Source organism: Lonchura striata, chromosome 5 (assembly GCF_050655825.1).
Source record: "Lonchura striata isolate lonStrDom1 chromosome 5, ASM5065582v1, whole genome shotgun sequence".
Taxonomy (NCBI): domain Eukaryota; kingdom Metazoa; phylum Chordata; class Aves; order Passeriformes; family Estrildidae; genus Lonchura; species Lonchura striata.
In genome coordinates, this window is record NC_140707.1 from 39,305,311 (window position 1) to 39,593,668 (window position 288,358).

At 39.9% G+C, this 288,358-nt stretch overlaps 6 protein-coding genes across 18 annotated transcripts; 4 read left to right on the plus strand and 2 right to left on the minus strand.

The window, feature by feature from the left end:
• Positions 1 to 3,271: 3,271 nt before the first annotated feature.
• On the minus strand, positions 3,272 to 85,685 carry PCNX1 (pecanex 1). Of its 8 annotated transcripts, none has more exons than XM_031505008.3 (36): positions 85,360 to 85,685; positions 77,507 to 77,715; positions 71,535 to 71,640; positions 68,567 to 68,612; positions 67,631 to 67,720; positions 64,288 to 65,988; positions 53,776 to 53,908; positions 49,077 to 49,261; positions 41,860 to 41,950; positions 40,138 to 40,195; positions 37,829 to 38,046; positions 36,603 to 36,756; positions 35,818 to 35,850; positions 34,562 to 34,733; positions 33,043 to 33,153; positions 32,476 to 32,567; positions 31,093 to 31,202; positions 29,323 to 29,428; positions 27,623 to 27,715; positions 25,970 to 26,120; positions 24,266 to 24,407; positions 22,735 to 22,912; positions 22,240 to 22,348; positions 21,499 to 21,628; positions 20,391 to 20,449; positions 19,409 to 19,624; positions 18,777 to 19,030; positions 17,598 to 17,828; positions 16,129 to 16,229; positions 14,776 to 14,926; positions 12,832 to 13,062; positions 12,167 to 12,441; positions 9,805 to 10,046; positions 8,327 to 8,763; positions 6,815 to 6,955; positions 3,272 to 3,573 (listed from the first exon to the last, which is right to left on the minus strand). In XM_031505008.3, the coding sequence occupies exons 1-36, from the start codon at positions 85,510 to 85,512 to the stop codon at positions 3,433 to 3,435; spliced, it is 7,050 nt and encodes a 2,349-aa protein (XP_031360868.1). In that variant the 5' UTR covers positions 85,513 to 85,685; the 3' UTR covers positions 3,272 to 3,432. The 8 variants fall into 8 exon arrangements, with proteins under 8 accessions (XP_031360868.1, XP_077640247.1, XP_077640248.1 ...); XM_077784121.2 differs by having other exon boundaries at positions 53,776 to 53,905; positions 85,360 to 85,661; XM_077784122.2 differs by having other exon boundaries at positions 37,829 to 38,031; positions 85,360 to 85,661.
• An 18,126-nt stretch (positions 85,686 to 103,811) lies between these two features.
• MAP3K9 (mitogen-activated protein kinase kinase kinase 9) lies at positions 103,812 to 164,428 on the plus strand. 2 transcript variants are annotated; one of them, XM_031505007.3, is made up of 11 exons: positions 103,816 to 104,348; positions 109,270 to 109,683; positions 130,736 to 130,916; positions 138,123 to 138,271; positions 141,666 to 141,841; positions 143,862 to 144,102; positions 145,193 to 145,315; positions 146,065 to 146,218; positions 151,718 to 151,830; positions 152,499 to 153,314; positions 153,659 to 164,428. In XM_031505007.3, the coding sequence occupies exons 1-11, from the start codon at positions 104,048 to 104,050 to the stop codon at positions 154,138 to 154,140; spliced, it is 3,150 nt and encodes a 1,049-aa protein (XP_031360867.3). In that variant the 5' UTR covers positions 103,816 to 104,047; the 3' UTR covers positions 154,141 to 164,428. The 2 variants fall into 2 exon arrangements, with proteins under 2 accessions (XP_085438125.1, XP_031360867.3); XM_085581999.1 differs by lacking the exons at positions 109,270 to 109,683; positions 130,736 to 130,916 and having other exon boundaries at positions 103,812 to 104,348.
• Positions 164,429 to 192,479: 28,051 nt separating this feature from the next.
• On the minus strand, positions 192,480 to 220,736 carry TTC9 (tetratricopeptide repeat domain 9). Of its 2 annotated transcripts, XR_014956022.1 has the most exons (4): positions 220,233 to 220,736; positions 198,738 to 198,920; positions 198,303 to 198,635; positions 192,480 to 193,636 (listed from the first exon to the last, which is right to left on the minus strand). XR_014956022.1 is itself a non-coding variant. In XM_021540770.4 (3 exons), the coding sequence occupies exons 1-3, from the start codon at positions 220,597 to 220,599 to the stop codon at positions 193,557 to 193,559; spliced, it is 630 nt and encodes a 209-aa protein (XP_021396445.1). In that variant the 5' UTR covers positions 220,600 to 220,721; the 3' UTR covers positions 192,480 to 193,556. The 2 variants fall into 2 exon arrangements, 1 of the variants encoding a protein (XP_021396445.1); XM_021540770.4 differs by lacking the exon at positions 198,303 to 198,635 and having other exon boundaries at positions 220,233 to 220,721.
• Positions 220,737 to 237,358: 16,622 nt separating this feature from the next.
• MED6 (mediator complex subunit 6) lies at positions 237,359 to 250,529 on the plus strand. 4 transcript variants are annotated; one of them, XM_085582001.1, is made up of 9 exons: positions 237,359 to 237,595; positions 242,592 to 242,751; positions 243,721 to 243,812; positions 246,019 to 246,101; positions 246,811 to 246,919; positions 247,275 to 247,390; positions 248,127 to 248,154; positions 248,526 to 248,685; positions 250,047 to 250,529. In XM_085582001.1, the coding sequence occupies exons 1-8, from the start codon at positions 237,556 to 237,558 to the stop codon at positions 248,651 to 248,653; spliced, it is 756 nt and encodes a 251-aa protein (XP_085438127.1). In that variant the 5' UTR covers positions 237,359 to 237,555; the 3' UTR covers positions 248,654 to 248,685; positions 250,047 to 250,529. The 4 variants fall into 4 exon arrangements, with proteins under 4 accessions (XP_085438127.1, XP_085438128.1, XP_021396413.1 ...); XM_085582002.1 differs by having other exon boundaries at positions 237,359 to 237,395; XM_021540738.3 differs by having other exon boundaries at positions 248,526 to 250,529.
• Positions 250,530 to 251,035: 506 nt separating this feature from the next.
• LOC110476072 (disintegrin and metalloproteinase domain-containing protein 20) lies at positions 251,036 to 259,838 on the plus strand. The gene has a single exon (XM_021540734.4). It carries the CDS (start codon positions 253,825 to 253,827, stop codon positions 256,075 to 256,077), a length of 2,253 nt encoding a protein of 750 aa, XP_021396409.4. The 5' UTR covers positions 251,036 to 253,824; the 3' UTR covers positions 256,078 to 259,838.
• An 837-nt stretch (positions 259,839 to 260,675) lies between these two features.
• SYNJ2BP (synaptojanin 2 binding protein) lies at positions 260,676 to 269,121 on the plus strand. Its single transcript, XM_021540751.4, has 4 exons — positions 260,676 to 260,752; positions 264,511 to 264,647; positions 266,117 to 266,212; positions 267,651 to 269,121. The coding sequence occupies exons 1-4, from the start codon at positions 260,686 to 260,688 to the stop codon at positions 267,789 to 267,791; spliced, it is 441 nt and encodes a 146-aa protein (XP_021396426.2). The 5' UTR covers positions 260,676 to 260,685; the 3' UTR covers positions 267,792 to 269,121.
• The last annotated feature ends 19,237 nt before the right edge of the window (positions 269,122 to 288,358 follow it).

Genomic DNA, 288,358 nt, shown 5'->3' on the forward strand with positions numbered 1-288,358 from the left:
CACAGGCAGGTCTAGCCTGTGAGGAGGTGTGCCCACATGGCCAAGAAGGCCAATGGTATCCTGGCCTGTGTGGCCAGCAGGACCAGGGTTGAGATCATCCCCCTGTACTCGGCACTGCTGAGGCTGCACCTTGAGTGCCGTGTTCTGTTCTGGACCCCCCAATTTAGGAAGGACGTTGAGATGTTCAAATGCATCTAGACAAGAGCAACAAGGCTGGTAAACGGTCTGGAGCACAAATCCTATGAGGAGGCTGAGGGAGTTAGGGTTGTCCAGCCTGGAGGAGGTTCAGGAGAAACCTTATCACTCTCCACAACTCCCTGAAAGGAGGGCGTAGCCAGGTGGGTTGATCTCTCAGGTAACCAGTACCAGGACAAGAGGACTAGTCTTAAGCTGAAGGTTAAGACATCCCCAGTCTTAAGAGGAACTTCAGGCTGGACATTAGGAAGAAATTCTTCACAGAAAGAGTGAATGGGCTGCCCAGAGAGGTGGTTGAGTCACCATCCCTGGAGGTATTGAAGAAAAGACTGGATTTGGCACTTCATACCATAGTCTAGTAGTTGACAAGGTGGTGTTCAGTCATAGGTTGGACTCTATGACCTCACAGGTCTTTTCCAACCTAGTTAATTCTCTGTGCTTCCGAGTCAGAAGAAAAACATTTTTGTCACTTGCACAGTAGAAACCAAAGACAAACACTGTACAAACCAACATACAATCATATGAATCTTAACAAGGTCAGGAAAATCTTTAATTTTCCAAAGCCTTATGGAAGAGTGAAATTTCAACTAGGTGGCTTCTGTTGAGCAGCTCTGCACATTAAAATCCATCTCCTGAAGTCAGCATACCAAGTCTTATGTTTTATAAAAAAATAGAACTATTCATTAATTCTCTTTGCCCTTAAAAAAAGTCTCTCTCTCTCTATCTGCTGTTTGCCAATATAATTCCAGGCAGACAGACATATGCACTAAAATTTCCACATTAACAAGCCATTAATTCCTATCACATCTTTTACCAGCAATGGACCTTGCCCCAAAAAGAGCAAGAGATTGTTCAGTCAGGGTTAACATACTGAAAGTTGTTTCAGTCAGCTTTAAAAAAAAAACAACGCAAAAATATATTTTGGCTTTCAGTCATTTGTTTAACTCAAGGCTTCCATCCAAGGGAAAAAAATCCAACCCTGTGCAACTGATGTCAAATAGGGGCTTATTTCCAAACTTCTCACTTTTAAATGAAGCAATGTTGCTAGTGATACAGAAAACCTGGAAGGTTAATTAATTAAAGGTATTAATTAATTAAAAGTATTTACCTGAAGGGAAGGATATAGAATAAAACCTTCACTAAAAGGCCTTCAATTCAAAACTTACACATTTTCTTCATTCCTGATAGCATTACCAGACTACTACAGAAGTTTCATTTTCTGTACTACATTTTCATATATGCAGATTAATTCAACTACTCTATAATGTGATACATGTGATAAATTTGCTGTTCCACATAGTTTCAAGGGTGGCAGATCTGTGCATTTATACCATGATTAAATGGGACTGTGTATGAATAAAGTGAATAGTAATATGCAACTTCAAGATGCACAGCATTTTAAGGACAAATTTGCATAGTCTATGATGCAAGCAAGGTCCCAGTATCATTCACTGGGAAAGGTAACTGGAATTGAGTAGCTACCGGGCACACAGACTTACCCTCTCATGGCCAGATGGCACACAGTGACTTGAGCTGGAATACCAGTGTTTCTTAGGTAGCTGTTTTCTCCTTTTTTCTTATCCCATGTAATTTCACTCTTATGTTAGGTACATAATGGACAACGTTTCTCTGATGTCAGAGAATTAATTATAATAACCTCTGTGGTATATCAAAAGTCTCATCTAATTACAACACATATAAAGAAGTGGAGGTGACTGGGAAGAAGATGGCTGCTCCCAAAAGCTAGAACGTATGCAAATTCCCCACAGAGTCCTATATAATTATAGGTCAGAAACAGGAAACAATCACAACAGGTACATTTCTTTCTTATGGATTAAGAAAAGTGAGTCATAGAAACTGCAAGTCAAGAACAAACCAGTTTCCCTCTCACACTCCCATGATAGTTCTGAGTTACTTGTTTCCCTGAATACACACTTTTAAAAAAATACAATAAAACCTAGGATATGTAACACATGAATAATTCAACTTCACAGTTATAAATACTCAAATTACACTTACATAGAAGATATAATCACAGAAAATAAAATTCAAGTCATAGAAAAGAATGAAGACTAAAGGGAAAGAAAAGGCAAGGTGGTAAAAGTGATACAAGTTTAGGGCTGTGCCTTCTATAAAAGATCATTGAAAGCAAAAGTCAAGTTTTATTGTGTTCTTTTTTTCTTCTGTTTGGAGAGTTGTTACTGTTTTTTCTTTTTAAATTGGATAGAATAAAAAAAAACCTTCAAGCATCTGTGAAGTAATCATGGACCTGCACCTCCCACTACAAAACACTGTGTTTGCCAGAGAAGAGCCAATGAAACAACACAGCCAGCTCCAGGTGTAAAGAAGCAAAGTAGCCATGGCTAGTGAAGGGAAAACAGATAGAAAGTCATATTGGGGCCCACTTTAAAGCTAGATGTGTTGTACAGGTTTGAGGTACCACTGCCACCACAATAAAGTTTGATGTAGTACAGGGATACTCAGGTGCTTTTCTACACATTTGTTATTTTACCATTTATTGTGAAGAGGATGCAGCAAATGCACTTGTACGAAATACAGAACATAGAACCAAACCCATGGCACAGCCCTTACCATCAACATGTATATGGAGAGGGAGGGGATTAATCCCAAAGGCAATTTAAATAATGGTATTTTATATACTTATATTTATATATATAAATAAATGTTCTCAGCAATCTCAGGGTTGTTTTTAGTGCATTGCTGTAAAAAAATTAGTGCAGTTCTCATTAATGTTTAGCTCATAAGGAATAAGAATCTATACATCTGTTCAGTCTCTTCTTGCCACACCTGAAACCCTTACACTGTTTCACCAAACTGAAGGTTTGTAGTCAATTTCATTAAAATAAGGTGGATGAATTCCACGCACTCTGTGACAAGACATGGCAATTTTTGGCAAAACAATTAGAAAAATATGAGGTGCTCTGATCTTAGAACTGAAAAGTTTGTTGATTTAAAGCATTACGCAATGCATAACAGAATTTATAAACAAAAGATATGTCTCAACAAATCTATCCTTCATGCAAGTGTTTCTTCAGCAGCTAACAACTTAAAAAAATTTCTTACACTTGTTTATTTGGGGAAAGGGACTTAGACAAATCTGTGTTTCAAGTCCTTTCCTACAACCGGACCAAAGTTTTGTGTCCTGGGAGCTGCTTCTTCTGGACCCTTCTCTCTTCTGAATCATTGGAGAAGGGGAAGTTTCAGTCTCAAAGAGATTTACACTTCAGCCCCAAGTTCAAGGACTCCAGTTTCAACAACAGCAACATATTTATCTTCAATTTGAACCAGCAGGATGGTTTTATCTATATGTGACCGACTACTTGGATCTCTGCTGCAAGGCACCCAGCGGTGAATCACCTGGGGGAAGAAAAAAAAAAAACAAACCAAAGTGTAATAAACTGTAAGCTCCACAGGGAGACCTGTCATATCAAAGTTGTAGCTGATAACTCAAGACCCTTACAGGGCCAAAGGAGCAAAACTACAGGTGCTATATGACTTAGTTGCTCATTTTTCAATGACAGCATACCCATAGATAAGCTGCATGCTGAAGATCTGCTTCTTAAAATCACAGTTAGGTCTTTTACAACCATGAGAGCAACCAGTCTGATTTTGATTTGAGTAGGAACAAATTGACCCAAAACAGAACCAAACAGTTCATCCAAAGTGAATAGCAACTGACAAAAGGGCACACATGGAGATTTGGGGTATTTTGATGCTCAATTTGTAACAACCTCAGTGTTGTGCAGTGCAGAACTGCAGTTCACCAGGAGTCGGGAAAACTATTGTCTCTTGCAAATTACAGATCTTGCTGTGATTTTGTTACCTATGCACTGTGAATTCAAGGTTGATCTTCTACACCAAGTTATTCAAAGATAATTTAAAATAAAAAAATTTATAAAGAAGAAGGGGTTCAGAAACAGTGCTACAAATTATTGTACCATACTTCCTTGGATCTACAGAACTTCAGTACTTTGATCTCCTACTTCCAAGGATCCTGACTGGAATTGATTGCCAGAAGGTCCCTTTTTCATATATTGTATGTCTTTGTTCATCTACCTCTTTAAGAACATACCCTTAACTTCTGGGTGCCCCAAAGGAACAATAAGGATCATCAGCTTCATAGAAATAGAATTATCTCAAATTTCCCAACTGTGGGAAAAGAACACTTAATTCAAGACAAAGTAAGTCAAAAAGCATGTACAACCAATTTTTATAAATTTCACAGCAGTAAAGTTTTCAAGATATCCCTAAAGATATAAAAGAAAAAAAAAAGACAGAAAACCACAATCTTCCAAGATCAAATCCAAGAGACTCACTTAATCTTCATTTTACACAGATGGCAATTTCTCTTAACACTGGGTGAAGGACATTTAGCTTTGTCCATTCCATGAGATCTATGCTGCAAGGAGAGAGTTCAGCCAGGGAAGCACAGCATCTTTAGTTCCTCTGATGCTACAGTATGATATTTAAGTGTCTGTTCAAGTCTGACTCCAAAGTGTGCCCATATAGTTTTCAATTTAACACCGGTACCTTTGAGATTGCTACAGGCATCAATATCATGGCTCCTTAAAAACTTTGCATATGCAAAAAATTGTACACAGATTAAAACTCATCACTGCCATACTGCCACACTCAGTTTTACCATCTCTTCTATAATGACTGGCATTTATTTAGTACAAGCAAAATGTTGTCACTAGATAGTCAAGAGGTGGTAAGAATCTCTTGGAGGAAAAGGGTTCTTCTACACCCCAGAATCATGTATCATAGAAAGATAATACTGGGCATACCCTCTTAAAACCTGGAAAAAGCAGCTACATTCCAAAGAGGACTGCTAAACGTAATTTCTTTGAAGAAACCTTATAATGTCTTTCTCACTTATACACACATTGCACTGCATACTTAGTAAGATAAACTAAATTAGGAAAAAGGCTTTTTTCAGCAGCAGCGAAGTTTTAAACCACTGAGTGCTGAACTTCATACTGAGAACAGACATAAAGTAAACTGCTAAATGAGCAGCAACTCAGCAGGTAAGAATAATTTCTGCCTAGTCGCAGAAAGGACCACAGCCACAGGATCCGAAAAGGAGGACTGTCCTAAGAGCCTTACTGATACTAGTATGTTTAACCACAGGCAGCTGAAGCAGGCAGTGGAAACCATGTCATCAAGTTAAATCCTTTCCTCCTAATCACACTCAGGATAATCTGGTGCTTTCCCCCTTTCTTGTAAGGTTAAAAGATGCTCTTCTAAAAAAACCTGCTTATATGCTGCACCAAAAATAGATGAGAAGCATTCAGAACAACCGCTTACGCTGACCTTTAAATCCTCTTGTTTTAATCTTTCTATAGCATCAATCACTGTATGTATCAGCATGCTGCAATTCACAGAACACACTCACAAACTCCTGAAAAGAATTGTCCAGTGACACCATGCAAGAGGACATGTTTCAATATAACCCTTTACATTCACCGTCTTTACCACATTCTTGATCTGCAATAGTATGTCTAAACCCAAGATAACTGAGAACATTTACAACAGCATTCACAGGTATTATCTACAACGTAACCCTACTGTCCCAAGAGTGGGATGTCAACTCTGGCAGATTGCTTCCATGAATAATTGTGTTTCCAGGGCCTTTTCTTGATGTTGATGCAACAGCAAGGTAGATACAGTGTACACTGTGTAACTGGCATTTCTCCATTTCCTAGCTGAAGTTTGCATATATATCCACAGTGATGTGGACTTTCAAGTGGCAAAATCTATCCCTAAAAGCAATTTATAAATAATGTCTCCAACTAAGGTAAGTGGTCAAAGAAATTTCTTCAAAACTGATCTATTCCAAATAAAAATACAGTTGTATTGAAGAACAGTTGTAGACCATTTCAGTGACTTTTCCCTCTATCACTGAGAGAATACTGGAGCATATTTATAGGCATCAAGATCTTAAAACAAAAGTACATCTCAGTAAAAATCAAAAGGTTTCAAAGACCACAATGGGTTTTTTGCTCATAAAAGGAGCCTAAATTGGGAGATGGGTTTTCTAGCCAGTGCAGTGAATTTTTGTAAACTGCAAATGTAACATCCATACGGAAAAGAAACAATTTCAAGTCATAGGCTTTCAAAAGTTTTAGTTAAAACAGATTTCCTTCTTAAACACCTACCATGTATCTATCATATAATAAAGAGACATGTAAAAACGCTTATTTTCATCAGAATAATTTAAAACAAAATGTTGTTAATCTTTCAATTACTTGTTAGTAAATCTTTTCAGGGATTGACAATTTAAAGAAAGGAAAATGAATGTTGGATGAATGAAAGCAATGCTGAGAAATCATGACAAGCTGAAAGAAGGCAAGGAAGGAGTGGTGGCTTACAACATTTGAAACATCAGCCTGCATCTTCTGCACAGAGTTGTAGAAATGGCTCTCTGCCTCGAATTAGGATTCTAGACCTGCTCTTCCAGCAACAGTGACTTTGAGGACAGCTGCTGACCTAACGTACCTACTACATCGATATTTGCATTGACATATAGGCAGACTGCCGCAGAATCAAGACACTGCCCTTTTTAAGGTTAGCTTGCCAACTTCCAAGCAAAACTTACATGGCCTTCCATGCCTTCCTGAGGACTCCAGTCTTTCCAGCTGTTTCTTCCAGCTTTTAGCCGTATCACCTCATCTGGCCACTGCAGCTCTTTCCTTTTTGACACGTTGATCCCTTCCAGTACTTGACTGGGATCCATTAACTATAAGTAGGAATTGAGTTTTGACTGTTAGTTCAGCCAAAATTAAAAGAAACAGATAAACTGTAACCTTTTGCATAATTCCAGATAACTGACTTTAACCCACTGACATTGATTTCTGACCAATTTCAAGGTTGGAAACTTGAGCTCCAGGCTCTCCAAGCCCAAAAAGCACTGAAGTTGGAAATGATGCTGTGTTTTCAGATACCAGTGAATATGGTGAGTATGCCAGTTCACTGAAGCAACAGCTCCGGTTCCATTCCCCACCTCTTTCAGTTATACTAGCTCATGGCAGGATTGGGGAGATGGCACAACAAAAGCATTGGCAGCACACAGTCCAGTAGCAGAGAAAAGTTAAGTGATTATGAGCTGTTACAATAGGCTCATTACTTCTTACAGAATACCTTAAGAAACTTGGGGAATTCATCGTTAGGCAGAAGTATTTATCTACTAGCATTGTTAGTTGAGACCCACCCTGTGTTTTGAAGTAAACTGGCCTTTCCACAGGACAAGCAGGAGAAATCTCCTGAAAAATTCTTCCTATTTAAGGACAGAGAGAACTCCATAATGTCCACTATCCAAGGGCACATATCCACTTTATCCTCCTCACACAGAGGATTAGTAAGCAGCTTCATAAAAGGGCCCTTGCCTGCAAACAAAAGCTATTAAGCACAGACCTGAAAAATTAATTTAACTTTGCCCACTATGATGCAATTTACTAAGGATTACTCTAAACTGGGGTAGTATCACCAATGAAATCATGTTTATTATGATCTAACCTCTTAAATAAACTTCTTGAGGTTTCCCACAAGTATAATGCCAAAGACATGTATGTGGGGCTAATAAAAGCTAAGAAAGCAAGAATATACATTCCTGGATTTTCACAAAATAAGTAAGGCTGCCATGATTAAGTTAGTCAATAGTAAAATGCTTGCTGCTCAGTAAACCCTGAAGTGGATATAAACAAAGAATAAATACATATGAAAGTGAAAGCAAGTATTTTACACTTACTTTTGTGGAAAATCTACTTGGCTTCAAAGAAAAAAGCTGTCTATCCTGCAAATGAAGCCGTTTAGCTTTACCTGCTGTAAAGTATAAAAGGTAAACTAAATATGAAGTGGAACTGAGCTCCACTGACATTCTCAGAGCTGCACTACAGCAAAACAGAAAAATAATGTAGACAAGGAACATACAGGAAGGCTGCTTGTCCAGAAAACCTTTTCTTTACATTAATTCTCCACATAACTGCACAGAAACTGTACACCAGATATTCCAGAACACGTATTTGTAATTAGCGATTTCAACAACATACAAAGGAACAAGTAATAAAAGCGCGTGGAAACACAAGTTAACTTGTTCTTCTAGACTATTCACCTGGATTCTGTAAATAACGTCATCCTTTTTGGCTTGCATTTGGTTTGCAGGGCTTGCACTGCCACCTGACTGAGTTTCAGCTGCATTACTCCCTCCTTCTGTCCCTAGAAAGCCCACAAGGGCATGCTGTTTACAGGCTGGGATGCTTTGGCTGGAGCTGCTAGAAGAGGGCAGTCCATGCTGCACGCTGACCCCAGTCTGGCCAGTAGGTTCCATTTGGTTCACCATAGACAGGCGGGACTGGATGGATGATGGGAGGTTACGAAGGGATATCTGACTGGTGGAAGAGCGCCGGCAAGGCACAAAGCCTGTTGTGGATGTGCGAAGAGATGAATGACGGCTGCCGTAGCAGTAGGATGAATGGCTAGCTACTGAGGCACGGGCAGGGGAATGTCTGACAAGGCTGGACTGCACAGAGTGAGAGCTGTGACTGGTGCCTAAAAGTAAAAGATACAGAATCAGGAAAGTTTGATAAAGTCTCCCCCACACAATAGATTGCCAACACACAAATGTTTTAGTGCACAGATATACAAAATTGATTGGTCTAACCAAATCATCTGAAACAGATGTATTGCAGAAGATCTCTGCTGCATCTCACATAGCAGAACATTTCAATACATTCCATTCATCTTATCTCACAATTGCATATTCTGTTCAATTCACAATCCCTATCAGACAAGTAGCTTGAAAAATGCTTCAGTCTTGAAGTTTTTGCATTAACAATTTCCTACTTAATATTAGCACTTCAGTTTACCATACTTAAGGCAGAAAGAGAGGTACACATGCCTGTGTTTCAAAATAACGTGCTTGATTACACATTCAAAGGTTGGGTCAGAAGATTTGTTAGAATAAAAACTATTTTAAAACAAGTTCAAATTTAATACACTTAAAGTTAAAAACAGAGATTGCAGTTCACGAGCATTGCTGTAATTGCTTTTCCTATACTAAATATTTGCAGGTAACTCCTCAGCTGGTAGATCTAATTATGTTCCTACAACTACATACATCTGTAGTTTCTTTGCGAGTAAAGGCAATGTTTGAAAGACTTTCTCAGCTTTACTGTTTACTGCCTCCTTAACTACAGATCACTATGGACCCTTGGATAGATTCAGCAAGAATATTGTGCAAATACAAGAACGCTTCACTATATAAGAAATACAAAGACTCGCAAAAAATAAGGAGTTCAGCATTTTCAATCAACAGAAGTGAAAAGATCCAGTCTGTAGAAACCTGTTATAAAAAGTTATTTGATCTATTTTGTCAGCACAACTACACCCCTATTTATCAGATCCGTTTGGGAACCTTGTATTGCATAAAACAGGACTGTAGGTTTGAGATGAATCCAGCAGCTCTTAACACAACATAAAATCACATCACTTTAGTTTGCTTTTTCTTTTAACTTAGGCCAAAGAGCTGAAAGGCCTGTTCTGGCTATAGGACCAAACTGGTATGAAGTTGTTTCTTTGTTTTAACTTTACCCAGAGTGGAGGGATGAGTTGGTGGATGAGCTGCAGGAAAGGTTGTGGGATGAGCTGCAACAGGAGGGTGCTGTACTGCTCCAGGTCCCTGCCCTGTAGTTGCATTCCCTCCTCCTTGTGACATGCTGCTCTGTGACTCATTGATAGTAGCATTGTTACTTGTGCAAGAAGCTCCACCTCCAGCATCTGAATCTTCAATATTTCCACCACTATTGCAGCCAGCTCCACAGCCTTTCCTTAGTCTGGAAACATAATATAAGTGATACATTAAGGCACACGTCCTAATCATTAATATTCTAAGAAATGTTTCATGACATGCAAAAGGATCAGCACAATCACAGCAATTCCTAAAATTGTTAAAACTTGACTTTATTTTCTCAGAATATGCTTTGCAAATATAAATACTGCTTTCTAAGATATTGCAATTTTTTTCATGACAGCTATTCAATAACAATTTATGACAAGTGCTCATATAAATTAAGACTTTTTAAAAATTATGCCACCTCTTGTTATAGATAGAAAATGAGATGATTGGCTCTCACAATTAAGGGATGAATATTGGGTGTATATTAAGAGAAGCTTTATTGATGAATAGTTATGTTATTGTAGTTTGTTGTTTAGGTATCCTCTGTTCTCCCCATAGTCCCCTTCCCCCTGCTCCTCTGTATTGCTGCCACCAGACAGCCTGGGTTGTCTAGGACAGGTAGAAAGAAGGCATGTACATATACCCCTTGCATGAGGCAGTTGGGAAGAAGAGCTGACTGACAGACTTTGGGAGGGGTCAAGTCTGGCTGATGCAACCCCCAGGGATACAAAAGGCAAAGCATCCATCTTGAAGATGAGCCAGACACATGGTAGGCAGCCACGGGAGGCTTCCAGGACTGTTTTTCCTTATTTAGTAATTTTGTACTTTTTGTTAAGGTTGAATAAACCTTTCAAAATTTTTAAAGTAAGCAGTTATTTCTCACACTCTGAAGTACAACAAAGTGATAAAATTCCAACTCAAATACTTATAGAACATCCTGGTTATTTTAGAAAAGTTAAGTAAAACTTTGCTACTTAACACACTAGTCATATATAACTGTTACACTGCAAAATCTTTGTCTACATAGACTAGCAAGGAAACAATATTTACTGGATTTTTAATGCATTTGGTTTCTGTTACCTTCAGAATTGCACTCACAATTGTTTGAAGTGCACACTGAACATTCAGACAGTAGGTTAGCCACCATTTTCCAGTATACATAACCACACAGTTTTTTCAACACATTGTTTACACTAGCAAACTTCAAATGGACACAAAAACCACAGCAATCTCCTCCTCCCTTCAATTCCCACTTTTAATTTTCTTTTCTGTCACACTCAAGTACACTGAGCATCCCTTTCCAATTTTTTTGTCCCAGGACACAGAATCCTGAAGCATAAACCTTGGATTCAAATACTGTTGTGTATCACGCTTTTGCCAGTTATTCTATCAAGTTGGACAAGCTGATGGCAATAGGAGACAAATATCAAAGACTGCAGTAAATGTGGCATTTTTGGCACTCTAGGTGAAGCAGTATGTTCTGTTCTGATATGCTGTAGATGTCCAAGATAAATACAACCATCAGGACAGCTACAGGACTGTTCAGACCATGGCACAAGCTCCTGGAACTACTAAGAACTGGGGTGCACATTTCTGAATGCCACACAACTGCCACTGCTGCTTTTGGAGGCACAGTCATAGAGGGCCAGAAGTGCAGTAAAAGTTCTGACGGCCTATAAAACACAGCACAGCAAGCATTTGTACTGGATTACCCAGGGGTCACATGGGGCAATAATTATATTATTCCAGTTACTTGCTCTGGCACTAACATACAGCATTATGTAAGTACTTGTGAGATTTTGAACAACAGCTAAAGCTTGTGTAACTATGGATGAGCATGCTCTGAAACATTAATACAGGCACTCTCATGCTAAATATTTGCCAGACAGGAACCCTACCAAACAGTCCTTATTCTGTAAAGATGGTATTATAGATTGCAAAAGCCATCATACTGAAAAAACACAGTACAGAATTTGTATTGTCTCTCATTAGAAGACATAGCATTAGATCTGAAGTTGCAGTTCCTGCATCTAGACTTTGTCTTCTTTCCTCTGAGCTCTCATTTACATAGTTTGTGCTATATTCTCAGCCTTGGAGATTAATCCTGTACCAAAGCAGTTGCCATATGTTACTGATGTGCCTAAAATAACAGTCAAGGTTTATTTATTTAATGTGACTGAATATTATAAATTATGCTGTGTTAGGCCTGTGCAAGACTAGTTAATGGAATATGAGAGCATGAACACATACGTATGAGAACCCCTTTCCTCAGCTCACCTGTGCCATGTGGACACTATGAAGTTTCTGATGTTTCCTAAGCTGATGGCTCCCCCAAGAATGTCCTTTAGTTGCTCATGACTATCTGAATAGGAAGTAGTCAAAGGTGAGACATAGATTGGGTATCCAATTGGCTGGTCACAAGAAGAGTTGATCATGTTCCTCAGAGCTTGTTTAGCATTTTGGATACTTCCTCTTTCTGGATTACGATTACGCAGGAAGACAAGCTCCTGCTGTTGTCCTGCCCACAGGCCACGTACACACTCCTTATTGACCTGCAAAAGCCAAGAAGAGAGGCTGTGTCACCAAGTGAAGCAGTGAGAGCATGTGGTGACTGCTGTGTTACACCAAAGCCTTCGTGAGCACATGCAGTATTGCACTGCAGAACTGCCAGCATTCACACTCAGTTCTTCTACAGGCTGAACTTAGGGACACAGGCTGCAACAGTGAGGATAAAGAAATTTAAGAATGGGATGAGAAGTGAGAAGAAACTGATTTTCTGATACAATACTTACACTGTATGAGAAGAACCAGCCCTATTAATAACAAAACAGTAAAGACTTCAGTTGAGGCAGCAGTTTGGTATAGTTATTAAAATAGTTTAGTATAGTTATTAAAATACACCCCAACTTGCTGTCACATTATGAAATGTACACAAAGCTTACCTTAATGACTCTGAAACTGAGATAGCGCTTATTGAGCATAATGATTTTATATTCATTGGTGCCATCATCCATCACGTGGCGCAGAGCAAGAAGGGATGGAGAATTGGAAAGAACTGCACTTCGCCACGCAGGGTCCCCTTCATGTGCTATAACTAGATTTTCTTCATGAGTTGTTATAGCTTCATAAAGGACAGAAGGATCATCATACTCATCTGGAGAAGTGAAGTGATCCTGTTTCCAATAATACATGCTCATTAAGGTATGATTATCATTTCAGATGTAATAACTACATATAAAAATAAAACATTTCACACCTCAAACTTTTCAAATTATCAGTGCATTACATAAAGTTAGCCATCAAAAGTATAAAATACCTACTTTAGAACACAGTTAAAGATAACTTCTTTTACAACAGATTGGTTCTGTTTGCTTGTATTTGCTTCTTTTTCACCTTAAAACCGAAATGATTGGAAGGACCTGCCTATCACGGATTCAAGTAAATTTCTAGGTGAATTTTACACTAGATTTTTATCTATTTATAATGTTGGAAGAAGCTTTTTAGTTTTAGCTTCTTATTCATAAGCCTCCAAAACTGTAAAACACTCTAAAGCACTGATTATTCACTGAGATTGTACTATATGAAAATACCAATAAGAAAAACAATATTTACTATTAAAAAGTTCACATTAATACTTGATGACAAACTTCTCCTGAATCAAAGTAACTTAAATTACTATCAAGACAACTTACATTACTGTCAGTCAAATTAACACTGCAAAACACAACACAAGCAAAACACAAAACCTCCAAGTTCAAGTCAGTAGTGCATAACATTACTTTCTGGGTAAAAAAGGATTTAGCTTTGGTTAATAGCTAAATTTCCACAGTGACTGAAGCCTGAGTTTGTTCATGCACTACAAGTGAATTAAATCATCTTTCACAAATTAACAGAATAATGGTCAGAACTTTTATTTTTTCACTGATAGTATGAGCTGGCTTTTTCTCACTCTTCTATTGTTTGACTTCAATCAAACCCATTTTGCACAGCAACCCTTTGAGAACACTTAGAGAGCTGTTGAAGTGGTACTTCTGCTGGTTTCAACAATGATTTGGCAATTATTCTGCTTTGCTGTATGTACTGCTATCACACACATTCTCCTAGATTCAGAGACTTTGTGTTACATGAATAAGTTAATTCAATCACTGCTAGTTTTGGGAGACTCCAAACTGCAATGAAGGCAAAAAAAGAAACCTTTATTATTAATTTTTAAAATGCAACTAAGATTTGTTTACTTATTGCTTTTCAAGCAATCTATTCTTCCTAAATGCCAACACTTCTCCCCCCTTACAGAGTGCTGATCACTAAGTACATTTTCTTGTACTTGCTGAGTTACTACATGCACTGAACAAAATCCGAGATCATTCCTCTTCACCCACACTTCACTACAAAGACAAACTCTAATTTCAGCTTATGGAAAAGCAGCCTTCTCATTCTCACCTGAAACCTGTGATTACAACACTTCAAAGTAAAAAGAACAAGAAAAACAACTCCCACTGGAGGAGAGGACTATGCAGCTTTGAACGCATAACCTCTTAAACCAACTACATATGTGTAGGGAGGGAAGACGGAAAATACCAGAGGAGCTGTTCATAAGGGAAATCTCCAGATAGGTATGAAACAGAGCTTGACATGTTCTCTGATCTACAGTTAATGTAATTTTCAAGCTCTGAGCATAAACAGCATTCCCTTTTCCTCTGTATCACCTCCCACAAAAGCTGTAATAAATCAAAGGACAAGACAGAATAGTCGCTTATTTTCAGTAGTCAATTTCTATCAGTCCTTTTATTCTTATCCTATTTTTTCTTTCTCCCAGACACTAATTTTTGAACGAAAAAATGCACAAAAATAAAAAACTGAACACATCTTTCTGTGTAATCTCTCACTTGGTGTAGCTTCAGTGACATCCGTATTCCAGGGACCACTACTTTCCTCAATAATTCCATGTCAGCAAAGATCCATTCATCTCTAATTGAAGATATACGGAAGTCACCCTTAAATAGGGCATGCAGGCCATACAGGAAGGATTCCAGGTTACTGTTGAGGGGGAAAAAATGAAAACAACCCACATATTAACAGAAGTACAAACATATTCACAGTTATCATCACTGCAAAGAAACTACTGAGCTGCACAGACACAAAATTCTTCTCTACCAAGGTAAGCTACAGGATAAATGAGGGAAAATATATGTGTGTAAAAAAATTTGGTGCATCAGATGTCTACCTGCAATGAACAGGTAATGAACAAACTATACATGCAACTGATTATCTACATGAACTAAAGTAAACAAATATCATGAGGAGTGTGTGGCTTAATTCTAAAAATTTTTGAAGGCAAAACTTTACAGGTTAACACAACAGTTAAAGGGTATCCAACTTCAGTTGTCCATACTTTATAACAAAATAAAAATGCTGTTAACTTTTCATGCTTAAAAGGCACTATTTTCAATTACTAAGCTAACTTAAGAGTGAAGAATCAAATATGCTATGATGAATCTTGGAAATCCACATATACACGACCTTCAAGAAGCAATTACCTGGTACTTAGAGGAATTAATTAACAGTTGCCCTGAAATTGAAGTAGAACAGGTTTTATAGCCAGCATCCAACTGACCAATAGCTTCCACATCCAATTATGCTTATTTTTAAGCCATCACCTTGTGATTTCCTGAACCTTATAGCTGTATTTTACATTTGCTTTCTAAAATTTAGGTTGTCAATCTGCAAGAAAGTTGCCATATGACAACAGATTTGAGCTGAAGATTTGTACAAAAGACATCTGCTTGCCAAAGAGACACCTAAACTGTGATATTTACCACAATGCTCTCATCTAACACATCCACCAACACGTATCAGTTTTTTTATTTTAAGAAACTTACCTCTTTTTCCCCTTATTTCCATATAGGCTATCTAGTTGGTGCAGGAAATGGAGCTTATTTTTAGAACTCGGTCAGTTCCAAACTGGTTATAACTAGTCCTTACCCATACCAGAACTCTCATCTTGAATTAGTTCAATAAAACAATGTGCTTAGCTACAAGTTCTCCCTCATTTGCTCTTCTTCAGTTACACTTCACTGGCTGTTGTAATGAAGACAAGTTACACAGGAAATCTGCCCAGTTTAAGGCAAGATTACATTAATTATCTATTTCTCCTAAGAAAAGATATTAATCTAAAACCTAATCTAAGAACTCAGAGGCATTTTGAGGACAGGAAACTTACAGCAACAACATTTTATTACCTGGACATATGATGTGAAGCTGTTCCCAATGCTCTCCGCCCCAGAACACACAGTCCATAACACAATGTCACTAGGGGTGAGTCTTTACTTGAATCCAGTGGCTTGTAATAACACAAGAAAAAAATTAATTAGGTGAATAGAATAAAGAAGTGGCCACTGAAAAGCAAGATTCTGCCAGAAAGAGTTGAAAGACCCAAATGCAGCATTTCTCACGTGTATGTATGTACCTACCACAACAGTCACTTTTAAAAAAAAACAATTCTGATTCAAAGTCTGAGCAAGAGTTTTGTAAGTATTTAAGAATACTTGTAAAGGTGAACATACATATGTGATTATTTGAAATAAGACAAACTGTAATCTAAACAGATGCATGCTGCACTCCCCATGGTGTGTATCTTGCAGGGAAACTGGTGATTAGATAAATTACAGGGTTTAGAGTAAAATATTTTCTGTGAATACAGTGGATTATCACTGGTTAGGAGTATTCAAGCCTGATTTGCCTGATTACTTCCCTAGACTACAGCTTTAGTCAAGGGGTTGGTTAGGGGAGATCTGCCCTCAGTTCAAGGCTAATAGTATATAATGTCATTAATTCAATTACTTAATTGAATTAATGGCATTCAATTAAGTGATTAAATCTGATTTTCAATACATATAGAAAATGGTTCATGTTCATTTCTTGGAGGGAAATATGTTCTTTGGTTGCTGTTTGTCCTTTGACCACAGGACACTAAGTCTTACCCCTGTTAAAACTGGCTTTAACTGATCTTTTACCTCCAAAGCCAAACTGAACCCTTAAGTCTTGGGTCTCTCATTAAACACATAAATTCCAATTATATTCCTGTCCCTTTAATTTCAATCAATTTCCGCTTATTATAAAGGCAACGCTAATTTGACACAGTTATTTTGTAAACAGTAAAATGTCATGGCATTCCTCTACAAATATACTAATACTCCTATTTAAAAGGTGGAAGGATTGTGGAAAGAAGAAAAGGTTGAATGTAGGATGATTGTTTTCACAAGCCAACAATTCCAGTGATCCAAGGAAATGGTATAATGTGATCACTGAGAAAGGAATGAGTCTAAGCTGGAAATAGGTATCTTGGGTTTTAGGGATTTTTGTTTTGGAGTTTTTTTGTTTAAGTTAGGTATCAGTGTTCACTAATCAACCCTAAGTACAAAACATCAATTCTGCAGACATACCCTTCTGCATGTAGATAAATGTCCAAGATTCAACTGGTTGGATTTGAGGTGGCAAATAAAATTCATTAATGAACTGGTTAAAAAGTACACTCCTTCCCTGAATCTATTAAATTCACATCTCAGAACTGGAGGATCAAAACCATTTAAATCGAAATACTAGAATTATACATACTTATTTTAAAAGTCAGCATTAAAGCCATCTGTAAGTCAAACCAACAGGAAAAAAGTGACACCATCCTAGTGAATAGCTTTCCTCACATGCTTACCTTTTCTCTTCGAGAGCAACAATATTCTATCCAGTTCAAATATATCATACAGAAGCTCTCTCGTGAGATCCCTGCCAGACGGTGGTCATAGTCCTCGTCAATATTGGGGTTAAAAGTTGGGTCTACATCCACATAATTGCGGTCTGTGCACAGCCGCAGTCCCTCCTGCATTGTCTCATTAGCTAACCATTCCTCTAGCTTGGGGGATGTTGTGACATAATAGATGATTCCCTGAAACAGCAGCAGTTAAAAATATGAGTCAATACTGCAATTTAAAAAAAACCAGTCAATCTCAATGCTTCAACTTATTTGATTTTTTTTGTGGAAATGAACAGAACTGATACACAGTAGCATTTAAATTGCTCACAGGTACAAGAGATTTGCATAGAAAACACAATACAGGCGGCATACAGGAGTATTTTTCAAAGACCGTCAGGATTTCTGAAGCCTACATTGAAGGAATAAGGAAAAGAAGGATGGTATAGAATCCTCACTGTAATTCTTGCAGAAAACAAATACATAGAAATTTTTATTTAGTTACCATGAAGGCTTACATATAGAATTTCTAAAGAATTCTAAACTTTAAAAAAGCTAAAACACAAAACATTTTAAGATTGCTGTGCTAGGGAACACCACTTGTGTACTTGTGTGAATAAGTATCTTGGAAATATATTAACCTGAAAATTTTCAGCTCTCAGTAAGAGAGTAGCTTATGAAAAATCTCAATTAGTACACTGATTACCTGAAAGGATCTGAGGCTACAGTTGTCTTAAAACTGGAAGAGAGGGCTTGTTTCTTATTTAAGAATCAAAGATGAGTTTGGACAGCTTATGAAGACTAAAGCAGCTTGGCTTTCTCTAAAGAAACTAACCAACTCTTCTCTTACAACAAAGCTATTGTGTTTGAGTAACAGTTTTAAACTTTCTATTCCAGCTTCAGCTAGGAGGTGTCCTCCCTCTGATCTAGAGTACATGGTCATTGCCCTGCTCATGTGCCAGATGACTGAGTCGCCATCAGTACCACAAACTGTCCTCCTTTGCAGAAGGTGTTCATACAGCTGCAACTACCAGCTCACGCTATGATCCTCATGTGACGGACATTATGGGTTCAAGACATTGAGCAGTTCCCAGTGTAGCCCAGCCGGCCTCCCCCCACGGGCTGCACTGAGCTGAACCACACCTTCACATAGTAAGTGGTGAGAATTTTCCGGAGATCAAAGACTTGAAGCATGGAAGCTGCACTGTTGTCAGTGATGCTGTAACCCTCCAGAACATACTTCGTTACAAGCACTTCCCAAGCCAGCCAACGCTGCCCAAAGGCAGCATTAAAGGAAAGCATGTGAGGAAGATGGCCTGGTTCACAGCAACAAAAACCTTCATCTTCCTCTACACCTTCAGTGATGGCCTCTACTTCTCGTTGCTGACAGTAAGTTCCTTAGGAGAAAACAGAGGAAAGAAGACAGAGTTTAATGCTTTATATGACTGCTTTAATGTGAACTTGTGTTTGGAAGACTTTAAAATTCAATCTATTTCCAATTAAATTATTTTAACACTAAGTGAACTATCCACCAATAAACACAAAAGATTTAGGTTAATTTATCACTCTAGGATTCCACTTTAGTTAGGTTTCACTAAGAAGTATCCATGTTACACTAAAATGGAAAGAGGGATTTAGCATCAAGTTACAGGAACATCAAGAGGCCCAGTAGCCCATTTTCAAAGCAATTAATTAACAGGATACAACTGAAAATAACTTGAGTTTCCAAAGCAGAATCCTACTTTTTAGTGCTTAAGGACATCTAAGATACTCACCTCTGAACTCAAGCCCCCTCAGCTGGAAAGTGACCAAGCCATTTCCTATCTCTATAAGGTGTACTAGTGCATTGAGGTAGTCAGAGGCTAGGATGAAGCAGTCCCCAGTACTGTAGTTTCCCCAGCGACCCAGCAACAAGTCTCCACATAAGCTGTGCTGAAGGGAACGGGTTAAATGCTCATAGAAGATAGAATTCAGGTTGTTATCATCTGAACCTGCAGGAAGATTGAATTTAGGTTATCTGAAACTGCAGAAAAACATCAAGCTTGAATGTCAATTATTACTTCACATTGAATTCTATCTTTTTCTTAACCACAATGCTGTTTCAAGGTCATGATTTATCCCCCACTTTCCCTTTTTTATGGGACAAATACTCCAAATGAATGCCAAATAACATTTGTATTTTGAACAAATTTCTTCTTAGTCACTCCTCCATTTTCCAAATTATTCCTTCAGTTCCATTCATGCACCTCCCATCAACCTATTCAATATAATAAAGGGCAAAAGCAAATGAGTACAGACATCTCAATGTTTGTTGTATTCATCTCATTACCATGACATTGAGACACCCTCAAATAATAGTTGGTAGTTTTTAAATCACTCAAGAATAAAAAGCAAAACAGTTTAATACCTACTACAATTATAAGCAAAAAGGTAAAGCAGGAACACAAACCTAGGAGTGAAATAAAAAATCTTATGGCAGAGCCTAAAGAATAAAGCAAGAGAGATGACAGAAGAAAAACTAACAGACAGTGTGACAGATGTCGGGCATGGTTGGACAAGATCAGAGGGCAAAGTGATCACAAATCCTATAAAAATCCAATAAAAGCCATTTACATTAAAAAAAAAAAAGCCACCATAAGAAAATTCACCCCTAAAAGTAAAAAAAAAAGAAACCCACCCATCCGTTTCACAAGTGGCCCCCTCCCCCTCAAATCAACCAACATCCAAAATCTCCAAACCAGCTACCAAAATTTATACCTGGATTCCGATCCAGCTGTGAAGCCAGTCTAGTATTTGAATGATCCACACGTTTTGTGCTGAAAAAAATAAAATAAAACATACTTAATAGAAAATATATTACTGCAAGAATGTCTAGGAAAAGATGCTACTAATACAGTATTCAATATTCCCAATGAAATAGTTTCAAACAGTTATTTAAAAATAATTTTAAATGCATATTTTCTGCTCTTCTCATATGTAAAAGTATTTTTTGTGTATGATAGCATTATATTGTCTAATAAACTTTGTCCACAGTAAAAAGCCACAGAATAATCTTGCACTTTAAGTGCAAGTGCATATATTTTCCTAGGCATCAAAGTTTTATATGTGAGAAAAAGTTAAGACCAATTAAATCAGCTCAGCTAACAGTTAAGTAGACTTTAGTGAAAGATTAATTTTTAGATAGTTCTTTCATTATGTGAAATTACTATAACTTTAATCTAAGATTTGGAACATTTCATTTAAACTGTTGTAATGTTAGAAGGAAAATAAGAAATACCAGAAATCTCCACTCAACTTGTCCTGCACTGTTTATATAATATTTTACTGGTCTGATACACTATCACCAATAGCGACCTTAAGAGAAATAAAACAAAAAGAAACATATTCTGACCTGAAGATTCTTTTACTACTGATCCCACCTTGAACAAAAAAAATACTTACTTTGAAAGATTTTTGTATTCAATTAAGCCAGTTTTGCTGTGAGCAGAACAATAACGAATACAGGTAAAATACACCTGTGAACTGGTGCCCAAAACTTTGTTATACATAACACATAAACTTACTTTTTGATTAAAATTGCACTTCACAATGCCTTAAATTCCATGTTTAAAAACGCCAGGATGGCATAGCACTAAGTAGAAATTACTTAAGCACTGAAGCAAATGATCCTAGCGTAAAGAACAGCTGCTACAGTATTTCAGAAACAAGTTCAGTAAAAATTTGCAGTGCTTTATACTGGTTTTCTATGACAGAAAAAAGTCAGTAGAAATCCACAAGTTAAAAAAGAAACACACTCCAAACCAACACTTCAGACATATCTTGTCTATTAAAGACAAATTATTTAAAACTTTATTATTTCACCTACTTGTAGTCTCTTTCCCAGAATTTGACAGGCCTGGCATATGAAGTGATGAATATTGCACTTCCCAGAAAAGGATTCAGTGGAGTAGAGAAGAAAGCTGACACAATTGCTTGGACAAACAACATGGCAGAATCTGTAGGATAATAGAACTAAGGAAAGCAAAGCAACAACTACTTTTTTTTTAGCTTCTGTGATTGTGTTCAATACAGACAATAACACCAATGAAGAGCAAAACAAGATCTCTATGACTTTCTATGCAGCAAAGATGTTTGTAAGATGTCCAGCAATAAGGGGATTCTTTTTGTTTTAAAGGGATTGTTTTTGTTTTTAAATAGATGGAAATCTGGCACTAGACATGACAGTCATTCCCAAAAATTCAGTTGAAAATACTAACACAACGCTCCATTCAAACCAGCCTACAGAAGTTTAAAATACAAAACTCAAGTCTAAAACCATAATGAGTGACTCCTGTAAAAGGAATGACTACCAAAAATAAAATCATATGCTCTTCAGAATTACTTGTGGTCCATGTTTCTTTTACATCAGGATGCCATTCCTACCATTACCATAACATTCACAGCATTGTAACAAGGTAGAAAATGTGCACAGCTTCTTTCTAAATACTCACTAGACAAACCTGCTCCTTCAGCAGTTTTACCCCATAACACAGAATCCATTATAATGCTGTACTCAGAAGTTATAAACACACAACTTCAGAAGAAGGTTTGCATTTTCAAAGGATACGTGGCACAGCAAAGGGCTGGGCAAAAGCATGGAAGGCAGACCCCCATGTGATCTGCCAGGGAGCAATGTAGGTATATACAAATCTCAATTTATAAAAGAGTTCCCAAAGCTACAGGGGAAAAAAGAGAAAAATAATTCAGTATTTTTATTAAAAATCAACATGTCTTGCATCCTGAGGAATTTACTGGTCATCCTAGAGTTCTTACTGATCTACCAGAAGCATTGAGACTTCGAAAAAGGATGTATTTATAAAAGCAAGTAACATAAGATGCACTTGATTGTTCTATGTACAAACTCAGGAGATGTTTAGAAAGTTACATATTGTTTCTCAAGCCAACATAAATGCTTTGGGAAAGAGAAGCTTTAGCTGCCTTACAGTATATCTACTACAGTACAAAAGACTGAGAATCTGCAAGATTACCTATCAGATAGGACTATCCATCTGTTTTCCCCTTTGGATGAACCGAAACACCTAAAAATAGAGTTAAAAGTTACCTTGCTGAAGAGTATGGACATGAAGAAGAGATCTAGCAGCATGGTCTCAGTAAAACTTTTGTAATCAAAAGTAAAGAAGAGCACTGTGAAAATAACAGTGACATACTGGCACGTTGGGCTACTGAATGATGAACGCAGTAACTTCAAGCCAGCTATTGTGATCATTAAAGCACCCAACCTGTGTAAGGAAGTCAACAAAACAATTATTACCTGTTATCTCAAAGGGGTTTAAAGACCACTTAAGTTGTGCTGTCATGCAATAACAATCTATTCAAACTTTGATTTGGGTTTGCTTTTGGAATTGTGGGCAGGGGGTGTTAATGATTTGTTGGTTTTTTAAAGACAACTTCTGGTTTTTTGTTTTTAAAAAAATGTTACTATCTAAATCTTCTCATCAGTACTCTCAAGCCAACCAATGTTCAAGATAATTTCTATGCATGCCACTAAAAAAAAAAAAAAATACAAGATGAAATATCTTTGTAGTCTGAAGAGAAACCTGATATTTAATTTAGGTTATGAATACTAAAATAAAAAATGCTAGATTAATCATCAAGAGGATGTTAATGAACACTGGATTATCATTTCCTGTGTGACTACTGCTGTAATTTCTATTGAGGGAACAGGAGTTTTTTTCAGACATAGCAACTGACATAGCAAAAGGTTATTAAAAAAAGAATTAAAAGTAAGATAATGGCAACATTCCTCCCAAAGGTCTCATAGTGACTGTGATAATGAACCCAAAGCAAGAACTTACTAGATGCGGGGATTAAAATTAAGAAAGCCAAAAAAGCCACAGACCACCCCACAAAATTAACTGAACAACATGCTCCCACAAAATATTTTCTGTTTAGTTTCAATACTTATAAGTCTTTTGTTCTAAACGAATAGAACTTCAAATCCAAAAAAGACACCTGGTTACTGTTTCTTGGAGGCAAAAAGTGCAGTGCCTATTACTGAGCTATCATTTGCTGAGACAATGAGATACACTGCTCAAGGGATTATAACTATGACTCAATTTAAGAAGCAGTGTGCAATTCCATCTGGATATGGATTATACTTAGGGGCTAGGAAGCCTGAGGAATTCCTTGGTGAGAGAAGAAAGGGGCAGAGAGGCAGCACACTGGCACACCAACTCAGGGAACAAGTCTGAAATTTACACCTGATAAAATACCAGAACATATCAACACTATCTTGAAATTGCCATCTGGATAATCACATGATGGATGCAGTAGCTCAACAAGCAAACATCACACTACTAGGTAATTCCACAACATTCCATCTTCACAGTATTATGCTGCAAGTTGAATGATTTATCTTTGCAGGATTGTCCAGTTTAACAGTGTAATTCTCCAATGAGTTTAAGGCAGCTTTATACAGGCTTTCAAATAGAGAAAAGCTTTATTTATTCCTTGCCTTACTCTTAAGACAATAGCATTAGGTGTTCTGTCTTCCCATTGATGCCACAAGTCACCATCTAATTTCTCACCACAGTAGACATACTCAAGATTACTTAATAGCCTTTTCTACTTACTCAGTATCCAGTTTCTTTGGACTAGCAATATTCTTAGCGCTGCTACTTAGCTCATTGAGGACTATCAGTGGATAGATAACATTCTTCTCTACAAAAAGGAGCCAAATGTGAAGTTTCTCAAACCACATAACATGTGCAGCATCTGTCAAGATACATTGAAAAGAAGCAATCAGATGGCACTGTGAAATCAAAAATCTCTGGTTACAAAATAAAGACACTTCACCCAATTAACTTGTTTTCTCAAAATGGACTTTGGTAGTTTTATTTAAGCAAAATAAAGAGACGTTCCTGTCTGTAGCCCCAGTAGAGTTTTTGCAGTGTTCACACAACAACAGAACAGTTGGTAAGCTACTTGCTTACTGTACACAGAAGGAAACAAACTGGGGTCCACCTCTTCCATAATTTCAACATTGCTATTGATGAAGCTGTTTGAAATGATGCATTTTAATCTCATGCAAAAGGATGCTTTTTAACTCTAATCTGAAGGACTCCTGGTTTAAAACTCTACAATACAGAAGAGCTTATGTAACTTGCCAACACAAATGTCTGTCATTCGAGCCACTTCTTTTAAACTTCTACAAGCATACTGTAAGGTATGTTTCAAATTACTGCAAATTACAATAGATTTTTTTCTACAATATAGGCTAGAAGATTTAATGTCAAAAGTTGATGCATACATAAAGGGCATCTACTGTAGCTTTTCTAGTTTTAGAGATTAAAGACTTAAGGCACACAGTTGCACTTTTCACTTCTTCCAGATAAAGTCTGACATAATACTACAACTGCTATACATATTTATCCATCTTTACATGCAGTCACTGGGGAAAAAAAAATCCCACAAGTTAGACATCAACGAAAAGACCACATTGAATGGCTGCTACAATGGTACAAAGTTTGCAAATCAATTCTGAAAATTCTTTGCTCCTGAAAGCAGCAGAATGCTCTCTTGTTTTGACAACTATTTGAAAAGAAAAACCAAACTAGTTTTAGTAGTTTCCAAGGCAATTTAAACAGGAATTTCTTAAGTCTGCTGTTAACGATAAAAACATTCCAGCAGTGAAGTCCACACAATGTACCACAACAGTTATCCATCCAGGAAAAATTATAAGCAGTGTAACTTCATCTTTTCTGCATCTCTGGGGAAAGATTCCATGAAAACACAGGCTTTAGCACAGGCTGCAAGCACATATCTGTGCAGCTCAAGTTGTAAGACAGGTCCCTTGGTGTCTTCATCCATCAGTGGACCACTGGCACTATTTTCTGCTGTTAAACATGTCAACAATACTATCAAAAACCAAATCAGTGCCACTATGAATTCTCCACCACCATTCACCACATCTAATCCTATAAAACATCTGAAAACTTGCTACACTGAGCAAATACAGAATGGAACACACTTGATCTTTATGAAAAATTCTTGAGGCAATCATAAGCACAAACTCTGCTACTTAAGATTTTCAAGACTATGTTTTAATGGAACTGCTCTGAGATAAGGTTAACACTCATCATCATCATAATCAGTTAAGAGATATATAAAATGTCATGGAATCAAAGCATGAGGAACTGAGAAACAAATACATTTATAGATCAGATGCAATGAAATTCCAGTGGTGAGAATAGTAAAGAGAATAAGTTTATCAATAGGTAACACAAGTTGGTCAGCAGCTACAGCAAGTTCAAGAAAGTGTTACAAACAATACTTACTCCGGACTTCAAACTGATGGTATTCCTTGGTTTTTAGCAGCGGGTGAGAAAAGCAATGCCAAGGAAGCTGCTTTCGGAGTTGAGGCAGAACATAATGGGTCACAAAGCCCACCGTACCCACCAATGCATAGAGAACATAACTCAAAATAGGCTAAAAAGAAGAAGAATTGAAGAAATTAAGATTTATGTTCCATAAACAAAATAAAATACTACTTTGCTAGTGTCTTTTCCTATATGCAGGTGCTCCCCCAAAACTAATGAACCTCTTAATGAGAAACTGTACTACCAATTTTAATATAAAACAAGAAACCCTGTGAGAAAAAACACCTTTGTATCTAATAAATTTTGTCTAAGATGAAATGTGCTTCCAATTAAAAACAGTACACCAATCTTATTTTACAGTCCATTGCTTCTGACCCATATGCATTTGATTTTATAAAGGTATTATTCTCTAGAGGCTGAACCCAATTTACATTTCCATCTGCTAGATAAAAGGAGGTATAAGCAAATCATTAGTTTCACATTCACTTGAGAAGCTAAGAAGCCTCACAAGACCAATTCCTTCCACAGAACTCACAAAAATACTGTAAAATTTACAATGGATGACGCTTGGATTTTACAATAATGCTTTCTACGCATTAAAATTTTCTCTAAATTTCTACATAAGTTTAGATAACTGCAAAACTGGGATTGCATTATCTTGTCATAAACTCTGAATTCCGTGAAGCGCAATCCTATTGAAATATACTACTGGTGAAGAGCATACAGCCAAGTATCTCAAACATGAGGGAAAGCAACATTCAGCGGAGTGCTGAAATCCAGCCATACAATAATAGAAGGGATATTTTCCTCAGAATATGCAGGTACATATGCTTAAGTAATACACTTTACCATGAAGACATGAAATTACCTAAATGCATATGCTTTTTAAAATTAGTTTCTTACTTTAAGCAGCATGTATTCTAAAATACATGCTATAAATTTTCATTTGCCTTACATAAGGCTATTCATATGCTAGTCAATGGTTCCATAATAGGAATACCAAAATAAGAAACTCAGTAACTGCAGCTCTTGAGGGAAATGCTTTACTTAAATTCAAGCACAGGATCTAGTCCCATGCCATTATCATCAAGAGCCACACATACACATTAAAAGCATCCAAAGCACTAGTTACATTGACAAATCAAGAACTTGAAACTCAAATGATATTTAAAGTCCTGTAAATAACCATTCCAGTAAAGTGTACTGCCCTATACTATAGTCTACAAAGAGCCATTCCAGCATGGAACTGCTGAGTCAAGGTTCAGCCCCTCAAACTTGAAGCACTAAGCATTTTTAACATTTTAAGTTTCACTTTTCCTTATTTCAAAACAATTCTGACATTATCTGAGATCGATGACTCAAAAGAGGGTCTTTTGTATCAGAAGCTATACTGAAAGTCTAAAACAGAAGAAGAAACCAGGAAAGACTTAAGATGATCTTTTGAGCACATAAAAGTGAAGACCTTCAGTCAGTCATGTACTTATCATGCTATATGTTTAAATACCATCTAAAATTAGCCAGAAGACTCAATGAACTACTAGAATAAACTTTATATCACACCAGAGTATTTACATAAAGAAGGCAAATTGAAGATGCCAGGTAACATCTTACCTGTAAAACTGTAAATACTGTACTGACATGAATTGCAAAATAGAGGACACCAATGACTATACACACTATCAGGTCAGACTGCAATCGTTCACTCTGTGGAGTCAAAATAAAATAATTTTAGAAAATACCAGCTTTGATTGGCCTCTTAGAATCATTAACTACTTCCAGTGAAGTTATTTGAAATTTCACAAGACAAACTTTACAGCTAAGAGCCTCAGTTCAGCTAAGTGAAAGTGAAAGACTCATAGTGGGGGCGATAAATCAATATATCAAATATATTCTCTACTCCTGGACTGTGAGATGGTGTTAGGATGCCCTGATGAAAGCACTTGAAGGGACAATCAAATTTCCCCTTTATGATCTAAGAAGTGTTTAAACTACAGGGCAATTAAGAGCCCTTGAAGAGTGCTGCCAAGGCACAGGTACCAACTAGGTGAAAAATCCAGGCTGTTTACCCTTTTCTGCCTTCTTTGCAGAAGGGTACAGGATAGCTCTGGAACAATACCGAGGAGCGAGTCTCAATTTTCCATTACTCCTAAACAATGAAAAAAAGCCATTGCTAACGGGCAAGCCCCGCCTCAAGACTAGTAATGCCAGACTCAGCCACAAGGGGGCAATGCGTACTCAGGGCCGCAGCAACTCGAAGCCTCAAGTGTAGACTCGCTCCCACTCGGTAAAAACAGCATCAGTATTTACAGCCCAGAAAATCATTAAAGGATTACCTACTCCAAAATTGGCCATATAATTACACACGGCAATTATTACTGAAAAGCCTTAACTTGTTGGGTTACAACTTTTTTTAAAATCAGTTGTCCTGATTTTAAAAACCACTGTAAGATTATCAAAATCCTCAGCTCCTCTGCCCCCTTGGAGGCTAACACCACAGTTTGAGAGCTGAAGAGCAGCTTGCATCTCCTGTGGAACTCTTTCCTGCTAAATGTTAAAAGAATTACAGTTTCTCTGATCTAAATAGCAGCTTGTAACTGCTGTATTATGAAAAACCTAGCTATAGAGTTCAGCCTAAAGCTGAGCCCTACACAAAGCTAAATGAATATTTAACCTTCTTAAGCTCCTTAAATCTCTTACTTATTGCTACATTGTGTCAAAAAGAATGATGTTTAATTATTACTACTTGCATATATATTGAGTGAATTTGTACTAAAAATTCAAAGCGGTGTTTAAATAAATGAAAAGGTTACATCTGCTTCCAAAGAAAGCAAACAACAAAACAACTTAGACCACCCAAACAAACCACAAAAAGCCCCAAAATACTTTCCATAATTTTTAATTTCCACTTGTGGAACAGCAAGCACAAAGCTCTTCCTCACAATTATTAGAAACACTGAGTTAATATAGTTCTGCCACCTTTAACTCTTCCCCACTAACTTCTATACAAAAGCAATCTATTATTATCCATGAGATAAAAGATACTCAGTGATATTTCACTGAATCCACACCAGGGAATTTGATCTCTCTCTACTTTTAAATAACTTAAAATTGCAACACCAGCATTATACTCCTAGATGTAACACATGAGTTCAGCTGCAGATTGAAAGGAAATGCTGTGATATCTGTTCTAACTAGAACCATGCTAAGTGACAAGTGTGATCTAAGCAAGATCTGGATGGGTGCTATATAAACCAACACAAAGCAAATGCTTACATGGAATTAAAACTATAATAATAAGAAAGTCTACTTACCACAGAATTTCTAAGCTTCTCAGGTAAAGGATCTTTTACTTCAGACAGAGGATCCTCAGGGTTTTTGTCTTCAGAATTAGGAAAAAATTTTGATTGCACTAAAGAGCTTTAAAGAAAGACCAAAAAATCCCACTGAAAAACATATATTGTTCTATGTAGTTTTATAATAATAACAAAGTCAGAAGTTCTATTACATACTGACCACAAAAATTAATTTTGGCACATCAGTGCTTTCACACAGCTGTGCAAATTTACAGAGATCTCAACTTTATAAAAGAATTAGTTCTCTGTTGTACAGAGCAGTGACTATTAAAGAGCAGCAGGCAGATATTCAAACTACAGTTTCTCTAGTAGCAACACAGGAGTAATTGAACAAAAGCTGAATTATAAGTCAAATCTAGCATTCATGAAACAGAACTTAAACTCATAAATAACTGAAAAGAAATATGCAAAATTTAGAAGTAGTCTATTTGGCAACATTTAAAACATTTAAAATTAACATTAAAAAAAAAACCCATTAATTCTTTGGTATAATTAATCAGCAACAACAAAAGAAACCTCTTCTAGCCTGATAAATTAATTAGCTATACTGACCAAACTTCTAAATTCTTAGCAGGCCTTGCTGATATTAAAGCTGTAAAACCTTACACTTAAGCTTTTAGAAGCCCATGTGCAATGTTACTAGCCATAACAAGTTGTCTCACAACATCTCAGTGTGATTTTTCTTACAATATCCTACAGAGTGCAGAAAAATTATTTCATTTTATGGACAGGAAGATCACTACAGAATAAGCCCCAGATCTTCAAAGGAAATTGCACACTGCAATGTATTACAATGCTTAACTGTGCCACAGTCAAACATGAGCATCCAGGCTTTAGTTTTTGGAAAGAACAAAAGAGCAAGTATCTAGGGGAAAGAACTTCATATCAACTGAACTAAGAGTGACTGGACAAGGTTTAGTGGTCAACCCAAAGATAAGAAATTTCCTCTGGTGTACACACTCATGCATCATTAGTTTTGTTGTTCACAGAAGAGGTCCTTCCATATCCACCCCAGGCCAATATTTATCAAATTCATCCAACCTTGTGGCTACATTAAATCCAAGTTCAAGCTCTGTCTCACCTAGGTATGTGGCTGAGCTTTTATTGGCTATTCTGGGGAGGTGTTTCTCCTACTGGAACTATTTTTTTACATGTATCATTATTAACTGAATCAAACACCTTCAGCATCAGATCTCTACTCCAACTAAGAATAACATGAATGCCTGTTTCCCCATGCTAGATGGAAATACTCATCACAAAACCAGATCCCTATAATTCAGCATAATTTTTTGAACAAGTGCTTGGAGCACACATTTAATATAAGAATATATCAACCAATGAAGTGGAAGTATTCAAGAAGTCCCCCTGTAGACTTCAGCTTGAACCAGTGCCTTGAGCACCTCTTTAAACAAAAAAGGGTACATGTTATTCCAAATAAACCCAGCAGCAGAAAGATGGCACCTAACTGACATTCTGGAGAAAATCAGCAGGCAGTTAAATCAGATTTTGGCATGTAAGTGATTTACCAAAAGTCACAAAAAAGGTCATTGTTAGAGAAGGAACTAGATGCAAAATGTGAGGATTTCTAACTACTGAACCAAGATTATACTATTTTTGATTAGTGCTGGTGAGTATAAGTTAAAACAGTATGAAGTAGTAACATTATTTGTAGTTTTTCCTTGCAACTTGCTTCTTCATTGGGGAAGAGATACAAACTGAGTCACTTACAAAAGTACAGAAGGGTCACTGCTTTGCCTGCTGAGATGATACGATATTGCCACTAACAAACCACAAAATATGGAGAAGAGAACTGGAATATGCTGCCCATCCCAGGAATCCTGGAGACAGAAACAAAATGTTAATAAAAAGGAGACAAAGTACACACCACTTTACCTGACATACAAGACTTATGTATATCACAGAACAGAGAAATTAACTACAATTCCACAAAAATAAGCCAGGGCTTTTTGTACAAAAATATTGTTCCATCTTTACCTATGTTAACTACAGATCAGAAACTCTAACACAGTATACATCCCTCAAAGCTACACTATCTTGATCATTAAACAGTCATTATTTGTCATAACCCTTTTGAAGCATTTCCTGCATTCCCTGAGACCACAGGCTCTTAAGAGCTGTATTTAGTCACTTCTTAATTTTGAACATTACATAAATTTGACTCAAGATTTATTTTTCCTAATGTGCTGAATGCAGATTAAACAGGGGCTTTATTTGTGTTTTCCTGATCTCCACTGGATCTACAAAGAAGAAAGAGTTATTCTTTGCTAAAGCTTGTTTGTCTTAAATGGATGTGTTTAGAAAAGGCTAATGAGAAGTGCACAAATTCACAGAAAGCTAATGATGTCCTGCAGGTGATAGCATCATGGGAATAACTCCTCTAGGAACTTTCTACTCTCTGTGATAAAGTGGAAAAGCCAGTCAACTCTGAGTTAGACCCACACATGCTACAATTCATTGTAAACTGGGCATGTCTGATTATTGACACACCTGAAATGAATAAACAGAACCAGCATCATACCCCATACTGTTTTCAAACAACATTTCAAGCAAGGAAAACAGGGTATGCGGGGGGTGTGGCTGTGTGTCCCTTGGCCAGCTAACTAACTCACCCCTTCAGATAGGCACACATCTTCAGTTTGACATTACAACCTATTTCTGAGTTTCTTCTCAAATAAATATTAATTAGAAAATACTATTTTACTTTTGTGGCACCAGAAAAAAATACTAACATGAGCCATTTTGAGAGGTTAACATACAAATACATACAGACTCTGCTAGAAACAAGCCACTTGCATGATACTTTCAAGAACTGTTGTAGAATGGAAATGAAGCTAAATGTCATGTGTTTTCAACCAAAAAAAGGCCCATTATAGCAGGCACAAATCACACACCTTTTAAAAGCAAAAAAATCTGCTTTGTCCCTGCATTGCATCTCCTCTATTGACATCACAGCTGAGCAAGAATAAAACCCTAGTAAATCAAACTAATATTTCTAGTTCAGTAGTTGCATACTTTTGTTACTTAATACAGAAGAAAGCAGAGAACAAACCCCAAAACATGAATGTTCACTGTACATAAAGTTTTTCTTACCTTAAGGGCACCATAGCACAGTCCATATAACAATGCTACTGCCACAATACTACAGATAAAACTGTAAAGTGCTGCAAGCAGGCTTGTGGTAGCTGAACATCATAGAAATGAAAAGAAAAGAAAAAACACTGTTATCTTAAGTTCGAATACAAAATACTTCAGTTTGTTTAAGGTACCAGCCCCCTACTTTCCTCTGATGGAAAAAAAAAGACAATTCAAACCAGAGCAGCTTAACTGTATTTTCCCCTACAAGTAATTTTTATTAAGAGCATTTTATGTGCCTTTTTAAATCTCCTTAGTTATTGAACAGCTTTACCATGGGAATAGTTAACTGCAATAGAAACCAGCTGAGGAAGAAGTGACAGACTTACTAGGACAGTAATTCTATTTGCCAATAGAATCAGAATCAATCAGAAGACTTCTAGACATTTTAAAAACATAATTAAAGTATTCTATATTTAGAGGGTAGGAATAAAAATAGCGTAACCACTAAATTTTTTAACTAACATACTGTTCTGGGCTGCTCCAAATCTCATACTTCTGCCACTGAAAAAACACAGAACTCACCATTGCCACCAAAGACATGAATGTCCAGCTGTTCACAGAGATACATCACAAAGGTATTCACCTGAGGCAGGAGACCAATGAAGAATACTATAGGGAAACATAGTGTAAACACTACAGAAAAAGAAGAGTTGAAAAAGTGGTGAATATGAAAAAACCAACATCATAAGATATTTTTCAGTTTATGTTCTAGGGTATCACACGCCCCATTTAAACTCATCATCACTTAAGTATTTTTATTACAAATTTCTAAGGAAAATATACATTCTGTAAAGTCCTACCTCAGTGGTTCAGAACTGACTGAATACAGAGGTCATAGAAATCAATAGTATTTTCCTTTTAATTGCTGTAGACATGGACACAAACCAATTCAGGTTTTCCGTTTTTATTTAGCAAAGATCAGCCAGGAGTGTTTACAGATTAGACTTGTAAGTTTTCGCTCACGGTAAGTGAGACTTATCCAAGCCTAACTGCCTGTCTAGAGTTGCAGAGGTAACCTAACGCCAGCCACTCTGACATAAGGGAGGGCAAGCACTCCACCTCCGGGTTCTCTGCTACTAATTGTATCTGACAGTTTTACTCATTTTCTCACACCTTCTACACATTCTAATCCTAAATGCCTGCATTTTCTGTTTGTTTGGGTTTTTTAAAGAGGAGAACCGTATGAATCATGACAACACCTGCAAATTACATGATTTCAGCACACAAAGATAAATGAATGCCACCTAATTTCAATACAGAAAACGGTTATGTCTCCACCTGTACATATAAATTACTTTCCATCTTAAAGAATAAAAGATGCAGAAATAATCTTCTACATATGTTCAGATATAGTAGTTCAGATCTAATTCACATGCAATTTCCCATGATAATTTAGTCTTTAAATATTTACATCTCTCTCTCTCTCTCCTTCCTATGGGCTCTGTTTGAGACTACAGGGCTGTTATTATTTTCCTAACAGGGGAAAGGATTGTTGTTTTGGGGTTTACATTGTTTGTTTTTTGCATTAGGTTCAGGGGAGTAATGGAGCTAAATGTCATCGGTATTCTGAATGCACTGTGCTGCTCAGAAAACAGTAAAATTACCACAAAATGGAAATGCAGCTCAAAAATGTTATTTTTGATATTGCTGATAGGCCTGTTCTGAGAAGCATGTTAAATAAGATTTAACCTATGTGTAATGTTTTTTAAAATTGTATCTGTACTGTTCTGCCAATTGCTAAATACAAATAGCCTGACTCAAGAGAACTCTTACTCATTTGCCAAAAGCCCTTCAAGAGAGTGTGAAAGAGTCCAAATTACAATGTTTGTTTAACTATTAAGCAGCTAGGTCCTAGCAAAGGGTAGTGTATGCAGGTCCAAGTTAGATAAGCAAGTTCAAGGATAAGAGTTAAGATATTGGATAACAAAAATTTTAGTAGATTCTACCATTTGTTACAGGAAAGCTACAGAAGGAGAAAATGTTCCCCTAAAGTTCTACTGTTGTAAAGCAAACAGTTCAAATCCATTAAAAAGCCACTCACCTATAACTAAGTCCCTGGCTGACAGCAGCAGCAATGGGTTGGTGAAAGCCATTCCGTACAACCTGAATCTTGTTGTAGATATGTTTCTGCTGCCATAATCCAACAGCCAAATCAGACCACAACACAAACAGAAATATACAGGCCTACTATAGGCTATGATACGATTGTGACCCTGTTTAAAAAGAAACCAAAAAACACCAACATTTATTCATTATTAGTGGGTAAAGTAACTTTTACTCTTCTGCTACAGATAAGAGCTTCAGAATCAAAATTAATCAACTAATATACTGTCACCTCACCATATCCTAAAGTTTTCTTCATAAAACCCCTAAAGCATTGCCTTGCAGTGATACTAGTTTGTGTTTTTTATGGCTTTGCTATAACAAAGACATAACAGTGTCACAGGGACATTTCTCTCTCAGGATTTTTCATAGAGGTGCAGAGAGAAATGTCCCTGTGACATAACAGTTAGATTAAGTTAGACTAAGCTATATATACCCTTAGTCTCAGCTGTATTTTATGGTATGTTGCTTGCAGTACTAAATGCTAGAGAAGCTCTGACTAGGCTGTGTAAGCAATTGAGAAAAAATCAATTTAAAGGATAAAGGGATACTGCTTCTGCTGGATGGGAGGACAGAATCTCTATCTGTGTTTATCAAAATACAACTTCTTACACAAAACTAATGACTTGCTGCAGAGGAATAATGCTTTTCTACATCTTATCTAGGACATAAAGTTAATATTTTGTCTGGGCAATCTAGCAGATGCACAAACATATTGTGCAATACTAGAAAGTTACCATTTCCATGCTCAAACATTAGTGTTCACTACAGCATTGCAAACTCAGCTAATTAGAATGAAAAAATAAAGCAGTGTGCACACTAGGACAACTGAATGATCTACACAATTAAAAGAGAACATCAAAGCTGTGTCAGTTCATACTAGCAGAGCAAATTACAACATTAAGAATACTTCTAAGTATAATTGCTATAATAATAAAGATTCTTCAAAAAGCTTATCATGACATGGCTCCCTGGAAAAAGCCAGGCTCAGAACAGGAGGACATGATTTGAAAGAGTACAGCGGGGAGAAACAATACCAATTCCCTTCTCACACACTAAGACAACTACAAGCCTTTTGTGCCTTCTAAGAAGGGACAACGGAGAAATGCCAGAAAAATCAAACCAAATGGATCAATTCTCTGTGGGCGTTCTGCATCTGCAGAGTTAGTACAGTGGCACATGCCCATGACTTACATGTCGGGGGGAAGAAGAATCTGGCTGAACGCTCTGAAACCAAAATAAAAAGAGGAAAGTTACCAAATCTACAGGTAAGTGTGTTTACCTCCCTACGCACACCTATTTTCTTGGCCGAGGTTCTTTTAACAATATCTATGATTAATTTTACAGCTGTCAAGCCACATTATAGCCTTTAAATAGCACAATGTTGTAAACCATTAAATCTATTTAAAGAGCAGATGTCTATAACCAAAATCCTAAAAAAAACACCCAAGCCCCTTATTTTCAAGACTTTCACTGGTTTTCAACAGGAAAACTTAGGAACTTTAACTTTAAATCTGATTTCCATCCTAATAGTCAAATCAAAAAATAATCAGTCATTCTTAGATTACAATAAACCATTATCAGTATAACAAAAATTAATTATCTGATTAAAAAGATGTTTAGATATAATTGCCCCAATATGAATGCTCCAAGGTGTAGACACTACAGAAAATTAAAACCCAAACCAATAAAACTTCAAATTCAGTTTGTAGTCGGTTTTCAACAAGATGTGCTCCTCTTCATGAACCAAAAAAAATGCATGAGAACAATAAATAAAGGATTCTTTAACAAGCATATGCAGAATGATTCTGTTGATGTGACCTTGCATTACTATCTATCAAACTTCCTTTGAGGCCAAGTTTACTAATTTCTTTATAAATGATAAGCTTGAACATTTATCCTTAAAGCCCTAACTAACCTGCAACACCCAACTGGATTTTTATCTGTTGTTTGTAGAAAGTAAAGAGAAATTAAAGTACCTTCAACAGTGAGTACTGGCAACTGGCTATTACCAGGCAGAACTGGAAGACCCAAATATCCTTGAAAAAGCCCTCTATAAGAAGTACAGAGCCCAGAAATGCAACTAGAATAGCTAGGATGACAGCTAATACATTTTCAAGGATCTCACGATTCCTGTTTTAAAGGGAGAGAAAAAAAAAAGAAAAACGGAATTTAAAGCTAACTATGTCTAGAAAAAGCTGCAAAAGAGCAGTTAGAGTAAAAAATTAACAAGGATTATGCTACTGGTAGCCAAAAGAAAGTTAAGAATAAATTTGAACTTCTATAGCCTACTAGCACAATGTCCTTTATCAAAGCTTGGAGCTACCAGGATTTCAATGACAGCTGAAAGCAGTTAGTATCATATGGAATTTTACTTTAAACAGCAGAAGATAACTTCAGCAGATATTTTTAGAAATAATTCAAATGTTCCACCAGAAGCATGGTCTGTAACAGCAATCTATATTCAAAGCCACCCAAAATGATGATAAGCCTAAAAAAATCCATAAGCATGATAACTTACCTGTGTATATAACCTGTCACTCATGATTTTCTAATTAAGAAACTAAAAATATTCTTGCTTGTAAGATATGCCAAGTGGAATACACATAATTCGCTACGATATTGCCTGTGCTTCGGAACAGAGTTATGAGTATTCCTCCCAGGACAGAATCACTACTATCCTGTTTATTTCAAGGAGGTTCATTACCAAAATACAAATACTCTACATATTCCAAAAGCTGGCAACTGGAGGATCACCTTAATTTTATTCCTCTAGGTCAATATAGCAAGGACAAGAAGTCACAGTATTAAACAACCCTTCGAAAAAATGCTTTGGAACAGCGGGCAAATTCTTTCTGTTTACCAAAAGACTTAGTGAATGCCAGATTGTAGACCCTTTCAAATTAATTTTTGGAGAAGGCTATACTCTAGCTTTAAATATTGGCAATGAATCTTTCTATTTGGTCATTCAAATATGTTACTGTGCCATGCAGGCAAAGTGAGGGTTGGTTTCCTTTTTTAATTGCTACAGAAAAAAATGAAAGTAGCCTCCATTATTTTAGAAAAACTACATTCAGTATTATTCTTTCATTTTTCAGAGTACAGTAAATATGTATAATTCTCTAGGATAGTTTTATCTGTATTACAGTTTAGTAACTGTTTTCATCTTTGCTTTCCGAGATCTGGCAATATACAAGGATCTCACCTATCAAATAAAGCCAGAAGAGTTAATCTATCAAAATTGATGCTAATCCAAAGTTTAGGCAGGATCCAAAAGCGATAGTACTGCTTGACTTTTTGAGCTGCTTCCTCTTGAGGCTGCATGTGGTCCTGAAGGTCAGGGCTCAGGTCAATATCTTGCTGCTCCAACAGATCTGTATCCATTGTTAGCAGCCTGTTCAACCTGATCTGGGGAAGAGAAAGCTAAAAGAAAGTTAGTATTAACAAAAATTTCTTTATATCAAATCACTGTATAGATACTGAAATTTGCTTTGAAGAAAATTGCTAGAACTCTTTAGTTTCACTTTTGAGGAATGTTAAGCACTGGCACAGGCTTCACTTTTTCTGTCCTTATCACAGCACATGAATAGGACCTAGCAGCAATAACAGTTTGCATACAACAACTCTTCGGCATTTCAGCATTTCAAACAAATCATCTTCCAAGTACATTATCCCATTTACTCTGAAAACTTCAAATTTTAAGACAAATAAACTGATACATGGACAACATACAGTACAGGAATAATCCAATTATTGATTTAAATAAATTACAACACATTTCTTATAGTCAGCTAATCTGCATGCCAACCCATGGTGAATGGTTCTTTTTGCATGACAAAGCAATATACTTGTGCACCAGCAAATTCAAACTCATTGCATCCAGAATCAGAAATGAACCAAAGAAAAAGCTATACCCTAAACAGTCAAGTAATATTTATGACTATTACTTATTTTGTAGTTTGTTTACAGTTCTCAAGAAAATCACAGTGATACTAACAACCATGAAAGATACAAAAGCAGAGTACTCAATGCTAATAAGATACTCTAGTACCTATGTATAGTCTAATCCAGTTTCTAACAGGCCAAGAAACATCTTGATGTACTGCCCTTTATTCTTAGGCAATATAATTCTTAAAATGTCCTTTAATGAAAAAGCTTCACAAATGTGTAAGGCAAAGAGTAGAACTTCAATACTCATGCCACCTTCAAGTGTCAAAACTACAGGTTTAGTGTTCAGAGGGGCTTTTTCCCTGCATTCATCTAAGCTTAACGTTCTATTTCTTGATTTATAAAATTTTATTCATCACTCCTTAAATCATCAGTGTACTTAACTATGCTTAGCCAGCTTCTTCGTCCTAGGAAAATACTAATGAAAAAAACAAAGAGGAACACTCTCTTTCTTAAAGGCATTTCAAAAAACACAAACCATACTATTTAAGGCAAGCTGTTTCAGAAAACAGATCCTTTTTTGAAAATTTTTTAAAAGCTTTGTTTCTTAAAAGGTAGAATCAGCCTAACATTCATGGCACTAATAATAAATTTCAGTGGAAATTTCCATTTTGCTGCATGGACTGAGCTTTTACAGTCACAAATTTGCCTTAAAAAAGAATCATTGCCTCCAATGGAACTACACTGGCAAACCGAAAGCACAGAAGAGGTAATGCAGCCTCTTTTCTAAAGGCTACATATTTGAGGGGGACTGTGAAAAGCAAAGCAAGTTCCTCTAGCAGACATCAAGTTTAAAAAGCACGTTCTTGATCAAAAGCATGGTCAGGCAAACAGAGGTCTCTTGCTCCTCTGCCAAATCCTAAAGCTGTATTTCATTTTCCCTCTTGATTGTATCATTAGATACCTTCAACATACTTCTCTTTGGTTTGCCAGCTTAAGAATCATGACCATTCGCGCTGTTTTCAGAACATATGACTTCAGAATTCAGAGTACAGGTATGTCTGGACTTGACAATAACAAAAGGTTTCAGATCATAAAACTAAGGAATTATAAAGGTATTTGCAGTATTAAACAGTGTAAGTTTCTGCCTTGTTTTCTAAGTCACTCCCTGCATATAAATTTAAATTTTGTACAGCATACTCCAATAACATTTCTAAATTCCTTTCAAAAAAATTACTCAAGGGAAGTTTCTTTTTGTCGGAACACAATATTTAGTCTTTCTGCTGCCCGCTAACCTCAGTAATGCACAGAATGAAAACTGCCCAAATTGTACACATTATCTTTGGAAACTTTTACAAGGTATCTTAGAACAATTTCTACGAGTATTTTTATATCACTAGGTTTTAGATCAGAGGAAACCAACTAAGTTTTAAATTGTTATGCAGGAAGATTAATTTGCATATATATATGAACACACTACAATACTAAATACTTTCTCATCATTAATCCAGACAAAATTCTTTCATATGAACAGAGAACTACCACACAGAATGATTAATCAGTGCTATAAAGTTGGATAGTCTTCTTATTCTTTGCATGCTGTAAAAATAAGTAAGAAAAACTTACTAGATCATGTGGATAAAAGCGAACTGAGGTAGAACTCGATACGTGAGAGTCCGTGTCACTATAAGAACAGGGAAAATACTTCAGATTATAAATTACATTTTATTTCAACAGGTCACTCTAATTTTCTAGTGTCCCAAATTAATTTTGATACCTTGTGACTCTTATCTAAATATCTTTCAGTTTTTCCTTCAGTCACTTACTATAAATGCAAGTAGTTACTTAGTCTCATGTATTGTGGTACATTCTACAGCTATGATAAGCCTGGAGACTCTTTAATCTTACACTTAACATTTTCTCAACACCCAGTCCCTAAATCTTCTAAAAAGAACTACAATGATACCCATTATTCCACTTGAAAAACAAAAATTTTATAAGCTTTAGCTAGTGATTTGTAAAGATACATCACATCTCTAAAGAAGTGCAGAGGACACTAGGTGTTCACATGCAGTTTCTCATAGTTCTATATTGTTTTTATCAAGACCCCAAAACTGCCAAAAACAGTACATTGCACAGGTGAAGTCAGCTACTTAAACTGCTTTTGAAAAACTTAAAGTTAAACCTCTGGTAAGAAGAGCAAAATTACTTTGCAATTTCCATTCATTAGAGATGAAGACAAATTTCTCTTACTGTATGAGAGTCCATATCCAACCATTGCTTTTTCCCCCAATTTTGGATAGCTTTTGGATGTTTGTTTTCCATGTAAATCACATGGTTGTAAGACTTGTATCAAATTTATGCAACCTTCCTTCAGTTCCTTGCCTTAAGATAAAAACATTCTTTGTTATCAACTTTACTTCACTCAAACTCAAGTATTCTCTATAGCTGAGATCTGATTATCTGAAGTGGCCAGTTTGTTCCTTCCATTAACACATTCAACTTCAAAACAGCAGCCATCAGCAAAGTCATTGCATCTGGAACATGCAAGCAGTAAAGGCAGGGATTGGCAGCTTTGTGGAAGGAACGCAGGTCAAAGTTCAATTCTACAAAAGGCACTTGCATACTCTCAAAAGAAAGATTTGAAGATGGGATGTTTCATATTCATAACTCCATAATTCCAAGAGCTATTCCACCTACATGTGGTAGGAATTACAGCATTCAGCATGGCGCAATAACTTCAGAGCAATTCTACATAGTGAAGTAGACTGGGGGCAGGTGGGAAGCCACAGAAGGTTTTGGGTTGCTTTTCCTTCTTCTGCCTCCTATCCCTTCAGAGAAAGAAAAGGCATCTTTCCAACAGCAGATGAACTTTCCAGTATGTAGCTGGCTATTTCAGCTCCAAGTCAGATTTTAATCTCAGCCATGTTAACACTTCCATTTACTGTTTGATGCCATCTATGAACTTGAAAATAAATTTATCAGTATACAATGGCTTCACAACCGGAAGTTCAATAGCCATTATGGTCAACAGCAACCTAACTTTCTCAAAAATGGGTTAAATTCTTTAACAAAGACTTTCTATAAGCCAACAAAAAAATGCATTAGTCAAGTTCTCGGTTTGGAAGTGTACTGCTTAAGCTAATAGTAGTACTCATTTTCAGAGAATATTTAACTTAATGTTATCTTCTAGTAAAAATCACTTGGATCACAAAAGTAAAAGTATATGGTTAATAGATTGCATTGACTTTTTTGGTAGTCCATACTAAATAACCTTTTAAAATTAAAATAAAATATTGGATTGCAGTAAGACAAGAATTATCACTCTTGACTGGCCTTCACACACACCAGATGTTGGATGCTCTTCTTGCAGCTGGCTCAAAGTTCACAAGCGACATGTCGCAGCCCCCTGTCTCGTAGAGCGTAGAACTGAACTTACCTATTAAAGAAAAGGTCAAAAGCAGGTCAAAATTTCCTCATGTTTCATCCTATTGGCAGCAGCTTATATTTATTAACTTACAACAGATATCAATTCAGACAACTGAATTTACATCTGTGTTAAAATATAAAATGTGATTACTCATGAATGTGTCACCGGTGCAGACATTAGCTACACAGTTGTCTTTCATACCATTTTACATAGCACATATGCTGTAACTGCAGTACTGAATTAAAGTTTGTATACCGAGTTTGTATTTACAAGATGACACCATTAACACAACAGGACAGTGTAAACCATTTTTTCCCCTTAGAGAATAACCACATGAAAAATTTGCAGTGACCAGCTTCTTCAGTTCTCCCCCACCCCCAACAGAACCATCAGTAAATCACTCACTATCAGCATCTAAGAATATTTAGCTACAGCAGAGATAACCCAAGTATCTGAATAAAATTATTTTGAGACACCCATGTCTATTTGAAAAGAAACACAAAGATTGAAAGAAGTGGCCAGAAACGCTTCATAAGTTAACTTAGGAAACTCAAAAAAGAAATGTGAGGCAGAGATTTATTCTACAAGCTAGAAACAAATGCTTCAGTGTAAGAACAAAGGACTGCAAACTAACTTCCTAGATAAACCATTTGGACTTACTTCCAAAATATATAATTTTAAAAAGCAGCCAAAGATTATAATGCAAATTATAAATTACCTTACTCAAATAAGATGTTTTCACAGTACCCTCCTCCCAACAGTGGCATGATCAGACAGATAGGCATTGTAATTTTTCCTGAAGGCCAGGTTCAATATATTTCAGCTCTGAATGCAAGGAACCTGATTTTGAAACTGATCTCATATTAAATGATCTGCCAATTTCTCCATCTCTTCTAGCTTATAACCCTTCTTAAGTCATGATGCAAAACTTGCAATATTCCAATATTAGCTTATACAAACAAAATAAAAATCCCACTTTGGAGCATGTGAAGAAAAACTGTATACACCTCTCAGCCGTATGTCTCACAGCTTTACCTTCTGCTGATACAAGGTAACCCTCAGAAATACCTAACAAGATCAGAGCTTCCAAACTTTGCCATTTCTGTGAGAGCACAACCTGCTAATACATGGATTTTGAGTATTTTTTTACACAATATAATCCTGCAACAGCTTCTCTTCAGACTCACAGACCTTTAAGTTTGATTCAGAAGCATTTGAATCTTCACAAGTTAAATCCCTCAAACTACATGCTTAAAACCAATGAAATAAAGAAAAAAACTGGTATATTGACAATATCTTCATAAAGCTTTCTACCCTCAAGGGAGCACTTCAGACCAACCAGGGAAATACCACAGCTGTGCTCAGAGCCACCATTGTGACAAGACAGTCCCCTACATAGCTCAGGAGGCACAAACAGCATGCACAGCAGCCCTCTCTCAATATTCAATTACATCTGCCACAGGCTTAAGTACAAAGCTCACTAGGTTAGGGCTTTTTCCTCACTGCATAACATTTTAATGAAGTGCTTTAGCTGATTATCTTTTGGTTTTCCAATGCAATGTGTAGTACACATTAATACTGAAGCTTAACATTTAAACTAATAGATAGAACGGGGAATCTTCCCACAACTAATAAAAACCCTCGGTTACAAAGGTGTATTTATTAACTGCGTCAATAAAAAAGATTCAGGAGCAAACATGGAGACACTGGACAATACAAATGCACGTCAAAGTTCTATTCAGGACAAAGATGTGCATTAATTATTATGGGAAAATCTCCATAATTTAAGAGCAAGCAGCTCTTAAAAAAAAAAAAAAAGAAGTTTGGGTTAAATTCTTCATGATTTTGCATTACTGACTAGAGATCCTGGAAATTAAACTTTTTAATTTTTAACTTAATGAAATACTAGTCACAGAAGTTAGAATATACTGCTTGGACATGCAATTTCCCCTTCCCTTGGACTGAGGAAAACACATCAGGAATTTATTTCAGAGGATGTTTACTGAACTATTACACTTCTTCATATCTACAGTTCCCTGCCACCCAACTTATCTTTGAATCTACCAAAATTGACTGCATTTATATTGCTGCTGTAAGTACTGCACTGCTGCAGTGGGATATAACAAAACTTATTAATAGAGGTTGCAAACAAACAGAACACTTAATTCCCATTGTTTATACACAAACTACAAAATGGACTCAGGATATGTCATGCTTGCAATTCACCCACTTAAAGAGGCTTTCCATTCAAAGTTAGCTCCCTGGCAAGCACAGCACAGCTTCTCATTAATACAAAATCTTTTTCTGCTCCATTTTTTTGTTTTTCTTTGGCTGTTTTTGATTTGGTTTGGTTTTGTTGTTGTCTTTCTGTTGGGGTTTTTTGGTCGGTTGGTTTAAATAAAAAGATTTTTCAGAAAAGCCTCAACTCATCTCAGTAGAAAACTTGACAGGACTGTTCATTGCTGTGACACAAACTCCAAAGTGCAACTGAAGATAATACATCTGAGCTCCAAAATCCTTAATTTTTAAACTCTGTGAGATAAGAACAGCTTCCTCATATTACATAAATGCTAACAAAGAATTTCAATACTCAAGAGTCAATACATATGGATATACCTAGCATTTTTATTTATTCTAGTGACTCTCTCCCATTCTTGCCTCTCACAGCATTCTCCATGGGATACTTGGAACAGCACCACATTGAATTAACTTATGAATGTATTTTCTCTCTCTAAAGGCTGTAGTTTTATCAAGCTGTGAACAAATGGGAGACTCCAAAGATTATGTTGAAAATCAAGAAATATGTTCAATAGTATGTCTACTCACTCAACATAAATGTTTAACTTCTCTACACACAAACACACACACCAAAAAAGAGACTTGAAAGCTCTTAACAAATTAAAGTCACCCAAAAATATTCTATTTGGACCAGGTTACAGTAACAAACCAAGACACTGTGATACTCAAGCACACAAATCCAAAATACATCTTCATTCTGACATGGAGCTAAGATGAACGTGTGTTCTTTGAAGCAAGTTTCCTTGTTCCAAAAGACCAAAATATCTCATCACCACATCCAGAGACAGCCATGTAACAGTTCACACTGTGCAAATTCATACTCCCACAGTAGTTTAGGGCATCAACAGACAACAGCAATAGGCTGATGAGCTTACACAGACAAAACCTGGAAGACTTAAGTGGCTCAGGATTTAACTAAAATGGTGCTCTGATGGTTTCCTCAGCTAAGTTATCTTTAGTTTTACATCCAATACACTACTTTTTTTCAAACCACTTAGAGTAGTTCAAATGCAAAGGCTTACATGATGATGTCATCATTAGATCAAGATACATTTGTCTATTGCTTCAATCAGTATTTTTAAAATCCTAGTTAGCAAAACCAAAGTCATCAGAATTTGACTCCTTGGTAGACTGCTAGGAGCTTTATTTCCAAAGGTCAAAATTTTACTGTTAGCTATGGTATGAAGGTGTATATGTTTTCAGTTAGAACACTTCCAAGTAGCTCATTTTTTGTTCCTATATGAAGTTTGTCAAAAGAGTAACTTACCTATTACCCCAAAGTCCAGTCTACAAGGAGGATATTTTCCATAGGAATAATGAGAAGTGAATATTTATTTTATACATAGACCTTTGAACATGCTCCCACATCCATCCCAATTACATCTATTTAATTTTCCAAAGGTACTGAGTAACTGCTTCTAAATTGGTTTTAATCTAGTAAGCAACCAGTGTATATGTCTATCCTTACATAAAAGTTTTGATATTCAAAACCATTCAACTGCCTTCATAAATTAAAATACTTTAACCTGAAAGATTATTGCTTGTTATATAAACAATACAACCAGAGGTCCACCACACCACCGTAATTGTCTCGTAAAGTTCTAGATGAGCAGTTCTCTTTAAGCACAAAAGCAATTTTAAAAAATCATCTAGCCAAGGACAAGAGTCTGTTCCTTCACCCCAGCTTCAAACACTGGGCATCTGTTCTGCTAACTCAGTATTTGGATTCCTGTTTGACAAATTCTAATTTGAATTTAATCAATCTTCACTGCAAGGGATGAAAAATCCCACCTACCTGTCTAAACAATCGACCATTAATGAGAACAAAAAGAATGGGTACTGCCACACTCTGCTCTGCAAACTGTCATTCACTTAAGTCACAGCACATGTTTTGTTGCTTTTCAGATTTCTATTTTATCAATCCTGCCTATAATCATGGCATTTAGTTTGCCACTTTTCCTTTCCATTCTGCAATTCTATGATTTACTTCATGTTTACCACTCCACATCAAACTCCTTTTCCATCCTTTCAAGTTACTTCTCCCTCAACCTTCCAACAGTATAACTGATAAAAATCTTCCTACTTTGAACCTGGAAGACTGAAGATAATGCATCAAAGCATCTCTTGCCTTACTCCCAGGGCAACGCCCAGTTAAAGATAACTGTATCATCACCAGACTGGGTATGGGACAGGTATAATACAGTGAGGCTCATCCTAGGTAAAATAACCCACCAGAATCAAATTAACAGACAAGAAATTCCAAAGTAAACAAAACCAAAAACTGTGTGTCTTGTTAAGTGCTGCAGCTTGACATCAACACAAACAGAACAAATGTAGAAGTAAATAGCGCACTGGTAAAGGAAAACATGAGCCCTCTATGTGAGGACTTTTACAGTAAATGAATATATGCCCTGTTTGCCTTTCCAAGAGGATTTGAATTAAGAAACTCTTCTATGCACTGTACAGATATATATAACCCCATCTATGTTTGTCACTGATATTTCCAGTTGGAGTAAATCAGGTTTTGTTTCCATGTATTTCCTCAGCCACTATTTTGACTTTTTTGCCCTGGGCAGTCACAATGATTTCCACGGCAACAAATAATTGGTCATAGCTCCTTGATTGCTTTTATTTGTATTCTGATGCTGATCAAGGAAAAAACAAGCTACAACCTTCTCCCAACCCAAACCACAGACAAATTAAAGTACAACTACAGACAAACTAAAGGGTCATCTTTTACTGTAAGATATTTTGAGATAACATAGCAAAACCAAGAGCCTTAGACTTAATTGAAAGAGAAAAATAGTGTTACTTCATCCCTGACTCAGGGTTTAAAATGAAAAAAAAAACCAACAAAAAAACCCCCAAACTAACCACATAGAAAAGGAAAGATACTTTATTGTCAGGCCTAATAAAGGAATCACACACACAAAAGCCTGCACTATTTTGCCAACTATTTTACTTTTAACAAACGATAGCATCTGCTCCACACAACCTGCTACATAAACTAGAAAATTTGATTTTCCTAAAATAACACAAGAAGATCCTGCATACCTTTCTCTCAAAGGATTCTAACCTAGATGCTCAGACTCTCAAAACAGGAAATAAATCCCTGTTATACATCAGATTTCTACCTAGCAGACCCCAGAAGTTTTTTGCCTCCAAAGACAACATGATGTCCCAGATAATTGTAAGCACAATACAGGTAAAGTTTCAGAAGAATTAAGTGTCATGAATTTCTGAAGACTCCAATGCACAAAAAATACAATAAATATGGCTTTTTAGAGTCTGAATGCCATGTTGAATTTTATATATGATCTACTTTGATTTCTGCTAGAGCAAATAATAAAAGCTCTTAAATAAAATAGACCTATATTGCATATTAAATTACAAATTCTACAGAACTCAACAGTATTGTTTTGGGTAATATGAACCAAATCCTTCAAATAAATAGCAGCAGCCTCAAGAATATAGCTCAACTTTAAACTTGGATAGAAATAAGCAGTATTTCAGAGTTTCACTTCAAATATCTTCTTTTCAAATATGAAATAAGCATCCAAATTAAATTAAAAAATGGGTTTCATATAACAAGCTTTCATAGTTGAGACACAAGCACTGAGAACAAAACAATAACACTTCTACCTAGAAAACAGTAAAGCAACAGAATCTACAACAAAAATTATTAGATAACTAGATCATGTGTATTTATTACATTTGTAGTTAAGTCTTATAAAACATCTCAGAGTAGGTAAAGGTGGTTTCATTTTTGCTTATATTCCATTTCTCCTTATATTGCACTAGATGGTGCAGAAAAATACTCAATCAAATTCACATTTAAAGGGTTACCACAGACTCTCAATTCATGGAGTCTTCCCCTCTAGTGAGATAAGAGACAACTCACTTATCTCTTAGTCCTGGATTACACAAGGTCTGAAACACATGTTTTGTAAGTGTTCTGATCAAACCTGTACTTTTAGGTTATTAAAGCTATTAGGTTATTAGAGCTCATTCCATCACTAGTAATTGTCAGTGCTCAAGATGGCCATTTTAATAATGCAAGGAAGAGTTACATATTAATGATGAAGCCATAAGTAATTCAGGCCACGTATAGATAGCTGCAAAGATCCCTGCCGGGAATTTTTCCAAACCAACCCCTTCACTATGTGGCAGATCAGTTATTATTTAAGACCGTCTTAACTTCTTCCTAGCAATTTTATTAGCTACATAGGAGTTAATGAAGAAGTTAATAATCAAGGGTACCACATAAAATGGACCATGAAGAACTAAGAAGACACTATAAAGCTCTATAAAACTATGAGATTTGATATACAAAAGAGTCCAGATTTACTTCCAATACCAAGCCCCTAAGTTAACATTGTATTTGTACATCCAAAGCAAAGCATTCATAAGTATTTCTTCTTTGAACAGCAGCTAAACAACTCATCTAAAAAAGGTATGATAAAGAATTTTTAGGAACCATAAGGGGTTTTTTTGGTTTGGGTTTTTTTTTTTTTTTAAGGAACCAGAAAATCCCCAAAGTCTCCATCTCTGCTCAACTGCCTGTAGGACCATAGGAAAGATTTATTAAATGTGTTACGTTGCTCAAATCAAGAAAGCCCTCACACCATCATTACTTGTATCTACGACTCCTTATTTCCCATCACACATTTGTTAGAGAAACTGCCTGGCAAGGTGATTGAGCAATATAGCCTTCCTAGAAACACACCTGTAAGATTGAGAAACAACGCTCAGGTTAGCTGATTTTCACTGCATTATTACCAATAAATCTGCCCTATTAAAACTTCCATGTCACCAAGGTTACATAAGGCCTGCATACCAAGTTCATCGTGCAAACTGCTACCGCCTACAGCAGATGCAGTGGCATGTGATGCTTCTAAGTGGACACTCCCATTTCTCACCAGCAAGGAGGCGCTAGCGCCGGGCACAGCTGCCTGGGAAGGGGGGCAGGACTGCACTCTGACCTGGCAGGAGCACTGCTGGCCTTGCTGACCATCTTGAAGGCTACGAGAAAACACGCATTGGGGACACATTACCAAGAAGAAATGAAAAAGAGCCAGAAGTGAAGCAAAACAAGATTTTTCAGTTTAAAGAGGAAAACTTTTTTTGAGATAGTAGCATTAAGTAGCCAACAGTTAGTGTTAAAGTAACCCCTACATTCTGTGTAAGAGAGTATTTAGGCCCTAGTTACAGCAGTAATTTAGAGATACTGTTCCTGTCAACTTCTTAGTAGTAGTATTGCTGTCTAAGATCTCCTCAGGTCATCCAACAGGTATATTCTTCTGTGTCTTAATTTGTGGGTGCAAAAGCAAATTACTCCCCATTAGTTTAACTACTGACTAACCTGAGGTATCACTATATTTACTACTGACTATTCCAGTCTTCTCACAATCACTGGGGTCCTTTTTTCTTATTCCAGTATGACCTGATCAACTGTTTAGGGCTTTTTTCTAAAGAGACAGAGAAATCACCTTTTTTGTTATTAATTCATACTAACTAGAAAATGTCTTTAAGCTTTGTTAATAGCCATATGATACCACAGACCTAGATGCAGATAACTGAAGTAGTATGTTTGGATTCGGAATTATTTTGAACATATTAAGACTCTCTATACAAAGTTATTAATTGGCAAAAGTTAAGTCGATTCAAAGTTATTTTGAAGTAACATCCAAAGCTTTATTACTCACCAAAAAACAGGTTTTAAAAGTCAACCTGGCTTTCAGAGAAATTTGTACATTTCTCATAGTCATGACCGCACAGTGTTTGAAAATGTTAATTCTCCTCTTCAGACTTGCAAAATTAACTTTATTAAGCTATTTACCAAAGTTAGGTTTTTTTAATAACTTGTTTAATATTAGGTATGACAAAGTGTCAGAGTACATTATGTTTACAGTTGATATCATACCATTATTCCAAGAGCTGTGGTTTTGTTATCTTTCATTTTGTGGATTTAAAGAACTTACATTATACAGTCATTAGCTGAGGCATTATCTTCGATAAAAGATTTTGTATGTTAAAGACTGGAAAATAGCTTCAACACTCTTTTGAAAAACAATATGCATCACCTGTTGCTTTTAACACTTCACTGTTTACAGCATGATGCTAGAGTTGGCAAATGAGGCAACTAAAAAAAACAAGATCTTACTAAGAGTTGAAGGGTTATATCTGCTGTACTTGCTCTTAACAGTATTTTCTACATCATCTACTTTTCAGTTCTTTTGTTAGAGCATCACTGGAAAACAAAATATGGATATAAGAATAGCTGTTAAGAAAAGCTCATGCAAAATAATGAAGACATGCACTCAGCTCAGAAGAAAAGAACTGCAACTCATTATTCACTGTGTTCTACCATTTTAATCTGAAATTTAAATTCAGTGTTTTGCTGCAGTACACAAGACTTTCAGTGAGATATGCAGCAACAAAAGCCCTAGGGAAGTTCAGGGATGTGTCAACCTTCACTGCCTTCCTTAAGCAACACCAAACCAATGCTAAAAAAATACTGCTTTTCTATAAATAGCAGGTACGTATCAAGAGGTATAGACACAGCTGCTCTTTTAATAGCTATCCACATATGTCACAATTAAAAAATCCTAGCAAAATACTGATGCCAACCAATTGCAAACAAAACAGGCTTATTCTCTCCCTGATTATTTTAAGAATAAAAATTCTGCTTCATACAATCACTTACATACATGAATACATGATTGACTACATGGGATACCAATGAACATTTATTTTTGAAGTGCCCAAAACACTACTGACAATTAGACAGGACAAAAGCAGGGGTGGATGGTGTTTTATGGTACATTTTGGGTTTGTTTTTTAGGTTACAGGGCAAAATAATCTTGTGTCTAATTTAGCACCAAACCAGCAGAACTTACTAGACCAGATTTGACTTGTCTACCACTGCCAAAGACATATATAATGCCACTGTCTCTTTTACTAAGTATTTCACAGAGGAAGTGAAAAGTAATTGCAATCATGGATAGGAAATTAAAAAAGAAATCAGGTTTAACTCAACAGGTTCTAGGGAACATTCCCCCAACATCCAATTTTATGACAGAGTTAGTTAGAAGATTAGAGATTAAAGTTTTGCTGGCAAGAATAAGAAACATAACATCAGGGCAGCTAAAGATTAGTAAATCTGACCTTTTTAGAAGTTTAATATCTGAAGTCATGGATTAGCAATATCAGAAACTAGACTGGGGCAGCTCACTAACAGCACACAGGCAGCTCACTAACAGCACACAGGCGTTATGTCAGGACAACTGCAGCAATATTTTGAAAACTTCTTAGCGGTAACTGGCTCAAAATGCCTTTATATTTCTTCACATTTGCTCTTTAGGCATGATTTCTTTTACATCTTTCTTAAGGGTTTCCTCTTCCCAGTAACACAGAATTTACACTATAAGTAAGCTACCCATGTAAAGGAAAGGGTATTTTTAGACTGCTCACCTAGAAATTAGAACATTAATACTTTTTTTTTCAGATACATCCCACAGTTGACAGCTCAAATGAAACTTGTGTCAAACAAATATGAAAGCACTTTGGTGTTTGGCTGGCGATTTAATTCCACTCCAAGGGACAGTCATTTAGCATCATGAAAAGTACTCTGAGTAAATTACCCTCCGTAAGTATTCAATTCTAAATATGTTTATATTATAAAGCATTTTTGATAATGTATGTATGTCATTATGTTAGAGAAAGTATAGTGAGCAGTTTTGGGTGGTTTTTAACTTAGAATAGAACAAATTTAGATAATAAAGATGCTTAGAGGAAATACAGGGTGAGGATGTTTAATCTGCTTTTTTACCCTTGAACATCTTGTCTGATTAAAGAGTTACTCCCACTTCACAACGTGAAATTCAGGATTCACAAAGTTACTTCGTAGTCTCTAATTGGAAGTCAAGCTTAAGCCATGGGAACCTTAATGACTGCACTAGCATATGGAAACAAGGCCACTGCCAACTACAGTTTAAAACAAAAGTTTGCTTACTCTACACCTACAAGAAAGAAAACACTGTTTTCTAACTAAAACACAATTAAGGAGCTTTCATTAGTCTGCACAGCCTCTTATGCTGCAATACACAAAGCTGCACTACAAAAGGAAAACAAACTCAGAGGCAAGTGAAAGCAACAAGGTTAAGCAAAACTGATCTAAAAGAAGACAAAAGTTTTATCATCCTTCACTATGAAGGATGTTAGTTTGAGACTGAGCACCCTACATTCAGGAAGAACAAGAGCTTAACAAAGAAAAATCTAAAATTACATGATTACTACTTCATACTGCACTAGCCATTAAAACCACACCCAAGTAGTTTCAGTCCTTGATATGACAGAAGTCAATCCATCACCTGTTAGATTGCTAGGTACCATTCTTGCATTCCCCCTGCCTGAGGAAAATTTGCAGAAGTATTCCTCAGTTATTTTAGTGGTGTGACAAAGATGGCACAATTCCTCTGCCGTCCTCTACTACAAGGTATTTTATTTTTATTTTTTCCATTTCTACTAGTTCAAAAATTTACATAAATATTCCCAAAACACAAGAACGGTTTACCATATGAAGGAAGATCATTAAGAATATATAACATATGGAATTACTCCTATATATTTATAATGTAACTGAAGGAAGAATTACTTCAATACTTATAGGGGACTGTTCCTTCTACAGGGCATGTTCTCCTCACCAGATTCTCCAATTCCATAAGCAACCAAGAAATTGAAAGACTTAAAACAAAACATTCAAAAACTTATTGTGGCTGCTGTTTCTACTGTTCAGGTTGATTGATCAAACGGAGCTGCTATCTATATGCAACAAGCCACTAGGCTCCTCATTGTAAAGAAAGGGACCTGTAAAGGTTGGGGGACTCCTGAGACACATGTACACAGTACATTTTAAACATTGTCAAGGCATGCAAAGTGCCACACAGTTCGATTTAATATTAAGCAATATTGGGCATTCTATTCACTTCATTATTTCTTTTTTGCTATAAAAAGCTGCAAGATCTTCATAAAGGTTTACCTGTATTTCAGATTTGGAGTCTTTTGGAGTATGTATTTAGCTCTTTATACAGTTCTGTCATTTTGCTTATCTCTCACAATCTACAAATGTGGAAAGTGATCACAGTACTAGTACCTAATGCTTACATCCTTCAAGAGATGAAAACCAAACTGGGGAACACTGATACTATTTTCTTGGGTTTCTTTTCTTGATGGAAAACAAAAGTTTCTAAAATTTTTGATAAAAACCAATAAGGCTAAGTTTGTTAGCATTAGTTAATTTTTATATCAATCTGAAAACAGCTATAACATGTTAGAGACTGACTATCCTGACCTCTTTTAAAATAGTGCCACATATACATGCACAATTCAACAAGCCCACAGTGACATGCAGTGACAGCTCAAGGAGGTTATGGTGGGGAAGGAAGTAAAAAGTACTTTTCTGGCAACACTGGTGGGTGTGGGGAAGTGGTCTGCTGCATGCATGCTAAATATGGTGGAACATTTAGATACCCTACCTGAGGGGTGATCCGATGAGCAATGTAGGAGGGGTAGGGTTACTCCCTGCATTGTGCCGGCGTCGTACTGCCTGACGCCTAAATGTGCTGCGTTCACGGCGAAATGTGACAGTCTCCTCGCTGGCTTGTGCTGCTGCATCAAGACAGACTTTAGGTCAAATAAGAACCCATCCTAGTTACGTAAACAGTAACTTAAGACTCCTTTCTTCCCTCTGACCCTCCCCAAGTTAATGAACTTGATTCACAACAACAAAAGTAGCTTATGTCCTAACTGTTCAAACAAGCTGCTTCAAGACAGGATCACAACACAGTTATTAGCAAACACCTGGGTGGCTGGGGGAGTGCTCTTGAATATACAGCTTACTTTTTTTATCCCCAGATCCAAATAGCCAGGTTGCAAAAGTCGGATATCCCAAGTGCTTTCCATTTACGCATGGCAGGAAGAGATGCTTGATCTCCCCCTTTATCTCAAAGAACAGATAATTAAGAAGAAGCCTGAAGAGCTACCCAGCAAAGTTGTCTACCAATTCTCACCATAATTTTCTCATTTTTTTAACTTCTGCCAAATAAGCAGTGTTGAGGTTAACCTCATCACAACTCTTTAAGGGGACAAAACAAGAGTAGCTTTATTGTTCTCATAAGCATCAAGGGATACATGTTGCTCCTTCTAGACTTGTTACAATATAACTTACAGAGGCAGGAGGTTGAGAATAAGTAAGAGAATAATTTATTTTTAAGGACAGATGGTTTTGTTACTTCAGGTTTTCAAACAAAAGGTTTGGTTCAAATTTATAAACCAACATTGTAAAAAACAGTTTGTATCTACTCAAGGGATTAAAATATTTATCCACATATTATCTCCCCAAATCCACCTGTGCTCCTTTAACTCTATAATCTGAACAATTTCAGATTTGGACTGCTTCATGGTGTGTCTACAATCTGAGAAGTCTTCCTCCTGAGCCAAGGAAGCTCCTAACCAATTTGAATACAGAGCACTAAAGAGCTCGAACAAATGGGCTGCAGAGAAAATAGGGCTTGGCAAGCAAGTGGAGGAGTAAAAAAAAATGACATTAAGTCAGTGCAAGAGTAAAATCACAATCTTGACAGGGAACTCACAACTTGGTGGCCAAGACGCCTGTTACTAGAGTGAGAAAACCAAGAATTGTATCAAACAAACAAAATCCCCCCATAAAAAAACAAACAAAAAAACCAAACAAACGAACACCCCCGCACCCCCCCCAAAAAGAAACCCAGAGAGCAATGCCAGGAATACTTCAGGCAGGGCAGCCCATTATGCACTTGAGCACACTTCAAGTTACAACACTACTGCTATTAAGTTTTCAACACTTACCAGCAAAGACTCTAATGCTGTTCTACAGGGAACAACAACCTATAGGAACCTACTACTGTTGTGTACTACTGCCATACCCAAGCAATAAAGGCTGAAACACAAGTTTAGTTCACACATGAACCACAGGTTACCAAATTAATTCTCTCTCTGAAGCTCCAATTTACAGCTTGCTTTAAAACAAAATAAGCTACATAAAGAGATTTACTTTAATACCAACATCCAACTACAAGTATTTCATTATCAAAACTACAGATTTTAAGGGCAAGACTAATTCAGTCCTTTCCTATACTTTCAGAAAAAACAGGGGTTTACTCATTCTTCCACAAGTGTTTTTACAGTTCTAAACACCAATAGATTATACTACCTTTTCAGGGTATTTCAGCAAGAATTCAGTAAGTTTCTCCTGTGGTTTAATATACAGGTTTATTTTCATACACTTCCTAATTTCTTTAAGCATTTCTTTGCAGCTCTCACACTTGAAGTACAAAGCAAGTGAACCACACTAAACAGGATAGACTGAATCCTGACACACAAGGTCAAAACCGCCCATTAATTTTGTATTACAATTTATAAAACTCATTTTTCTAGGATACAAATCAGCATATAAACATTCATATTTGCAATACAGCTTCCACTGAGTTCAGATGCAAAAGCAATTCTGGTAATCAAACCATAGCTAAGCACTACAAAATAAGGAACAGTGACTAGTCTTAACTGAAATGTAAATATCTGGATTACCATTAAGATGGTAAACATCAGCATTTTATCTTAATTAGCAATTGCAACTGCTTAGCAAAAGCAGCATTCAAGTGCAATTCTTTAAGGTAGCATACTTAACACTGACAGTTATCTGTCATGTTCTGCAATAACTGAAACAGAGACTATGGAAACACGATACGTCCTCTCTATACGGCTCCAATTTAACACTAAAGCAAGTCTCAAGAATTAACAGAGGCACTGTCCTGTGAGGAAACCAGATATACAAACATGCTTGAAAATAAGAAAAAAAGAAAATTAAAAAACCTAATATATACTTGTGGATTAAATTCAAAGCTGTACAGGAAAACAGCTTTGGCATTTTCTAACCATTTATTATTCCATTTTAACGCTTAAAAGTCAAAGTAGATTTTGGTGTAGCTTTCTACTTGTTTTACCACAAAATTCTCAATTTATCATCTTGAAACTTTCGTTCAATGCACATCTGTTATACATATTCTTCCTGAATACAGGTGGTGCCATTCAGGGTCACTTCACAAGTCTACAAGTTCTTTTGAAAAGACTGCAGGGCTGTTCAGACTAACAAGCTCCAAGTCTGGTAACATTATGCAACACTGCGAGAAGCTACATGTGGAAAACATGACCAAAGAAGTTAAAAAAAATGCTAGCTAAGCAGAGAGGATTAGCATAGAGTGTGGAAAGCCAAACTGCTCAAAGTTTGCTTTAGGTTGAAAAGGAAAACCAAAGGAGCTGTGGTTCTTTTTTTTTATTGCACTGGCTCCTTGGGTTTGCTCAGTCTTGGGGAAGACTTTTTAACAAGATTTTGTTTTTCATATAATTTTACAGAAGACATACAATTTAAAATATGCACATACCATGTTTGTATGGAAAGCTCTTTATGTTACTTTGTACTGTTTGTGTTTCTACTTGCCTTTAATGAGAAGGAACAGTGCAACTGCTTGCAAGTTCACCAGTAGGAAGTATGACAAAGCTACTAACTTACCCTCTCTACCGTGATCTGAGAGCAGTTCTATCACATTTCAATATAAATAAGCTTTAATATTTACCATGTCACATACACTTCTCCAATACTGCTTACAACTTATCCCAGACTCCAGAAATGTAAGATTCAACATGTAGTCATGTAAAAATTTAGATGTAACAGGAAGAGATAACACAGGTAATACTTCTGAAGTTCATGCTTACTTCAGTTTAATCAGTAGAGGAAGACAAGATTTTCAGCTTACAGGATGTTTGTTAAAAGGTGATCTACATTTTTTATACTATGCTTCCATGCTGAACTATTACACTTAATATCAAGAAATTCAAGCATTTCCTCTGCATGTTGTCATTTGCATGTAAGCCCCCAGCACTATCTTCAAGAACACAAAAATCATGTCTGAAATTCAAGGTGCATAAATTAAAAATACAAACCTACACCCCAGAGATCAACAGAATAAGAAGTGGAGACCTACAACCTTGTAGCCAACTTCACCCCTCATATGCCTATTCCCAAATATAATACAACTATTTTCAAAGAAGAAATAATGACACTTGTATCTGTTTAAGGAATATGTGTTTGAATGCACAGTTCATTAAAATTAACTTAACACTTCTGATTGGAAAAGAGCCAAATAAGCAGTTACACACTTAAAACATCATGAGGATATAATTTTGTCATCAGACACTTGGAAAGATGCTTTACATTGAACCTTTTTATGCTCATTTTTGTTTACTAAGTTTTCGACAGAACCTGAAGACTCACAGTTCTACTCTACAACTATGCAACTGTTGTATAAGACACTTAGCTTTAAGAAACAAAGTACAAATATTTTCCTTTGAACAGAACCATTTATATAAAAACAAGCCAAAACATTTGCAACATCTCCCTGCACCTACTTAACAATGCTTTTAACCAAACCTTAGAAGATAGAAGCTTAAGAAGCACAACATGAAAAAGCTGAACTGACAAAATTTTATTGCATCAATAAGACCATTTAATTTTGCTACAAATGAGTGCTGAACCTAGTACCTTACATAAATTCTGAAATACAGAAAAATTTTTCAGAAGATTCCTGGAAAGATGTGGTATGAAACTAATACAAGGGTGAAGCATCCATGTGGAAAACCATAAAGTTCTTAGGATAAAAATTGCAATCAGTCTAATTAGAAAGGAAGCAAGAAAAAAAAAACGTATCCAGCAAAAAGTCTCTCTCACTTTTTGGAAAAAAGGAAAAAAAAAAAAAAACACGGCTAAAAAAAATCCAACACCCCTCCCCCATCACTTAAAGCCTAGATGGTTTTGAACATTAGTCAGGTTAAACATGGTTAAAGGTGTGCACAGAACCCGAGTGATGCTTGGACATGCCCTTTCTCACCAAATGGGAAACAGAGCTATTTTCAATCACTAATTACAAAGCCTACACATTCTCAGCAAGAGCTGGAATTAATAGTTTATGGCTTATGTACTCACATAAGCAATGAAATTTGCAAATGCAACTGAGCAATTAAATTCTTCAAAGGCAAACCAGACAGCTGAAATGCTCTTCTTCTCTGTTGAGCATCTATCTCTTTTTTGTTCAAAACCTGAGAGATGTACTTCACACACCTTTATGGGTTAGCACTACTGTTCTCCGCATGGTTGAGGCATTTATAGTTTATTTTCACATGCCCTAACACTATATTAAAAACCACACTTGAAAGATACCCAAGTAGAAAGAAGCAGTCTGTTCAGTGCATATCTTCAGTATGCAGTTGTTAATCACCATATTATTATGCACCTTAATAAAACCTACAGCTGCAGGGATTACTTATACTTCTCTGATTTAGATAATCAAAATATTGTCTCAGAGTATTATAACTTACTGATATTTAATGAAAGGTATCACTAATGACTATTTCTGAAGAACAGAGATGTGTGCAGCAAAGGAGAAACAATGAAGAACAGCATGCTATCTCCAAGTTACAAACTTTTGCTAGAAAATAGTGTAGAAGAAAACAACACACAATTCAGGAAAGAAAGTAATGTCCAGGACTTCAATTTTGTGGCTGCATTTATAAAAAAGAAAAAAGTAAGTCTGAAACTAGCCTGAAGAAATATTTACAATTATGTCAAAGTAGTCACTCCAACAACCTGAAAAGCAAAACACTATCAGGAAGGGAACAAAGCAGGACAATAAAACTATCTGGTTGAATTCTGAACCATTTTTACAGACCAGTTTGACAGTAAAACTTTTATACTAAGGCCAAGGATAAAACCAGGAGTCTTAATTGTTCTAATTCATTGAAATTTCTACTTGAATTATTCCACTTTAAAAAACATTGGGCTACTCACATAGACGTCTTGAATATAATGCTGATGTACTTCAGGTCAAAGATCTAAAGCTAAACCCCATCTGATCCCCTGCCCAATACAGACCCTATATCCCAGGGTTCAGGTATCAATACCTAGTATTATATTCATGTAGCAGACAAATGTTCATAACTGACACTAATCTTTAAAAAAGTTAGTTCTGACTTTGTGTTTATATTTATTCACCTTAAGGAAAAGATGTTGTACATCTTCCAAATACAGCATTACCAGCATATGCGGCATACTATGGAAGCATATCATACACAGAAAGTCATGTTTGCATTACACAGCCTTAAGTAAAACCCCAAACATTAAATAAATGAATGAGCTTTATCTCACAGCTACATATTGCAGCAATGTGAGCAATTCCATCACAGCTGATAGAGCTTTTAGAACTTTTTTGCTTGTATGTATAGCAATGAACCCAGGTACCCTCTATAAGCCAGCATGAAGATGCAGCTTTGTTTTTATCTAATACCAAAAATTCCTATTCAACTTCTGTTTGGGATGAATACTTAGCAAATACATAAATAACACATCAACAAAATAGAACCACTCTTCCCAAATCAAGCAAAAGTCATCTAATGAAAGCCTCTGTATTATCCATAAGGGCACAAAACACAGGATTGAGTCCCCACAAAACATATTAAAATTCTGTGTTACTAGGAAGTGGTTAGCAACTAATAGATGCAAGACGCATTCCAAATGTTACTTCATTGGTAAGTTCCAAAACTGCAGAAATTCTACAGTAGCCTCATATATCGTTCCTAACACTATCCACATCTTTAAGCTCTTAAAGGTAGCAATCTGACCTCTACTAGGATGACAAGACATCCAACATCAGAGGGAATTCTGTAAAACTCAACCTTCACACACAAAAGCAGTGACAGTACAGTAACATGTTTATAAGAGAGCCCTTTCTACTGCTGATCTGCTTACCTGGGTCCAGTTACAGCACAGTTCTGCTGAATAAACAAATAGAGACAGCCAACATACACACAACCCAATCACAGGAACTTGACACATTTTTCAGTTTCTACCATTTCTAAACTCCAATTTCTCATGCAGAACTGTTCGGTTTAGTAGTTTGAGCATGAACTGGCAGACGCACAGAAAACAAGATCAGAAGCCCCATCTTCTGTAATTGCATTCATTCTATCTGCAGGAAAATGTAGCAAGAACTAAAGCCATCAGAAGCATGGAACAGCTCTGCAAAACAGGCAAATGAAGTCATGACATAGACCATGTGCAACATCAGCATAGAAGAGAAAAGTTATATGCTGCCAGCAGGTGCCATAACCATTGGCTGAGTAACAGAACTGCACTGTATTAATTGCAGGCAGACATGCTAAGCATATATGTACATATACATACAGACTGAGGAGGCTAACAGGTTTCTATGTGTCGTATGAAACACAAGACTAATCCAAATTCACAAAGCCCTATTTTGCCTGCCTATAGAGATGCACTGCAGACCTCAAAAGACAGAAAACAATATGAGCTGTTTCTTCAATATTGCTATGCAATGTACAGAAGGAGAAATGTGTCACACTGCATGCAGTTTTATTTACAAAAGGGTATGCATCTCAAAAACTTAAAGTAGATAAACCTTAAATTGCAGCAAGATGTAAAACAGAGCAGCAACTTAAAGTGCACATCTCTTACAATTAATACAGAACTGGAGAGAACACGACTTTTCAGACCAGCTCAACTTTTACAAAATATCACTGTGTTACATACAGTGGTTCTTATGGCGGTTCTTTAAATGGTTACAAACAGCAATCCAGAAACATATCTGACAAAAAACACACACAGGACAATGCAAAGAGGGTGTTTCCAGAATATCACTAGACAGTGGAGCAACTGCAACTAACCCATGACTCATCAATTCACTCACTACTACATTTGGAGTCTGAATAGTTGAACAAGGATAACAACTACCATAAGACACCTTCCATTTTTTTATTATACATCCACCACATACACTTAATTTCAGAATTTTCAGATGCCGTTTCTCTGCATTTTAATGAATTGCAATTTCTATTCAAATGCATATACTATCTCACAGCAAGTGAGTCATCACCACTTCCTGGCATAATAATACAGAAATGAAACTACTAGCTTGTATCTGCAGAAGTGAAATATTTATAAGTTTGTACAATATCCTGCTTAGTAGAAGATTAGTAAAAACCATATCCATTAAGATACACATTTTAGCAGTTACACAAACAAGAATGTAGTTCTAGTCTCTAAAGACTGAAGGATAAAATGAAATAATAATTACTGATTTAAATCATATTTCAAAAACAGGAACTGAAAGCTGCTGACTGGAAAAGAGCAGGTGTTATTAATATCAGTCTTTTAGTTATCCTGTGTGCATCTGTTAATTAGTTGTTTCAGAAAGTTATCATAAGCAATCACAGACATTTAAAAATATTTATATAAAATTATAAAATAATCCTTTCAGCAGGCAGTTGGACCAGACTACTTCTAAAAATCACATCCAACCAATATCCCTTGATCTTATGAAAATCCAAACCAAGTTGATTCTGTAATTCACTTGCAACAATAAAATAATTTCTTAATATTCTCAAAAACAATGCTATACATATATACACACAACATGTATTTATATTACACATGTATGTCTTTAAAAAACCTCCCAAAAGGTGAATACATCTCAGTAGTAAGAAAGCACTTAGATTCTAAGAGTTAAAACATTTTCTCTCATTACTATTAGTCATGGGTAAGTCTAAAGAAGAAATCCACAATTAAAGATACAGATGTTACAAAACTTGTAATATAAGCTATAAATTGTGGGGAAAACAACCCAATAAACCCAAGAGAAAAACCAGTAAAGGAAGACACTATGAAAGAATTAGTCAGATTGATCATGAACAGATAAATGCAATGTAATTACTGCCTTGGTGCTAGACAAGACTGAGTAAATGTTTAAGGAGTGCTACAGAAAAATTAAGTCATCATAATTTTGTTCTGCTTTAAAAAAAAAAAAAAAGCAGAATGGCATTCATTTCTTAAAATCACAAAGCAAATACTTCCTTTTCTCTTGGTAGGAAGAAACAATATACAGCTAGTGTTATTAACCATATCATGTCACCAGATCTGGAGAACTTGATTCCCGATTGCTTCTTAAAGACAGCCTGCAATCCACAGAGAATTACTGCTTGGGTATTTGCCACTGATTAAAAATACAAACAACTTCAAATGACCCTCATGTAAAATTTTAAACTGGAAATGGATCAGGCCAGCAAGAATAACAGCAAGCCTTTCCTGCTTAAGCTGCTACAGATTTGTACCTTTAAGATTACTTTGAAATGTGTTGAGTGAAATGGTGGGGAAGACAAACTTTTTCAAAAGAGCAATCAAAATATTACACAATATTCAACATCTGTCTTCCATCAATTCTTTCAGACTACTGACAAGTAGTAAGCGCATACAAAGTCTGACATGTTCTAGAACGTAAACTAGGTTAATCCTCCTTTGCACATAAAGGGAGAATCCTATTAACTTTAAGCAGTAATAACACAAAACAAAATGAAATCAAGTTTTGTGCTAAAGAAAGCATAGAGTCAAAATGGCAAATACATAAAGGAGACCTTTTATTAGTCAAATTACTCTCAGTGGGCATGAAGAGCTGTTACTTTAACAAGATCTTAGGAAGAATGTGTGTTAAGCGTTTAGCTTCTAGGGTTAAGCGTTTAGCTTCTAGGGTTAGTACTAGAACAGCAAGCCTGACCCTTTTATTAAAGCTACTGCAAAAATCTCTTACTAGGAATAACAGAGAAAGTAAAAAAAAGAACAAATCTACATGAATTGGTAAAATGAAGCCATATAAATAGGTCTGAACTAATTGTAAACCAGTCAAAATTAATCAATAATCAATACACAGCAGAACTTCAGTGTGGCACACTTTCTTTTCCTCCTCACAAATCAATTGTACTGATTTCTATGACTGATTTTTTAATAGTGGGGGACAGACCATAAAAACAACTCCATGAAAAACCCCAAAAAAAACCCAAAAGAAAACCTACTATTGGTCATACATCTTATCTCACTGTGGGCTAAAAACCGCTTTTGAAGATGAATCACTATATTTTGTTTAGGCAGTCTACATATTAGGAACAGTCAAATTTGCTATAGTTTGTTAAAATACCTGTCTTCATTTAAAATACAATTTTATGAAGGGTTTGTCCACCTACATGTAATGATCCAGATTATCTGGTAGGTACTGGCCTTTGAAAATTCCAGAAGTCACACTGAGTTAATTACCAACCTCATACTGTTCTGAAAATGTAAACTTATCTACCTTGACGCAAAAAGCCTTCCAGTTAAGGTAGCCAATATAGTTGACCAAGAAAAGAAAGAAACATTGTAATACAATACACAAAAAAATATTAAGAGATCCAAATTTTGTTTTAAATGCCCCTACACATCTGTATTAATAACAGCTACTCCAGGTAGCTCATTGTTCTCATTACACCAAGCAGAACAATAGTTACGGAAAATAAGAGGAAACTGCATTCCTCTCCAGCACTGCATGGTTATTGTGTTCACATAATGAAGACAAAAAAAAACCCCAAAAAACCCAAAGTAAACAAGACTGTCTAGACAGCAGTGACAAGGCTAAGCAAAAATTAAATCCCTAGGAGAATTCAAGTTAGTAACAAGACCACTGTAAGAATTCACAATTAAAGGCAGCATGGTAAGAGTTTGGGATTGGTTTTATTTCTTGATACTACCTCAAGCCATGCCAGAGAGGCTGCAGTCGTTGATATTACTCAGTATAATGGAGCAGGCTTGATTTGATCACAAACAGTAGTTTTAAGATACAGCTTTAATTAACAAGGACTGCTGGTAACAAACCTCTACTTAAAGATTTTGAAAAACCTGTTTGGATTCAAACTCATTTCAGTAGATCTTTCAAGACATTATGAAGGAAACGCTTTTTCAGTTTTTCTAGGCAAGAGTAGAAAAACAGGGAGGATGCTTAAGTATAGTTTTAATTTAAGTCATAAATACCATACTAATTAACAAAATATGACAAGGTACTTCTGGTAGGTCATTTACTTACCTCCACTTGCTGATTCTTGCTCTTCCCCTTCAGGAAATGTAGCCTGGCTTGGTAAGCTATTCCTAGAACGAGTGACTGACTCTAAGTGTGAAGCCCTTCCCAACAGAGATAGCTCATCTAGCACCTCTCCTTCTTTGGCTTCCAAATCAGATTTTGAAGTGGTTAACTGTTTTATGTTACCTGGTGCCATTAAACTATTTGGGTCATTTAAACAAGCTACAGTACCACTGTCCAGGCTTAATACTCTGGCACGATTCTTGGCACTGTTTGTGCTAGAAGTCCGTCGTGTCGATCTTTTTTTGCTAATTCCTTCAGAGCTTACATGGGTTTTGTGAACATTTTCAGAGTCTGTGCCCCCACGGTCTTTAGAAACGTATTTGGTCTTTAAAGCACTGTATTTTCCCTCAGGAGACTGGCATGAATGGGAGGTGGTGCTGGAAGAGCTATCACTGCTGAACTGGTGAGCTGACTGCATGCTTGATGTCCTGCTCAAGTCACTTTGATCACTGGAGTCCTCATCGTGACAGAACACAGCACTATGAGGTTTAGTACCAGATACACCTCGGAAGGAAACATATTCCCTGTGCCGACTCGAATCAAAACTACTAGCCCGCTTTTTTCCTGTCCTCCTCCTGCTGGACTTGTGGGTAGAGGCTGTTCGATGTATTAAACTAGAAGATTTTGGTCGAACATCTCCTTCTTTTTGTTTTCCACTAGTTTCTTTAGCAGCTCTTGAATCGACTAACACAGCTAGTTTCTCACTCTGCTCATCTCTTTGTTCAGCAGCCTTCCCAAGCGGCCTGTCAGCTTGTGTAGTCAATTCATTGGCATGTGGGTTCTTATTAGCCTCTTCTGAAGCAGAGGCACCAAGACCTTTCTGGCTGTGCATCTCATCAGATGCATTAGAACCCTTTACCTCTTGAACACCACCCAGAAGACTCACTTCCACAGCAGTCCTTTCGCTACTAGTCCTTTTGTCAGTAGTAGAACTACTGTCATCCTCTGAGTCGACACCACAGTCTTTTTTCTTACCATCCTTTTTCTCTTCTCTCGGAGACTCCTCCTCATGCTCTGACAATACACTTTCTATATGTGTTGAGCTAGTATGTTCACTTTTATAGCTACTGATGGTACTGTTGGTGTCACGATCAGTCCCGCTGCAGTAGCTTTCTGTTGAACCACTGCTTCTAGTACTCAGGCTTCTCAGACTGTCCATACTTTTGTCTGCTTTCAAGGATTTGCTCCTCCCACTCTTAGTCAATGGTTGAGGGCTGCTACTTTTCAGAATGTCATCTAACTGAAAAATTCCTGAAATGCAAGAGTTCTCACCCAAAGACTCTCGGGATCCAGAAGGGGGCTTGGAAGCTTCTAACTCACTGACAGGATCTAGTCCTCGTTTTTGCTGATAGAGGGGGAAGTCATTTAGTGAAGCATCTGGAAAAGCAACAGCAGAGCTAGAAGTCCTTGGTACACCTCGAGGTCTATGATCCTTCCTATAGGAGTGAGAATGCAGAGTTACCAGCGAAGCTACTTCTGTGTCACATGCACTGTTTTTAGACTGGTCCACAAGCTGGTTGTTCGAGAGGCACACTTTATCACTGCTGTCCCTTGGCAAATCCTGTCCAGAGGACAATGAAGGTTGGATGGAGACAAATGAGTCGTTCGACACCAGACGAAAAAGCTTCCGATCAGTTGCCAAATCTGTTTAAGTACATATTTAGAAATATTCATGTAGAATGTTCATGTAAGTTATACAACTTGCTTTAAAACTGTTTATATCAGACAAAGTAAATGAAATTAAAAATCCAATTGCAAGTACTATGAATTTGTCACATTACCATTTAAAAATATTTTATAACTTTTGGGCAAATCTGACAGGCCTTTTTTAATAAAAAAAGAAACCATCAATACCAGCTTATCCCTAGCAACTAATCAGATAAGGCAATTCTGACAAGTCCCCAACCTCCGCTATTGCTTATGTGTCTCAGACTTAATATTTTTACATAACCCAAAGTTTCTTAATTATAAAAGAGTACCCTGCCTTTCTTTTTGGTTCCTACATGCAGTAAACAAACTTTAAAGTTATTAATGAAAACACAGTAAACCCCATTAACTCTAAAGTCACAAAAAAAAAAAAAAAAAAACCACCTTTCTTATCAGATACCAAGTAAGCTCACAGTTAGCAAGGATGCAATCACTGTCACAGATCTTTTTGTACTATAATGAAACTCTCTATGAAGTCACTGAGTTTTACTACCTCTAAAAAAAAAAATGGTGTATTTTTCTGTTAAATCAAATAATGAAGATTTACTGTTAGTGCTTGGTTAAAACAATAATTCCTGTTACCCATCACAAGTAGTCTCCTCTCCTGTAAGTGTCCAGGAGTACTAAAAGTCAGGCTATTTTCCCGTTTGCTACTGTCACTAAAAATAGAAGATCTGGAGGCCAAGTTAAGTTTCTACAGTTGTTAAATTCCTGTAGAGTATATCTGAATGCATGCAACTTAAGAGACTTCACAGTTATATTACTCAGCTGAAAGTCATAGAACCCTGCAGCCTATTACAACAGCATGGCCACCTGTGATGCTCCATTTCAAACACACTTTTTGCACTGAATCACACAGTAATGATTGAATCATCCATCTGACAACCATGAGTGATTGGACTGGCAAAAATGAATGGTGGTATTCTCAGAATTAACCTCCTCGTAATCACCAGCAAACAAACAGCAAACTCAGCAAACAAAGATTTCCCTTTGGTTTTATGCTCTGTTTTACTCCGAGTAGGTCTTTTCCTAGCAATGAAGCTAAATAAAAAATTGTCCTGTTTTTTTTCAGAACACAAGCTAAAGTTTCCTTACACAGTAGAAAAAAACTTTCAAAAATTCACCAAGCTCTGGTAACTTGCATCTTGAAAGCAGCCTATAGCTCTAAGAACACAAAGCTCTGTATGGGGTTATTTATAGAAAAGCCTGCCACATTTACATTTGTCTGTACTCATAAGGAAAACAAATTAATCTACAATGAAGTCCATTAACTACAGTCTACATGTAGTCTAAGAGATACTGCCTAAAGAAATGTAAGCTAGCTATCTTTCAGCAGCAAGGTGACAGTAAATATTTATTACCTACTGGAAGATGTCAGAACAAGGAACACACAATCAAAGAATAAAGCATTCAAATTACGCTTCTCAGAAGCTTGAGTAATTGAGAAAGGAAACAGGGAACTTCAAGATAGACTCTAAGAAAGGGCATCAATAAACTGCATTAATTTATTTAGCATATTAAGCAAAGGGTCTTTGGTAACAAAATACCACGTTTAAATATGGAGAAGAAGAAATTTTACCTTGTTCTTCACTTCCTTCTTTACATAGGCTAGAACTCTGGCCAAGACTTAAACTGATATCATCAGAGGTCTTGGCAGTGTCAGTATCACCTGCAAGTTTTAACAAAAAAAGAGTACTAGTGCTCAAAGTATTAACACATACACCTACATTCTCAACTGTCATGAAAGACTGTTGCTTGTATTTAATTTATAGGTAAGTAACAATAGTTACATAATTACAATAACACAAGTTTTCTTTTAGATATGAGTATTGTCTACTCTATTTCTATTATCTTCTACAGAGCTCAATGGCAATTAAGACTTTTTTTTTCCCCTTGAAGGTGTATCTATTGGAATATTTCTTTTTGCATGCTTGTCCATAAAAAAAGAGGGGTAGGCTAAGAAAATATTTGTAATGGTCAGAAAAAGCAAGGAGAAAAACAAAATCAAAAACAAGATGACAAAAATTCACATTCAATTTTTTTACCTTATTATTGGCTGGATAAATTTATAAGAAAATACTCACAATATGCAAAATTTTTATCTTTTCAACTCACAGAAGCTCACTAGGGCTGGAAATTACTTCAGCCAAATGTCAAACAACAAGTAGTAATCAAGTCATTAATATACAATACCAGAATGGTAATTGATTGCACTAAACTCAAAAAAGCAGAGCGAAGTCTATTCCAACTCTTTGGCTCTGCATTTTATAGACAAATTTTATAGACCTGTCATTCCATGGGAAGCAGAATACAGGCCCCAGAATATTCTCTCCTCATGTTTTGGTCATATCATTTGAATGTCCAAAGAAGACTTCCCCCAACTAGTAAATGTTGTATTTCACTCAAAAAAGAAAAAAAAAGAAGTCAAGATGACTAAGACAGTATTTGGAAACACAGTAAACAATAGTCATTTGAAGTGCTCCTGCAAGGTAATATAAGTAGCTAAAAATCTCACCTTTGATGGTTGCTGCTGTTCCCAGACGAGATAACCCAGATCCAACCTAGAAACAGAAAATTATGTAAAAAGCTGTACACTTTCAGGAAATAAACAATTGCTATTTCCTATTACTCCAACACATGCATTTGCCTAGGAAAGATTTTTAAAGGCACAAAAGCATCCAGCAGCACAGTGCTGTAAAATTCTGACCGTGTTGCCACTGCAAAGAGATAAAGTCATGTAATTAAGCATCCAACTACATCACAGTGCTATTCCATTCAAAAGCCAGTGTACATGGATGATGCTGTTGAGGCAGGATGGTGTGAAATGACTCCACTTCAGAAGGTGAGAGAGTAGAACTCTGATTTATTCCAAATACACCACTCTTCTTATAGGTCCTGAAGTAAAAACACCGCACGCAATTGGTGTGCAGTGAATGATGCACAGTAGTAAAACTTATTTATAAACAATGTGAACAAGAGAGATAAAGAATTATTTACATTTTTTCTCAACTGTTTCCCAGGCTTCTGCCTGGTTAGAAACCTTTGTTTTCTCTCTAACTAAACTGAGAATACCAACACACAGACTTTACTATGCTGATTTTAAAAAGCTCCTAATCTAGGAATTCTCCTTACTTAATGTGGCAACAAAGTACAAGTGCAGTGCTATACTAATAACTGCTGTTGTAAAACTTAACATTTAATGCCTTGATTATGGTTGTCTAAAATGCTTAAAGAAAACACCATCTTAAGTACAAAATTTATCCATTTTAATCTAAAACTTATCTGTTTAACATGGTAAACAACAAACTAAATCCAAAAACTGCTTCCATGTGAAGATATATATATATATTTCCAGTTAATTTCACATTCTATGGCAAACCAGCAGGCATGGTATCTGCTCATACAAAAAATTTCACCATTTAGGTTTGCAACCTGCCTTTCTAAATATATCCTGTAATTCATTTGAGATTACTTTGCAGAAATGCTAAAGAGAATTTGGTCTTACCTTCAATAACATTTTCAATACAACCTCTCAACTATAAATAGCATACAACAATGCAGGTGTCATATAATTAAATCACTCAGAAATAAAATAGAGGAAGAGCACTCAAAGACAAAATCTGAACCTATAATACATAAATATGATGGCCATTTGATTGATAGATGTATACTTACTGGGATGTTGTTTTCCAAAAAATTCCTAGTTAAAATTACTCTGGGGAAAAAAGCATAATTCTACGAGTTATTTTCTGTAAGCAGAGCAATTTCAGGTAACCTGAAGATGTGTGCAGATCCTATTCAGCCATAGTAGAGAAGAACAGTGGGTTTATGTATAATATGAAAAAGCAGCTAAGAGCTTGTCTAATACATTTTCTTCACAACATGTCACACACATTTTTAGTTACTCATTTTGTCATGTTCCAACATTTTTCCATTCAATAACATGCTTTGATGAAGGCTGTCGGTGAATACAAATGCATCATCACAGGAAAGCTATTTCACACAGTAAAACTCAACATAACTCAGATGCTTACTGTTCATGTTCCCTTTTGATGCTGCACACTCCATCACAGAGGACAAGTGAATACTAATTTTATTAGGACAAATAGATTATAAACCTTATACTTTCACAGTATCTTGAACTCTTTCACATGCTTTAAGATTAAAACTGTTATGTTTGGAACATATTTTTTCCAACAACCAGTCAAAGAACTAGTCTGGGCATCATGTTTCTATCTTCCTACATGGCCCATTGCTTCCTACTCCTTTGCACCAGCAAATGCTTTCTCTCTAGAAGGAAAATCTATGAGTATCTATGCTGCATAACTGAGAATGATTCAAATAAAACCACCAACATTAGCATGCCACTACACTTCGTTATCTACTGCTTGCTCAGAGAGCTAATTAGAGGAACATGATATTGTAATACCACGCCAAGGACTTCCATGTCATTTGAAGACAGGTTCAGTGTCTTTACCATTATGCTGCATTGTTCATTATCAACATAACTGTACAGCCTGGCCAGTTCATCTACTTGTCCTCACAAAGGCTTGATAAAAACTAGCCACAATCAGCTAAATGTCACAAGCCAAACAGAAGGAATAGCACATCCAATGCTATAGAATTTGAACACATAAACATAGTAGACATAATACAGGAATAGAGCCACTTCCCCAGTGAAATTCAAGACAACTAGAGCATAATGAAGTTACATTAAAATGTAATAAAGCCATTTCTTCAGCACTTCCATCTGGCAGGACTCCCTATTTATTGCTTTCTTCCCAACCCTGCTGAACAAATCAGGGAAATGAAGATCTTGCAGCGGACATCCAAAAAAATAAAGTGTTAGTCTTCCCATTTCTAGCAGTTTATCTTTCTTTATACTTCAGCAAATTAACCTTTTTGACAGCAAAATCTGACCTATCAGGAATAATAACCTGCAGAAAGCTATTCACAGCTGCAAGAAATAATCAACAGTGGAAACATTCTAAGGTAACTTAACAGTAGCCTCCTCAAATACAGCATTTAAATTTACCAACTAAGTTTTAAATGGCAGAGCAAACAAAAGTAAGGGAGGAAGACAAAGTTAGAACATAAGCATGAAGATACAGCTTGAGCTACCCAAAGGCAAAAGGGAATCCCACCACAGTGGGTTCTTAGTACTTAGCTCACTGTACTCTGAGCCATTTTGATTTCTTAAATCAGAAAAAAACTAACTGAGGAAGAGGGAATACTTTCTGATGGGACAGTAGGTTCCCTTTCAAAATCCAGCAATTCCTAATTTAAGTACAAGATGGGTTGAGAGCTACACTGCTGAGAGAATGCAATACCTTCCTAATAAAGCAGTTACATAGTTACATAGAGAAAACTGTTTTATCTAATAAAAGTTACCCCAAAACTCCATAAAATAATAGGAAGAGGTTATCTACAGACTGGAAACCAGCAATACTAAAGCAACAACTGTAAGTAGCTTTAATTCTTACCTGGTTGTTTGGGTCTATCCCAGCATAAGAATTGCGTGAACTACAGCCAACAGGAGGAGTTGCTTCTCGTATGAACTCTGACATCTCAATCCCTCCACCAGGGTCACTGAGAGAAACATTAAAAAAAAAAAAATCAACACATTATCCCCACCAGTTAAACGAAATTCTGTCTATGTTGAGTGTATATTCAAAACAAATTTTCCCTTCTCAAAAATCAGGGCCTCAAATATATCCCAATATCTTGGATAAACACTGGCTGTTTGACACAGGAAGCTCAGTCTGAGCCAGAGCACTCCTTATACTGTCACAGAAACTGCTGCCACAAGTCTGCTGTCACCAGCCAACACAAACTGTGAAGACTTGGGCCCTACAAGGCATTCCAAAATGCTGACGTACTAAATTCTCCCTGTCTTTATGTGCACACATGTTACTTTTGAATCAGCTGTTCAACTATAACACCTAGAAATTCACCTACAGAAAAAAATACTACATAGAACTCAAAGCATGGAAATGACTCCTAGTCCTTTCCTTAGACTGAATCTGGGAGCAAAAGCCAGGATGGCTAATGAAGAAAGCCACATGTGAAAGCTGTTACACATGCAGAGACATACAGGGCCATAGCATCTCTCCCAGGGATGCAAAAAACATCTTTCTACTCAAAAATAACTTCCCCTCAGATACTTCACACTCACTACCAAGAAATATTTTCAGGTACAACATATATATCATTGCATCCTAGTGATTTCACCCTTTCAAGATTAATAACTATTGGTTTGAAAGTATTTCCTAGAACAACACCATCAAATTGTAATTCCACAGAATTCAGCTTGTCAAAGGCAGATATTTTATGAAACCAAAGTAAGTTGGATTTGTCCATTAGGACAATGGGGTCTGAAGTCAGTTGAGGACTAGAACACAAGGATCCAACTTAGCACTGATTGTTAATTGCGAAGAGGAAGCAATTGAAGCACTCTTTTTCCTATCCCATTACAGCTCTCTTAAAGCACCTTGATCCAGGAGACTTGTAAACAGAAGTATCTGCACGGTAATTTGACACTGATCTCCTCTGCTTCTTCCCAAATATGAACAACAGCTTCTCAACAATCAGATTCCAGCATTTTGCTTAACTAAGTACACATGCACACCACTCGTCCAGCCAGACCAAATACACTAAAGACAAAGGTCCTCTGAGGAAGGGAACAAAAATGGATAGAAGTACTGTAAGATTTACTTAATAGACAACTAGTCTTATAGGAAAGTCTTAGGCAATAACAACACTTAATAGAGTGGCCTGCACAGGGCCAGGAATTGGAATCGATGATCCTGATGGATCTATTGCATCTCAGCATATTCTGTGATTCTAATAGTCTTTGAAACACATGGACATCAATCAAGGATATTGTAAACAAACTGTACACTAAAGGACCTGACACATGATTCATCGTACAGCATGACATGTTAAGCTGTTGTCATCTTGGAGAGGTGTAAAGGCACAACCTTTAGAATCACTCTAGACAATATAAGAAGCACATGATTATTCCTGCATCAGAGGTGACAAAAAAAGGACAGTTTGAAGTTAGGAATATATTCCTTCAGTTAAAAAAAGTTAACTTAAAAGACAACCAGCCATTACTTAGCAGAACAACTATGGTCCAACTCCAGCAAATTAAAAAAGTGAGAAGCCATCATTTTGCTCCAGCTCAGCAATGAGACAGGCATACTCATAGAGATGGCTGTTTACAGAGCCTTCTCTGACATCATATTATCAGCTACACTAAGGCAGGTAAGGAAAATGAATTTTAAAAGATACAGCACCAGCTTCAGCCAAAGCATTCCTTCTGTAAGCAGTTTACTAATACATAAGGACATAACATGAATTTAAAAACTAAGCTGAAAAATTCTCATAATGCTTAAGTTCAGCATACATTACAATGTTAACTGAAGATATAACAAAGAATGCCTTTCACAAAAAGAAGAAATGCCTTTCCTGTTTGAATAATTCATTGAGAAATACTGCATGTGATTAAAGTACATCCTATGAAGTAGAAAAATAAGTCACTGAAAATAAGCTTTCATACAAAGAACCAGGCATTTAGCCAAAAGAAGGTGGCAATTTTGTCTAAAACTGAACCATCAGATATCAGCATAAGCAACAACAAAATCCATCACCATCCCTCTACTCAGAGGGTGAGGACAGCACACACAAATGAATGGATGAACAAAAGCTAGTAACAACCATCAACAAATGAAGTCTACAGGACGAAGCAGGAAACAGATTTCTAGGATTGACCACTGTATGCCTAAGTACCCAGACTTTCACAACATCCAGAGTTCTTTAGGAGTTACATAATGCTAGTGCTGTAGCCAGGCCTTACTGATATGAAATTCTACAATCTGTTTCTTACAGTTCGCTGTCTTCATTCCTTAGGCAAGTGTTAAACTTTACAGTTTGCAAACAAAATAACTGCAGTGAAGTTACGACACAAATCAAAAAGATGGAAAAAATTACATCCAGCAATAGAGACTGCTGTGAAAGAGGCACTCAAAGATGACATAAAGCAAATTACAACTCCTATTTCTAATTATTAGTAACTCTGAACGAAAATTACTATCTGCAGGTATATATATACTATCAGCATGTCAGAGACTAATCAAAAGCATGAAGAAGCCGTAAGTCTATATGAATTCAAGTTTAAAATCTGACTTGGGCTGATTGACTACAGAAATCTGACATTCAGACCAGAACTTTGAGGGGTAATCGGAAATAAGTTACTTTGATTTCTGGACAAAGCAGAGGAAGAGTTTCATTATTTTCTTTTGAAAATCATCATCTGTCCTTAGTGTCCAATAAAAGAGTAGGGTAACTAGTCAGGAGGCTTCTGTCTAAACACATAAGAACTACTGCATGTACTGCAAATCCTAGATCACAACAGATTCAAGTATTAAGAGAAATTTTCTTCTAAGCTTGAATCACTAATGATAGCAAAAAATAAAAACTAACTCCAAACTCAAGAACAAGTCTGCCAGCAACAGAAAACTGCAATGAGAATAAATAGTAAAGGCAAAGCAACAGTCTTAGAGATCACCTTTTTAAAATTTTCTTTGCACATATTTAAGTAGACTGTAAATATTTCAAAGATGCAACATTCTCCAGCTACTAGCTTTACTTGGTAGAAGAAAATATGAAATTTATGTAGCATCATTATTGTAGTTCCTCATGCTGATGGAGATCAGAACAGCAGTGTCACTACATAAGCACTTTATGATACTTTGAACCATAACAGCCACTGGCAAGAAGATATATTCATATATGCAAAAGCAGGATTAACTTAAGTGTGGGTCCACTCTCTTATATGGGTCCACTGATACCCAACGAAGATCATGCTTGCACTGTTTCTTCTATATTTCTATGAGACCAGGAACCTGTATCCCCTTCACTTGCTTCCATGAAACCTCACACAAACACTACTATACCTGAAGTATGAAAATGGCAACTCACATTCCTTTCTCTAAATTAAGACTTTCTTTCAAAAACATTAACTAAAGAACTTCAGCTTTAGAAAGAGGACAGCAAAAAATAAGGCATTTCTAAAGGAATGGTAAGTTGTTCTTTGCTTAAACATGTCAAAGTTTCATGGAAAAAAATCCTCATCCACAAACCACAATTAACTAAAGATAGAAGAAGTCTGAGCAAGCCCACAAATGACAGCATATAATTTGTTAAATACCTGAAAGCACCACTTGGATGATAAACATCTTCAGAAAAAAAAGAACAGCAGTTTTCGAAGCTAAACAGAATCCTGAACACAACCACTGCTTAATCCTGCAAATAAATATACTGTGATTTGTGTCTAAAGTGCTCTCCGTGTCTGTGTATGTGTCAGGGTAAAAACTTAAGGATGGCTTTGCAAACTATACGTTATGCATATTTACCCAGTATCACATGCTGTAGCCTACACTATCAAAACTAATATTCTGATTCTGCAAATATTTAAGATAGTATCTCTGCTCAGATCCACCTTGTTTTAGGGGAGTGGAGTTTAAAAATCAGAAAACCCTACACACACATTCTTTTCCCAGACCAGTTTGGGTTTTTATGACTGTTCCAATTTAACTTACTAAAAAGGTTACAGCTCAAAATTAAACACTCACCCTACATCCCATCTACTGGTTTGAATGCTACCCCAGAGTTCTTGTAAGCTTCCAGGCAAAGATTAGTGTATACTGTACATCCCACTTACCAAAAAGTAACTCCGTAATTTCTGCATTGACCTTGTTCCCAGTTCTAGTTAAGAGACCTGAAAGTGGGAACAAGGATCATATAAAAGTTAATGAAACTTTAGTTGGCAAGAAGGACACACAGCATTAAACTAACCTCTACTTCTGAGCTCACAATGCTTACTTATAATCTCGTCCCATGTCAACTGCTCCCTAGACAAAACAGAATAAAACATCCAGAAGTAGTTCACAACACTAGTAGAAATTCCCTTACCAATTTTGGGCCCCTGTTTTGGAAGCAAAATGGCAAAAACACCGAACAAAAAGAAAAACCCCATCAAAAACAACTCAGATAAAACACCTAAAGGTCACACCTAAAATATGCATTATCAAGGTTGCATGAGAAAGAACAGACTACTAGTTTACTTCCACAAATTTTATTAAGCAGAGTAAGCATTAAGATACAACTAGGGAAGCAGTCTCCCAAAATACCTCAGTACAGTGAGTGCAGTGTTGGTAAAGTATAGGGTGATCTAAACAGAGCACAATTAAAATCAGCAGCTTCAGTTGCCAAACACATCATGGAAAACGGGTCAGGTTTATAAAAGATTGATACAAGAAGTTACTGTATATCGGCTTTAGAGGAATCTAAGACACCGTTTTTGCCAACAATACCTGAGCTGAGAGAAGATACACAAGAACCCAGGACCATGAGAGGCTACCCCATATATGCACAGGAATGCTTATCATTTTAAAGAGCAGCAGTTTAACACTTCCTTTCTTTAAAAGCATCACAATAAACACACTCAAGAGGCTTCTTTCAACCACATTTCCTTAGTAAGACACACAACCTTTTAAGAGTCAGGACAGCATACAAATCATCTCACTTTGAAAACTACTCATGTCTCCTAGTACCGGAAACTCAGAGACAAGAGAAAGGTCGTCGCTAAAAGCTAACAATTCAATGTTGATTTATTTCATGCAGTTTAACTTTTAAGATGGTCACAATTATCTAAGACAGGCAGAGGCTTTGATATTAGAGCTTGTAACATTCACAGTCTGATCAAACTGGTTACGCTGGCCTTGCTGATGAGTCATCTTTTACTCTTCTTTCTCCAAATAGTCTGGTCAGAGGAGAAATACCTCTGACATTGTTTTATGCTGGCTACAAAGGAGATCTCTGGAAAGGAATCACCTCCTGTTGACAGTACTTGAGAATCATTATCGTCATTACTGGGCAGAGCAATTCCAGAATTTCCAAATTCACAGGACAGCATTCTCTTTGAAAAGACTAAGATTGGAGTCAAGTATTGTATCCAACACTAAAATTGAAACACAATCAGACACTCCCTAGTGAGGAAAGAATTAGCATGTAGTTTGTGGTCTTTGACAGCTAGATTTTTAATACTACATCTACTACTGAAATTAGATTACTTGTACTAATTATGTTCATTAAGTATTTAGTGACCTAATCGGCTCACATTTTCCATGCTATTGTTTCCAGCATGTTCACTACTGTTATTGAACTCCTTTGGGGAAGGAACTAGGAAATTATTGCGAATGCATCATTTCAAACCTAACAGGTAAATAAGTCTACTTTTCAAGACCAGGCTTAAAACCATCTTTCAGAACCACAGAGGTGTGTATTTATATTCCCCAGTGTTTAATCTCAATCACCATTCCAGTTACACAGCTGATGAAGACAGGACTGTTAGTCATTTGAAGCAGTATGCAAAATTCAGCAGATGACTTACCTGGGCCCGTTGCTGTCTTTCCTCTTGGCTGAAACACTGCTTTGTTCTGTTTTTGCACCTCTGTCCATATGCTCACTAGCATTCCTCTCCACAATTTCTCCCTCATCCAGCGCCCTGTGCAAGCGGTAATTCACCATCTTCAAAACGATAAAGAGAGCTGCTATCACTGGGCAGTAGACAGCTACTATCATCATGGAAGAAGGAAGAGCCTTTCAAAAAAAGAGTAAGGAAAAGTTAATGAACACAAGGTCAGATATCCATCCATAAGAACACTCCCTAGATTTTAACTGTTGTTTAATGGAGAAAATATGATAATTCTGAAAGTTACACCACCTACATCCAGGCTTCATGCAAAAAATGTTAAAAGTCTAGCAACACAGAAGAAAGGAACCGTTGCACGACCAAAGATACTAAATCACCACAGCATTGTACTAAACAAACCTGTTTGACTGAAGCTTGAGAACCAACTTTAATTCTCACTCTCTTCTTCCATGCTTTTCAAATGGAAGACCTAGACTAGGAAACTTAGAGCTAGCAGGTGTGAGACAATTATTTTTATTGTTATGAGTAGAAAAAGAAGGGAAGATTTTAAGCACATGAAAAGCCAGCCAAGCATGGGGTGAGATCTTATTTCAGGGCTAGTACACAGCACCAAGTCCATTTCAGAAAAGCTTGATGCAAGTTTGACAGCATGGCTAGATGGGAGAAAACCTGCTTAGATATCAAACATTGGTGCTTTGACTTCACTTGTCAGCTTACAGCAGCTCCTGTTGCATGGCAAGACACTGATCAGTCATAAAAGCTAAACTGTTTTCTACTTGCATACATAAAGAGGTTGCTCACAAGTGTGACTCGCACACTGCAGAGCAGAACACAACCTGCGAGACTATAGGCAGCAAAGATTTGTGCTAGATCATTGTACACCCATGAAAAGGTAGCCAACACATGTTCTGAAGAAAATTTTTCATCTGTATGAAAGGCCATGAGAAGCCACATTAAAAAACCCTCTGTCCTGAACGCAACATTTGAAATTCCACTCAAAGTTAAGAGTGAAATGCATGCAGCTCTTGCAGAGGTAGATAAGGCTTCTACAAATCAGTCACTTGCGCAGTAGGTATTGATGAAGTTCAGCCTGACAGCTATTTAGAAGTGCTCAAGGTACTGGTTAAACTTCAGATTTCACTTAAACGCATTTATCCTTCTAAAACATGCTTTATTTGTGTTTTTAAATTTTGCCGTTTCCCTAGGCAGTGATTAAACAAAATGAGATATTAAGTCTCAGTATTCATCCCAAAATTGACAATTTCCTTTACAAAAGCAACGAAAGTTTAGGTTTTGAAGTATTTCACTGCACTACTTTACCCTGCTAACAGTGTAGTTTGAGATACACCTCCAATATATAAAAATACATACAGACAGAATTAAATATCTGATATCTAGCTTGAACATTAATGTAGCAAATGAGTAGAACAAATGAACTGTCATTTTAGACTTCATGGCTGAAGGACAATTTGAGCTTGTTTTCATATCTCCCTAGAGAGACCATGGGAAGAGAAGAGTCATCATTGATAAAAAAGCCCCAGGAACATCTTGCAGAGTCAAAACAATGCTCAGAGTAGAAGACAGCGATGCCTCTCTAACCAGTGCATAGAAACATTTTGAGCCATTTAAAATTGACTGGCTGACAACATAGCCTAACATTATGCAATGTAACAATCTCCTACCTAAAACTATTCCCCTGAATCTTAGAAGGATTTTAAGTAGCATAACTTAACCACAGTAGTCAAACAATTTTAAAGGACTCAGCCTGGTCATATGTGCTGAATAGAGAGGCCTCCTTTTCCTTTTCTCTATGCATTTTCCCCTTTGACTCTTCAAGATGCCCCTGGAACTTTGATCACCATGATGACTCTTTAAAACCTAGCAAGGTTATTCCTCCAAAACAAATCAAGTCTGACAACCATCAACACCTACCTTTTCCTCCAAAACAAGTTAACTCAATACTGAATATAATATTTGAAGTAGCCCAGGCAAATTAAGCTGAAGTTTGCTAAGTTTCATTTTGTATGCTGAGCTGGACATCAACATGATGAACAGAGATTCACTCACCAAGCACCAGCTAAGGAGGAGAAAAAGGAAACAAGCTACTTAAAACCAGCATCAATAAGCAAACAGGATTCACAATGACATGGCATCTCTACAACCCCTGAAGCCATGCTAGGATGGTTTCCTCAAGAAATGAGGTGCTTCTACTTGCAAAAACTTCATAGTCGGTTCCCTGCAGGCAAGGGCCAGCCTGTTAATTTTGGAAAAATGCATGAGCTTCCTGTACCTGCTAGGCAGTCTGCTACCCCATCACACACAGCGTCACCTTTCCTCTCCTTTATAAGACCCAGTGTTCAGAAGCATCAGACTAATGCTAGATAACAGAGTTACTCCATAAAATACATGCCTGTACTCTTCTGTCTAAGAGAGCTCATAAATTTCTCCCCTCTACTCCATCAGCAGTGAGGCCACAGTATATCCACTTCATCTGCAAAATCTACACATCCAGTTTTTCAAAGGAAAGCTTTAAGAACAAGCACAAGAAAAAAGGCAAAACACCTCATTGTAACTCGCAGCAAACCTAACAGGGAATTCAAACTTTTTCCTCACATCCTGTTTTCACAGGGTTGCAGAAAAATTTTTAAAAAGCTAAGTTAACTGACTACCTTTTCTTCTTCATATTTGTAGTAGGTCCTCATCTCAGAACAGGGTATATATTCTGGGAATAAAAGACACTTTAGCTAGCTTAGCGTGCCATATGAACACACGACATCGAGTATCATGCTGTGGTACAGCACTGCCACCCATAGTACCAGCAACTTGTCTGCAGCAAAGCTTCAAGAGGAAACTTACTGCAGCCTAAGCTAAACTTCTGTTTTCCTAAACCAAACTTAGAAGCATTCAACATAAATTTGGGGTCTTCTCCCCACAAAACAAAGCAAGTTAAAGTGAGATTACCATTTCCAACTGTGCTCATCATTTTACCCCATTTGAGGAGAGCTATGTTTCCTACCAGCATCCCATGTGATATCACCTTCAAGACTGGAATATAAATCTATAAGTCATAGCAATTTCCTACTAGATTACATTTTAAAATCAAAATAATTTCACATACTGAAGTATTTTAATTGAGCCCAGCACACTAAAACCCTCGGGCTAGAATTGTTACTAAACACCAGTTGGCCACAAGGCTACAGCTGCAACAGTATTTCACTTTTACTGCACATTTCTACTCGCATTAGCACCAAAAGAACACATACTACTCCACAGCAGTCATCACAACAGGATCTCTCGTACAATATCAAGAGCTACACAGAACCATATAAAACTGTGTGCTTTTAATAATGTTCTGTTGAAAACTTCAGTTATCTAATGACTGAACAAACCCAACTATTAGATAAACTCATACCTGAGATTATTTCTCTGAGTCTTAAAGGGAAGCTAAGTAGTTCTCTCAAATATGGGGGAAGAGGCAAGGACACTGGTTTTCTACCACCTTTCCCACAAGTTGCTTTCCAAATTTAAATCCTCCGAGTCAACAAATGAAAGACATATATATGGACAAAGGTAAGATACAGGAAAGCATAGTTAAGGAGGACTATCTCTTCTGAAGTATCCTGGCTGTAAAATTAGCTCACTTGTATCACAACACACCTCTTCTAAAAAGAGTAGGTAGAAAAAGGTTTAAGCACTCCTAGATTCCAATGGTCAAAACAGAATAGAAACCTCCCAGCATCAGTTCCAGCACTAAAATACTTCCATTCAAACTACAGAAGGTCACTGTATCTCAAATGAATGTTTTCAGCACATTCCAGCCAGGAATCAGAGGCAACTTCATTGATCACAGGCTGTACAACATCCTTATGAAGAAACTAACACTATAAGGATCCTACCTAATCTGATTACATAGCTTTAGCTAGGCACCAAAGATGTAAAAATAATTCCATATTATTTTAAAAAAAAAATGCATTACTGTAAGTGTTTTTAACAATTAAGTCTTCAAAATCAAACCAGATTGCAGATCCCTATATAAAGGTGTTATCACCTAAACATTAAGAAGTAAGTAATCTAGTAAAAATACTTGAAAGTACAAGTATTTTGAATCCAGTATTTTACAGAAACAGTTTTCCTAGAAAAGAGGAAAGATCAGGAAACAGACATAGTTTTGTTCTCAATTCTTGATTAGGGACAGAGCCCTTAAGAACTGCCATTATATGGAAGACCGTTCAGTTACAAGTTATCTAGTTTTTGACCAAAACCTCAAAGCATACAATCAAAACTTGAGTAGCCAAGAAACTACAAGTGTTTTAGAACAATATGGCATACCAGGGATCACTATCACAAATTGAATTTCAATTATTTAACATCTTACTTTAGGAAACAGGATGTATCTCAAAAACTTCCATGTGAAGCTACATTTATATGACCTACTTCTATAACTATGTACACAAGTCAGGAAATTAAGTGAACTGTTGACTAAACGAGCTCGACTTTGACAGGCAAGTTCTGTAGGTACATGTGAGCCCATCACCCCAAGCAAGGTACAGTCCTGGCACCTCTTCATTCACTGGCAAAATTCCACAGGTGCCAGAGCCAAGATTTCACCCCCTCATGCATACGTGGTGGGGCTGAAACAGCATTCCGACTAAGGGAAGTGCTTTGGCAGCCTCCTCTCTTTCCCCTCCCTGCTGCGACACTGATGCATCACATTGGCCTCTGCATTCAGGGTATTTTTTTCACTCTACCACTAGATTTTAAAAAGTGATTGGACAGCTTCGCCATATAGAAAGCACATTTTCTTCTCCCAATTTCAGTTTTGCATTAGAGTAAAAGCAGGGACCAGCTCTTACAATAGAAAGGCACATCAACAAGCACAGTTGAATCTGTTACTGAATACAAGTACACAAACAGGATAGACTTAACTAGTCTAGAAAGCAGAATTTTTGTACATGTACTGCCAAACCACAAATGCAAGAAGACAAATTCAAGCAGCTTCCCTAAAGCAGGCATAACTTACTCTAACCCCCAGTTCCTTCATTATCTACATGTTTATTTTTGTCACACTTCCAACAAGCACAGTTTAACTGTATAAAGACACAAGAAAAAAAGTATCCAGATTGGCAAAATAGGTACATTTAGGTATACACTCATCATCTTCACACAGGGTACAACATTCACTTGCACATTGTTAAGCTCAGAAGGCAGATGAGGGACCAAGGAAGAAAGGTTGGTTATTGAATTCTAATGTTAATTTTTTTAAGTAAGTTTGTACCACACATTAAATCCATCAATCCTAACAGCACAGGCATACACATACAAAGGAACACACAGATTTATGGCATTACTTACTGACCACAACCATTACCAGATTCCATTCTGAAAATACCAGATCAACAAAACAAATGCACAGAAAAAAGAGCAGCAATGTTCAGTGCACTAAACCAAGTCTTAAAGCAGTAAGTGCACCTAAATTCCTATATCCTAGTGCATTTTATTCCTGTTGGAGGTTAAATAACATTTGGGGGGAAAAGTGATTAGCCTACTATTAAATGCATTCAGCCTTGAGAGCCAGCTACAAGCAAAGTTCTTAGGGGATATTTTTGTCTTTGTTGCTAAAAAACAACTTGGAAATAACTGCAGTTATTACTGATCCAATGCATAAAAGCAATGCTATGATCTTGTAATTCTTTACATGGGGATGTTTTATAAGTAATATAAAACCTGTCAGCAGTCTTTCTATACACCTTGATTTTTTAAACACACAGGGTTGTCTGCCAGCAACAAGTCACTTGAAGCTAGCTTAGAAACTCCCTCCTACACACCAGTGAGCCATGCTCAGAATTCAGATTACAATTACCTAAGACTTTTTAAAACAAGTTCTGCTTATTTATGTATATCCTACAGCAATGCAACACTTATTGCTTTTTATTCTGAAAAAGAGCTTACAAGATGCTAAGGAGCTAAGATGACCAACACAGTTCTGCCTGTTTAGTTTATGTCTAGACAACACTTAAACGGCAGAGGGTGGAAAGAGGGAAAATGGCCAAATATGATTCAATCTCCTTTAACTTGTGACTAATCTCCCTACTTATTCTCAGGGAAGTTGGCACTTGTTGCATCTTTAACTTGTCCAGAGCTATGAAGCAAGAGAATTTCTCTGACCTCAATAAAAGCCAAAGCAACTTGCTGCTGTCTTTTCCCTTTACACAGGAAAAAGTGTTTAAGCAACACTGAAGTTTACCCCATTGTATGGGTAACTGAAGCTTAACTACTACTTTAAGAGCAGCAGGGGACTCAAATGTTGGCCCAGATTTACCATTTGTCAAAAGACTTATGTGCAATATAGATCAGTCCCCTTTCAAAAGTCTCCTGTGCATGCAGGATATAGCTGTTCTTAGAGGTGTGGTCAGCTTCCTCAGCAAGGCAGTACTAATTAAACAGACTGTTCTGTCAAAACAGAAAAGCAGTACTTTTATTTCAAAAATTGTAAAGCTATATTTGAAACCAAAAGGTGTCTCCTCTTCCTATAGTGTGCAAAACTTTCAATAGATACAGAGTCATAGTTCTCATACAAGAGATCTGCTTAATTAAAAGTTTTATCCAGCTGTTCTAATGTAACTTCAGTTTTAAATGCAATTTGTCTCAGCATTTAGTTTCCCTGCCAGCAGCCCAGAAAAAGTGTTAGAGCTGTCTTTCTCAAGACACTGTAATATGAATTAAAAACCATAGAGTTGTAACCTCCTTTTCCACACTAGCTATTTCTTTGTATGAAGTATCTCATACTGCAACCTTACAAACTGCTTTTAAACAAAGCAAAAGCCTGGCCTCAGAGCTGTGAATTTCTGCAACTGTATTTGCATATGATTTTATCTCCAACATTTTATTCACTAACTAAATTTTCACAAAGCAGCATCTACTTTATGCTGTCACAGCATCTGACAATCTTGAAAATGATGTTCTACCTCATCTGGACAAAACTGGCCATGACTCACTATTATGATCACACTCTTCTATTGAAAAATCCAAAGTAAAATATTAGCATTTCATAAGTTAAACACAGCTTACACATGGAAAAAAACTACTGGCCAACAGGAAACCACCCCCTTTTCTTGTATCTGATCACACCTCTCCTCTATGTGCTCTCAAGTCCAAACGTCAAGAAAGTTTCTAGGTTTAAAGGTTAGTATTTTAACAGCTTTTACCGAAATGTCAGTTACAAAGATATATAGGACAGGAATTCTCACAAACCAAGTACACTGAAATCTGGACACAAACAAAAAAGCCAGACTAACTTCTTGTCAGTAACACACCACCCAGATACACTGCCAGCCAACACACCACACTACATCCAAATAAAACTTCTAGGTTATGGAACCACATCCCTCCATCAGACTCAAAAGTCAGAAACTGATACCGCTGCCGGCCAGAAACACTGGCTAAATCTGACAGTTCCTGCAGAAACTGCTTTTTACTGACCTACCAGGAGACAGCAGCGGAAGCTGACAGAGGCATTTCCAATTTTGAAGGAAAGTAAACAGCAACGAAGGCGAAGCGCCAGCGCCCACAGCCCCGCCGCGGCCCGACAGCGCCCACCCGCAGGCTCCCAGCGGCGGGCCGCTGCCCCCGGGCCGCGCTGGCGGGGCGCGGGCCGCTGCCCGCGGAGGGGCCCGGCCGCGGGGCCCGGGGCCGCTCCCGGGGCCGCGCCGCGGGCAGGGGGCGCGCGCGCGGCGGCCCCTCCCGGCCCTCCCCCCCACGCCGGGCCCCGCAAGGGCCGGCCGACCCCCGGCACGGGCCGGGGCCGCGCTCACCATGTACAGGGTGAAGGGGAAGCCGAGCAGGAAGAGCCACAGGTAAAGGTGCAGCGCGTTGACCCCCGCGCCCTGGTGCGGGTCCTGGTACCAGCCGCCGCTCAGCGCCGCCCACACGCCCTGGCGCAGGATCTGCAGCACCTGGGAGCCCATGGCGGCCCCGCTCCGCCGCGCCGGCCCCGCTCTATCCGCCCTGCGAGCCCGGGCAGAGCCGCGCACCGCCCGCGCTCCGCGACAGCCGCAACCGCCGCCGCCGCCGCCCCAGCAACGCCGCCGCCATCTTATGTCCGGGCCCGGGCCGCCCGCCCGCCCCCGCGCCGCCGACGGACCGGCGGCCCTTGCGGCAGGGGACGCGCGCCGCCGCCGCCGGGGGGGCAGCGCTGCGCCTGCGCGCGGCCTGCCCGCAGCCCCGCCCCCGCCCGCCCGGCGCAGCGCCCCCTGGCGGCGCGGCCCGGCGCTCCCGGCCGCTGCGGGTGCTGGAGCGTGAGGCGCAGCCTTCGGGAAGGGGCTGGTCGTCAGGCTAGAAAACGCTCCCAGCATCGAGTCCAGGCTGTGGCCCAACGCCACCGTATCAACCACACCGTGGCACTACCACATCCAGTCTTTCCTTGAAGGCCTCCAGGCATGGTGACTCCAGCGCCGCCCTGGGCACCCCATTCCAGTGTCTAATCGCCCTTTCTGTGGAGAAACTCTTCCTGATACCCAACCTAAACCTAAATGCTGCAGAGGCACTTCTGCTGGGCTACCAACACTGCCCCTAACTCAGGCATGCCATCTGCAGGCTCACCTCTAAGGAGCCCGGCCCAAGGTCCTTTCCCCTTCCAAACTCATTCTTCTCCCTGGACCTGGCTCCTAGCAAAGTGCTGCATCTTCTCCTTGCAGCAGGACACGAAGAAATTTGTCCAGCATACACTTTTAAGGCTCCAAACCTACAGTAAGATAGTAATCTCACCATTTTTTTGAGCTGCCCCTACCCCCATTTACTCTCAATACATAGTGTTACCAAACCCCTTGCATGTCTATTCCCATCACAGGATTTGTTGCAGGTTACGACACCTAAAAACACAGAACCATTGGGATTTACAGAGAGAAAACAACACAGCAGGCCATGGGTACACTATGAATCTCGCACAGATTTAAATTTTGACTTCCACATTCACCTATTTTTATAGGCCATCAGTTCTCATCAAGCGCTGGCTTTTCAAGCTTTCCCCTTCGACACACACATCTCAAAAGTCACATGTTAATTAAAAAGGGACAGATTAGGGAAGGAGTTCAGACAGTACTCTCAAGAAGGGTCAAGAAGAGTCCATTTCCTACAAATGGTATGGCCTCCAGAGATGTTGAGGGGATTGGAGGATCTCTCAAGGAAAGGCTGAGGGAACTGGGCCTGTTCAGCCTTGAGAAGAGATGACTGAGAGGGGACTTCACCCTTGTCCATAAGTACCTGAAGGGAGAGTGTCAGAGAAAAGAGCCATGTTCTTCTCTGAGGTGTCAAACAATAGGACAAGAGGCAACAGGCAGCAATGCACAGGAAGATCCAGTGGAACATGAAGAAAAACTTCTTTACTGTACAGGTCACCACCTACTGGAACACACTGTCCAGAGAGGTTGCAGAGTCTCCCTGATAGGTGATATTCAAGATACGTCTGGAAGCAATCCTCTGCCACCTGCTCTAGGAGGTCCCTGATTGAGCAGGGAGGTTGGGCCAGATGACCCACTCTGGGGGTCTCTTCCAACCTGACCCATTCTGTGACTCTGGGTCTCTGCTAAAGAAAAACTGCAGGAGTGAAATAACCCAAGCACTCAGCCATGACTCATGATGAGCATGCATTTGGGCTGGTATTTTTAAGAGGCTGCATTAATTTCTCAGTCTCCACTGTCTCCCTGACAGCTAGTGAGCCAATGGCAGCATTTGGCTATTCTTGGAAAACCAGAAGACAGAAGTTACTGACTCAAAGCAAATGTATTTCATGTATTTTTTGTTTCCCCAGTGAGAAAGTAGGGAGAAGGGATGGACACAAAGCCTCAAACACAATGGCTTTCTCCCCAGTTTTAGGATAGTGTGTTTTCAAATACAAAACTAGGAGCAGTATTTTACAAGAGAGCATTTTTTTTACTCTGTCAGACAGGATTGAGATATTAAAGGAAATAAAGATGGGGGAAGGGAAAAGGCCAACAGTGAAAAAACTACAGAGGATTATAATGGATGAGGAGGGGGAATTCCCTTTATCTTTTTGCATTAAAGCCAAGCATTACAAGCCTCACCAGTTATAGTATGCTCAGAAAAAACCAAACTGTTTCAACTGCAATATTTGCCAAAATACCATTAAAAACCTAAAATTTTAAAACCAATTGTTAAAAGATGTACTTGTTAGATTGTGTTATCCATACATATACTTTGATACTGTGATGATCAGGATTAAGAAGTGTTAGTTCTTTCAGCAGCTGTTGTATCAATGTTACATAAAAGCTGTTCACCTTCACAAAAGGAGGCAAGAGGGATAACATTCATTAATAACATGTCTGAAGGCTACAGTAAATGCTTTAGAAACCTTTATGCTCCTGTTTAGGAGCCTTTGATTAAATCTGGACAGATTAGCCTCAGCGTCCTAGTAATGATTCATAGTAAACAGTGCCCCTGTGCAAGAAGCTGAATGTTATAGAAGATTCTATCTATTTCCCCACTCCTAGAAGTTGTTGGACCATGGGACAAGCCATGATGTTATAAAGGCTTGAGGGGTATTGTATGGGGAGGGGCAGGGGCACACAGGTATGTGGAAGTAAAAGCAAAAAATATAGAGAAGAAACAAAACATAATTAATGCATGTGTATGTATATATATGTGTATATATATTTACATCAAATACAAGTAAAATTACAGACTCAACCCGGACCCAAGCCAGCATAATGTATGTTCAAATGCACGATTCATCATGGGAGAATCTAGTCTGCAACCAGTAAAGTAAGGAAGAGATTATCACATGCTTGAGAGGAAAATTAAGATTTCATTGTTCAGCTATTTAAATGCAGACTGACTGAAAACATTAGGACACAAGAGGGGGAAATAATATTTTTTAATCCATCCATGCCCAAAGGTTAAATTGATAACAGGTCCAGTTGTAGACATCATTAACAAAGCAAGAAAAAAAGAAAAAAAGACATTATTAGCTTTCACATGGAAACAAACAATCAACACCTAGATAGAAAGTAACAGTAGTAGATTCAATCTGTGCATGCCAATGAATAAGGAGCTAATTGTCTGCACTGTACTTTAGCCTTACAGTTTTTTTTCAGGATGGGTACAGGAAAAATAGTATGCCCTAGAAAAACCAGAGAGTGGGCATTAAATCAAGTGATTGGAGACCAACCAATACATGCTATTGCAAGAAAAGGAAGTTATCCAAAACAGTAATAAAACACTGAAAAACTTGTCACAAAAATGCTTCAACACATTGCTATTTCTAAGAATAATGCTTCACACCATTAGAAGTACATTAATCTCTCATCTTCTCATTCAGGGGAATGAGGTTCTACACTTTCCCTCCAGATATCTTTCACGGGATACCCAAAGTTATCATTTTTAAATTAATTATCAAGAGACTTACTAAGTTTTATGAGAACATAACTTATAATTAGGACAACAGGTGAAACAGAAAATTAAAAATAATATTTTGCCTAAATTGGACAAAACTTATTAATGTCCAGAAAGAAAGCTTATGACTTGGCAATTTTTGTTACAGTAAATCATCACTGCATGATACCAAACTGTGAACAGCTAATAACATAGTCAGCAGAAAACAAGGAAAGCACTGATTTACTCTCTTTACAGATCTAAGGGCTAGCACTTGTCTCTGTGCTGGATAAAGTATTTATTCTCATATGAAGATTGACAAACTAGGCCTTGGTGGCTCACTGCCGACTTTTATATATGTCTTCCTATTGATTCTTGACTTGGGATCTGTAATGAGGCAGCAGAAGCATTTCAACCCCAATTTTTGTATCTTGCTGACACAGACTACTCTATGTGAATTGCATAAAGTATCCAAAGCAACAACTTTTGTTAAAAAAAAAAAACAAGCCAAACAAACAAAAAAAGACAAAAGTCAATTTTGTATGTAATTGATTAGGCTAGGAGAAAAGTGCACCTACTTTTTGCTTTTCTGAAGAAGCAGTAGTAAAGTGTATACTTGCTACTAAGGAATTAAACCTTCATGTAATTTTATGTCTTCACTTTTTTTCCCCTACCATGCCCTATAATTGCAACCAAGTTAGAAAATGTTTTATCTGAATTTGAAACATTGTCATAAAGAGCAGTAATGTGTTTTATTCTCTGATCTTTTATGAGAGTTAAGAAGCAAACTTTTTTCCAAGGGTGAGAGAAAGCAGAAAGTCATTCTACAATAATATTTGCTAGCCTAGCTTCACTGTAAGATAGCTAATTTTCTTATAAAGCCTATCAGGAAGTTGTTATAGGTTAACTTTTAATTACAGTAGAGTAGTTTTTAGCAACTACAGCTGACAGCAGCCTGTCTGCTATTTGCACAGGTTTTAAACAAACTTCAAAGCATAAACTAGATCCTCTCACAGACCCCACTTCGTTTTTGGAAGTCACAACAGATTCAGCCTTGCACATTAAGGGATTGCTATGAAATTACCACACAAAATCTAGCCTTATATATTACCCTGACACCCAACTAGATTACAGCCTTTAGAAACAACACCAAAAAAATATACTTATTCTTCAGTGTTTCAGTACAGGCCAGAAAGGGATTTACTAGCAGGAAGATCCCATATTAGGGGACATCCTCTCCAACTGTGCTACCAAGCCTACCACAGACACCACATCCAGCAGCCCCAGCTATATAGCAGGCTACTCTCCACACCCACCTTTACTGCAGAGAGCCACACCACCAATCACACTCCCAGATCCACCTGTGCTTGCTGGATACGCCCTTCTCAGCAACTTGTAGGAAAGGCCAAACTGTTGCCTCTCAGTGTGGGAGGATGTTCTTATTGTCACAATAGCAGAAAGGGGAAAAAAAGATTTAAGTTTAGTTTTGTTTTTTTGTTTGTTTGTTTGTTTTTTCAACTATCACTATGACTAATGCAACTCTTCATATTACCTCACAGTGCTACTGAGAAGGAGATACTGGTGCTACTGGGTGGAGGATTCTAATTACTCATCTGCAAGCAGCTGAACTGTGAAGGCTACAGTCCCACTAATCCTGCCCTTGCAGTTTATCTCAGCTGCCTGCTGCACCTTTTGAGTATGTCAGCTCTCTTTGTATGCTATCTGAGCCCTTTGGTTTTCTCAAGACAAAATAAGAAGACCAAAGCAAGAGTCTTTCCGAATAAGAGCACTTACATAAGTTTCTTATTATCAGGGAGTGCTGAAAGGGGAAAACTGTTTAAAATAGATCCACACAGACAAAGAAGTCCCATGACAGCTAATAAAAACAAATTCTTACCAACATGTTGATAGCAGCTTTCTGCAAATTGCCACTTGAACAACAGTAACTTCAATTCCATTCCTTTTATTTAATGTTAGAATTTGTATTTATGCATCTTTCTGCTCCACACTTTTAACAGCTATGTAGGCCACAGTCTCCCTATCCTAACTTCTTGTAGCTGCTTCAACATGGTTGAAAAATCAATCAGAATAGCTTAGTAGTCCCATTGCTGTAAGAAGAGTAGAATTTTAACATGGATTTTCCTCCTAAAAATAGTTCTGTCAGTGCTTCTTACAAGAAAATTGTAAGGGCATCATGCACTTTTACATTAAAGGACCTAATTGTGTGAATGTGTCCATACAGAAATCACGAGAAGCATCATCAATGTCCTAGTGACCATGTGGTCTCTCTGAAAAAGAAGAATTTTCTAACATTGCTGGTACATGAATTGCCTAAAAATGCCATGGAGATGAAGCATAATAAACAAGGCTAAAATTAGAATATCCAAACACTCAGCTGACAGTATTTTAGCAGCATTTATACCACATTCTTTAAAGTACAGCAGAGTGGTGCCTCACTGTAAGAGATTTCTACAAAACAATGATTCATGATGTCACTGGGATAAATTGTAATTTAAGATCTTTGCAGTTAAACTGTCTGTCTGAAGTACAAATCTCCCATAGTACGATAATGAGCCCCCAAGAGCATCTTCTCAGTTTTGAAGGATTTTCTCTCTGTTATGGCTCCTCTTAGCCATTTTTCTAAGAAAGTTCAGCCTTTTGTATTGGTCAGCCCCTGCCTAGGAAACAGTTCTGGTTTAAAGTACACTGCCAGAGGCAGAATTAAAACATATATTAAATGCTTATCAATTTCAGGGTACTGAAAAGAGGCAAAAATTAGGAACTCTGAGGAGGAAATGTGGGCAGAATTTGGAGAATAGTGTTAAGACAACTGGCTTGTCAAGAGGGAGCTGTGGAAATCTGTAGAATAACTAGTGGCACTGCAAGGTGAGCGTGTGGAAGTAAATGTAACTCTCAATTTCATGTAATTGCATTTCTTACAAGGATTTGCTTGGGAAAATTAGTTGAGAGGTCCTTCAAGTCTTAGCAGTTTCCCTAGAACTTTGTTGGATTTTAAGTTCATTCTGAATAATTAAAAAAGTAATTTCATACTTCTGTCTGATTTCAACTCCTTTGCTAAGTATGTATGCAAGACTCCTCACTGAATACAGCCTTGTCTGAAGTGGAACATGGCAGTGACTGTGTGCTTCAGTAGGAGGTGTGAAGAATAATTTTGACATTCAAGACTATTGGAAACAGCATGTAATTCATTGCCTTGAGATGGAATGTGGCCATAGTTAACAACCTGAATTTGAGCAAAGAACTGCAGAATCTTAGTTTTAAATCCCTTTTGGAAGGTAGCATCTCTAGTCATACAGTGCTTCAGTGCCAATATAGGTAGATTGTGGAAGAAAGTGCTATTTTTTAAACAACCAAGGTTTGAATTCCCAGAGATGTTGCAAGATTTATATTGGCAAGAAATCTCAGCTGCCTCACAAGATCTGCCCATTCCTGTACTCTTCTTTCTGTTCTCTGGAGGTCTCCCAGATAAATTCTGAGCAGGTCAGACCTGCTTAGTGTAGAAGAACAGATGAAATATGCCCTGAGGTGTTGTGAATACTCTTTTTTGTATTTGCTTGAATTGGCAGTGCCTGGAGGTATAGTTGACAGATTTCAGAATGTGAAAATTATTAATCGGGGGGGGGGGAGTGCTCCAAAACACTGCCACTTTATGGCAGAACTAAAATAACTTGTATTCCAGCAACTCTTTAAAGAGCTATTTAGAAAGAAAATCCATATGAGCTACCCAGTATGTAACATTTGCTGTTAGACAATTGTTTCTTCTTCCCTAGGCCATATTCTCTCTGAGCACAAGCTGAAGAAAGCCACCATCCTACAGCTGCATTGTTTCATGAACTAAATGTAATCAAGCATAAGTACAGCAGAATGATGGAAGCCTGAAGGAGGTGTAATGAGAGCTTGCTTAGAGAAGACATATGGCCTCTAAAGAAAGGGCCTTTGGCAGCCAATTGGAGATGGCACAAGTATTCATCAAGGAAACAGCAGCAACAAAGGTCTTCTCCTTCTTGTGCTGGTTGAATATGTTTGTTACAGCCATTCAATGGGCAACTGGCTTTGGCCGGCCTCCAAAAACATCCTTCCATGTTAAACTGATCTGGAAGGAAGCTCTTAGTGCAAAAGAAACCCATTGCTATAGACAAACACCTGCATACATTCAACTTGTCCATCCTTGCAGCCTCTGCCTTCAGCCAGCTCTCTGCTGAAATCCAACAAAGCAATCCCTGTGAACACAGAGCACATGTACCTGTATATATGGACCCGTGTGTTCATGCACAGGTGTATTTATACCACAGCTTCTGGGACAGCATAATTTTTCATGCGAATCTTCTTTCAGCTGCATGACCTGATATTCTTCAGCTTCTTCTCACATCAGACTGGATTTCACTTTTTATATTTATTCTTGAGTCCATGAGGTCTGATATCAGAATTCTTTGCCACACAAGTAAAGCCTGATGATACTCATCATGAGCAGTGTCACAGTAGCACCAGATTGATTAGAGAACAATGTGCCACCAAGAAAAGTGGACTTAGAAATAGATTAACTCTTTGCAACTCAAAGTTATCTGTTAAGTGGCACTGATATTAATGCATGCTGGATATATTTTTTTAATCTGGATGAAAGCAACCTGCAAAGAAGGTATCCTTAATTGCTTTGTACAGATGTTAATACTGTTACAAATAGAGTAATCTGCTCTGGGTCATGATGTAAATCATAGGCAAATCCAGCATGTAGATCTCCCGATCCATTAAACAGAGTTAGGTTTTACATGAACATAACATCTGCAGGAACCGTCACAGCTTCTGCAGAGTCAGTGGTAGACAAGTGAGTTTTTTCTTGGTTCAGAAAAAGGCAGTGAGATGAAACTAAGGCTATTCTTTCCCCTGTGCCTATTAATCCCATAAGAGTATTCCCTAGCTTGTATCAGGAGCAGATAATGACCAGCACAGAAGTGGTGAAGTTCACAGGTCAGAGAATTGCAGGTGGATGAATTCCAGCTCTCAGCCAGTCTAAAGGGTTTTCTACAAACATTGCTCATTTGTCCATCCCTCCTGTGGAAAAACCCACAGGGTACTCTCTGAGAAGGTGCAAGCCTTTGAAGAGTTTCTTCATGATCTTTTGCTCAGAAATGAGGGAATTTACCCATCATGGAACAGCCTGTAAATCCCTCATGGAAGATCCTTAGGAATCCTCAGGCATCCAGAGATGTCTGTATTTCCCAAGACCGCTTGCATGGGTGCCTTGTGCTGCTGCTTTGTTCTTCACTCCAGAACACAGTCCATATTAATAGCACTATTCTTAGTGCATTCTTTATTGGTCCGCAGCATGGAAAGATATATTCAGTCCTTTGGGAAATGTTTGATGGATTAATTTCTCCCTGAAAAATTATCAAGGAGAAAACTAATAGAAAGCAAAGGAATTAGTTGTAGGTGTAGGATGCTGATGGTAGTTGTATATTTCTGACCACATCTGCCAGGGAAACATATAACTTTCAGTTTTTCATAGGACTTTCCAGAACAGTGGTGACTGCAAAATGGTTTGAAAACACTTTTCTGGAGATAAACAATGGAAATGATCTAACATTAAAAATAACCCTAGAGGCAAAAAAAATCAGAAGCTGCTTTGAAACAAAGGAAGGGTGGAGTAAGCAACCCTTTTGGAGATATTTCTACTCTGTTTTGAGCTCATTACAGAACCCAGAAATACCAGTGAAGTTTGTGTCTGTAATCTGTAAGCCATATGCCTATAGCTGTTATGTACAGTGTTCTAAACATTATAGAAATTAGGGCTGCTTTACAGCATCCCTATTACAATCCATTACAAAACATTTACAACAGTTACAATTAGTTTTACAGTAATTTATCTTTTTGCCATTGTTTCAGCATGTGCTGTGACATGAAAAGAGGAAGTTTTGTTACAAAAAATATTTTAACCACAAAAAGATATTTTTCAGTAGGACAAGTGTTCCAAAGATTTAATTCACTATTGATCATTACATAAATAATAGGAAAAACAGTTTCACTGTGTAACAAGAGGATTAAGTACAGGTAGCTAAAGTAATTTGACTCTTGGACTGCATTTTGAATTTTTTCACAGTTAAGTTGTAGCAATGCAACTAAATACTTTCTTGTAAATCTTTAAATGACATATGATGGAAAACAAGCAAAACATTTTGTATTTTTTTAAAGTCAAAACTTCAGGTGTAATTTTGAAAGCTCTAGATTGAAAAGCAGCTTTATTCACAACTATTACTTCTACTGACATCAGGAACACTATGCTTATCTCTGCTTTTCTTTTAATGCAGAAAGTGCCTTGGGTCTGAATCTTACAAGTAAAGAATTTAGAACTTACAATTATCCAGCTTTTCACTGGCCTCCCTTCTGTCTTACTTCTTAGAACTGATCTAAACAACACATACTTTCTCAAAAATACTTCTGTGTGACTGGCAGGCCTGGTAAGAGCTTCTGTCAGATGCTATTCTCACTAGCTAATTTCATCTGGTTCTGTGTACCTCATCATGCCACAGACTTTGAGACAAGTGATTAAATTGTCAGTTTTGCTCATAAATACAACAGAGAAATTATGAGGGACTGAGTTTCATGGAGTGATGGATGAATATCAGCTCCAGGCTAGAAATGTTTAGAAGGAAGGGGACTGATATCTCCAGAAAATCCATCAAATTCCATTAGCTAGAGTGACCTTCAAAGAAATTCAGTAGGAAGTGGCTGTACAGTTTGCATGTGTGGCTTTGTGTAGTCTTCAGGAAAAAGAGAGATTTTATTACTGAAATCTTGTCTTTTTGTCTTTTATAGTAACACCTCATCTTTCCCCCACCAATGACATAGCAATGGCCATTGTGTTTCTGACTCATTTTTCTCTTTAACACTCTCTATACAATATAATGGATAGAAGTGAGCCAAGAATTAGTCAGTCTTCGAGTGTACAAGCCTGAACACCTGTCACACTCTCTGAATCCATCCACAGCAGAGCTGAGGAAAAAGACAGAAGTCCTAGATGAGCATATACAGTTACAATCAAATTAAGACTATTCAAAGCTCAAGTGAAAGTTAGTTAACCTGCCTTGCCTCCTACAGAGTTTTTAAGAAAAGGAAACAAGATTACATCCAAAATGCATGTGTTTCTTTCTTTCCTCTCACTCTTACATCACTCTTAGGATTTGTAATGGCAGCCCTAAAATCCACATAAGGTTAAAAGGGATAAACTGGAGAACAGAGAAGAACTGAAATCAACTCGTTTCTGAGCATAAAAGACCTTGTTTGAGGGTGAAGCTGGAGAAAAATATAAGAGTAGTATGAAGCATGGACCATAAAAAGGGGTCTTCCAAGGACAAAATGGGTGTTTTGGGGAGCCAGTGGACCTAAGTCTTCCAGGCTACCTTGTGGACCTAGATAAGCCTGGTGGTGCTATTTGTAAGAAAATGAAGGTAAGGACAGTTGTTGCTTCTACTGAATACAACTGTGATATGGTTTCTCATATATGCTAGGGGATTACTTGATACAGTTCTATTTTCAGTGCTGTACCTCTGGCAAGGCTTACTGGCTGTGGGATGTAAGCAGGGCCTGGCAAATTCCCTCCTGGATGGTGCTAACTTCACCAGATGAAGTGCTCATGAGCCGGATGACTCACTACCGCATTTCTTCGCTATTACGTAACTTGCTTCTTTCCCACAGTAAGGTTTTCTTCCACATTTTCTTAATGTGAGGTTTTTTTTTTTCCTTTCAGTAAAAGTGCCTGCCTTTATCATGATTTCACCCTGAAACAGGCAAGGGAATTCAGTAATGCAGCCTGGCAGGGTGTCAAAAGTCCGTTTTTTCAAGAGGATCAGGAAAAAGGTAATAATGGTTTGAGGAACTGAAAAACAAATACATCCTATGTAGACTACAATTGGTTCATCTAAGTGAACAAAAACAATGAGCTCTGAGCGCCGAGCAAACAGCGCAAGGCTCCAGCAGGGCCAAAAATAGACTGGAGAGAATCCCTCCGTTTTCTGGCGCGGAGCGGCCGGAGGCGCTCGGGGCGGCGGGAGGGACCGCGGGCTCCCGGCGCCTCCCGCAGGGCTCCAGGGGCTTCACCGCCACCACACCGGGAAAACGTTTAGGTCCTACCAGCAGCCGAGGAGGAAGAGTTGTGGTCAAGCAACACTTAGGTGCAAAAAATTCTGTCATTCATACGCTAACCAATTCTATTCTTACCGGCTCTTTTAGCAGCATAATTTGAAGGGGAAATACGACACCATGAGAAAGAAGGTGGCATGTATCCTTCGTAAGTTAGTTATGTTTAATGTTATCTTTTGAATACTGTTCAGGTACGAATTAGACTGCATGACACTGACCAGTCTGTAGTCCGGGACTGAACTGTCTAGTCTCACTCCATGAATCACGTTTCCCTTATCCTACAAAAGCTTCAGCTGTACAGTGAATTGTATAGTGCCTTGATGGTGTGCATGACCAAGCCCACTAATTAACACCACCAATTTGAGAAAGAAAATAGTGCAAAGAGATAACACAAATTAATTCTGGATTGTACAGGCAGAGTTCTTGACATGGTTTCAATCCTGTAGCATGAAATCCCTGCTCAGTGCATGTCTCTGGCTGTCTGTGCATCTGGTGCTGCCAGTGCTGAGATAGCATCACAATAAAAACATGATGTGTCTCTCTGCCCACACTTAACTAAAAGATCATAACAGACTTAGGTCTATTTTCATATAAGTATGAGGAAATCTCCTTCTAGTTGCCTCATGAAATATAGAATGGATACAGTATCTGAGCTTAGTCACCAGGCATAGAGTAGACACTGTACGGGGAAATCAAGACAGAAAATTTTCCAGTAGTAATCCATTTTTTAAAAGAGGTTCCTCTAACTAATTATGCCAAGGATTTAAACTGGGATTGTAAATAAAAGGAAACAGCAGGCAAATGTCACCTGTTACCTCAAGACAATGTGTCAAAAAAATTACAATGAAGACTGAGACAGAAGAGAAGGCTGGGGGTGGACCTTATTGGAGCCTTCTAGTACATAAAGGAGTCTTCAGGAGAGCTGCAGAGGGTCAATTGACAAGGGCAAGTAGTGATAGGACAAGGGATAATGGCTTTAAACTGACAAAGGGCATGTCTAGATTAGATATTAGGAAGAAATTCTTTAGTAGGAATTTCCTAGGAAGGTGAGGGTGGTAAGACACTGGAACAGGTTGCTCAGGAAAGCTGTGTCTGCTACATCCCTGGAAGTGTTCAGCACCAGGCTGGATGGGGCCCTGAGTCATCTGGTCTAGTGAAAGATGTCCCTACCCTAGGGACAGGGGACAGGGGGGTTGGAACAAGGCAGGGGGTTGAAATGAGAATATCTTTAAAGCCTCTTCTAACCCAAGCCATTATATAATTCTATGATAATTACTACTGCACTGACCTAGTTTGTCTTATTTTAGATTGAGGTTTATTATTCTGAATAATAAGTTAACTCAGTAAATACAAATTAGGAGAAAAAATACATTAGCCACAATCAAAAAAAGGATTATGCTACTCCAAATGAAAGGTTATCTATTCTATATCCATAACTTTATAATAGCAGATTTAGCAGAGTGATGATTTGGTATGAGGCTATGAATGTTGTTATCTAATTAATATTGTGTCTCTGTATATTTAGAAATGAAGTTTGCATCTGTATGGCTTGAACTCAGATACTTCATTTTCTGTGTTGTCTTTCTGAAGCAATTCAAGGATGGTTTTGGTGATCTGAAAACTGTCCCAAAGGCTTTGTTTGACAAACTTAAAACCTAAACAAAATACCTTGTTTCCCTTCTTGGTGTTGTTATTTCCAAACAAAATCTCATTTTCCCTCACAAACAAGGAGATATGGGCATAAAGCCTTGAATAGGACACAAGGTGCTGGAGGCAGTACAGAGTACTCTGAGTAAGTGCTGCACCATATGCTGGCCATAACACTGCAGGGTAGTCTGCTGCTGCTTTATTTTTCACGTTAAGTATGAAAACAAAGATTTCAGAAACCTGAAAAGTTTTCTGTAGCGCCTCTCCTGAACTCTGGTGAGAGCATTTGCATTGCACTAATCACAGTTCTGCAAATAAGTTAAATATTTGTTCCACACATTTGCGAAACTGTGGCACAAGGTTGCCAGTGTGGCTGCATGGTTCTGATATTCCCTCACAGGAGCAGCAACTCAATCTCTGAGTAATCAAACAAGAGCTGTATGTGTGGCTTGGATTGAGGTAATACACAGTGTGCAAATGTTAATCATTACTAAGCCAAAGTTAACCATTATTTCTGTTATGGGTATATCTTCTAGTGCAGACAGAAATCTCATTTGAAAGTGTTCCTTTGTTATAGTTTTCTTAGAGGGATGCAGATGTATGAATGATTCATGTTGCATGTGAAATTATGCTGTGACCTATAATAATAGCCATTGCTATATTTTGTTATGAAACCAGATCCAAACTAAATTTAAAATCTGAGTCTGTCTGTAAAATCTACTGCAAGCTTCCAGATTTTGGCCCAGAATTCCCACTCTCCAGTGTTTTTATCTTTTATTTTTCCAGGTCATCTGTTTTATGGAGAAAGAACATATAGCCATCTGGGAGATTAGCATATATATTTTATGAAGCAGAGTAGAGCTCTCTCTTTACTGACTCAGATGCTCAAGACCCAGATTTGCAGCCTGCCTCCTAGCTAGCACAGCACAGTTCATAAAGCTTCTGTTGCCAGTGGCTTACCCCTCTCCCCCTCATCAAGTCAAGAACAAACCTACACTAAAGTGATGCTGGAAAAGCTGTACTGTTCTAAAGTGGGGGGAAAAAAACAGTCCAGCTTTACAGCCATGTAGAGAGGTAATTTTTAATGATAGAAAAATCCATTTGTCAGTAAAGTTTACATTGTTTGAGTAGAAATTATCAGCAATTGATCAAAAAAATCTGTCTACTGGAGTGAGAGTCATCTCCAGAGTGCTATATATGGCTATATCTGGGGATATAGGCATGGAACATGTCTGTGGTATATCCTCTGACATGTATAAAAGCCAAATGAGAGTGCTGTGTTAATTTATTATGCAATATAAATTACCACAGGATTTAAAAGGAGTGAGCTGCAATAAGATGTGCCAAGGGGCATATCCTTAATCTTTTATACTTTCTTACTGTGCTGAGAGAGATGTGCTGTCATTATAGCTATACTTGGAATCACAGTATGTTTCTAGTACTGCAGTGTAGCTGGACTGTGCCCGCAGTCTTTCCTTTTTTTTCTGGACATTCATCTTCCTTTTGTTTCTTAATATCATTCTGGCTTTTTTTTTTTTTTTTCCTTTACAGAACACAGATACTAGGAGCCTTGACTGTCAATATTTTGATATCCAGATAGATTTATAATTATGGACTGCCAAGTTTTAATACTTTACAGAGCTGCTAAGTCCAGTGGTAGTCTGCACAAGCCTCTAGAAAACACAGGACAAAAGCTGAGATCATAATCCTAAGTTTATATTGATAATGATACTGAATAAGCAGAATAATTTCCATTGCTTCTTAAAACAAAGACTGGGAATAGACTGGCCTTTTTGTTTATCATCTAACAACTTGTTGGCACTTTTAAAATGTAGATGCAAAAATGAGCCTGAATTAAAAGCTTTGGTTCAAAGTTCTCAGTTTGAAGAAATTTTGAACTAAATTCAGAGTATCATCTGCATTTTGCAGGTTAGACTCTTCTTTTGAAACACATTATAGCAAAATCCATGTCCAAACTTTAAGAAGTCTGTATCTGAATACACACTCTGTGTGTATTCAAATACAGATGTTAGGAACGGGATCTGTTGTATCTATAATCTAATTCCCATTATTCAGATCTGCTGAATAATAATGGGAACAGATACTCTCTTATTAGAAAATGCATAAGAAAAAACTTTAAACGTAGCATTTGGGCTATATGTTCACCAGAAAGGCATGCACCATTTCAAAAATCTGTCTGTATCTTGCCAAAGCTAAAATGTCATCCTTCAAAGACTGCATGCAGACAGTCTTTAACATTCTCTTCATCTACCTTTTGCCAGTTACTGGAATATGAATTTAACATTTACTGACAATTCTATTTACCTTGATGTTAAGAACAGCCTACTCAATCTGGCCAGATCTTTTAATTCAGAACCCATCTCTGACATGGCTGGTAAAAGATGCCAAGAGAAGTCTATGAGAGTGGGAAAATCCTATGATGGCTCTTCAGAGTATTTCCCTGGACACTCCAGGCACAAACAGCTTCCTGAGCCAGTGACACTACTTCTGTAGAAACAAACATATAATCTCGGAAAATAAAAAATAAAGAGAAAAAAAAAAGGTATTTTTTGAGAAGCAGTGTACTTTGATATCAAAGCATTCCACAAGATGGCAGGGTTCTGTCTTGGCAGGTCACTACAGCAGGCAACCTGAGCCTCTACAGTAGCAATTTTTTTTCTGTCATAGTTTTCACCATCAGTAATATAACTCTTTACTTAAAGCCTATCAGTGCTCTATAGCAGTGATCAAAATAAGTGGCGAACAGCTGGAAGATAGGAGGCCTCTATTTTCTTATCTCACTCACGTTTTTTGTATTCCAACTTTTAAAGCATCGTATTAATGTAAAGCATTGTAATTTCTCACCTGAAATTTTTTCTGCATAAAATTAGACAGAAAATTATTGCATGCAACTGCAATTACTTTAACTAGGAACATTAACAGTAGATTTTCACATTCCATCTCAGTAATCTATTATTTGAACTCCAAAACCATGAATACAAGCTATTTGTTACCCCTTGTCTTCATGATCAAGACAAAGTAACCGAAAGATGGGATGATAGGATGGTCCTGAAAAAGCCAGGTGGCTGTCCCTTTCACCTGCCCTGCTTCCTTGTGCTGGCTTTAATGTCTGTGTGTACAGTCCTAATGCAATTCAGATCAATCTAAAAGCTGATTGAAAACTAGTTGCTTTTACTCAGAGGCTTAGCTTTCAGCTCGATAAATGAGCTGAAATGACTCCACAGCCACACAGTCACTACTGTTGCAATCAGGAAAGCAGGTCAAGCATGTGACAAGGGGCAGGAAAGTCTCTTTCAGCAACAGAGTAGGATCGGATAAGCTTACACTAATTGTGAAAACACACCCTTAAGTAACAAATTAATAGTGGAGAGGATGCATCCCCAGTTCTGCCCTCGCTGACAGAGGCAGTGGTGAGAGAGGAGAATACCTAAAGCTCAATTCTTAGACAAGTGCAATTGAAAACTTGTGCTGGAGCATACCTAAATCTTGCATGCGTCACAGTGAAATGTTTGTTCTGACCTCAACTAATCATATTTTGGTCTCTATTTGTAAAATAAGGATACTAACATACCAGCTCTTTCTAGACCATGTTTGTTTTGCTTCTGTGAGAAATAAACGCTCTGAAGTTTGGGGAAAAAGAGAGAAAATGGAATAATTGTAGTTCCCAGTAGGGTTCTCTGCAATATTTATTACTAAGGTTCAGTTGAGTGGAGGTGTATTCCTAGAGTAAATTTAAGTAAATTTAAATATTTTACAAACAATTGTAAGGATTTTGAATGAACTCAGAATCTGTTATGCCTAAGATCTTCATCATTCTATTAAAAACCTAAATGCTGGTGCTACCTATAAAGGTGCTACAGCATAATGCTAATGCAAGGATAGATAGACAAAAACACAATGCACAAAATTAAAGAATTATTAGCAGCTACTCTGTACATAAACCAAACCAAAGGCCCCACTCAGGATGGAGAATTAAAAAAAAAAATCTGTCTTGCAGAGAAGAATTGTGTAATTGCATTTACAAAATACTAAAGAATAACAAAGCTCTGCATTTTATGTATAAGTATGAAGACATCAGGTGTGGTCAGGGTACTTGACCTCTCATTTGGCATCAGTGGTCTTTGTTATGATGAAGCACGAACAGAGAGTTTTCATTTCCAGTTTTACCACTGGAATTCAAATCAGGATTAAAAAAAAAAAAAATGGAATGAAATGCAAAGAAAATCTCCCAGTAATATCACCAAGTGCAAACAAATTCCATTGACAAGATCTGACGTCTCCACAAGCTGTGAAAACACTGGCAGCAGGGAGAAGGAATTTGGATTTTCAGGACCGAGCAGCTACATGCTGGTTGCAAGAGTGAGAATTAAATTCTGTTAATTTTTAGCGACGGCATTCAGCAGGGATACACGCGCGGTAACTTCGTGCAGAAACCATCTAACACCCGTGCTTAAGTTGGGACGGGCTGTGGGAGTCCATGGCCTAACAAAACAGCGACTGTCCGGTTCCGGCCGGGGCCGGGGCCGGGGCCGGGGCCGTGCCCGGGGCCGGGGCCGGGGCCGGGGCCGGGGCCGGGGCCGGGGCCGGGGCCGGGGCCGGGGCCGGGGCCGGGGCCGGGGCCGGGGCCGGGGCCGGGGCCGGGGCCGGCTCAGGTGTGCGCCGTCTCCGCCTGCCGCCAGGGGGCGCGTGCCCGCTCCGCCCTCGGGCCGCCCCACCCCGCCCTTGGCCCGTGTCATGCCCCTTTTCCCAGCCAATGAGACGCAGCGGGGAAGGCGGGGCTCGGAGGCGCAGCCCAATGAGAAGCGAGAGCTGACCGTGCGGGGGCCAATCGGTGAGGGCGCGACTCCGGGGCCGGGGACCGGGCGGGGCCGGGGCGTGGCCAAGGGGGCGCGCGCCCTCAATCAGGTGAGGGCGGTGCTGACGGGCGGCGGCGGCGGCCAATGGCGGCGCGGGGGCGGGGCCTGCCCTGCCCACCCCTCGCGCCGCCGAAGCTGCCAGAGAGTCAGGTGGCTCCGGGATGTGCGGCGGCGGCGGCAGGAGGCGGAGGCGGGCACGGAGGAGGCGGCGGCGGATGGGGGGGATGCGGGGACTCCTCCACGGCACGCGCTGCCCGGTCTCGCCCCTGCCCGTGCTAGGCTGAGGCGGCCCCGCGCCGGGAAGTCCCGGCAGCGGCGGCGGCACCTGGTGCCGGCGGGCGCCGGGCCGCATGAACAATAGGCGGCGGTCCCGGCCCCGCCGCCCCCCGCAGCGCCCGGCTGCCGCGGGCGCCTCCCCCTATGGAGCAGCCTCGCCATGGAGCCCCTCACCGAGCTCAGCCAGGAGGGCGCGGGCGGCGGGGAGCCGCCGGGCGACGGGCCGCTCTGGACCGCTGTCTTCGAATACGAGGCGTGCGGCGAGGACGAGCTGAGCCTGCGGCCGGGGGACGTGGTGCAGGTGCTGTCCCGGGACTCGCACGTGTCCGGCGACGAGGGCTGGTGGACGGGCAAGATCGACCAGCGCGTCGGCATCTTCCCCAGCAACTACGTGAGCAGCGGCGTGCAGGGGGGCGGCCCGGAGCTGCGCGCCCGATACCCGCCGCCCCCCGCCATACAGCGTAAGGGAGCCCGGGCCCGGGCAGGGGGCTCGGCGCGGCCCCTCCGCCGAGAGGGAGGGAGCCGGGGGAGAGGCCCGATCCTGTCCCCCTATCGCGGGCTTGGGATGGGTATGGGAGGGGGGAAGAGAGCGGCGGAACTGCCGAGGTTGTGGGGAGAGCCGAGGCTCGGCCCTCCCGATGTCCCTGGGGAGGGGCCTGACCCGGTCCGGCTGGCCCGGCCCGTCCGTGGGTCCTGCTGGAAGCCGGGGCCGCCGCTGAGGGGTCGGGAAGGCCCATCCGGTGGCGGGAGGCCGTGGGAGGCCGGGGGCACAGCCGGCGGCGGGGTAGGGGGCCTGCAATGGCTTTCGGCGGCGGGCGGAGGGGCTACGGAGCCCCAGCCCCCCGCCCTGGGGCCGCCCCAGGTCCCCGGTGTGTTCCCCTTCCCACCCGCGGAGGCATTCCTGCTGCTCAGTGTCCTCTGTCTCCCTGGAAGGCAGAGCTTGGCTCAGTGTGTTAGCGTTTCAGCGGCGCCGGCAGCAGTTTCCCATTGTTAAGACCTGTGTTTCCAGAGGCTGATAAATTTTCATCAAGCGACAAAATCCTAGAGGCTTGGCAGTGGTGGAGTAACCAGGGCTCTGGTCATTCTGCCTTAAGGATATTCTTAAAGGTTGCTGGGAGGGAAACAGTTGTTTTCTGAAGTGTTGATTCCCTGCTAATACTTGTTCAGTATTATCGTATTTACTAACCAAAAGCTTGTTATTTCTGACTGAAAAATTGCTAAATTGACTTCTGTTACCAGGTTCCTCTGCCCTCTTACAAATTCCGTCCTAAAATACTTGTGAATGAGTTGTATCCACATTTGGGTATCTGGTCCTGCCTGAGGGTCACTTGACTATGTTGTGATGCTGAAGGCAGTGAGGGATTGGTTTGTTTCCCTGAATTTCAGTGCAGTTTTGAAGCCTTTGTTGGAGACAGAGAAAAAGGCTGTTTCATCTCTACATTTTTTAGTCACTGTGTACAATTGTAGAAAGAGAAACAACATGGAATGACTTTCTAGATCATGTTTCTCTATCACCATTGACAATTCAGGCAAGGATTTTTTTTTTTTTTTTTTTTTGGAGGAGCAGAGAAAAATATTTGGACTAGTAGGCTTTTCTAGAAAAAGAATTGAAAAATGCTTTGTCCTATCTAGGCCGTATCTCCAAGGAATACAACTAATGGCTTTTTTTATTTTATTTTGTATTCTGCTTGAAAGCATTTAGGTAAAACTCAGTAATTTGCAGTTTTGCCCTTGGGCTTGTGAAAGGACTAGGTGCTGTTCCTTTCTTTCATGCTGCAAGAGCACTGGTAAGTTAATTTTTCCCCCCACACAGAAAAAGCTGTGAATGAATGCTTATTAGGTTTTGGTTTTGAGATACTTAAGAGTACCATTTCTATAGAACTTTTTGAATCTCAGCTCCCATCCTGTGTTGAGTCTTCAAGTTCAGGCTTTGTAACTGTGGGTTCTCCTGTCTTGCTGCCTCTTCTACGGTTTGATAGCTCACCAGCAGTTGTACCTTTCCCCTTCATCTTTGCCTTATTCTTCCCATGCCCCTACAGTGCTACACTAGTTCTCTTCTGTCAAGTTACCAACCATATGTTCATAACAAAATAGAATTTATTGCCCTTCAGAGGTTTGTATAATGCTTAAGGACTATGTTTTGTTTTTTTTAAACAATGCAGTTTGGATAGGGGTTAAAGTTGGTTGCCATCTAATTGGATTTTCAAGTTGAGTATTAGAAATCCTTTGCAAGGAATGCAATCCACTTTTAGAGCTGCTGATGTTAGCTTGATAGCTGCTTGGAATATGAATCACCATCTATTGTTTAATACTTCCAATAAGTCCAGTTTTACAGGAGTATTGTGAAAGTGTCATACTGGACATGCACCTCAGTACAGAATCTATTTTTACTTGCTTTCCTAAAGTTTATCTATATATTAATGGAAATCTGGGAGGTTAAGTCCTAGAGATTCTGCTTCTACTGAGAGTTGTCCTAGTTTAGCTGGTAATTTTAGCCATCCATGTAGTGTGCTTGAATCTTGCCTTGGTGAGGATATCATCAATGATAAAAAGTAGCCTGTAGTGGCTGTCAGGAGTGGGCCAATTCGAGGGACTCTCATCTGTTCTGTGGGTTCTTAAACACTTAAGACTGAATTAAACAGTTTAATCATATGGTCTAATGAGGGCTGATTAAACAGCACCTACTTTGCAGTTGTCAACATGGCCACTGGTTCATGACATACAGGCCCTGTAATTCCTTACCGGCCCACAGAGAAATGAGAGGACTTCAGTTCTTGAATTCTGTACGGTCCTGTACAACACATCTGCCAAATGACACTGGAGTTAGTATGTTCAGAAATGTGAAGAAAAACAAGTATTTTGTGCCCTAATGTACCTGTATAACTCAAACTATGAAAATGAATAAACGAATTCAGCAGAAAATAACTTTTAAAAAACTCTAAACAAAACATTTTTTAAAAATCAGGGGTTTTTTTTCACGAATAAGCTACCCATGAGGGTAAGCTGGCCAGTTTGCATTATAGAAGTACACATTTTCAAACTAAGTTAAGGTTGTACTTCCAGATAAAAGAACATTCAATGTCATGCATTAGATTTCATGTGGAAGCTGAAGTCTCTCGGTTGTACATCCCACCCCTATTAATTTGTGCCTCCAGCAAGGACGTGCTTTTTCTCATGGAAGATGGGTGGTGGCACACGAAGTGTTCTGCTTTCCAGCCCTTCGGTTTCTTTTGCCCATCTCTTGCTCCTGCCTGCCACCTTCTCCCCAGCATCGGGGCGGGTGGGGGAAGGGGGTGTGGAGGGGGGAGCCGGGGCGCTGCCCGCGGCCCGTCCCGTCCCCGCTGCCGCCGGAGCTGTCCCTTCAGCACCTGCTGACCCGCGGGCGGCTCGCTCGGCCACTGTTGGCGTGCTCTTAATCCGTGAAACGCCTGGGCAGAGCGCCCGCTGTGAACAGCACCTGGACGCTGTCTGTTCGGAGTTGGCAGGGCAGGATGTCACCCTGGTGGTGTGGGGTGCGTTTGTTCATTTCCAGTCTTTTAACTGAACCTCGTCCCTAGGAGCAGGTTAATTGAGGATTCTAGCAGTGCTGAAATTCGATTCACTGAAGAGGTAGGCCTCAACATCTGATTTCTTTAGATCTTTTATTAGTAAGAAATACAAGAGTGACTCTTCATGTATTTTCAGTACAGGGTAGCCTTGCATCTGGAGTTATTGTCATTACAGTCCTGTTCTAAAATGTCAGTATTTCTGGTTTCATGTTTATTAGTAATCTCTGTCTCAAGCATTTGAATACCAAGGTTACTACTGTAAGACTGAAATCTTTGTTGTGCAAATCCCTGAAGCTGAGTGTTACCCAAAATATGTATTCACAGTAGCAGAAAAATAAGTTCTCTTGGTGTTCTGACTGGAAGAGCCCTTTTCTCCTTCTGTCAGACTTTCCTGGTCAAATTTCTGTCTTGTTTCCCATTATTCTTTTGTTCATGGAATGCTAGGAAAAGCAGCAAAGGCATCTTTATTAAACTAACTCATAGGTTTGACTAACTTACAAAAGTAAGCCAGCTTCTAAAAATCATGTTCAGGAAAGGTAGAGCTCAGGCGAAATAAAAGCCTGCAGCTGTGGACAGAAGAATTTGTATTAACAGTTTTGTGACAAAGTCTTGTACTGTAGGCTTATACATAGGAAAGGCATTTGATTGGACTAAGGAAACTAGTTTATTTAAGTGGGATCTAACCTGCTCCCTTACAAACTTAATTTTCTGCTAGGCAAAGCAGGAGAATCATCAGATTTGACATTCCAAACGCAGGAAAGTATTAAAAGACTTGGTGACTTTTTGTTCAAATCTTGCTTTATAGTAGTCTTCCTTTGAAACTTTTTAAGATTTCATTGACTGTAATTGGTAACCATGCAAATGTCATACAGAGTAGCATCAGTGGTAGCCTTCTGCTACTGTAAATTAAGCTGTGTCAACATATTTTCATTGGTCAGTATGTGGAATTTTCATTCTACATTAGTCAGTGTTGGATGGGTTCTTTTGGCCACCCATATGAACTGTGTTTAGTGTACAGTTGTACAGGATACATTTTCTCATTGCTTTTGCTCGGGGCGCAGTTTGTGTGCTGAATCAAGGCAGTTGCATCTGTAGATTTTTTGTGTCAGCCTGTTAAGTATAGCTGTCAGCGCATGGGAAAAGGAAGTTTTTGTAACAAAAATGCAGTATTAGTTAATCAAGAAATGTTTTTCTTATTGCTTGCTCTGTACACTCAGTATGTGGTTTGATCCATCTGTAACACTGTTGTCAGTCATGTCGGAACTGGTTAGCAGATCTCTTGTGGGGAAGAAATCTGCCAAGCCTGGAGGGGTGTGGAAGCATAAGTGGGATTTGGGATGGACTAAAAGATTGTTATAGCAGTTCAACAAGAGACATTCAAATAAGGGACAAATGGAGAAGCAGATGCGTTTTGTGTTGAGTTTTAGCTGTTTTACATTAAGCACTGTATTGTGAACACAGCGAAGATTAGTTGGTGTGTTTTTCGTTTTCAGAATTGTGCACTGTCACTGAAAGTTTATCCTTAAGGGGGGTAGGGGCAGGGGCATCAGTATTATAAGGCTTTAACTCTGGTAAGAGAAGGCTATTCTATTGTTTTACCATTTACACTGAGTACTTCCTACCAGTTTTATGATTCTGCAAGGTCTGTTTAACCATACTATTTGGCACTAAAAGGTTTTCAGAAAGGCCCACTGCTTTTCTTTGTGTTGTTTTGGACTGAAAATTGGCCCTTCCTCCAAGGGCAGGGGTGAGGCTGGCCAGCGTGGACCTTCAGCTAATGTACAGACAGCATAGTTGCTAAATGCTTACATTTTTTTTTTTCCTCTTTCCCTAGTCCTAGAGATCGACTTCTCAGAGCTTGTTCTGGAAGAAATCATTGGCATAGGGGGCTTCGGAAAAGTGTATCGAGCTGTATGGATAGGAGATGAGGTTGCTGTCAAGGCAGCTCGCTATGACCCTGATGAGGACATCAGCCAGACCATTGAGAATGTCCGACAAGAGGCCAAGCTCTTTGCAATGCTAAAACATCCCAACATCATTGCCCTCAGGGGCGTGTGTTTGAAGGAACCTAATCTTTGCCTGATCATGGAGTTTGCCCGCGGAGGATCGCTCAATAGGGTGTTGTCTGGTAAAAGGATACCTCCTGACATACTGGTGAACTGGGCAGTGCAGATTGCCAGGGGAATGAACTACCTGCACGAGGAAGCAATTGTTCCCATAATTCACCGTGACCTCAAGTCCAGCAACAGTAAGTGCTACACAGTGAACAGTCAGGGTGCTGGGATATGCTTTTGGAGAAGAAATCATACAAAGAAAAGAGGGGAGTAATGTTAATTTAGTGAACCACTGTATCCTCTAATTCAATCCCAGAAGGGTTTATTTTTATACAGTATGGTGCTACAGATCACAGGAAACATGCTTTTAATCTGTAGAAGCAACTTAAATTACTGGATGCAAAAGCAATTGTGAATGAACCATGCTTTGCTAGTAGTTCATATTCATATGGTGTCCAGGTTTTACTGGCATTTCAGCAGACTTCTGTATGTTAAAAAGTTTTATTGAATTTTGAATGGGTGTTATTCTTCCACTTTTTGGAAGAGTAAGTGCTTCTTTGTAAGGGTAAATGCTCCTAGGCTTTCACTGTATTTGCTAGATTTTGGTGTGTAGATGAGATGCAAGCCTATTTTCCTTATGGGAGATTTAACCCATCCCAGCTGAATTGGATCTTCTCTTTATCCATCTTAGAGCTGGTGTTGACAGAAATATTAACTCATGTGAATAAAATGTTCTTGTACACGCAGGACTTCAGCTGATATTTGTGATGCTTTACATGATATAGATCACCTATATTAGAGAGCAAGGGGAGCTGAACTTTGGTTCAGTTAGGATTGTGGAAATGAGGGTGATTTCAGCTGCTCTGTAATACTGACAGTATTACTGTGTGTTGCTTGGGTGCTGTTCTCGTAGTGTCTCTTTTCACAAACTTTAACTTCTCAAAGTCAAATGCACACATAGAGCATTACATATGAGTGTGGGAGCAAAGTGCTGCAGTGGTTTAAAGATCATCATTTCCTCTCCTGATGCCTGTATGCAGCTGTTTAGCCTTTCTCTCTGCTTGTCTATGTCTAGATGGCAAGAGCAAACACAGACCTGCATGTTAGATGTGGTCGTTTAGATTGGTGTGTTGGTATGAACTCATTGTCATTTATGGCTTGAGTTAATAAGAAGCTCTATGAAATGGGTGGCTTGGATGCAGGCATATGTTCCCTTTTGCTTTGAGAGCAGGGACATTAGCAAATTTTAATATCTTAAATAGATTCACTAGTATTAACCATTGCAATGCTGTAAATTTCCAGGCCTTGCAGAATCTTCCTATGTTTTTTTGGCCTCAAATGTTGTGGCTGTGAATTTACTTAGTTGGTTGTGGAATAGTAAAAAAAGTTAGTGGAAAAGTAGGAACTATAAGAGCTTTCAAGTTCGTTTCTACAGTATTGTTCTTATAGTAACAATGTTTCCCATTTAGTAAGGCATTAAAATAAGGAAATCTTAATGTCAAAAAAGATTTCCTGATATCTAAACCCTTCCCTTACAGATGGCAAATATATGGCCATGTTAATAAATGTTGTAAAATTAAGGAATGATTTGCTGCATGACTTAATGAATGACTGGCTGCATCTGTGAATGAGAAATAATTGCCTTTCAGTGTTGTGCCTTTCTTCCTTACCTAAGAAACTATTTATTTGCTTATTTTGCTAACAGACCATTAAGATATCCTTGCTAAGTGCTAGTTGAACATTTTTGAGGTTTAGAATGAAAGTTATTTCTGAGATAAGACTTAGCTTCTAATACTTCACTGTTTTATTCAGACCAGAGACTTCTAGTTGTAAAAGGGAAAAACTTCAGCAAGAGAACCAGACCAATCAGAGGGACACCTAGTGCATCAAGACAGATATGGATGGTAGAAAACAGTGGATTGTCAGCAGCAAGAGTAAATGTCTCTCGTCACAATGAATCAGCAGAGTGTAATTGTGCTGCACTGTAAATGGTCGATGAGAAGTTGCTACATGTATTACTATAATTTCCATCATTTGGGAGGAAGCAATAGTAAAGAAAGGGGAAAAATAGATGAGAGTGCCTCTGGAAGGATTCAGAGACATTCTGTGTTTGAAGGGGGAAGATAAGAGAATTTACGTGGTGGCTGTGACCAAGATAGCATCAGATCAAGTAGAGAAATGATGGGTATAGGAAAATTCTATCCCAGATAAGGCTGGAGCAAGCAGTATTACATGTGAGAAACTAAATGGATGTAGGAGCTGGTACTGGAGGAAAGGACTTAAGATATTTTAAGGAAAAAATATTGATTTGTTTTTCTCTTTTGAAATCGGATAAATTAGTAGCATCGGGTATGTGCTTGACACATTGCAACAGCAATGAAGTTCTTTATTCTGTGCTGTGTGGTTGAAGAGAGATTTAAAATATATGCTATTTTAAATATTTGAAATACATGTTATTTTCTGAGTGTATTTACAGAGCAAGAAACATAAATATTAGATTATGACAGTGGTGGAGCTTTTTTGTGGGGCTAAGGCATTGTAGGATGAACAACTTTGAGCTGCCTAAGTCATGTCTTTCTTGATTACTCTGTCAGTGCGTGGCTGAAATCCCTTTTATATATAATAAGCATCTTAGAAATTCATCTGCTCTGTTTCCTGTGGAAAGCTTTGTAGTAGTTTTGCAAAGATTACTGGGCTGAGTATATTATTGCATCCTGATTAATATATAGCTTGCATTTTGTCTGCTTTTCTGATGAACTTAGTTTTCTTAATTACCATGGATAACAGAGAGCGGGCTGTCTCATTAGCTTTGTGCCTGTAGAATTACAAGCTTGTAGCATTTTCTTTGCACAAGTTACTACCCACTGGGTGACAGGCAGTGATGTGTGTGTGGTGAGGAAAGAGGTGCTTGCAAGAGCTTGGAAAGGATTCTTGCAGATGCACTAAACATCTGCAAGTGCTGTAGGGCTGTCATGGGAGCATCAGCTGTATTGATCTATTGATTGGTACTGCCTACGTTAAGTAATAGATTGTGAGTCTTGTACATCTCAACTTGCCTTCAAGCACCAGCTAGGATGTACACAGTGCATCTGAAGCTGCAGGATGAGTTAGTTTGGGAGTTAGAGAACAAGATTGGGCAGTGGGAAAGAGCAGAATTGCCTTATTTAAAATCAAATTTTCTACTAGAATAGAAGAAAATCAGAGAATACTTTGTTGTCAGATATCTGCTTATTATTTGAGCAGACACAGAATGCATAAGGACAGTAGTTCATTATGAATCTTTTAAGCAGGTCACATTACATTTTGAACATATCAAGTGGGCATTGTATAAGGATTTGGAAAAAAAAATATTTTTTGATTTCAGCTATTCCAGCTTGGTGGACTCAGATAGTATATACCAAAACAATGCTCAGAATAGTTGTCAGCATTTCTGGTAGTATAATAAAGAACATAGGGTTTTGATTACTTTGGGAGATAACTTCGCTTAATTCATCTGAACTGAACTTCAGATGATTATTTGAGGATTCCAGGGGGTGTCTTTTTCTTGAGATACTCCTCATCAAAAAAGCACTCCAAATCACTTGACTGTTGTCCATATTTTTTGGTTAAAAGAAGGAAATTTTTTCTGTTTTACAGTTTTTCTTAATTTTTTTCTTCTTTACATTTCCGTAACTTTACATTTAATGCTAATACATTTAGAGTGTAGGAAAAGTGCTCTGTATGTTTAATACCATGATTTTTTGAGAAAGATTTATTGTAACTCTTGGAGTTTCTGAGGGCTGCCTGTTTTATTGCTTTAGGGATGCAGTCAGAAAGTGAGTACAGAAAGGTCTTTACAGAATGAATTATGGACCTGTGATTTAGTTTTAGAGATGCTGAAATTATTTTTCTGAGTCTGAGTTCAGATGGCATTAAGTCTGGTAGACAAGTCTTCCAGTGACATTACCAACTCATATGTCAGTCATATAACTACAGGAGAGAGAAAAGATAATTTAGGAAACTATTTGATTCTGCTGTGTGAGGATATAACTATTTCTCTTTTTATTTTGTTAATTTTATTTAAGGGATTCAAATTATTTCATATGAAAATTAATTTTAATAATCTGACAGAATCTTCAGTGGCTGCTGCTTCTCTTCATGTGGTGATATTTCCAACCTTTCCTTCTTCAGCCTCATGTTGGTGAGCCAATAAGCATATGTTATGGAATCCTTAGTAGGCCTTTCCCAATGTGCAAGCACCTAAATAATCTAAATCCTGAGCTGTAGGAAAAAAAACAACAACTAGAAATGCCCACTGAAATCAACATCACTGCACTTAGAATAGCTCTTAAGAGTTTCACTTTCTTTTATCTCTCATCTGTGATTCAAGTCTTATTTCTGGCCAGAGAAAAGTGCCTGGCATATAATGCTTAGGATCAAAAAGGGACAGTCCTGTTGGTTTTAGTGAAGTATTGTAAATAATGAAGTTGGCCCTGCTTGTCAGTTTTAGATATGCCAGCATTGCTATAGGAATAAAGCCAATTAACTAATACTGTGGAGAGCTGGCAAAAGCATATTTGTTTTTTTTTACTGTCTCAGCAGAACTTGTTTGTTATTTGCACTACATTGAAAGATTTTGCTGAGGGTATTCATGCAAAGTGCTTTTTAAAAGTCACTATGGTTGTGTTCCACAAAGTGGCACAGAAGATTAGCAGCAAAGTGACATTGCCAAGGTCAAAGGAAGAGGAAAGGACAGAGGTCAAAATAAACCCCAGCAATTCTGATTCAGCCAAATCAGTAGTTCTTCCTTTCAAGTTACTTGAAATCTTTACCTCTCCCACTTTTTGAACCACCAATGTAAGCTGTGGTGTCCCAATATTCAAAGCTCTAGCTTTCTAAAAGAATTCCAAACTCTGCTATAGCTTTGCTTGTTTAAAGAAGTTAAGCCTTTATCTGTTCATAAAGATGCCAGTAGAGCTGACTTTCCACATGATTTATGGATAGTTGTTCCTAGGACTTAAAATACTCCTTGTCTTTTTTATTTTAATCCAGTCATAGCTGATACTCTTCTGCTGGTCTTCTTAGAGAAGGAAAAGTACTTGTAAACCTTTTTGTCTGTCTGGCAGAGGTGTAAAGGAGAACTCTTCCAGGGTCTGCTGCATGTATATTGACAGAGCAGTTTGGAACACTGCACAGTGGTGCTACTTCTGGTACTCCAGTGTAATTTGCTGACTAACTCTCCAGTGTTGTACCTTCTATCAAATGGATTTCCTTTGTCAGTGCAATTCAATGACTGAGTAATGCTTTATGCAGAATATTGTGAAGTTATGTCATTGATATCTGAATGCTTTTCACTCTCCTGATGTAAGTAATTGGTCTGGCTGTAGCTGGGTAGTCCCTTGGCCTGTAAGAGGAAAGTGGTAAAAGGTGAAGTTTTGTGGGGGGGATGGGTGGTGTGAAAGACAACAGCTGGGACATGAATTTTCTGGAAGCTAAAAATCACTAAAACTCTTTTTTTTTGTTTCTTTTTTTCTAAGTTTAAAACTTGTGTACAGGAGATACCAGGGCTTTCAAACAACCTGTATATACTCCTAAGGCTGATGAAAGATGACTTCAGGTTCTGCCCTTATGCAATTACCTGATTCTATCAACAAGCTTTAAGACAGTGCTGATGGTGCATAACTCCTAGTTCTGGTTATTCTGCTTATATTTCTCTTTCTTCCCAGAGTATAATAATTTGTGCTAATATCCTGGCCACTTGTGTTGTAGTTTAAAAAAATTCCAAGTAGCCATAATTTTTTTCATGTGGTAATATGATGAGGAAATTTATGTCATTAATACTACACATTTTCATTGAAAAGAATGAAAAAAAAGTATTATTAGTGCAGAAGATGTAAATTATGCCTGAAAGTGTTGCTAATTTTTAAGGTGTTAAAATACCAGGAGTTCACAGAAGTAGGGTGACAGTTTCTGAGCTGTACTTTGGTATTTTATTGGGTTTTTTCTTCATTAGCTATTGTGCAGCTCTTGTCTTCTTAGCGAGGTTTGACAGATGCTTTCATGGTGCAGTCTTATTTTCATGTCTTAGTAGGTTTCTGAGAATTCCAAAATGAAATACTTCTTCTGTAAATGGCTTCTGAAGATGGATTGATATCTTCACTGTTAAGTGCAAGTCAAAAATATGAAGTCTTTAGGAAATGTTTGATGTCCACAAGAAGATTTTGGTGTCCTCCTGCCCACACTAAGTAGTAAAAAGGCAACTTCATTGATGGAATCTGTTACCCTTGTAGACAAGTATGGAAAAAGTACCTTTTGTTTTTAAGAAATGAATTTGTGTCTAATACATTTGAAACCCTAGCTAATATCCTTTTCATGTAATTGAGCCACTGTGTACATTTTTTTCAGGATTCGCTCTGCTTTTTGGTATGTGTTTGTTTTCTCATTCTAGGATAGTTTATGTTGGTGTGACTGCCAAAAGATTGCCAGAGTTGACTGGTGTGTCTGCTAATTGCTTGTTAATTGTCCCACTGCTATTGGAAATTCTTCCTTAGACCCAAGCCTTTTGCAGATATGAAATAGTAACAGAACCTCATGCACTGAGCAAATAAACTATTCCAAAGCATAACAATTCAGAAGTATGTTGTTTGGTTTCATCACTGTTTCTAAAGTTCAGAAAGAAGAGTTTTTGCCCACAGAACAGTAAATCATTGTGTCCCAGTCTGTAGAATAGTCATTGTGGTGGTAATGGCAGCTTGGTGCAGCATCACTTAGGGTCCTCTTGGGAAGGAAGTAGCCAGAGGACATGCAGCCTTCCTATGAAGTGTTTGTATTACTGCCACACAGCCCTTCCGCTTTGCTTTCTAGAGGCTTTGTTGTATTGCTCACAGATTTATTATGACATGATTTTTTATTAAAAAACAAATATACCCTCCCAAAAGAGAAAGCATTACCTTGTGCACATATGCATTCCAAATTGTCTCTGAAATTCTGTATGTGTTTTGAATGCTGTATGTCTTATGTCTGGGATAATTTTTAAAGCTACAAGCCAAGCTCCTAGTGTTTGTACATCTATCTCTGATGCGTGAAACAGGCTCCTGGATTTTGCTTTGGCCATTAAGAAATATTAGGATCTCCTATTTGTATTACAGCTGGAAAAATCTAAAATGCAAGCATGGCTTCCTCCTTCCCTATATATAGACTAATTGTTGAGATATGTGGCAAACAATGGTCAGTGTACCAGTAGCTCCACTTAGTAGTAACAGGTAAATACTTTAACCACTAAGATGTTATTGCAATTTCTGTGCTTAAACTTGGGTTTCCTGGGAGGTTCCTGGTATACTATAAAAAAATGCTAGTATGAATAATTGCTGTAAGGAGGGTACATATAAGGGTGGTGGGATGTATGTGGACCAGGCCATGTGATCCATCTACCACAAAAGCATTGCATTTCCTGTTGTTTCTCCTTTATGAGTGTGGGCCTATGGAAAGATGCTAGAGAACAGTCTTTAGTTCCTTTTGACTTTGCATTGTTCAAGAATCCTGAGAAAAATCCTATTACTTTGATTAATAGAACTTAATATGCCTAATTCTGCTTATTGAAGTGTTGTCAGTCTTGCTCTGGGTTTATTGATGATTAGCTTTTTCTTTTTTGCTGTAATTGGTCACATCATGTGTGGTTTTGATATGATTATGGTCCTCTGATAACCACAGAATATTCCTAATACTTCATCAGGTTATTGTGTAGTTAGAATCTTTAATCACAGGGTAAGCTGGGTCAAAAAAAATCTAACAAATGTAGCACATCAAAAAGTCAACAGCTTTTTGTTAACTCTATTGTTATCTTGTATGGACTTTCATGTACAATAGTGCAATAATGCCCTCTTTCTCACCAGCTGGCAACTTGTTCTGGTCACTTTAAGGTCAAACTCTGCAGTATACAAAAAAACTCTTGAGTTTTACTGTTGTCAGATGTAGCTTGGTGTTGATTTCACATCTAAAAGCCTTTTAACATTTGTTCTGATGAATGAAAATGCACCTCTCTATCTTTTTAAAATATTTTAAGTTGAATCTGATTTTAAAAACTCCATAAAACACCCCAGCTTCTGTTGTGGATTGTGCTGCTGCCTGTGAAGTGATGTCTTTCTTACTTTCTAGATTTTGGAGTGCCATCTTATTCAATTAATGAGTTGGTGTTGGTGTTCTTTACTGTTTCATAAAGATGTCTTAATTGAAACCAAAACCAAAACAGTTTGGGCTACCTTTTCCCATAATGATTTTCATGTTTATATTTACCTGGAAACAGCTCCCACTGAACCAACATTATTATTAAATCTCTTTTCAGACAGTCTCTTGAGAGACAAATGATGAATGCCATTCATGTGATTTTACTCTTTCTTTTTGTTGTTGTTGCCTAATACAGTTCTTGATTTGTTGTTGGCTTTCAAAGTGATAGTTTGGCAATGCCCTGTGTTGAGTACAGATGTAATTATATTTTTTCCTTGGAGCATTTAACTGATTATGAAGAGTACAATAATCCATGCCTGAGCTAGAGGTTGTTGCAATGTCACCAGTATGTTAGGATTTCGTCTGACACCAGAATTGAACAGCTCTATTTTTCCCAGAAACTCACCTGAGCAATCCAAGTCTTTTGTACAGATCACTAAAGCGATAAGACTTCTTGCAGCCTGGCTAGGTGAAAGGATCGATTCTAAATATAGCTGGGCTTTGGAGGCCTTTCCTCTCCCCTCCCCCATTATGCATTAGCTCTTTAGAGTTACTGTACTGCATGGCATAAAATCCAAGAACTGCTGTGCTGTCACATCCATCACCTCCTCTAGGCTGATAGAAAAGGACAGTCGTGCAGCTTTGTGGATTTGCTGAACCCTGACTTGTACGCAGTAATTAAGAAGGTTTTGGTTCCAAGGTGTACATATGTATATTTTTTAACATACCGTTGCTGAATGCTTAATGATAAGAGAGAAAACACTTGTTTATTATTAGAGGCAATATTTGTGGGTTTTGGTTTTGCTTTTAAGATGTGAAATTTTAAGTGGGTCTTAAATTCTGTCCTCACTAGCATCTCATGCAACACTTAGCCTTCTTTAGCTTAAACAGATATTAAAGATGCAGCCCAACTGAAATCAATGGCAGAGTACCCAGCAGAAGGTAGGAAAGGCTACATGCGGAAAGCCCAGACTTATTCCATGTGCAGATCTGTTAATCACTTTAAGTACTTTGAATGCTGGATCAAGAGCAGATTGCTCATTATCTGGATACTTGTGAAGCAGAGCTGGCTGACTATGGAAGGTAGAGCTAAAATTACAAATAAGATTTTGGCAAACTGCTACTGAGGTCTCATTTTGGAGCGAATTTTTGAAATCCTTTCCCAAATGCTTAGTTCTGTCCTCAAGACAGAATGCTAGTGTACTGCCAATAGGACTTAATAATTTAAAAAAAGGATTGCCTGGCAACCTCAGTCCCTTGTTCCCTTTGCAATAGCGCTGCTTTTTTGACTTGTTAGGCTAACTGCAGACTTGATAGCTATCCTCTGCCTCTGAGACAATGCAGCAGCATGAAGCAGTGTATTAAGGCTATCTTTTTACCTAACATCTAGGTTTTACCACCTCCAGCATCTGAGCTGACATGTATCTTGGGAAGTTTTGCTTATTTATAGGAGGGGAAATAGGATTGGAACAATCAAAGTTCAGTGAAACCATCTTCTATTCAAGAATATTTTTGTTTCATCTATGAATAGTTGTCTCCTTGAAATAAGAACTGATTGAAAGCCAGAGAACAATATTTAATACTTCTACTACTATAGTACCTTCTGTATTAAAACCCTGAAGATTTCAGATTGCATTGCATTTTTTCAGAGCACAGTGCAACATTTAATTCTTTTTTCAGATAGAAGCAAGTAGAAAAAGTAGTAATTGTCCCATGTAAGGAGCAAAAGATGCTTATCTGATTTTTCTTAATTAGTATTAATTTAAAAGTATTAATCCATATTTGCATGAATTTCACAGTATTGCAGTAGTTAAAAGTATTTGATCTGGAAATTGATCTAGAAGACAGTGAAACGGATTTGTACAAAGTGCAAATTATATTGTGGAGAGATGAGTGAAAAATATTCTGTAGGTTGAAGTTGTCTTTCCTAGTTGTGAAATTCCAGAGTCTATGTGTGTCAGAGAAGAAATGAAAATAAAAATAAAGCTCCTCCAGAGGTCTCCTTGCTTGCATAAGTATTCTGTGGTCTGAAAAACATCCCTTAGAAAACATACATGGTTGAATGAAAAGACTCTTTGTTCAAAACAAAGTTTCCTGTAACAGATTGGCTCAGTTTTGGACATATTCTGCCGTGGGTGGGTGGCAGAGTCTGGATCCTGTGATATTACTCAGTCTTTTATCTGCTCTGGCAAACTTTTGATTTCAGTAGGCTTTTAGCTTTCTTGGGAGATTTGTGTCAAGCAATTTTTGGATGAATTTGGATTTGTTTGGAAATGGAAATATTTTCTGTTTCCTTCAACTCTTGCACTTGAGACTTCTGCTGTATTGGTGGCAGAGAGCTTTTAATGGTAGCACCTCCCTGTATGGGCTTGGATTCCTTTTAAATCATATCACAGGAATGACTTGCATTATTTAGAGCTGAAACCCTGCTCATGTTTTGCATTTAAGGATCTTGGAGTGAAACAGTGTTGGCTTTCATAAAGGTTTTGCTTTGTTTTTTTATTAAAGTTACTGTACCTGGGATTTTGTGGATTCAGTATCTGATCTATCTCTTTACAGTACCTGAATTATCTAATTGAGGAAGTAAATGGGCTGATGCATATTCACCATTTGACCACTTTTGGTAGTTTGCATTTTGGTCAGTAAAGCCACAGAAGGCTGTTCTGTTTTCAGAATGGAGGAAGAAATAAAATGTGTCCAGTATTCCCACCCACAATGGTACTCCAGCCAGTGGTCTTTCACATTCCAGCCACGACAGGGTAAGCATTAGTTCCCTTCTTTACAGTTGACCTTAGTGATGTTGGAAATAGTGATGGTAAAGTAGCAGATGAGCAAAAGCCTATGGGAAAACAAATCTGGTACTAGGCTGTTGTGTCCATTGGTTCATCAGTTGCTCTGGAATGATCTGCCGAAACACCTAACCATGTAAAAAGGTGTGGTATTATTCTGGGAGAGAAAAGGCAGATGAAATAATGTAATTTCATGTTAGTTTGACTTCCCTTGCCATGTTTCAGCCTTTCAGGTCAAAACTACTGGTCTTTTCACTCTCTTCAATCTTAACAAAATTAGAATAGATGTGCTGAAGCATTGGAAGTGAAGCAGAAACTTTGTTTAGAGTCCAGATAAAAAGGGAGACTGGGGAAGAAGCTTCAGAGTCCATGCAGCTAGTTAATTATTTAAATATTAGAATTGAACATTTCTACAGCAAGTAAAATAGCAATGACATTTATCTTATTTATAGTTCTTCCTCTGTTGTCACTCCCACCCATTGCTGTTGCTGCCATCTAGCTCTTGGCCTGTGTCAGCAGCTGATGTGGCCCTAAGGGGACGAAAGCACTACACAAAGTAATGGGTAACAGCTCCTGGGAATGGGTGTGAGTGGGATACATTTACAGGCTGAGTGCTTTTGCTGGAGATTTTCCTCTTGTTTTGATATGACTGCTTTCTGCATTTGTAGAATGCTGGGGAGCAAAGCAGTGCTAATGTTGGTGGAGACTAAACTAGAACTACTCAAGTGTACTGACACTTAGAGGTGTTCAGGTATTTCCAGCACCTTTGAGAGTTTCAGGCCTTCTCTACATCATGCAGGTGCTGTGTCTGTTAGACAGCCGGCAGGCAGGGCGTCAGCTGGGACATCCACCACTGGCTTTGTCTCCAGGTGCAGGACCTCCCTTTAATAACCTCAGGCTTGCTTGGTGTGCCTTTATAGTTAGTTTTTCTTACATTTGTAGCAAAGGAGCTTCTGATATTTTGTTCTCCCAATCTGTTTCAAAGCGTGGGTATCCACCCTGGCCTGCTAGGAACACTATTAAATGGTACAGGTCTCTATGAAAAATTGATAAAGCTTAAAAATATAACAGTAAAATACATTAATTAATGTTGCTTTATCACTAGGTAGTAATTTTTTTCATGGTCTGCCTGTTGTATTTCAAGAAAAGAGTAGTAGTTGCTCTGGCACTAAAATCTGACTGTGTTGTCTCTACTGGGGAGAAGTTATCTGGAGGTTAAGTATGAAGCTAGCAATCATCCATCCAGTTAGCATTATATCCAGCTCTTTCCCCCCACAGTAGGTTTCCTTGTCTTCTAACCTTCTTCCTTACATATTTCTTTCTGTATGCTTTCAGTTTTCATTACACTCAGTCTTGCTCTTATTTCTTTATCTCTTTCTCCTTCACCTAATTATTGTGACCATTTCCATCAGGCCTGACATTCATTAGCTAATAGTTTTCTATTCTTGTGTGCCAGGTTTACTGAGTAGCATCATGCACAGATAATTGACTTGGTATGAGCTGGACCATACAAGAGACTGTTGTAGATTTTTTTTTTCAATTTTTTCAGGTTTCTTAATACACACACACATTCTCTGGACTGGGAAATGGAGCATGAAGTTGTTGATAGAGCTGTTGTCATGAAGTACTGGGGCAATGGGCAGTTTAGTGGTTAACTCTTGTGGTGGTACAGCAGGGTAATCCTGATTTCCTTGGTATTGTTGCTATCAACTTTTGCCTATTAAGTCAGGAACTTCTTTATTTTTTTGTACTTTTTATTAGTACTTTATTAGTATTTTATTGCGTAACTTCTTAATTTTCTTGGTGTGTCAAATAAACCGGGAATATGACAGCAGAATAGTTGAAAAAGCTGAAGCCAGCTTTTGGTATGCCTGACTGTTCATACGATTTTGTATAGTAGACAGCAGCCTCTTTATTCTACTTTGATAGATAAAAGTGGGAGTTCACACTGTAGAAGTTCCTTCCTGAATATTGTTCTGCTTCTGAATTGATGAGTCAGCTTGTAACACAAGCAAAGGAGTATTCTCTTCAGTACTAAACTATGCAGATTAACCTAATCCTTTCTCTAGGCTCAGAAACCAGAAAAAGGCAATTATGACCATATTTTGCTGCCTTGAGACTTAGTGTTGACAGTTGAGGATCTGTTTTCTACCAGTTCTTTGATGTTGCTATCAACTGGATCAGAATATGTTTAGGTTTTTATTTTTCCTTACTAGCTGTTCCCCATTGCTTTGGCCCACTGGATGCTAAGAATGCTGTCCAAACTGTTCAAAAGTTCATTTGGAAACTAAAATAACCATTTCAAAAGAAACAAGCAAAAATCTGACAGTGTTACCACCTTCCAGGGGGAGTATCTCTTTGTGAGAGGAGGTTATAATACATTTTCTTGTTTTGCTGGTGTGATTTGAGCAGAAAAGAGAATTAAAACAGCAGCTGTTAAGTTCATTGCCAAATTTTTTTTCTTAATTTACCTTGTGAAAAATTTCCCTTGGTGAAAGCAATCTACCTCTTCAGACTATCTTTTTTGTGCATACTAGAGGTAGTATAGCGTTGAATTAAAAATAGGAGGTGTATGACTGGCATTTCGTAGTGACCAACTTGAAACCTAAGTAAAAATTCATTATATTTGTTTTAGTGATTGGATGGAAAGGTTTGCTGCAGATGGTTTTTCTGTTTGTGTAGGATAGAGGAGCATGTTTAGAAGGGAATAGATGGGTTTAAGAAGAATAAAATTAAAGGAAAGGGATACAAGTGTATATATTCTGGCAGAAGGAAAGAGATTCAGACTTAGCTTCTAGCATAATTGGAAAGAGGCGAAGCATTATAATACAAATAAGCTGGGTTAAGCAGGAAGAAGAGTATATCAACAGTGCAGTCATTTGCATTGCAACACTATAGCAAAATTCAAAATATTCTCAAAACAAAATTTGCACAGTAGTTTTAAAGTTCCTAATGTAGTGGCTAAGAAGTAGAAGTGATACACATTAGATACGGTTTACCCAATCTCTTCAGGTGTTTTAAAACATAGGTACAAGTATAGCTCTATGCCCCTAAAATGTTATACATCTTTATCCCCCTATCTTTATTTTCTTTTGGTGTATCTTTATATCTGCTCTTAAGTCTTTCTGGTAGATACATGAGTAGAAAAAACACAGCTGTATAATAGCTGGAGTGACTTCTTACTTGTATTAAGGCTTTGGGTGTTTGTCAGTGATGTTCACCATTGACTTTTCAACTGATTCAATGATTGTTAAAGGTGAATGGTGCAAGATGCAATGAGAGATGACCCTCAGCTGCCTTTGTGGACAAACGGACAGTTTTACTTAAGACTTATTTTACAGTAGTACCAGTTTGGCTTACATTAGCTGTCATACTAATAGAACAACATATTTATGACTATTAATTTTAGACATTTTAGACTACTGAGGTAATTTTGCAATGTTAAGTAAATTGGTTTTTGTCAGATGTCTCTCTAACATCTTGCGTGTAGGGGAACTTATGTAATTGAAATAGCTTGTTTATACCAGAGAGATTTATGTGGCTTGAGTAAGCACTTAGGACAGATGTGCCTCTAGTTATGACAGGCTCTTGTAGAGGGTAATTCAGACATGTATAAATGTCTGAATTAGATATATGCTTGGAATCCGCTTCTGTAGAGGCTTTGTCTTTTATCAGACCCTTTGGAGCCTGGGAAGACTGCCTTCAGAGATGCTGTGAGTTGGTTTTATGTAAGCCAGTTTTCACTGTAATAATCCACAGCTACAGATGGGGGAGAACAGGAGGGAGAAGACATTCACCTTTTGAACACGTGACGCTGTGGCAGGTGTAAATCTGTTGCAAGCATACGAATTTCATCTCCATATAAATGTTTATTATTTGCCTCCAGGGCAATCCTTCTGTAGTTTTATCTGATAATTTATGGCAGAGTTGTAACTTGGCTAGCATTTAAACTGTTAATTTTTGTATCTTCAGTTTGTATTCCTTCAGAATTAATTTGATCATTTGGTCCTCTGTTTTGCCACTTAGAACTAACCAGTGATTTTGGTACCATACATGATATCTTTAATAACAAAATTTTGAAGCTGCAGGTGTCAATATTTTCCCTGCAGTGATTTCTCCTTCTGAAAGGCATCTATCTCCATAGTGACTTGTGATGATGACGCAGAACTGAAGATCCAGCAGTAGGAACTACATGAAGGCTGAAGGATATGATGGCATTTTAGAAATCTTAACCAAGTTGGTTTTTGTATTGTTTTGAATACTAAGGCAGATGTTTTTTGTCTTTCTAGGAAAGCATAATAATGTGGAATTTGATGGAACAGGAGGAAGAGCTGACTCAGTGTCAGATAACATTGTGTCAGTTGTACTTCAGTGGATCTGTTCCTGTGATGTTTGTTTTCAGTACAAATCTTTGTTTAAGTAACAAAAGCATCTAAGTTGGCTCTGGCTCTAGAAGAGGAACCCTCATTCTTCTTGAAGTTACTGATATACAGCTATGGCTCATGAAACTGAGAACCAAAAACTTTGAGATATGTTATCACTAGACTCTGGATGCTTTCACAGGTTTAAGATTGACATTGGAGTGTGTGGAAAGCCTGCTAGCTATTAATGTACATCCAGAATGGTGCTAATATTGGAGAAGGTAAATTGGCTTCACCTGACCTCAAGAAGTTGGTTTCCATTGCTTTCAACTCTGCTAGAAAAGCTGCTAGTCCAAATCAGACAAGCATAAGAGGATTCTGAGTACATCATCTGTTCTTCCACTTCCATACTAAGTAAGAAACCATCTTTAAATGGTAGCAGCATTGACAGAGTTAACACCCCGTCATTCTTTGTACTGATTGAAACCGGCATGCCATACAGTGTTGCCTTTCCTCTTTATTACTGCAACTTGTTTTGGCCAGAGCAGAAGCCAAAGCATCACATAGATGGAAACCTCTATCAAAAAGTACTGAAAATATAATGATGACAAATCAGCAAATTTTTCACAAGAGTCTGATAGGAAAATAACTTCATGATTCTTGTAGGGCACCAAAGATGTTCTTGAAGAATATGGAGGAAGCTCAGTAAACATTTTCATTTCAAAGAAAAAGGACTATCTCATCATAACCTAGATAAGAGGAGGCTCAGTATTTAATTTCTAACTTTCTGTCTCAGCTCTCTAACATGCCTTGATTGACTGTTGTCTTTTAGCACTTGCAGTCTGCTTGGCTCTCAAGGGATAAAACAGTGGGGTCAAATCAAGGGTCAGGAATGACTCTTGAAAGTCCATGTGGTAATCAAGTTCTTGGTATGCTCTTAGTGGTTGAAATTACACACCTAAATCATATGTATCTGGATGACTGCGTGATCTAAGGAAAGTCTTGTGAAGAGGTACTAAAGCAAATTAGATCATATTCATTCTACACTGGGACACATGGAGATATTGAAGAGCTGTCTTGCTGGATAGAATTTCTGTGAGCTGTAATTAATTTCTCATTGTCAAATGCTTATTTTCTGGAGGACAAGTTCTAAGTTTTCTAGGATTAAATGGAAACATACTAGAACACTAATGTATTATTACTCCTGTAAGGACACACATGCATGGTACACTTCACCAAAGGTTGCTAACCATATGAATGTTACTTTAAGCCACCATGCTTTCCTTTGCACTTGCACAGCATGCAATGAACATGGTAATTTCCTATATTGTTTTTCTGTAGCATTTGGATGGTGAAAGCTGTCTGAATGTGCTTGTAATCCCTGGTTTGCTTCACCAGTCACCTTTGCACACTGCTGGTTGGCTCCTACCATGCTACTTAAGATCAGCTTTTAGCCTGTGCCACAGAGGAAGAAGAGGAGCTACTAGTACAAAGCAGACCTTAATCTACAATTTGTCTGGCTCTATGCATGCACACAAGAAGAAATTCCTTGCATGGGCCTTGCTGAAACAGGGAAAGACTGATCCACCTCTAACAAGCTGATACGTGTTCATGTTCCTACTGGTTTGGATCTCATTCTTCCCTGGTTGCTTGCAGACTAGGTCCAGTGTCTTTGCTGCCAAACAGTCTCTCTTTTGAAGGCTGGGAACATGAAAGATTTTCTGTTCAGTTTTCTACCTATTTTAAACCTTTGTATCACTTGCAGATCTTTAAAATCAGGAAACAAGATTGAGATTTACTTCATTGGTATATTAGCTGTGTTTTGATGTAAGTGCTCTATATCTGTACGTGAACTTGTTTTGGTTGTGTAGTAGGTTGATGCTGGCTGGATTCCAGGCACCCACCAAAGCACCTCTGTTATTCCCCTCTGCACCTGCATGGGGGAGAGAAAATATAATGAGGGGTTCATGAGTTGTGATAAGGACCAGGATAGATCACTCATCAAATAACATTATGGGCAAAAACAGACACGAGTTAGAAATATCAATTGAATTTCTTAGTAAAAAACACAGAGTAAGATAATGAGAAGTAAAAGAGCACCTTAAAAAAAACCCCAATCTTTCCTCCTTCCCAGCTGTATTTCCTCTCTCCATCAGCACAGGGAGACAGGGAATGGGGGCTATGCTCAGTTTGTCACACATTGTTCCTGCTGCTGCTCCGGGGGAGGAGTCCTGCTACAGCTCTGGTGTGGGGTCCCTCCCACAGGAGACAGTTCTCCATGGGCTTCTCCAGCATGAGTCTATCCCACAGGCAACAACTCCACAAACTGCTGCAACACGGGTTGCTCTTCCCTCACTGAGATCACTCCTTCAGGCACAGCCTGCTCCAACATGGGTCCCCCATGCAGTCACAAGTCTTGCCAAGAAACCTTTACACAGATCTGCAGGTCCCTGCCAGGAGACTGTTCCAGTATGAGCCTCCCACAGGGTCACAGCCTTCTCAGGCATCCATCTGCTCTGACATGGGTCTCCTCCATGTGGTACAGGTGGATCTCTGCATCCATGTGGTCCTCCAGAGACTGCAGAGAAAGCTCAGCTCCAACTGACATTGGTGCCTCCAGAGTTGTTCCTCTCACATATTCTCTCTCCACTCTTCTCTTGATGATCACATGTGCATGATAACTTTTTTTTATTCTTCTTTTGAAATATGTCACAAAGGTGTTACCATCACTTCATATTGGCTCACCCTTGGCCAGTGGCCCATCTGTCTTGGAGCCTCCAGGGATTTGCTCTGTTGGACATTGGGAAAGCTTCTAGCATCTTCCACCCATACCAGAACCTGGCCATGCTAACTCAATGCAGTTATGCCAGATGTTGATCATCTGGCCACTCTTATCTCAGTCCTGAGTGATCAAATCTGTTAAAATAGGGAAAAGTGCATTAACTCTGTAAGCGTAGAGAGCATGTTGCTTGTTTATGCCTCGTCTATCTTGTTTGTTTTGTCATGGACTAATAAAACTGCAGAAGTAGTACTTGCAGAAGAGGACTTGCACTGAGAGTATTCAACAAGGTGTAATAACTGATTGTAGGTAAAACTCGGAAGGAAATGAGACCATCTTGATTGGCATAAGCAAAATGCATATGCAGTGTCCCAGCAACCTCCTATGTGTTCTCCATAAAAGTTTGTGGTTTTTTTTAAGGAGGAAACAGAAACAAATTAATATTTTACCTATTTAAAAGTTCTTCATTGGAATTCAGGCAAAAACAAGACGAGAGAGTCAGTCAAGGCTTTTGGTTTGAAAATCTGACAGATGGGCGAGGGAGACTCTAGCAGTTCCAAGTGAGCCTGTTGATACCAAATAACACAATAAAGAGAACTGAAACAGATGCAAAAAGAGATGCCATTCTTAAAATTAATTTTTAAAAGTTTGGATTGCAAGATTACTATTCCAAGCAGTTATTACAAGGAAATAGAAAAGGAGCTAAGGATGTAACTAAGGAATCAAAGACTTGCAATAAATCCGTCCCTTTTGTTGTCCTTCTCTGTGGTCTTTTGTCATGGTAATTTTTCTTACTACCGTGCATCTGACAAAAGAACAAGTTCTGGATACAAAAGAACCGTGTAAGGGCTAATTATTGTGTTAGAACTTAATACAAATCAAGGTAATTAGATTTAAGTAACCTCTTACCACGAAGGTATGTACAAAGTATTTATCAGTTCTGAATATGGTGGTCTGTCCTGCTATTGACGTCATTCAGACAGAATACAGTCTATGACCAATACATTTGTTTGCTCCTCATTGTGATTATGGAGGGAGGAAAAAAAATCCCAAGACCCCCTAAACCCATAGTTCTTGCCTCAAAGTTTAACTTTACAACATCACTGTACATCTCTAAATTACTGCATTTAAATTTAAAATTACATTTTGTTATTCTGCCAGTTCTTTAGGCAGAATGGGTACAAGCTAGAAAAAGAAACACTATGTACATTCTAGGAAGCTTTTCACCCTGCAATCAATGAGTGACTTGCTAGCAATTTCTTTTAGCACTTCATCTGCTAGAAAGAAGTAAAAAAGTTGGACTTAATTTGAAGAAGAGGACCAAAGGAAGGAACCTTGTCTACCTTGGTTTCTTGTGGTGGTTCTGTTCTGCACTGAAGTATTGCTCTAAAAATGAATTTGCTGTTGCCAACATGAAAAGAAGAGTAACTCTAGGCCTCAGTCTCTTTTCTCTGTGATTAGGAAAATGGAGCATTCAGTCATGTCAGAAATTTTGCAAAAGAAGCAAGAACCAGGAGCTTAACCATAGGTCTAATTTCTTTGCACCTTAAGTTGTCCCACAACAATGTTTGAAGTAGTATTTTGTCAATTCTGAAGTCTTGTAAAAGGTTTTTTTTAAATTTTCAAAGAACAATTTCCTTATTATTGAAGTAAAAGCAGTATTTAAACATTTTAAATGTGTGTTACTTATGATGTAGAAGGATTCAAATAACACTTTGGGGTTTTATTTGGTGGAAATCCCCATTTTAATTATTAGAAAGAATGATACTGCCTCACGCAAAAAAAAAAAAAAAAAGCAAGCTGTGTTAGCTTGAGGCTAACACTTGAGTCTTTTCATGGACTGCTGAAAATGGTGCTGAAGATTATTTTCTTTAATTTTTGCAGCACATTTGCCTTTTATAGATTTTGCTATGATCCACAATTGTTTGATTATGGAGGTTATGAGGTTTCTTTTGTTTGGTTGGGGTTTTTTTTGTTTTTGTTTTTTTTTTTTGCAGTTGATGCATCCATAGAAAAAGAAACATCCTTGTGTTTTCTGAGAACCTATGTCTGTAGTGTCTGTAATGGCATTAAAAACAGAGTAGCTGTATAGTGATGGTGTGTAACTGACTTGGTGGTTTTTGTTGTGAAGTCTTTGGAATAATACTAATACAAATATTTTTTTTCCTTTGTGGTGCTTTATGAAGTGGCTTAAAAACATTTCAGAGGCTTATGGTTCCATTAGTTATGGAAATTTATGGGAGCCTTCATATTCTGTTGCTTTATGTTGCATTGCTGGTGTGACTCGTGTGGTCACTTTGCACTAAGATAAAGAAAGAGGATAATGAGATGCTGCTAAAGCAGAGTGGATACTTGTGGGCTCTGGTTTAAACTCAGTGGTGTAACAGTACAACTTTCCAACTACAGAGGAATATGTCTTCTATCACAGCATTCTATCACAACATTAAAAACACAGTTTTTAATGTTCTTGGCTATGGACTCCTTTGCCACTGAAACAGGGCAGAAAAAAAGTGGTTTAATAATGATGGGAGAGGGAGTCTGTGGGGGTCTGTATGCCTTCTGGAATTGGGCATGTTATTACTAATCAAAAATACATTTTTTTCAATAGTGACATAAAAAAAAATGTGCACAGAGTTTCTACTCCTAACATATTTACATGAAGGGTATATCCAGCCTATGTGTGTATTTGGATTTACAAAAAAAAGTCCTCTAAGCAGTTCAAGAAAATGATGCTATTACTGGCTTGCTGAGAGAGGATTAATTAGGAAATGTCTTCCCTTATCTGGATTTCTAGAAGTTACAGTGGTTCACTTCCTTTTAGCAGAACATTATACAGAATGACACTAGGCACTATATTAAATAATTATGTTATTACATATTTCTTCTCTGAGACTTGATATTTTGGTTAAATTTGAAGTTATTTGCTAGAGGACTGTTCAGCTGTCAGATGAAGGAATCAGCTTGAAATAACCTTAATATAGGGTATGGTATGTTTGAATAATGAAAAGCCAGGGAAAATCTTGAAATCTGGGGGACTCCAGGAAAATCTTTTTTTGCATAAATACTAGCTTTACTCTGCATACGTTTTATTCCCAACCCCCCCTCTTTTCTCCAGTACTGATACTCGAAAAGGTGGAAAATGGAGATCTGAGCAACAAGATGTTGAAGATCACGGATTTCGGCTTGGCCAGGGAGTGGCATAAAACTACCAAAATGAGCGCAGCTGGGACATATGCCTGGATGGCTCCTGAGGTCATCCGCTCTTCCATGTTCTCCAAAGGCAGCGATGTTTGGAGGTATTGATTTGGCATTAAGTGATTGGATATTAAAGGGTAACTAGACCTGCCAGGAAGTCTCTTTTATGTATAAAAATGAGTAATGGTGAACCAAATATTAAAACTCAGGTCTTAAGAAAACTATCCATCAGCTTTCCATCTGTCACACTTATCTCAGATTTATTGTTACTGTAGAAAATAAGTGGTGGGCCAGCTACTGCATGCCTCTAAATATTTGTTGTTCTATAAGTTTTTGTTCAGATTATTTTGAGATTCATAATCCAAATCCCCTCTGCTTTATCTAAACCAAACATTCTGGGTTTATTTGGCTATTGACTGACATAATCAAAGGCCATAATACAATCTGAGAAGTACTTCATTTTTATAATGTTTTACATACGAGATAATTTTGAAATATTTTGTTTTGGTAGTAATTTGTCACTAATGTATGTGTATACAAACACACTGTACTTAATTGAATTCCCCATCCTGTTTTGATCCCAATACTATGTTTTTCCTTTTCATAATAATTTTATTAATTATTTTCACCCTTCTAGTCTTTTAGAAAGGATAATAGATCTCTTATCTGGGTCCATCTGAGTATGTAATCAATAAATAATAACTTGCATGTTTATATTGTCCTGTTCGTTCATGCACTGGAATATTTGTGAATGAGCTCGTTTGGTGGGGAGGAGTGTAAGGGTTGACCCATATACTTCCAGAAATTGAGTTTGGATAGCACTGTTAAGTGGATTGGTAAATACAGAATTCAGTAAATAGCTCCAGGACAGTGGCTTTTCTGGATGCTGGTTGACTTAGAATTAGTACTGAATGTCTGAAAAAGATAAAATGAGAGAATTTTGTTTTTCTTGTGGAGGAAAAGGTGTTGAAATGTCAGGATCTTTGTCTTCATAGCAGTAAGATTCTGTTGCTAGCCACTAATGCTCCTCCACAAGTGCATGCATGCTGTAAAATCCATCAGGATAAAGAAATAGCCCAGCTAGTAGATGTGTGGCTGTTATGGCAGCTATTTGGTGGGGGATTTTAATTTTCCTTGTCCAGTTTTGCTGAATAGATATTGTGTTGCCTTGTGATAAGTCTGTAAACTTCCATTTTGCACTCTAATAGCATGGATAAAATTCTGACTCTGTAATTAAATATGGTAGCCTCTGTAGCTAATCTGAGACAGAATGAGCAAGAATCTGGCTTTTATTTGGAGTGAAGTCTGGCAGAAATTAAAATCTTGAGGCTGTGCACCTTTTCTGTGCATATGATGATGATACTGGTTTGTACACAGCTTGTCAACCTCAAACCTAAACTTGCTGTTCCCTGAAACAGTGCCAGGAAGGGCCTTTAAGGGTAACCTAAGGGAAAGGGGAAACAGTTTTCCTGTAATTGTAACTTTAGTAATCCAGGCGTGCTATGAACAGATCAGAAGGTTTTCTGTACCAGTATGAAGTAATCTTTAAAAAGTTAAGAATTTTTCAGTCGCTTGGTGATTTTCATTAAATGCCTCTATGCCCATGCAAAAGTACCAGTTTGATCATTGATTTAAGGACTGTGAATCACTTCAGGACTTATGGACTGTAAATAACTGAAATTATTTGTTCATTTTTCAGAATATTTTATTTCTACTTTTAAGATTCTTTCATCACTTTCTCTTGTTATAGTTACCAGTCTTCCCTTGAAAAGAGGTTGAGTTCCTCACAATACTCTCCCTTAAACAGAGTCATCACCATTAAGGGAACTTATGTACTGTCTCTGAATAAGCTTTTTCTTTCTGGTGGCTAAAACCTCTATTCATAGTTAAACAAGCTGAAAAGAACATGTATACAGAGGACAAATGCTTGCCAGTGCAATCACTACTAGTTTGTCAATGACTGTAAGCCCTAGATTTTACAAAAGCAGTCATGGACTTGTGTAATAATTCCTGTCCCTACCCAAGGATGCAACCTGAAATTCTTAACAGGATGAACTTTTTTATCCTATTAGACTTGCTCCTCCTCTTGTCCAGTTCAACCACTTGGTTAATCACTGGAGTCATAGAGCGTTTTTTTGCCTGACAGCCTTCCAGTTAGTCAGTGCAGCATCAACAGAATTGTCTCTAATGTTTGCGAACCCCTTTATTTCAACACCTTTTCTTTAAAGCTTATTAGAGTAATACTGCTGGCTAAACTGTTGCCCAGCTTTTGAACATGAATCTTGTTCTGCTTGTGTTCTTGCTGCACGAACAGGTGAAGGACTGAAATTTCCTGAGTCAGTCTTATCATAACTGAGTGTTTCATCTTTTCAAAGCATGTTTCAAGCTCCATTTAAAAAGCTCCACCTGTTTACTCTGGAGTAGGGTTGGCAAAAACTTAAAAAGAGTAAGGAATGGCCACACATGGTACTTATCACCAGGGTCTGGGCCACTGTGAAGTTGTTTATAGTACCAGTACTTAGTAAATCTTGCTAGTGAAAACTTTTTGCTGTGAATTTTGCTGTGCTGTACCCATAGGCTCTAGATATACAGTAGAAGCCTTGTGTTTATATTGCACATAGTATGGTGAAACTGCAATTTTATTTAAATAAGTCCCTTCCTGTAAATCTGTTTCGTGTTTGTATTTGCTTTGGGTTTACAAGGGTAAAGTTGAAGCTTGGATATTGCAGCTCATCCAGTACTGTACACTAATGTTAGTAGGCATATAAATAAAATATTTTTGTCATTTGGCTGTTTAAATATATTTCTTGTTTGCTGTACACTTAATTTTTTACTGCTTAAAAGACAGTCATACTGTCAGTACTATTGGTGTGTGGAATATAAAGGCACAATACAACAACCTTCATCTGGCTTCTCCTATGTTCCTTAATTTAGATATTTTTAAGCTATATCTATTCTGAGATCAGTGAAATAATTGGGAATTTAATTTCCATTTAGGAATGGAATACCAACTCTAGATTAAACCATCAGATTAGCAGAGCAAGAAGTTTCAGGCATTCAGTGCTGGGTGTAGAAACTTCATTCATTAGAATATTTTGTTTTAATCAAGTGTTGGTGAAGCACTTCCACCCACAACTGAACACTTGTAGGCTTCTGTAGTTTTCTGTGTGTAATGAAGCACTGTCAAGACTTCAGTACCTGGCAGATAAATGCTGACTAGCAATATTAGAAGAAACTCATCTGGGAGAAGAACATGATACTGATTGTTGTGAAATGGGCAAGAAAGATCATCTATGGAACTGTCAGTTCATTAACATGCAAAATGCCAGCTGTTAATAGGCATAAAAATGTAATGAAGTTTGGGAGGCTTTTTTCATAATGAAAGTCATGTTCTAATTGTTGTTGGAACTGGGATCTCTTTGTTGGGCTGATAATTACTTCCTCGTGGAAAGTGTTGAACCTGGGAAAATGGGTAAGAGACATCTATGGTACATATGCTACGGAACAGTACCATTGAGGAAAAAATTACTTGTTTTTTAAAAGTTCACAGACTATCAAGGGAAGTGGCAAAATCACATGTGAAATCCTGCAGACCTCCAGCCTCCCTTGCCCTGAAAATCCAGTGAGTAGGATTGAACCTGATGTTAAATGGCTTAAGGGATTACTGGATCACTGAAAGATGGTTAATTATTCACACAAGTGTCAGTTGACTTGGATGCATGGGTTGTGTCACATGGTTCATTTCATAATTTAAGTCCAAAAATTACTACTAGGTGCTGGAAAAATAAATGACCTTGATCACTTTTTCTTTCTCCCCACTGAGAATGTATAGAGGCCCTTGTTTCTTTCTTTCTATGCCTTTTTTTTTTGTTTAAGTCTTCTGATCTGGCTTTTTCCTTTGTACTTTCCAATCTTCTGCTTGAGAGTTAATAGGAAAAAACTCTGTTCAGCACCTCTCTTGGTGTTTATTCACTTGGGATTATCATTCAAGTACCACAAAGCAGTATTCCCAGTTCTGTGGAAGCAGTATTCTCAGCAGTGAGCTGTAAGTATAGTGGCGTTGAGTTTTGTCAGAAGCAAAGTGACCTTTCCTGCAATGTACACTTCTAGTGTCACATTAGAAGAAACACCAATCTGTCTATTCCTTTTTCCTTTTAAAATTACCCTGCAGAAGAAGTGCTTTGAGCACATCAGTAGTGCTTTATCCAATACTAGTGTTAGGGTAATATTACAGCTCTTTGGTAGATTTTATTACCTTTTACTATCAACAGTGATATCCAAACTGGAAAATAACATGAATGATCAATCAGATTTACACAGTTCAAATATACATTCAGTTCACTTTTCATTTTCTTTGAGTGTTTTATAAATCCTAGGAGGCCAAGAAGAAAATGGGAACTCCTTAGGCTCTAGTTTATTTTTTTCAAATAATGGTCTCAAGACAATAAGAAATGATAAATTATAATATCAAGAGTGTGAATTACATAAGAAAAAAGCAAAAGATTGTGTAGATCAAAAAATATTATATTCTGCTTAATAAAGTAAAATAGCTGTGTTAACAGCAAAGGTTGGACCTTTAGTTACTAAAATCCTTTATCTAAGTAGGAAAAGTACTGTTAAAGGTACTAAGGTAGCAGCAGTTACAGTGAATGTCAAAGATGTGATGGGGTGGAAGGGAGATCACAAGAGTACAGTTTGTGATAATGCACTCCCAAAGGATAGGGAAACTGTTGCTTTGAAACAAGAAAAGCTTAATGTTTTAGCTTTATATTATATTTATATTTTAACTCTTTAATGGAGCAGCTATTTAAGGAGATTGTTAGAAGAGAAGCAATTTTTCATTTGGTCTTCAGTTGTGCTTAGGAGGCCTTCAAGGTGGTATACTATGACATGGTCCAAATATATGTATATTTAGATTTTGTATCTTTGCAAGCACAATTGAGAAAAATTAGTCCATTACGGTAGTGTTTAATCACAAGATTATTGACAGAAGTGGGAATTTTGTGTAAAAACAACAAAAGCAGAATACACAGCAGGATATCTTTTAAGGACACTGTTAAAGCTCTGAGTGAATGTATAGGAAATCCTTCAAAAGAATGAAGAAGACAGTGTAGAAAAGACTACTGAAAGACTATATGTTTTTAAAATCTCAGTCTGTATCCAAATGAGGAAGATATGCATTGACTTGAGCTCTTTCAAGTTGAACATAAAACAAAGATAAAAGGGTTTTGAAGAGAGTCTTCTTAAAGCATAAAACCAAATCCCTTGCTTTCAAATGCAGCACATGATAACCCTGCAGGAGAACCTAACAGGTGGGCAAAAGGTGGGAGTGCAAAGAAGATAAGGCTATATCAGAAAAAAAACTTCAGTGGCTTGTGTCTGCCAGAATAGAGCAGAGACATTTTAAGCTGAAAATTTCTCTTTAAGGGAGTCAGGCCTGGAAGACATATCTTACTGAAGTCAAATTCACAAAGGTGTTAAAACTGACTGATTAAATGAGCAGTTACAATTCCTGAGATTCACAGTAACACCCAAGATGTCTACAAGAACATGAGAGTCAGCTAAGTTAGTAGCTATGTTGTGTAATCTCTTGCTTAAAGCTGGTGTAGTACCAGAGAAATGGAAGACAGCAGACGTGGTAGTAGGTCTTAAAAGATCTTCCTGAGGATTAGCAAGTATGATTGTATGATCTTGAATTCTTCTCAATGGTAGAAACAGCACTAAAGAGCAGGGAGCTGGTGGACATGTGAGCATATCTGGGGAAGAGTTAGCTTTTGTAGAAGAAAATGTAATACCCGGTGAAAAGTGAAAATGCTTGGAGGAGATACTATGTTGATAAGTGGTGAGGTTGCTTATACTATATTTGGATTTATAAAGAATTTAAGCAAAATCCTTCATCATAAGCTTTTAAATAAAATAAATTGATGAGGGAAAAGAGGGAAAGTATTTTTTCCATCATTTAACACATTCTTACTAAAAAAATAAATCAGTTTTCTTGGTGGGGAATTCAACACAATGATAAGTGATTTGAAAAAGCAATACATGGTTAGGTAGCATGGTTGATGATACCAAGTTATTCAAGATAAGAAAAAGTAATGTACTGCAGAGAGACAAAGAAAAGTTTCACTATAATGAATGATAAAATAGATGGTAATAAATTCAAAGTAGTACCCATGGGTACTACTCATGTGTACAATTTATGGGCTCTAAATTTTACTATTGTGATTCAGTAAAAACACATTGGAGCTACTATGGATAATTTAGCTTATTTTGTAAAGAGTGAGAAAGGCAACTGGCAAATGAAAATTTAGTAGGCAGGAAAGAAAGAAAACAAGCAATACCATCTGTGTCTCTCCCCATATCTTTAAAACTTTGTGATTTTGCTCATTCCAACAGAAGATGTCAAAATCAATGAAAGATATGAAATGGCTTCTGTTCAGGATAGTAACTAGATTAGGATTTAGCTATATTAAGATTTAGCTAGATTAGGATTTGGGGGTCTGGAAAGATGATGATTTAGTCAGGATGTGTGGGAGCCTGTGAAATCATGGACAGCATGGAAGGAGCTAATAGGGAAGATATCTTTATTCTTTCTTGTATTGAAAGAGCTACAGGGAAGCCAGTGAAATTACCAAGTGATAAGCTCAAAACAAGTACACGGAAGTATTTTTTGGCAATGCATCATTAAATCTGTGGAGTTCACTACCACAGAATATAATGGACAGTAAATGGGTTCAGAAGAGAGTAAGAGATCAATAGAAGAAAAAACTGTCAGGTCGCCAAGTATGAAGAAGCAGTTTCTGTTTTGAGTTTTCTAGAAGCAGAAAAAATATTCTGAGGTTATGTTTTTCATCATATATTTTGGGAAAGAATAATCCTGGAGCTATTTCCATAACTTCATGGGTAGTATTTTGTAGAATATCTTAAGATGACAAGTTAATTCTAAAGAAGTATTTTTCACTTGTTTTTAGAAATCACAAGCCACCAAGCAACATTCCTCATTTTTTTGGGTGCTTTGAGAGGTTCTGTTTGGAAACTAAATGAGAAGATTTATGATTTTCAGATTGTTCCTAGTTTCAGAGAGAAAATTATTTTTGCCTAAAAGGTGAAAATGTGATCTTATTTCAGACTTATTATAAAAAGCAGGTAAAATAGAGCAGATCACCAGCTTGGCATTCATGATAAGCTTGTCCTGCAAACTGCAATTTCTTTAGTATACTAAATTCCCAGGTTCAGGTACCTTGTTGCTTAACAAAGGCTATATTAAAGTCAAACACCTATTGTCTTTTTTGTTTCCTTCCCAATAGTTATGGTGTGCTGCTTTGGGAACTGCTGACAGGAGAAGTACCATTCCGAGGAATTGATGGTCTTGCAGTAGCATATGGTGTTGCTATGAATAAGCTTGCCCTTCCAATCCCTTCCACGTGTCCTGAGCCTTTTGCCAAACTCATGGAAGGTAAGCCAGCTCTGGTGTGTGTGGTTTGTGCTGTTTCTAGAGTGCTGTTGAGCATGGCCTCTTTGTGTCGGTTTTGTTACTTAACAGCACAGATTTCTCCAGTGGGTTTATTCAGTGGTGCAGGTTATTGTGGAAGCCAGGCCTGACTGTTAGTGTGCTGTGACAGCGAGTCTAGTATTAGAATAATAAAGATTTTTTTTACCAACTGTCTTTATAGGAAAAGGGGGCTATTGCTGTTATCTCTTAGCTTGTTTTCTATTAGTGATGACTCACCAACACCAAAATTTCACATGTTTATTAGGTCTTGTTTGAAGTCTAACTTGTTTTAAAATTCATAGCTCAAACATCTTGCTCATAGTATCAGATTGGTTTGAAATGAATCTTTATCCTACTGACATTTCAGGGAGAGGTTTTAAATGTGGCTTTGACATTCCAAAACAACCCATATTTTCAGTCAGAATGATGTGATTTTCTACTTTGGAGGTAGTTCATGCCCAAGGTGGGCTACAGAGAGGTGAAAGAAAAACAGGAGTTAGTCATCAGGGCTGATGTAGTTATTAAAAAGGATTGTGTGAGGTCATTTTTGGGTGCACTTATGTGACCTGGTCTGCTGGCCATTGAAACTGCTTTCATGTCTCCCAAGCTTCAGTTGTTTCTCCCTCCCTCTCTCCTGCCATCTCTCTCTTCCTTACCTTCAGTATTTTTCTCAGTTTCCCCTTTCTCAAGGATTTCTAGGTGTTTATATGTAATAAACATTTTTATACCTATCTGGCAAAAAAGAAAACAGAGATAAAGAGAAATCAAATTTGGTTTATAGTCTTGGTGAGCAAAAAATGGGTCTCAACATAGAACTGGTACTCTGTGGCCTCTGGTGGTGCTTTTAGCCTCAGGAAAGGAATATGAATTATGAAGAAAATGTTTCTGATTGATTTTTTTCCCCTGCTTTTGGAATACTTTTGCCTTTCTCTGGTGTTTTCTTTAGGTTACAATCTTCAGTTAATTTAAGGTAAAAAATTTCATATATGTTCTGCTATAAAAGAAATATCCTACTGGATAATAAGCAGTAGAGCTGCAGGTACAGTAGCTTGGAGGCAGTGTGAAGTGAGAAACTGCATCTGAAAGAGTTGATGAAACTACCTGAGAGCTCAGTGTTGTGCCAGGTAGTTTATTTTGACATGCTTTCCTGGATTTCTTAACTATAAGTGAGGATTTAAAAATCATGCCCTCTATTGGGAAAGTTAGGCAGAGGCATATGGCCCATGCCTGAACCCAGCAGCACAGGGGTGAGCACCCACGTGGCTTTGGAACACTTGGCTTCTCTGTGTGCAGGGGGAAGATGAGAACAAAAGAACCCAATTACTTTCTGCCCCTTCACCAAAGCTGTTTTCCAAACAGGCTGTTTCCCTTCTCGGGTGAACTCTTCTTCCTCTAATGTTGCTTTCACTTTTGATTTACTGCCATGGTGGTCTTCACTGAGACAACAAAGCTGAACTTTGGCTCTTCACAGAAGAGTTATATGTTACAACTGTCCTCATTAGTGCAAATAATGGCTGATCCAGACCTGGGAAAATAAAAGCCACGGGCCACCTGCTAGTTATCCTGTTCACTCATTCATGCATTTGGCTGGCTGCAGTATTTTGTTTGACTTTGGGTCATGTTTGCTTTGCTGTGCTTAAAACCTGAGGTAAAGAGATGGATTATGGCACTGACAGTCCAGCTGTAACACCCATTGCTACTAATTGGCAAGCAGCAGGGGATCATCAGAGCACTCTTTAACATCCTCAGTTCTCTATTTTGATCAAAGAAATAAATACAAATGTGTTCCAGGATGGAACCTGTTGATATGCACAGTTTTGAAAACAGAACTTGCAAATGCAAAATCTCAGTAAGGTTAAATTCAAAGGGAAGAATTGCAGAACTAAGCCTTGGCTGTTGCATAGGTCTTGTGAAGTGATTTTTATTTTTAATTACACCTGCCCCTTGATGTACTTCAGTCCACAAAACTGACAAGTGAAAGTCTTTTAGGACATGACCTAATATTTTTAAGAATGTTCCCTTTTTTCTGACTTCAAGGCTAGAAAACTTTTAGAACATTTTTATAACTCTTGTCTTGTGCTGCAGTAATGCTTGTCTTAAGTTCAGTAACCATGTGGAGCAATGCTGTATGATGAGAGTCACCCAGGTGTTAGTTACTTCTGTTCATGCAGAAAAGCAGTATTCCTTACAAATACATGTGAATGTGAAGTTTTTGTGTTTGGTTGTTCTGGAATTTTGGCATGCAGGCATCAAGCATTACTAAAGAGAATAAGGACACTTGCTGAACAAGAGCCTGTGTAAGTGCTGTTACAGGACAACATAGAATAAGAAAGTTATTTTTTTTCTGCTGGAGTAGAAATGAGGGGGAAGGAAAAATGAATGAGTGCAAATTTCCAATTCAAAAGTGTTGTTAAATCAAATGTTTTGATGTAATGATTTAGGGGGTTGTATGTAATGGATTGGGGGTTACTTCATACTATTTTCTGTTTCTGTTTTCTGCGTTCAATTCCCATCACTGTAAAACATTGCTTTTTGTACTCATTGAGCTGCTTTATGTGGTAAGATGGCTACTTTCGGTTCTGTGTTTTAGAGCTCTGTAGTTGGAGCTCTAGCTGCAATTGAATAATTCCATTAGATTGTAAATGAAAAAAACTTGTTCGCATCTGTGGTTTCTCCTAAAAGCAAAAGAAAAATGACTGATTAATTTTCTTTCAAATAATAAAAACGGACCTGTAAAAACAGGAGAACTCCAGATGCACCATTTGATGTCATTATTTACTTGAATCTATTATTTTCACACAAGTTATGCCCAATTTGCTTTGCAGGAGGGGTTTTCCATTCTGAGAAAAGATTCATAATTACTCAGCTCAGTATTAGATTTTGGCATCAGGAAAAACCCTGATAGATATCCTCCTGCAGTATGGCTGTTAACTCTGCAGTGTAACTATTATAAAATAAGTATGTGCAAGAGCCTTGCATAGTATTTCTACTCTGTGAACACATATATGCATCTTAAAGCAAAATATTAAAGGACATGATTTATTATTTTTTAAAAATGCTTTAAGGTGTACCCTTCTGTAAAATTAATAAATCTTTGTTTTACTTGACATATTATTGCAATAGAACCTAGAGACCTAGGTAGTTAGATAGTTCAAGATTTTAAGTGTTGTTGGATATTGTACAAGCATGAATTCCATACTTGACAATAGTCAGTGCAAGTGGGCAGTGGGAAAGCTGGGGTAACACAGGTAATGTGTATGCCAGTCTTTGCCACTGGGGATCAGTAAAGTACTACCCATCCTCTCAGACCTCCATACTTAGAGATGCTTGACAGCTGTTTGTCTTTATTCTGTTCTAGATTGCTGGAACCCTGACCCACACTCACGACCTTCCTTTGCCACTATCCTAGACCATCTTACTGCCATAGAAGAGTCTGGTTTTTTTGAAATGCCCAAAGATTCCTTCCACTCCCTGCAGGAAGACTGGAAACAAGAGATCCAAGAGATGTTTGATCAGCTTAGAGCCAAAGAAAAGGTAAGTAGAGAGTAATGCTCCCTGCTTGTGCTCTCTGGATTGTAATTTCCCCATTCCATAGTTCAAACAGGGATCACTGTTTCGTGCATCCCAGAGCTAATTTTGTCTGTGTTTTGCTGGAGTTTATATTAAGTCCCCAGATCGATGGCAGGTTATGATGCACACAAGGGAAGAATCATGAGAAAAATAAATATCCACATCCTCAGCTGCTATTCTTTCTAATATTGTAGTGAGCTTCCATTATACTCTGTGTAAATTGCTGTGATGAGTTGATTGTTTATTGCATTTGATAACTGTTTCACTATTAGCATCTTAATTGAGAAACCCAATGAAAACTATTAACAGGAGATGTAGGAGGGTAGTTCCAGCTCACATATACTCTAGTTAACATTGTAGCTTTGTTTCTGCTGTGTTTGTGTTTTCAAGGTTTTGAGCACAACCAAAATGCATAGACTAATAAACATGAGTGCTACCAGGGGAAGGGTCCAGTAAAAGCTATAACTGAAGTCCATCTGGGCAAATAGCAGGAAACAAAAATGCTATCAGGAATAACAAGAATGGTGACCAGCAGCCTCGAAGGGGAGATGTGAAAAAACTGAATTTTTCTTCAAGCATGCTTGCAGAAAGCACAGTTTGTTGCATCTAATTTAAGGTCCTTACAGAGACTGTCTTTAGTTGTTGGTAAGAAAAATTGCAGCAGAACCAAAATCACTAGTGTAATAATATATTTATAAGTTCACAGTCTCTTGCCTGAAAGTAAACTCATAATAAGCAGCCATCTTGATATCTTGATCTGGGCTCAGAGGTTGGTTTGGGAGGCAGAGAGAGAAAGAAAAGAAGGCTTTGGGTCAGAGGAAAGAAGTCAGCTTCTACAACAATACTTAAAACATTTCTATGTACCTATTTTAGTAGCTTTTGGGAAAAATAAATTAGCTGATAGACATTTCCTTGCTACTGTTGTCCCATGGCATATCTGTGTTGGAACAGTTTTTGAAAACCAGAAACTTCAACAGACAAACAGTACGAACTAAACACTAGCTAGTTTAGCTAGTTAGTGCTAGCTAAACAGTACTAACTACACTGCCCTCAGGATGAGTACTGCATTCATCTTTAGCAATGGGAAAATAATTTTATATGCTGTTCACTTATTGAAATCTCCCTGGTGGTGAACCAGGTAACAATGCCGTTATTAAAAACTAAAAATTAAAATCTGTCTGATTATCTATCTGATGTTTAACTTGACTTCAGTTTTTGCCTTCCGCACTGGAATTGGCCATCTGGAGAGAATTATTCAAAGTGCTAAATTCTTTTGTCCTTGTGGTGGGAGGACAGGAACACAGTGGGATTTTGGGATTTCAAGGACAGTTTCAGTTAATTCGTTTTGTCAGCAAGGGATAGATTGAAAGGTTTGCCTTATGTGCCATTGCCAGGACCATATCAAGATGGTTTTTGAATATCCCCAAGGAGGGAGACTCCACAACCTCACTGGGTAACCTTTTCTAGTGCTCAATAATGCAGTATAAAAGTGTTCAGAGAGTGTCCCCCGTGTTGCAATGTTTACCCGTTGCTCTTCTTCTGTTACTGGGCACTGCTGAAGAGAGCTTGACTTTATCTTTTTTCCACCCTTCCCTCGGGTTTTTATTTACACCAGTAAGATACCCCTTCACGCAAACCTCCTCTGGGCTAGGATGAACAGTCCCATCTCTCTCAGCCATTTCTCACATGGCCCTTCATTGGATTCTCTCTGGTATGTCCATGTCTGTCTTGTACTGGAGAGCCTAGAATTTTACACAGGATTTCAGGTGTGGCCTCACAAGTGGTTATGTCTGAATTTTGATACTGGTACGAGGAGCCTTGAAGGGCAAGCATTGAAGTCCTTGAGGATTTTTTTTTGCTCTCAGCTGAGCCTTTAACCAGTGGGTGCAAGCCATTGACGCTGTGCCTTCATAACTGGTAATGCTGGTCTTAACCCAGAGGTCACAAGGTAGCCTTTTTTTTCTGCTTTCTTATCTCCCTGAAGGAGCTGCGCACATGGGAAGAAGAGCTGTCTCGTGCTGCTGTTGAACAGAAGAACCATGAGGAGCTGCTACGAAGGCGGGAACAGGAACTGGCAGAACGCGAGATTGACATTCTGGAAAGGGAGCTCAACATCATCATCCACCAGCTGTGTCAGGAGAAGCCTCGGGTCAAGAAACGCATGGGGAAGTTCAAGAGGAGCCGGCTCAAGTTAAAGGATGGCAATCATATCAGTTTGCCTTCAGGTTGGTGATGTGTTAGGCTGTGCCAGGTGAAATGGGAGCAGCCTGTAGGTTTGATAATGCCTTACTACTGACCTGTATGCATTAGAAAGGATTTTATGTACTTCAGGAAAAACATGCCTCTTTGTGATCAATAAACTAAATTTAATGATAACATTAACATTGCCCAAAGTTCCAATATGAAGGCCAGAAGTAAATTTGAAACGTAACATGTTTGTTAGCCATTGGCTGTATATGGCTTATTGTGAAAATGTGGTGCAGTTAAACATGTTAATACTCAAAATAATCAATTTTTTAAAGGATGTACATACAAGATGATGGACACTCATGCTTGGGAAGTATTTTACATAATGCTGCAGGAGAAACTATAATCTACTGAATTTTTTTTGGGTAAAAAATTACCAAAAATACATTGATAGCTGTGAGACTAAACCCCTAGATTGCTAGTTCATATGTGAACTCCTATTAGCCTGGAAGTGACTCCTGGAAGAAATGTTAAATTTTGCAAAGTCACTCTTAGGAGTAGTGATGGTGATGTTCAGAAATACTGAATTCTTAGCATTTCTACTGCAGATTCTTTATGGAGATTTAGATTTGTCAAGAAATCAAATGTCTGGGGTTTGTAAGTCACCTGGTGTTCATCATTACATCAGGGATGATGACTTGCATTATATTCTTTGTTTTCTGGGAGACATTGCCTGTTCAGAAGAGAAATTACGATAAAATGTATATGTTACCTATGCCTTTCTTTAGGTCTGCAAACATCTATTTTTGGTGGTGCTTAAGAAACTGAGAGGTAAGGTGCAAGGATTTTTACAGGGATATAATTTGGCATGTTACTCAACACAATATCTGTGTGTGTATGTGTTTCACACATAGACTAAGAAGATAGATTTTCAGGGCTGTAAGTGCACATCTTTGTTCTGAATTCTTTTTTACAGCAATTAGCTGTAAAACATAATTTCTACATAGATCCTGTAAGTTGCACTCTTTGAAAGTTGCCATAAATTATTATTTATTTTTTTCTTATATTAAAAAAAGGAGAACTTTAACTGTGACTTTCTGCTTTTTTTTTTTTCGTTATGCTAAACAGATTTCCAGCATAAATTCACTGTGCAGGCTTCTCCAACAATGGACAAAAGGAAAAGCTTGATCAGTAGCTGCTCCAGCCCTCCTGCAAGTCCTACCATTATTCCCAGACTCAGGGCCATACAGTGTAAGGAGCTCAATGTACTATTGAATTTGGGAAATGTGCAGTCTGTCAGCGTGGTAAGATGCCAAGATTCAATATCTAGGACAGGACTGTTAAAGAAAGCACCTAAAATATTTGAGTTCTGCCTTGCATGTATACATTTGGAGAGCAAAATGGAGTGTCTTAGTGATGGAGGGAGTATCACCTCCTTTGGAGCTAAAACCACACTTACTCAAGTTTGTGAAATACTGCTGTTTCTGTAGCAAGTGTATTCCTTAGGTGTACAAGTTAATTTTAAAAAATACTAATGTGCAGGGTAGATCTGTAAAACATTGCTGTAGTGTATTAAGTTACTGTTTTAAGGAAATAAAAACAAGAGGGATTTTTGTGCAAATAGTGTTCCCACAATAACACAGAATTAGGCAGACATGCATGTCTTAGAATCAAGAAAGTCAAGTTAACTAATGTATAGTGTTTGTATTGGATATCACAGCACTTGTGTGTTTGATTTCAAACTGATGGTTCTAAAGAGAAACTGATGATGGAATAAAGTTGGATAGGCTACCTATACCTGAAAGGATTGGGGAATGCTTAATTTGGTATTTGGTTGTTAGATTTGTGTTGATAAATGGTCAGAATTATGTGAAAATCACTTTTGTTACTATTCCTGTTCTGGCCTATGTTTTATTCTTTATGTTGCTGTGGAACAAGTTCTTTTAATGTGTGTATCTGTTTTTCCTTCCTGTTTTCCACTGTTCCTTCCACTTGTGAAGTGACACCTGCTGAAAGCAGTAAAACGTGGGGACGAAGCTCAGTCCTTCCAAAGGAGGAAGGAGAGGAAGAAGAGAAGAGAGGCCAGAAGAAAAAGGGACGCACTTGGGGACCAAGCTCACTTTGTCACAAGGAGCTAGGTGCAGGAGAAGAGGGGTAAGAGAGGGCTAGGAGGAAGACTCATTTCCAGGTTCTAAAACCAGTTGTGAGCTGGCTCACAGGATATTTGCCTATCCACTTGCAAAACTCTTTCTGCTTCCAAACTTCTTTCCTGTACCAGAGATGTCAGAGATTCAGAACAGTTTACAAAATTACAATCAGTTAATTTGCCTAGCAACAGATGTTTCACTGTCTGGTATTACATTAGACAGTTATTTGTCAGCTGTCAAACTTCTTAGCTGTGCAAAACTCTGTAGGAGATTTTCTCTGTTGTAAGGCTCAGTTTTCTGTAGTTTCATTGTCTTAAATGCTAGTATATAAAACTATGTGGTAAAGCCAAGCAAATATCTTCTCTTTAGTCTTTTGAAAAGGACATGTACCTTGAGTGAATCAGTCCTGAAAGTGATTTTTGCAGAAATTCAGGTTGTACCTGTTTCTATAGGTTATTGTTCTGTGGCTTTTTTTTTTTTTTTCGTGTGTGTGTGTCAATTATTTATACCAGGACTCCAATTAATCATTGCTGGAATGCTCCTTTAAACATAGGGCTATTTTGGCCTTCTAAAAGATTTGAATGCTTGGTAATTTTTAGTAATATTTGAGTGTTTTCCCCCAGATAAATTCATGGGTTGACTCTTGCCATGTTTTTTAGCAGTGAAAATAAAATAGCTGGTTATAATCTTTGTCTTTGCTATAGTGCGGTCAGGTGTGAAATGCCTGAAAAATTGATGTTTGCATAGTGCATCATTATTGTAGCCCCCTGCATGAGGACCTGGATCTATTAAAACATGTTCTCTCTCTGAGATACTCAAGACATGTCAGCAGGACAATATGGAGGAAGCTTCTTTTACTGATGCCTATGCTTTACTTATTCTACAAATGAAGGATAGGATAGCATTCTATGGAATTAAAACAGATGTCACACTTTACAATCATTAATTATGTAAAAGGCGAGGAGATCACTGAAGCTGGGAAAAAAACACTTCTATTTTGAAATCACATTCTTAGAATTCTGGGAATAGACCTCTTCTGTTTTCTGTTCATTACTGTACAGTCTGAAGCACTGATTGCTTTTGGGCATAGACAGCTAGAATGGAGTTGCTTGCAAACTGTGGTTGCTCATAAAATTGTCCCATTCTCTCTACAACTGAGATGTTCTGTAGTATTCAGAGACTCTCCTAGGGAGACTCGATACGGAGATCATGTTTTGCAGAGTGTCTGAAACATGAGAGTTTTACTGAGAGGGCAGTATGGCTAACATACAGTGAGCCACTCCTTGCTGAGATCATGCCAGACTGCAGACTTCAATTTAAAGGGAGCAGACTTGCAGTAAATATTAGTGACTCAAAATATAGTTCTTGTGATTTTTTAGTATTTTTAATTTCTTATTTTACACAGGATAAGGTAATAAAACTTCATTGAATATTTAAGATAAAGAAAGACTTTTAAGATTGAGTCAAACCATTAACCTAGACTGCCTTGTTCACCAATAAACCATCTCTCCAAGTGCCACATCCACACACCTTGTGAACATTCCCAGGGATAGTGATTCTTCCACTTTCCTGGATGGCCTATTTTAATGCCCAACCACCCTTTCAGTGAAGAAATTTCTCCTAATACTTAATCTAAACCTCTCCTGTTGCAACTTGAAGCCATTTCTCTTCTCCTATGACTTGTTACTTGGGTGAAGAGGCTGACCCTCACTTGGCTAGACCCTCCTTTCAGGGAATTGTAGGCTCCTTGAGCTTCCTTTTCTGCAGGGTAAACAATCCCAGCTCTCTCAGCTGTGCTTCAGAAGAGTGACCTTTCCCTTCCCTAGCTCTGTTGACCTTCTCTGAACATGCTCCAGCTCCTCAATGTCTTTCTTGTAGTGAGGGCCCCAGAAATGAACACAGGATTCGAGATGTGTCCTCACTGGCACTGAGTACAGGAGAACAATCACTTCCCTACCATGGTGCCTTTTGATCTCTTGGCTACCTGGGTGCACTGCTGGCTCATATTCAACTGCCTATTGACCAGCATCTCCAGATCATTTTCCACCAACCAGCTTTTCAGCCAGTCATCCCCATTGATGGGGATGAGTAGCATTGCGTGGGGTTGTTGTGACTGAAGTGCAGATCCCAACACTTCACCTTCTTGTACCTAATACAGTTGGCCTCAATTCGTCATTGATGCAGCCTGTCCAGATCCCTTTGCAGAGCCTTCCTGCCCTCTAGCAGATCAACTCGGTGTCACTACAAACTGACTGAAGGTGTCCTCAATCCCCTCATCACCCAGATCATTGATAAAGATATTAAACAGGGCTGACCTAAACACTGAACCATGGGGTAAAGTGAAGAGCTAAACTTAGGACAGAGAAGTCCAGTTGAAGTATTCCCTATAAAACGCCATTTTGGTAGCAGAAGTGCTGCTGTTACTGCTGCTTATGGGACTTTGTGATCCAAGGAACTTTTATCTTCATAAGTTTTATCACTTTCCATGTATTCTTCACAGGAGATAATTCCAGGTTTATTTGAGAATAGCATTGTGAGAATTGCAGTGACCTATAATTAATATAAAGTAAAAGCAGTCATGAAAAGATGATGCAATGATTATTAATGCTTCGCTATCTTTGAACATAAAGAATATGCCCAGCAGCAGAAGGTTTTTCTACTGAATTGCAGAGACTGGATGAAGCTTTATGTTGGACTAGTTCTGTAGCAGTTCAGTTGTGATCTTACAGTGTCTTCTCAAGGATATACTGTGAAGTTTTAATAGTCTTTAAACTTGGCATTGATTGGTCACAGGCTTACTATGTTATGGGTGATGGTCACCCTGCTTTTTGCACAGGTCACTAATTTTACAGAAGGTGACAGTGAATGTAACTTAAAATCCTTTAGCAGTTATATCTTAAAATCTTGAAAGCTAAATAGGGGTGAGCCTGGCAACAGACATTTTTTTATTCACTACAGTATTGTATTAGTGTCTTAACATGGTATTACAGAATGCTATTGAGACACTGGAGATGCCATCTTATGGTTTCAAGGAAGTTTTTTGCAATTTGCTGAGCAAATAAGCCTTGTCATCTCACAATTCCTAAAATGAGGTAGCTTTGCCTTCTTCTACTGAAAAGTCAACAGAAAATTGACTCAGTCATAACACAACCAAGTAAGTAACAACCTGCTAGTTAATTAATCTAAATAGATTACAGGTAAGAAGTCTTTCGGTTCCTGAGTTGTTATGTTGGTGATTGAACTGTAGCTTTAGTGCTAGTGCTTTCAAATAATTTCATTCCTGAAGGAATCATTCTTTCCTTAGGGCAACAGCAGACAATACTGCTCTATTAGGAACATTCTCTAAGTCAGCATGTTTTGAATTGTTTTCAGATGCACATCACAGTCTAATTAAAATTATGTGCAGCAATCTTCTGAACAGGTCTTTGAGGTCTGCTTGTGATTTGAGGGGAAAAGAGAAGGAGCAAAATATAAAAGGAAGGATGAAAATTTTATAACCTTAATGCCAATGTATGAGACCTTGAAATTATTCTGGTAGGTATTTATCTTCCTGTAAAGACTGAACTGCACTTTGACGGTACAAAAAAAACCTTCAGTTTGTTCTTTGCAAGGGAAGAGTGCTCTGAGAAGTCAAAAAGAAGCAAACTGAGTTGAATCTGTGTTTTCCCAGCTCTGTGGAAATTTCACTTTCCTCACTAGTTCTCTACTCATATTATAAGAGCTAAGAGATTCAGTCTTGGGGATGTTCACACTGCTAACATGGTTCATTTTCACTCACCGGCTTTCCCTTAATATGTATCCCTGTTTATAGTATGTATCGTAGGTACACCTGGGTAATTCAGATCCAACATACATTACTTGGTGTGTTGCGTTACACAGCTGAGTTATACAGCTGTGGAGGGAGTAAATCACAACAGACCCACACACTGAATGGCACGTGTGTTATAAAACCTTGTGGTTGTCTGTCTTGATAAATAGGGTTCAGTGTTGTGCTGTCTGGATTTGAGATCACAGCAGGGTCCTGCATATGCCAGAATGGTTAATGAGGATGGACTTGCAATGCCGTTCAGGACTGCACAGGATACTTTTAGTGTAATGTCTATGCCACAATCATCAACCAACTGATCATGTGCTGGATCAAGTTTAGGTCCTGTGGCCTTGCTATTGCTGCAGTATAGTTTGGTGACAAGTACAGCAACTCAGTTGGGTAGAGAGCAGAGGAAAAACTCATACCAAGGCAAAAAAATAACCCAGCATAATAAATTTTTGAAGTCCTAGAATGGAAGCTGTCTTAGAAATGCAGAATAATTCTGGTGGAAAATAAGACTAGTGAGCGGTAACTTACATATGGTTGTATTTCTTTTTCTCTTTAAGGGAATGATGGTAGTGAATTATGTGGCTTACTAAAAAACAATGCAAGTTAGTAACAGAGTTGGAAGTGATCTAATCTCCAAGTTTTCTGTTCTTTCAATAACAAGTCGATGATTTTGTATGTCCAGTTGAGATCATTCAGACTATCTGCAGATATTTTTATTCCTTCCATGTAATTTCTGCCTATCCTAAGTGTGTGTGGCTTTTGACCAACACTGTGATGTTTCATGTTGGACTTTGTGGAGAAAGGCACAAAAAATTTTTGAGTTCAGACTATGTTAATAAATGAATAACAAAACTTTGAGTATTGATATACCAGAAAGTTGTGCTGCTAACCAAAGTTGTTGACATGTCTGATGTCATTAAAGTAGTGCAGGATAATGATAATGAAAACCTATGAACAGAGATCACTAATAAGTTCAGGAGCCTGGTAACATATGTTTAGACACAGGCCAAAGTAGGGATTTGGGTTTGGGTTCTTCTCTTGGGCTATTTTTGCTTTTAAGTAAAAGAAACAGTGACATGGTTTGTAAGTTTAGTTGCCTTTTCCCCCATAATTTAGAACTTGTGCTTTTAACTGTACTTCAATACCATGTTTTCTTTATAAGAAAAATATTGAGGTTCATGACACAGAGACATGGCTTTGCTGTTACAGTGACTTTAGCTTATTATATTTGTTCTAGTGAGTGATATTTGAATTCATTGTTCATTTGTGTTTCACATGAAAACATTTTTGGGGGTATTTTTCTCTCACCTTGCAGAGCAATTTATTTTTTACTTGCCATGGTAAGACTGATTGCAAAAAGGAATCAAGATTGTAAAAGATTATGCCTTGATTTAAAAAGAAAATGTTTAATCTGATTTTTGTAGTGCTGCCTTCTATTATTCTGCATTTATATCTTGTTAGTTATCAGCAGAGGCCTTTTGACTGCCACAGTGTAACAAATGAGGAAAAGACTTTTTTTAAGTGCTGTAAAGATGTCACAAAATGTCTTGCTGTGGGAGGATTTCAAATCTGTGTAGCTGAGATGGATACAAGCATATCCTAAGTAAACCAATAGAGGATATATAAGGGATGGGGAGAATGGAAACTGTGAGCATAGTACATTTTCTCACATCCTTCTACTCTTTTCAGTCTGAAAGCTCTGGTAGAAGGATGCAAGCAGTGGTCATCCAGTGCACCAAATCTTGGGAAGATCCAGAGAACTGCACCTGCTTTTCCAGGATTCACCAGCTTAGCAGAGATGGGTAAAGGAATTCCCTGAACTTGGTACTCTCATCTCCACTTCTATTCAGATTCCAATGAATCTCTTTCCTGACCTTCACCTGGTACCTTACAGCAATGTTTTAATTTTGTTTGGTATCTGTTTTTCTTTTGTTCTTTGTCAACTATCCACTTTCTCCTTCTGGATTTTCTTCTTGTTCACCTCACTGCTTGTGCTTCTCCTTCTGTCAAGCTAAGAAGCTTCTGTTAATTCTCCTGTAGCTCCATGCTGTCTCTCAGCTCCTTTTCTGAATAATGATATTTACATGTGCAGCATGCTTACACCTTCACTTGCAAGGAGCAATCCTTAAAATTTTTCTACCTTTTGCTCCTCAATCACAAACACATACATTTACTCTAGAAGTTACTGAGGTGTAGGTTGCCTTTGAAATGCTGTTCTGCAATTAATCCCAAGTGGATGAATGCTTCACTGATTTTTTTCACTTTGATAGTGTTTCCAGTTACTTCTCTCAGCTTGTCTTCTTTGGAAACAATATACTGTATCTGGGAGTTGATAAATGATGATTGTGAGGAGAACAGTTGCATCTTCTGAGGAGAAGCTTATTTTAAAGTACATTTTGAGACAATGAAATTTGCCAGAGAAAATGTTACATTGAAAATGTTACAAAGTCTGTTTTAATTTGCTTTCCAGATGATGAGGACAGCGAATGTTTTAATGGAGAGGGCAAAGTGCACCCTTCACCTGTGCACAATCAGTCATACCTCTGCATCCCATTTCAGAAGAATGAGGAATGGGATGGCCCTTCTAGTGATGCCAATGAGGAGTCCACCCCTGTAAACTCTGCTACCAGTACCCCACAGCTGACACCCACTAACAGCCTCAAACGTAGCAGCTCCCACCACAAACGATGTGAGGTTGCATTGCTTGGCTGTGGAGCAGTGCTGGCTGCTGCAGGCTTGGGTTTTGATCTGTTAGAAGCAGGGAAGTGTCAGCTGCTGATTGAGGAAGAGCCAGAGATGCCCAAGGAAGAGAAGAAGAAGCGTGACAGCATTTTTCAGCGAGCTGGCCGCCCACGCAGGAGCACTAGTCCACCTTCCCGGAAGATCTTCAAGAAGGATGATCCCCTGTTGTTGCTAGGCGAGCCATCCACATCCCTCACCCTTCTTTCCCTGTCTTCTATTTCCGAATGTAATTCCACCCGGTCCCTGCTGCGCTCGGACAGTGATGAGATTGTGGTTTATGAGATGCCTGTCAGCCCAGTGACAGTCAAGGCTCCCTTGCCAGCCATTACAAACCCCCTGGTCAATGTCCAGATTGAGAGGTTCAAACAAGACCCCAACCAGTCCCTGACCCCCACACATGTGACTGTCTCTTCCCACACCCAGCAAAGCGGACACAGGCGCACACCTTCTGATGGAGCCATCAAAGGGAGTGGACTGGTTGTCAATGGGTGCCCAACCAGTGGATGCCCTTCCAGTACCTGTTTAACTGGAGCACTGGGAGCAGGTAAGTTTTCAGCCATCTTCCTTTTCCTCTTCAGAATAAAGACAGAAGCAGTATAATTACTTGTTGCTTATACATTTGTTGAGATGACCAGCCCACAAGAGTTGCTTGTGGAGGCTATCTTAAAACAAATAGCTAACAGAAGAATGCAGTAATCATTTTGGTTCCAGCATCTTCAGATTGCCATAATCTTGAAGATACAGAGTTTGTAGATTCTGGATGAAGGCTTTCTGCTTTAAATATGTTTTTGCAGTGTATTTACAAGAAACTAAGTTCTGTAGGAACCACTTAGCAGTGACATCTAATATGTTTCTTCCCTCTTCTCTCACACTGTCTGTTTTGGATAGGTGTGTTAAAAACACCTAGTCCAAGCAGAGATCCCAGTGAGGTCCCTCGCCTGCCAGACCCCAATCTTGTTTTTCCTCCAACCCCGAGACGATGGAATGCACAGCAGGATCCCACACTGGAAAGACCCAAGACACTGGAGTTCCTACCCCGGCCACGTCCTGCAGCCAGTCGGCAGCGCCTTGATCCCTGGTGGTTTGTGTCACCCAGCAATGCCAAGGGTGAATCTTCTGCCAACAGTTCAAGTACTGATACTCCAAGCAATCTGGACTCTTGTTTTGCTAGTAGCAGCAGCACTGTAGAAGAGAGACCTGGACTGCCTGCACTGCTTCCTTTCCAGGTGGGTCCTCCTGCAGAAGAGCGGACACTGTTGGACATGGATGCTGAGGGGCAGAGCCAGGACAGCACCATTCCGCTATGCAGAAGTGAACTTAATACACACAAAGCTGCAGCATATGAACTCAAGCAAGAATACTGGTCTTAATATGAAACCACTGGGGGCAGTGAGCCCCTCTAAATTCAATCCTTTTTGCACTGAGAATGCACTTTGAAAACAGATGAAATGGAGGGATGCTACAGAGATCATATGGTGCTGCCTCTGCTGAAGATGTGTTGTCAGTTGCCTGATTTCTTGTCTGCATTTGGGTGAAACTTGGCAACTCTGAGCTGCTGACTTTTGCTGTGGGGTTTTCCTGTAGTCTTCCCTGCCCTCTTATTGCAGTTTGAATCTGCAATGAGCTAAAATTATCATATCAAAGTCTTTTGTTACTGACCTTGTAGGATTTGGCACTTGGCAGTAAGTATATTGGTATCCTGGCTATCCTGGTATTAATCAGTATTTTCAAATAATATTCAAATATTATACTACAGCAGACATCATTGTTTGATGTTTTGCCAAGGAATCCAGCACAGAAACATATACATATCTGGAGACTACCTTCTCTGAAATGCATTCAGATTGTTAGACAGGCCTGGGAATCATCATACCCCCACTGAAATTGCAGAAGTAGCTATCTTGTTTGTCCTCTTTTGCTCATGCGATAGTGCAAGGTGGAACAGACGGCAGGGGAAGGGCACGGTGTCTCCACTGGTGGAGGTCTTTGAGAGCAGGAGAACCAGACTGTTGGAAACAAGTAGGTGTAGTTGGTGCTGGCTTCAGGGTAGGTTGGATGAATTTCACTGATCTCCTGAGGTCCGTCTCAGCCCTATTTATTTTATGACCCTATGCTTTCAAGATGAAGGCTTATAGTATAGCTCTTTAGCTTGGGTATTTTTTTTTCAGACTTACATTCCATCAGTCTCTTTTCTTCCTACCCTGTTTCTCAGGCTCATAGTCAAGTTGCCTCAGCTTTGGGAAGAGAGTTAGCAGAAACTTTCTTTAAAGATGTGTTGGCTTGCAGAAGGAAGTAAGTTATGTGTTTCCAAATCTTTTTCTTTCTATTTTTTTTCTCCTTTCTTACGCCTTTCAGGAGTGACCCATGAAACTCAAGACTGTTCTTATGCACACTGGTACTTATTTAAGGCTGTTTTGAAAATGAGGCTTGTTAGTAGTTGGATTGAGCAAACAGGAATCAGAACATCTGGATTCTGTTTTGTTTTGTCACTGACTCACTGTGTGACCCTGGGCAAATAATGTAACCTCTGTGCCTGAATTTCCCCATCTGTAAATAATAGGAATAATACCTACCTCACAAGGGGAGGGGTTGGGACATATATAATAGGTATAAAGTCCTTTGAGATCTTTGAGTGAGAGGCACTATAGATATGTAGAATTTTAATCATGTTCAAATACGTAAAACACTCCTAGATCTGGAGCAAGAACAGACTCCTGTCTGGAAGGAGGAAGTCACACAAATAGGGTGTGCCTATGCTCAGAGTTTTCTGTATAAAGACTTAAAAGTGTGTCTGTGCCACTGCAGGTATGTTCTACTGGCTGTAATGAGAGCTTCAATCTTCCCCAGGTTTGGCATTATATATAAGGGTTGTGGCCTTTATGTGAGTGTAATAGGGTAGTCTGCTTTATTGCAGGGTACAGCATGTCTGTTCACTGTGTTTGTACAGATCTATGCTTGTTTTGCTAATCTGCTGATATTTGGTTGCAAATAAGTCATTTGATAGTGCTGCCAATGCAGTACTCAGCCTGTTGGGGCAGCCCAGCCTTGCTGTGAAGGCAGTAGGGCCGAATACTTCCTGCAGCTGTCAGCACAGTGAACTTGTGTGTTAGATGTTTGTAACCTGATTTTACAAACCAGCATGTTTGTGGAGGAACTGTATGTAAGGCTTTTTAGTTCTGCGTGAGGACTGAAACCAGCATGTTCCCATTAACCAAGTGCACCTTTTTTTTCAAGCAATTACAATATGTTTTGTTTTGAAAGGTCACATATTTCTCGTTTATCCCATTCTATGGAAAATGCTTAATGGCAGAATTACTTTCTGCTGCCCTCCCTGTTAAATGCTCCAGAGCTAGCCTTAATGGTGCTACACTAGATGTTGAAGCTGGAGAGCCTGTTGACTCTTTAGACAAGGTATTATGATAAGGCAAGATGGGATTCAGATACATGAAGAAAACATTTCTGACTATTTTGGCATTATTGGTTTCTTAAGCATCCTTTTGCTTTCCATTTCTGAAAACTCAGTTTGTGAACCAGACACTATCAAAAAGGCAAAACTCATCCAACAGATTGCTAATTTTGATTGTGCTATAAATCAACTTTAATGTAATCTCTCTAAGAGGCTGTGTCAGAGGGATTTAAAGGAGGAGATGAAAAGAATTTATTTTTCGTAGTTTTCCTTATAATTTTAAAAAGTCTGGAACAAAACTGGATCAGCTGTTCTGAAATGTTACATTTTCTATCCAAAAGGTATCATTATAAATGTCATAGGGAGTATCATCTGCTCTATTCCAGGTATCAGCTGGAATAGCTCCATTTGAACAGAAATCTTTCAAATCCATTTACTTACATGAAATGGGAGGACACCTTTCTAGGTCACACCATATAACTGATATAACTCAGCCTGCTAACTTTGTAATATCTGGCCAGTTGATTTGACCAAGTGAACTTGTAAGGTTTCTGTCAAATTCCCAGGAAAGACAAATGTAAAGGCAAGTTGTTCAGTCACCTCTTTTACTTAGGAAAGTTGAGGATGAAGAATTAAACCCACTTGCCCCTCTCCCCCTTTTATAAAATCACTTGGTGAAGGTGGTGTGTAGCTGAACTTTGAGAAGTACTTTGCTCCAGGGAGTATCTTCCCTAATGCCAAGTAGACATTGCTACATCAAAAAACTTGTAGGACAGGTGACAAGAGTCAAGGATCCAGGTCAGGGTTACCAAACTAGATACTGTTATTACAAAGCTGCCAGACAGACTAGTTAGAAGCATATTGGTTGGTATGTGTTTGTTTTGTGTATTTTATTTTTTTTAACCTTTCTTCGATGCAATTATCATCATTGAATCTAGCATGTGAATTAACCTGAGGAAGTCTTTGAGCATCCACCCATAACTGTCTTCCAGAGGCCAACCTGAGGTATCAGGCAAGAGGAGTCAGTTGTGGAAACAAGGCTCCTGGCTTCAGTAGGTGGTGGGATATTCTCTGGCAGGCAGAGAGGGGGCTCTCAAGAGTCAGGTATTTTACCTTATGCATTCTAAAAGTTTTTGCAGCCAGTGTCCTAAGGCCCAGAAACTGTGTGCATGTTTAAGCTGGGTCAAAACCTCTCTCTATGTCCATCTGTCCCATCCTGGCTTGAATTCTCTGCTTTCTTAATCTGTTGGGGTTTTTTCTTCCCAGTTGTGGGAGCTGAGGTGCTCCAAATCTCCAAAGTGGTTGACTCTAGTCCAGTAGACAGTGAGGAGTTATGAGCCTGCCAGTTCAGAAATCTTTTTTTTCCTACTGGTTGCTAGTATTTCCATTTGTCAGGGAAACAAAAATGTCAGAATATTGGTCATTGACCTACCTTTATAGTAGTATTCTTGAAGAAGATGGTGAAAATCTAAAAAAAAAAAAAAAAAATTAAAAAAAAATTTAATAAATATATTGTTTCATAAATGTCTGAATAAGTTGCACTTTTGTCTGAGAAAATGAGAAAAAAAACATGAACGTTACTGAGCGGTCTAAAACAATGACAAAAGAATGGAAAAAATAGGTTTAAATACAAGCCTTACAAACAGGAAGAGGCAGTTTTTAAATTGAATAGTAATAATGAGATTGTCGCTGATAAAAAAGTTTGTGGTTTAGAAATATATTTGTATTTTTGTTTAGTCAGCTGGCAGTGTGTTTCACTAATTTATGTAATTGATGTGCTCACTTAGGAAATAGAAAGAAGTCTGTCAGCCCTTCAAAGTATGCTATCCTTGTAGCCTGTTTAGTTTTACTGTAATTGGAATATAATATAGGTATTGGGGGAAAGGCAACCAGTGCAAAAAAGGACAAAATTTTTTATACATTTCTACTGGTTTCATAGAAATTGATTGTGGGACAAGTAGAGAGAAGAACGCTTTTGTGTCAAAACTAAGGTGATTAGATAGTTGCAGATTCTTTCCTAATACTGTTGCTTCTTACAGACTGCACAGTGGTCTGTTTTACCAGCAAGTAGGTCTTAATCTTCTCTCAGTCATTTTCAGAGGTACAAATGTAACTTTTAATACACATTTCCCTTCCAGTTTATTATTGCAATGGGTTGATATTCAGTATGGGGCAGAGAACCTTGGTGAAAATACTCTTTTTGTAGTAGTTTTCTAACAAAACGAGTATTTTTAAAGTGATTTTTTTGTTATTGATGGGGAAAGACCTGTTCTGGTTTGGCATGGTTTTATGATGAAATATTTTTCTGTACCTCTAGGAATGCCTTCCACTTCATAGCATGCTGTTATCTTAAGACATTGTGGATAATACTGCATAGAGATGTTACTTCGATATGTCACAAAACTGGATACCTCTCATTCTGTTGAAGGTGAGGCAGTAATGGTCAAGTAAAGAAAGGTCTTTGCCTTTGGAGTGTTTTGTTAAATAAAACATGACGGGAAATCCTCGACCTTGAGTCACCTTTCTATCTTGAGATTAATTTTTATTTGAAACCTAATTAATCTCTGTGGGATTAATATGGAATTGAACCTACTCCTGCATCCCAAAATTCAGTGATAGCCTGTTATTTTTGCAAGTAATTTTAAGCTAATGTAAATAGGTTTATTTCTTTATGTTTTTTTGAAATGTTTTTCTTTGGAAAACATTTTTCTTGATTTCTAACCTTTTCCATGTGTTTTGGAGAGACTCTCAAGAACTCTTACCACCTCTATGATGAATAAGAAGGGTTATATCTTGCAGTGTGATTTAAGTTCTCCTTTTGGCTTTTTTTTTTTTTTTTTTTTTGTATGAAAAAGACATTTACATTTGGAAAGATTTCTGATCCTTACCCTGTTACTGAAGAACAGTTTGTATGTTTAGAAACACAGAAAAACAGTTTCTATGTTTAGCAACATAGAAAAACAGCTTCCATGTTTAGAACTCATTTCAGACTACAATTTGGGTAAAACTGGACATTAAAAGTGAGGGGATAGACGTGTTAAAACATATTTGCAAACAAGCAATAAATATGGCAAATACAAGGACCAATGTATACTGTCACAGAGCGTAACTTTCAGACTTCATGAGTCTTTGGTTGATGGTATACTTAAGGTATAGGAAAAATCACCTTCTTAAGTTTTTTCTTAAGTTTACTGTTTTAATACTAGAATACAGTGGTTTGCACAGCCAGTTAATATGGTAGCTAGCCAGACAGAAAGGATCTTTAACCAAATTTGCTTTTTTTTTCTCTCTTATTTTCAATCCAGTTTTTGGGTTAAATTTTACTTTTTGTCTTTTTTTGGTGTTTAACCGTCAATGCAGTCTTAAGAAGAACCTATTGTTATTAACCTCCCTTTCACAGTTTCATGAGGCATTATGGACATGAATCTGTGGGTTATTCTGGTGCACCCCCTATTGAATGCATTAGTAGCAAGTCATGCTGCACTTAAAATGTGCATTTGCTTTTGGTTTTTCCCATGCTTGGCTTTTTTTAACAGTTTTGCCACTGGTCAGAGATGAACACAACTTCTGAAATTACCTACATAAACTTTTTTTTTACATGACAATAGTGACAGTAGTCACTCTCAGGCTAGGAGGTATGTGCTTGATTAACAAGTAACTTGTCACTGGTTACTGGGTAGTGGGTCTGATGTAGATACTGGAATTATTATTGTTCCTTTTTAACAAGGACCTTCCATTATTTGCAACTGGAAACTCTTCAGCACTTCCTCAATGTTTGTATACAAGAAATATATTTTAGCTCCTTTTGTACATGAGTGAGAAATCTTCCTTTTTCTAATCAGGAACATAATTTTCCTACTGTGAATGGCTTCTTGAGCTCTGTGGTTTTGTTTGTTAATTTTCTGTTTGGGGATATTGTTTATTTTGGGTTTGGTTTTTAAACCTCTCAAATATATATATATATATATATATATATATATATATATATATATGTTTGTGTGTGTTAAGTGCATCCTGTATGCCGAGGTGCCTTCCATCTCACATATCTCCTTGCTGGGGCCTGAGGTTGGTTTTTTGGAGGTACCTCCTAGTTGTAGCTTTCAGTACTTTCAGGCCAGATACTATCACTGGAAACATTTTATACCCTACCATTTACACTCCTGTGTTGAGCCACACACTATCACTGCCTCTCCCTATTTCTCCATTAGGGTTTTGGCTCCCTCCCATCTTTGTTGTTTATTTATTCTTGTTGCCATAGTAACAAGTATAAGGCAGAAAACCATACACATTTCAGATGTGCTTTGACCTAAAAGATTTCCATACTAAAAGCATCAGATACAATTGGGTGAAGTGGAAGTGGAGGTTGGCAGGAAATAACACAGTAAGTAACACAGGGATACTGGCTACTTGGTACACTGTTGGCATCGCTGTTAAGTTGGATCCTAAAGAAGAATTTGAGGAATGTACAGTTACTTAATTTGATAGAATGATTTGGGTTGGAAGGGAACCTTAAAGGTCATCTAGTTCCAATCCCCCTGCTATGGGCAGGGACACTTTCCACTAGATTAGGTTACTTAAAGCCCCATCCAACTTACCCAGTGTCTGGTTGGTTTGTTTTGTTTTATCCTGAACTACCTCATTTGTAGAGATAGAACAGGCAGAAAGTCTAAGTTTTGGTAAGAATTGCTCTAAGTGTGCAGTTAAGGTTGGAATGAGATGGGAAGGCAGAGGCAAACTTGTATTTGGCTCTTTGACATACAAATTCCTGATGGAAAAGTAAAACCAGCTATTCAGTTGATTAAGTTAAGATTATACTTGCTTTAGATATTTATGTCTCCAAAATAAACAATGAAGACAAAGTGGGGCATTTTTCATGATAGTTTCTATTTTGTGGAATGGTTGATTGTCCAGAGACAAAAAGAGATTTCATATTGGCCACTACTGCTTTTAGAAGTGATAGGTTTTTTTTTTCAAAACAGATTTTATCTTTAATAACTTAATGTGCTCTTAAAGTGGAGCTGTACATGATCCTGATAGTTTTCCTGTATTTGCAGTATTGTTTTCCTAGTGTATCAGCTCCTAATACAGTCCTTACTGTATCTGAATGCTAATAATGTGCAGGCAGCCCAATAGAACTAATATTAAGGAACTGTGACATATTTTTAGTGTGCAGTGGATTTATTAACCCAGCTTTAAGTGGGTTACTGTTAGGCCTGTTGTTGATGGATCAGATGGATGCGCGGCTAGAAAAAGGGAGCTTATAACAAATCTGCAGGAGCAATGCCAATGTTGTATTTGCTTAAAATAAGCAATTTGAAAAATAAGCATGGAGGGAGGCAGGGGGAAGGCCATTCATTAATCAGAAATACATCTATATGTCCATGCTCAAACTTTAGTTGCCAGGATAGCTAGTGAGAATCTACATTGTGTTCAATGTGGCTGAAACCTCAACATTAAGACAAGAATAATTTATTTTATATATGCTATTTCAGAGTGATTAACACTATCTCCCATTCTACCTTGATTGTTTCAATTCAGCTTTTTCTCCAAAACAGATGTTGAGGTTGGATAAAACTGGCCTTTTTGTCTTGGGGAGGCATATAGGTCTGAGAAAGAAGAAACATGGCTTTAGCAATGTCCTGATCTTTTGTGTTTTGTGATCTTGTCTGGGGAGGTTATAATGGTGCAGGTGGACATGCTGGTGTTGTTTCAAGCTTCATTAATAAGAATGCCACTAGCAGCAATTAAGTTACAGAATAAACCTGGCCTCTTATTACTGTTTCGGATAGCTAAGTTGCACACTGAGCTTTCTGAGTCTAACTATATCTGGAGGTGAACAGAACTTTTTCCTTAAATTCTGCTGGAATTTGTGAATGTGGCCACTTCTCAACTTGGGCAATTTGTTTTCTCCCAGGCCCAGTCAATGTCACAAAATCGGTTGTCACCCTCAACTTATTGCCCAGATACTCATAGGAGGTTTGTTCTTTTGTCTTGCATGCTTTAGTGAGCAGCTCTTACAATGTCAATGGGGTTAGCATTTGTATCTGAGCAGAGCAGCTAATATCTCTGAGCTGACTTTTCACACTGCATCTCAAGCTTCATCAGTTCTGCCATTGCTCTATTTTCAAGGTTATCTTGACAACTGTAATATCCAGCCTATAAAGAATACAGCCACGGGGAGGAAAAAAAATAGGTAAAATAGAAAGCATACGTAGGAGTGTTTGCCAGTTGAACTGGTTGAATTTGGTCAGTGCTCTTGGCAGAGAGTAGGATCCATTCTTTTGCAACATAGATCTCTTTGGGGGATGGCTTGGTTTGAGCTGCAGATTTTACCTAGATTCATGTAAAATTCTCGGACATTGGTGCTCGTCATGTTTGGCAATTATAAGACGATACCACATAAACCCAAGAGCATCTAGTAAAAACAGCTTGTATTTAAGGTAATTAACTTTCAAGTTAAAAGGGAAGAGGCATCAATTCAGAAAGCTCTTCATCACATTCTTAAATATCACTGAAATAAGTGGAATGTATTTGTGGGTCAAAATGCACATGACCCCAGCTGAGCAAAGGTCTTTTATTCTGAATTGGGGGATTGTTGTGTAGAGACTGAGGGTGAAGGATCAGGTCCTTACCTTGATTGTCAGACTAAGAAGTTAGTTAAACTGAGGAAAAAGTTCCTCAACAAGTCCTTGGGTTTGATTGCTGACTCTTGTGGCCTTTCCATGGCTGCACATGCCATGTGTATTTGACTGCTACTTCTAACCGTAAGCAGGGTAACTTTGAGAATGTTTTCTGACATGGGGTGAAGAACTTCTGCATTAGCAGATTGCTAGCTGTAAAGGGGCAGTAAGTGGTGATTGGAGGCTGTGTGTGCAAATGGCAGTTTAACCTGAGGTCTATTCTCAAGTGTTTCTTCTCATTTTACAAATGCATCCCTCAAAGCTGGTGGACAGACCTGACAAGTTCAGCAGTGAACAACATCCACCACTTTTACTAGAGTTCTAGGATTCTGTCTGTCAGCTGTCAGCACAGCACACTGTGCTGCTGTATTTAATTTCTTTGTCATAAATTCAGAACAAGCTGGAAATATCTATGATATTTTGCCTGACTTATGTTGAGAGATTTATATGGAGTGAGCAGCCAACAGTGGTGGAAAAATCAGGGAAAATACCTGTGCTTTTAACAATGTCTCTCCTGTGGCTTTGAAAGTCCAAGAATTTCTCAGCCAGAGAATGTATTTCCTCCTTCTTTTTATAAGCTACTTCTTTCTTTTGCCTTATTAATTGTGGATCTGTTCCTGCTTCTATTTCTAGCCAGATGCAAAAATTGGTGACCTGACTTTCCTAGGTGCAGTGTTGTAAATCTGAATAACCAGGTGAGTAGATTTCTCTAGTGTAAGATCATGCCCTCATGTCTGATGCTTTGAGATATGGAATAGTTCCTGCTTGTGTTGAAATCACTTTGTGAAGGGTGTTGGGTACTTCATAAGGAACTCCAAACTCTGTAGGACTGGGATTCATCTTCCAGCTCAAGTATTTCAGTCTGGTTTTGGAGACCTCTGTATGTCTTCCATTTATGGTGTTCAAAAGTCTGTTGCTATGGAAGTAGCACCTGAAGGTATGTTTTGCCTGAAGAACCTGCAATGAAGCAGTTACATTACCAAATGGCAATGTACCCCAGAATTGAATAAAATAACAGAGGCCACCAAGTTTTTCTTGTTTGTGTGATGAAATGTTGTCAAATTAAGTGATTTGTTGGAGCCTTCCTTTAACTTCTGTACAGCAGTAAGCTTAGAGGAAAAGAAAATTGCATTATTTTTAAAAAAGCTTTATTTGTGACCCGGGCTTGTTGCCTCTGACCCTCTTGGGCTTAAATGGTTAAATTATATTAATGTCCAGTTTGTTTCACTGTAGGTAACACATCAACTGAATACTCTTGTGCATAATCTACTGTATCTTTCCTCTGTTCTGTGTCAATGTATTATGTGTATTTGGATTACAGTTCTTTTTGCATTAAATTATTTTATGTTATAGAACAATATTTAAGTGAAGCAAAGAGCTAATGGAAGTTGTTGACGTTTTGGGATTTCTTTTCTCTTTGCTCTTTTTTTGGATGTACTGTAAATTGTAAACCAAGGATGCCAAGCAGGCTTGGTTCAATGGCTAAAATTATTGTATTACAGTGTAATGCTGATCTAGGCCTTGTCTCAACACTAGAGCACACAGACTTGAATAAAACTGTTATAAAAGCAATTGTGTTCAGGCCTTGAGTTCTTGGGTTTGTGCCCCAAATAATTTCAAGCAGGTATTTAGAAAAACAGTGGCATTACCTTGCTATGAAGATTTCAGAATTTTTCCCAGTAAAAGTGGTTTCTTTTTCTTTACTAGGTACCTCAGTCCTGATCAGCTATTCAAGCTCTGCGTTCTCCATAGGTCTTTTGAAATGTTTTTTGTGAAAACTCAGTTTAGTACAGTTCTTGGCAAATAGTATACCTGTCTGCTAAGCCCCTTCTGGCTTTTCTCTGAACCAAGGAATTAATTGCATACCATTTTTATTAAGGCTAATATTTCTGTTCTGTTAGCTTGAGTTTTTTCTCCTTTTTATTTAGCTAGAATATGAATCTAAATGGCTGGATGTGGAGCTTATGCAGTAGCATGTTTTGTGCATGGTGACATTTAACAGATGGTTTAGATTCACTTGTGATGCTGTGCCTTTGTCCCTGCCACATCATTCAGTGAGACAAAGTTACATGAACAAGAATCTTTCCAAGCTGTTTTCATGTGCTGTGTGAAAGCCTGAAACACATGGTTTTGATTCCTAGGTCATGAATTTGAATCCTAGATTACACTTTTGCTCTTCTCTGCCACAAAGCCATCATTTCACATTTCTCTGCTTTAAGAAATGTAACCGTATTGATGAACTCACGTTTCATAATTTCCTTTGAAAAAAGATTTTTTCTAATGCAGGTACATGCAAGAAATCCTTCACTCTTCCAATAGATACGGAGACTGAACAATGCATGGGTAGGCTTCCTTTAGTCATATATTCCATTCAAAGTGCTGTACTGGTGTGTTTTGTGATAAACTAGGAGGACAGTGAACAGACAGTCAATTAAGTTTGTTAGAAATAATAGCATGCAAGATGAATTGTTTTTTCACTTGCCTTAACAAAGGTATCTTAGTGTTTTGTTTTTCAAGCTGTTTTTCACTCCTTCCCAGATCTGAACTGTTTCAAACTGAAGCAGGTATTTCTAACCTCCTGCAATGTTCTGCAAAGTAGCATTCTGTCTTAAAAGATTCAGATTTTCTAGCTGAATTTACTCACCTGTCACAATGACAAGGTTAACAAGGTTACCCTGATGTTCAAGCTGGCCTCATCAGCAGCAGAAATCTATGTGCTTCATGGCAGATCAATTTCTTCCAGCAGCTGCAGCTGCTGCAGAGCATGGCAGGAGCACAAAGCACTGGGGTAGAAGAGGAAAATAATATAGCAGTTTTCTAAGCAGGGAAATCTTAACTTCTAGCAGAGAAGGAACATCTTAAATGAAAACTGGCAGAGTCAGTACAGATGCAGAACAAACACATCAGCAGATGCTTTAGGCTGAGCAACTTGAGCTTTTCATTGATGTGTAGGCAAGGGTTGGGTGTACAAGTTCTACTGTGACAATGCAAATCATATGTGGCCTTTAGCTCTGAGTGTGCTTAGATGAGGAAATAGCCATGTATTACTTTATATTCAGATGGCACATGCTGAAAATGCAGGTGGTGCTCTGAAAGTCCATAGCATACTTTGATAAAACTCCTAGTATAATTCCAAGGCTATGCAGACTAAGGGAGAAGAGGGCAGGCTTTCCTCTATCATGCGGCTCATATAATTTGACTAATTAATCTGCTGTTTCTAGTGAAATTTTGGCATTCTTGGTCCTTCTGAAATGGAAGTAAAGGGAGAAGATGTCCTACTAAAGCTTAACAAGAGCCTAATTACATGTAACATGAAAAGTTTGTAGACATATTGCTATCAGGCTCAAACAGACTAAGCTTTTGAAAAAATCTGGAGTGAAGATGACAATAACAAATGCAGAGTATTTTAACAAGGATTAAGAAGTTTTGTCTTCATGCTTGGGCACAATGGACACTGCAGCTTGCTTTGGGAGGGAAAGAAAATAATTGTAACCAAGGATGAACAAAGCTCTGGCGTTTTCAAGTAGACTTCAGCATGCTTTGTGCCTCTTTGCTGCTTCATCTGAAATATTTTTAAATGGCATGTGATTTACTTGCTGTTAAGTCCTCATTAATTTAACAATGAACAAATCTGAGTGGAATGAAAAGAGGCAGGATAAACTGATAGCACTCCGACACAAAGTGGAACAGAACCATAATCGCTTTACTAAATATAACCAAAGTCTGTACGCTTCATGCTTGCAAAATTTGCTCTGAATTTTATTCTCTTCTCCCTGGATCAGGCTACAGTATCTTAACTTTATAACAAATCATGGGTTTTATTTTTTTTTTTTAATACATGAATGAGGTTACCTGTCACAGATTGCAGCCAGTATTAAAAGAACCAGCTCTCATGGATGTCAGCCTCTTACACCATCATGTTCTCCAATAGGGCCCTGAGACAGTAGTTGGAGAACTCCCCATTGTACAAAGAGCTTACTATTTCTGCAGCAGTTTGACATTTTTGCTTTTGGCGATCTTCCTGCAATTGCATCTGGTTATTCACTTTTGCTACAGGTACCCCCAGATCTTGCAGGCCTTATTTGGAGGTAAGAGAATCTTTGAAGCTGATGCATTTTAAAGGAGAACTTCTTGATAATGTGGCTGGAGCTGCTCTATAAGGGAATGATGAACTGAAGCAAAGGGTGACTGCAGGGTAGTGGCTACATGGATGGAGTCCTGATCAAGGTAAACAGAGCAGGTCAAGTGACAGTAACTGAGGCCAGTCACAGTCCAGTGATTCTCAGGCAAGTCTGTAGGGATAAGGCAGATCCAAGGTCAAGCTAGGAAGGCAGAAGGGGGCCTGGTTGAGCAAGGTACTGGACAAGTGTAACCATAATCAAAATTTAGTTGAGGCAAGGATTATGAACAAGAAAATGTGGCTACTTGGTCAGGGAGGAGGCTGATGAGGTTTCTCATAGCTCTTGTCTCAGCCACAGCCACACAGCTGTAGCTGACCTGACCATGAGCCCAGGCAGCCAATGTGTAGAAGGGGCTGTTGTTACAGAAGCTGTTGGTTACTCAGTGGGGCAGACACCAATGACAAAATCCATTAAAGTTCATTATTATTTTTTTCTAGTTCTGCAGTTCAGCATTGTAATCAAGTGTAGTTAGAGGATGAGAGGAGGGCCCGGGAGATTTCACCACCACTGGGGATTTCAGGAACTCAACTTTTTCTGAGTCTAGTGGAGGAAGCTCCTGTAGCCTCAGTGCTTCATATCTTCAGCACAAACAGCTGAGATTCTCTGCTGGCCTTCTCCTCCATGCAATTTTCTGTCTTTATAATCCAATCTCCTTTTCTGCAATCATATAGCTTTCTCTGGAGCAATCTGTCATAACCATGTTCGCCAACTGGCTTCTCACCTGCATTCAATTCTGACATTAGGACCACACTTCTTGCATCCACATGTCATCTCTTCAGCATTAGCCTGTTTTCTCTTCACATGCATTGCTTATTACAAATTACATGCATGATAGGACAGACAATTTTTCCTCACCAGTTATACACAACCTTTCAGCAGTACTATTTTAAGCAATGTCCATCAGTGTCCTCCTGCCTAAAGACATGGGTAAGGAATCAATCCTATCAGATTTTAATTCTGAAATGGTATCACAGCCATTTAGTCTGTAGAATTCCTCAACTTACACATGTATCAGAAAAACAGATGTCTAAGTCTCAGTTGCAAATTCTTTCCTATCCAACTAAAGATGGAACAGATTTTTTTTTAAAATGCTGTTGGACAGTGCAAAACTGAAAATGTCTGGTGGAATGTAGGAATTTGCTGCAATAACCTGCTCTTTAAGAAAGTCCTTTCTGGACTTGAATCTACACAGTCGTGAAGATGTGTTTCCTAATATCTCAGGAACAACAGGGCTTTTGGGACTAGGGAGGGCCAAGCAGAAACTTCTGTGAGAGCCTTTGAGCTCTCAATAACATTAAGTATTGCATAAGCCACAGCTGAGGGTGTTAGAAGCTGTTTTCCTGTCCTCATCTAAACAATGCAGTGGATGATAAACAGCAAGTTTGCACACAAGCTGAGAACAGTGCTTTGGAACCGTGTGGCTAAGGGAATCTGAGGGCCTGACCAGCTCTGTGCAACTCCTGTTTTGTCTTATACCACAAAAGATTCCTCTCAGGCTTTATGGCACATGCAGACTGCCTTATTTTGATGCTTGCTTATGACCTTGGGCTCCATCTCAGACAGTCTTAACCTTGTGTCAGACCCTTTGTAAACTTAGTCTTCTCCAAAGGTTTTGGTGTGCATCAAGATGTTGCCTCTACATAATCTACGTAACACCAGCTGAGAGGAATTGCCCTGGAGTAATATCCCCATCAGCCTTTCTCTTGTACTGAAGTACTATGCCAGCCATTACTTGAAGTGCCATGGGCCTAATCTTGTAACTCAAACAGCCACTTTCTTTGCCAACTGGTCTGCTCCAGTTTGCTGATATTGACTGCTGTGATCTGCCATTGGAAAGCAGACTAAAGCTAGGAGACCTTAGATCTGACTGAGCACTTGGATTCATCTTCCCAATGTGTTTCCTATATGGCTTATTACACCCCTTCTTTAACTACTTCTAGAATGGGGATGTTTATTATATACATACATCTCCATAGGCTGCAGTGCACAATAGAAAATATTTTTTAATTTACTCTGTGTGTAGGTGTAAATGTTATTTAGATGGCACAAGGCTATCACCATTCTTCAGTTTTGTTTTATCTAAGGCAAACATCTGCTAAATTGACCAAGATGATAGCTGAGTGTGTCTCTTGATGGGTAATTAAAACAGCAGCTGTTTGGGTTTATGTCCTGGGATGACTGTGCATATGGCAGGGAAACCTCTCTGCTGGCAGCTAGGAAAGTTCTGTGGGTACTACCTGTGTCTACCTTTATACACAGGTACCTGGTGGATGTCTCTAAGCTTTTAAATTCTGGCAGAGGAGCAGAAAAACAGCAGGACTTGTCCAGAAACGTTTGGTAATCCTGGAGCAGAGTCCTTATCTTAATCACCCTTCTCTAGCCAGAGATGAGTCAAAAGTGCACAAATTCTTGGCGTTTTGCTCTGTGTCAGTCTGGTGTCTCCTGTCCCTCAAAGACCTCATTTATCCAACTTATAGTTGGGTCCCTACCTTTGGCTTTTAATACAGCTCAGTGAATGTTCCATATATTTGTTCAGCGATAGGCACAAATAAGGTATTCATCTAGGTCCTGGCATCAAGCTGGAGTTTGGGAACACATATAAATTCAGAGTTAAAAGGACAGACAAAACACATGGGTTTGAACATGGAAGGTGTGCAAGATTCTTCACCAGCTATGCTAAGGTGTGGATTAATTTTATTCTCACGATATGCTGGGAAAAGTCAACACTTCATCTCCCTGAAAGACACCATATGGCCTGGCTAGTATTCTTCCTTTCTAGAAGGAAGGGTTTTGGCAAACACAGTGCTGCTGCAGCTGGGAACAGTGCTTAAAATAACACCAAGGCTCCAGCTTAGATTGGTAGCCTTCGGCAGCTGCACTATGTATTGCCAGGAAGAAACTGCTTGCATCCTCAAACTGCAGGGGATGTTCCTCCTGGTGCAGAAATATTATTCATTGCTAAATGCTTTGTGTTGTGACAGGGTGGTAGGGAAGTGGATTTATCGTCAAAAAGCAACGCAAGGTATAGACAGCAAGTTCCTGCTGCTGTGAGGCTGGATGACTCAGGATGTGATGGTTGGTGTCCTGCTTAAGAACTTGAAGGACAAAACTTTCAGCAATGACTGTTTTGTTTCAGCACTTTGATGCCCAAGAAAGTTTACCACATCTGTATCTCAGTTCTTTGCTGTGACAGGTCAAAAATAAAAGTTTATTTTATTGCATGAATATTGCACAACAGGGCAAAGAAACCTTGCTTGGAGAGGTCATTGGATTTGATTTTCTTCAGGTCCTGTGGTAGCCAGCAGCCACGCAGTCCTGTGCTGTAGAGATTTTCATTCTCCTTATCAGTCACAACACAGAAGCCACTACCATACTCAAGACCTGTTGTGTACAGCTGAAGGAATTACAAGCAGGGCATTGCACAGACCTGCTCCCAGCCTAGCTATGCAATGGTTAGCACACACACTCCTCAGTTTTCCTTCTAGTGAGAAAAGGGCTCCTGCTCACTCCCAGGAGGCTCATGAGGACAGACTGCTCTTTGCAGGAGTAGAGGACATTTTTGTATGAAGCCCTTCCCTTTGCTGGTAGATGGATTGGAGCTGGTTGTTTTCAATTAGCTGATTAGATGCTCTTTTTGCTGCTAGTTGCCTCTCTCCTAGGCAGAATGGAAGGACAGTGCCCAGAGAGGCTGAGGGCACCTATTCCAGGGCTGAAAGCTTCTTGTCTCCAAGACTGTGCATTAACTCCAAACAGCAGCACAATGTGGATGTGAGCAGCACCTTATATAACCTTTCTGGAGCTTGAATTGGCAGACCTGGGAACACATGTATACTTTCTTTCCCATTTTATTGTTTTGGTTATATTCCTTGCCTCGGTCCCTCATCCTTAAGAGTACTCAGCCCTTTTTTAAAAAGAGATTGCAGGTTTCTTGCATGATTACTTGGCAAGAAGCAGTGGTGATGTGGCACACTTTGTGCCAGTTCAGAGCAGATGAAGGGGAAGTGGGAAGAACCACACTAGTGCTGACAAGTCACAAGGGTCCCCATGGGGATATCACAATACCCTTTCCATTCAACACCCTTTGTCACTCATCCAAGATAACTGGCAAAAAAGTAGGGCTGTGCCCAGGGTGTTAGGTGAAGCAGCTCTCAGGAGATCTGGGCAGGACAATGGTCATCACTTTGGACGCTGTGCAGGGTGAGGGAGTAGTTGGGCTCCTCAAAGGGCACACATCTCCATCTGGGCAGATAAGGGCTCAGAATATAAACATGCCTGTGTCCCTGATGTCTCTGGCTGATAAAGAGACTTGCTGATTGTTTTCCTGTCAGGATCCACATGCCTCTTTGGCAGCTGAAAGATAAAAGGGCTTCTGTGGGTGGAAAGGAAAACATATAGAGCTCCCATCTGGGTTCTGCAGCCTGAACCACACTGGAGCAGAGCCCTGCAGAGAAGAGATGATGCTATAAAGGATCTGTGGGATGGATTAGCTGAGCTCTGTCAGGCTGGGTGGGGAGCTGTGGGTCTGTGGGAAGCAGGTGTTTGCTATGTTCCTGTACCTTGCTGCCCTCCCCTTGTCCAGCACGCTGCTCGTGCAGAAATCACATTTCACCAAGGGCTTGAATTTTGCAGCAGGCATTCTGTTTCTTGACAACGTGCTGTTAGTGCCTTCAAAAGCTGCAAAATGACAGCTTTCTCAGGAACCCCTGGGCTTTTGGAGTTTTTTGCCAAGCAGCTTTACATATAAATCAGGAGTGAGTTGTCAGATATAAGGATGCCTGCGCATCTCCAAGTCTGTGGACTGAGCACCATGACACCCTGTCTCCTGTTGCTAACTCTGGAGTGATGACCCCCATATATCCTTCCTTTCCTCCTGTTGCCATTCTATTTCCCAGTTCCCACCTGACCCTCTTGGATGCGTTTCCAGAGCCTCATCTGCCAGCACTCAGTTTTGCAGGTTATATAGCTGTGCCTTTTCCTGTACTTTTGAGTGGATGAGATCCTAATTGGTGTAGAGCACGTCTATTTCTAAAGGAGCTGACCTTTTGCATTTATAGGTGCCAGCCATGGGCTAGTAACGAAGTACAAAATAATAAGGTAAGGTGAGTGTATGACCATCACAGAACTGGGCTTAGTTCGTGCAACTGCTTGCATTTGATTCTGTAATGGCTTCTCAGATTTTTTCTCAATTTTCTGTCAATCAAGGCTCATCAACCGTTTGTCATTTTTGTCCCAGGTACAGGCTAAGGCGTGTGCTGATTTTATCTGGCAGTGAACATCATGATTGAAGTGCAAATTATGTGTTTCCAAAGTGTCTTCCTGATACGTCTGATTTCTGTAAATTGTTCACTGGCTAAATTACTCCAATGAACCGTGAATTGTGTTTTCCACATCTAGTAGATGGTTAGAGTCATAGCACATCTGAAAAACAACAATTTTTACTTTCTCTATATTCAAGGAAGGAGACAGATAAATGAAGTACAAGTACACATCAGCAAAAGGTAGGGCCTCTGACTCTGCAAGGCCGTGCAGCACATCATCACTCCTGGCCTTGGGTGCAGGAGCTTGTGGAAGCAAAGCAAAGCCACATACTGAAGGATGAGAGGTAACTGAGGTGCTGCAGGCAGGACAGCTGAGAGGCAGCAGTAAGGGCATAAAACCACAGCAGAGCCTGGCTGTTACCTCCTTTCTGGCCGCGTGGCCTGAGGATAACAGCACTTCGCAGCTACATGGAGTAATTGTGGGGCAGGCATTTCTACATGTTCTTTCCCTTTCGTTTAACTACATTACAGGGGAAATTATCATCACCTCGCTGAATATTCCTGTTAGAATTGCTTTCCTGACATTGACTACAGATGTCTCTGCCTGCAATTTAAATGAGTGTGAAAAACAGACAAAAAGGAGGGTGTCATGATTTGAGAGGCAGGTGTCTGCCAAGGAAGGCAGGAACCTCCCTTGGAATGGAAAAAATATGACCCTCTTCCCTCTGAATTATTGTAACTTTGAAATTAAGGGGCTTTTAGGCAATAACAGGGGAAAAGGAATAACAGTTCTTTATTAGCATGTATAACCAGGCAAACAAACAACAAGAACCAGAACCAGAACCCCAAGCACAGCCGGCTCTTGGCGCAGGCACTTCCCTTTGGTGCAGTTCCGCCCACGGCCGGCGGGGGCGCTGCTGGCTCCCGGCCGGGCAGGGCGGGGCGATGATTCCCGCGCGCCTGCAGGGGGCGCTGTGGCGCCAGCCCGGCCGTGTCTCCCTGACGCGGGAATGGCGGGCGGGCTGGATGGGCTGCAGCAGGAACCTCAGAGCAGCGGCTGGAATGGCAGGCACCAACAGACCCCGGTGTAGCAGAGAAACGTGTCAGGAACTCCACAGCTGTGGCAGGAGTGTCCTGACTGGCAGGGGGTTCAGGCTTACAGTGTAGCAAAAAAGCCCGGAGCCATGGCAGAGAAACAGCAGGGCTGGGCTGTGGCTGCCGGGCTCCTGAGGGCCGCCAGGAGAAGCTCCTTTGGAAGGGTTTTCCCCTGAGGCACCTGAGCAGATGGTGAGGGTCCTTTCCAGTGAGGTAGGCTGTTAGTAAGGTCCCAGTTCAGTGGCTTCTCTTCCGAGCAAAGGCGCACGCACGGCAAGGAAGAGGCAGCCCAGGGCTGGGCGGCGGTGGCAGTGAAATCCCCCCGCAGAAAGCAGCAGCTCGGCCGCTCTCCTGCAGCGCGGACAGCGAGAGAGCGAGCCCTCACCCCGGCCAAAATCTCATGGTACCTCTGCCCTCCCGGAGAGAAAACCAGACAGGTAAGAGAGTGGCCAGCTGCACCCTTCCCCCACCTTGGCCTTTCTTTTATCTCTTTAAGTATTGATGGTTATTGTCTCTTAGCAACAAATGGGAGAAAATTCACCACCCTCCCCCCCAAAAAAAAGGGAGAAATCCTAACCCCACAGAGGGGAATCTCATAATCAGGATGAATTGAGAATGGAGAGTAGAAGAAGGAGATGGGTAGGATTGCAAATTTACATTTTAAAAGTGGTGTGATTAAGGTGCACAGGAAGTGTGGACCACCTTTTTTTGAGTGCATTTAGTACCTTAAATCCAGGTCTTCATGGATCATTCAAGAGTTTAGAAAATGAGGCAAAAACAGTTAAAGAGAAAAATCTTTCCAGATGTGTAAACTCTAAGCAGAACTGGAAGTAGATCCTAGGAGTCCTGCCTCTTAATTCCCTTCTCTGGGCACAGCTCTCTTCTTTGATTTTCTGCAAGAGTTTCTCACTGTAGGTGTACATTAGCTTGCTCTCATGGACAATTGCATTCAGCTGTTAGCAAGGATAATAATATTAAAACAAAATGGCTGATGTCTCTAGAGGTTGACAGGGGAGCACAAGATGCTCTAATAAGAGCAGCACTAAGAGAAAAGAGATGAATGCAGCACAAGAATGAGCCTTTTAATGGCCCATTAAGAAGAAAAATGACATACAGAAGTTGAGGCTATATTTTCATTTTGATAATTGTTTCCTAAGAATATGTTGCATTCTACACAGAGGATTGGTCAAATATTTTGTTGTGAGTTTTGAAGGCTTTAGCTAATAAAGGAAGGTTACTGGTGTGTGAATGCATAATGTTAAAACATTTCTCTTGGTCAAAACTTAAAACACACAGTGAGTGTCAGCGTCCCTCAATAGTGGTATATGTTACACAAAGCATTGCTCAGCCCACAGTCAGTGTGAGCCCACACAGTCCAAGCCATGAGTCCCCTTCCTGAGCTGTGTTTGCTGTCTCCTGACCTGTTGGGGATGGCAGGGTCTCTCAGCCCTTCAGATAAATGCATTAGGCAGGCAAGTGCTGACAATCAGTGGCAGACAGTGGTTATCTGCCACACAATCCAGCAGGCAGGACAAGCATTGTTAACATCAGTGAGTCTGAGGAGAATCAAACCATTTGGGTGTCAGAGTACATGGGGTCTTTGCTGCTTCTATTTCTCACTGTATCTGCTAATACTTTTTAATCCCTGCTCCCATTCTGGTCATATAAAAACAAATAAGTCTTGATGACAGTCTTCTTTCCTCCCATTTTGCCTCTTGTTTTACTCAGTTTTCAGCGGGACAACCCTGAGCTTACAGGAGATGCCTCTGCAGAAGTTAATATTGGTATCCCTCCATCAGTGGTTGTGGAGACAGTGAGACGGGTGGGGAGGTTGCCATAGGATGTGTAGGAGAGAACATAGAAAGTCTAAAGCTTTGCTGTAGAAGAACTGTCATTTGTCCTTTTAGTGCCCTCCAGGAAGCCACCTATATATGCCTCTCATCCTCTTTCTGCTACGGGATAGCCTTTTGTTTGATCTGGTTTTGACAAGCCTGGGCTCAAAGTGTCCTTTTCAGGGCAGGTACAAGTCCTTCAGTGTATGCTACTGGGTACTTCTTACAGTAGCATGTTGTGCTGTTGTCCTGGGGTCAGCACTCAGAACTTCTTCTGAATAAGCAATACTTTCAATATTAGTTCTAACTTAGGTAGAACTAATGAGATTGGGTATTCTGGGAGGTAAGGAGCTATCTAGCTGGGCATCTCAAATGCCCATTGCAAATATAGGTTGGGCACATATTTTAATTGAGAACATCTTCCTTCCTGAGGATTTCATTCGGTTGTGATCAGAGCTGCATAAAGGACAAAGTAGGGAAACACCAGCCTTTGAGGGGAGTGAAATCTCTAAGATGCAGAAAAGGTGAGGAATCAGGGACGTGAGGTTTGGTCAAACAAAGTGTTATTGATGTTTTGACTCCATGCAGTACTGATTGCAGTACTTTGTCCCAGATACAGGCCATGGTCTGGAGTTACTCATAGGCATTTCAGAATACAGTTTCTATGAAAGATGCCATCCTAAAAAAAGCTGTATTGATTCAAAGAAAAGTAATAAACTTTACATGACATAAAAGAGAGACAGGAAATGCTTGTTGAGAATCAGGACCACCTCAAAAAAGGATATGAGGCTGGAAATAGAGTTACTTGGAACCATAAGTCCCAAGCTGTTACTGTCCTCCACTGAGGAGGAAATGAGTTCCCCCTAGGGAACTAGAGGTGCTTTTGCCTTTGTGCATAGAATGTCCTGGAACTGCCCTTACCCTGGGAACTTGATGATCTTCCACTCATTTTACTTTATGAAATACCAGGTGTTCCTAACAGTTACTTAGTGCTGATTTCTTAGTCCCATTTAATGATCCTCTGATTGGCATTGTGGGCTGAATACATCTTTCTCCCACCCAGTCTTTGCTGTTCTAGCCACAGTGGCAGACAAGGAAAGGAAAGTAATTTCTGACCTCCCCTAAGGTAGGTGTTACAGATGACACACTCTCCTGTGCAGATAAGAGAGAGGCAAGTCAAGACCTTGGCACAACTTTAAATTCCTTCTCTCCTTATGCTCCTGCCCTTTCCTATCTATGCGTGCTCAACAAAGGCAAATGATATTCTGGGTATCACTCCAATAAACAACCTCTTTGTACCAAAGAACAACAAAGTGTATAAACTTTCACCTGCAAGTCGTATTGCCTGGGGTAAGACTGAGGGCATGATGGGAATAGCTGAGCTGGTAAGGGTGTGATTTTCTGAGCTGGCAAGTAGGTGCTGTGTAAGAGACCAGGGATCTCTTGGTGTCATGGAGTCACCTATGTCAAAGCAAAAATTTATGGAGTTAATCTGCATGAGGGGAAGTTGGATGCAGAATTGAAATCAGTTTCAGTGAAAGAGGAAATACCAGTTTCAATGAAGGAGGAAATATTCCAGCCTTTCCTTTCATTTAAGAGAAAGGCTGGAATAGCTACACGCTGAGCTTCAGATGCTATTATTCAACAATCTCCTTTGGCAAATGGGATATGGTTGAGGGAAATATAAAGTACCCCTAAAATGCATATGTGCCTGTGCATTCATGTCCTTTCTCACACATGCATCCAAGTATGTGTGAGCTAGGGGAGGCACCCAAACCCAGCTCAGAAGAGCATATCCATTCTTTGTAATTTCCAAGAGGGTGTTACAGCTGGCATTGCAGCAGCCACTGTAGTACAACAGAACAACAACTGTGATTTTCTTCTCAGCATCATTAAATCAGGAATTTAAAACCAAAACTTTTCCTCACTTCTAATGATATTAGCACTCCTACTAACACTTGCTTATGATTGAATATAGTTCTAAAAATGGTATTTTACTTTTGCTGAATTATCCGCTGTTCTAAGGAATATCTGGTTTTAGGCTGTAAGACTTGATTTAGATTAAATGTGATGACAAATAAAAAAAATAGAAGTACTTACTGCTGTCTGGATCATAGTGCAGTAGATTGCTTTCATAAGATGGCAGGTCCTCCTATAGCTAAAAAGGTGCGGAGAGGATATAATCCAAACTAAGATGAATTCACCACATCTCCCTTGCTCCTGCGAAGTCAGTAGAGTTCAGGCTGAGCATGAAATAAAAACTCATCTATTTTTGTGATCAACTGTGGATATAATACAGAGCATGAACCTCCTGGGAAGGAGGTTAAAAACCTGATGGAAAGCCCAAGGTATCCTTCCATGTAAGAAATACTCCAGCAGTGTAGGGAGAGTTTGAAGGCTTTTGCTTTAGGAAGGAAAGTGCATTGTGGGCAAAATGGGCAAGGTGCCCAAAACATTTCTGTATGAATGAGGGTTGCTCTGAGAAGGAACATGTCAGGCTTTCTGCCCTAAAGGCTGTGGGCTGCAGCATTTCAGGGAGCACAACCAAGCTATGATCAAACATATTCCTTTCATTGCAACAGATCACAAGATGGTTTTTTAGCAGACATTCAATTATTGCACAAAATAGATGGTTGAGCATAAAGGGAAAGTTGTTTTTTTAGACAAAGCTACTCTTGCCTTAGAACTCCTGTAATCAAAAAACATATTTGTAGCAGCTGGCTACTCCTGCCTCTGCAGGCTTTTTGAATCTACATCAGACTTTCAAAGGTACAGGTTTATTAAAGTGTCTCTGAGATACTGGAATATAATGTCAGACTAAAGTATGAAAAGTGTTGCAGCGCAGGTAAATAATAAATAGCACCTTTTCCAATGCTGTCACCTTCTTAAGAGGAACACTAAAATAATGGTGTTCCTTTCCTTCTAAATTTATTGTCCAGCAGTGACTGCCAGGTGAAATCCATTGGTTATACAAGGAGTGACAATTTACACTCCCACTACCCCTTCCTCCTTGCCCTCTGCCTCTCCAGCTGCCACTCCCAGCCCTGGACTCTCTGCCCTAGGAGCAGCCACTCTCCTGGGTACTTCTCTCCAGTGCTGGAGTAGCCATGGCAGAGCAGCACACCTTCTGCTGCTCTCGACACTTCAGTACAGTCTCTGCACTTGTCAGTCACTTTCAGGCTTCTCTTAAAATTTGGCAGTGACTCTTTTTTCCCATGCTGAAGCCTCTGATTCAGGGAACCATGTCCCTGTGCTTTGAAGGTCACGCTGGGATTGCCTGCCTGTGCTGCTCCAAGGGGATACCCTGCTCACCTGCTAACCCATCTGTGTTCTGGAAGAACCCTGTTTTCTATGGTTAGAAAACGAAAGAATTAACACTTCCTCGGTTGTTCGGTGTTGTGCACCTTCCTTTCTTCAAGTGTGTATTTGGGACATGGGGGATGTCCAAAACCTTCATGTCCCTTAAAATGTACCATTAACTTTGCTACAAACCTGCCAGGGATATGGCAAATCCATGACTAAATGCAAGTGGGCTTCAGGATGAATCAGTACAATGACAGTGCTGAGCAAGGCAGATCAATGTTGATCCAAGAAAGCAAGCACCTGCAAGGTTCCCATGTTAAACAGTGAGGTGTTTTAAGTAAAAGTCTCCAAAAAGAAGCACCTGAAAGAGAATAACACAAAATCTTTCCAGCAATGGAAAATACAGAGGTTCTTGAATTCGCTCTATTGTTTGTGGAATTCAGCAGTACAAACTAGTGTAGAGTTTACATGAAATTGAAATAAAAAGATGTTTAAAGTATCTCCTACAAGCCAAATCAAACCAGGTTATTCATCATAGTTATCATGTAAGTATGTGTGTGTGTGTGTGCACCTATTACAGAATGTACTGATAATATCTGGAATGTTAACATGAAAAAATATCATTGCAAAAGAAATCTCACTGCAAAGTCAATGTTTGTGTTCAACCTGAAGTATTTTGCTTTGCTGATAGACTCAACATGGGATGAGTAGGCAGTTCTACAGCTGCTACTCCATGTCTGCATAGCTTCAGTTGTGCCACAACATAGGTACAAAATGGGCTGTCTCATCTAAAGCCACCCTGAAAGACAGATTGGGAAGTTAACTTGGGTTCAAGTGTCAAGGAAATAAAACTATCACTCTTTTCTGAGGCAAGGACATTACAGACAAGCATCTGATAAGCTAATTTTATGTTGTCTCAAAGGTGACTATAAAAATGCCATCAGAGGGTTTCTGGTTTATTCTTTCTCACTTTGTATCTCAGAAGGTGATGGTGGCAAGATGGTACCTCAGAAGGTGAAAACTTGTTCAGTCTGTCTCTGTCAACAATTCAATTTCTGCTGTCATTTCTCATGTGACCAGATAATGGAGCTTACCGGAGCTCACCCTAAGTCATGGGTGGCTCTGTGTGGTGGAAAAATCTCTCCTCCAACCCGTGCTTTCAAAGAAATGCTCAGAAGTCCTCTCTTGTCTGGTCTCAAGGTAGTTTATTGCAAGTTATCTAAAAGATTTTCTTCTTGGGCTGCTGCAGTTTGCTCAGCAGCTCAGGCAAAGGCACACACACACCGTGACATCCTTTCTTACTCTTGTCTTCTTCTTCTCTCCCCCTGCCCAGGGCTGGTGCTATCTTTTATATGGTACATTACGTATTAAATGTTTATAGTTTTTCCCCAATGCCTATTACTTATATTAAATAGTGCCTTTCTACTCTAAACCAATCTGTCAGTGCCAACATCACCAAGAACATGGAGGTAAGGAAGAAGAAAGAGGGAGGACAGGGCAGGCCCAAATCTCTCCATCTTAAAACTTCTGACCCCCATGTACAAAACCAAAACCCCCCTGTACAGCACTCAAAAATTCTTCCCTTTACTTTGTGACTACTTCTACTATAATATCTAAATTTTTGTGACTACTTGTTCTTCCTGCAAGGTTGGTAAATCATTCCATGGTTCAAATCCAAAATCACAGCTGTTTCCAGCTGCCTGCCAGGGTCTCAAATGCTTCTGACCTGGGCCTGGAACATCCAAAAATGTCTGAGGGACATTTTGAGTTCTGACAGGAGTTAAATCAGGGTGTTGGAAACATGCTGTGTTGCTGAGCCTACCTCTGTTTATTGTTACTGTACTGATTCCTCCAGGAAGAATCTCACAGAGAGTTGTTTGGGTTCTTTCCTACTTAAACACATATGCAGGTAAGAGTAAATGGAATGGATTTTCATCCTGCGGAGTAAACCCATGCCTGCAGAAGGGCCTTTTCTTTATCTGATATCTAATCCTTTCCTTTGGCAAAGTAAATAATGAGACGCTTCTACAGATCTGATTAAGCCCCGAGTCCCTTTTAAATGACAGAAGATCAATACTATTACTAAATCCATTAAACAATTCTTCACACTTCAGTTGTGTTCTCTCTAGGATATATGAGAAAGAACAGAAGGGTATTTTGGCTATTATATAGGAAATGCATGATAAAGCCTCTTCTTGTGTTCCACTTTCTCTCCCTGGCTCTAAGCCATCCTTATCTTCCAAGCTCCCCATCCCTTGAATCTGGCTCACAGGTCAGAAATAGCCAGAAACCTGGGATACAGGAGGGATCTTTCAGTCTCCCAAGCCAGACTTCAATCTATCAGTAGTATCTGGAAGTTCTGGTTGTTTGTTTAATTCTGATGACAAATTGGCTGAAATAGATCTCAGTTTCTGGTTTAGTTTTTGATTTAGTGTCTGTTTTTTGCTGATGCTCCAGCCTTCTGGTCATCTTCACAGCCCTTCTCTGGACCTGCTCCAACACATCCATGTCCTTCTTATGCTGGGGACTCCAGAGCTGGATGCAGTACTTCAGGTGGGGGAGTAAAGAAAGCAGAGTAGAGAGGGATTAATTTTCTTCCCAAGCCAAGGCAGAGAAAGCTTTTCCTGTGTGATTTGATGAAGAACATAGACAGCTCTAAAGCTCCCACACTGCAGGCTGGGCTCTGTGAATGTGGGTATCTTTTTGCAAGCAGGAATCTGAGGCACAGAATCTCCTTCCAATTTTTAAAATTTGCTGCAAAAAGTTTTGGTGTCCACAACATGACACATCTGTGAGGAATTAGCAGTTCTAACCATTTCTCCTGTCAAGAAAAGCAGTATTGATGTAACAAGACAGTGCCTCCCAGCCAGCAGTACTTATTACTTCTAGAGCCTTATCAGTAATCGTAAGTACTAAAAAACTGGGGTCCACTTTCTCCACCAGAAATGATCCCTCCAAATGAGGCAGTCCTTGAGTATCTCAAAAGTTAAAGGCAAAGTGATACGATAATTTGAAAATGAAGTATGCAGCCCAACACGCACCTGTGCTTGTCCATGCTCTGATGTCACCAGCAACCAACCTGAGAGCTCCATCTGCATCCTGCTCTCTGCAACCACTCTGTAATTATGTCTCATTGTACATCATTTTTGTTCAACAACTTGCTGGCTGTTTTTCACATCAAATGAATTATTCAGCAGCAGACTCTGTTCTTAATCATAACAACAGCAGCAGTAATGCTTCATGCTCATAGGGTCCCTTCAAAAGTGTGCTGGAAATGTTATTTGTTGAGTTCTTCCATACTCTGCAACAGAAGATGGGGCTTGTTCAATGAAGTGAGAAGTGGGGCTCAGCATAGCTCTCTGACATGGACTAAGTGAGAGAACTAGGAGACAAGTCCACCCTACACAACTTTTCTCCCCCTCTGATCCACTTTCAGCACTGTACCAAATCTGTCAGCTACTCTGATTGTCATTATTTCCTTCAATACCTTGGGGAGATACTAATATTTGTTTCTTATATGTTGATTAAAGACAGAAACTCTGTGCATTTCAACCCATGACCTACTAAGCCACGTCCTTGGCTTCACACACTTTCTCTTGCTAGGAAAGAGCAAACAGCAAGCCAGACATTCAGAATGTTTGGATGTCACTTGGCTTTCTGGACAATGTCTTTCTGGATGTCACTGAACTTCTCACTACCTGTGAGTACAGAATAAAAATCTATGAAGAGAAGCCAAGCCATAATCTTCACTGAAAATGGTACAAACTTCAATTAGCATTTTCTTCCTTTTTTTTTTTTTTTTTTCTCCCATCTTTTATGATCAGTTTTCAATTCTGTTGAGCATCACCTGGTTGTCTGTTCATGGTCAGGTGCATGAGCTTCTAAAAAACCAAGACACACAGGAGATTTGGTAATTCACATCTATGGGCTGCACTGCCTGTTACCTTTGCTTAGAAGGTTTTGAAAGAATATGAATGGGGTATGCTGGGGAAAGGGCTTGCAAGGTGTGGTGAACACTTGATTTTTGTGTCATTAGTTCTTCAATGTTCCAATCTTGCTCAGGCATTATTAATCCTGCTTATTTTGGAAGATCTGAATGTGCCTGACTCTGCAACATAATTTAAAGGAGTAAGGAGTTGCTTTGCATGATGAAAGACACTGTGAGTGATGATCCCAACAGCCTATGACTCTCAGCTCTAAGTGTTTTTCATAGCTGCTAAAAGCACTGCTGAGCTTGTGCAGTAGAACTTGTTAACAATGGTAAGAAGTGGAACAGTTATGTTGATTTTTCCCCACCCAAAAAGTGGTACTTTATACTGAATCTTACTTTTGCTTCTTCTTAAAATTTGACCACATGCATCCTTTAAAAAGCAGAGATGCAGATCTGTTCTTTCTATGGAAAAGGAATTGTGACGTCTGATTTTGTGATATCCGACTGTTTTTCAGCCACATGGGATGCAATTCAGTAAGGAATGTTGGGTGCAGAAATACAAAAGGACATGACAACAACATAGAAGAAAAACTGGAGCGAGTCAAAGCAGTCTAGGTCGAGACTTGAGTGTGAGTCAATAATGTCTTGCTAGTACAGCAAATATGTAAGGAGGCCTATCATGTATCAGAAATAATTATCTGAAATAATGCTTCTTCTCTGTCTTGTGCAGGAAGGCCATAGCTAGAGAACTGTCTTGCTTTTAGCATTACACTCCAATAAACATGTAAACCACCTGGAAGAAATCCAGAGGAAAATGAGTAGAACATGCAAGGAGCCAGAAAACTTGCTGAGTTTAAGAAATCTTGATGGAAGCTGAAAGATCAGTCCTAGAGAAGAGCCTTTTACAAACATAATGACTTACTGCAAAGACAGAGACAAACTTTTTGATAATATCTGCTGTAGCTGAAAAAAGAAGTAATTTGTTTAAATCACTGCAAAGGAGATAATTAAAACTGTAGTAAGAAGTCTCTTAACTTTCCATCTATGAAGGCAGTGATATTCTGTCATAGGAGGCTTTTGAGAACAGGTTAGATAAACTAAATAGGTTAGATAGGATCTCTTCAAGTCCTATTTTCAGAGTTGGTACTTCCTCAGACTTATAGTATGAGATTACATGGCTTGGTTTGGCTTGCTCATCATGAACAGAGCTGTGAAGTACCGGCAGGGACTTTGTGTTTATACTGCTGATGAGTGAAAAGGAGAGATCTCATCTTTTATTAGACAGCCATATTTCATTAGTGAAGTGAGTCCATCTGACATCACAAAGATGTAAACATCTGGGATCTGTAGAGCTCCACATCAGTCTGTAGACTAATAACAGGTGAAGTGGGACATGGCTGTCCCAGAACACAGAAAATAAGAAGGATGTCTCTCAACAACAGCATATGTCTTAGAAGGAGATTCATTGCTTGAGAAGAAAAATGGACCTTATTTTATAATGAGAACCAATACTGATGCTACTTTGGGGTTCATTTTCCTGTTGATTTAAATTTTGACTGTGTGTTGTGGTTTAACCCCAACCAGCAGCCAAGCCCTTTGGAGCCACTCGCACACTCCCCTACCACTGGATCAGGGAGAGAATTGGAGGTGTAAAAGGTGGAGAACTCCTGATTGAGAGAAAGACAGTTTAATAGGGAAAACAGAAGCTGTTCACACAAGCAGCGCAAAACAGGGAATCAACTGAATGCTTCCCATGGGCAGGCAGGTGTTCAGCCATCTCCAGGAGAACAGAGCCACATCACATGCAACGGTGACTTGGAAAGACAAATATCATCACTTCCAATGTCCCACTCTTCCTCCTTCTTTCCCCAGCTTAATATAGGTGGCATGATGTCAGATGGTGCTGAATATCCCTTTGGTCAGCTGGGGTCATCTGCCCTTGGCTGTGTCCCCTCCCAACCTCCCATGCACCCCCAACTTCCTCACTAGTGTGGCTGTACCAAAAACAGACAAGGCCTTGGCTCTGTGTAAGCCCTACTTGGTAATAACAAAAACATCTCTGTATGATCAACTCTGTGTTCAGCACACATCCCCATACCAGCAACTATGAAGAAAATTAATTCTACCCCAGCTAAAACCAGCACACTGTGTATGCTGTAAGTTTCAGGATTTTCCAAACTGAGAGTGTTGTATTCCCAACCACTGATCTGAGAGTCAAGCTATGCAGTTACCTGTAAACTGCAGATTCAGACTCTATTCCTGTGCACAGCTTTTGGTCTTCTATCATATGGAAATAATTTTCCAGACATCAATCAAATCCCCCAGACTGCTGCTGTAAAACAGCAACTCGAGCTTGCCAGGTTGAGGTGATAACTTGAGTTTGGGTTACTGTGACATGTTGGTTTGGTGATGCTCAAGGCAAGGTTTTCTCTTGCTCAGCTCTTCCATTTTGCTGGGCCACCAACTAAGTGACTATTTCTCTATGTTTATATGGAAGCCCAGGCCTGTGTGACACAAAAGCAGGCAGGATTGCCTGCTAAAACATTAAGTGATAACCTGAGCCATTCTAAGCTCCAAAAAAACCTCATGGACTTTTATAGTTTATTTGCTGATGTTTAGAGTCCTTAATATTGAGGTTTTAAATGGTTTTTAGAAAGAGAGACCTCAGGGTGACAGCATAGACCCAGCACCAAAGACTGGGATAGTCAAAGCCTGTGAGGGTTGTTAGCAGTGAGGAGGTGCCAGTCAGCTGTCAGCCCTGGCTTTGTGACACTGCCCTGCAGCTTGGGGAGCTGATGTGAGGGCCTGGCCTCTGGACCACGAAGGGTCACATCTGTTCTGCTCAGCTGAGGCCAAGACCTTGTTTTTTGAGCATCTGGGCTCATCCCCCATATCTTGCTCAGCTAGAGGCCAACCAAAGGACCCTATGAAAAGGCTGGCATCTTGGCTTGTGTCCTTGGGCTCATATGCTGTCCCTGAGTCAATGCTCAGAGCCTGCCAAGAGGCAGCTGAGCCTCAAAGACAACCTACTGAATTCAGCAGCTGTTAGTTTGGATTTAATTCAGCCCCAACAAAATGCAGGAGGCTACCTCTGAGTGAGGAATATGCTATTTGTATATGGCCATTTCTCTAACCAGAAGTTTGTAGGAGGTAATATGAAACAGCTTGGGGTTTATCTGCTGCCAAAAGTTCTGCTGCAACCCTGTACTGCTGCTGTGTGAAGTGGAGGAAGCCTGCAGAGGCTGTAGCTCTATCACCTGCTCTTTTTAGGGAGCCAAAAAACATGGTCCATCCTGCACATAGCTGTCCCCTGAGGCTGTTATAGGCCATGCTAAGCTGCTTTCTTTGGGCTGCCATTATGAAATAATACTGGCAGCTAGACTGGCTGCTAACCATCCTTTGTTGGTTACGTGAAAATCCTTTGTTCCCAGCTGTAAATTCCCCACCTATCTTTACTAAGCAAAATCAGAGAAACAGTCCATCTGTTTAATCCTGGATAATTAAAATATGTACTTTTTTCTTGTGGCCATTAAAACACATTTTAATTTGAGTATCACATCCTGAGCAACATTTAGAATGTGGGTTAAAGATGCTGCTGCAGTACAAGTACAACTACATCTGAGTTCGAACCACTGCTGAAGCAGAAGCATTGATAGCAATAGCTCCCCCTACTAAACTTGCCCTACCAGGCAAGCAGCCTGCTTTTATGGGCAACTTTGATATAAGGGCTGGAAATAAAAGTCATCAAGAAAATATCAGCCTTGGAAAAAACTGTCATTTGCTTTGTTTAAGGGCTCAGAATAATTCTGAACCTAAAAACATATTAAATGTGGCTTACCACTTCCAGCTAATACAGGTCTTAAACTGATGACCCTGTTATCCCTGTCCCCCCAGCCCTGATGCAGCTGTCATGTGTTAAGAGATATATCAGGATAAGGCATTTGGGCTGTCTCTTGGTTCATGATATTGAAAGCACAAAGGCAAAAGAATGGGATGAAGATTTAAAGATCCAGCAGACAGCCACTCCTGAGGTCTCCTCCTTGTGTCCTCAGGATGATACTGGCCTCACTCTTCCTCCCTCTGCCTCCAGAGTCAGAGCTGTGATGCCCAAATCCTACTGGGGTGGGAAGACTTGCTATCAACTCTATCTTTTAATTTTTCTACCACATTCTGTTTTTCTATTTCCTCTTGCATTTCACTCCTCATGTCTCCCATTCCAAAAACCCCTCTTCTGCCAGGAGTCAGAGCTTCTGCCAGGTCCTTCAGACTTTCAGGTATGAGTATCTATGTCTCTGTCTCCTGTGTTCTTTTTCCCGCCTAAACTGTCCTTTTAGATACTCTTATTCTGCTTTCTTGCTCAAACAGTATTCTAGACTCCGAATTGCATGTGCTTTTATTGATTTGTCAAGAGAGCTTTCACTCAAGCTGGCTTTCACATTCAATGAAGTTTTGCTTCCTCTTTCTCCATGGGGAGCATGTGTAAGCCACTATGTTCATGGCATATTCATGGCCAGAGAAAAGTCTGCAGAACAGGCAACTGGTAACAGCAATAATTTGCAACCAAATGTTTACCCTGCTCTCATTTCAAGAGAGTCAAGTAGTTGGGGAGAACATGTCAGGACTGGTTGAAGTGGAGCAGGTCCTGCTGTGGGATGGACTGGGCAGCAGGATGTGGTCAGGTTCAGGTTTGCCTTGTACATTTCTCCCCTTAGGGCTGCACCCCACAACACCGTCATGCACCCACCCACATGCAGATTCACATATGCGAGACTGAGAAGTACCTCCATAAATGCTGGGAAAAAAATCACCGGTTGAGATTATTTAATGTTAAATATCCCTTCTGTTATTAGTAACCAGGTATTTTTCCTTTTGTTTTGAAGTAATTTTTTTCTTGGCAGAATTCTTTATAGAAAGCTGTTCTGTCATCTTCAGTGCTCATATTTTGCATTTTAGATGTCAATATTACACAAAGTTAATACCAAATCTTTGCAGTACTGAGGTAAGCTGGGGTCTAATAACAAAAATGTACAGTTTCAGATTAATCACAGTTTTGATTTGAAGCTCTGACAACAGACAAGAGAATATATGTTCATATGCTTCTGTTAGATCAGCTCTGTGGAGAAAATAGTACGACTCAGAGAGTACATGGGTGATTCACCCTTCCTCTGAGTTCATCTGCCATCTCCTCTTTAGGCTGTAAAGTGCAACAGGGAGCTATCTGAGTGCCTCATGGATGGATATACAGTGGTCCCTGGCATTCTGCACCTGGGCACATGGAATCACTGAGGATCTGGTGGCAGTACTTGTATGAGAATCTGTATGTATGATGGCCCAAAGCCCCAGCCAAATCCCTCTTCTTATTTCCTGATACCCTTGCCAGTTCCACCTGCCTGCTTTACAAATTATTTCCTAACCAGTGATGGGGAGCCGCTAGAGGTAGCTACCAGCTGGCACAGGCTCATGTTCCCTCCAGGCAAAATGCAGTGAAGGGGAGCCCTGTGGAAGTAGGTTTTGCAGAGCTGCTGCTGCGTATAAGACTTGGCTGGCAGTAAAGGAAAAAAAGAGGCTGTGGGTAGGGCCTGTGATGCCTCTCTTGGAGAGAAGCTTCATTCACCATGGACATGGCTGAATATTGTCGTATGTGTTCCCTTGTCTGTCTTTGGGTGCTTTCCAAAGGATAAGGAGTAAGCATGAAGGTAGAGTAAGGTAATTTCCTGGCCACTACACAGTCTATTTATTTCCTGATTCCAGACCACAACTGCTACTGGAGTTTCTGTAGGCACAGTTCTCTGGGCTGAAAAGTTTAAGCTGGCCTGTGCTGTGACAGAGGGAACACCTGTTTCTGGGAAGCAAAGGAGAAGGAAGGTTTTCCCTTCCCTACATCTGGGGGACCATTTATATGCCCTTCCATCTTACAAGCTGCTAACTGCCTCAAAGTTACATACTGCCATGGGTTTCTTCTAAGGTTCTTATCATGAATGCATGAATTTACCTTCCTTCAATTGCAGCTGTGGGAGGAGCCAGGACAGTGCCTTGTCTTTTCATCACTTTCGCTGAGGCAACATCGAAGGTGTTGTTGGCAGGGGAGGGTGGTACAGCCTGCAACACTTTAGTAACCTAGGAACTCTTCAAGAACAATCTCTGGAATCCACTTCTTACCAGCTGAAGTGATCTTAGTAATTGGTTATGCAAATACATGGATAGTATTAAGAAACCTGATAATTTACTGCACCCTCCCAAGCATCCCACCTGGTGGGTATATTAGCCCACCGCTATTACTCCCTATTTAAGTAACTCCTGCCCAAGCCTTTAAAATATTGTGCAGATCAAGAAATTTCACCATAGAAACTTGGGAAGAGCATCACCATCATTCAGGGTGCAGGAGGAAAGGTGAATAAACAACCAGAGAAGATGGATAGTCAGCAGGACCTTGTGAATTTAATTTGATTTCACCTTCACCCAGTGTATGCCTTCCCTCTTCCCTTCTCCTGCTCCTAGGAAAAAAGCAAATCAAAAGGGTATCATCACAGGACTGAACATAAAGAAAACAGTGCAAATAAACCCCCTGGAGATGTGATGTGAAGCATGAGAGCACAGCCACTCCTGGGCCTACTCACTGTATTCTGGTGATGACATTTATACAGATGAGGCTTCCACAGGAATTCTGGGGAAGCTAAATGGAGATGTACAGCTAAAAGGGTTGGTCTGCACTCAAGACCCTCCTTTTCATTTTAGAGGCTCCTGGTTTTTACTAGTAAGGAAGAATATCCAGACCTTTGTTTCCCATCAGTTCCAGAATCTAGTCATACCCTCTCCCTAGTTTAAACAAAGATTTCTCCACCCTGTTCAAGCCATGTTTACCAACAGCAACTGCTAACACATATTTGGAAAACTTCCACAGCCAGCATCTGTTTGTCCTCTCCTTGCACTTTCAAAAATGATTGTGCAGCAGGAAGGAAGCCTCCCCCTCTTTTGCCCCCTCCAAGTGGAAAAATCACATCTATTCTTCCTGTCTTTTTTTCCCCGCTGTGTATCCTGCCAAAACTGAGTGCTGTTATGCACTGCAAATATGTGTCTAAGCCTTTGGTCAGTTTTTTTATAGTTCAGTTATCATTCTGCCCATGAACCTGGATTTGGCTCATATTTTGCATCCTGTGATCATCTCATCCCTCTCTCCTTTCATTCTCAGTTCCTGCTTGCTGTCCTACTGCTCTTCCTGGCACCTGCCATTTTGTTCCTGCTGTTTTACCATGAGATTGGATGAATGGGCTCACTACTCATTGCACTGAGGACATTTTAGCCCTGCTGGGTATAGGTAGGGGCTGTGTTTATTCCTCTTTTTGCTGTATGTTGACATACAGATTCACCATCTGGCTGAGCTAAAGCTTTTTAAAAAAGTTTACTTTTTCAGTGTTCCAGGATGTGTATCTTCCCACTGCTTCTTGACTGCTCTGCAGAAGCATACCATCAACTTGTAGTGGACACGGCTACTTCCAACAATGTGTCTCCAACTCCCTACAACAAGGCCTCTGTAACTTGGGTGGAATTGGGTGGCCTCTGCCCACACCTCCACATCTGGCTGCTAAGGCCCACTCACTGGAAAAGGTGTGTCCATAATTCTCTCAAACTCTCTGTCACTGCATGAAACAGCCCCCAATTCTCTTCTCTCTTTGGTGACTTCTTTCTTCCAGCCTCTGGTGCGAGCATCACTGTTTACAGGTACGTTGGCTGTCAGTGTATGTAAAGACAACAATTTTCTGAAAGAAAATAGGTTGTTGTGTAGCACTTGAAGGCTCTCTAAAATATTTTTCTTATGCACGTTCAAAAACTTCCCTCTTTCTTCTACCCTTTGCAGTGCTCCCAGAGGGAAAGATGCTTAAAACTGAGGAGACTGGAACCTGCTGTGCCCTTTTTATAATATATACATGGCACTGATGCAGTGACAGTACATCAGTGAAGCCATTGTGAGGGCTAAAATTGTTCCCAGACAAAATTACAGTCATGGCCCTACATCTCCAGTGGCTAGAGAATGTCCTTTCTCTTACATTAAGGTCATGAGTAACAAGCCTGTCTCTGCTTGCGCGAGCTTTCCTGGGGCAGAGACTGTTTGCGTAGGTGGTGTCCTCTTCTGCATTGCCTGCAGGGTGAATCCTCATTTCACTCCTAGTGAAGAGACACATGCAGCTGCAGGATGAACTGTCATCAGCAATATGAAGTAGGGGAGAGTCACCTCTGTTTGAATTTTTTTTGTGTGATGTATTTAAGAGATAGAAGACTGCTTGTGCCTGAGAACCAGAACCTTACTAACACTGTCTTTTATTCAGTACTAGGTACATCTTACACGCACCCAAGCACATCTCTGCCTAACGTTTATTTTCTGGTCTGGTTAATGACCACTTACAGAAATTCCCTCATTTGTCCTCCCTGTCTTTAAATTGTCTTCCTAACAGCTGTAGTTCCATTTATTGCTTAAATATCTATACTGATGGGCAGGGGTGCTCGCTATTTGTGACCCAGATGTGTGAACCAAGGCCATCTGAAGGTGACTATGCTGCCTCCAGCAGCCCTTTCCTTTACAGTAGCTGCACACTGTTCCCGATTTTGAGAACAGCTGCTCTCCATTGCCCACCTGAGGAACATGAACTTCTGGTGCCATCTCAGCTGATCTTAAGTTCTACACAACTGAGGTAGGTCTGTCTTATTTCAGGGACTGATATGTGACTTTTAGATGGTCTCTTCCCCACCCCCAATATGAGCTAGATGTGTTCCTGTACTAAATAATACAACTGAAGTTTTTTCAGAGACAATGACACATGAGATTTCATAAAATTGTAGAATCATAAACATCCTGAGTGAGAAGACACCCACAAAGATCATCAAGTCCAACTCCTGGCTCATTGGAAGGCAACTCCAAGAGTCACACCACATGCCTGAGAGCATTGTCCAAATGCTTTTTAAACTCTGTCAGGCTTGGTGCTGTGACCACTTCCTTGAGGAGCCTGTTCCAGTGGCCAGACACCCTCTGGGTGAAGAACCTTTTTAGAATATCCAACTTAAACTTATCCTAACACAGCTTCATGTTGTTACCTTGGGTCCTGTCATTGGTTACTAGAGAAAAGTGATCAGTGCCTGCCTCGCTGCTTTATGTTGTGAGGATGTTAAAAGCAACAATGAGGTCCCCCCTCAGTCTCCTCCAGGCTGAACAGACCAAGTGATCTCAACTACTCCTTACAGAGCTTCCCCTCAAGGCCCTTGACTATCTTTGTAGTCCTTCTTTGGACACTGTCTAGTAATTTTGTACCTTTTTTTATATTGTGGTGCCCAAAACTGCCCCCAGACCTCAAAGTGAGGCTGCCCCAGTTCAGAGCAGAGTAGGACAATCCCCTCCCTTGCCCAGCTGGCAATGCTGTGCCCGATGCCCCCCAGGACACAGTTGGCTCTCCTGGCTGCTAGGGCACATTGTTGGCTTATATTCAATTTGCCTTTTCTCTTGATATTTCTCTAACAACTCTCTTGAATTTTGGCTGGAGAAAAATGTGGCCAGATACCACAGCTGGAATGTGAGATGCCATAGCCAACTGTCTGCATATACTGTGTCTGCTGGAACCAAAGCACACAGCACTTGGCCGAACTTTGTCTGTTTAGCTCTGTTTCAGTTTCTGTGTTTCAGTTGAGGGCCAAGTGAAATAACTCTGGCTACACTCACTTGACAATGGCCATCATGGGATGAAACCACTCACGTATATCCTGCAACTGGGAACATGTCCCTGTGGGCCACTGCTGAGGCAAGTCACACTGAGAATATGTTTGTGGCACTTACTGATCCCATTATTGGCAGTTTCAGAAAAGGACCTTTGAGCCAAGGAGACAGAGCTCTCAGAGAAGATCAAACTGCTGGAGAAGGTCTAAACAAGCCCTCTGGGCTGCCAAAATAGGCTCCAGAGCTGTTGGTCCTGCCCTGTTGTCAGCACCACATTCTCCTACAAAAGAAAAAAACAAGACACAGGAAGAACCAACACAAGGTAGGAGAATCAAGACCTCAATCCAATGTACTAATAATACTTAGCACTGTACATCACTGTACTGTTACTTACAAACATTAACTGATACATCCTCACAACACCCCTGCGAGGTAGGGAAGTATTATTATCCCTAGTGTACAGATAGGGAAACCGAGGCACCAAGAGGCTAAAAGTGACTTGCCCAAGATCACACAGCAAGGCATTGGTAGAGCCAAGGTAAGAATGGAGAGGTTCCTTGTTCCCAACCCCTTGCTGCCCCCTCCCTAGATAATGTTGCCTGTCTGGACATGGAGAACCGAAGAGGCTCCTTTGAAAAGCAATGCCCAGACTTGTTGCCTATGAATAATTTTTATTTGCCTTTAATGAATTATTTCACAGTTTTTCCCTCACACTGTACACCATGCTTCCACAGTCCATTCAGCGCTCTGTGGTGGTCCACAGCCTTCTCCTCTGGCACCGGGACAGCTCTGCAGGGGGTTCATAGGGTGCTCTGTGCTTTCATCAAGAGGATGCTTAGAAACAGTTTTCACTGACATTAGACTGGGAGCATGTAAGCTCTCACTGGAGACCAATAACACACACTGGAGAAGCAGGCAGAGGGAACTGATGGTAAAAAGGCATTTACTGTCCCCTGTGGAATGACCAGTGGCTCTCTTGGTTTCTTAGCTCTTCTAAGCTCCAGTGATCACTCAGAGGAGAAACCCTCTGTCTCCAACTTGCCTGCTCAGGAAGTCGTTGTTCTGGGGGTTGCTTCCCTAATAGGTAATAGGCAGTCAGTTCAGGACCAGGCAGGTCCCCTAGCATTGCCTACTCCAGGTGTGTGACACTGTCTGGGAACAAGGCTGGCTGTAGTTGTTGTGCTCTTTTGCCATGGGGAAGGGGTATTACCATGGTTGGCAAGCAGCCATATCCAGCGTCCAAGTCTCTTTCATTTCAAAACTGGTATTCAATGAAGAGCAAGGAAGAGTGGATGGATGAGGAGATGAGGATGAGGCAGAGCAAACAGGAAAATCCACCAAATGAGCTTCTAGGAAGGAAATGTTCCCGCCTGGGCACTTCAGCTGAAGTGGCTTCATTTTCACAAGGTTTCCTTCTCTCTCTGGGAACATCTGCTGAGCTTCATCTCTGTCAGCTGGATATATCGTATGACATTGGTATCTGCAGGGAAAGAACACACAGAGGTGTGGTGGTTACACAATGCCCTGTGGCAGACAGATAGAATGCACCTTCATTCCTCATACATCATAGGGGAGCAGCATGGCTTCAGCACTGTGTGCTGGAACATTACCAGTTGGAAGGGGCTCTGAACCAAACCCAGAACTTCTGCTTTTGAAGAGTGTGGTCTGAGCTGTTCTCACCATCCCTGTTGCTCACAGTATTGCCTCAGCTAGTTTTTACTTTCTCTCTGATTACACTTGGTCACCACAGTTGAACTCACACAGCTGAAACTATCCAAGTCATCCTTGACTGTATTTGTGGAATGACACAACTCCATTGGCTTCTCTTCCTGCAGTACCTGCATGCAATCTCCTAAAGGCATTTTGTGTACAGTTATGCTCTGCCTCTTCACTCTCCCAGTCTGTTTACAGCCTATTTCACTCTTTTCACATTTTTCCAAGATGAACAGAATTGGGAAGAGTATCATTTACGCTGTCTTGTACCCCTTCTTCCCTTAAATTTTCTGCTTGGATGTCCTCCCACCATGACACTCTTTCTGCAATTTTGTCATATGCTATATGCTGCATATTATCTTGTCTGTCCTGTCTAATGAAGTTCCTAGAGGTACAGAACCACTGATTCATCCTAGTAGAAAGGTGTGATATCCCAGCACTGCTCAGGTGATAAGCTGAGCCTTCTTGTTCCTTCCAGAATTTCAGAGCATAAACACACCACACAGACTATGCAAGTCTGGCTTTATCTCCTCACCTTAGCTCTAAGGGAACCCATTCACCCTGAATCACAGGTTGATCTAAATGAGCATGTGTCTCCAGACAGAGCCAATGATTCTGCAGTCATGGTCAATCCTCTCTTAAACCAAACTGATTTCTATCATGACAATAACTTCACACACTCATGGCACCCACAAAATGGCAAAAGCCATGTAGTACCAGAAGCAAGCAAGTAAAAACACAGCTACTTTCATTTCTGAATTGACTGAAAAATAGTTATTTGCTCAGAGCCTCGCTCTGACAGCCAACCAGGGTCAGCTTAGTCCACTGAAGTTATTAGATCCTCAGACACCAATCAGAAGTGCAATGCAGTCCAGAGGGCAATCTCATCTCCTCCTCATTCAAACTGCAAAGTGTTCCACACCAGCTAGGGAAATGAGAAGTGCTTCAGCTTTCAAAGTGATGAACAAATTACTGGGAACATGCCCAGCACTAGTGAGTATGGGTATTGCACCCCCCAAAGCAGTTGTGGGTGCAAAGCTTCCTTTAAAGATGAGGACATCTCTGTTGTGCCCTCTGCTAGTGCTGCATCAGTGCCAGACAGATCAGTCTCTTGCCACACAGAGCTATCCCTATCCACGAACATGCCACAGGGTATCTGTGGGCCATGGCCATGCTGTTGTGACTTCTCAAATTGTCTCTGGTGAGGTGAGTCTCCCTGCTGAGTCTTCTGCAGATTCAACTACATTGTCCTAGGCACTCCAGAGGGTGAGATTCGATGACTAAGCTCCTTGACCCGTTTGGGATAATTTTAACGAGCTAAGAATTCTGCTGTTACTTCTGTCAACTAGCATTGTGGGCTGTTTATGCATTAGCACTTCTTTCCAGCCCAGCAAATTTTAAAGCAGCTTTTCAAAAACCAGAATTGTTTCAATTGTGCAGCCTCCTGGAATGAAGAAATTCAGTTGAGGGGGTAGTCCTGAATTTTAGGCTTAAAATGAAATTAGTGCAGTTAGCTGACTTAAAATTAAATTAATGTGGGGCAGGACACACAGCCTGAGCATGGTCCTGCTGTGCTGTGACCTATGTTCTGTGCTCTTCTGGGTTCCAATGGGCTGTGCTCTGGATACACATCCTCACCACTAAGGTACACGCTTGGAATGCCTGCCTGGTGCAGGTGAGAAGGGATAACTCCTTGGGCATGTCAGGAATTCACACCTGCCTGAGCCTGCAGGGACTCAGCATCTCACTGAGGGGGAAAAGGTGGGCTCATAACTGGGAAAAACTGCCAGCCTCTTTGTTTCCAAGCTTTGGCTTTTAGGTAAGGTGACTGCTGATGGCACAGCTTCACTCACCTGGGAGATTTCCATATGCCTAGGAAGCCATGGGCAAAATAATGTGTAGCCTGACCGAGGGTGGTTGACACTCTCATTGCAAGCTACTTATAGATGCCTCAGGCTGGTTTTGGCATGTTTTACTTTCTTTGTGAGGGCCATTATTTTACCAAGGAAAAATAATGAGAGCAGCACCCTGTTTAAGAGTGGAGCCCCGTCTTTGTTAAGTTTTTTCTACCAAATAGTATTGCACCATACTAGCTCTACCTGCAGAAGTATGTCAAAGGCATATGGAAATGTTAATGAGAAGACAGATCCACTGATCTCTCAGTGGAGAAGAAATTATCCCCATTGACTGATGTGGAAATAAGTCAGAACAACTCAGATAAGGGGTCACACCCATGCAAAACAGTACTGCTAGAGCTCCTTACCACTGTGCCTGTGTCTCTCTGCAGAGTGGCCTAATGCTATTTTAAAGGTAATTTCTGCTTCCCCTGTAGAGCCCAGTTGCTTATCTGCTGTGCAGATACCATGGCCTGGGTTTTGTTCCCAGGATTTCTGAGTTGCAGGGGTGCAGGAAGGCAGTGCCTGAGTGCAGCCGTGAGCCCACGCTGCACAGCACAAAAACCGTCTGGTCCGGGCGGCCCGCAGGACATCTGACCATGGGCTCCCAGCACGGGGATAGCAGGGACCACTGTTTGACATTACCAGGCCATTCCCAGCTGATGATCTCATCTCAATCCCAGTCATTCCCTACCCTGACAATGCAGCCCCAGTGGGAGAGGGCTGAACAAGGCTTGCAGCAAGGTGTATGTTTGGCTGCCTGTGCTGCACCAACCTCTGGACACAAAGCTCACGGAGGGTCCATGCATGCTTTACATGACTTAACAGCTTCCCTCCCCCTTAGTAGGAGGGTTATACAGCTATCTTCTGTTATTTCAATCTGCTTTTGTGATTTTTATTTGGAAGTGGCACAAGAAATCAGGCCAAATCCAATCTTCCTTCACCCTGGGCAGATAGTGAATAGCCATAAGGGATCTGCTGTGCTGACAGCCCTTTAGAACACTAAACCCCTTTGCTAACTAATTCCTCTTTACCATTCAAAAGCTCTCCCATCAAAGAGAGCAACTGCCAGTGATTTGTGCCAAAAACATTCCTTATTAGAAAAAAAAAAGAACACACAGAACATGACTGCAATAATAACCAGTGAGCCTGGTGAAACCTCAGATAAAGGAAAACAATCACACTTTGCAGATGGAGACATTTAAAGTGGAAACACTGACTTATTCCAGGTCACATGATAATTCTTGATAGTGCTACCTGATTCCTATTACTGTGTTTTAACAGCCACATCCTTTCTTACTGTACATATTCAATTCTTTCCCCCTGAATGCCCTTCAAGCTTTCCATAATCATAAATAAAACAGTGGAACAACAGCCTTGAATGGTCTACAAATAACAGGAAAGAGTTTGATGCAGAGATGAAGGCCAGAACTGGGTTTTGTATACATTAAGGGCCTTTAGGGACACTTTCTGGTATATTTTTGTAGCAAGTGGTATTTGAAGTTGTTGCTGTTGAATAAATTAGTATTTATTTCAAGAAGCAATAAGGAATACCAAATAAATAGTTTCATGAGGAGGGGGGTGGTAAGGGAGCACAGAAACACATATTTGAAAAATGGAAGCTAAGTCATTCAGCTAAAAGAAATTTTTCACATTTGAGTCTAGTCAAAACTTCAAGGTTAGGATAACTTATTTTCCACTGACTACTTTTCTCCTGCATATGCTTCTCCATTTCCTGATTCTGGCAAGGGCTGAAAGCAGAAGGGCACACTGTGAACTAAAATAAGCTAAACTGAGCTTTGAAACACATTTGCTCTGGGAGTGTGGGGTGCACAGCTGTGCTGTCAGACTGCCCGGAGCCCATGGCCAAGCCCAGCAGATGGGACCAAGCACCCTTAGGGGAGGTGGAAGAGGAAGGAGATCCTAGCACACTCCCATACACACCCTCCCCGATGGTCCTCTAGGGCACAGCCACTGCAGGAGCCCTGCAAGGCCAATGCCTGTAGGACATCAAGCACAGCCAGCTCCAACAACCTCCCTTCCCTCCTCTAGTTCAATGAATATCAGCTCCACCATGCTCCACCAGGACCCAGGCTTGCCCCTCTTTCCCACCCAGTTCTCACTCTTTCCTCTCAGATTCATATGAAGAGCTGGCCTGTAGGATTTTCTTTGCACATGGCTTCCATTTTACTTTCTGAAATTCTTTGAGTTCTACATAATTCTTTTCTGTTTAAAACCACAGTGTTGTTTTATCTCCCTATGATTTCTGAAAAATAATAGCATCATCTCTGCCTCACCCTCTGACCTTTCACCCACCTTCTGAGGCTGGGCAGGTTAGCATGGAGATGATTGCTCTGGCAAGGCTCAATTGTTTGGATATATAATTTCATTGCTGTCCCCAAATGAACTGTATGGTTTTGACAGATGGATGACAGATACTTAACCAGGAATTGGCTGATTTCATGGCAGAAGCTGAAGCATCCTGATGAATGCTTTGTGGGTAAATGTCTGTCTCCTTGACCAAAGCAGAATACTAACCCTTTACTGAGATGGCAGAAGGCTACTGAAGATGACAAATAGTCTCCTGGCATTGCTAAGGGGAACAAGCTTTTTTTCAGAAAGAGTCAGAAAATTTAATGGTTGGGGTACACTCTTTCCCTGCCCTGCTTTTTATTCAAAAATAAGTTAGTGAGGAAAAGAGAGGCAGGATCCTCTCCACACCAACAGCATTCCAGCAATACTGTCTTCTTCCAGGTCATGCTGCAGCCTTGGCAGCAGTTAATCTTGGGCACTGCAGTCTTGCTGCACTACCCACGAGTGCTTGAAGGGGAGTCCAGGCAAGGGCATGCAGTGAGTCATGCATGCTCATCCCTGTGGAAATCAACACAATCAGGTCAAGGACAGAAGACATCTCATGGTAAGAAATACAAAAGCACTCAGTGCAAAGCCACATCCCTGCTCCCTTCCCCATACCTGTTGGCTGGCGGGATCTTGCTTCTTTCAGGTAGTAGAGGGCCTTGTTGAAGTCACCCAAGTGGTAAAATGCCACTCCCGATCGATAGAGTGCCTTGAAGTTCTCGCCTTCCTTCTGCAGCACTTTGAGGCAGTACTCCTTGACCCGCTCGTAATTCACCAGCTCGGCCTGGAGCAGGCAGGCTGCAGGGCATAGGGAATATGGCAGACATACAGACAGACAGGAAAACATTAGTGCTGGAGTTCCCCCTGCTCTTGCAATGTGCAGAGGAGAGCAGCTTAGGTGAGGGAAATGACTCAGCCCCGTGATTCAGAAAGGGATTGTTTGCCAAACCCAATTGTTCGTAATTTAAATACCAATGCTTCTATTTTTGGCATTGCAAAACAAAGGGATTGTGTTTACTCCCGGGAGACAAATAGACACGTGAAACACTGGGGCAGAGAGGGAGAATGTAAACACCCCTCCACAGCTCTGGAATGCCACACAATCTCATGGCAGTGCCTGGCTTAATTTGTTGTGAAATTGCTTCCCGGACTGAGGGCTGGAGCTCTGAAAAGTACAAAAAAGGCAGAGTAACAGCTATCCAACAAGGAAAACGAGGGACAAATTGGATCAGACTTCATATTTGGCTTAATCCAAGGCTCCTAGGTTTAAAAATAATATGTAACTGCCTTTTATCCAGGAAATCCTGTACAGAGTTTTGCTGTAGGAAACAACAAGGGGTTCTGCCCTGCTGGAATGTGCTGTCAGCAAACCAGAGACACCTGGAGTTGGAGTACAGGGAACAAATGTGTTATGGTGCCTGCTTTCTGCTAAGCACTGCAACACAACTTCATTCCCAGAGATGTGTTCTGCCGACTCCCTAAAGGAAAAGGCAAACAGTAAAAAATCAACATGCTGAGGGTTCTGTGTGCTGAAGGACAATTGTTGCATAAATGTCTAGGAGGTGAAGAAAATGCCAATTGTGAGTTTCCCAAAACTAGGAGTGAAATAAAGAGGAAAGGGGAAGATCCCTGAGCCACACTTTACAGTCATGCTCATGGCTTTCTGTAATGCTTACTCCAGTGGGCTAAACTTCATACAGGTGACCCGAGCATTAAGAATGGCTCGGGGAACACTGACAAGAATAGGACATAGTGCAGTCAAGTTCCAGGGAAATAAAGTTGTGCTGCAACACAAGCCCATCTAGTGCTGCAATCCAAGGCAACTTTGAGAATGACACAATTTGGGGAAGGAATGCAGAATGCCACTGCAAGGATCAGTTCAGAGGCTTGCAGTGTCAAGTGCCAGGGCATGGGGAGAAATTTCCCATGGCAGGTGGTGTTACTCAGCATGTCTCTGGCAAGGAGGAGGCTCAGTGCTCCTGGAAATCCAAGTCATCACAGGTCAGGCATCACCAATGAACAGCCAGACTTCATTTCTTGCATGGTAACTGCAGCTGAGAGGATATGGTGCTGGGTCAGAAATACGACACACTTCTTCACCCCCTTTTCCCACACCCCTTAGAGTAAGCCCTACAACCCTTTCTGTATCACACTTTACTTCATGAGAAGGAGTCTGGCTAGATGACCTCCAGAGCTTCCTTCCAACCTAAATTAGTCCAAATCCACGATCACTTAATGTGGATAGAATACATTTCTAACCCAAGAACACCTTCAAACTTAAACAGTTTACTGGGAACAAATCATAAACAGGCTTTTACCATCGGAGCACTTTTGCTAGAGATGTATTTAACAAGGACTGCAGAATTAGTCCCACTGCAGGTACATTGTTTACATGACAGAGCCATTACTAACAAGAGCTTTGTCCCATTTGCTTTAATAATGGAATGTCAATACATTCTAACAGCTCCTGCCATTATGTACATAGGTATTTTGAAAGATTCTGATTTGTTATTTGATTGCCAGTTAAAAAACACATATATATCTAAACCCTTAGTGGCATTTCCTTATCCAGAGTTTGTCCCTTCCTATTTGTCACACATTGATTTTTCTCACTCTGTTTCTAATGGAGCTTGAAATGACTGTGCCTTGTTTTTCTTTATTTTTTTAAAGCTATTGAAAAGATGGCTGTGTAAATTTACTGCTGGCTTCACTTCCCTGGAAACAGGATTGCTTTGTTTATCTGCTGACCAGTAACATGTATAGCAGCAGCAATAGCTTTCTGCACACTGCCAATCTGAGCCAGCTTTTCACGTTCTGTAGAATTGCCTTTCAGAGCAACTAGGGGGTGGATTTCAGTTTCTCTGTTCATTTGCTACTTGGTATTTCCAGTGAGAGTCACAGAAATTACTCTGGGAAAAATGACAGGTGGTCTATTCATGTATATTAACTCAGTAATTCCATACTGTACTTTCTTCACGTATTCATTGAAAAGAGAAGAAAAACTCTCCCACATCCTGCTAATTCAAAACCCAAATGGGTTTCCAGATATCCAGCTGGGTTCTTTCTGTGACTCATACTCACAGTAAAGCTTCTGCAGGGCATCCCCGCTAACTGTGCACGTGGTGGGGAGAAGTCAGCACCACATGGCCAGCAGGAGAGACGTGTGTTTATCTGAACAAACAGAGCAGATGGATGTGCAGGAAGCAGTTCTGCTGGAAGAGCTGGCCACTTGGAGAGCCAGTGTTGGAAGCGGCTGTTGGAAATGAACCTGAAGGGAGTAACTCCCTTATAAATATTTAGACATGCGTGTTTCCAGTTCTTAGTGGCCTGAAATGATCTTAATCTACTGTGATCCAACAAAAATATTGAGGCTGTTAGTAATTCAGCTTTCAGAAATGGAGGAGACATGGAATCTTTGTACTTCTTACCTCATTCAGTCATGGGAGAATTGTTTTGAAAACATGTTGTTTTCCTAAACAGCCATGTAACCTGGCTGGGAGTGTTTCTTTGCCACATCAAACACCTTATCACCTATATGAACTTCTAAGTTCATATAGGCCCCCAGTGAATCCCTCTGAGGAACAGAGCTCACTCAGAGAGACCAAATATAGAGGTTTATCCAGATCATCCTCCTGCTTTCTTGAAACGGAATGAGCTTGATCCTACACTGCATCAGCTCTAGTAACTCTCTGGTGATTAGAAGGGTGCTCTTTACTTGGAGAGGCAAACTATAGTTGCCCATTCCCTTCAGGTCTTGTTGTCATGATTCCATCTCCCCTACTCAAAAAGGTTGCTTACCCTGCTTCCAGCAGCATATGATGGTTATCCATCATATTTGGTTATCATTCTCAATTTGGCAGTTAATTTATTGTGTCAGTTTAAGCAATAAGTAATTCTCAACTTTTAAGCCTGTGTATGTCACCTAGTGATGAAGAATCCCTATCTGCTGCAAAATAAAATCAAATAAAATAAAACCCATCTTGAACCTATTGGGTGTAATGTGCCTTGGGAACAGGGAGAAGGTTAACGCTATTAGCTCCAGAGGAGGGGCCCTGTCCATCATGCTTCCCAACTGACTGCTGATGTTTAAGCAAGGAAATAGAAAATTTGTCTGTTTTTCTTAACAAGAGTAATGTTAAGCCTAGATTTGTACATTTTAATTAATGGATTCAAATCTATGCCAACCAGCTCCATTTTAGAGGTGCAGTACGGATCTGGTGCCAGTAGATAAGTGAGCTAGTTTGTAAAGCCCTGTTCAGCACAAGGTTGAGCAAAACAAAGATTAAAACACCTGTGGAGCCAAAATACATCTACACCTTTAACATTTACCAGCAGCTGTGGTGAGCAATGATGGGAAGTTGTAACTAATATCCCAGCAATTGAGGGGTTTGGATTCTACTTTATTCCACCCTGAAATAATTTTGAATTTCAGTGTATCTTTCAGGACGCTATCTAGGCTTGAAAGGTACTAGTGAGAAGGGATCCATGACAGCTTTTTTATTCCAAAGGCTAATGACTTCAATTGTTTAGGAAGCATCACTACATTTCTATACTGATTTTTGTTTAGCTTCAATTTGCTAGCCTTTGAAAAGCCTATGTATCCTTGTTGTGTTGGTACTTTGAGACTCTGATCAAGTCCTTCATCTTCTCTTTATTACCTTGTATAAAGTGGCATCTGGAATTTCATATGAAAAAACCCTTATTTTTTCAGCTTTCCTTACTTCTACAGCTATTCTCTGAACCCTCAAAATGAAGTTCAACTGAAAGTGCTGTCAGTTAGCATCTTACTACATAAACCTCTTCTGTGAGAATACCTCTGCAGGTTATACAAAAACCTCAGTTTGGCCTAGCTTTTGGCTTCTAATTTTGGCTGAGCTAAAAACTAAGTCTGGAAGTAGTATGTCCAGGCTTTAACATGGAGATTTTGAACAACAACATCAAGAGACTTGCTTAGCTGGGAATTTTCACCAAAGGGCAAATCTTCGTTCCGGAGCAATTGTCCAGACACTTTTTACAGCAGGGGCTAAATTCCCATTGTAGGTAAAGCTCAAGGTCTATCCATGTTACAGAACACTTAAGAGAGTGGGCTGAGTTAATGTCCAAGCAGTATTAGGGCTGTGTAAGCATCCCTACCCTGTGGCATGTTCCTTGGGCTCAGCAAGGGCTCAATGGAGATGAAAATGCCTTTGCCTTACAGGAAAATCTTGGGTTGCAAACTCATGTTTCACAAACTCCTGTTTTGTTTGCTTTCACTCAGGTAATCTGGTAGCATTGCCTATTTTTAGGATTTTCTTGTGCCTTTCACTGAAAGAGAGAGTCAGCTACTTATAACTTTGCTGATCTTTTAAGTTTATGACCTAAAATATTCCACGTGCAATATCCGCCTTTGATATCTGCTTTTGGAAAATGTCAGACAAGACTGTTCAGTTATTTTTGAAAAACAGTCTAGGGAAACACAGCTTATTTTTCACTTGTTAAATATCTCTGGTGACTGCATCTTTGAATGCATCTCATGCCCTCATCATTTGGCTTTGCAAACAGAAATCTGGCAGATATCCTTTGTGTCAAGCAAGTGCCTTCTGTTATCCCCAAGGTAATCTTGAGCTGGCCAACTGGCAACCTTCTGAAAATAAAAACCAGTATGGTACTGCATACAGTACTCTGTAGAGGTATGCTTTAGAATCTGATACCCAAACCCTTTGAATATTCAGTCCACCCTGGGCACAATCTGATCCAGAAAAATGTTGTGATCTGAAAACTTTGAGATCATAAAAATCCTCATTTTGGCTCAGTGGTCACAGGGATAAAGAGCAGAAAGTGGAAACCAAGCTAAGAGGTGTTCCTTCAGTTATAACTGAAGATGAAGGGGCAGAGGCACAGAAAGGGGTTTCTGGTGAAAGCAGTATATGAGTGAGAGCTGAGGTCTATTGAGAAGGTAAAGTCTGGGTGGAGAGGTGAAGCTAAGAGTTTGGGGCAATGTGCTAAGGACATAGTACACCGTGCAGCCAGCCTGGAGACAAAGTGGAGCATTTATAGCAGTGAAATACAGGCAGAAGAAACCAGTCTCCCTAGCTGTATTGCAGTATGTGTATGGCAGCAGCATCTCTAGCAGATCCCTTAACCACAGTCACATTCCCGCTCTGAATCACCTTTTTCTATGCTGGGATATCACCAAGGGACACTAACCAGCACTGCTGAAAGGCTGACCTTGCAAGCATTCCCTGGAGACTGGAGTAGGTGTCCTGTACAAGAGTTAATGATAAGTCATGTGGTTGAACCACTCTTATATACCTGTGCAGAAAGGTATATATAAGGTTTGAATCCAAACAACCTTTATTTTCAACCCTTAGAAGGAAAAAACAGCCTGTATTGATTTGTTTATTTGCAATGCAGAGAGAAATAGCTAAAACTAATTACTGAAACCTAAAGTAGCTAAACTAATTACCTTAAACCTGAAGTGGATCTTCCCTCTTTACTGTATTTATTCTTGACTCCACCACTTCAGTTTAACAACATACGTGAATTGTTCCTCTTTAGCAAGTGCTATGTACTCCAGCCACTACAAACTCAACCTGTATTTAATAAATTGACAGTGTCATTCCCAGAAATAACCACAATTAAACTCTGCAAAATACTTTGCTTTCGGATATGATCTCACCTTAAGTATGGCAGCTAGCAGTTCACTTAAAATCTATTTAATTGCAGGAAGATGGTTCCTATTCTTGATCTGGGGTTCTACTTTGGGAAACATGATTGATACTTTAATATAATTCCTTCAGGATTTTATTCAGACATTTGATTAAGACCTTCATATATCATTGAACAGGCTTTGTTCTCACATCTCTTTAAGACTCAAAATAACAGGGCAGACTAAGAGAGTCCTGTATTTTAGAAGCCTTGGTATCCTCCATGGTGATGCTTTCCCTCAGAAAAGAGAAAACATGATAGTGGTAAGTTCTAGTTTAAGCATTTTTGGGAAGAGAAATTATTGGACTATAACAATAATAACAATGACAAAACCCAAATCAAACAGGAGGTATCAGGGACATAGGGGGTGTGGAAAGAAAAAATATTTGTCCTGGATTAGACAGCAACCTACTAACTATGCCACTAATGCATGTATCATTAATCTCTGTTTGCTGCAGACTGTGTAAATGGTGTTGACAAAAAGCACATGGAGTCCATAATGTTCACTGGAAGAATTAAAATGGATACCATTACTATATGAGACTGAAAATGCCAGTCATGTGTTAGTAATTTGAATATAATTAACTTCTAAAATAAATCAGGTAACATGTGACTCACAAAAAATGTAAAGGGTTATTTTAGATTGAAAGTCACCTTGGACTTAAATACTGTAATTTTAATATACAGCATAAAAAGAACTGGCTACTGGAATGCTTATCCAAATTTCTCTGGATTTATTGATCTTGAGTTTGTAAACTGCACAGGCTACATGTAGAAGGCACAGCCCAAGCTTTAACCTATGTTTTAACATGTGTTAAATTTTCAATAGATTGTCACTAAAAGGAGCCATATAATGTGTGAATGTAAGAAGCCTGTAGTAGAGGAACTGAGAAAAGCATCCATATCTCCACAGAACTCCATGTGTGCTGTGCCTTTCAAGAATGCAAACCAGCATTCCTCAAAAGAGGATGCTTAAAATATCTATTTTTTTTCAGAGAAATGCTGCATGCAGTTTCCCTACTAGACTGAGACATTAATTAGGATCTACAGTTTCCAAACAATCTCTTCCATTAAATATTTGTCTTCTTTCTCTATAGTCCAAGCTTGCAAACAAAGAGAATTTTCTGGCTTCTCACCAATAAAAAGCTAATTATAGACAGCTTGATAATGTCTGACAATAATCTGATCATCTGACTCCTAGTTCCCAGACAACCTTAATGGGATGAAAAGGGAATAGCGTAATGACAGTACAACTTTCCAGCCAGTGGCTCTCATTTATTCCTCTCCAGGTACCAAAAAGGCCTAAACATACCCGTATGCTTCTGCTTGCAGGGAAATGAGTGGAAAATTAAAATCCAAACTGTATGACAGGTTGCCTCTCTCCATAGGGAGGGATTAATGCTAAATGAAGTGTGGATCCACAAATGTTTGTAGAGCCGAAAGTGAGCCACCTCTTCTAAATAGCCTTCCCCTTCCTCTCAGCCTCACTCAATTTGTGAACAGACACCAACTGTTCCCCCCCTCTCCTGCCATCCTGGCAATGCTTTCCTTCCAATACTAGCACGGTCTCTTTCAGTTCTCTGCTGCTCCTGAGTCCTTCTTACCTCTTCAAGAAAGATCCTGACTTCATAATTCCAAAAGTATGCTGGTGTTTCCACCATAATACACATTAAAAGGTATTTAGTACTTCTCAAAGGAGCTACTGAGTCGGTGTGTCAGGCTTTTGTGGCTGGCAGCTACCCTAGGACTAATATGAGCTATCAGAACAGATCAGTTTAACTTCAGTCTGTGATAGGATGATCAATCTTGAAGATAAAGGAAAAACAATAGATATCTTGGCTTTTATGCTAGTCAAATGACAAATTTTAGTATATTTTCTTAAGCAGGTTAAAAGAGCATAATCTAAATGAATAGACTTATTTCTGTTAACAAAATAAAAGGCAACATTAAGTAGAGTTTGCACTGATGTGTCCTAGGTCCCATGGTATTTGGTATAGTCAATACAGACCTAAATGACAGGCTGCAGACTGTCTTGTCAATTAGCAGATAACTTCTAGATGTGAGTAGCTGGTATCTGTTGGAAGGTAGGGGCAGGATTCCAAAGGATCTCCACAAATTGGTGGCGGCAATTTGTTCTGATAAAAACAGGATGCAATTCGACAGCAGCAAGTTAAAGGTCCTATAGATATGCAGGAAAAGACCTCACTGTGTAAGTCAAGCAGAGGAACAGGTATGTGGAAAGTAATTCTGCTGAAAATCCACAGGAGGACCCTGACAATAACAAGTGGTCTAGAGAGGACAGGGCCTCACCAAAACAGTGAGGGAAGAGAGGCTAACCCTATTCATCCACATAAAAAGAAAAAAAAGCAACTCAAATGCAAATAAGGTTATAACCAGGAAACTACCTGTTCTCCTTTTACTCAGAAAGTAAAAAGAGGTCTTATATTTCAGCTAGGAAAAACTGTAACAGTGAAAAGAGTAAACCTTTGAAAGAGACTGCTTGGGAAAATTGTGAAGATTCATAGCTTTGCAAATACTTAAGAACAGCTTAAGCAAATGTTACTTGGGATATGTCATATCTGTCTGTACACTTGTACCACCCCTGGGTATGGATAGAAGCCTCTTCAGTGCCATTCTTGATTGTCCTGAACACTCAGAGCATGAACAATCCTGGGTTGCCCTTGACAGCTGCCATTTAGTTCTAATTCCTACCAGAAGGTCCTGTTGGAGGATGTCAAAGCAACATCCTGGCCAGACATGGGAACAGGCAAGCATTTAAGAACGGCTGGCATGACTGCTAACCTTTGCCATGTGTTTATATTCCACTACCTCACACTTCTGCAGGTCTGAAGAGCCTATTTAAAAGTGTTCATTATTTCTGTATGACGATTCTTAAGCTACTGTAAGATAAGTTTGTGGTGATTTTACCTTCCTTTTTGTCACAAATTCAGTGATGTAATACTGCAGTTTTTCTTCAAAGGGCCAAGGCTTTGAGAAACAAGGAATTTCAGCCAACTTTTCATCTGATCCCCATAGCTTATGTTTTGTAAGAGTATTTTGGCCTACCACTTCCGATAGTTACTAGTCCTTCAACTCAAAATCAGAGGGTTACTGAAAAATCTTAGCAGTGGTCATATTAAAGCAGTAGTTAAAATCCAGACTTCAAGCAAATAAGAACTTTCTGAAGCCAAAATCTGCCTCTGATTGTGTACCAGCAAATCTTTATTTTACTAAAATAAAAAGCTTCACATGGAGATGATCTTCATATTGCTCCTTTGTTTTTCTCAGCCAGGAGAGGTGGGAGCAAAGTCTTATCAAAGCACTGATAGAGCAAGAGATTCAGTCAAGTTTTAACTACTATGACATTTTGACTCTATAAAGTCTAAATTATAGAATTCTATAAATTCTAAAAATAAATTCTATTCTGTAATAGCTCCTACTGCAGCCACATTAGAAGAGATGGAAGTTCCTTCTGTTTGTTTTTGTGAAGGCTGTTGTTGATCTGCCAGGTTAAACACCCTGGAGGTTTCCTCCTCTATGAATATCTAGTAGCCTTTGACCTGTCTTTATCTTTTAGAATCAGTGCTGATCTAATCCAGTCTAGTCCAGTCAACTAGACATGCTTGGCCTTCAGATCTGTTCCAGTTGCTATTTATTCCTCTGCCTCTTTGTTGCTGTTTGCTTTTGCTCACCTTGTGTTGCTTTACTTTCTCACTGTGGCACCTTCTATACACTGTACCCTTTCCTCCTCTGGGCTCCTGTTCCTATTGACACTCACTGAAGGAATCTTGTCTCTTGACTTGTTTTCACAAGGGAAAAGAACACAGAATTTTACCAGCAGCAGCAGACAACCATCTAGTAAATGTCTGGTGTTCAGCAGCAGTCAACTCCAACAAATGCTATCAAATATTTATAATTCTTACTGGAATATATTAAACACTGAAATTAAGGTCTTAATGGAATTATGGTATTTTTTCAAAATCCATATGAGACAAGCAGGCCTTCTGTAAATAAAGAAGCACTTTGGAGGACATGAGGGATTTCAAGCTGCTTTGTCTACTGAAGAGAATTGCATCCTTTGCTCATAGTAGGTCAAACAACTGATAGCAGTACTGTGAAATGCAGCTGGAACAGCATGAAGGCTCTCCAGTGAAGTCACAGACAGTTGTGCGTGCCATGATGGCCTCAAGCCTGGCTTACTGCAGCATGCTCAGTTTGGGATGAAAGCTAGCACTTTATGCTGTACCACGAACAAGGCACAATGATGTGGCTAGATAACATCTGTGTGCTGTGCCCTGTGGTGGCTCACGGTTCACCTCCCAGGACAGACTATTGCAGAGTCTGCTAAGAGTAGGGAGAGCAGGCCTACCATGTAAAATTGATTGGGACTGAAATAATTTTAGATTTTCCTTGAACTCTCCCTAGCTGAAAAGATTCATCTAGCAAGATGGAGATGTCAAATGTGGAGGAATATTTTCTTCATTAAATTAATTACTCATTCATATGTTTTATCCAGGTCCAGTATAGCCCAAAGCTTTTTCATTTTAATGATGCTTTGAAACAGAGAGAAACCTTTATGCCTTTGTGGGAGGGATGGAGAAAACAACTGACAGAATCAAAGAGGCAAATCAAAAGTTAACCGTTTTCTAACTAACTGAACAGAGGTATAAAACAAAGTTCTCACCATTATTTTCCTTAAAAATGCATTAAACAAACTTACTGAGAAGAGTGATTTGTCAGCAACAGCAAACTAACCCTGCATGTGCCAGGCTGTCACCTGCCTGAGCTTTGATAGGCCACATAGAGGCAGTTAAAGCATCACCTGTCATGCAATTGAGCCTCTAATGTCCCTGCTTCTTCCCTATCTTCCATTTATATCATATTAGTTTAGTATCATTGATATATCTCCCTTCCTATCAAATCAAGCTGGCCAACAGGTTTGAAAGTTACCGAGAGGGGACTGACAGGCAGACAGCAGAAAACATATGTACTTATGACTCATTTCCTTCGGAAATCAGGCTGAAAATGAATAAACTAAAGACCAGAGGGATGATTCAGAATATTATTTGCTTGAAAAAGTCAGGGTTTGAACTATGCAGAAGCATAAACTAGTCCTCTAATAAGATGTTTGCTTTTTAATATAAGTTGTGGCAAAGTGCTTCAGGTAAAAATCTCAGATTGTTCCCAAAGTCTTCATAAACCACATCTGTGCAATGAATTGTTGGCAGTGGAAGAATGAGACAGGAGTGCATCTCTGGGGGTAGTTTGCACCCCAGTAGCCGATGTGTTCAGGCACCAGGAACACCAAAGTCATTGTACTGAATCAATACAATTCTGTTTTGACTGTGCCTTTCGGATTAAGCTAAGGAAGAGGAAGATAGAGTGTAACAATTATGTGATGAATGGGTTCTGCTGACAAGGATACTGGTCTGAAAAGAGATCACTAGTAGAATATCTCAGGAGTACTTTCAGAATGGAGGTTGTTTAGTGCTTTATTAATAATCTTATGCTTAAGTCAGAGTGACCTACAGACTAAATTCAAAAATACTGTCATAAGGGATGAGGATGACAATGTGATATATAAAGAACTACATGACCTGGTACACAGAAGTAAATTTATTTGCAATAGAATTTGTAATACAAAATTTAAGACCATACTCCATGTGACTACTAAGAATTTTTTGCTAGAATTTGTGATCTCATGAGTTGGAAAAAAATGAAGAGGAAAAGGATGTGAATACACCAGATGATCAAAGAATGACTGAGTCACGTACGTTGATGAGGAAATGAAAACCTTAGAGAAGTTTATTCAAAAATTCAAACCAGTTACCAGCGGTTCTCAAGCATGGAAATGTAATATTTGCTTTTCAATTTTTATCCTATTTAATAGGGCAGAGAATGTTCTGATTAGCTATATGTCTAAGCCTTCTTTTCTAACCTCATTAGGTTCTTTAACTCCATGACACCTTCTGGCACTGTACTCCAAGTTAATCAGACCTGGGGCTTAAAAATTATTTTGTATTAATCTAGTAATTTAATTTACTGCCCCAACCCATGAGCAAAGCTCCTCAACTGCCTCAGTTTGAGCTCCATCACAGTAGTTAGGGAATGTAAAAAGGAAAATCAATCCATTTGCTTTGTACTTCCAGTATAGGTGAGGATCTTACACTGCTCTTGTTTCCTTGCAACATGAACACACGACTGTGTCTTAAGCAATCAATCATTAAAAACCATTTAAAAGGACAGTAATCTAGGATTTGAATTATTGTTAGTATTAAAAATATATGGTGACTAAAGGAGTTGAGGCTTAACTTTCCACCACATTGTTTGATGAAAGAATGATTGCTTCAAGCATGGTACATAAATTCTGATTTGATCCTTTTTTAATCACTAGACAACAAAAAAGTTGCCTTTGCAGAACAACAGCTAGGGCTGACTTAGGATTGTTTTCCAGGGTACCCTAAGACACTCTTCCTCTCATTCTTTCAGCTGATCTTGCAGTTCTGCTTCTTCATGATCACCTGGGTGGTGTGATGTTCTCCCTGGGCAGCTCCTGTTTGCTTGGATTTATTCTCTGAAAGTGTGGATGAAATAAAATCTTTCTGCTCTCTTCCTCTCTGGAAGCAGGAGTGGAGCAGAGGAATGTGAATTCTCACATCTTCTTCCCTGCAGACTGGTTGAAAGATTCCTAGATTGTCCTTTATATCATAAAGATGCTTTTCATATCACAGTACATTTCTGGATTTCATGGTGACTGCAGGGATAACACAGCACAGTGGGGGTAGATGTTCATTAGTCACTTTGGTCCAGGAATAGACAAAGGAAGTACTAAAGGTCTGACATAAATTTTCAAGTCCCAGACATATCCTTGGCTTTTAATTTACTTCCAGGAATAAGTTTCCTCTCCCATACACTAGGGAATGTGTGAGGCAAAGGACACCCCACTGCTTGTTTTGTATTCTTGTCTCCTTCTGCTTCAGGTAGCAGTAGACAGCTTTGCTGTCTGGAGTAGAGTCTTTCAAGCTGGAAAAGGCTGAAGATAAGCAGCATCCAACTGAGCTGATCTGAAAGCAGTCTTTATGTGTTAGGCTAAACCTTACAGATACATCAGATGGGCAGCAAATTTTCACCATTGCTTGACTGGGTTCTACCAAGACAGCCCTGAACACTCTTGCTTTACTGAATAAGGTGACATATAGCAAGAATAAGGTGAATTATACTCAAGGTAACTCATCTGAGTTTCATCAGGTAGGAAATGAGCTTTTTGTCAGATGTCTCTGATGTGGCCAGGCCAGAGCAATGCCAGGGGCATGGAAACTTATAGTTGTAATCAGGGTATCAAAGGAGCTTTGGAATAAAAATTTGAGGAACACTAGTTTGGTGGCTCTTTGCTGGCTGACCCAGCTGTTTCTTTCCAGCAGCTCTCAGGCAACTGGATTGACAGCCAGATTATCAGAGTTTTGCTGTCTGCCACTCTGATATGAAAGGAGTTGCTGTTGCTGTTGATGCAGAACAATCTATATGACAGCCCCCTAAACTGGCAGCAAGTAAATGCAGTGGGCAGTGCTCCCACTAAAGAAAGAAAGGGAATACTGAGCAGTGGCTGTAAAAGTAGTTGCTTTAGTAGGGCAGAGATTTCATCTGTCAAACACAGATGTGCTGGAGAAGGAAAAATGCTGTGGCCTTGCAAGCAACAATCAGTGTCCTGGGTCCTGAAAAGCTTGTAAGGATGGTAGTTTTCTGCACCCAGGGACATGTACAGGGTTGCAGTTCCTGCCTTGTTGATGGTATATGTGAGTGAAAAGGACTGAGATATCACCATAGTCAGGACCCTGAGACACAGGACTTGTCAGGCAATTATGTTTTTTTGGAAAACATCCACAGCTACTAAAGGTGCAAACAGCATGGGATTGCTTTTTCCCCCCACACTTCTGGTGGGAGGCTATTGCAGAACTATTAAGTGATGGTGACTTACACTGCCTAAGGCTTTCAAGTTAAGTATGTGCTACTGTGATGGGCAGAGTTGTGGTCATGGCCACACAGGACAAGCATATGTTAGAATTCATGGCACTGATTGGAAGAGTTGGTCATTTTATCAAGGTGAGTGACACAGCATGGAAATATAGGGAATAGAGTCTCATGTTTGCACACGTACAGTCTGTTGTAGAGAGGTCACACAAAAACAGGTAACCAGCACCAACTGACTGGCTTCCTGTAAATGTCACATCACCCACTGAAGGGATGAAAGGACCTCACTGGCATGACAGAGTTGGGGGTGTCTGGGAAGGAACAAAACTTTGTGTGGGAGGTCAGAAAGTCTGACATAGCTGTGTTGCAACTAGGAGAGCAAGTAAAGGAATTCAAAGGGTAGAGGCATGGCCTGTGCAAGCAGCTGCAACTTCTGTGCTGAGACACATGATGGGAGAACTGGGTACACAGGACAAAGACAAGGAGAAGCAGATGGTGCTATCCAGCCTATGAGCCTCAGGGCAATGGTGTGTCAAGAATTTTGGAAAGTGGGGAAAATGGAGCAGATTTTGAAGTAAAGATCAGTTATTGCCTATGCATAGTAATAGATGAGTTCTGGCATGTCAAGCCATGACAGCTAAAGACCGCTGCTCCCAGCTGCCACTCTTGCCATAGGTTATCAAAGAAAAAACATGACTGTGCCTAAACTATTTCCATGAACTGTCTTAGTGCTGTTTCTGGCAGTGTCCTAAACTCCAAATGGCTATCCTGAGATGTATTTTTCTGCTCCAGACCCACATTCAATGGTTGCCACTTTCAGCTGCCTAGGCAAGTGTAGAAAACCACTACTAACTCCTCTCAGCTTCACTCAAGCAAGTGTGCCTCAGCTGGAGTTATATTCAGCAATTCCAGCAAAGCTTCCACAAACCGCACTGACTCTACAATCTTTGTTAGAGAGAACAGAATAGTAACACTCCATGCCACCACATGATTTACCTGCATTCATCCATCAATGTCCTAAGCCTACGGTTTTCCATCCAAGATGCAGTGCAGAAATGAACAAAAGGAGAGAGATTTCTAAGCAGCCATTAGCAACACCTTTCTAGTTAATGATAGTTAATTCTGACTTTTTTTCAAAGCATTTTTAACGCTTAGTATTAGTCACTGGTATGGTCATCTGAGTAAACTGAAACCAAATAAACAGTTGTCTTCCTTCCCTATCAGTTTCTCATCCATGAAGTGAGAGAACAAATAAATAGCCAGCAATTTTTCTCAGAAGTTTATTAAGTATTTTCCCTTTCTTAATTTTATGCATTACATAGTCTTTTGTATGTTACTTTCTGAGACACAACACAATGTCAAGAAGCTGGCAACATTTAGACCTCCCCTTTTATTTACACGGTTTACTTTTACTGTTCCTTTCCTCACAGCAGCTCCTTTACCATCCTAAAATCCTAATGTATGAACTCCTGATGATCCTCCATTCTTGGAATATCTGTTGCAATGCTAGAGGACTGTGATAAGGAACTTGGGATGTGCTGCTGAACTGATAAGCAGTTTTAAGAGAAAGGCTGGAGAAAGAGGCCTGGAGGTGGGTCAGACACTTCTGGTCCTGAGCCCAAGTGAAGAGCAAGAAGAGAAGGATGCTCCACCTGCTGAACCATTCAGAAGTGGCCCAGCTCCCAGAAAAGGTGGTAAGTATGGAGCTCATGGGTATATTTACCAATTGACTGTGACCCAGCTTTAACATTCGGTTTTACTGAACCAGATGAACCATCTTCAGCACAGCACTGATGGAAACCTGTGGACGTGTAAGAGGCTGTGACTCATTGCATAACTCTTGCTGAAGGAAACTCTAGGACAACATTTCAGAAGAGGATGGAGTAAAGCTGGAAGGATGTGCTACTACAGAACTCAGAAAACAGCAGTATTCTCATGGTGGAAAACAAGCAGTAGTCTTAGGTAAACAAATTAAGCACTCTGTTCTTGGAGAGCTTTGTGATTTTTGGTATCTCCTGCTTCATCGCCCACAGTAAGCTATAGCTAAACTTTGAAGGTTCTCAGGTCATCAAGACTGCAGCTCCTCTGGACAGTCTGACCAGAGGATCTATACCTTCTCAGTTCTCAGTTTCAGGCAAATGCTGACAAAGTCAGCTGGGATAGGCTTCTCCTCATGCAAAGGGAATTAAACTTGTGATAGAAGTGGCTGCAAAAAAACCTGCAACCCACAGAGCCTTAAGTTTTGAAAAGGTTTAGGGATATATTTCCATCCCACCCTTTCAATGCGCAAGAAACTCCATGAACAGGGGAGATCTTTGTTATCCTAAATAAAAAGGAATAGGTGAATACTGAGTATTTCTAAAGAGCAATTCATGACAATAGCTTTAAATTCCACATCTTTCTTAAATACATGTTAGAGTTTTGGCCTATCACTAAAAAAACACACAGAGTCATTGGTGTTTATTCTCTTCTGCAGTTGCACTTCCCTGGAGCAGTAATTGCATCAGTCCTGTAAAACAAGAAGTTTCCAAGCATTTCAGGCTGGTCAGATGTATCTAAAACAAGAGTGTCAGGAAACACCCCCAGCCAAGTGAAAATGCAGACCACATCCTGCTGCTCTCTTTTCTGCTGCCCCTCCTTCCCACTGGCATCCTTAGATAGAGGGTGTTTTTGTTGATGCAGTACATTAAAAAAAAAAAATCACATCAAGCAACAATCTAAGACTGCTTTAACACCCACAGCACCATGTGTCCTGGTAGAGTCTGTACTTGCTAACGGCTATATACTCGGATGGGCTTTTAGCAGAAACTCCTTTTGACGTCTCCTAGTGGGTGGTCAGTGGAAAGTTTTACCAGCTTTTCTCGAGTTTAGTTACATTTTTACTTGGATTACGTATTATAAGTATTTGGATTTGGATTTCTTACTGGAACTACTCACAGAAGACCACGCAACTGATGGTAATTTGAAGTAGTACCTACACCCCAGTCTAAGGATGCTAGAAGGTTCCTATGCTGCTGGAAGTGTCATGTTCTCTGGGACTGTCACTATGACCTTCACATAGCCATTGGAATGGTACCAGTGCAAATCTCTGCCAGTGTAGGAAGCCAAACATCATTTTCCAGACTGAGATGTATTTAGGAGAGCTAAATTCTTAATACTGTGTCCAGGCATTTGTGTCCTTTTGCCAAGACTCCTATAGTAAACTACAGGTACCTGAATGGGAATATAAACACACTGCATCTATTTCACATTCAAGTAATTAACAGCTTTACAGTACTCCCAGGTCAAAAATGCACATAGATAAACTGAAGTTTATGAAATATTTGTTGAAGATAAATAGCTGGTTAGCACAGAGAGGGAGGATTAGCAACCAGATCCCCCAGCGCCACTCATCATCCCCAGATCTCTCTCTGGTTCCATTTCTCCTGCCAGAATTAGTTCTAGAATTTCTGCATGCTTAGGAAAATCAACAAAGGTTTGCTAATCACACTGCAACATTCCCTCACCAGAAAAGTTTAAAATTGTGCATACCCTTAGCATTTTGCTGCTTTGGAATGACTAGGACTTGTTTTTCTCTGCAGAGTAAACATAGTGCTTTTAATCCTGTAAACTTTTAGGCAGTAATGGTGGCATAAAATAATAATTGCATTTAATGGTTGCATTTGTAGTTGATAAATGACCCCCATCCGCATGCAGTAAGTAAAGCATTTGAGCTTCTTCTAGAGCAAATAAGTATAAGTGCTGTATAAGTGGAAGGGAAATCAAGACCTGAGGTGTATTTGGCCAGTTTACTTTTCCATAAGCATTCTTTGTACATCCATCTGTTTTTTAAAAGAACATAAACCAGTAACTTGTAGAAAACTCAGCTGAATGCACCATCAGGATGAGCTCGTGGTCCTTGTTCTTTATTTTTCAATAGGGCTGAGAGAGGCAAAAAGAGGTCAAATGACTTCCTCAAGGTCAGAGACTGCCTGTGAGTCATAAAGAAAGGACTGTTTGCATTACAACCCTGCATTCATTCTGCAAAGCTCTATGCTGCTGGTAGGTTTTTGTCTTTGCCTACTCTAGCAATTTCTGGGAGCCTTGGCCATGCTGCTGCTCTTGCCTCTGGTGACATTCATCAGAATGACTTGTGGTAAAATGATGGGGTATTGGCAGGCCCATGCAAGAACGCAGCAGCAGTTTTGAAGGGCAGTCCCTTTAAGGCAAAACTCTTGGAGTTTAAAATGAAGCCCAGCAAACAGCTTAGTGAAAGAAACATGAGTAGCTCTGCCAATGGCAAGTTATGAAAATCCTTGTCTGATTTTAAATAGTAATTTTTTTAAAATCACAAGAACTTAAGACCCAGCAGATCTGGGATCCTTTGAAATGGGTTAAATAGTTTAGGCTGTGGGTGTGCCATGCAGCTCTACAACAGCAGACCTTGGAAAACACACCAAATATTGGGGGGTTTTTAATACATATGTGAGCTGGCCACCCCATCTTACAGTAGAATTGCCTGTTGAAGGTGCTCTACAAAACAAGTGGACCTAAACAAGAATCTATGTGCATACCTCTGCCTAAATTTACCTTCAGCAGACAATGACAGGCACTGAAAACTGTTTAGTATTTGTTCACACATGCCTACTCATGTAATTGGTCAGATTTAAAAAAAAAAAGAACAAACTAACAACCCCAGCCTTTACCTATGAGATCACACAAAATCCCCTCTGGGCTTATTTCTCTCCACCTCTGTGTATATTTACCTGTAGTTCATGCTCTCCTCTGACTCTCATGCTGCATCTAAACAAGTCAATGTGTGTGTGCATCTGTAGCTGTGATACAAAGCATTTCTGACAGGTGGATGTGTGGTGCCCATATGAAAAATGACAGTGCAAAAGCAAGGTGGGCTTCTCAAATGCCACACTTAGAGAGTAAGCGGAGGTGCTAAAAGAACTTGATAATAAGGACACTCAGATGACAGCTGGTAATGCTACCGGCTATACTTCAGAGCTAAGTGAAAAGCTGCTTTCTCCAGAGTTAACATGTACTGCTGTTATGCTTTCTGCACTATACAGATTTATTTATTTTAGAAACAGCTCTAGGCAGCCAGCAGTGCTCAGAAGCAAAACTCCCTGCATCTCCTCTGTTCCCCATGTCAAGTAACACTGATTTCAGCCTCAACAGTACATGCTGGTGCCTCTGCTAGAGCCCACAGTGTAAAGAAACTGGTGTCTTATGCTGCATCACACTTAGAAAATGAAGTCTCACTGCTGCACTTCTTGAAGCTGCTATTAGAAATATATACTACTTATTGTTACATTTCTGGGGAAACTCCCTCTCTTGTCTTCCTTTCTCTTTCAACATGAATTCACGGATTCTCCTGCTAGAATGGGAGCTCTGTGACTGGGCTAGGAGTAAAAACACTGCAATTCCAATTTAACTGCACACTCTTCTCTCCAGCATGCAGGGCATTTCTTTAAAATTGCTTGCAGATAGCTCAGCAGACACACAGAAGCAAGGCATTTCTGAGACAAATGCTGTTCTCTGCTCTGTGCATGCCATCTACTGAAAACATGTGACAACCGCCTGTGCAAAATGACAGCTTGACCTGCTGTGAGGTTATCCCAGGAAAAGCACTACTTGTAAGTCCAGGGTTAATTATACTCACCTCCTCCTGTGTTCATACTGGTTAAATTTAGGAAAAAATCTGTTCATATCTAGGATAAAGATGGAGAATGTTTCTCACACCAATTGCTACTGCTGACAAGATCAAATACAACTAACAGTGACAAAAATTCCTTGCACAAACATGAAACTGTAAAGAAGTGAGCTGGACAATGACAATGACACAGGTCAACTCTGTCAGCAGGAGTTAAGACATTTCTAGCAAGTAGAATTTGTGTACTGGCAGAAAGTGCCTCAGAAGCAAATTCCATTTCTCTCTCCCACTTCATTTACTGTCTACCTACCACATCTCATTTGTATCTAACAGAGATAGTGCCTGTGAGCCCTTTTTCAAGCCCAGGAAATCACCAAGCTATATTGTTCAGAGTATTATGGGCTCATTGTGTAACCCTGCCAATCTAAATGATCCTCACCAAATACAATCAATGGATTTTAATAAACCTGTGAACAGAAATTTGTAGAGAGACAAAATTACATCTGTGCAATTCTGGTATCACTCTCAAATCTCACTTGCCTCTCCACCTACGAGATTTCAATAGGCTTTTGAAGGAAGAGTATTTGGAAACATGATGAAAAGGAGCTAAACTGTGCTCCCTATTACATCCCAAAAGGCATGTTGAATGTAAGAGATTGGCATGCATTATGACAAGAGGATGCTGGCTTCATGTTTCAAACCATTCACTTTATACTGCATCTTTTCTAGCACTAGAGAACAGGAAACAAAGCTAACCAACTCTGTCTAGAAAGCCAAAAGCTAATGTCCTGATTTGCGCCATTTTTTATCCCCAAGGATATAAAGGATGATGACTGACCCTTCATCCTTCGGGAAAACAGCACGGCTTTTTTAATGCTGTTATTTTTTGTATCTTGTCCAGGTTATGAATGCTCTCTTTGCTGTATGTACCTAGGCACAAGTTTTTGTTGTAGAGATGCTTTCAGGTTTGGAAAGAAAAAAATCGTGTTCTGCTGGGGACCAAAAATAACATTTGATCCTGCATTTGTTTGGATAACGCTTCTTGAAGTCAACAGGAGTTCTGTTTCTGTAACGACTTCAGAATCAGACTACAAAGTAGTTAAACCCCCCACCACTCCTCTCCACCTTCCTGCAGCACTTCTAAACAGATGGCAAGGAGCAAAGGCAGGCATGATCAAATGTCTACTGACCACAGTGATGATTGGAAGCTAGCAAAAAGCCAAGACTGTATTGGCTTTCAACTTTCAATGCTAAGAGGCCAAAAAATTCTTTTTATATCTGATAGAACTATTTGGAGATATTGCAGTTGCGCCCAAACCCTTCCCCTTCCTTACATCAAATGTGGTAGGAGTCCGTCTTTCTGTAATACCGTTAATTACAGGCTCCAGAGCTGGAGCTGTGGCGAAGGGACTGAAGGACATCTCGGGCTGAGGGTACAGCGCAGCAGGTAATCTTGGCCATTTCACGAACCACGATTTCTGTCAGCCGGAGCGCGCCACGCACGCACCGCCGCCCTGCCACCTGTCTCCCGGGGGAGGAGGGCATGGATTCATCGGGGGCGGATGGAGCCGCCGGGAAGGACTGGGGGTCGCTGGCGAGCCCGAGCGCCAGAAGCAGCCGTGCGCCCCATCCCCAGCGCTGCCCGGAGCAACACGGCTGTGCCCAGCGGGAGCGCGACCGCGAAAATGGAAGCCAGCGGAAGGGAAGGAGATGCGGCGAGCGGAGCGGGGCGGCAGCGCTGCTGTGCGGAGGGGGAGGGAGGTGTGCGCGGCGCAGGTGGGGACCCGCCGCCCCCCGCCCGCGGCCCCGCTGACCTGCCAGGCTGTTGTAGCAGTCGACCTCGATGGCCTCCACCGCCTGCCGCTGCTCCTCGCTCAGCCCCGCCGCGGCCGCGGCGGCGGGAGGGCGCTGCCCGGCCGGCTCCTGGCTCAGCAGCAGCAGCAGCGCCTTCAGCTCCAGCAGGGCGCGGTGGTACTTGCCGATGGCCTCCCGGAATTTCTTGTCCTTGTAGCACTGCGCCCCTTCGCTCTTGAAATCCAGCGCCCGTCCGATGAGCTCGCCCGGCTCGGCGCTGCCCGCCGCCGACGCCCGCGGCTGGGCAGCGCCGGCGGGGCCGTGCCCATCGCCCGTCCCGCGGCCGCCGGCGTTCAGCTTGCCCGCCGCCGGGCTCGCCCTCTCCATGGCCGCGGCGCCGCCCGGCTCCCGCGCCGCCCTACGCGGGCGATGCCGCGGCGCCCGCTGCCGCGCTCCCGGCCTTGCCCCCGCGCCGCTCCGCGGCTCCGCCGCTCGCTCCCATCCTCCGGCGGCCGCCGCTCCTCCTCCCTCGCCCCGCCGCCCGCGGGGCGCCCGCCTCCGCCCGCCCCCGCCGCCCGCCGCGGGCACCGCCGCCCCCCGTTCCGCTGCGACCCCCGCCCAGCGCAGCGCGGGGCGGCGGGGGCGAGCCCCGGACGCGGGGATGCGCCGGCTCCGCTCCCCGCTCACCGCGCCGGCACGGCAAGGGGCGAGCGTACGCCGGGACCCTCAGGTCCCCGGGCTGGTGATCCCACATACCCCCCGCCCGCCGTCCTGCTCTCCCTGAGACTGAGCTCACTCCAGCCCCCACAGCCGGGTCTCTTCTGTTCCCCTGTGCCTTGCCCTCTCGTACCTGAAGGTATCGCCTCCCTGTCGGCAGGCTGGGATTCCATCTCCTCCATTCCCCTCCTTATCCAAGTTTCCTGGCTCCATCTCCTCTCCCAGATCCCACCAGGGGCCGTCCACCATCAACACCTGTTCGTGGTGTGTATACTCCGTATCACTGGGCAAAGAAGAGTCAGACCATGAAATCTCCTGTGTGCTCTGCGTAAGGGTAGCAAAAGCCAAGGGCCAGTACTGCCCTGGCACAGGTAACTCAGGGAATTTGATTTTCCTGAATCAGATTTTCCTGTGTGCTGCTGTAAAATGGGTCGATGCTCACTGATGCCTAGAACATGTCCTGGTTTGGGGGTATCAGTGGGGAGTGACTCTCTTGCTGCAGACCAACAACAGAAAAACTGTGTGGAGCATGAGGCATTGTTTTGTTAGGCCTAACACCATGTCTGCATTGAATATTAAAATAGTTGGATGTATTTCAGGTGCATTGTTGTGCCAAGATATTTTGTAGGTCTTACACATGCTTAAAAACTAGAGGATGGATGAAAAAAAAACACATTTTTTTTTTCTCAATAATATATTGGGATGCATCTTTTCATTACCCATGCAACTCTTACATGGTGAGGCTGCAGCTGTGGTGCAATGTGTTCAAGCTTCTCTCTGCAACCATGAGAACATTTTAAAATGGAGACTTGAGATTCTTTTTGGGGTATGTACAGCCCCTACTGTGCTGGCATGTGGTGTTGCAGTGCTGGGCAAACTAGAATAGCTGTGTGGCATAGCTCCATGTAAAGGTACTAATGCAGATCTGGGACTGGTGCCTGGATAATTCCATGTTAGCAGGGCCAATGAGTTGTGTTTTATGCATTGGTAATGTTAGTCCCTGCTGCTGAGTTTCTGGACCTTGTTGAGGTTGTGGTCACAGTGTGGGACAGACACACATCTACTCACTTGAATCCAAAAGACAGGCCCACAGGAGAAGCAAATAGCATAACACTGATTGTGATAGAAGTATAATTTTGAAAATGCTTTCACAAGAGAAATTATAGCAAACATATTACCAGTGATTACATGATTTCAAGTGCTTTCATTTCCAGGTGCCCTACTAGCTACATCTTCAAGAAATCTTACTTTATGAAAATGGGTTCTCAGCATTTTCAGGTAGCTCAAGCCAAGAGTGAGATAAATTACTTACAAATCTTGCTTGAACTACTTGCTCAAAATGTGATCTAAAATCAGGAAATCCTGGGGGGCGGGTGTGGTGGTGGTGGATATTAGTCACAGTAGCTAGAGTGGAATTGATGTGGGGAACCTAAATATTAAGGAAGGAAAATTCCTGTTAGGACATTGTTTTAATCTGTCTGCTAGTCATATTACACAAAGTAAGTTTAAGTCATTTCAGAGGTTTCATTGTATCATTATTGATTGCTGCTTGGGAGAATTCACAAGGACAACATATATCTTGTGCTGGAACACTGACTTTGCCAGAGGAAAGGAGATTGCCACAGAGCATTAATTGCAGAGAGCTGAGCAGCTGCACCAGCTATCGAAGAAGGAACTGTTTTCTTGGAGGGTGATGTAGTGAAGTGACATTGGGAGAAGTTGCTTTCCTTTTTCAGCATTTGCTGAGCCCATGGAGTTGCATGGCATAGGGGGCACTGAGACATAAGTGACTTTTTCTCCTCTCCCGCCCCCTCTGCTTAAGGGATCTTGGAAATTTCTTCCTTTGGTTACTGATCAACAGTAGTAGTCTAAAACAAGCTATGAAAAGTGTAAGTTTTCTTACAGAAGAGTTTGGCAGTGGCCGCTGGCATTATGGGTGCAGATCTGGTCAGAAATGGTCACAAAATAGCGATAAAACTGGGTGGTCCTTGCATTGTGAACTATACTGAGTATACCAAACCATGGCTTAGTTCCAAATTCTGCCAAAGCACCCAAATCTGGACATTTCTTCCAGAAATGTCCAGATTCTCTTCCTGACATTGCTGGTGCCTATGAGGATGAATGCCACAACCTTGTAAATCCCAAAACAGACCATAACAGAAATGTCTGAATGATTGCCATTCATTAGCCAGTTTAGACCCTTTGTTGATAGCAAAGAGTATCCCTCAGCTGAGAGCTAGATCTCTCAGACAGAGAATTCAAACCTGCCGTAAGATGTGCAGCATGACTGGCAAAGGTCAGTTTGGTTCACCAGATCCCTCTTCCTGGAGGGAAGTAGTGTTTGTTGTATTAAAATATTTAGGAAACATCACACCAGACACAGGGTCACCACACTGACCACAGCATAAGGGGACTGCTTTTATTTGCTTGTTTGCTTTTCAAGAGGAATGTGGTGCTTGGAGGAAAACATGAGAAGCTTTCACCTTTCCAAGTCAGACAAGATTTGTGCTTGAGAGATACCTCACATTTCCTTTAATATATGACATGATGGGCAGGTCTAGATTTTAGCTGTCTCAGGCCCACTAGACTGCCCATACAGGCTTGCCAGTGGTCAACACCTTTAATGAAAGCTTGAAAACATGACAGGAATCTGAAAGCATCAGAAAGAGTAAGTTTATATATTATATTGATGCACTGAACTGTGAAATAAAGTATACATACATTCAGATAAAATTAAGCCAATTTTCAGTCATTACCTGTATGCCATGAGATGGGGTCCTCAGGATTAGCTATTGTGCCTGTCTTTAGTCCAATGGTGAGGGATTTTCTGGCCATAGAAGCAGAACATGCTTATCTATCCCATTGTGTAATAGATGGGGTGTACATGTCTATCTGGATGCCTCCAGGTGTTGTATCTAAAACTGCCTGAGTGTGCCTGTCTCACTTCCTCCACACTGAGCTTTCCTTAGCACGTTCCAAAAGCATACACTCGCATTGCTTAATTATTATTAATAGTAGTATTATGCAGAGGTCACATGCTTTATAGGATATTTTAGGATCTGTGACTCACTAAACCATAATTTCCTGTTCACAGGTTACCTGAAGAAAATTGTCTTTTTGGAATTCTATTCTTGGCTGGAAGATGTGGGGGAAATGGTAAATATTGTGAAAAGTACTGGATCTTACATATCTGTGAGCTGTCCCAGCCTTCCTCCAGGTGCAATTTTTTCTACCTGCACATAAGATGATTAATTTACAGGCATATAGAACAGATTATCTGAATTTCAGGATACTGCTGTAAGGAAACTGGAAAGGCTCCTCAGACAGCTGAGGAAGCTGGACACTTGGGCTCTGGTGGGGCATTGAAGGGCTGGAGAATCTTTCCTATGAAGACAGGCTGAGGGAGTTGGGGTTGTTCAGCCTGGAGAAAAGAAAGTTTGGAGGGGGGACCTTATTGTAGCCTTTCAGCACCTAAATGGGGTTACAAAAGAATTGGAGAGGGACTTTTGACAAGGGCAGGTACTGTTATGATATGGGGGGATGGCTTCAAACTGAAAGAGGGTAGATTTATTGGATAAAGGAGATATTTGTCTTTGATGAAGGAGGTGAAGCAGAGAAGCTTCTAGAGGTTGCCCAGAGAAGCTTCTAGAGAACATATCCCTAGGAGCGTTCAAGGCCAAGCTGGATGGGGCTTTGAGCAATTTGTGCTAGTGGAAGTTGTCCATGCACATGGCAGGTAGGTTGGAACATGATGATCTTTAAGGTTCCTTCCAACCCAAACCATTCTGTGATTCTTCTAGATGGATGTGAATCCACTATAGCATTTATACTGTTAGGTGAGCTTTTTATAAACTGGAACTCTAAAGACTGTTATGAGGAAGAAAGTTTATATATATTGAAAACCAGGTATCAATTTGGAAAGCAGTATAGCATGTAAGGCCTCATTCCAGTTCTTGTGTATTCATTCATGTTGATGGGACTGTTGACTATGTGAGAGTTGTTTTATCAAATCCTTCCTACCAAAGCACAAGCCTCACCTATTTCCTATTGTGATGAAAATAGTGTCAATCCCTTGTGAACAGAAAAGATCCCTCATTGCCTTAATTCAACTGCAGAATTCCCAAACAGCAGCAAGCTTCCAGCATAAACAGCTGCTGCTGCTGCTACAGTCTGTCACCAGCTTAGTCAATCATCCATTATTTATTTCCAAACGGCTCTGCAGCATAGCCTTTTATGTCCATATGTAGGGAAAAGAAGAGAAAGAACTTCTGAAAGCCCAGGAGAACAAAAACAGAGAAGCCTCTGAAATCCTTTGTTGGGGAAATTATTTCTGTAGCTATATCCAAGGAAGAGAGGAAAGGGAAATAAAATCAAATTTAACAGAAGGTAACACCTTGGTACAAATTCCTTTGATCTCTCAACATAATTTGTTGTAGTCAAAAATTCCTTTTTAGAACATGAGATCCTTTGTTTACCAGTGTCCATCAAACACAACACACTTGGAGAGTATTGTGCATGTCTTTTTCTGCAGTCTGCATTCTGTGTTGGGTCAGTTCATCCTGCGGGCTGTTTGATGCCTGCTGACTGCTTGGTTGAGAATGGTTAATCAGGACTACAATGAATCTCCCAGGAATAGTATACAATCAAGGAAGAATAGCTCACAGAAATGTTTGCAGGCAAATAAGAGAGTCCCTGTGACAAGCCATTGCACATGTATGTATATGAGCAGCATCTTTGTCACAAAAAAATGCTTGCTGACAATACTAAGAGGTGGATGGGTAAACAGAGCAGCTGTTCAGAATTAAAACAACTGTTCCAAATTCTGGTTTTAGCATTCTGGATTCTTTCCTTTTTTTTCATAAATGCGGTAACAAATTGCTAACTAAGAGGCTTACTCATGAACCCAGAACAGATCAAATAACAACAATTTAACATCATTCCCAGTGTTTCTTTTTGCACTTTAATTAAAAGTGAGTACTCTGATTTGCAGAACAGCCACACTCGAAGGAAATGATAAAAAAAAAAAAAAAAAAAAAAATTGGAAAACACTTTTAACCTCTTAAAATCAGCTGTTGACATCCCATCTACAGGCTACAGCTATAATCTCTCAAGCAAATTCCAGTGTCCTGGGTAGCTCTTGCACTTTACTCAGGCTGGACTAAAGAGCAGCAAGGTTGATTCCTCTGTTGTGTGTGAAAGAGTACATCTGGAAAAAATCACATCCAGATCTTGCTTATCAGACAGATATTGAGAACCACAAAACAGGCACTCCTATATCTTTCAGCCCTCATTCTTCCTCTATCTTATCTTCCAGCATCCAAAGCTGTCCTGATTCTGGAGGCGCATCTACACCAGGCAAAGGGGTGTGGTGTGAGGTTTTTGAATTAGCAGTGACCTAGATCTGACTTGAGAATATTGTTTTTTCTGAGACTCTAGGGAAGCAGACCCTCACTCCTACTGCCCCAAAAAGACCTACAGAACTGCCTAATGTACACCACAGCATTACGGGCTCAAGTTACTGCACATCAGCTCTTCCCCCAGCCTGGCAGGGTGCCTGTTCCAACCCTCCATGGAGGTGAAGGCACTCATTCCTGTAATGCTGAAAGACTGCATATTGAGCAGCATTAGTGGGGAATAAGAGACTATATAGAAGCACTTACTGCAGGTCTGTTCATGTCTGGCATCCTCCTACTGCCCAGATAAATGGCACAAAGTTCAATGTCAGTAAAGTTCACTTAACTCCAAGAGCGACCAGATGACACTTGGTGTTCAGATCTGTATAGGAGTACAAAATAAGTCACTTGGGTTTCAATCTAATAAGACAGTATGTGAGTGTAACTGGAAACTGAATTACTGAACAACACAAAAAAGAATCTTAAAATGCATTGACTCCCCATGAACTTTGAATTGCTGTTACTCTGAAGAGAAACGCCATCCAATGGTCACCAGTAGTAAAGCATGCTCAGTTTGTGTTTCCACACTAGGACTATTGCCTAGTCTTTATGCCATGCTTACATCTTCAGGATCAAGTAGTGATTGCAACTGCATTCCAATATAAGTGCATATTTATCATTACTTGCCCATTACCTGAAGAGCTCACACCAGCACCCTTGGGTTCAACTCATACATACATCTGTAACTCATACAGCTGAATTCTCCCATGGTATCATAAAGGCACACATCAAAAGTGTATCTAACTACTTCTAAGCAGAAAAAACCATCTCTCTCTTAGTTTTGTAGCTTAGTCTTTTTTTTATGAGATTAAAAATGACACATGGGAGCAAATGGAAATGTTTGTGCTTCTAATTGCTTGGTTTGTGTGAGACACAGCTATTCCCAACTTCAGCTGAACTGCAAGAGGAAAACTACAAGTGGTAATTTTACAGTGCAAGCAGATCTGCTAGAGAAGTATCTGCTTTTTTAATATCTGGTCTGGCAGTGTGAGAAGGAGTTAAGATTTCACAACAAGCAGAGGTGTCTGGAAAGGTCCTAGTTTGGCAATGTCTTTGAAAACCAGGGCTTACAAGAATTGTCTTGCATATCCCATCCATTTTCATTGTCTTATGCCATGGAACAATCTTCACTAAGGTTCAACGCTTAGTAACTTTGTCATTCCTGGGGGGTAGCAAACTCTGGCTTCTTGGAAAGCTCTTGCTGTGCTAGACACACTTGATGGGCTGATGTCAAGGAGAGAGTTTGTGCTGTTTTCCTGACAGGTCTCAAAAGTTCCTGCAAGTTGTTGATGGTGATTAGAGTGGCCTCTGAGGAGAAATGGGCTATTTCAGGAAGTGTGGCTGACATACAGTAAATGGTACTGTCCCCTAAGAGAGCACTTAGCCGTTCTGTCGGCAGGCTGGCAGGCCCTGCAGCTCAGATGGCTGTGCTATCCTTGGAAGAGAGGTGAGACAAAGGTGTTTTATGGTCCTGACCTTTAACATGCGCATACTGTTACTGAGTTTGAAGGGTAAACTGCAGGGCCGAGGTCAAATTTCAGTGTAAATGCATTTGTACTTGCTTTTCCAGTTAGATGTAGTTATTCTGCTTACTTTTTTTTCTCTCTCTCCTAAATGTGCTGAGGGTGCTGCAGTGCACAGCTAAGCAGATGGCTCACTTCATCCTAGAGACAGATCCATTTCTGAGCACGGGGATACTTGTATCTAAAGAAGTGCTCAAGTGAAACCATTTGAGTAAAAGCTGCATGGAGATCATGAAGCTCATTTACCACATATATGGGTGATTTTCTTACAAGTAAAAGGAATAAAAACTATGAAAGAGGAATGCTTCTTTCTGTATCTCCAACATTTGTCCTGCAGCATATGGGGTTTTCCCGAGGATGTACATTCCCAGATTTCCTACAAACAAATTTGTGAGGTCTGGTGAGCACAGAGCCTCAGGCAGTGTGGTCACAGACTTACCATCTGTGTGCGATCCCAGTAGCATCAGCCCTGCAGTTTTCATGAGGTTCTTGTCTTTCAAATTTTGTTGTAAAAATGGTCCCGTTCCCCATCCAGACAATTTTCCAGGCCAGGCCTCATCTTCCAGGACACTGCAGTGATGGAAGGTGGCCAGCATTGTGTGGTATCAGTATAACTGTGTGTATACTGAGAGCTTAAATGAACTTTGAGTGAGGAAACATCATTGCTTCATCCTACAAAGAGAAGAGAAATTCTAATGGATCTTGGTGTGTGAAAGACTCTCAAACTCATTTAGTTGGTCCACGTAATATTCCCAATGTAAGGTCTCAAGTGTGGACATGTAGAGATTAGTACTATCCCTATTTAATCAAAGCTCATTGAGGATTTGACTGCAGAAAATCTATTTAGTGGTTCCCGCAGCACACTGTTATTGCATTGGTAGGCTGTTTGAAAGGTATTTCTTTCCCCATAAGCTGTCATGCACAGCTTACATTAATGATATTGCCCTGAGGAGAGTCAGAGGAGCAGTCCTTATGGACCTACTTGTCTGTGCACACCTCTCACAATAATTTCTTAGCTCTGAGCAGGAGTGTCATGGCAGCTCAGGAAATAAAGATTTACTGGTGTTGAGGAGACTGAATAGAATCAAAATGGACTATTTTCTTCCAAAATGAAAATACCTGTATTAATATAGATTATTTTAAATTACCTATTGACTGTGCCTCTACTTGGTTCTCTGATTGCATGTCCTGTCAAATAACTACCCAATGGCTGCAGTATCCACACTTCATTTAATTCTTAACCCACTGGTTTTCAAGTAAGTATGGTTTGCTTACGAGGATCAGCCTAGGTTAATCTCTTATTGGGCTGTTTCCTTCCTTCATAAAGTTGTACAATTATTTGACTGTTTTCATCACATTCTAGGCTTAGAAATACCAAAAAATGCAGAGTAGTTAGAAGAATAAGCTATGCTTGACCTTATTAGCAAGATTGCTTATTCTGTAATGTGAGGCTTTTGAAATTTTGTAAATTGTACTGAATGCATTTGATTAAAGAGGACTATGAAACAGACAAACACATGCATTAAAAAAATGAAATTCATATAGAAAGGGAAATATGGGATGACTGCAGCTTTCTATGTCCACTTTTGTAAATTTTCAATGACAGAGGAGACATTTGATCTGCCATAAAAGCCAGTATGGATGAGAAAGTAGAAAACCCATGAGCAACACAAAAATTCAGGCTACTGCTTCTGTATCCTTGATACTCATCTGAGAATCAGTTTGAAGTGATCAATTATTCTGCCCACAACAGAGTCCAAGGTTTCATCTCAAATGCTAGCAAGTCATTAGCCATATAATGTTCCTCTCAACTCACCTTTCCTTTTTAGGAAGAAAAAACAACAGTGAGTTGAATAGATGGATAATATGGATGGAAAAGATACTCCAGTGAACCTGAAGCTAAAATCTGGAAGATATTGATTTCACCACAGGTCTGATAGTAGATTTACAAAGGCAAGAAAACTCATTTAACTCACCCTTCCTTAAATCCAAATCTTGTTATGACTTGGAATAAAAAAAAAAAAATAGAAAGAGACTTGTTAAAGTATCTGACACTAAAGAATGATCATTCTGGGGCTGTACAGCTGTGTAAGACTGCATAGCTTGGTAAGGCTAAAGCTGTCCTATCTCAGTACAGAGCTCCAGCTAATTATGTAAGGACATTTCCTGCTGGGCAAAAATGCAGTTTCCCACAGATGCAATTTTTTACAGATGCAGCACTCTATATGTGAGCAAAACACTTTGCTGCTGATTTGTCCTATACTGGGGAAGCCCATCCTGGAGAAACAGCCCTATTGATGAAGGGTGATCATTGCCTTATGTTTTTTTCCCTTGAACAACGGTATATACTTCATGGCATTGATTCAAGTTGTGAAGGACAGTCATGTGTTGTATGCTGATGGCAAATGTACATTTTTGACAGATTTGTAGGACATACAGTTTGTCTGTATTAATCTCCTGATGTTCCTATTACCATTATTTATGACTACATTACCATAGCTTCTGAGTCCCTGTGCAGCCCCATTGTGCTAAGTACTACAGAAATACATTCCTGGCTTTGCTGGTTTGGCTTCACTCCAGTAGATCAGCTACATTCATGTATTTCCTGCCTTGCTTTTCTAATTTTTTCTTGTCCAACAAAAGGAATGTTTAAAACACTGGGAAGAAGAGACTGGGGGAAATGATCAAATAAGATAATTTGATTTTTAATCCATAAGTGTCCTTGCTCTACTCTCTATTGCACTAATAGAAAAACATGACTAGTTCTTTGCTGGATGTGCAAATACCCCAGCAAATACCATGTTCTGTAAGTTGCCATGTACCTGCTGACTTCAGTATGATCTGCAAAACAAATGGATGTTATGGCTCTTTCCATTATACAGATGAGGCTCTGGTATCAGTGTGGGTTCATCACTTGTTTGGAGCAGATGCTGAATCTCTGTGATGTGAGCCTAATTAATTTAACCTACTCTTTCCTACCAAAGCCTGGTGTAAAGTATTTACAGCTGACTCACTCTTGGCTTATGTGGTTGAAAAAATATCCCAGATGGAGGATTCTCAAATGTACAAAAGTGTACTGGACAGTGCCCTCCTGCTAAGCTACTTTGTCCCAGCTTTGTACATCCTGAGCTCAGGGTCTCAAGTATAGGCTCTGGAAGTTTCTGTGAAGTGGAACAACAACTCTGATATCAGTCTCTGATGAAGGACAGTGCAGCACCAGCATGATATACTGATCCTGTTCTGATACCCAAGGGTATACCCTTGCTTCTTTGGGACCCTTCTGAAGCAAAGTATAAGATAACCTGTATTTGGGTAGGGAAACCTGGAATTTTTTAATGTAGCCTGTGACAGGAATTTTGTTAGTCCTGCAGAAGAAGGGATAGATCCTCCTGAGAGTGGTATTTCTCTATAAATTGTAGATACCAGAGTCCATGCTGATCACCAATTCACTAGGAATTTCCTACCCCATAGAAGACCTTGCACCTTAGAGGTTATAGGACAAAAAAGTGAAGCCTATAATCACACTTTCTGCAGCCACTTCTGAAGGGAAAGGAAAAGGAACACACACCTTCTCAGCCACATTTGCAGTGACCAAGGAAATCCACTCTGAAAATACCTTGATCAGCCTAAGCAGTCAAAAGACCATGTAGCTGTTGAGATGAAAGGCCCCCATAAACTCATGCCACCTCTACCAAACTGGATATGTTGCCTTTCCTCTCTCCAAAACAGTGTCCAGTTACCTTTTGATATATGCAGTATTACCCAGCAGGGAAGGAACATTTTGTTACAGATCATTTTCCACAGGCCCACCAAATAGGCCAGGTTGCCCACCTTAGACATTAGTGTCAAATTCCTGCTCACTCTTGACCCAGGGATGAGCGGCCCTGGCTATACAGCCAGTACCTGGGCTCAATGCTTAGGCCACTTGCCTGTGTTCGACTTTGGATAGTGTGGAGGCACAGATAAAGAAGAGCAGTGCAGCCAGGATGGAAATAACATGGCTTTTTTCAGTACCTGTTGAGGTGGGGACATGTAAAAATCCTGTGAAGGAAGCAAAGGTATTAGAATTAACAGGCAACCAACACCAGTAAAAAATAATGCAAAAGGAGAGCAGGGAAAAAGAGCTCTAATTAAAGACCTGCCTGGCCCGTTAGGTATCTGAGACAAGTGATGAAGTGTGCACACTAAGATTTAATGGTAGGTGAGGATATCTGTTTTTGATAGATGGAAGGTGCAGAGAAAAAGTATTAGTGACTCAATGGACAGAGCAGAAATGAAAATTCTTCACTGAAGTGAAATAGACCACTTTTAGCATTATGAAGCCTGCAGTTTTTGAAGCAGAGATATTGCTAGACAGTTTTGTTCATGTTCTGCCACCATTGCTGCTTGCTGGATTTTGTAGCTCTCTCCAACATTGAAATACAGAAATTAAGTGTTTATTTTCACTTCCTGATCTGGTCAGCCTGTTTTGCATCCTCCCACTGGGAAGCACAGGGCTCACTGCCAAACTGAAGCCCTCTGTTTCTCAATAGAAAGTACAATAAATCAGGAAAATAAATCTGATTTCTTAATCAGACTAGAGAGACTATTTTACTGAAGAACTCTTTCAGATCAGCTAAGTGCCAGACTTAAAGGCATAGAAATCAATGACTTTGTAGTTTGGTCATATTTGGAGGTACAATGAACAGTAAAATGAGGGCATTCAAAGGTTATTGAGAGGTATCCACCAAATGCCAAGGCTGTGGTGCAGTTCAGAGATTGGGAATATTAAATTGCTAGACATGTGCAATAAACAGGCTGTATGGTAAGAAGATTGTTTTGCTTTCCTCCCCTTCCCTGTCCTGGGCAAGCCTTCATTGTCAGCAGACACTGCTTGTTGGCAGTGACTGGGCCACGGCTGTACTCCAGGGCCCTGATCTGCCCTTTGGAAACTGGGGGGAAATAAAACATTGGCTGACTCCCAACCCAGCTAACAAATGCACACAAGTAGAGCTGTATGGGATGGGGGCTGTGCTCCAGAGTTGCCTGACAGCTTCATCTGCCTCTTGCTAGATATTGGCCTGTATGTGACCTGTACAGCTCTAGGGACATGGGGCAGTTTCTGCTTTTCCCACCAGTTCCCTCCGCGTGATCCAACACCTGTAGATTGTACTTGCTGCATCCTCCTTTGTCACTGGCTTTTACGTTGACAAAGCCAGTGCAGCAGCAGAGATGCTAAGGTCAGAGATGTCTGCAGAGACACAAAAGTCAGCATCTGCAGTTGCTGGTTTTAATACATGATCATATGCAAGATGACATAGTTTGTGCTTCTTTGCTTGGAAGCTCATTTCCCCTCCTGCCTGCAGTTGCTAGAAGCCATGTGGCATCCTGACATTTCATCTTTATTAACTTCTTGACAGATAGCCTTTTGGGGCTTACTGGGAGATTAATTGTTTTCAGGAAGCTTTTAGACTGTTAGCAGGGTTTAATATTTTCTTTCCCCATTCTTTCAAACAGGAGACTCTAATAAAGCACTATGAGATGTATTGAAATGATGTGAAGATGCCAGGAACATTATTCCTAGTATCCCTCAGTCCCTCTGCTCTTTGCAGCCCAGAGCTGAGAGCAACAAGGTGAGGGGGACACAGTTTTGAGAAGGGCACTGGCTGCAGCCATAATTGCATCCACTTTAGTTAGATTTTCCCAGTGGCATTTTTCCAGGGGGGGGAAAAAAAAAAAGAGCTTACAAGCCTGGCTATTTTTTTTATAGTCAATGCATGTGATTAGCAGTATTTATAAAAACTGTGCAGAAAACAGCATCTCAGGAAAAGGAAAAGAACATGCAGATGCACTGAGCGAAAGGAGAAATTATCAGACTTTGAAGTCAGCAAAAGTGCCTGATTAAGGATTTAAAAAATCAGAATTTTGCAATTTGGCTGTACAGTGGATTTCTAAAGCATAATTCAGTGATGGCTTTTGAGGCCTGTGGAAGCTGTTTTGTAAATGACTGCATGTGTAATGCCATCTGAAGATACCAGCAACATAAGTGTTTTCAGGGTGGAAAGAGAAACTTCACAAGCAAAAATGTTACAACAGAATATGGGTGATGAACTCATGGCAGCTCCCTCAAATATTTCCTTTCCCTCCTTACACATTTTGTGATTTCAGCATTTTCTTTGCATTGCCCATACATTTCTCTCTCATGGTTTTCCCTCAAACTATGAGATAAGGATTTAAAAGAATATTTTTCCATTCCTACTTATTATAAACCAGTAGCAAATTGCTCATTTAATAAGTAATTCAAGCCCAGAAATTTTTCATTAGCACAAAAATTTAAATTTCCCTTGAGCTTCATTGCAGAACTAGATTTAATGGAACATAGAATGAGACTTGGAGATATTTACTATTAATCTGTGAGTTCAAATGCAGGTGGGCAGAATCTGAGGTGCTGTGATGATATCGTTGTTCGGGAGCCCCTATTATGTTTTGGAAACCACCCAGAGTTTAATGATAAGGATTTACAAACAATACTTTTCACCTCATGGCATATAGCTAGCTTATTTGTTCAGTCTCTGCAGACTGTTAGAAATGTGCCCAGAGATGGTTTTCCATCCTTTTTTAGATGTAGTCCTCTCAGTTCAGCTGTGCTTATTTGAAACCATAAAGGGACTCCTTGGTAGTCTCCCTGCTGTACCTATAATGTGGTTTAGAGCACTCAGTGCTAACAATCCTGCATCCACTAGAGATAACAAACACTGTAAACTAGGGACAGTCTCTTCTGTTATACTTAGGGGAGCATAGTAGCATGAGATTCCTCATTAGCTCTGACCATAGGAGTACAGAAAAATAATTCCACTGCAGGGAGAGTGACACTAAGTGACATCCGAACACTGGGACTAGAAAACGTGTCAGTTTTTATCCAAGGGTTTTATGCATTTTTAAAGCACACAAATTGAATGAATATGTCTAAATGCTCATTGCTTAAGGTGCCTTTCTCTGACATCAAATGCAGTGTGCATAAATTCCTCATTTTATGTGATAGCTTTCATTATCTCTCCATCTGTAATCCACACCTCCTGCTAAGAGGGACAGAACTCCAATGCTCATTAGGACTCTCCCTTTAGAGGAAGACAAGTGAAAAAGCCCTCATCTTTTATGCTATAGCAGAAGGTGAAAATATTACCAGATTAACAATGCCTTCCAGCATGCAGTCTCACTATGTAATTGAAAATTCATTGTAAGCAATCAAGCCCCATTATTTCCCACCCAGGTATCTTTACTTTTCAGCTGCTTGCTCATCTGAAGACATACTTGCTAAAGAGAGGTGCAGAGTCAGCAGGAAAGATGGACAACATGAATAATTAAAATAGAGGTCGAGTTTACATTTGTTACTGAAAAGAAATGGTTTTCACAAAAATAGAATAAAAGAGGGCATCAGAAATGCTTCCGAAGGATGACTGTGATGTCTGGTGGCATTTTTCCCTCCAGGAGGATTGCTCTTGACAGGTTCATAAAGGTATTTGGTTTATCATGGCAGCCTATCAGTATTATTTGGAAACATTCTAGTGTGGATAACACTAGGGAGATGTGTTTGGCAAAGGTAGAAACTGCTAACCAGTAGCAGCTAACTAATGAATGGGGATCTGCAGTGTGCACACAGGAGAATTACTCCATGGAAAAGCACGTATTACACAAAATATTATCTCAGTGGCAAAGACAAGTATCCAGGAAGCGTGAAATTGAAAAATTAAGGTTAAATTTGATTTTTAATCTAGTTGTGTCATTAAATGATACCAAGCACTGTTTTCATGACTTTCTTCTGAATTCAGTATTACATTACAGTTGGACAGTGCACTTCTGTTCAGTATTTTTTCTTCCACCATTAAATCTTTTTTACTTTGCCAATTGAGCAAATATTTTTTTGAAGAAAAGATTAATTTTCTCAGAACACTTACCATCCCAGCCTCCTATTTTTGCAGATATTATCAAATTTATTTTCATGAACCATTCAGAGCTACGGGGCCTGTTATCACCTCCCTTTTAGAGATGTAGCTGGGAGACACTAAGAATACAAAAATCTTATTTTGAATAATAAACTGTGAGAGACTTTAGAGACCTTAACTTCTCACTGTGCAAGAATTACAAAACACACAAAGCATGACCAGCATTACTTTATTTGTATTAAGGACCAGCACATCTATAAATCTGAGTCTGAAAAAACTTCATTAATTTAATGCATGACTATAATACTTGCAAGACTAGCGTCCAGTTTTTCAAACCAGCATTTTTCTGCCTGACCTTGTCACTTTCTGTAACCTTCACTTGGTACCTTCATATTTTTCAACACCAGAAACATGTAAAGCGTGTGTTTTGCAGGCACTTCTTCTTCACAGAAAACAAGCCCAGAGCATTCGCACATTATAGTGACTTTAACATATTGAATGAGGTAGGAATCCTGGGAATTAAAAAATAATAGAGTATGTGGTTTTGTAATTACAGTCTGTCTCCTAATGCATTAATATGAGAGGACTGAATAGGGAGTAAATAAGCAGCATGATCTCTCTTTTGCTCTAACTTCTTTATTGCCCTTGTACAATAATAATATCCCTTTCCTGTACTTCATACACAGTAAAGTACTTCCTATACTTTTTTCACACAGGCCTCTAATGGAAGGGCAAGAGATTCCACCACCAGCTATGATCACATGCCATCAGCAAGGTGATAACTCCAGGCTCTCTGAGACTCGGCTACTGCTGGCAAGGGGATGGCTGATCTCGGCAGCAAAGGCAGAGCCCCTGGAGGTACAGCTAGCCTGACATAGGGATATTGGACACACTGCACAGCAGACTGGGAGACTGTAGTTGTCAATCTAAATAAAGAGCTTAATAATCTTCAGTTTATGTATATTCCTCCAGCTACTGAGTGTTGCTCTTCACTCTATAAATAACTGATGACTGATGATTTCACTTAAGAGCCAAAATGCCAAGGACCATACCGCAGGACAGGAACCATGCAGTGTTTTGATGATGTAACCTCAAAACATCTATTATTCCCACGTGGCTAACTAAATTATGGCTACCCCCGCCAGCTCAAGCTGGATGGGTATGATGCTGAGCAGCAACCTGTGGCCCACATCTCTTTCACTTTGAAAGTGACCGGCAAAGACCAGTGGGCCAAGATCAGGCGAAAACAACTCCAAAACCCTCGTATGTCCCCTTCTGAGCAAACAGCTCCGAATGCGCATGTCGATTCTCGGCACTGGCGCCGTCCTCCCGGTTATGCACCACCAGGCAAAGCGCAGGCCACTTTTGCTTGTGCTGGGGCGCTGGAGCAGCACAACCCCTCTCTTCAGGAAGACGCTCCCCGGGCCGGCCACCGCGCCTCGGGACGAGCGGCGCTCTCCGCTGACCCGGCTCCCGGCCCGCCCCGCCCGCCCCGCGGCCGCTGCCCGCGCGCGCCCCGCCCCGCTCGGCCGTGCGCGGCGCGGCCATGGCGGCGGTGGACATCCGAGGTAGGCCCGGGGCGAGCGCGGCGCTCGGGGCTCTGCCCGCCGGCCTGCGCTCAGCTCCGCCCGCGGGGCGGCCGCAGGACGGCTTCGCTGCGGGAGGGTGCCGGTCCTTGGGAGCTGTAAGGGCCGGGCGGAAAAGCTGCCCAAAAAGCGGCTTTCTTGGATGTGCTCGGGGCCGCCTGGGGAAAACAGGCTTCCTTCTGGTAAACTCTGCCTTTTCAGGGGGGGTAAAGCGGTCCTGCAATGAGATGGCGACGTAAGGGAGCAGCTCTGCCGTCTGTGTGGGACTTGCACAGGGCCGGAGCGGCCAGTGAGGCTGGTAGCCTTAAGAGCATTTCAGGTGGATGTGGTGAGGCAGGCCAGGTGTTAGGAAAGCCGGAAAGAAGGCTGAAGTAACAAAAAACATTGGGTGTGGAGTCAGGGATATGAATAAAAAGAGACTATGTTTTGAAGAAGCAATTATATTTGACTGACGTGTTAAAAGGTATTTATGTTGTAAACAAAGAAGAAGTTAAATTGTATAAAATTTGAGCTTTGAGGGAAAAAATGGGGGTTCAGAAGCCGCAGGAAAGGAAGTTATTTTTCTCCATAGGAGTGTCTCAATGCAGTAACATCAGAAGCCTGTGTGGTGGCGTCTCAGAGAATGAACAAGAGCAGGTATTTAGGGAAATCTCATAAAGGGTCAGTTTTGATAATGCCACAGAGGTTTTCTCCTTTTTTGTCTTCAGATTCTTAATGATTATGTGTAGTCCTCTGTGTTTTTCTGACGGCCTTGTTCTAAACTGTGTAGGCAATTAATGGAGGAATGCTGTATTCAGTTATTAGCTGATGTGAGAACCTTCTGTGTTACTCAAAATAATTTAAGCTCCCTTAAAGTCTTTTATCTAATATAGTTCAATATATTAAGTAGATTTTGGGGCATACTTCTATTTTTATTCTAGCTGCTGTGGATTAACCCTGGCTAGGTGCCAGGTACCCACTAAAGCCATTCTGTCACCCCCTTTCTCAACCAGTCAGGGGAGAGAGAGGCTTGTGGATCGAGATGAGGGTAGGGAGAGATCACTCATCAGTTACTGTCCTGGGCAAAACAGACTTGATTTGGGGAAATGAATTGAGTTGATTATCAATTAGATCAGAGGAAGATAATGAGAAATAAAACCAAATCTTAAAAACACTTCCCCCACTCCATTATTCCTGGGCTTAACTTCACCCTGAAGTTCTAACTTCTCTCCCCCAAGCAGCAAAGGTGAACAGGGAATGGGATTGTGGTCAGTTCACGTATGTTGACACTGCCACTCTGTCCTCCTCAGCAGGAGTCTTCACAGTCTTCACTGCTCCATGGTGGGATTCCTCCCACAGGAGACAATCCTCCATTAATTTCTCCAATGCTGTTGTTCCAGAAAGGGCTTTTTCACCTGGTAGAAGAAGCCCATCCACACAATAGAGTTGAGGTATCTGATTTATTGCTCCTAAATCCTGTACCAGCCTATACACCTGAGAACAAGGCTTCTTTACAGGTATTAAATTCATTTTGATGCTCTAAGCAGCAATCAGTACTGTGTTCAGGATGCAGTTTTCATGTTCCTTTGAGGTCTGGTTCATTGGTAAGCAGATTTGAGCTTCCATGCCTTTTTCTGTGAGATGCATAGCTATACACAGTTCTCAAAAAAAAGTTACTTGAGCATTCAGCTTGCATGGTAAGTCTTGTCCTGACAATGGAAGGGGACATTCTAGGGTATAGAAACTTGGGAGTCAGTTTAGTATGTCTAATTGGGACAGTCCATGAGCTGTAAGAATGGCCATAAAACCCTTTTACCAATGGGTAAAAGGGTTTTATGGCCATTCTTATAGCTCGTGGCCTCAACAATCAGTATTGTAACTTTACTGAGCAGGCCCTTGCATCTGTTTATTACTGAATGTGTGGCTCTGCTGTTGATCAGAAGTCTGTTGTTTAATTTTCTGGTTATACGGGAGCTATGAGGTCTGCTAGGAATGCCTTAATGTTTTCCACCTGTCCCCTCCTCTCATAGTCAGAAATAATGTTTACATCTAATTGTCCCTTCCTGCCTACCAAGGGTACATTGATTCAGGCCAAGGGGTGGGAGCCCTTTCAGACCCCAGTGCCTTTCACCTTCTTTAGTACCATTTTCTTCTTCACTGTAAACAGCTATTCAGTATAGACTGCATAACTCCCCCAATTAGGGTTATTAGTCAGTGTGATAGTTTCCAAAAGCTGACACATTCCAGTAAAACAGATTTATGGCTAGCCACTTTGCTTAAGTACTTAAAAAATTAATGTGACTCAGGTAAGGGTGAGGCTGATAATAATATTCCCTGAATTTGGGGAACAGAAAGGTTAGAAATTAAGGTAGGGTGTTGGATGATCAATGAGTCTACCGATGAAAAACCATCCCAGATTTCTCTGCATGACACATCAAAACCAGTAGTGAAAAATCCAAAATTTTGCAGTTCAGGAAAATAGAATTGTTGGTGCAATTTTACTGTGTATCCCTTTGGGCCTACCATCATGTGGGACTATTATTTAAATTCAAAATATATATTACTGAAACTACAACAACTGAATTTTCACCAATCCAAGAGTATTAAAATATTTTCAAGAGTATTAGAATATTTTATCTCCACAAATTTTTGGAATCAGTCTGTATGTGGTCTAAAATACTGGTCATCAAGAATTTTGTTTAATCCATCTTGGTCTCTGAAATTGGTTGAAGTAATAATGCAGATTAATATTCGGCACTTAAACCAACCTGCTCACAGGTTTGAAGTACCTTCTGTGCAGGATGGTTATTGTGGTTACACAGGCAATCCCTCACTTTTCCAGAATTACCAAGATCTTTGTAGCACTCAGAGCTGGGTCGGTATGGACAAGTGCCTGTTGTCACAGCGAGCATGGCCTCTGACCTGCCTTACTTTCTGGGCCAGCTTTGAGGCTAACTAGCCACAGTGAACATGGCCTGGCAAGTCGTGGTGCTGGTTGGCATGGCTTGTATTGCACTCGGCATCGGGCGAAATGTGAACAAAGTGCTCTAGAATGGGTCCCCCAGAGGGTCATGAGTCCTGCCAGCAAACCTGCTCCAGCTGGGGCTCCTCTGTCCAAGGCATCAGAGGTCCTGTCAGGAGCCTGCAGTAGCGTGGCTTCACATCCTCCCTCAGGCATCCACCTGCTCCAGTGTGGGGTCCTCCATGGGCTGCATCTGGATCTCTGCTCCACTGTGGATCCCCATGGGCTGCAGGGGGACAGCCACCTTATGATGGTCTGTGCTCGTCTCTGTAGGACATGGGGAAGTTCCCAGCAGCTTCTCACCGAAGCCACCCCTGTAACTCCTCCTACCAAACCTGGTCAGGCAAGCCCAATACCCTGTCAGGTGTTCCTTTCGGTTTGTCAAAGCGTAGTGCTGGGCTACCTGGCCAGCAAGGCCAGGTTCAGCACATTGTGTGAATTACTCTTCTTTTTTGCCGTAGATTGCTGGCTTGTCTTCCAAATTGTCTTGAAAATCCTGACACATTGGCAGTATTGTCACAAGCACTTTACTGTTGCAGCTGTGATGCAAATTCCACAAGAAATGCTTTGCACAAGATGTCCTATTTTTAAAAGGACCAGGGAAGCAAGAATTCCATCCTTTCTTATACCTAAAATAAATAGTACACCCTTCAGTATGACGGCCATGTCAGATTCATGGTTTGTTTTATTCTTCCTCTCCTTTTTCCAAGAACAGTTAAGAGAACTATCTTGCTAGTTATAAAGGCAATTATAAATACTGTCACTAAGCAGCTGTGGATAATTGAGTCTTAGAATCCAACCTTATATTCCATTTAACAATACATTTCTCAGTCTATATACAGCATGATAGCTATATATATCTCTCTAAAGCTCGCCTGACAATCCTCTGAGAAATGCAGTTATTGTTAACCATACAAACGAAGTTTGTATTTGAAGTATGTGAGAGCCTATTATAAGAAGAATGCAAGTGCTTAAGATTTTAAGATTTTTTTGAAAGGAGAGCTTTTTTGGATTTGAATGGCATTTGGAATAAACAGCGCTACTACGACTTAGGTGCTTAATAATGGATCTTAGTGCCGTGTTTCTGAGATTTCCTTTTCTGTAGTGAGGAGAGAGAATAGTCTATGTGAAATAACTTGAATGCCTGTAGACTTCTCCCTCCCTTTCCCTGCCCTGCATGGAGCAGTTGGGCTAAAAATTCTGAGATTAGCAAGGAAAATTGGTTTACATGAGCTGTTTCTGTTGCATTTTTCCTGGTTTGCTAAGCAGGTAGTGGTACTTTATAACTCTTCCTCAGAGAAGCTGCTAGTAGTGTATGAGCTGACATTTTTGAAAGAGATCTGATGATCGTAGAGCATGCTGAAATGTCACAGAAGTATATTATCATTAGAATGATAATTGGGAGTTCAGAACATGTATGTAATGTGTGAACTTTAGGGACATGTTCCCAATGTGGAAGGAATTTGAGATCTTCAGTCTGTCTTCAATGACTTCTCATAAGTTAGGGTGTTTTTAATCTAAACAATTTATGTCTCCTCCTCCATTCTTGTGTCTAGGAAATTCTGTTTGCTGCTGCTGTGATTTAAAATCAGTGAATTTCAGGGTTTTTTCCCAAGGTTCCTCCTGGATCTGTAGTGTTAGCAAATTTGTTGCCTATGGAACTGGTTGTTGACATTGGTTTCTTTGATGTGCCTGAAGAACATTTTGCTGCAGTGTGATTGCAAAATGCAGGGACTTTAACTTATATTTCCCTAAATGTCTTAAGAATTTAATAGGCCTATTATAACTTGTAGGTTATAAAATATGTTTACTTTAAAAGCTTGTTTTTTTTATATAATTGTTAGTGTTCAGTAGTTAAATATCTGTAATATCTACTGAGTTATGGACCAAGTAATTTGGTGCAGCAGTTTGGCAGATTAATTTTATAGTCAGGAATAGAATCTCTTGTTCAAGATTACCGGGAATCTCTTATTCAAGATTACTGGAAGAGACCTGCAGAAGGTTAAAGGTTATCAATTATTATCTGAACTCTATGAAATACTTCTTTCATGTTAACTGGTGTGTTTGTGTTCCATCTCCTTCCTCTGCTGTAATTGTTAACTGGTGGAAATTTACTCTTGGATGTATTTGCAGTGATTTTGACTGCTTTGGTACTCAATGTAGCTTTATTTTCCCAGATAATCTCTTGGGGATTTCATGGGTTGACAGCTCCTGGATTCCAATATTAAACAATGGGAGTGTGTTGGACTATTTCTCAGAGCGAAGTAACCCTTTCTATGACCGAACATGTAACAATGAAGTCGTCAAAATGCAGCGGATGACTCTGGACCATTTGAAGTAAGTTGTAATTTGCATCTGGTTCCTGTGCAGTATCCCTTGTCCCTCCATTCAGTGGCTTTGGTGACAGAATGGAAGCATGCTGTAACGCTCGTTCTGTTCTGTGCTTTTTAGTCCCACCACTGTCCAGTGAGGCCAGTTCTTTCTCTGTTTGGATGTGTGGAAGGAGGTGTTAAGCTTGAAGCATTCTGTGTATCTTTTGAGATGCCAGTAAATCACCCTTTAGATATTTCTCTGAAATAGAAAAGCTGACTTCTCTCATCCTCCCTGCTCAACCTGAGTAGTCTAATGTAGTTAATGTTTTTTTCTGCGGTGAATAGAGTTTATGTTAGGGGATACTTCGAGTTCATAAATAGTTTGTGTTTCCATATACTGCTGGCCGTGTGCCATAATTAGTACATAATTCCTCCAAAGAGCTGGCTTTTTAGTATGGATAATAGGAGTAGTGAGTGTTGTAAATAAACTGATCACATATGGTTGTGTATTGAGATTGCATGTGCAAGTTAACTTTCAGTTCTCCATCTGCTATGCTGAGCACAAGCAAGTTGTTAGAGAACTATTTTAAGACTCCACAATATGACAGAGAAGAAGTCCTGTGTAGCTTGGTAAAGTCACTTGTGCTTAGTATGGTTGCAGAGAGGCCTTTACATCAGACACACAGATGGTCACATCATACACCAGTTCTTTGTTGCTGTATTTAAATGACATCTCCATTATGATAGATTGTTATCTTTCTTGCTATTTATCTGTTGCTAATATATTCTATTTGTGTTGTGTCAGGTTGTTATAGCTCTCTTTGTCTGTGCACCTAGGGTTTGATAGCTAGCTCAGGAAATCCTTTGCCTTTATTTACTGCACATTTCAAAGCATCAGAACTTAGTTGCTATATTGCCAGGCCATTTGGTTGCTCTTCATGTCCTACAGATTTTACTTGGAGGAAGATACTGACTCTAGTTTTTTCTTTCTCAGCCAGATGGTTGGAGTGGAGTACATCCTTCTCCATGCTCAAGAGCCCATCCTCTTCATTATCCGAAAGCAGCAAAGACAATCTCCAACACAAGGTACAGTCACTCACTTCTTGCCCCTATTGAGAAGCTAACCAGTCAGTTGTTTCTATCAGTTCCTAATTTATGTCTACGCACTTCTGCTTCCCCTCTTCTGTCTTAATCTCCAGTCTAACTAGGAGGGTATGAGGCTTTGTAGTGGGGAGATCCTTTCTGCGGCAGTTCCCTGCAGTGTGCCAGCAGCAGGGAGTGCCATCTTGTGGGGAAATGGGAACAGTGAATGAGAGAGTGCTGCCCTGTGCTACATTTTCCTACAGGAAATTGCTAATAGCATTCATCCCATGTTGTATTTATCTGTTAGGCTGTGCAAGTGTCCATGTCTCCTTGTGATGGAGTCTTGTGGTAACAGCACCACTCCTTCCTACAGTGTCACTTTCCAGTTTTTAAATCAAGTACCTTGGCTTTTTTTTCCCATCTGCATGCAACTGGCTTTGTTATTCCTTTTTAACCTTGAATTTGTGTATGTGTGATTAATCAAATATGTAGCCACATTTCAGTAGTTATTGGATTGTCTTATCTGTTTACTGCTTGCTCATATAAAATAATAGGTTATTTCAGAGTAAGATTAGTAGGAAAGAAAGGCAAGGTTAGTGCTAATTATTTCTTAATTTCTCTTTCTTAGTGATTTAGGTTCTTTATATACATTTTGGTCTTTACAGGACTTTGCCTTATCTTGTAATGTTTCTTATTTGCTTATGTCAGGTAATGGTCTGTTTACATTGCAGTTCCAAATTGAGAAAAATGTATGATTGATTCTTTAGTACATGGTTTGAGTTATTTCTCTATTAGAGATTTTCAACATAGCTTCTAAAAGTGAGTATAGAATTATCATACAGCCCTTAATTTCTGGTCTTGACACCTTTCAGATTGAGCCTGGAGTTGGAGCTACCGCAGTATGTGTGTTTAGACTTATGCTGTAAGGCAGATGTATGTTTGGTGGAACTTAACTGACACTTGTTCGGTAACATTTTTCCCACTGTGACTGTAAAGTTTGTGCTGATTGAATGATAATTGAGTTGCATAGTTCCCTAGCTGAGATGTTACCATGTGTTTTATTTCATTGGGGTACAAAAATTTGTGTATTTGAGACATTGGAATGGGGATATAAAACTGAAATTTAATGATTTCATAGCTAGTGTAGAATACTCAAATACAACTGATACAGGCCTGTCTTATGACTTGTGTGTTTTTAAAAAAACAGTATTTATATTTTAAATTCGTTAAGACAAGCTTTTGTCTGTTTGAAAGTGATATTAGAAAAATCTTTGTATCAGTGATTAGGGAGAGTTTCCTGTCTAGGAGAGTAGGACCTGGTACAGAGCTGTGAAACAGTAAAACTGCTGTTCTGTGTCTTGCTCCATTTGTAAAGAAGTGCTAAGCATCCGTTTTCTTTTGAGAAGTGAGTACTGTAATAGGCACCCAGCTGTCTGGGACTGCTAATTTAGGCAGGTGTCCAGGCTTCATAAAATGCAAGTACTGGAGGAATTGTTAGTGGAGATGGAGGAATTGGAACACATGTGTGCAAAGTTAATGTCCTTAGGAATGTGAAGCTGGGAGCATTGCTATGGTTTCTCAATTGAACAATGTTTGGCAGAGTTATAGAAGCAACTATAATGTTCCTCTGCACTGCAGCTCTAATGAACAAGAATTTTTGATTGGTCAGTAGAGGTTCAAAATCTGATTTAGCAAATGCCTATGGAAGGTAGTCTTTTTTTGGCAGAATGTTAGGAATTTAGAAAAGCATGCTTTGTGTGTGCTTCACTCCATTGGATCTGGGAAATCTAGCTGAGAGGACTGTAGAAGTTAGGGAAAGCTGAGTCCAGAACAATGAGATCTTACATTATTGGGGGTTTCTACCACTAGCCAAGGCTAGTGGAATTACTTCCAGAGCACCTCACATGATTAGTAGTTGCTCTAGTAGCCCCAGTTCTATGAGGCAAATCATTTGCTTGCAGTAGGACAGGACTTTACAGCCATGCTTTTCTATCTGTAAATATCTGCAGACATTGTTTTTTTCTCTCCTTACAGTCTGTGCTTAAGGTGCAAATAAAGCAACTTAAAGGAAAAGGTTAACAAGAGAAAATTTTGTGATAAGAGAAATATTGCAGTTTCTGCTGCTATGACTGAAATTCAGCAACAAATACACAGTCTTCAGCCAGAGCTTTAAATTGATTCCACATTTTTCTTCTTTTCCTTCTCATAGTTATACCATTGGCTGACTACTATATTATTGCTGGAGTGATTTACCAAGCACCTGACTTAGGATCTGTCATTAACTCCAGAGTTGTAAGTGTTCTGTGCATTTGATGTGTACTGGTTTATATCTGTTTTTACTCTTGGTTGTCCCCCAGGCTGTTTAAATATCTCCTTCACTATTCTGAGCAAAGATCTTGTGTAGTAATGGTGCAGTAACTTAAAACAAACCCCACTGGTTAATATTGTGTGCATCCCACATGCAAGATCTTGTGAGAGTTCAGTATTGCCCAGAAACTAGGATGCATTGTTTAAGGATGAAGGATCATAATAATGAAACTACACAATTGGCAGAACAGCATGAAGTTTGAATAATCAAAATTTTAAAATTATTTGACATACATATGAAATAGTAATTAAATACATAATCAGTGAAGCTTGCTTTGGAAAGTTAATGTTAAGCTAATGTAATACTTATTTTTAAATGAGGCTTATGGTTTTAACTGATGTGGTATTTCTTCATAAATTGGATGCTCAAATTTGTTTTGATTTCTTCTGTTCTTGTGAGCTATTGATTTTTTCCAAGTTTTTCTCTTGTCAGTTTAGAAAAGCACTTCAAAAGGGCCTTGTGAGAACCTATTAAAGAAATTACATTCTCAGTCCAAAATGGGATATTCCAATTTCCCTTTACAGAACAAAAAAATGAATATAGAATACTAATTTTAAAATACCTACTTCCAAAAATTTGTGTTGTATTTTCTTCTTGAGTTCTGAGCACTGCCTTGCATTTTTGTTCTGAAAGCTTACTGCTGTGCATGGAATTCAGTCTGCTTTTGAAGAAGCTATGTCCTACTGTCGCTATCACCCATCCAAAGGCTACTGGTGGCATTTCAAAGATGAAGAAGAACGAGGTATGATTGCTAGTTTCTGCATACTCTGGGAGAGGAAATGAATATAGGGAAAAGCTTGAGGTAATGCACAGTGATGGTGGAGAGGTGAGATGAAGTGTCTGAAGGGCAAGGTAGGGCTCTCTACCAGGTTAAAGGAATCTTGCCCTTCTGTGCTGGTGGGAATGAACATTGTGGCATGGGTGGGAGATGAAAATAATGAACTGTGTGTCAACAAAGTGGGCAGCTCTTCAACCCACAGGGGACCCAAACACATTTTCAAAAGCCAAACCAGTTTGTCAGGAGGACATACAACAAAGAGCTGCTAAGAGAAAATAATTTTTAATACATCTTTCTCTAATATTTCTGTGACTTTCAGAGAAAACTAAACCAAAAGCCAAGAAGAAAGAAGAGCCAAGCTCTATTTTCCAAAGACAACGAGTAGATGCTTTGCTTTTAGACCTAAGGCAAAAGTTTCCACCCAGATTTGTTCAGGTATGACACTCAAAAGCCACAGTTTTACTGTAACTTAGAACTTAAAAGACAGTCATAGGTATTTAAACAGGTGAAACTGAATGGGATTTAGTGTATTTCTGCAATAGTAACATGGATTAGTTCACAAACTTAACGTGGAAGGCTCATATTAGAGTGTAGCATCTCCATTTGTAGTCACTGGAGTCATTAAGACCTTGGCAAAACTATGAGAGTGAATTTTATTATACATCTTCCTTAACTGATCACAGAGGGTCTGTTCTTAGCTGTCAGATGTTGCTGCTGCTACCAGTTTCCTCTTTTGTGAACTCAATCAAGCCATCACAGTATTTTGTTTTAGGTACTCCATTGTTCTAGAGACTCATTAGTTAGCATGGAAATTCTTGGCATTCTGTGAACTTGTGTTTACCTCTGATTGTCTTTGGTAGCCATTTGTTCCACCAGGAGCAAATGCTTCTGCTTGGGAGCAAAGGAAATTATGTTTACAGCATCTCACAAAAGTGCTTCTCAGCCAGTCCTGGGAAAGACTGGGTAACTGCATATTTTTGTCTTTAGTATTTTTCAGTTGTTAGAGGAAAAACTGGATTTTGTTTAAAGTGTATTTAGTGACCCATTCTACCCTCACCTCTTACATATAAGAGTGCATTGTTTGCATTTAATTTGTCAATTAATAGCAGGAAGGGTTGAGAATTACAACTTTGGTTCCACTGATATGTTGGTTTTCTTTCTTCTCTCACAGCAAAAGCCTGGAGAAAAGCCTATCCCAGGTAAAACTGTAATATTTTAAAGAGATTTTAAAAATAGACTCTGTATGCAGTATCTTGCAGTTGCCATGTAAGCTCTTGCTGCTGCTACTGTGAGGTGGTTTGGAATTCTGGCATTACCTAATTGTGCAAAGTAATGGATAAGAATGAAAATTTGAGTTGATTGTAGGCAATCTTCAAACAGGAAAGGCTTGAACTGTATCACTTCATTCTCTTCCACCTTTTACCTGAATAAAAGTATTAATTTATTCTCTGCTTATTATTCTTACACCTTTGAAATTAATGTTGCCCATATGACATTAATATTTTCTAAATACTCTGAAGAATGGAATGAGAATTGGAGGTTTAACTTTCTTTTGCTTTTACATCTTTAGTGGATCAAATCAAGAAGGAACCAGAACCAGTCCCTGAAGCTGTGAAGACAGAGGAAAAAGAGACTGTAAAGAATGCCCAGAGTGCTGGTGCTAAAGGACCACCTGAAAAACGAATGAGACTCCAGTGAAGGGAGAAGCTATTGCACATCTGGATTAGTCAGTACCTGGAAAACAGAAGATTCTTGCTCCCTTTTCTTTATATTTAAGCTCTTCCACTGAGACTGACAATTTAAGGACTGAGATCCCTGTAACAGCTTTTTTTTAGAAACCTCTCATGCAAATGTTAATGTCAGGATTTGAACTGCCTCAAAGGAGGTGTTTTCAGTCTTCATCTTATTTTGAATGCTGACTTCTGAGAATGGTTTTTACATGGACATGTTCAGCAGCCTCCTGAAATCTTTACAAACTCCTGCATTCTTTGTGTCTTGGTTTCCTATGTTACAAGAAAAAAACACTTTTATATATAAAAAGGAATTGGAATTCTTGGCAAATAAAACTCCTGGCTGCTGGAATGCCTTTCTTAAATGTATACTTTGTTAGTAGGAAATATGTCATATGTGCTGGCAGCATTTTTTTTTTTTTCTTTTTGCTTGGACTTTGGAATATATTGTCTTTTCTCTTGAGGAGGAAAAGTTAGGTTACCCCCTACAAATTGCTATGCCTCTAGTGTGCTTGGGATAAAGATAAGAGATTTGGTAACTGGACCCTCAAATCCATGTAATTAGGTGTTAGAATGGTCTCAGTTTCTAGATATTTTTGGACATGGGTTTTACTTAATGGTTGAGCTGATAGTTTATTATAGAAGTTAGTGTTTTGGGACAGAGATTTATGATGTAAAACAGGCTAAGATTTCTTGATGTTGCACACTCAGTGAAGCTGTTTATATTTCTAATTTTCCACTGTAACTCAAATATATCAATCGCATCTCTTCCTCTGTGCTCCTGGCACTTTCTTAATCCTTCATTAGACATGTGCCTTTTGATGTTTCTCTTCCACTGTGGGACAGTGGAAGAGAAACATCACTGACACCTATACACTTATTTAAGCATGTTTACATAAACCTTTTTTTGTCACAGATAGCTGGTCAAATTTATCTTTAGGTTATAAGACACTCTTTTTCAGTAACTTAGCTCTCCAGTCAGAGCTGTTTATTCCTGAATGATAGAAAGACTTGTCAGGGCTATTTATTATTGACTGATAAAAAGATCCATGCCATTTTATCATATAATCCAAAGTTGCAATGTTAAAAGATGTAGATATACCAATAGCTGTTCTCAGTTAATGCAGATACAGATCTGAAATTCATATATTCATATACTTGAGTGTGTATTAGGTTTATTTCAAACCTGGATCAAGTTTGAACAGTCATTTCTCAAAATGTTGATAAAAGTAGATAAAATAGTGTGAACTATTACATCAAGTGAAAATATAGAAAGCAGTTATTCTGGGATGCTCAGAACCAGACAAGGTCGTGTGAATATACTTAGAAAAAAAGGATGTTGGTTCTTTCTTGTATTACAGAAATTCCTCTGAAAGCAAGTAGTGGAAGAAGCACAAAAGCCATTCCCTCATCCACCACCATGAAGGAAAGCCAGGATTTCCAGAAATGAGACATGAATGGTGAGGCACCTCAGCAGATCTTGTTGTTGGATGGCCAGAATAAAGTCCTTGGAAATGGCCATTAAGTGAGCTGGAAACCTGTATGTAATTTGGAAAAAGTTACCAAGACAGATGTCACACTGCACTTAATGAAGATCTAGAGTATTGGGCTTCAGTTGTGTGTGGGTTTTTCTTTTTTTTTTGGTTCGGTTTGGATTTTTAAATGGAGAAAGATTATCTGTTCATGCACCAAGGAAATATTTAACACTATTAGCAGAAGAAAGCTTACTTATTGCTGAAGGTGCATACAACTGTGGCAAAAAATGCATGCTATAATATAGTATGAGCAAAATACTCTATCAGTCACTAGACTTCACCTGAAATAAAGTGTGTTGTGCAATTCAATGACTGAAAAGGAATTTCCCTAAAGTAGAAGGGTTTGAAGAAGGGCAGTAAAATGAGTAGGACAGTTTCTCCTATGATGGCACTGGGAAAACAAATACAAAGCCTTTATAAAACTGAGTAGTGAAACAAATAGCAAGGTAGAGGACTTTTTTCTGTCTTGAACAGAGAGACAGGTAAATGAAACTGAATTGGATTTACATTTGGACTCAACCATTACACTCCATGCTCAGAATTTGAGCTGATCAGAGATAAGGGTGGAACATGAAGGGGCAGACTGTCCTCACATTTATTTCTCAGCAGCCTTTCAGTCTTCTGCAGAAATGCCTGGTGTTGGCTGGTGTCAAAGGGTGTTAAAAGGGATGGATTCGTTGTGTGACCCCATCTGAGTTAAAGCGCCAGCATCTAAGCTATTGAGAGGATAGCAAATGGCTTCCATTCATGAAATAAACATTTGAATGTGATAAACCTTTTCCAGGGGAATGGTCTTTCCCTGAGCAAATTACATTTTAAAGCAGTAAGGGATGTTACCAGTGTGTTGATTTCCTAGTAGCTGTCCAGTGCTGAAGGTTTGCTGTATGAGGGATTGAGAGATCTGGTCCTGTTACTCGCTGACCAGATATTCTACAATCATTTCATCAGGTAAGTGAGCTGAGATATTAATTTACTGAAGTGACATTATGTCAGATATTACTGTTGAAATGTTAAGCAGATATCTTGTAGTCAGTAATGTTCTTCAGTGCATGAGAATCTAAGCCTTTTCTCTCAGTGTAGAGTCTGCGAAGTCCAGAGTCCTTCCAGAGGACATTCAGTATTTCTAAAGCTTGTAGATGAAATGGAAAGAAGCAAACAATTCTGAAATTTGTTTATGCGTCACTTTCTTCTGTATAAATGAGATATTTGGTTGAACAAGAGAACTATCTCTACTTTTTGCTCTTAGATAATAACCATTCAGACTTCAAAAGGGCTTTTCTTTGCCTAAACCATGGAGTAGCAGGAACTCGAACAGAAACAATTCTCCACAGAGCCTGAAAGTACATATAAATGTTTGCATACCCACCTATGCCTATTTGTTTGTATGTGTGTGTATGTGTACACATGCATGCAAAAATCCAGCCAGATTGTGGGAGAGGGGCACTCTAGCTACCTCAGTTAACTGTGTAAAGCTAATGGTGTGTCAGGTGCAGCAGAAATACTGTATTTGTCATCTTTTCATTAAGTAAGGTCTGACCAGGCTATATGTCGGTCTCACACATTTCTCTTTGCCACTCTGCTGCCATACTTCATGTTTTGGCAGCCTTTTCCTAGCAAAGAAAGTTAGATGCCATCTGGTCAGTCAGTACATGTTGTTTGCCACACCAAGCTGTTCTTGGAGCAAGAAGTCTATGGGCAATAGGAGGGACAAGGCAAAGGGGATAGATTAGCTTTATACTAGTACTTTGAGACCTAAGTATTTTCTAGTCTTAACTGTGTAGCTATATTTATATTAAAAGAGAAAGTAAGTAGTAGGCAACTTCATGCCGAGGGATGGAAGGGTGGTAAGACATGGCTCTTGCCAATTGTCAGAATGATTTAGTAGGGCCTTTTGTATAACTTAAGGAGTGATCACACATCAGAAGTATGCATTTTAAAATAGCACTACAGACTGCACGTGGATTATGTAACAGGATTTTTCCATTACTGTGGTCTGGGTTATATTTATTTCAGACATAATCTGGTGTAGTTCTCAGTACTGAAATGCAAAACTGATAATTGAAAAATAGTGGACAAGCATTCAACATCTAGCTGCATATAAAAGACTTCACCAGAAACAGTTTCTATAATTTTAAAACCAATAGGAAAATAAATCTAAGGCTAAAAGAGATAGATTATGAGTTTGGATGGATATCTATAAAGATCTTCCTAGATGTATCCTAATAGAAGCAGGCATCTGTATTCATTCCTTTAATCTGAGGTAGTGTATTACAAGGTGTATGATGCTAATGCTGGCCATGCTTGCTAGAAATGAGCAAGGTACCAAACCACAGAATCTGAAGCATCTTTGGACAGTAGTTGGTAACCTCCACAAGCTGTTAGTTAGGCCTGCCATGTGCCCAGCATAAGGTAGCAGCCCGCTCAGGACCCTGGGGCATAAGGCAGCAGAAGGAGGCTCTGAGCTTTCTGCCAGCTGCTTCTTTCTTTCTTGCCCAGCCTCCTGAGGGGCAGTGCCTGTCTCCAGTAGTTTGAAATGGTAGGTGTTGCTGCCTGTGCCAGGGTGATGGTCGGCACACGGAAGTTGGTGATAAAAGGCAGGATTCCTGAGATCCATATGGGATGGTAGAAGGATATACCTCCTGCAGCTGAGAAAGATGAGGGCCATAACAGGTTGGACTTCATCCCAAATGTGCTTGTGGTGTGAAAAGAAAGTTGCGAAGAGTTCCGAAAATGTAACAGCTGTGGCTGTGTTGAATTCCAGCACTATGTGCTAGAAAACCAGCGTGCATCTGTGTTGCACAGGACATCCTATCTTACCACAACCCAGCTCACTGTCTTATGGTTGTGTCTTGCCAACACTACCCAAAATGGGGATGGTAGCCAAGTGGTAGATGTATCTGTAAATGTTCTCTTTCCATTGCTATGAAATCACAAGTCTTTAGAGGGGACATGATGTGGGAAAATGGCTGCTGCATAAGTTCTGTCTGTAATTAAGGTGCATTGTTGTAGGTATGTAGCAGCTGTGGTGTAGATAGGATTGAGGACTTTATACTTGGTACTATTAGTTTACACCTATATTATAGAACGTAGTGGAAGGGAATTCTCCCCTGGTTCTACCTTTTTTCTTGGAGGGTGTCTATGCTGTATTAGCTATAGTAAGGGACATGCTAAGGTCACCACAGGGAGTATTTCTGAACTTATTCATTTCAGACTCTAAGCCTTAGCCTGTTTCTGATGTCCACTCACAAATTATCCTGTAATAAAAACAGCAAAAAAAGCAAAAGTCAACCTTTTGAGATTTTAAAACATATTTTCCCACTGTGGTCTACCCAAATGATCCCTTTGCTCAGCACAAACATCTGTGACAAGGAGCGTGAAGCTGAACTGGGGGCTGTCCTCACTGTGTCTGCTCAGAAGGAGAAGTACCCATCAATTCGAAATTTCGCTTATTAAGAGCTCGGCGCTCGGCGATGCCGCAGGTGCCGTTTCCCGGGGAGCGGGCCCGGCACGGCGGCAGTTGGAGCCTCGGGGCGGTTCCGCCCGGGCCGGGCCCTTCCAGGTTCTGTGCCCGCTCGGGCGGGGGCGGCCGGTGCCGGCGGCAGCGATGGGGCCGCTGCCGGGGCTCCTGCTGCTGCTGCTGCTGCCGCCGGGCGTGGCGGGGGGCCCCGGGGCCCGGGGGGCCCGGCCCGCGGAGCCGCGCGCCGCCTGGGTGACGGTGCCGCGGCAGCTGAGCCCCCGCGGCGGCGAGGACGCCCCGGCCCTTTCCTACTGGCTGAACGTGGCGGGGCGGCCGCGGGTGCTGCGCCTGCAGCCCAGGAGGGGCCTGGTCTCCCGGCCCTTCACCCTGGTCACCTACGGCCCGGACGGGACCCGCCGGGAGGAGCGCCCCTTTGTGCGGGACAACTGCTTCTACCAGGGCGACGTGCTGGGAAGCCCCGGCTCCCTGGTGGCCCTCAGCACCTGCGGCAGGGGCCTCCACGGCGTGCTCTGGGTGGAGGATGACACCTACCAGATCGAGCCCGTCCCCAACGATCCGGCCTTTCGGCACATTCTCTCCCGCATGGAGGAGGCCAACGGCCCCGAGGGAACCAGCTGCGGACTGACGCCGGAGGTACTGCAGCAACAAAAGGCTGTGCTGCCATGGTTCAAGGCTCCCAAGGCAGAGGAGGAGAACGAAAAGCTGAAGGACTGGTGGACGCACATCAGGTATGTGAAGATAGTAGTGGTCGTGGACCGCGTGCTGTTTGTGAAGTCAGGCAGGAGCAAATCCCAAGTCTTGAAGCATATCATGCAAGTCATCAATTCCGGGGACATTTTGTACAAACAGCTTTCTGTGCGGCTGTTTCTAATAGGATTGGAGATCTGGACTGAAAATAACTTTATAAATGTTACTAACTCTATTCCTCAGGTACTTAGTGCCTTTAACGCCTGGAGAAAGTCAAACCTGTTACCTCGGATGTACCACGATGTTGCTCACTTATTTGCATTTCAGTGGTTTGGAAGCAGCCTGGGATTGGCATATATAGGGACAGTGTGTGATATGCACTGGTCAGCAGCTGTTATTTCCGACACTGAGAAACAGTTGTCTTCGCTTGTTATCACATTTGTCCATGAGCTGGGCCATAATCTTGGGATGACCCATGATAAACCAGAATGCAATTGCAAACGCAAGACATGCATTATGTATGAAAACAATGCTGAAACGGATTCGTTCAGTGACTGCAGTTACAAAGAGTACTTTAATCTGGTTGTAAGTGGCGCTACATGCCTTCGTCAGCCACCAGCACCTGGCACTTTCTACACCGATAAACGTGAATACTGTGGGAATAAGATAGTAGACAGTGGAGAGCAATGTGACTGTGGTTCAGCAGCAAGCTGCCAAAGGGATCCTTGTTGTCGCTCAAACTGTACATTTACTGCAGGTTCAGAGTGTGCATCTGGAAAATGCTGCAAGAACTGTAAGGTCCTTCCAGCAGGAACACTCTGCAGAGCAAGTACTGGCAGCTGTGACCTGCCAGAGTATTGCAATGGGATTTCCCCTCAGTGCCCCCTGGATGTATATGTACAAGATGGAGCTCCTTGCAATGATGGTATTTATTGTTATAAAGGAAAATGTTCTTCCCACAGTGAAAAGTGCCAGCATCTCTTTGGCAAACAAGCCAAGGTTGCCCCTTTCGATTGCTTCAAAGCAGTGAATACTCAAGGTGACCGGTTTGGGAATTGTGGTATTCCTGACAATATCCATTTTACAAAATGCAGTACTAAGAATGTCTTATGTGGTAGGATTCAGTGTGAAAACATAGTCAAAATACCTTTCTTGCAGAACCATGTAACAGTAGTCCAAACTCCGGTTCGAGATAAAAATTGTTGGGGTCTCGACTATCACCTAGGGGTGCCAAGAGCAGATGTGGGAGCTGTGGAAGATGGCACACCATGTGGTAGTGATATGCTTTGTATCAACAGGACGTGTATGAGTGTATTAGTGCTGAACTACGACTGCAACATGACAAAGTGTCATGACAGAGGGGTGTGTAACAATCGTAAGAACTGTCACTGTAAGTATGGCTGGGCTCCACCATATTGTGAATTGGAAGGATTTGGAGGTAGCATTGACAGTGGACCCCCTCCAATTAGGAGGGCTCAGAGAGCAAGAGTAAGAATAGCACTATTTGTTTTTTTTTCTATGTGTATTGTTGGAGTAGCCCTTTCCATCCATTATAGACAGGAAATAGAGGGATGGCTTACGAAGAAAAAACCCCAATTCCATAGAATATCACAGTTTTTTCAAAGATTGAAAAAAACAAAAGTTCCTAAAGAAAACTTGCCTGCTGGTGAGTCAAAATCCACCAAAGTTTAAAAAGCAGTATCTTTGGATTCTCTTGAGGAAATCTCCCTTTAGCAGAGCCATCTGATAACTCATCAAAATAATTCAACAGGTTCTGAACAGCTCTAATCTCATGTGTTATCATTAAATGCAGAGTAAACCTTATCTCTGTATATTTTCTTTTAAGTTAATAAATGCAGGTAGTAAGGCATACTGTTCTTTGTACCCTGAGTTCTTAAACTGATGTACTCAAGTAAACTGCTAGTATTGTGTTTATGTTTCATATCAACAGTTTAAAAATGCAAACTTCTTAAAACAGGTGTAGATAAATTACTTGCTTCAATTTCTTCCTTCACCTAATATTTTCATCAATTCAGTGAGAGAGATGTTTGTGAACATCTTTTGTCATTCATTAACAACCAGAGGTAAAAAAATTGCACTTGGAGTCTCAACTGGGTCCTTCCAGGAAAACTATTCAGTGTCTCTGTGATTTAATTCACATCTGTGACACACAAAAGGTAAGGAACAGGTATTGCAGTGAGATACAGGTGTCTCTCACAAGTGCTTCCAGCTGTTTACAGGGAGAAGCTCTTCAGGAGGGAGGTAGACCATGGGAAACAGGGTCTTCCTTTTGTAAAAGAGTACAGAAGGATTACAAACAGTAAGCATTGCATTTCTGAACTATAAAATATATGTCAACAGTGTAGTGACACCAAATCTGGCATTTCACAAGAACAAATTGTTTTTATTTCATGGAGATTTTCCAGTGTCTTGAATGCTGGCTGCTTCTGAGAAGTGCTGTGTATTTTATTGTCTCTAAGAAGAGCTGTCTATGGGGCTCCCCAAGTTAACTGAATTTCTAAAATACATGGAATTATTCTGCAAGTGTCCCCTACCCTCAATACCTGCAATATTTGATAGATATTTTATCTGACTATCTCAGGTGGTTTCTTTTGGCTTACTTTCTGAATAACTATAACTGAATGTGTCCTTGCAGCTCTACAGAGTGCCACACAGAAGCATTGTCATTTTAATTTTTTTAACACAACATAAAATATGTCTAACTTCTGAAAAATATTAAGACATGAAAATACCATTCAGTAAGTTTTATTGTTATTATTTCTATTACACCAGTAACAACACCGTTCTATAAGATCAACATGAAGAGGAGTCTGTAGTCTAGATCACAGTTAAACCTTTTTTTAAAAGATGTTTCAGGATAAAGGGCTGTAATGCACTTGTCTGCTAACAAAAGGATTATTTGTATTTAGAAAATAAAGAGCACACTTTTAGCAAACATTCTGTAAAGGTAGGATAAGTATCCCAACACTTGGGAAAGTTTGGGAAGAAAGATGCTGGCGACTCTACAAATTATTATGGTCAACTCTTGCTGCCTCCCAAATATATATTGTGTGTTTTCAGAATATGCATTTTCCTGTATTTTTTATGTGTATTTTTTTGGTGTCCTGTATCCAAAAAGGGCCAATTACATTATGATGGGATGTGAAATATGAAGTATGTGATTCACAGTTTTTCACAGCTTTTTGTGTAGAGCAAATGGGTCCTTAAATATTTATCTATGCTGTCTGCAGAAATGAGGTAACACACTGTTTGTTTAGGCTGTGCTTATTGTCATGATAGAAAATGAATGGTTTTGATTAGATGATGAAAACTTAATCCTGTATTTATGTCAAAAGGTGAGATAAATGCCCTTGACTAACACCACCATCTATTCCTCATAACCAGAGACCTCCTTTGGGGGTTGGGGAAGTGGGAGGGCTGTCCTCTGAGAAATAACAATTGTACTTCACTTGTTTCAAACAAGGGATAAGAGACAGACTTGAGCAATGAGAATCAATTGAAAGATGGGGAAAAAAGTAACAAAAGCACTACACCCAGCACCTTCCAACTATCTCTGCACATCTAGTACCTACTAGGACTTTTTTTATTTTGCTTTTTAAATACAAAAAGAGTGGTAGAAGTTTCAGGTTGCCTCCTTGATGGCCTACCATTGTTGATCAATAGTATACTATAAATTGCCAAGTATAGATCTATGCTGAGACAGAGAAACACCAGTCAGGGAGTTCTTGTTCACAGACCTGCATACTAAAGACAGAGGTGTAAATGAAAGCACAATTTAGCCCAGAAAGCTTACTTGCAAATGCAGTTTTGGGAAAGATAAATTAATAAAATGCTGTAGTTTCTGTTTTTCTCTATGCTTAAAGACTGTTCTGCAAAACCACGACTTAACTGGGAGGAGGCTTTCCGTGAACTTTGGATAGGAGTATTTCTGTACTTTTCTCCCATTTCTTCTTGGGCCATATGAGCAAGACAGACATGTATCTCAACAAACCTAGTCTATGTTTCATAAAATGTGACAGCTTCCTTTCTGAGATTTCTCCTTGAAAATATTGTTGTTTCTGATTTCAACACAGCAATGAAAAACTTGATGTTTCTGGTGGTTTTTAGAAATGTCCCACTAATCTGAAGGTGCTATGAAGGTGCAGGTCAGAGTTCAGTCCTAATGTTTTTGGTTTCCCTTTCTTCCCCCTTCTGGTTCTAACTGCATTTTAAAATGCTTTAAATGGATGAGGGAACTTGGTTAATATGTAAGTCACTTATACATGAAGAGTCAATTTGCAAATGTTGCTGCACCATCTCCCAAGAGATGTGAGTCACTGTAGTACATGAAATGGTGCTGGAGGAAATAAGACACAAGCTGGACTAGTGGAGCCCCATTGCAGGAGGGGTTGGAACTAGATGATCTTAAATGTCTCTTCCAAACCAAACCATTCTCTGATTCTGTGAAATTGTCTGTGCCAGTGCAGTAAGGGTATTAAGGCTCAGGTAGCTGTTAATATGTGGCAGTCGTGATAGGTGACGCCTGGAGCTGCCTAGGATTGAGTTACAATATAACCATGTTTCTTATTGAAATATCTTCCTGGGTAAAGAAAACTTTTAAGAACATTAACATTGCATTATCTCAGATCAAGATAAAATTGGTTTTGTTCTAAGCCAAGGCTGTCATCTCTAAAATACATTAAATTGCTGCTAAGGAACACTGTGTATCTTGAAGGAGTTTGCCAAGTACCTAGCAGCTGCTTGCTCATTCTCCTCCCACCCCTCCCAGTGGGAAGGAGATTCAGAAAGAAAAGGTAAACCTTGTGGGTTGAGATAAAAACAGTTTAATAATTGAAACAACGAAAATATAACAACAACAACAACAATAATAACAATAATAATATTGGGAGTTGAGAGTAACAGAACCCAAGAGAAACAAGTGATGCACAGTACAGTTGCTCATCCGTTGCTGTCTGATACCCAGCCTGTCCCAGAATGTGTTAGCCCCCCTTACAAATAAGTTCCTCAGCTTATATACTGGACATTCTGTGGTATGAAATATCCTTTTGTCCACCTGTCCTGGCCATGTTCCCTCCCAAATTTTGCACACCTCCTCACTGGCAGAGTATGAGACACTGAAAAGTTCTCAACTTAGAGTGAATGCTACTAGCAACAACAAAAATGTCTGTCACATGAATCACGGTTTTGCTCATCATTGCAAGTGTAATTGGACCTTGAATGCCTGTCTCCCACCTCTGAGGCAGGTGTTCTAACGCTCAGTTTAGCACTAAACATAAATGTTGTAGCAGTCAGAGATCCGGTGCCTTGGTTGTCTCTCCCTATTAAATTCAGGAATCCAGAAGTGCAGATAATCCCTGAACGAATGCTGTCAAAAACATCTGTTATGTTTGCTGCAATACCAAACAAATAAAATGGTAATGTAACATTGAAGACCAGATGAGCTGGTCCTCATTTTCATCAGAGAGGTTTCCTGCAGCATGTAGATGTGGCTGTCCTCATAGTGCCAAGCAGTCGGGTGGTTCAAGTGACATTGTTCCCTGTTGTCATTGTCTGTATTGACACATTTGTACCATGTGCTGAAATAGATAATGATACATTTTTCCTTGCTATTTCCAGATAATCTATTGGTTCAATAAACACTGAGGTAGAGTCCCAGGTTCAAGTGGCTCCTCTGTTATACAGTAAGTTGAACTACTTTGCCCTTTATTGCAGGTAGTTATCTATTCTGAGGAAATTTCTCAAAACCTCAAACCAAACACCTTCTACAGGATCTAGTTAAGTATTTCTTGCCCCAGCAGCAGCAAGGTGCTTCTGTGCACTGTTTGTATTTCTGAATATAGATCACTTATTGCTCTTTGTCCTACTTGCCCAGCTATGTATTGGGCTTTTGTTCCTGCCCAGCACGGTCGGATCTATTTTTCAGTTTACTGTGAGGACAGTTTAAAGGGCTGGGAACAGGTCACGTATCTCCCTTCTCTCCTACGCCTACCCCAGACAACTACGGCCTGTTCTTAACCTTCCTAAAGAAACCAGCTCCAGCCTGGGGAGCAAGGCAGGGCCAGGCTCAGCTGCGGCGCAGGGGCCAGGGAAGGTGCGGGGCAGGAGGCGCTGCGCTGCCCCCCGGGCCCGCGGCTCTTCCGCCCCTGCGGTGAGCGCCGGCGGCTGCCCCGGGCGGCGGCGGGAGCAGCCCCGTCCCGCGGGGACTACAACTCCCAGCGCTCCGCTGGGAGGAGGGGAGAGCGGCTGCCCCGGGAGCCGAGTTCTCCTTCAGGCCGCAGCATGAACGGCAGCGTGGCGAGCGGCGGCTACTCCGAGGAGATCATCAGGCTCGCCCGCAGACCCTCAGGTAAGGCGGGGGCGGCCGCGCCGAGGCCTGCGCTGCCCGGCGAGGCCGGAGCGGAAGCGCGGGGCGGCCGGCGGGGCGGCCGTGGCGGGCACCGGCGGCGGAGGCAGGGCCGGGCCCGGTGGCGAGGGTAGAAGGTAGCGCCCAGTGGTGCCGGCCCCAGGGGCCTTCCTTGGAAATAGCCGTGGCGCCGCTGCGGGAAAGCTGCTGCTCCGAGGGAGAGCTGGCTGGGTCAGAGTCCGTCCGCTGCGAGAGCTCCGGTGGAGGCTGGAATCCCTGCGGACAACTCGCCTCCGGTTTTCCCTGGAAGTTGCCGTCTCCGGTGGAGCTATTGCTTCCAAGTGCGGCCGAGCGCCCAGACGCGTTGTGTACTCCGAGTCAGGGGCCGCTGGAAAACTGTGCCCAAGTGGCCGTCCCCTGTATTGTCAGCTTGGTGCTCTGTGCGGCGCGCCTTGAGATGCTTTGGAGTGTGAGAGAGGAGCCTAGCCTGGAAGGAAGAGGGAATAGGGCAGTTTGTGGAGCATTTTTTGGCTTTGCTTTTCATGTCTCAACAGCAGGTGCTCTCATGGAAACATTACGTTTTTGCAGAATTTATGGTACCGTTCCGATGTCACTTCCAGAAGTGAGGCAAGTTGGCACAAAACGTACATGGCGGCTTCAGGAGGGCTTTTGGAGCTAGAGTTGTACTTTGGTGTTTGAGGCCTTCTCTTTAATTTAAACCAGTAGGGAGAAAATGTGGCAGCCCTTCTGTTCTGCACAACTGCTGGGTGCAGCTGCTGGCCAGCCTTGGCTCCAGGGGCTTCCCAGAGAGCCCAGCACCCACATTGTTGGTGTGTGCATTTCCTTTCTCTGGGGTGCAGGTAGATCCCGTGCAGGGCTGGTGTTGGTCCAGGCCCTCATGCTTGTGATCAGAACCCAGAGGGTGTGAGCAGCCCTTTGCCTTCCTGCTCTCCAGATTGGCCTCTGGTCTGAAAGCCGGGTAGCCCTACTTGCATAGCCATGAGCTTAAGCTAATGAAGCTGTGCTTGTCAGGGAAAACTGTGCCAAATGAAACTGGTTCTGATGGGAATGCTGTTTCCATACATCTGGGGAGCTAAACTTTTAAGGACGGTGTAAGGAATTATTAAAGGGCAGAGTTGAGAATGGTCTTGAATGTGACCACTGTGATTTCAGTCTTGATAACAATGAGCAGCATTTGTCCAGTCATTGAGATGGGCTGTGCATCTTTAGAATTTAGGTTTCTTACTATGTTACTCGATTTGAAGGTCCTATATCCCCTTACGGACTTGATGCACTTGCCATGTGAATTATTACTTATTTCTGTGGAAGGAACAAAACTTATCTGTGAAGTACGATTGGATACTGTAATCTCTTGAATTGGATTTTGCAACTTTTAAAATATGTCTGATGCTAAACATCTCTGGCAAAAGTTTTCATTGGTTGTGAATGTATTTCCAGTAGCAGGACAATGTATATTTATCTTTTCAAATTTTTTTATATTCAGTCTCTCATTTCCTAATCCTGCCAGTCCTGCTTTTGTTTTTTTTTTTTTAAGGCATTTTTGAAGGAATTTTTTTAGTTCAGAGAGGATAAGTGAGGCATAGGGATGTCTGCAGCCTCAGGGACGGTCAGTAATTTAGCCCAGAGCCTGCTTTTAAAGCTCTGCCATTCTGGTTATGGTTCCATTCATTCTTCTGGTTCCTTTGTAGACAAGAGATTTAGGGCTATGTGCTCTCTCCCCTTGCTCCTTTTCTTCCAAATGTACTGTGCCTCTTTCTGTGACTGCATGAACTGGAAGGAAGAGAATAGCAAAGAGCTTGAGGATTGATAGGGAAGGTGTTTTTAGGCAGAGTGCAAGTCTGAGTGCTGGAAAGACACAGTGAAAACCCCTGTAAGTACCTAACTTGGTCTAGCACAAACTGCTGCCTCTTTGTCATGAAGACCTGCCTCTGCTGATGGAAGCTGTGAATCTTGATTATTTTTCCAGTTATGGGTAAAAATTTGCAAAATGTATGCTTTTTTCATATATATATATATATATATATATAGCTATTTTAGAGGTTTTATATATGAGAGAGTATCAATGTATTCTGAGCTCCTAATTCCTTCTTTCTGGCTTTTTTATAAGTGTTGATGAAACCTTATACTTTCCATAGTATTGCTTTCTCCCTTTCCTAAATTATTTGCTTTATGGCAAATCATTTTTATGAATGTGGATTTTATAATTTTTTCTTTTTCTTTTATATTGAAAGGTGTATTACTCTGCACAACTGGTCCTTCTTGAAACAGGTGTTATTCTAGTTGAAATGTCAGTATTTCTTAAATTTTCTCTTGCTTTCATTTTTTTCCTCATTTGTCTGAAGCTGCCAGGAAGGGAAGAAAAAAAAGGTGTGGCAAAATTGCTGCTAATATTATTTACTTCCCAGCTGTAGATGCACACTTAAAATACCATGACTCATTTTGTAAATGCTTTGATCTCCTGTGACTAATTTAAAATGCTGCTTCCCAGCAGGCATAAGGTGGTTTTACTTTCATTTGAAACTCTGCTTCCCAAGGTTTCCAGTCCCAAGTTTGAGAGAAAATAAGAAAGAAAATGAGAACAAATAAATCAATCTGGCTAAACGTGGGCAGAACTTGCCCTCAGCTGTTCTTGACAATAGCTTTTGGATGACTGGTTCATGTCAGAAAAAAAAAGTTGGGTTTTTTCCATTTACTTCAGTTGTGTATTTGATTTTTTCCTTTTTCCTTGGCTTTTCTTCCTTTTTTCATTTCATGCATCTTGGGGAGTCTTTTCTGTCTGTCATGCATTTTTATTTAGAGAGAAACTTAGCTGCATGTACAGTGGGGAGTCAGTCTCATAATCTTTGGGCTTCCAGATTTTAAATTCAATTTGTTCTTCTGGGTTTCAATGAAACAAGAAGTCTTAACTTTAATCCAGAAGCTGGATCCAGATAGATAAATGTAACTGAGGTTTCCTTTAAAGAACAATACAAAATGGCAAAAATGTATAGTGGGCATCAGTTTTAATAAATGTATGTATATTCCTTTTTGTTTTGCATTAAATCTGCAAACTTGTCTGTATTTCCTATCATGTTTGAATTCATGAACAGAAGAAAGTGATTGTGTACAATTTGAAGTAGCTTCATGTAGCCTGATCTTATTCTTGGAAGCAAAGCACACCATTTCCAGCTCCTGGGATGGAAGGGGAGTCTTCTGAGCTCTAGGTGCCCTCAAGATAGTAGCACAGTTCTTGCCTGTTTCCCCATCTGTAGACAGGGTCTAATGCTCCTTGCCTTTCCCAGCTCAAAACACTTGTCAGAGGTGATTTCTTGTAGCTCAAAGGTAGTGAGTTACTATAATCTCATGTGAAATGCAGAGTACTTTCATTTTCTTTCATGTTGTGGTGAAGAAGTTCATTCCTGCTGAGGGCTGAATCAGTGTCTCAGAAATGATGGCATGCCCCTCACTATTCCACAGCACCCACCTGAAACAACTCACAAGTGTTTTGTGTAATGAAGCATTACACAAATGGGGTCCTCAGGCATTTAGTGTCTCTTCTCTGCTTTCGAGACTAGTTTTATGAAAATAACTTTTCTAGACAATGGTGGTTGGAAAGAATAATGCAGATTTTGTGCTGTGAGTTTTTGTATGGTGGAGAAAGCAAGGCAGTATCGGAGAGTGCAGCCCCCAGTGAGCAAGACAGGAAGAACATTTGAAGCTTTGAGGTTTTTCTCATCATCTTTCTCTTTGGCTTGCCTTAGGGTTGGGCTTCAACATTGTTGGTGGGACAGATCAGCAGTACATTGCCAATGACAACAGCATCTATGTCAGCTGGATCAAAAAGGATGGGGCAGCTTACCTTGATGGCCGATTACAAGAAGGAGATAAAATTTTAGCGGTAAGCCCTTTCTTCTGTTGTCACCTGTGTTTTGATCAGTGGTGTGATGTGAGAAGCAGGTTTTCCTTCACAGTGCATAGAGAGGAGGGATGTGGTGAATGAATTAGATGATCCCAAGCAAACTCTATGTAGAAGCTGCCTTGGGGGTCTGAGGAGAGCTCTGAGCACCAGGGAGGTGAGTGCCTCTACACATGGGCTCATCTCCTCTGCCTTCTTGATTTGCCACAGAAATGCTTTGTGGTGCTGTGCTTGTGTTTTCTCTGTGACTTGCCTCCCTAAGGTTTTAGAATCCATCAAGCGTTCTCTTGTTCAGGATGGATTCTCATTTACACACATGTAAATAAAGGTTTTCCACCTCTTAAATTTCCATTTTTTTGACTGGTAATCTGTAATTTCTGATCCTTTTTCGCAGGGGTATTTTTAGACTATAAAACTTCTAGGCCGTAATATTCTTCTCTTCATATCAGCTCCTCAAGAATAACATAGGCTGCTTCTCCTTTTAGAAAATTGTTTTCAAGTGTCTGATGTTCACACCCACTGGTTCTTCATGCAAGAAACAAGCTTTACAAAGTGCTGGGTGAAGAAGTAGCCTCTCCTAGTATGAGACACAACCTTTTTGAACTCCCTAATTTTATTTTACACTTGCTTATTTTTTTCCAATGTGATCTTTTTAGCCTCTTACCTTGCACTAAATGGAGCTTATTATTGATCCAGAAAGTGATATTAAGTTAAATAGAGACTATTCTCTTTTTCCTTACAGTTTAATATTTATGTACTTGTGTTTGGGGTGTCTAAATATGAAGAGAAGGGAGGCACTGGATGTGATCTTAGGGGATACAATTAGGGGTAATGGGGGTGAAAATGAAAAAGTAGGATGAATTCACTCAGTGATGAAATCAAGTAACATGATATATTACTTTAAATTAAAAAAAATCCTAACACTTGCAAGTGGACCAAGTGGATGCCAAGAAGTATGCGTGTAATTTTTTTTGATTGGTTTTGCTACATCAGTGTGCTTATAAAAGTGTGTTTACAGCACTCTCTCAAACAGAGGGATTTCAAAGGTACACCAGTAGATGAAACAAGGGAAGAGACTTAATAATTTTACTGTAGCTGCTCTTTTATGTTCATTAGCTCTCAGAATCACACCTTTGATTTGTTTCCAGTAAAGCAACAGCATCAGAAGCTGCTATTGACACAACTGTTGTCTTTTATAATTTTGCTTCTAGTTTTTTTCAGTACCTCCATGTTTTCACTTGGAGTTTCTCATGTTCTGTCTCAACATATAAAAATACATTATAATATTAATTAATTAATTAGGATCTTTATGATTGCAGTATCATGCCCCAAATGTAGAATATTGTGTAACATGAAGATTTTTTGTCTTATTCTTCATAGGTTAGCCTGCATCATTAAAAATTTGTTTTCTTTACCTTCAGCATCTGGCTCTCCTTTTCCTTTTTTGCTAGATCAATGGCAAAGACTTGAAGGATTTGCGGCACAAGGATGCTGTGGAACTGTTCAGGAATGCTGGCTATTATGTGTCTCTGAAAATCCAGCGCAGGGTATGTTTTAACTCTTTCTTAGGGTTATTTCTGGCTCACTTTAGACTGGTTCCTATGATTGGTGGCTGTGCATGAGGAAGAAGAGTACTGTGTCCAGGTGCTCAGTGTGATACGTGCATATAAAAAATTTGTTTGACTTATGACCTTCTCTTATTGCCTCAACTGTAATTGTCTCTGTATTACTTTGTAACCTGTGTAACTTTTGTATTGGTGAAAAGGTGAGTTTGGAGATGTCCCCATGTCGTTGTTTTGCTGGAGTATGTTGTGTTTGCTCACTGTTGTGTGTGAAGACAGAATCTCACGTTGCCCAGTTTTATTTCAGTGGCCAAAATCTTACTGGAGACAGAACTCCTTTTGTTTCAGAGGCCCTCACTCAAGTTAGTGTTGAAATGTGTGTGCAGCCCAACGCTACAAAAGAGGCACTGAGGTGCTGGAACATATCCAGAGAAGAGTAATAAAGCAGGTGGAGGATCTGGAGCACAAGTCTGATGAGGAGCAGCTGAGGGAGCTGAGGGAGTTTAGCCTGGAGAAAAGGAGGTTCAGAAAAGACTCTATTGCTCTCCACAACTGCCTGGAAGGAGGCTGTAGCCAGGTGGGGGTTGGTCTCTTCTCCCAGGCAACAAGTGACCGGACAAATAGTGACATCTTCAAATTGCACCAGTTTAGATTAGGTATTAGAAATTTTTTCACTGAAAAAAGGTTGTCAAGCAGTGGAACAGGCTGCTGAGGGAGGTGGTTGTGTCACCATTCCTGAAGGCATTTAAAAAATGTGCTGATGTGTTGCTTAGTTTAATGGTAAACTTGTCAGTGTTGGGTTAATGGTTGGTCTTAGAGGTCTTTCCAACGTAAATAATTTTATGAGAATAGGAAATATGGACTGCTATGCTTTAAATATCCTAGCACCATTTTAGATGTAAAAAGAGATAAATCCTTAATCCCCAGATAGCATGGAAGTTTACAAAAGAAATACTAATCTATCCAAAGAATGTTGGTGGGGAGAGGTGACTTGAGATCCCTTTTGTACCCCCCTAACAAAGTAGTAAGTCTTCTGGACTGGTGTATAAGGCAGGTAAGAAAACCAGAGAGAGTTACTGATGTCTTTTTCTTGGTAAAGAGAGCAGGAAATGGTGTGGTGGCAAGTGCATCAAGGGGCGACTGGGTATGTGTGTGTTATTTCTTCTGCTGTATGAGGAGTGTCCTGCTCCACTTGAGTCCTGGTTTAAAAACTGGCAGAGAAACATGAGGGTGCCTAGTAGAGACTGGGTACCCTGCATTTATGTTCAGTTCATCCTAAGCTGTTTTAACTCTCCATGTGTGGAGTCTTCAGGTGCCTAGGGAAACTATTTTGATCATGCTTACAGAACCTCCTGGTCCAGACACAGAACTGGGAGCTCTCTTGTTATGGGTTCTGACATAAATAATTTTTTTTCCCTTGTAGCTGCAGCCACAGAATGGCCCTGTGGGTCATGGAGCAGGTGGAGAATCAGGTGGGCTTCCTCTGGCAGCCATTCTTGTGCCAGGCCTGGCGCTTGCTGCGACAGCAGTCTGGATCTTGCTGAGGTATCGACAGCGGATGTGAAGAGCTCACGTCTGGGATATCACTGCGTGTTTTACACAGCTATGATGCAATTTAAAGATAGAGAATCAACAATCGTGTCACAGACTGATGCCAAAAAGGATCATTGCCTATCATCAAAGTTGCTGCTGATGTTCGTATATATTGATTTTGTTGTAGGGTGAATGGAAGCAGAGAGAAAAAAGGGAAGGGAGATTGTGTTTATGTAAAGAGTGGGATAGCTGTATTTTTTGACAAATCTGAGGAGGTTTTGCCATCTTCCTTTATTTTGCACCATGAACTTTGAAATACACTCATCAATTCCACATTTTAAGGTTTAACTTTTGGTTAAAGGGAGTGGGAGTTGGGGTGGTTTTAAATCAAAAACATTTTCTAGAGGCTTTGCCTTGTTTCCACAGAATTTTTTTTTTTTAATCTAATGAATTCTGTCCGAACCATGAATAAAGAGGAGCAATGCAAAGGGTATATTATTTTTCCAATTGAAGTTTTGTTGGTTGTTGCTAAATAAATGCCTTAAATGTGTAAAATCTGATCTGTGGTTTCACAGGTGAAATCTTCAGTGTAGCTGCTCATTTAACAGCAATACGCAATATTGGTGAGACATTTTACCAGTTGTGGAAAGATAGAAGATAGCTTGCTGCTAGAAGATTTTGATTGTCAAAATGATTGCTAATTTTTGTGTCAGAGCTGTAAGAGAAGGCTTTCCACAAAATGCTAGCATTCTGGAGAGAGACAGACAACTGAATCACAAGGATAAGTGGTGGCAAGAGATTCAGGCATGCTGAAGCTGCAGAAGAGTCTTTAAATTAGTTGTGAAGGAATAGTTCCTGCATTCATCAAGTGAAGTCTGCATCTCTCAGGTTAGAGGTCTGTTTTGGGGGTTATTTTTTGCACAGGGAATACTTCAGGTAAAGTTTTCTGTAGCAGCTAACTTGCTCTCTGCAGTCAGGAAAATCTTGATGATTGAAAGGGAGAAGCTGAGAGCAGGCTAGGATTGTCCTGGCTTTTGCTTGTTTGTGAAGAGTTATGTGACGTTCAGGGGATGGGCTGTCAGCTTTAAGCCAGGGTAAAGCCTAGCAGGTAAAACCAGAGGGAAGAGACCCTCCTCTGGAAAGTATATGGCTGAATTTACCTCCAGGGTCTCATCTCACTGTGATTTGAATAGTTTTAAATGCCCCAGCTGATAGGAGCTCTGTAGGTAAGACCTGTTTCTCTTGTCTCCAAGAAATCAATGTGTTTTGTTGTTTTTGTAAAAGAAAAGCAAAATGCATGGTCTGGTCTGTATGATGCCAAAGAAGAGATCACGTATTCAATATATGTTTTCAAAGAGAAACTGGTGTCTTGGTGCTTTACTTATCTCTATTCTTGTAGAACATTGCTGATGTACTTTAAATTGTTGTGTTTGCTCAGGGCTGTGTTCCTGCTGTCTGCTGGAGATAGAAGTGGTTATGCTGTTGAACATGGCTTTCCTAAATCACCTTGGAGTTTCAGCACTTGGACCACATGAAATCTTGTTTGTCCTATAGACTGCTCTAGTATAAGGGGAAGAGGAAACAGGAATTTTGCTCCATGCTCTTAAGGGACTTTGGGAACAATATTGATGTTGGCTAGCCTGGGCTAAGGCATGCAGTGACTTGCCTTGGCCTGCAAACCAGTTGTGCCTGGTAGCAGAAGGGCTGCTATGTAGACAGGTCTTTTCAACTACAGCATGAACCAGCTTGTTTGTGACCTGCTCTGAATATTTGGCTGTGGTGTCCATGTGCAGCACATGTGTGTATTAAGGTGGATGATTAGAAATTGATGTTGTATCACAGCCTTTGGAATAAAGAGGCAGACATTAAGAAAATGGCCTGTCTTGTTAGCCTTTGCCTGAGTTGAGTTTCTGTGATGAGAAGGAGTATGTGGAACAGGCTAGGAGGATGAGAATTTATGGAAGGTAATGGTTAGTTTTAGTAATTTCCCACTGAAGTAAGAGAAAGCAAAACTTGTGGGATTTTTTGTTTGTTTGTTTAACCTTTCAGCTTTGGGAGTTTGCTACTGTTCAGGCATGATTGCCATCTATATTGCAGGCAGTTTATTAGGGAGGGGAAGGGTTATATTCAATGCTCAGATAATTGACGTGGCTTATTAAAAAAGTCCCTTCTAGTGCATAGTGTTCACAGTTATTGAACTGCCACTCAGTAGCTTTTTCAGAAGTCTGGGTAGTAGTTTTTACTCAGGATTTAAACCATCCAGTCTAAAAGTGAGTAACAGCTTTGTGTACCTGCCTGGTACCAAACAATCCCTTTTCCAGTCCCCAGCCACCTCATGTCCCATTCATTGACAAAACCAAAGTGGAAAATACCTCAGCCCCAAACTCTTCTGTGAACTGTGGCTCATACTACTTTCTTTCAGCAGCTGGACTGGCTCACCTAACCTTTCCATGATTTTCCAAAGTATTTTCCACTGTGTGGTTTCTGAGGCCTTGAGTTTAATCTTTGCACTAGATACTGTATATGCATTTTCTATCATTGTAGAAGAAGCAAATTTGAAAAAAATCTAGTGAGGATAGCTTGTAATACAAGTGATCAGAGAGAGTTTTACCTTTTGTTACAACCTAAATCTTGGGGGTTTTTCAAAAGATAAGTTGAAATCCCGAAAACAAACAGAAAGTATCCTAACTGTAGTTTATGTTTGCCATTAATACTGAGGGCAGCTGAAACTCTTAAATATCCATGTTTCTCTCCCATTTTCATCTGTTACCTCAAATGTATTGTGAATGTGCTGATCTGCAGAAAAATGGATTTTCAGGTTCATAGTTTAAAGACAAATCTATCTAGTTTGACTTTATATATACTCTAAGCATTTGTGTCTCAGTCTGCAGAATTGTATGTGCTAAAAATACATATTTTACTAGAGCATAACAGTGAGAGAGAGCAGCTAAACTTGATCTGAAGATTGGTGGATGCACTACTTCTGGCAGTTTTTAATTAACACAAACTGGAAAGCAGTGTGTGGGAGGGAGAAGTATCTTGCTTTTAATTTGCATTTAGGTTCCAGCAACTGGTTTGTTAGGTTATTCAGTGCTAGATTAAAGAGGCCTCTAATAACTGATAGTCCCTCCCTTTGAGGGGATTTATGTGTTGTAATTGCCTTACCTCTAACATTACTTTTAAGAGATGAAACCAACTGAGCCCTTTCAGATTCTTTGTGTAGGGTACTTTCTCTCATTTAGTAGTTTCTGTGGTTCTGTGTACCCTTTCCAGTTTCTGTATTGCTTTGTAAAATCCAGACACCTCAACCGTGTGGGACTCCCACTGCTGACCATGCCAATGCCCCATACGAGGAGTTTTTAATACCATCTTTTTCTGCAAATTTTAATTTTTTTTTGTTAAGGTTTTTGTTATGGATAAGTACAAAGCACATTTAAGCCAACTCCCAAGAGCTTGCTTTTTCTTAACTGGCTTTTACAAGTCTCTTAGGAGTGGCATACAGCTTTGCCCTTCTTCATTTGGTGTCTCAAGTGCCCTAAGGAGCCTGTAAAAAAATACCATTGCCCCATGAGGGGTAACTTCTCTTAGTTTGTAAGTGAAAAGAGTGATTCTATTTGGTCATAGTGAGACACTAGAAACATGTGTTAAGTGCCTGTATATTCCAATTTCTAAATCCTTGTCCATACCCAATGTGACCTGCCTGGTGTGAGGGAAGATGTCTGACTTTGCATTTTGTTGAATGACTGCACGTCCTGTTTGCATTCACTGTGCACTGACCAACCAAGATTGCTGTCTGGTTTTGCATTATCAACAAAAGTAGTGAATGGAGTTTGGTACAGGGGCAATTTCCCCCCATGGTTATGAGTTTTCAGTAGCTGTGTGCATCTCCTGGTTTTTTGATTCTTTGTTTGTTTAATGGATGCATTTTGATAGTGTATGGCATTGATTTTTTAAAAAATATGTATATTATGTTTTTCAGCATGTTACATAGTACTAAGTAGATTATGTCTGAGTGATAAGTAAACTTCATCTGTTCTCTTGCTGGCAGAAGCTGATACAAGGGTAAGGATTAGTTCAGGTGAGTTTTATGAGCTAGTGTTTTACCCCATCCTCTTTCCTAACTTACTGGGCTTTACTTATTGAAGTTATTTTTCTGTACTCCTGTTGAAGGAAAGAACAGATAACTTACTAATGAGACAGTGTCCCCCAGGCTGAGAAGGAAAGCTTACACAAAGAATTCTGAAGGAGGGCCTTGACTATACCCTTGTCCTCAGGGATTTCCTCTTGACACTGAGGCAGACTCATGCTATATCCATGCTGCTGTGTGTGGTACATGTCATCTCTGGAGCTCTGCTCTCTCTCTTCCCGTGCAGCAGAGGGGGACTCCAGGCCTTTCAAAGCTTCATTCAAGACAGGGCCACATGCAATGAGAGCATACACAGATGCTAAGGAAGAGCAGTGTTGAGCAGACTCAAAGCAGCTTTCCATGTCATATTTGCAGCTGTAAATGATCACAGGCAAACTTCACTGCAGAATGAGTATGTATTTCCTACCTGGCTGCCCAAACCAACTTTCCTAGGCTGAAACTCTTAGTAAGGAAGAGTAACTGTGATGTTTATGTAGGGTAATTATTCATAGCAGTCTCTGAATGATAGAAGATTGTTCAGCAAACTGCTATGCTCAAGTTTGTGTCCAAGTCTTCCAGCCATGTTTCCATTTGGTAAAGTTCTCTTTCCTCTCATCTCTCTTTACCACCTCTCGGCAGCCTAGCATTTGTGCTTGGCTTGCATTTTTTTGTCATGAGACAAAAGCAATTGTTATAGAAAAATTGCTGCTTTTGCTCTGTGACAGCAAGTACTGATACTTGTTCATTCAGCTGGGTTCCCTTAGTTGATTTGAGCTAGCTATTGTATTTGGTGTCACTTATTCTGTCTGGTTTGTCAAGTGCTGGAGGAGAGATCACCAGAACAGGAAGCTTGAGCATGTGTGTGAGGTAGGGGAGGCTGTACACTTAGAGCAGTAAGAAGTTTCTGGTCAACACTGAACTGAGTCCAAAGAAGCCCTAAGAGCTTTGCTCTATGGATATGGATGCTAGAAGGAGGTAAGTATCTTGCTAAGTACCAATATCTTAAGCAGGGTAGTTTTGTTTCTACAGCATTAACAGCTGAGTTCGGAAGACCTGTGTTGATGTTGTGACAACTCACAGCTTCAGGCCTACCCTTTTTTAACTTTACCACATCTGTCTTACCTTTCCAAGTTCCTGATCATGGTGGTGCTGGGAAAATGATGTTTGCAGTTGTTAGAGCTTGGCAGTTGACATTAGACCTGTATCCCATTTCCTGCTATGTCTTGGATGTGCAGGATAGACAGGTCTTAGAGCTAACCAGTCAGATGACTGTATCTTCCACTTGGGGAAGTGCAGCAGAAGTGCAGTTCATGCTAAAAATATCATTCTTCTGGTTGCATAGACTATTTCCAGGGAAAGAAGGGAGAAAGTACATCAAAGGTGAGCAGCGTTTTGGAAAGAAAGCTGTTCTTGTGCTGGAGAGCAGGATTGTCTGTAGATCTGTGGCTAACATCTCTGGGAAAAGCTTTTTGGGGAAACTTAAAGTGGATTTTAAAAAAGGGCTGAAGAAAAGCTGTTTGTCCTTGTTCATAGTGAGTGTGTGAGGAAAGTGTGCTCCTAAAGAAAAGAAAATCAGATCTAAAAGTAATGATGGCTTAACTGGGTTCAGTAGGACTGCTAGGGCTGGGAGGGGAAGTCGAGACACAGCTCGGGCTGGTTGATCTAAACTCAGGGTTTTTGGGGCATGCAGAAGTAGCAGTGTAAGGCATAAACTGCTGTTTTTACACCTTTGACACAGTAGCTGTCTGCTTCAGTTACCCTAACTAGTAATACGTGCTTGATGAACAGCAGAGCTACTCTGGATGTTAATAGCACAAATAGACTAGAACCTGTTTCCCTGAATCACTGGAAATTTATGATTCACAGTTTTCAAGGCAGTTTGCTGATATTAATTGAAAGAGTTCAAGTTGTTAAATGAGAAATAGTCTAAGTTAGATGATTCTGTGTTTATTAACATTCATTCATGCAGGAAGAGGCCTGGATCCTTAAGGATGTTTTTTAAATTTAGAAACTTTGAGATATTAGCAATCTGGTGTTGTTAGTACAGAGATTCCCAGGGGAACTAGAGACTGTATGAAAGAATTACTTGCTTAATTAGTGAGATATTTGCTGTCCCACTTAAGTACATAGCCTGTATGAGAGTCCAGATGCAATACATGAAATAGTGAGTTCACAGTTACCCCAGATGGTCTGTTGCACTCATTGCTCCTCAGCATGTTTTAGTAAACTTAAAAATCACTGAAATAAAAAAAAAAAGAATAAGAAAGGGGATAAAATAATTGTAATATTTAATCACTTCTTTATTTTTAAATATTGCAAGTTAATACAAAGTTTTGGAATATAGGTTAGAAATTTAATTATTAAAGGTGAGTAGTAATCCATGATTATATGGATGTTTTTCTTCTTTCATAGTGTAAATAATACTTTTCAAAAGGGGTTCTAGTGAATGTCAAGAAGACTTTATGCAGTTCTGCTTACGGTCCTTAACAGACTGTTGTCAGCTGATGCACAAAAAGGCGTGATGGTCACACATTCTGACAGCAAAGATAATGCCTTGGGCTGTAAAATGCTCTTAGATGCACTGACATGGGGCATCTCTTGGGTCATATGCAAGAAGAAGCTGTTTATTTTTGGTGTAGCAGGGTTTATATAGTTTTACAATATCAGCTAAATTTTCCACTCCTAAACATGCATCATCCATGTCTCTTAACTATGTTGCTTAACCACAGTTGTGCAGGTGCAGTTCTACCTGTCTATTCTAAAACAAAGTATAACATTCCTTTTCTCTTCCCCCCTCCCTCTCCTATTCATTGTTGCTATGGTTTCCATCCCACCAAGGTTAGCACATCTGTTGGTTTCAGCCCTGCTCTCTAGCTGAGACCCCACATATGGGAAGTATGCACGTATCCTTGGCTTTTTCATGTTTGGGTTGCATGGGAAGGCAGCAGAAATCGGGTATGAAGTAAAGCCAGAAAAAGGCACAGAAGCAAGGAGTGGGACACACTGCAGAATTGAAAATCCATGGCCCCTTCATCCCAATCCCTGTACCCATGTGGGCCTTCCAGTTTCCAGCTAAGCTGTCACACGGTTGAATTATGGTAGGAGTACCACAAAAAGCCAGTTTGTCTGTCAGGCCAGAACTTGAAGAACACAATTCTGCAAGGAAATGTCAGTTGGAGTCCTTTTTTCTTAAATTGCTTGAATTATTTCCCCAACCGAAGTGGTCTCATTTTTGCCGGTTAACTATAAACCATTGGGGAGCACTCTGTAGGTCAAGGATATGGTCAAAGAATCTGATCAAGTTGTTAATTTTCTTCTAATGTTAACTAGAAGAGAGTGCTTGAATCTGTACTGAAATTACACAACACAGTGTTTTATGGGTTCCACTGCATTTTGCCTAGAGGTTGAAAATGGATGTTCTTGCATGGACATTTAGACATGCTGGGATGAGGAAAAGAAAGCCTTCTTCATTCTGTATTCAAGTTCTCCCTGCTTTTCAAGCTTTAATTAATTTTTCCTTCAGCTGTTGGTATGTCCATCTCCTGAATTTGTTCTTCGTGCATGAATACTTCTAAAAATCCTAAACAGGGGATGTAAGAGCACTGATAGCTTAATATGTGGTTCTGAAGCTGGAAAATAAACCAAACACAATCCCACACATGGACTTTTGTGGCTGTGGTTATAAAAGAAGAAAACTTAGTCAAAATGCTGTTTCAGAGAAAGCACTTTGCTACTGCTGTCTCTAAATACTGTTTCAGATGCTGGTGCCAAGACATGTATGCTGCTGTTCAAGGTGAGCGGTGCAGTATGGAGATGTGGGCTGCTGTGAAAGGCCCTAATTATGGAAGATGGGCTGGAGAGGGAGAAAGGTGTGGATAACTCTGAGGATTCAACAGCTGCTGCTAAAGGACAAGGTTTGTGCTTCTGTCAATGACTTGGAAGCATCTGAGCTGATTCTTTGCAAAACAGGTCTTACTTGTCCAAAAGGCAGGCATATTTTTTTGCATAAGGCCTTGATTTTGAAGCAGTTAAATTTAAAGGAATTTGTTCTCAAAGGCTTCAAGTGACTGAAATAGATTCCAACAGTCATAACATTTAACATTTTAGAGGTGAGATTGTAGACTGCCCTTTAAGAGGGGAAACCATTTCTGATGCAGAGCTAAACAATAGAAGATACATTGGTTCAACATCTAGCATTGAGGAAAAAACCCCAGTGTTAAGCTGATGTTCCCACCATGATTCCTCTGGCAATGGGGTGAGGTGGGAGAAGAAGGATGGCAGATAGTTGTCAAATGGCTGTTACTTGTCAAGTGCTTATCTATTTTAAAATCATCAAAATGGGAGCTGTGGGACAGGGCTGAGTTAACAGGAGGGCAATCCAAGTGTGCCACATAGCTGTCCTCCTGAGATTTTGATTCAGAGAGAAACTTGACTTGCTTGACATGCCTTTTAAAGGTATTCCATATATCTCCTGTATGCATTAACTCCTAAGGTGCTGCAAGTAGAATGCTTGCTTTGTGAAACCAGCAGTGATGGCATATTTCTTTTAACAATTGTCCAGGTAAATGCTTTGCAATGCATAGTTGCTTTAACACCCGTACTTTTCATGAGGACACTTGGTACACTTAATCTATCTGAACGTAGCTTGAAGTGTGCAGCAAAGTATGGATGAAAAGAATGCAATAATACGGTGTAAATACAGAAATGACCCATCTGTACAATCAGTGCCTGTTGAAGATACAATCACTGAGCATTAGTGATTCATTAGCAATTCTTGACCCATTGATTTCCAAGATGGCAATAGCAAATTAGTGCAATGTTCTTGTTACCTAAATACAAATTGGTGGTGGTTGTTTTATAGGGAAGGGTCATACAAATGTTCCTGCAAGTTGGTAAGCATGACTGCTAAGAATGTGAAGCAAAGAAAATGAGAGATTAGTGCAAATGACACATTGTGCAGATGGTGGAAGGGATGAGTCGGACTGGGATGTGCTAATAGCTGTTACTGATGAAGGAACTCTTTCTCAAACAGTTGTTAGAATGGTTTATCATTTGGGGGCCTGTGTTTAACAACACAGATTGTTCAAGAGCTGACACTCATAGCCACTTGCTCACAGCTGCTTGCACACATGGCTGCATGGAGATCTCCACTAAGATGATCTATGCCAGAATCAGGAGCTGGCTATACTATTTTCCCTTGGCTAAGAGGATACATGTCAATTATTGAAATAACCTTAAAAAGGCAGGAAGAGGGCAGAGAATAGAGAGCTTTAATATTTCACTTAGCACATCTTTAGCTTTACAAACCATAATAAGTTGCACACTGGAAATATCTAGTTATGCACAGCAGGAGGAAAATCTGCCCATTGGTGAGTTATCTGTGTCAAAGAGAGGGGGTGTTCTTGCCTTTCACTTCTTTCACTGCCTAAACAGTTCCCCACTTTTTGAAGAACCTGCATTGATTGTGCTTCTTTCAGGATGATATTAATGAAAATTTGCATGGTAGGGACAACTCCAAACAAGGGAACTGAGTCCAAATGTCATACAAATTCAAATATGCTTTGTTTGCAGTGGAGACAATGCCATAGCTCTCTAAGTGGTAGTTCACAGGCACCAGCTGTTTTCTAGGAATCTGGTCTTTTTCCAAATCCCTGCTGTTTTTGGATTTGCAGAGCTTCTGTTGAAGTTCTGTCCTCTCTCTGAATGGAAGAAACTTTCACGCAGATAACTTTGCCTCTGGTAGGCTATTGCAAAAGATGCCTCAGATGGTTATAGGAACTCTGGCAAAGGCCTAACTGCCCCATAACAATGAAGATCTGCTCTCAAGTGGAAAGAGATTGGACTATGACCCATAGCAACTGTGTCTGGCCACAAATTCTGCTATAATAGCAGCCTTTGAATGCAAGAGTCATCAATATATTTAGATGCTGTTTCGCTCATTGGTAGTATAACCTATAAAAACACACCATGAAGTGTAGGCACACAGTTTATGGTAATTGGGAGTGGGGCTGCAGCTGAGCCTCATCCCCAGTGGGCTACATCTGTGTGGGTCAGGTGAGCAGTATTGAAGGTAATGCAGCACAGAGGGCCCAGGTGCACTGACCAATCCCAAAAGGGCACACAGGTGCAATGCATGGACCATGAGGGGTATAAAAGGCTGGCCTGAAGAATGAGAAGGGCCCATGCTTGCAGCAGCCTTATGAAGTGGCATGTTGTTACTCTGTGCTGGCAGATGCCTGAAGCTTTTTGATGAGGTCGGTTTTACTCTGGGTGAATGCTTAAAACCTTCTGAAATTGTATGGTGGCACTCTGTGTGTTGTGGCTGTCTCAGCTGTGATGTATGCTGCAACATGAAGATTTAGAGCTTTTGATGTCTTCTGGGCAATAATGTCTTGCCTTGCCTTTATAAGTCAAGACAAACTCTATCTTAGTACCCCTTTCATGAAACTCTGCTTTTCTGACTGTGGAGGAATAAATTTCTATCTGAAATGAAAACAAAATTTGGTTACTAGCTTTTCTACCAGGGAAATGCTGCAGGAAGAAGTATACTTGGCTTCCCAAATTGTTTTTGATTACAGCCCTTGCTGTTAACAGTGTAAAACTGTTTTGCATTCTCTGGAAATTAATGAGAAAGGCTTATCAAACCTCTTGAATATTTGAAAAAAAATTTTCAACAGGGAGAGCTAGTGGTTGAACTAGATAGGTGGTACTCTTTACTAGACTAGAGGCTTAGTAGAAGGGAAAAATTAAGTCACTAACTAGAAAACCTGCTAAGCCAGCCTTATATTTTAAGCTAGTAAGGTAAAGGTCTCACCTCCCTGTATAAAACCTGCATAATGGTATCACTTAAAATACTGTTATTGTATTGCTAGTCTTCTGCTTCAGATCACAGATTGTAACAAAATACATCCAAGTGTTAAAAGTTGATAGATCCTGCTATTGACCTTCTGTCATTGAGGGAAAATTGTTCATTTATTCCCCTTTTTATGCCCTCAGTCATAGGTCAGAATAATCAAATTTTACTTCTTGCAACTCAAAAATTATTCATTACTGCACCATGAGGAACTTCATTAGATGCCTCTGAAAAACAAGAGTTGTTCTCTTGTTCTTTCCTGCTAAATATTTTATTGATAAAATCAAAGACTTACAATAGAAGATAATTATTCTTTGTACTGTAATCCTGGAGGGTATTTTTAGGATTCTGCTTTCTAGGAGCTATTCAGCTGATCTATTAAGAAAGTGACCAAGGTCTAACTTGCCTGGATTATTATTGGAAGCTTTTGAAATTAGGCAAAGCAAGCTTGTTATCCAGCTCTCTGGAAGAGTTGCTGCTCTTAATAAAGTTTCATGTTTTTACTGTGTATCTAGTCACTTAGAAGTTCAAAATCTAGGCCTCACCCTTTGCTGCACGCAATCCAAATCCCTTTGGGTTGTTAATACTAAAGAACTTAGGAAGGATAGGAATCTTTGGTGTTGCCTTTCAATTTAAAAAAAAACCTGTTTAAGGTCCTTATCTAATACAGCAGGTAGTGTTTGTGCTTCTTCCTTGTCTCTTTCAAGGAGTTACTCAGATCTAACCCGAACACTCCCTGAATTGTTCTTCAAGCCACATCTGCCTGTTCTGTTGGGTTTTTTGTTCTCTTCTCCTACTCTCCTTGTTCCTCTGGTGTTTCTCCTGACTTGTCTCTTACTCTCCCACAGCTCTGTATGTGCAGCCCTCTACCAAAAGCAATGTAAGCCTTAGCACCTTTTCTAGAATGCCTGAGTCACCCCAGAAATGCCTTTGTTCTGGACAGTGATGTATGTTCATGTTTGGATTGTAGACTGCTAATGTTTTTCAGAGACCATATTAAATAATTCCTAGCTTTTCTACTAGTTTCAATATGTACTATGTTGATTCTGATGGATTCTTACCTTTGTTATCAAACTTCAAGTGAGCTAAACTTCCACAGGTGGAGATAGGCTTCAGGGTGCTGATGTGGCTGGTGGTGTGTCATTGAATGCAAAGATTGTTCCAAAGAGAGAGCTCCAGTCTCTCCTTCTGCAGGTGAGCTCTGGGTAGAAATTCTTCTTGTTTCACTCCTCCATGAACTTCAGATTTCCTATTCCTTCACCACTGAAATTTACCAGAAATGAAAGTAAGATTCATTTTGCTTATAGTTCTCCAGATTTCTTCCTGTGCTTTTTTGTAACAATATAGTATTTTCTATGCTCCTATTGTCCAGAACAGAAGCTGATCTTGAGATGCTATGATTTTTGGTTGAGATGCCAATGGAAAGCTTAAAGTATTAACTCTCTAGTCTTTTTGCTGATACTTTGCAGGTCTGACCTCCATCCAACCCAGAAGGCTTTGGATGCCTTTAGAAGCTCCATGCCTCTGGATGGAGCTTCTCTTTAAGGGACTCTTCTGGGAAGCTGTCAGTTCTCAGCTCATTGAAGAGTCACAGCCTGAATTGTGCCTCCCACAAACTCTGAAGCTGTACAGTGGTCAGAGCCAGTCCTCTACAGATGATAGCACTGAGAAAGCCTCAGGAAGGAGTGATCTATTAATATTGCACTGAAGCAAGTGAAAGATCTCCCAACAGGTAGTGAATTGTTTTATGGGACAATTTAATAAAGCTATAGTGATTCTGTAGTGTTGAGGGCGTAATACATGCAACCCTTAGAGGTATCTTATTTCTGTGGAGAACCATGTAATTTGTGGTGTTCTAACAGCTGCTTTCCATTTACAGGTTGTTACACTCTTGTATCTTGTTCAGAACTGAAGATCACTTAAAGATATTGGCAGATAAGGTTCTTTTATCTACGAAATGCCCTTTCCTTTCCTTGGCTTTATCTTTCCCTCTTTTAAGCATCAACTGTTATGGCAACAGGAAGGTGGGAGGCAAATAAGCACCTGGCAGTCTTCCTAATGGGCAGAAACATAGGCTGGAATCCCTTCTGAATTTAACAGCACAGTGGTAGAACTACACTAACATTGCTAACAGTGGCACAGAGTGCATTTTGTGCTTGCAGGGTAGCTGGATTTAATGAGGTGAGATGCTGCTCATGCTCAACCATCTACCAAAGCTGAACAATATGATGCATGCAAAATGCAAAAAACATAGGGTTTTAAAATGGCTTTCCTTATTTATTTGTTTTTCAGAACAAAATGATAAAACATGGTTTGGGCTGCAAAACTCAGTCTGACGTAGTTGCTTATTTGTTGATGCTGGACAACTTCAAGAAGGAAAAAAGAGGGACATTGTGGTTGCCTCTCTTAATCTGGCTTTAATGCAATGCCCTTTTTTTAGCCTTGCAGGTTTTCTACAAGAGTGTGTGTTTAGGGAAGCAGGTTTGACAATTATGGAATTAATACTGGTGTTCCAGGTTTGATTTCCAATATACTTGTATTTAACCCCCTCTGCTGTTGGTGTTTTTGTTGGACCCTTACTCTGCAGACTGTTTTTCTGACATATTTCTAATATGTTTGAATCCATTATTTTTTTGTCTGCTGAGAGTTTCCTTGGCTCAGCCTGTTCCCAGTTATGGGATAAAAAAAGGTCACTTAACAGTCAATTTGCCAATAAACTGACAATGTTTGGTAACTTACCTTTATTTGACCACACATCTAAATTATGCAGATTTACCAGGTTGAATGTGACAGATTAATTCTTGATGTGATTGAAAGGCTGAATGTCCATAGTTGTTGGTGAATTGAGGTGAATACATATTTCCAATCTCAGTCTTACTGTCTTGAACTTTGATTGAAGCGTCAATCCAAACTCCATTGCTTGCCATCATCTGCTTATTAACTTGAAATGAATCCAGAGTTTAAGCACTCGTCATACTTCAGGGCAGTTCAAATTTGAATTTCAAGGAGGAGGAGGAAGATCTCGAGGTTAGACAGGAGGGAGAGCCAATGGGGTTCCCTAATTACTAGAAGTGTTTTAATTAAGTGGAGTAGAGCTACACAAACTTGATAATCTTAGTTTCTCTTCAGACTACTGCTGTCTATGTGGAGGCACCTGCACTGGTAGTGGTTCCTTCTGACAGCACCGCTGTTGTGAGGGCCATTTTATCCTGTTATTTTTAATGGAAGTTAAACCAGGAGCGATAGTATTTGAAAGCTGTCACTTCTGGCTGACAACTACTTCATCTCCATTTTCATGGAGCTTTATGTTTCTAAGCATCCCCTACAAATGTATGTTTTAAATATCTGGACTTCTGCATACCTGTATTGTATATGAAGTACCTACAAAATCCATTTGTTTGAGAGCTATTCAAAAGTCAACATTTAGACATGTAAGGTATGAGAACGTGTGTCTGGGTCTGTGTTTGGTGGCAGACTTTGGATTTAATCCTAAAATATCTTCCAGGTTGGAACTATAAATACAACTGCTGTAAGCAGTAGTGGGTATGGCCAGCTCAGCATGTGTCAAGCTGTATGGTGCCAAGTGTCAACAGAGCAGCTCTTCTAGAGTCACTGCTACTTTTAGTGCTGGGGCATCCCAGAATTCTGCAGCTGCTGCCTGTTGCACTGAGATGCTAAAAGCCTTACTTTGGCCCCTGCTAGCTTCTACTCCAGCCATCTAGAAGCAGAGCAGAAGGAATTGGAGCCATTACAGCACTCTGGGGTTGGAAGAGTGGAGGAATCAGGCTGCCTGGAACCATGTGGCTGTGAAGAAGCACCGAATTAATTTTCTGTGGTGCTCAGGGCAAGCTGTCATTGTGCCTCAGCTTTTCAGGAATGAAAAGGAGTTACAGTTTTACAGACTCCCCTAGAAAGTGTAGTAGTGCTGCTCACATAGAGCCCATGAATCAAAGCCTCCTGGGAAGCATGTTTGCAGTGTGGGGATCAGTAGAGGCAGTGACAGGGATCTCCTTATGGAGCAGCATGTGGACAGTGATGCAGTCCTGGCTATGTGACACAGGAGCTGCTGCCCAGGGCCTGTTCTGTCCCATCCCACCAGAATCATGTTCACATCCACTCTCTGCTACTGTCTATAAACAGCATGGTGAGCTCATGGGATCAGTGGACATATACTGAAAACTGCAAGGAGGCCCAGCAGCAGGGAGAGTAGGGGTATTCTTTCTTTTTGTTGTGAGACAATTCCTTTTTAAAAGCATTATAGGAGCATTGAGACTTTAGTGAACAGAGGCTTGGCACCAAAAGTTCTCATGGCTGTGAGAAGCCCTCAGTACTTTGCAGAATTGGTCTGCACCTCATTATTCAGGTTTGACTGGCACATGAACTTTCCTTCTTTCCCTACACTTTGCCTTGCTCTCCAGGCATGGTAGGACCCTTCTTCTTTCCTGCATGCCATGATTCCTAAAAATTGTGAAATTGCTCATTTACTAGCACTGTAATCTGTTCTACTCCCTATGTCTTTTGGGTCTGATTTTGCCTCTGATTTCAGTGAGGCTTCTGTCCATAGTTTCAATATATTGGGAGAAGGACATTGCTTTTTAAAAGCAAAGCAACCAATGTGAATTTTGAGCAGGAAATCCCTTTTAAAGTGTAATACATTTTAAGGTAAAGTGCTTTCAAAAACAAAGAAAAATCCTAAAAAATGAATCCTTTAACTACACAAAGCAAAATTAATTTGGCACATTGAATAACACGTTAATAAACATCTTTAAGATAGATGATAGTCTTGATCTGATTTATTTTTCAGTCCTGTGGAGACAGCTGATGAATTATATATGGTCATGGCACTTATGAATTGTAAGTCTCCTCACGACTGAAGGCAAATGTCAAAGGCACCATATGTTAGTTATTTTGTTTGGCAGGTATGGCTTATTCAGGAAGCAGTTTTCTGTTTTATACATACTCTGCATTGCTCAGTTGGGTGTATCCATTCTTTGAGCATCCATCCTATAGTCTCGTGTGGCTGAATGCCTCCTCCTCATTTAGGTAAATAGTGTTATCTTTGATAGTGGATAAGGAAGAAGGTATGATCAGTGAATCCTTTCTCTTTGGCACTCCTCTAGTAAGCAGTAAGCAGAACTTGTCTGTCACCTCTGCAATTTGGAGGTGCAGCATGAGCTGGGTTATAATTGAGTTGCTGTAAGGAAAATGTTTGTGGCCATGTCCTCTCCTCTTGCTGACTTTGACTTCCTGAGTTGAGAGCAAGTTTCTCCTGCCAGTGCTCAGAGCTCTGGCCTGGCCTTTTTCCAGCAAACAGAAGACTTCCAACATTCAGGCTGACGTCTGATGTTAAGCTTATTTCTCCTGATCTTCCAGGGCTTCTGAGAGAGGCAAAAGCTTTCCTAGAAGACCTGGCTCTGAAACACTTCCCTGTGGATTGTTCATCTGGTCTCTTTTAACCTCTCACTTCTGTCAGCGCAGAGAGCTTATTCTGGGGCTAAATTTAACAGCCTTGGTGCTGACTTTGAGAGCAGAGTGAAGTGTCATACCACACCCCCCCCACCTCTGAGCAGCAACAGCTGCAGTCTGCAAACTTTGCTCACAGGTGGGTGCTGTGCTTCCCAGGCAATGTCTGTGTGAATGTGATCTGGTCAAAGTGGAAATGGGATGATTGAAAACAGCATCATGCTTGCAGCACTGATAGAGGAAATATGTTGTGTCCACCAGAAACCCAAACCAGAATGTTTCCTGCCGAGTCTATGCCTGTTCTCCCTTCACCTGAGAAACTCGTGTAACTCGGTGAGACTGGGAGACTCCAGGTACAAGGACCATCATAACTTTAAGACCTGTTTTACTGACTCTGCAGGAAGGAACAAAGTATGGTTTGGGCCAGCATGCTGGAAGAATGAGGTTAGCATGAATGAGAGCAAAGGTATTTATTTCCTTATAGATTGACCTGAACAAGTCAGACACTGGATAGGGTATGACCCTTGTTGAGTAAATCTAAAGATAATATTACCTAAGAATTTGGTACCTCTGTAACTGTTCCAGTAGAACACATATTAAGGAAAAGTAGAGCTGTAAGGTGTGGCAAGCCACCTGTACAATTATTGTCCCTAACAGTCCTGGGTGGTTGGAGGTGCCATTGTGCACATGTGAAACATGGCTCTGATAGCTGCACCTTGATTCCCATAGCTCTGTGCTCTGTTTCTTTCTCCTAAATCTCTTGCCGAGCTGCTCTACTTACAGCCACTGACTGCCATTTCTGTGCTGTTGTGGTCCTTAGCCAATCTCTGTAAACTCAGGGACTCTGCTGGATGGTGGTTTTGAAATATTTCTACTTTCTGCTTTTAACCATTTCATACTTGCTTCTTTCTGGATGCTACCTCCCTCACAGATTCTAGAGCTGCAATGAGACAACACAGGGCAGTTTACAGGGAACTCTTCAGATTACATTCTGTTGTGATTCTTCAGTTCCTACAGAAAGATTGATTTCTTCTTGTAATGTAGTCCCAGGAAGGTTCATCTTTCATCAGTGATGAGTGGTGGAGTAAATTAAGTACAAGGGATATGGTAGTATAGCCCTGGTGAAAATGCTGTTGGAATGGAAAGTAGGGTTACTTCTCTGCTGTTACACACCCTATGGATATCTGAAAGACCTCACATGTGAGAGTTTCCTTTCTGCTAGCAGTGGGTTTCATAGATGGATAGTTCAAGTGTTCTGAGTTGATACAGGTGTATCTTGGCAGTAACACAGCTGAGCTGGAGCAAAGGATATTGTTTACTGTCCCTCAGCTGCTGGGGTCAGTGTGCATTTTTGGGTTGGATAAGTTTATCTGAGTGGCAGGGACAGAAGCTGCCACTAAGCAGATTTTAAGAAATTTTATTCAAACCAACAGTTTTAAGAATCTAGCATGTGAATTTCTCTTCTCATACCAGGTACAAGGGACAAGATTAACACAGAGATTTCAAAATCAATGTACTTCAATATAATGGAAAACACTGACCTGCATCTGATTCCATTTGGGATCTTGGTAACAGTTGCAAATGTGGCCAAGCTGAATTCCATCAGCATAGCAAAATTTCAAGAGCTCTTCTGGAATATGCCCAGAATATAAAGCACAGCCAACACCCCTGCATTATTAGCATGATGTCTCTCTGAGTGGATGATGTGGGCATGTATGACTTGGTAGCTAAAGGGGACTTGCACTGCTTGAATTTTTAAGGATTAATTCATTGAGATCTTGATGAGTTGGGATGCTTTTAATCTGGGGAAGGAGAAAGGTTGATGTCCTGCTGGAATTCCATTTTGCAGGAAGTTCCTTTCTTTATATTGACAAGAGTTGTTCTACTGCTATGTATTTTTCATCCAAAAGGCTAGTTGTTTGTGGTCTTTTTGTTTGTTTGTTCTCCTTTTCCAGGAAACATTCTTTTCCCATGCAGTCCCAGCAGGATTTACGAAAATAAGCAAATTCTCTTATTCTCCATATTCCAGGGAGAGACTCAGGGCAGTGAGCAAAGGAATTCCAGCAAGGTGTTATATAGAGAATAACAGTGCACTGAACTCTAGTCAAAAGTTTGTTATATGTAGGTGGTTCTATATGTAGATGTGGATATACATCTATTTGCAGATATATTTCATGAAAACCTGAGAACCTTGGTGGAAAATTGTCCTTGCCATTATTTTTAGTTTCATTAGACTTTCCTTTTCTGCTCTAATAATCCATGTTCCTTTGGGGATAATCAAAATCTGTATGTGTAACTTTACTCTTCAGTTAGTTTAGTCTCTATGTTGTATTAAACCCATTCATTGTCTGACTGTCCTCTCTCTCATTCTCTCATGATGTGTTTGGCCTATAATCTATGAATCCTTGTGTACTGAAATTGGTACAGTCTCTGCTATCCCACAGGGGCCTCCAGAGCATTTCAGATGGTAATTTCAGGGCAGTATGGGGGAGGCCTGATGAATCTTAATCACATGTTTCTCCTTCATTACCCTTTACCTACTCATTTCAGCATATCTTCACATTGTGTCTTTTAAAATTATTTTTCTTTTGTTTTCCTTTTTTTGAGGCCATACCCTTGGCTTAGTCACTCCATACTTCTTTCTATGTCAGAAGCACGCCCTTGTGTTAGAGCAGAGCTTAGCATAGCTTAGTTCTGCTGCTTTGGCACTGGGAGAACTGTCTCTTCTTTTTCCCTCAGATAGTAAAGTTTCCCTTTGGTACAAATAGATTAATTGCTGTCTTTGTTGGTTCCCACTTAGAATTGTGTCCCAGACACGAGCAGGCTGGTGTGCCTGCCAGCCAGGGTGCTCTGATGGTGGTGCCAATGCGGTGTTGTTCTCATTTGCTCCCTTGGAACATCCAAGCCAAAAAAGTGTTTGTGCTGGGCTGCTGCTTCCTGCCAGCCATTTTCATCTTTCCTATTTAATGGTGAGCAGAGACTGCATAGGACACACCATTTGGTTCTGTTCCACAAAGAACACAAGTGGTGTTGCTGCAGTGCTATAACTGAGCTTTGTAGCTGTTGAAGAGTATTGGAAGCAGTTGCTATTTCCATGGCTACTTTGACATATTTAGTTTCTAGATCAACTGGATCTAGACTGCCCATTAAACTCAATTGATTTACAACCCAATTGATTTATTTTTCCACCAATTTTTTATCAAGTCTAAAATTAAAGAGTCATTCTGCTAGCAGCCCAGTTAGTTCTCTACTCTTCATCAAATAAGAGATAGTAAGGACTAAGCAGAGTTCATAGTGCAAATCAAAACAGAGACTGGGAACAGATAATAAGCTGACCCTAGTGTTCAAAAAGGGTCAGTTTTCAGCTGCTGCCTCTGCCTTTCCCCCTCTCCTTCCCTTTTTCCTATCAGCTTCTCTGTACGTCATCTCCCTCTTCTGGCTGCTCCAGGGTTGCAGAAGCAGAGGGGCTGCCCTCTGGCCCTGCAGAGGAGGTGTTGAAATAATTTTATCAGCATGAGCTCTTTTGCCAGTATTTCCTCTTGGACTCAAAGATGTCCTCTGTGGCAACAGGAAACTGGGGGGAAATTAGATAAGACTAGAAAACAGAAGTTATTTTCTCATCCTATTGGTGAGAAAGGACAGTGCTGCTCGTTTAGGGGCTAGGGGTGATATGTAGAGGCTATTTCTTCTTGCACACTTCTTATTCCTGCCATTCCCCACCTCTGGTAGGTGACATTAGGAGCTAGAAATGAGAGGTGCTGGTCTGGGAATTCACAGCCCCCTGACAGGAGAAAGGGAGAGGGCTGAGGAGGAGGTTAGTACCCTTCTGCTTCAGTAAGACATATGAAGGATATGAATGCAGTCTGAGTATAACTGGTATCTTTGGAACTTTAGCTTAAAAACAACCGTTTTATCTCTTTAAGTGCAATGATACTAAGTTTTTACTAAATATTCAGGTGTCACTGCAACAATGCATATGAAATCAAGGTAGCAGGTGTGATGTGCTTTGAGGATCACAGCATTATCCTGTTGGAGCAGATGAAAGAGCAGATGGCATAATTTAAATTCCCAGATTCTTTAGACAAGGTCTGCTGGAGACTGAAAGGTATGGTCCTCGTGTGATTTTAAGGCATGTTATAACATTTGATTTAACATG

What these genes read in the sequence shown, in the direction of transcription:
- MED6 (XM_021540738.3), top strand. Translation starts at nt 237,556, where the DNA reads ATGTGCTCGGGGCCGCCTGGGGAAAACAGGCTTCCTTCTG. An exon ending in ATGACTCTGGACCATTTGAA is followed by an intron (nt 242,752 to 243,720) that starts GTAAGTTGTAAT and finishes TTTCTTTCTCAG; the next exon opens with CCAGATGGTTGGAGTGGAGT. An exon ending in TGGAGAAAAGCCTATCCCAG is followed by an intron (nt 248,155 to 248,525) that starts GTAAAACTGTAA and finishes TTACATCTTTAG; the next exon opens with TGGATCAAATCAAGAAGGAA.
- TTC9 (XM_021540770.4), bottom strand. Translation starts at nt 220,599, where the DNA reads ATGGAGAGGGCGAGCCCGGCGGCGGGCAAGCTGAACGCCGGCGGCCGC. An exon ending in CTGCTACAACAGCCTGGCAG is followed by an intron (nt 198,921 to 220,232) that starts GTCAGCGGGGCC and finishes TATGCCCTGCAG; the next exon opens with CCTGCCTGCTCCAGGCCGAG. An exon ending in AAGATCCCGCCAGCCAACAG is followed by an intron (nt 193,637 to 198,737) that starts GTATGGGGAAGG and finishes CTTTCCCTGCAG; the next exon opens with ATACCAATGTCATACGATAT.
- PCNX1 (XM_031505008.3), bottom strand. Translation starts at nt 85,512, where the DNA reads ATGGGCTCCCAGGTGCTGCAGATCCTGCGCCAGGGCGTGTGGGCGGCG. An exon ending in GCTTTTATCCACATGATCTA is followed by an intron (nt 38,047 to 40,137) that starts GTAAGTTTTTCT and finishes ACTTTCTTTTAG; the next exon opens with CTTTCTCTTCCCCAGATCAG. An exon ending in AACTCATCCCTCCACTCTGG is followed by an intron (nt 8,764 to 9,804) that starts GTAAAGTTAAAA and finishes TTTTACTTTTAG; the next exon opens with GCACCAGTCACAGCTCTCAC.
- MAP3K9 (XM_031505007.3), top strand. Translation starts at nt 104,048, where the DNA reads ATGGAGCCCCTCACCGAGCTCAGCCAGGAGGGCGCGGGCGGCGGGGAG. An exon ending in AGCTTAGAGCCAAAGAAAAG is followed by an intron (nt 141,842 to 143,861) that starts GTAAGTAGAGAG and finishes ATCTCCCTGAAG; the next exon opens with GAGCTGCGCACATGGGAAGA. An exon ending in CACCAGCTTAGCAGAGATGG is followed by an intron (nt 151,831 to 152,498) that starts GTAAAGGAATTC and finishes TTTGCTTTCCAG; the next exon opens with ATGATGAGGACAGCGAATGT.
- LOC110476072 (XM_021540734.4), top strand. Translation starts at nt 253,825, where the DNA reads ATGGGGCCGCTGCCGGGGCTCCTGCTGCTGCTGCTGCTGCCGCCGGGC.
- SYNJ2BP (XM_021540751.4), top strand. Translation starts at nt 260,686, where the DNA reads ATGAACGGCAGCGTGGCGAGCGGCGGCTACTCCGAGGAGATCATCAGG. An exon ending in GCTCGCCCGCAGACCCTCAG is followed by an intron (nt 260,753 to 264,510) that starts GTAAGGCGGGGG and finishes GGCTTGCCTTAG; the next exon opens with GGTTGGGCTTCAACATTGTT. An exon ending in AAGGAGATAAAATTTTAGCG is followed by an intron (nt 264,648 to 266,116) that starts GTAAGCCCTTTC and finishes CTTTTTTGCTAG; the next exon opens with ATCAATGGCAAAGACTTGAA.